The sequence below is a fragment of the Dipodomys spectabilis genome, unplaced genomic scaffold (assembly GCF_019054845.1).
Source record: "Dipodomys spectabilis isolate Male_0828 unplaced genomic scaffold, ASM1905484v1 ptg000069l, whole genome shotgun sequence".
Classification (NCBI taxonomy): domain Eukaryota; kingdom Metazoa; phylum Chordata; class Mammalia; order Rodentia; family Heteromyidae; genus Dipodomys; species Dipodomys spectabilis.
Window position 1 is genome coordinate 1054679 of NW_024870746.1, and position 273773 is coordinate 1328451.

The 273773-nt window shown below is 45.6% G+C and overlaps 20 protein-coding genes and 1 pseudogene across 50 annotated transcripts in view; 12 read left to right on the forward strand and 9 right to left on the reverse strand.

Annotated features, from left to right (window-relative positions):
- Positions 1-3377: 3377 nt before the first annotated feature.
- Positions 3378-30387, reverse strand: Pcp4l1 (Purkinje cell protein 4 like 1). The gene is made up of 3 exons (XM_042682058.1): positions 30167-30387; positions 5685-5739; positions 3378-4421 (listed from the first exon to the last, which is right to left on the reverse strand). The coding sequence occupies exons 1-3, from the start codon at positions 30173-30175 to the stop codon at positions 4279-4281; spliced, it is 207 nt and encodes a 68-aa protein (XP_042537992.1). The 5' UTR covers positions 30176-30387; the 3' UTR covers positions 3378-4278.
- On the forward strand, positions 25267-25691 carry LOC122109179 (annotated as a pseudogene).
- Positions 30388-42583: 12196 nt separating the features above from the next.
- Positions 42584-48664, forward strand: Nr1i3 (nuclear receptor subfamily 1 group I member 3). The gene is made up of 9 exons (XM_042682050.1): positions 42584-42755; positions 42918-43057; positions 43518-43648; positions 45668-45855; positions 46071-46213; positions 46444-46589; positions 46685-46801; positions 46994-47099; positions 48226-48664. The coding sequence occupies exons 2-9, from the start codon at positions 42951-42953 to the stop codon at positions 48353-48355; spliced, it is 1068 nt and encodes a 355-aa protein (XP_042537984.1). The 5' UTR covers positions 42584-42755; positions 42918-42950; the 3' UTR covers positions 48356-48664.
- Positions 48665-48751: 87 nt separating this feature from the next.
- Positions 48752-52146, reverse strand: Tomm40l (translocase of outer mitochondrial membrane 40 like). Of its 4 annotated transcripts, none has more exons than XM_042682055.1 (10): positions 52070-52146; positions 51602-51751; positions 51254-51321; positions 50866-50958; positions 50450-50551; positions 50209-50314; positions 49894-50016; positions 49705-49781; positions 49357-49459; positions 48752-49222 (listed from the first exon to the last, which is right to left on the reverse strand). In XM_042682055.1, exons 2-10 carry the CDS (start codon positions 51714-51716, stop codon positions 49083-49085), a joined length of 927 nt encoding a protein of 308 aa, XP_042537989.1. In that variant the 5' UTR covers positions 51717-51751; positions 52070-52146; the 3' UTR covers positions 48752-49082. The 4 variants fall into 4 exon arrangements, with proteins under 4 accessions (XP_042537989.1, XP_042537987.1, XP_042537988.1 ...); XM_042682053.1 differs by lacking the exon at positions 52070-52146 and adding an exon at positions 51987-52033 and having other exon boundaries at positions 51602-51852; XM_042682054.1 differs by lacking the exon at positions 52070-52146 and adding an exon at positions 51937-51957 and having other exon boundaries at positions 51602-51852.
- A 3090-nt stretch (positions 52147-55236) lies between these two features.
- On the forward strand, positions 55237-56604 carry Apoa2 (apolipoprotein A2). Its single transcript, XM_042682056.1, has 4 exons — positions 55237-55427; positions 55571-55657; positions 55941-56073; positions 56399-56604. Exons 2-4 carry the CDS (start codon positions 55606-55608, stop codon positions 56517-56519), a joined length of 306 nt encoding a protein of 101 aa, XP_042537990.1. The 5' UTR covers positions 55237-55427; positions 55571-55605; the 3' UTR covers positions 56520-56604.
- Positions 56605-60972: 4368 nt separating this feature from the next.
- Positions 60973-64598, reverse strand: Fcer1g (Fc fragment of IgE receptor Ig). Its single transcript, XM_042682057.1, has 5 exons — positions 64430-64598; positions 62312-62403; positions 62156-62191; positions 61733-61753; positions 60973-61341 (listed from the first exon to the last, which is right to left on the reverse strand). The coding sequence occupies exons 1-5, from the start codon at positions 64476-64478 to the stop codon at positions 61279-61281; spliced, it is 261 nt and encodes an 86-aa protein (XP_042537991.1). The 5' UTR covers positions 64479-64598; the 3' UTR covers positions 60973-61278.
- A 360-nt stretch (positions 64599-64958) lies between these two features.
- Positions 64959-76550, reverse strand: Ndufs2 (NADH:ubiquinone oxidoreductase core subunit S2). Its single transcript, XM_042682049.1, has 14 exons — positions 76416-76550; positions 75644-75750; positions 73671-73861; positions 69917-70037; positions 69628-69740; positions 69303-69377; positions 69047-69124; positions 68687-68772; positions 68355-68474; positions 67581-67710; positions 67174-67269; positions 66923-67006; positions 65370-65427; positions 64959-65192 (listed from the first exon to the last, which is right to left on the reverse strand). Exons 1-14 carry the CDS (start codon positions 76508-76510, stop codon positions 65155-65157), a joined length of 1392 nt encoding a protein of 463 aa, XP_042537983.1. The 5' UTR covers positions 76511-76550; the 3' UTR covers positions 64959-65154.
- Positions 76551-80237: 3687 nt separating this feature from the next.
- Adamts4 (ADAM metallopeptidase with thrombospondin type 1 motif 4) lies at positions 80238-89897 on the forward strand. Its single transcript, XM_042682048.1, has 9 exons — positions 80238-81228; positions 82323-82646; positions 82871-83003; positions 83501-83671; positions 84731-85017; positions 85112-85298; positions 86131-86306; positions 87767-87942; positions 88670-89897. The coding sequence occupies exons 1-9, from the start codon at positions 80560-80562 to the stop codon at positions 89094-89096; spliced, it is 2550 nt and encodes an 849-aa protein (XP_042537982.1). The 5' UTR covers positions 80238-80559; the 3' UTR covers positions 89097-89897.
- Positions 89898-102198: 12301 nt separating this feature from the next.
- Positions 102199-109302, forward strand: B4galt3 (beta-1,4-galactosyltransferase 3). Of its 4 annotated transcripts, none has more exons than XM_042681424.1 (9): positions 102209-102270; positions 102522-102784; positions 103180-103322; positions 103681-103978; positions 104970-105205; positions 106648-106838; positions 106953-107075; positions 108268-108372; positions 108511-109302. In XM_042681424.1, exons 4-9 carry the CDS (start codon positions 103717-103719, stop codon positions 108782-108784), a joined length of 1191 nt encoding a protein of 396 aa, XP_042537358.1. In that variant the 5' UTR covers positions 102209-102270; positions 102522-102784; positions 103180-103322; positions 103681-103716; the 3' UTR covers positions 108785-109302. The 4 variants fall into 4 exon arrangements, with proteins under 4 accessions (XP_042537359.1, XP_042537358.1, XP_042537355.1 ...); XM_042681421.1 differs by having other exon boundaries at positions 102522-102607; XM_042681423.1 differs by having other exon boundaries at positions 102522-102607; positions 103704-103978.
- A 96-nt stretch (positions 109303-109398) lies between these two features.
- On the reverse strand, positions 109399-113288 carry Ppox (protoporphyrinogen oxidase). 5 transcript variants are annotated; one of them, XM_042681416.1, is made up of 13 exons: positions 113111-113288; positions 112789-112882; positions 112511-112645; positions 112261-112376; positions 111965-112097; positions 111524-111668; positions 110992-111182; positions 110529-110589; positions 110252-110370; positions 110070-110180; positions 109836-109985; positions 109665-109707; positions 109399-109581 (listed from the first exon to the last, which is right to left on the reverse strand). In XM_042681416.1, exons 2-13 carry the CDS (start codon positions 112873-112875, stop codon positions 109439-109441), a joined length of 1434 nt encoding a protein of 477 aa, XP_042537350.1. In that variant the 5' UTR covers positions 112876-112882; positions 113111-113288; the 3' UTR covers positions 109399-109438. The 5 variants fall into 5 exon arrangements, with proteins under 5 accessions (XP_042537350.1, XP_042537351.1, XP_042537352.1 ...); XM_042681417.1 differs by lacking the exon at positions 113111-113288 and adding an exon at positions 112982-113067 and having other exon boundaries at positions 112789-112883; XM_042681418.1 differs by lacking the exon at positions 113111-113288 and having other exon boundaries at positions 112261-112392; positions 112789-112879.
- An 824-nt stretch (positions 113289-114112) lies between these two features.
- Usp21 (ubiquitin specific peptidase 21) lies at positions 114113-120513 on the reverse strand. 5 transcript variants are annotated; one of them, XM_042681411.1, is made up of 13 exons: positions 120339-120511; positions 118940-119547; positions 118136-118195; positions 117864-117984; positions 117549-117660; positions 117202-117357; positions 116394-116458; positions 116050-116153; positions 115670-115756; positions 115440-115518; positions 114882-114989; positions 114661-114775; positions 114113-114476 (listed from the first exon to the last, which is right to left on the reverse strand). In XM_042681411.1, exons 2-13 carry the CDS (start codon positions 119537-119539, stop codon positions 114386-114388), a joined length of 1698 nt encoding a protein of 565 aa, XP_042537345.1. In that variant the 5' UTR covers positions 119540-119547; positions 120339-120511; the 3' UTR covers positions 114113-114385. The 5 variants fall into 5 exon arrangements, with proteins under 5 accessions (XP_042537345.1, XP_042537347.1, XP_042537344.1 ...); XM_042681413.1 differs by having other exon boundaries at positions 117864-117960; positions 118940-119560; XM_042681410.1 differs by having other exon boundaries at positions 118940-119560.
- Positions 120514-121138: 625 nt separating this feature from the next.
- Positions 121139-125589, reverse strand: Ufc1 (ubiquitin-fold modifier conjugating enzyme 1). Its single transcript, XM_042681441.1, has 6 exons — positions 125394-125589; positions 123375-123442; positions 122831-122894; positions 122457-122533; positions 121779-121869; positions 121139-121579 (listed from the first exon to the last, which is right to left on the reverse strand). The coding sequence occupies exons 1-6, from the start codon at positions 125562-125564 to the stop codon at positions 121499-121501; spliced, it is 552 nt and encodes a 183-aa protein (XP_042537375.1). The 5' UTR covers positions 125565-125589; the 3' UTR covers positions 121139-121498.
- A 9124-nt stretch (positions 125590-134713) lies between these two features.
- On the forward strand, positions 134714-148708 carry Dedd (death effector domain containing). Of its 4 annotated transcripts, XM_042681440.1 has the most exons (6): positions 135154-135181; positions 136755-136787; positions 145463-145851; positions 146040-146147; positions 146989-147135; positions 147820-148708. In XM_042681440.1, the coding sequence occupies exons 3-6, from the start codon at positions 145527-145529 to the stop codon at positions 148194-148196; spliced, it is 957 nt and encodes a 318-aa protein (XP_042537374.1). In that variant the 5' UTR covers positions 135154-135181; positions 136755-136787; positions 145463-145526; the 3' UTR covers positions 148197-148708. The 4 variants fall into 4 exon arrangements, with proteins under 4 accessions (XP_042537370.1, XP_042537371.1, XP_042537374.1 ...); XM_042681436.1 differs by lacking the exons at positions 135154-135181; positions 136755-136787 and adding an exon at positions 134714-135021; XM_042681437.1 differs by lacking the exon at positions 136755-136787 and having other exon boundaries at positions 135101-135181.
- A 544-nt stretch (positions 148709-149252) lies between these two features.
- Positions 149253-169824, reverse strand: Nit1 (nitrilase 1). Of its 8 annotated transcripts, none has more exons than XM_042681430.1 (7): positions 169814-169824; positions 151605-152002; positions 151106-151360; positions 150889-150992; positions 150576-150709; positions 150298-150423; positions 149253-149784 (listed from the first exon to the last, which is right to left on the reverse strand). In XM_042681430.1, exons 3-7 carry the CDS (start codon positions 151348-151350, stop codon positions 149518-149520), a joined length of 876 nt encoding a protein of 291 aa, XP_042537364.1. In that variant the 5' UTR covers positions 151351-151360; positions 151605-152002; positions 169814-169824; the 3' UTR covers positions 149253-149517. The 8 variants fall into 8 exon arrangements, with proteins under 8 accessions (XP_042537364.1, XP_042537363.1, XP_042537362.1 ...); XM_042681429.1 differs by lacking the exon at positions 169814-169824 and adding an exon at positions 152284-152368 and having other exon boundaries at positions 151605-151700; XM_042681428.1 differs by lacking the exon at positions 169814-169824 and adding an exon at positions 152284-152368 and having other exon boundaries at positions 151106-151393; positions 151605-151700.
- Pfdn2 (prefoldin subunit 2) lies at positions 152405-164024 on the forward strand. Its single transcript, XM_042681442.1, has 4 exons — positions 152405-152513; positions 159531-159619; positions 159731-159854; positions 163727-164024. The coding sequence occupies exons 1-4, from the start codon at positions 152439-152441 to the stop codon at positions 163901-163903; spliced, it is 465 nt and encodes a 154-aa protein (XP_042537376.1). The 5' UTR covers positions 152405-152438; the 3' UTR covers positions 163904-164024.
- On the reverse strand, positions 164107-166297 carry Klhdc9 (kelch domain containing 9). Its single transcript, XM_042681426.1, has 4 exons — positions 165635-166297; positions 165225-165381; positions 164939-165137; positions 164107-164499 (listed from the first exon to the last, which is right to left on the reverse strand). The coding sequence occupies exons 1-4, from the start codon at positions 166159-166161 to the stop codon at positions 164333-164335; spliced, it is 1050 nt and encodes a 349-aa protein (XP_042537360.1). The 5' UTR covers positions 166162-166297; the 3' UTR covers positions 164107-164332.
- A 6372-nt stretch (positions 169825-176196) lies between the features above and the next one.
- Positions 176197-194938, forward strand: Nectin4 (nectin cell adhesion molecule 4). Of its 2 annotated transcripts, XM_042682233.1 has the most exons (9): positions 176197-176723; positions 186900-187259; positions 189635-189925; positions 190869-190989; positions 192172-192320; positions 192590-192743; positions 193121-193196; positions 193610-193684; positions 194013-194938. In XM_042682233.1, the coding sequence occupies exons 1-9, from the start codon at positions 176648-176650 to the stop codon at positions 194235-194237; spliced, it is 1527 nt and encodes a 508-aa protein (XP_042538167.1). In that variant the 5' UTR covers positions 176197-176647; the 3' UTR covers positions 194238-194938. The 2 variants fall into 2 exon arrangements, with proteins under 2 accessions (XP_042538167.1, XP_042538168.1); XM_042682234.1 differs by lacking the exon at positions 193610-193684 and having other exon boundaries at positions 176421-176723.
- A 1780-nt stretch (positions 194939-196718) lies between these two features.
- Arhgap30 (Rho GTPase activating protein 30) lies at positions 196719-218142 on the forward strand. 2 transcript variants are annotated; one of them, XM_042682230.1, is made up of 12 exons: positions 196719-197090; positions 205522-205624; positions 209227-209371; positions 211192-211274; positions 211436-211543; positions 212387-212514; positions 213223-213397; positions 213477-213580; positions 213656-213733; positions 214464-214856; positions 216062-216327; positions 216419-218142. In XM_042682230.1, the coding sequence occupies exons 1-12, from the start codon at positions 196994-196996 to the stop codon at positions 218009-218011; spliced, it is 3273 nt and encodes a 1090-aa protein (XP_042538164.1). In that variant the 5' UTR covers positions 196719-196993; the 3' UTR covers positions 218012-218142. The 2 variants fall into 2 exon arrangements, with proteins under 2 accessions (XP_042538164.1, XP_042538166.1); XM_042682232.1 differs by having other exon boundaries at positions 197001-197090; positions 205522-205679.
- A 2221-nt stretch (positions 218143-220363) lies between these two features.
- Positions 220364-226389, forward strand: Usf1 (upstream transcription factor 1). 4 transcript variants are annotated; one of them, XM_042682236.1, is made up of 11 exons: positions 220364-220476; positions 222374-222525; positions 223018-223067; positions 223226-223335; positions 223674-223775; positions 224013-224208; positions 224431-224518; positions 224655-224713; positions 224867-224961; positions 225377-225505; positions 225663-226389. In XM_042682236.1, exons 2-11 carry the CDS (start codon positions 222518-222520, stop codon positions 225750-225752), a joined length of 927 nt encoding a protein of 308 aa, XP_042538170.1. In that variant the 5' UTR covers positions 220364-220476; positions 222374-222517; the 3' UTR covers positions 225753-226389. The 4 variants fall into 4 exon arrangements, with proteins under 4 accessions (XP_042538170.1, XP_042538171.1, XP_042538169.1 ...); XM_042682235.1 differs by having other exon boundaries at positions 220365-220476; positions 223220-223335; XM_042682237.1 differs by lacking the exon at positions 223674-223775 and having other exon boundaries at positions 223220-223335.
- Positions 226390-226486: 97 nt separating this feature from the next.
- On the forward strand, positions 226487-228036 carry Tstd1 (thiosulfate sulfurtransferase like domain containing 1). Of its 2 annotated transcripts, none has more exons than XM_042682239.1 (4): positions 226487-226751; positions 226946-227068; positions 227586-227748; positions 227845-228036. In XM_042682239.1, exons 1-4 carry the CDS (start codon positions 226676-226678, stop codon positions 227894-227896), a joined length of 414 nt encoding a protein of 137 aa, XP_042538173.1. In that variant the 5' UTR covers positions 226487-226675; the 3' UTR covers positions 227897-228036. The 2 variants fall into 2 exon arrangements, with proteins under 2 accessions (XP_042538173.1, XP_042538174.1); XM_042682240.1 differs by having other exon boundaries at positions 226946-227050.
- A 20245-nt stretch (positions 228037-248281) lies between these two features.
- Positions 248282-273773, forward strand: part of F11r (F11 receptor) — a 32954-nt gene continuing 7462 nt past the window's right edge. Inside the window, exon 1 of the mRNA XM_042682175.1 lies at positions 248282-248436. Coding sequence (XP_042538109.1) covers positions 248376-248436 — 61 coding nt within the window. The 5' untranslated portion in view covers positions 248282-248375. The remainder of the gene's footprint in view (positions 248437-273773) is intronic.

Genomic DNA, 273773 nt, shown 5'->3' on the forward strand with positions numbered 1-273773 from the left:
TTAGTGCTGAAAAAGCATTTTTCACCAGGCATTGGTGATTCACACCTGTAATACTAACTACTCAGGAGGCTAAGATCTGAGGATCGACAGGTTCTTTTTTGGAACTGGGGATCGAACCCAGGACATTGCACTTGCTATGTAAGTGCCTTGCCACTGAGCTACATCCCAGCCCTAGATCTGAGGATCATAGTTAGAAGCTAGCCTGGGCAGGAAAGTCCACAAGACTGTTATCTATAGTTAACCAGTAAAAAGTGGAAAGTAGAGCTGTGGCTCAAGTAGTAGAGTGCTAGTCTTGAGCATAAAGGCTCAGGGACAGCTCCCAGGCCACTGAGTTCAAGCCCCAGGACTGCCACCAAAAACAAAAAAATCATTTCACTAGTGTGTACTAGAGGGGCATAGAAGAGAAGTGGGTAATAGAGTCTTAAACAGAAAGCCTCAAAGAAATTACTGACATACTACAGAGAAAAGGCTCAATTCAAGTATACATGGTAGGAATAAGCAGCATAGCCAAGAGCAATCAGATTTTAGAAAGTTTTTTTGAGAACTAGCATTGGTTCAGCAAAAGATGCCTAATTCTTTTTTTTTTGCCAGTTGTGCTGCCTGAACTCTGGGCCTGGGCGCTGTCCCTCAGCTCTTCAGCTCAAGGGGAGTGCTCTACTACTTGAGCCACAGTGCCATTTCTGGCTTTTTCTGCTTATGTGGTGCTGAGGAATCGAAGCCAGGGCCTCATGCATGCAAGGCAAGCACTCTACCACTGAGCCACCTTCCCAGCCCGCCTAATTCTTTCTAATCAGAACTATCTTCCCCAAAGCAATGATTATGTGTTTGCTACAATGTCCTTTATTAAAAATATGTATGAGGATAAATTCAGCCCTTTTGGAGCAAAAGATGGTGAAGAGAGAATCATTTCCACAATAGAATTCAGATCAATGTGGCAAAAAACAAATCAGATGTCCAGCAAGCAGCAGTCCATAGGAGAGGGGCTGATGACATAGAAGTCCACTGCCTCTGTACCAGCCAGCTCTTAAAAGCACAGGGGAAGAGAACACTTGCCTGGCTCCAGCTACCATGGAGGCAGACCAAGGCATATCGCCAGTCATTTCTCATCTAGTCAATGGGATGAGGAAATAGGGACTACTCTTACCAATGCCTAACTCTTACTTTACCAGGAAACACTAGACATACACTAAGTGTGGCATTGATAAACTTTGGGATGTATGCTGCCTTCTAAAAATATTATCCTTTTGTTTCTTATTCATGGATGCTGCATGGTTTTGATTTCTATATTCTTTTTGTGTATGCAAACATATGGTACCAAAATTGAACCAGGGCCTAATGCCTAGCAACACGCTATCTCTTGAGCCATGCCCCCAGACCTTTTGTTGTGTTTTGATTTGTTTTAGAGGCAAGGTCTTGCTAACTTTGCCCAGGTTGGTATCAAATTCTGAATATGCCTACCAATACTCCTAAATAACTGGAATTACAATAGTGTGCCACCATTCCAGTTTGATGCGAGTGTGTGTAAGTGTGTGTGTGTATGTGTGTGTTACAACTGTGTGTGCTCTACAACTTGAGCCACAGCTCTGTTTCCCACTTTTTGGTGGTTAATTGGAGATATAAGTCTCAAAGACTTTTCTGCCCAAGCTGACTTTGAACCTTGATTCTCAGAACTCAGACTCCTGAGTAACTTGGATTATGGGCATGAACCACGAATGTGCCTGACTCCAGTTTGATTACTATATTCATTATTTTTTTCTTCTAGTACTGGGGTTTGAATTCAGAGCCTTGTACTTGCTCAGCTTGCTTGCTCATCTGTTGTTATTTTACTTGATCCATGCCCTTAGCTTGATTTCTATATTTGGTTTTTTTTGGGTCTGGTCGTGGGGCCTGAACTCTGGGCCTGGGCATTGTCCCTCAGCATTTCAGCTTGAGCCACAATGTCACTTCCGGCTTTTTTCTTTTTGCTTATGTGGTGCTGAGGAATTGAACCCAGGGCCTCATGCATGCAAGGCAAGCGCTCTACCACTGAACCACCTTCCCAGACCTTCATTTCTATATTTGTGTGTGTGTGTGTGTGTGTGTGTGTGTGCGCGCAGGTCCTAAGGCTTGAACTCAGGGCCTGGGCACTGTCCCTAAGCTTTTTTACACAAGGCTAGTGCTATACCCCTTGAACCACAGTTCCATTTCCAGTTTTTTGTTTGTTTGTTTGTTTGTGGTGGTGGAGGAGAAATTAGTTGGAGATGAGTCTCAGGGACTTTTTGCCCATCTAACTTTGAATCTCAATCCTCAGATCCCAGTTTTCTGACTAGCTAGCATTACAGGCATGAGATACCAGTGCTCAGCGATTTCTAGATTTCTTGTGTCAAGAAGGGAAGGCTAAATACTAAAATACTAAAAAGTAAGAAAAAATTATAAAGTGGAAGGTAAAACAGTGGTTTTCAGGGGCTGGGAAATGAGGGGATGGGAGCTATTATTTTAAAAGTATGAAGCTTCACTTTTACAATATGAAAGGTGTTATGGAAACAGACAATAGTGATGATTGCACATTATGACTATACTTAATACTATATAACACTGAACTGTATAAACTAAAGTGAGTAAGATGATAATTTTGTTATACATATTTTACCATAGTGAAAAATTGATGCCTATAATCCCAGCACTCAAGAGACTGAGGCAGGAGGATAGTGAGTTCCAAGCCAGCTTAAGCTACAAACGAAAACCTGCCTCAGAAACAAACAAAATTGAAAAAAAGGGAGGGGGAGGGTAAGGAGAGTATCAAAATTAGATCATTCTTTGGTCAGTCTTTAGTGATTTGCCTGTGATTTCCATGAATGGAGATCACTTCTCAACAATGCAAGTTCTCTGGAATCCCATAATTTTATTTCCTTTGAGATTTTAAAACTTAAGTGTAATTGTGGTGCTCTCTTTTTCAAATTTGGTAAACACCGAAGGGGAGGGAAGAAAAGGAAGGAGAGAGGGAAGGTAGGAGGGGAGGTGAAGATGTAGGAGGAAAACAAACAGGAGGGAAATCTAGGGTAGGTCATTTGGGAATAGGAAGCAAAGACTAGGTTTGTTTTCAGCAGGATACATACAAAATATGATCTTTGCTGACAGAAGAACAGGAAGATAATCACCCTTGCAGGTGCACACTGAAGGTGGTGACAACAGAGAGCCACATGTAGGCAGCAAATCAAGGTAGGGCAAGGTCAGAAGGGAGGTAAGATTGGCTCCAAAGGAAAATTACTTAGGTAGTATTAGCTTCCTGCACTACTATGTTATCCATGCAATTGCTCCCTAGGGGCAGCTCAGGCTTATATTCATGTTCCTCCCAAGAATACAACAATAGTAGAGTTTCATATGTCCCCATATGAGGAGTTTTTATTATTATTATTATCAAACATGCTAAAATTACAGAGTGGCTATTCCATTTCTGCTCTGACTGCACAATGAGACAGGTGGAAACTACAGGGGTTCACTTGGCTCATGTGGTCTCTGGGGATGGCTAGAGTTGGGGGAGTGGGGAGTTAGAGGTAGGCAGGTTAGCAAAGCTCCTTCATGTAGTACAAATCTACCAGGAGTAATTTACAGCTTGGGAGATATTCCCCTTCTTTACTTTTCTTTCCTCCCCTAAATCTCCCTTAGCCTTCACTCACCTGTGTATGGCCCCTTAGGCTGTCATCTAGTCCTAGACTACATGATAAAGGAAACTTCTGCCTGCCTCAGTCTTAATCTTCCTTCCTAGGAACTAACCTACTGAGCATGCACTAATGTGGTAAGCTACTTGATTTAGCTCTGGTGGGGGGGGGGGGGGCTCCAGTACCAAGGTGGCTTCACAGGAGAGAGGTTGGAAATGGTGATAGGGAAAGAATCAAACATTAAAGTATAGCAGTTATAAGGGGCTTAACAGTTCATTTCTCACCCCACCCCCACATCCAGCACCCTACTCTGAAGACTTCTCTCTTTCACACATGGTTGGGGAATGTCCTCTCAAACTGAAGCCTTTTGTTCTCTGAGCACACAGGGAAGGCATGGGTACTGATCCAGAGCCTTAGTTCAAGGAGAAACGGATCCACCCTTAGGCAGGTGGCTGTCAACTGAAGACTTCATCTTCTCCATGCTCCTGCTGTGATGGCCTGACAGGGTGAGAAAAAAGAATATATAAAGGTTGAAATTGCCTCAATGAGAGGTTAACCAGACCAAGGGACAAGATATATAAGAGTCAGGGCTGTGGAGAAAGGGAAAGAAGGTAGCAGGGTGAAGGACAAGGCTAGCCATTCATGAGCTGGGATCTTTTTTCCTTTTCTGGAATCGCCGGAACTTGCCCTGAATGGCCAGGGCAGCTTTCTCAGTTTCTGGTGCTGTTAGGTCAATATCGATCTCCTCCTCTTCCTCGGCTTTCTTGGTGCTACCAGCCTTCCCTGCAGACAAATTAAAAACGTATTACTGAGTCTCCTCCAGACCCTTCCTCCGGGCCGCAAATACAGTGAAATTTTTTTTGTTTTTTGTTTTGCCAATCCTGGGGGTTTGAACTCAGGGCCTGGACACTGTCCCTGAGCCTCTCTGTGCTCAAGGCTAACACTCTACCACTTGAGCCACAGTGCCACTTATAGCTTTTTCTGTTTATGTGGTACCAAGAACCAAACCCAGGGCTTCATGCATGCTAGGCAAGCACTCTACACTAAGCCACATTACCAGCCTAACAGTGAATGTTTTTTTAGAATCCATTTTCTGCTGGGCTCTGGAACTCTGGCTAGGACTATGAATAATCCTTCTAGAAATATGAGTTAGGATATCTATACTAGAATCCACTGTAGTTTTTTTTTTTTTAAGTTTTATGTGAGCCGATTGCTCACACCTGTAATCCTAGCTACTCAGGAAGCTGAGATCTGAGGAAGGAGGTCTGTGAGATTCTTATCTCCAATAAACCACCAGAAAACCGAAAGTGGCACTGTGGCTCAAGTGGTAGAGTACTAGCCTTGAGCTGAAGTGCTGAGGGACAGTGCCCAGGTCCAGAGATCAAGCCGTACAACCGACCAAAAAAAAATTTTTTTTTGTTAGTCTTACACCAAATGACAAATGTCTTAAATCATCACTTATTCCAAAGTGTGCTCACTTTTTCTAGTTTACCCTGAATTTCTGATGGAGACAGTGTCTGGGATTATCTGATAATTTTTTTTTTTTATCATTGTATCTGCATTTCTTTCTTTCTTTCTTTCTTTCTTTTTTTAGGGGAAGGTCTGGTCGTGGGGCCTGAACTCTAGGCCTGGGTGCTGTCCCTCAGCTCTTCAGCTCAAGGCTAGTACTCTACCACTTGAGCCACAGCGCCACTTCCGGCTTTTTTCTTTTTGCTTATGTGGTGCTGAGGAATCGAACCCAGGGCCTCTGGCTTGCAAGGCAAGCGCTCTACCACTGAGCCACCTTCCCAGCCCTGTATTTGCATTTCTTAATCACTCCTGACCTAGTTTGTAAAATCAAAGAGGTAATACTGTTAGTATTATTCCTTAGGGAAAAGTGGGAAAAGCCTAAAGATATAATAGTTCTTAACCTAGTCCTTTGTTTCATTTTTACATACTCTTATTCCTCTGACATCTGTCTTAGGAACTTGTATACGTACAATCTTACTTGTGTTCCTGACCCTACTTTCACCAGCTCTACAAACTCTACAACCCAACAACACTCACCTTTTTCTTCTGGGCCAGATGCCTGGTTAGTTGCCGGGGATGTTTCAGTGTTGAGCTGAGGGAAAGGAATCAGAATGTTAGATATTTATAGAAGGTTTAAGGGGCCATCCCTTTAGGCCTCTTAGGTATGTTCTAGCTCTCTTAGATATATTCCTTCCTTCCTCTCTTCTTTTTTTCCTTCCTCTCTCTCTTTTTCTTTTCTTTTTTTAAAAAGAAGTAGATCTTGAGATCAGGAGCAGAAGAAAAATAATCAAAATTCATTAAACAAGCTAAGCACTGGTGGCTCAGGCCTATAATCCTAATTACTCAGGAGACTGAGATCTGAGGATCATGGTTCGAAACCAGCTTGGGGAAGGAAAGTCCTCATGAGACTCTTGTCTCCAATTAACTACTCAAAAACTGAAAGTGGATATAGCTCTGAAAGACCCCAGACTCCTGGGATACTTTCGTCAACGGGAGGGCGCCCCAGAAAACTCAGACTCCAGGCCGGGAGATGCAATAAGCAAGAGGAGTTTATTTGACGTTTGCGCAAATGGACTCTCTGTCACGAGCAGACAGGGAGCCCCGAGCAGAGATTACAGGCTAATTTAAAGGCAAAAACCACAAGATTAACGCATAACACAAAGCATCCCATGATTGGTCCATTTAAAGGTCACCATATACACCAACAATCACTTTGCCACGCGGGAAATTTTACTGGCCCATGGTTGGTTTAAGGGGAGGGTTTACATGGTTACAGGCCTATGGTTGGTTGACATTTGGCTCAGCTTGTGGTCTTGCCAGGTGGTCGTTATCTCAAGGTCCTGTCTGGGGAATTTCTAAATGGGAACTGAGGAACACGTACGGTGTGTTTTTTATCTACGACCATTGACCTTGTCCTGGGGCTGGCATCTGGTCCCTGAAACTTCTTAACTCATTTCTGGGAAGGGAAGGGTCAATGCTAGCGTAAGCAAGTTTACAGAAGCAGAATCAGCAGTTAGCAAGTTAGTAATGGTAATGGTCAATTTTTAATCTTTCAGCTCAAAGTAGTAGAGTGCTAGCCTTGAGCAAAAGAGCTCAGGGACAGAGCCCAGGCTCTGAGTTCAAGCCCTATGGCTGACAAAAAAAAGTTATAAGTCAAAATAGAAAAGAGCCTGTTTTAGTACATATTCAGACAAATGGATGAATAAAATAACTATGGTGCCAGGTGGAAAAGTGTTGTAGGAAGCTGGGTGCCAGTGGCTCATGCCTGTAATCTTAGTTGAGTAGGAGGCTGAGATCTAAGGATCAAGGTTCAAAGCCAGCTTGGGCAGGAAAGTCTGTGAGACTATCTCAATAAAGCACCAGAAAACCAGAAATGGCACTGTGGCTCAAGTGGTAGAGCGCTAGCTTTGAACTGAAGAGCTGAGGGATAGTGCCCAGGCCCAGAGTTCAAGCACCATGACCGACAAAAAAAAAAAAAAAAAAAAGTGAGCGGGGCGCCGGTGGCTCACATCTGATATCCTAGCTACTCAGGAGGCTGAGATCTGAGGATCAAGGTTCAAAGCCAGCCCAGGCAGGAAAGTCTCTTGAGACTCTTATCTCCAATAAACCACTAGAAAACCAGAAGTGGCGCTGTGGCTCAAGCGATAGAGCGCTCACCTTGAGCTGAAGAGCGCAAGGACAGCACCCAAGCCCAGAGTTCAAGCCCCACGACTGACCCCCCCCCCAAAAAAAAAAAAAGTGTTGTAGGAAAGGGAAGAGAGGAGGTGAATGCTGGGTGAGATGGGCAAGAGTCACTTTTACGTGGAGTGGTTAAGAGCAGCCTCTCTGTAACATGGTATTTGAGCAAAGAGCTGAAGGAAATGAAGGAGTAAAGGTTGTAAGTACTGGTTGCAAGAGCTTTCACAGGCCCTGGGTGGTGGCTTCATTAGCCTGTTTGAGGAACATCAAGAAAGTAGAGAAAGGGAGGAAAGATGGGTCGAGATGAAATCTGAGCTAACTGGGGTTAGGAGCAGATTATGTAGGACTTTGGTAGTCTTCTTAAAGAGTTTGGCTTTTAATACAAGTGAGATGAAAAATCAATGAAGTCTTGTAATTTACATAAAAGGAACATGAAGGAGAAAGCCTTTTAAGAAGTATGCAGAAAACCAAGCAAGAGATGATGGTAGCTTGCATCAGCAAGATGGCAGTGAAATAGAAGGTGCTTAAATTCTATATGCACTTTTGAACTATGACCAATATGATTTGTTTAACTGGATAAGTGGTATCATGACAAAGAGAGGAGTCAAGGATGCCTCCTGAGGAAGAAGATTGGCCTAAGGAACTGAAAACAAAAAGTGGATCTGCCATTTCCTGAGAAGACAGCACAAGGAACAGGGATCAGGAGCTAATTTTGTCATTTTTAAATTTTGAAATGCCTATTAATTATCCAAGAGATATTTTTATAAGAAGGGCCTAGGCTAGAAATAAAAACTAGGGAGTTATATGGGTAGCATTTATAGCCATGAGACTGGGAGTATGTTCAAATAGAGAAGAAGATCAAATCCTGGGGCATTCCTGCAGTTAAAGTTGCAGAAATAAAGAAATAAAAACAAATAAGAGAGAAGCTAAGAGATCATAGTAATAAGAAACTATGTGAAGAAAATATTTCAAGGATAAGAGAATGTTGCTGTCATAGTCTACAGGAAACCAATACAGGTAGAGATAGAGATTGGCTATTGAGTTTTACTATGTGGAGATCACTAGTGACAATGACAAGAAATGTTACAGTAGAGAAAGACAGCAGGATTCTGATTAGACTGAGTTCAAGAGAGAAAAGAAGGGAAGGAATTGAAACAGCAAATATAGAAGGAATTCCAAAGAAGGTGATATGGAGGTCACAAAAAGATTTTATTTAAGATGACAAGTTATAGAATGTTTCTGTTCTTGCAAATGATCCAATAGTGAAAGGAGAACTGTAGGAAAAAAAGGAAGATCACATGTAAGGAAGGAGAGAGGAGGTGAGACCTTGTACATAAACAGAAGGGAGGCCTTCAGTAGGAGCTCAACTACATCATCTACAGTAAGTGCAAGAAAGCCAAAGCATGCAGACCCAGTTACCAGCAGATGGAAATATTTGGAAGGTTTTGTATAATAACTTCTGGTGTTTGTTGTTTTTGTTGTTGTTCTATGGTACTGAGGTTTAAACTCAAAGCCTCAAACTTGCCCACTTGCTTGACTGGCAGCACTCTATCACTTAAGTCATGCTTCCAGCCCTGGTTTTTGTTGGTTATTTTGTGAGATGGAATATTGCAGATTTTTTTGCCTGGGTTGGTTTTGGTTAATGATCCTCAAGATTTCAGCCTCCTAAATAGCTAGGATTACAAGCATGAGCCACTGCCACAGGCATATTTCTGTCTTTTGTCTTCACTGCTAATTTTTTTTATTGTTATTATAAAGGTATTGTACAGAGGAGTGGCAGTTCATAGCTTCTGTTTTTTAAAGTAAAAGAGGTAACAAGATCATCAAGAAGATGCCTGAAGAGATATTAAAGGAAAGAGGAAGGTATAAAGTACTCATCTAGGCTGAAGGTCTAGCTTTAATGGTAGAGCAAGCAAGCTGAATAGGCACAGACCCTGAGTTCAAATTCAATCCCTGATACTGGAGAAAACAAAACAAAACAAACAAACAGTCTGAGCACCAGTGACTGGTTCACACCTATAATCTTAGCTATTCAGGTAGCTGAAATTTGAAGATCACAGTTTGAAGCCAGCTGTGTGGAGGAAAGACCATGAAACTCAATTCCAATTAACCACCAAAAAGCTAAAATGGAACTGAGCCTCAAGTGGTAGAGAACTAGCTTTAAACAAAAAAGCTTTAGGAGGGGCTGAGAAGGTGGCTCAGCGGTAGAGTGCTTGTCTTGCATGCATGAGGCCCTGGGTTCGATTCCTTAGCACCACATAAGCAAAAAGAGAAAAGCCAGAAGTGGCGCTGTGGCTCAAGTGGTAGAGCGCTAGCCTTGAGCTGAAGAGCTAAGGGACAGTGCCCAGGCCCAGAGTTCAGGCCCCACAACCGGACCCCCCCCCCCCAAAAAAAAAAAAAAAAAAAGCTCCAGGACTGACCACAAAAAAATCAAACAAACAAAAAGAAAACTTATCTAGGGAATGCAGGTAGATGGACTAGAGAACAGTAATAGGACTTCTAGAGACATTAAGGCCCCTCATAATGCTGGTGTATATGCTTTCTTCCAGCTTTCCTGCTCAGATGGAAAACTGAGAATTAGATTAAGCATAATAGTAACTTCCCTCCCTCAGAACTATATTAACAGAGCTTTATCAGTCTATGTAGTAGCCTTAAGGTACAATTCAGCTTAAGTAACCCACAGGTTACTTGGTACCTTTAGAGCCTTGTTTGTTTAACTTCCCTCCCTCAGAACTACATTAACAGAGCTTTATCAGTCTATGTAGTAGCCTTAAGGTACAATTCAGCTTAAGTAACCCACAGGTTACTTGGTACCTTTAGAGCCTTGTTTGTTTCATATTGTGTATGTGTGTGGGGGGGGGGAGTGTACCAGGATTTGAACTCAGGGGCCTTACACTCTCAGCTTTCTTGCTAGTGGCTAGTCCTCTACTATTTGAGCCATTTCTCCAGTTTGGCATTTTGTTGGTTAATCGGAGATGGAGTTTCTCAGACTTTTCTGCCTTGGTGGACTTCAAAGCTTGATCATCTAGATCTAGGTCTCAGTCTCCTGAGTAGCCAGGTGTACAGATGTGAGCCTTAGGCATCTGGCTTGTTCAACATTTTTTAGTACTTTATATTTGTCAAAATGTAGGGGGCTGGGAAGATAGCTCAGTGGTAGAGCGCTTGCCTTGCATGCCTGAGGCCCTGGGTTTGATTCCTCAGCACCACATAAGCAAAAAGAAAAAAGCCGGAAGTGGCGTTGTGGCTTAAGTGGTAGAGTGCTAACCTTGAGCTGAAGAGCTGAGGGACAGCGCCCAGGCCCAGAGTTCAGGCCCCACGACCGGACCCAAAAAAAAAAAAAAAAAAAAAAATGTAGGCACTTGTTGCTTGCCCAATGTTTTTTCATGCAACTCTTAGAACAGCCTAAAGGAGTATATTGTACAATTCCTCTGCTTTATAAATACCAGATGTAAAGAGCCTTCTTTAAGAAGCTGATGGAATCCAGTTTATGGTCTGCAGATTATGTTGTCTCTACTCTGATGATAAGTATATATTAAACACTTTTTTTTTTGCCAGTCCTGGGGCTTGAACTCAAGGCCTGGGAGCTGTCTCTGAGGCCACACTTCAGCCACACCACTTCTGGCTTTTTAATAATTTATTGGAGGTAAGATTCTCATTGGGACTTTTCTGCCCGGGCTGGCTTCCAACAGCTATCCTCAGATCTCAGCCTCCTGAGTAGCTAGGATTACAGGTGTGAGTCACCAGCGCCCACCCAGCTCAAGCACTTCCTAGTGTTTAGTACTTTCTATGCACCAAAAGGTTATTAGAAGAAACAATATATCCATTCAACAAATATATCAGCACCTAATCACATGAAATATTGTTCAAGACATTAAAAATATATCACTAAGCCCACAGGACAAACAAGTCAGTTAGTAGCAAGTGCCATGAAACAAAACAGTGTTGGCTAGGAAGACCTCTCTGAAGACAGACATTTGAGGAGAAGCTTTAATGATGGCTTGAATGGCCAAGAGCCAGTGGCTCATGCCTATAATCCTAGCTACTCAGAAGGCTGAGATCTGAGGATCATAGTTCAAACTAGTGGAGGCAAGAAAGTCTGTGAGATTCTTATCTTCAATTAACTACTGGAAAAAAGCCAGAAGTAAAGCTGTTGCTCAAGTGATAGAATGCAGCCTTGAGCATAGAAAACTCAGAGACAGTGCCCAGGATCTGAGTTCAAATCCCAGATATAGCACAAAATAGGAGGTGAAGGATGAAGAGAAGGAGGATGCTTGAATGATATATAGGAACAAACCATGGAGGGAGGGGGTTGGGAAAAGAAAAAGTGGGAGAAAACGAGGGAGGGGGGTAACACTGTTCAAAAAGAAATGTACTCATTGGGGCTGGGAAGGTGGCTCAGTGGTAGAGCGCTTGCCTTGCATGCCTGAGACCCTGGGTTTGATTCCTCAGCACCACATAAGCAAAAAAAGAAAAAAAGCCGGAAGTGGTGCTGTGGCTCAAGTGGTAGAGCGCTAGCCTTGAGCTGAAGAGCCAAGGGACAGCGCCCAGGCCCAGAGTTCAGGCCCCACGACCGGACACCCTCCCCCCCCCCCAAAAAAAAAAAGAAATGTACTCATTACCTGACTTATGTAACTGTAACCTCTCTGTGCATCACCTTTACAATAAAATTTAAACGGAAAAAAAACAAATCATGTAAATGTCTGAGTAAAAAGTCTTCTGGGAAGATATGTACCTGCTAGTACTTGAACTCAGAGCTTCATGTTCTCATTGTTTTGTTTTCTTTTTTTTTCTACTTACAGATGCATTCTACCACTTGAGACATGCCTCAAGTTCCAGGGTTTTTTTTGTTGTTGTTTTTTGTTTTTGTTGTTGTTTTTTGGTAGGTCATGGGGCTTGAATTCTGGACCTAGGTGCTGTCCCTGACATCTTCAGCTCAAGGCTAATGCTCCACCACTTGAGCCACCGCGCCACTTCCAGTTTTCTGGTGGTTAATTGGAAATAAGAGTCTCATGGACTTTCCTGCCTGGGCTGGCTTTGAACTGCAATCCTCAGATCTCAGTCTCCTGTTGCTAGGATTATTGGCGTGAGTCATCAACACCTGGCAATTTCCAGCTTTTTGATGGTTAATTAGAGGTTAGAGTCTTTTGGGTTTGTCTGCCTGGACTGACTTCAAACCTTGATTCTCAGATCTCATCCTCCTGAGTAGCTAAGATTATAGGCATGAGCTACCAGCATCAGACATAAAAGAGAGAATATTAAAAAATAAGATTGGGTAGATATCTAGGATGTATCAATCTGAACTAGAGCAAAGATATTTTTGCCTATGTTGGTAGAAAGCTTTATAAGTTTGAAGCAGAGGAAACAAGTTTGTTTTTCAGGATTTCTCTGACTGATGAGTGGAGACTAAACTATAGCAAAGCAGGAGAGAAACCAATTGAAAACAGGAGCATCTTGCATTGGTACAAACAAGATGATGGGGGCTTGGAGTAGGATAGTAGTAATGGAAGTGATTGCAGGGAAGTTTCATGGTAAAATAAGTTAGATCTGTTGATAGCTATTTGGGTACAAAGCCTGCTATCAAAGAGTTTTCTTTTAAGGAATGCAGGAAAATGAGGCAGTAGTTGGGAACCATGTGAGGTCATGGGAAAGTGTTAAGATGGAAGATTTAGTGTATTTTAATGCTGATGAGAATGATTTAGTAGATGATGTAAAAGAGAAAGAGGATAAATATCAGACTGATGTCTTGAATAGACAAGAGGAGACAGACCTAGAGCATAAATTCAGGGGTAGGCCTCAGATAGGGACATGGAGAATTCATTTACAGCCTAGGAATGAAGACACAGAATGCATGAAAGCAAGGTGGCAGATGTAATGAGAATGTACAAAAGTTCTCTTCTGATTGTTTGTTTCTTAGTGAAAAAAGAAGGCAGTTGTCAGCTGAGAGTTAGCAATCATCTAAGAAAGTAAGAAAGTGAATAACTGGTAACTTTATATCAGGATTACCAGAAAACTGGTCCCTCCTGAGATAAATGGTCTTGAGCTTTTAGTAAAACTTGTCAAGATACTGTTGCTATCTTCTAGGGTAAGTGAGAAGATAAATCAAATACCCAACTGAAGTCTCAGCCACTCACTGAGGGACTGAGCCTGAGTCATTCAGTGTTCAGTCTTTAGAGAATTCTAAAATCTAAATAGATCTCTCTATATGAGGTGAAAAAAAAACAAGTACCCAAATGATATTTATTGAACATTTATTATGTACCAAAACTTACTCCAGTTAATCTTCTGAAATCTCTACAATGGCACCCTATTTTATAGTTGAGGAAGCATGCTTAGAATGATGGATGGTCAAATCTTAACCAAGGATTTGTTTTTTTCTGTTTTTGTTTTTTTGTCGGTCATAGGCCTTGAACTCTAGGCCTGGGTGCTGTCCCTCAGCTTTTCAGCTCAAGGCGAGCACTCTATCGCTTGAGCCACAGCGCCACTTCCTTAACCAAGGATTTGTATATTAAACTAATCTTTCAACTCTGGTTGATTTTTCTAGCAAACAGCTGAGTGGGCAGGGAAGGGCATATTTGGTAGGATGCATCTGTAATCTCAACTATTCAGGAGACAGATCAGGAGGACTCAGGTTCAAAGCCATTCTGGACAAAAAGTGAGACTCCCCTCCCCCCCCATCACCACCAATATGCCAAACATGGTGACATGCATCTGTCATCCCAGCTATATGAAAGCACAAATAGGATCACAATTTAGGCCAGACTAGGCATAAACACAAGATACTATTCTAAAAATAACTAAAGTGAAAACTGTTAAAGAGATGGCTCAAATAGTAGCATACCTGCCTAGCAAGTGCAAGGCCCTGAATTCAACCCCAGTACCACCAAAGGGGCATGGGCATGAGCCCGTTATCCTAGAACTCAGGAGGCTGAGGCAGGAGGATCTTGAGTTTAACACAAGCATTGGCTGTATAGTAAAGTTGTATCTAAAAAAATTTTTTTTAAACATACATTAAAAAGTTCCCTATAGAGGCTCTGGGAAGGTGGCCCAGTGGTAGAGCGCTTGCCTTGCATGCATGAGGCCCTGGGTTCGATTCCTCAGCACCACATAAGCAGAAAAAGCCAGAAGTGGGGCTGAGGCTCAAGTGGTAGAGCACTGGTCGACAGCTGAAGAGCTGAGGGACAGCGCCTAGGCCCAGAGCTCAGGCCCCACAACCAACCAAAAAAAAAAAAAAGTTTCCTATAGAATTCTTGTTAGCCTCTCTGATAGAAAGAATGCTCCTGTGGGAGGAAGGGTTGTTCTTGAGACTCAGGAGACTGACCCAGTCATTTTCCTTTATCTCCATGATTTCCTTGTGGTCAGTTATTTTTCATTTTACTTTTTGCCATGTTCAGTATAATGGCCAGATGGTTACTGAGTCAATACTTTCAATATAGCATACCATACTGTTATCCAAGAGGTCTGTATGCACTGTGAAAGCATGACATCGATGGAGTGTGCAGGAAGAGGATTATAGCCAATTATCCAGTCAAGAGAGTCATGGATCAAGAGACAAATTCCAGGGCTGGGAAGTTGGCTCAGTGGTAGAAGCGCTTGCCTTGCATGCCTGAGGCCCTGGGTTCGATTCCTCAGCACCACATAAGCAAAAGGAAAAAAGCCGGAAGTGGTGCTGTGGCTCAAGTGGTGGAGCGCTAGCCTTGAGCTGAAGAGCTGAGGGACAGCGCCCAGGCCCAGAGTTCAGGCCCCACGACCGGACCCAAAAAAAAAAGAGACAAATTCCATGATATCTGACTTCAAACTCTACTTTCTCTAAATATAGAAAATCCCTGACTCTTCTCCATATTTTAAGCGTTATCCCTCTGCCTGATTCTAAGCCTATTCCCTAAATCTATCAGTTCTTCTCCTTCACCATAATCCCTTCCAAGGATCTCCATTCTAAACATCTCCCCCTAGATGGCTGTTTCTTCCATTTTCCTCTTCATATCAGCTGACCTTGAGAATCATCTAAGCAGGAATATGTGCCAGTTATAAACCACACAGGTTGCTATTTTTCCTCTGCTCTATCAGTGTGTGTTTCCCTTTCCTAAGCCTCTCCTGGTCCTGGAAGGGAGCAGTGGCTCAGCTGGAATCTGGATCCTAAGAGGTTTCCATCTAATTTGGATCAAAATCTAAGATCCAAGGTGTCTACTGGAAACACCTAAAAGGGGTCTGAATAGAGAAGACCCTTACCACCACCAATGCCCCTTCGAAATACTCCTCACACTCTCTGTTGAAAGTAGTGTGCTAGAGCTTCTACCTCCTGACCCTCTTCCTTCCACACTGCTGGTTCTCAAAATAGCCACTGTGGACATTGGATTTTTGAATTTAGTTGTTGGTGACTTGCTGAGAACGGAGACAGAGACAGAAAACAAATCGTTGGCTCCCACTCTCTGTGGGATACTCAGTTCTTCACTGGTTCCTGACTTCTGCCTCAATACTCTGATTATTTTTCAGAAACTCAATTATTTTAAATAAACTGAGTACCTCTGGTATGTCTATCTGTAAACCCTAAGACCAATCATACTTTGGGAAAACCAAAAGGCATGGAGGACAACTTTGGGTGAATCAGAATCCACATGCTCTGTAAGAGTAGTTCTTGTAAAAAACAAAACAAAAAAAAAACCTCTGCAGGAGCTGTGTTAACTTAAAAGACTTCTATCATGTCAGCCTCTCTTAACCCCTTATTCTAGGCAGGTATGGATTATGAACCTCTCAGGTACTCTTCTGTTTTTTGCAATACTGTGCTTTTCTGAAAAGAAATAACAACATTGAAGGGGGTTTAGAAACTCCTTCATTCTCTTTATAGGACCCAGTTAAGGGAACTGAAAGAAATTAGGGACTCAAAATATTACCTACCTTATTTTATTAATAATCACTTATTTTATTAATAATCACTTATTATGTACGTCATTTAAAAAGTATTGGCATATTAAATCATAACAATCCTATAAAATAGATGTTATTTTTCTCCTCATTTTGTAGATCAGGAAACTGAGGTCAAGAATTTTTTTGGCTTGTTTGTTTCTGTTCATTTGTTTGCTTAAGGTCAAAGAACAAGATGTCACAAAATTAGGATTTGAAGCCAGGCAGTCTATTCTAGAAGTCAAGCTTTAAACATTATTCTGTGCTATCTCTCAGTCTCCATCCAAAGATATTGAACAATGTGAATGGCACTATACAAATCCTCCCAAACAGAAACCAGTCTCCAGGTAGTAAAGAAAATTTTAGGAATAATGATTTCATTCCATTCCCATAGTCAGGCAGCTGAAGCCAAGGCCCAGTTTCTCAATCCTCAATGCTTTCTTCACGCACAATCCACAATAGACATAGGCAAGAGGCTTGTCCTCTAATTATGGAGAATCTTACATGTTGTGTGAGGACCTGGTTCCAAACCATGCATACCAATACAGATATCTGCTTTGCTAATTGAGCTAACCACTTGATTTCAGCTTTCCTCCTGATGCTTGCTGTGGGCCTCCTGACACCTATCCAGATGACCCTTAGAGGCTTGTCATAGCCTATGTGTATGATTGCCACTCACAGGCAAGACCCTAGCCCTTCAGAGTTGGAGAATTCCATATGCTAGTTCAGTCAACCGGCTTCCATTTCAAATAACTCCCTTGATTACATTCAATCCTATTATTCCAAGTTTCTATCTAGTAGGCTTGTAGCTTGGTTCAGTTCAGCCTCACTGCCCAAGTAAGACTAAATGTTTCTCACTTCTCAATACACAACAAACACTAATTAGCAACTGTGAGGCCCATCTACTCTTGCCTATCCCTAGAGGGCCCTAGTTTCTTTCCTGGCCTACCTTCCTATATTACTTTCCTCTTTACCTTTGGGCCCAATGTACACCAATGTTCCATTCCATCATCTTGGCAGCAGTTGCTAATTCCCCATGGATACATTTATTTCCTCTGTAGCTCAAAGTTGTGGATTCTCTCTTCCCATTGGGAAAGACAAAAAGGAATGGCCTGCTGGTTTTAGGAGACTTTTTTCTTTAGGCTTTGAGATAGCAAATGGGGACATGACACAGCAATATCCTATCTTTCCCCCAAGAGTATCTACCCTAAATAGTTGGCCCTGGAATCCAAGCTACTCATGAGACTGAGATCTGAGGATTGTGGTTCAAAGGCAGCCTGAGCATGAAAGTCCATGAGACTTGTTTTTGTTTTGTTTTTTTTTTGTTGGTTGTGGGGGCTGACCTCTGGGCCTGGGCTCTTCAGCTCAATGCTAGTACTCTACCACTTGAGCCACAGTGCCACTTCCAGCTTTTTCTGCTTATGTGGTACTGAGGAATGGAACCTAAGGCCTCATGCATGCAAGGCAAGCCCTCTACCACTGAACCGCCTTCCCAGTCATCCATGAGACTCTTATCTCCAATGAACCACCAGAAAACTGGAAGAGGTGCTGTGGTTCAAAGTAAAGAGCTCAGAGACAACGCCCAAGCTCCACAACTGACAAAAAAAATTAAAAAAAAAAAAAAGGTTCAAGAGATCTTTTTAACAAATAATGTGGAATTAATGTGTTTTGTATATGCAAAACAAAACAGAAAAAGCCCCATTTCAAGCCATGCCTTGTACCTTATACAAAAATTAACTCAGTCGGGTGCCAGTGGCTCACGCCTGTAATCCTAGCTACTCAGGAGGCTGAGATCTGAGGATCTCGGTTCAAAGCCAGCCAGGGCAGGAAAGTCTGTGAGACTCTTATCTCCAATAAACCACTAGAAAACCGGAAGTGGCACTGTGGCTCAAGCGACAGAGCGCTCACCTTGAGCTGAAGAGTGCAGGGAGAGTGCCCAGGCCCAGAGTTCAAGCCCATGACCAACCAAAAAAAAAAATTAACTCAAGTAGTGGAGTCTTTGCCTAGCAAGTGCTTGGCCCTGAGTTCAAATCCAGTACTGCTAAAAAATAAACTTAAATCATAAAAAATTGGAGCATGGAAAGTAGTTTTTAAAAGATGAGAGGGGAGTATAAGGAAGGATAATAGAGGGGGTGAGGTTGATGGGGTACATTGTGTACCTATGTGGAAATATCATAATGTATGCTAATAAAATATTTGTGTGTGTGTGTGTGTGTGTGTTATCTGAGGCTGCTTTGGCACTATTGCAGTAGAATGAGACCAAAGACTCTCTGACCCATTTCAGAGAAAGTCTGCAGAACTTTATAACTTTCTAAAATGAGGGAAATGTCTCATATCTGTGTCGTTGAACATGGTATCCACCATGCCTATGTGGCTGTTGTGTACTTTGAAATGTGGTTAATGCAGCTGAGGAACACAACTTATAATTTTCACTTTAATTAATTTTTAACTTAATAGATATATGTGGCTGATGACTATCACATTGAAGAGCATAGATACTATTTCTATCCTAGATCCCCATCTCCATTTAGATGTTTTACCAAGACCTCAAACTCATTTAGATGTTTTACCAAGACCTCAAACTCAATGTTCCTCAAACTAAATTCATAATCTCACTCACCCAATCTAGTCTTCTGTAAGTATTCTGTTTCATCCAGTTATACAAGCTAGAAATAGGAAGCATTTTGGTTTAACAGTACTGGGGTTTGAACTCAGGGTCTTGACCTTTAAGCACTCTACTATTTGTGACATGCCCAAAGCCCTTTTTCTTTTTTTGATTTTTTTAAAATTTATTTATTTATTTATTTATTTTGCCAGTCATGGGGCTTGAACTCTGGGCCTGGGTGCTGTCCCTCAGCTCTTCAGCTCAAGACTAGCACTCTACCACTTGAGCCACAGCACCACTTCTGGCTTTTTTCTGCTTATGAGGCCCAGGGCCTCATGCATGCAAGGCAAGCACTCTACCACTAAGCCACCTTCCCAGCCCTGCCTTTTTTCTTTAGTTTGTTGTTCAGATAGGGTTTTACACTTTTGCTGAGCCAGCCTCAAACCATGATCCTTCTATCTGTACCTCCTAAGTAGCTGGGAACTGGTGTGTACTACCACTCCCAACCCTAAAAATGTTCTTGACTTTTATCTTTCCTTCATATTGAATATCAAATTCAATATTAAATCTTGTTAATTTATCTCCTAAATGTATCTTAATACATTCATTTATCTCCACTGCTACTGCCTTGAATTAGTCCATTTAGGCTGTTCTACCAAAATGTCATAATCAACCAGGTACCAATGGTTCGCAGCCATAATCTTAGCTACTCAGGAGGCTGAGATCTGAGGATTGAAGTTCAAAGCCAGCCCAGGCAGGGTCTCTTTGAAACCCTTATCTACAATAAACTACTCAGAAAAAGCTGGAAGTAGCACTGTGGTTCAAGTGGTAGAGCACTAGCCCTGAGCAAAAGAAGTTCAGGGACAGAGCCTAGGCCCAGAGTTCAAGCTCCAGAACTGCCCCCCCCCCCTGCCAAAAAAAAAAAAAAAACCATAATCAAGGTGACTTCTAAAGATTGGAAAGCTATTTCTTAGAATTCTAAGAGAGTCCAAGATCATGAGAAGGCCCAAGATCAAGATGCTGGTAGACTTGGTGTGTGGTGATGACTCACTTTTTGTTCATATATGACTGCCTAATCCTTATATAATAGAAGGACAGAGAGAGTTTTTCAGGGAGAGAGAGTTTTCTGAGGTCTCCTTTATAAGGGCAGTGATCCCATTCATGAGGGCTGTGTACTCATGATCTCCTAAAATGATCACCTTGGGGAGTAGGATTTCAATATATGAAGTTAGGGGAACCAACATGCAGATCATCACACATCCTAATTCAGTTGTTTCTTGCGTGGGCCACTGGAGTAGCCCAAGCAATTACCTTTGTTGTGTGCTGGTAGTCTGGCTTGAACTCAGAGCCTCACACTCTTACTTGGATTTTTGATGAACGGCTGGCATGCTATCACTTGAGCCACAACTCCACTTCTGCCTTTTGCTGGTTAATTGATTCGAGATAAGAGTCTCACAGAGTTTTCTGCCTGGATTGGCTTTGAACTGGTATCCTCAGATCTGTTTCCTGAGTAATTAGGATTATGGGCATGAGCCACCAGCACCCAGCTCAAGTGATAACCTTTAAAGAACAAAATGGGGGCTGGGAAGGTGGCTCAGTGGTAGAGTGCTTGCCTTGCATGCATGAGGCCCTGGGTTCGATTCCTCAGCACCACATAAGGAAAAAGAAAAAAGCCGGAAGTGGCACTGTGGCTCAAGTGGTAGAGCGCTAGCCTTGAGCTGAAGAGCTGAGGGACAGCGCCCAGGCTCAGAGTTCAGGCCCCATGACCGGACCCAAAAAAAAAAAAAAGAACAAAATGCTATCATGGTCTAAAAGTTCCCACATAATGTAGTCTCTGATTACCTTGGCAATCACATCTCTGGAAAATACCATGTACTTCCCATGTCAAGACCTTGATTAATTGATTTGCACTAAGTATTACTTGAATGAATAAATACCTCTATTCTGCTTTGCCATCTCATCTAAGTTTCTGAGATCAAATTTGTTTCCAGATGATTAGAAGCCTCTATTCTGTAACCAGTTCAAAGGTTGTAGCAAAGAACATCAGAAACCAGGTTTAGCTCTTCTTTACTTTAGCATATGTACCTTAAAAAGAGCTGAGGATGGCGCTGGGAAGGTGGCTCAGTGGTAGGGTGCTTGCCTTGCATGCATGAGGCCCTGGGTTTGATTCCTCAGCACCACATAAGCAGAAAGTCGGAAGTGGGGCTGAGGCTCAACTGGTAGAGCGCTGGTCTACAGCTGAAGAGCTGGGGGACAGCTCCCAGGCCCAGAGCGCAGGCCCCACAACCGATTTAAAAAAAAAAAAAAAAGAGCTAAGGAGGAAAAAAAAACAGCTGAGGATGAAAAGAAGGCCTTCACATGAAGTGTATTTCATATTACCTGTACTGTCACTATTGAGTTAGTCTTATTATTCCTTCTCTACCCTCTGTACCTACTATATTTCATTTCCTCAAAAGCACAGTCCAGACATTTATTTGTGTTTTACCAGTAAAAATTGCAGACTTTATTTTGTACATGGTAGGTGCTTTACAGGTATTTGTTTACATGAAGTTATACTTCCTCAGGCTTCACATTTCTGGAAACAACAACAAGGTATTCTGAATAAAGTCAGATATAAAAATGGGGATTTATATTCTGGATCTACACAGACTATATACACAAATCTCACCTCTGCTCAGGGGTGGTGCTGTGCATGTGCAATACTAACACTTGAGAGGCTGAGACAGTATGATTATGAGTTTAAGGCCATCCTTGTCTCAAACAAACAAAAAAGCAATAAACTCCCCTCACCCCATTCTAGTTCTACCACTCTTGACTGTTTAATATTGAGTATATCACTTGGCCTTGGTATGCTTAAATTATTCATCAGCAGAACATAGATCATAAAGGATGAAAGATATATATATATAGAGAGAGAGAGTACAAATATTAACATAAATAATTGCTATTCTGCAGGGGGAAGCTGGGAAGGGATGGGAAGGGTAAACAAAGGAGGAGGCTACAATGCTTGATAAGAAATGTATTCACGCCGGGCGCTAGTGGCTCACGCCTGTAATCCTAGCTACTCAGGAGGCTGAGATCTGAGGATCGCGGTTCAAAGCCAGCCCGGGCAGGAGAGACCGTGAGACTCCTATCTCCAATAAACCACCAGAAAACCAGAAGTGGCGCTGTAGCTCAAGTGGTAGAGCGTTCGCCTTGAGCTGAAGAGCTGAGGGACAGCGCCCAGGCCCAGAGTTCAAGCCCCACTACCGACAAAAAAAAAAATATATTCACTATCTTGCCCATGTAATTGTAACCCCTCTGTACAGTATTTTCACAATAAAAAAAAAAAAAAAAACAAAAAAAAAAAATTGCTATTCTTTTTTTTTTTTGGGTCCGGTCGTGGGGCCTGAACTCTAAGCCTGGGCGCTGTCCCTCAGCTCTTCAGCTCAAAGCTAGCGCTCTACCACTTGAGCCGCAGTGCCACTTCCGGCTTTTTTCTTTTTGCTTATGTGGTGCTGAGGAATCGAACCCAGGGCCTCATGCATGCAAGGCAAGCACTCTACCACTGAGCCACCTTCCCAGCACCAATAATTGCTATTCTTAAGTCATATAACCCTGGGTTGAACATAAGAATAGGTCTAAGTCAAACTACTAGGGTGTACATGGTTGAAAGTACTGAAGTTAAGTAGTGGAGCAGCCACAGATTAGACCTTCATGAAGTAGAACTGAAGGAGGAAAAGGATATCTGGGATTACCTGAAGGGCTAAATGACCTTAGGCTACCATAGAGTCTTTATAAATGATTGATCTACTCAAAACCAAATTATAAAATGACCATCTCCTCATTTTCTCAATGTCTGTCCTCAAAATACTAAGGACGGCTCTAAACTTTTAAGAGCTTTCTTTTTTCTTCCTCCTCCCTTTTTTAATTATAGAAGATAGAAAGAGATTAATACTCTGGAGCAAATAAATTATATCATCATATCTCCTTGATCAAGTTCTTTTGTCTTTTGTTTTTTGTTTTTTTTTTTTGGGGGGGGGGTCCAGTCATGGGGCCTGAACTCTGGGCCTGGGTGCTGTCCCTCAGCTCTTCAGCTCAAGGCTAGCGCTCTACCACTTGAGCCACAGTGCCACTTCGGGCTTTTTTCTTTTTGCTTATGTGGTGCTGAGGAATTGAACCCAGGGCCTCATGCATGCAAGGCAAGTGCTCTACCACTGAGCCACCTTCCCAGCCCCTGAGTGCTTTTGTCTTTTATATCGCAATGATGGTTGTATAATTCTACTCCTCACTTCACAGGGTACTATCGTGGCAAAGCACTTAAAAATCATACTTGCAGTAGCAACTTACCTGCTTTTTTCCCCCGCGTATCTGCCTTACTCCCTCCCCTGCTGCCACTACTGAAGAAGAGGCGCCCTGTAACCTTAGGCATGACTTCCCTTGTCTCCTTCTCCGTCTACATTTTATTCTTTGTCATCTTCCTCCTTAATGGTGTTACCACAGAAACCATTGTCACCAGAAAAAGGAAGATAGTGTCACACACACACACCCTCCAGAACAGTGAGTTAGAACAAAATTTGGGACGGATAAACCTTTTCTAGATTCCTCAGACCCTGGGATCTTTTAAAAGGGATCAGAGGTTGTTAATGGCCTTGTAGCTAGGCCAACCATGCCCTGAATTTACGTGACCTTCCTGGGATGCTGTGCAAATGAAACAGGAATATATTCTAGTACTGCCAGAATCACTTAGCTGAGATGAATAAGCACATGTACTCCGAATCCTGTGCTATAAAAAGGGGTCCTTTGAGAGGACCCCTTTTTTGCCTTTGAATCAACATAGATCCTAGCCTTAATATACTCCCTGCTTTCTCTAAAGATGCAGAAAGAACAGAGGATAAGGAGGTAGTGAATATGCTTCCAAGGGGGTGACAAATAGGCTTTGCCTCCACCTCCCCCTACCTTTCTAGGGTTCCTTCTAGTCCTGCTGATATATTCTACTCCAATGTTAAATGAAGGTCACTGTCAAAGAACCTTACTGAGGCCACTGGGATCCCGTGCCCCTGGAGGACCCTGAACTGCTGTTTTTGGAGCACTGTTGGAATTGTTTCAACTTTCAGTACAGCAACCAGCTGCAGTCCTCAAACAGCTTCAGAAAGACATGCTCAAGGTCACCCTCAAGGTAATACCAGAAAAAAGAACTAAGAATCTTTACTCCAGGTTCTACATACACACATTCATCTCCTAACATATTGCATATAACCTAGATGCTATATATCTCAGTCTCCTAAGACAAGAAGAGAACATAAACAGTCATAGTTCCCAAGCCCCCTGGTTTGTCCCTCTCCCCTTAGCCACCCTATCCCTGTTTCCTGGAATAGCAGTACACCCTCCCTCCCTCCCCCATTCACTGGAATCAGAGGCAGAATTCCTTGCTCATGCCAGCTCATGGTATGCAGTGAGTCAACAGCCCCAGCCCATTCCCCTCGGCATGGGATGCCACAGTTTAATGAGTGGTTATTTGTAAATGCTCTGCACATACTAGGAGCTGAGCCTTTACCCCATACTGGGGTATAGGAGCGGGGGAAAGAGAGAGTAGTGTCAGAACCACATTTATTACTATAATCTGCAATGTGCATCCCACCCATGGTGTTAATATCTTAAAATAAATGCATTAATCCCCCCCTCAGTCCACAAAGCAAACACTCAGCTTGAGGCTTTGTGTGGGAGGAAGGCAGCACCAAGGACATAAGTACATGGCACCTCTCTTCCCTGGGTAGGGGTTGGGAAACCTAGGGGGGCATTCCTTCAGGAGTCAGCCCATAGGGAAGCAGAAATCTGGTTTCAATGAGCCTGATCAATAAGGTTACTGACAAAGTCTAGGGTCTCTAGACATTTGATTTTAGGCACTGTGAGGGGATACAGATCTCTTGCAATAAATGGTTTTGAATCTCCTTCTCATTTACCGTTCTTTATTATTATTTTCCTTTTCTATGTTGAGTATTGAACCCAAGACCCTGTAAGTGCTAGGCAAGTGTTCTTGGGACTCTAACTTCAACACTTTAGCTTATTCTTGCAACTAAAATAATTCTGAGGCAAGTCAAAGCCAATTAAAGGCATGGAGTATGGATTTAAAAAATCATGTAGTTAGTATTCTGGAACACCAATAGGCTGCTATCACTTCCCTTGTCAATCTAATATATTCTTCTTTCATCTCCCAAAGCCTTTGTACTCCTGACATGGAAATCAATTGGTCAAATGAAGAAAAACTATCCAGAGACTGTATAGTCATCAAATGTATTAATTTTACATAGATACAAATTTTTCTACACTCACTCCTCCAAATCAAGTAGAGTTGGGGATATAGCTCAGTGGTAGAGTACTGCCTAGAATGCACTAGGCCCTAAATTCAATCTCTAGTCAAAGAAAAAATAGAACTAAGAGAATTGTTCTTAAAGAAGTATGCTAGAGCCCTCTCTCCACCATCTTGGAGCCTGTGGAGGCCTGCTGGGGACAGGACTTCTAAAAGGCAAAGTGTCTGGAAGGCTATGGTGCAAGGCCATTTTTGCTGGCTATAAGCAGGGTCTCCGGAACCAAAGGGAGCACACGGCTCTCCTTAAAATTGAAGGAGTTTATGCCCAAAGTGATACTGATTTCTACTTGGGCAAGAGATGTGCTTATGTATACAAAGCAAAAAACAACATAGTGACTCCTGGCGGCAAACCTAACAAGAGTAATTTGGGGAAAGGTAACGCGTGCCCATGGAAACAGTGGCATGGTTCATGCCAAATTCCGAAGCAACCTTCCTGCTGATGCCATTGGACACAGAATCTGTGTGATGCTGTACCCCTCCAGAATTTAAACTAATGAAAATTAAATAAAGTAAATCTGTGCTCTTGTAAAAAAAAATGTATGCTAGATTTCAAAAACTGCTCATTTTTCTTGATGCTCTATAAATATGGGAATCAATGATGGACATCAGAAACTAAGAACCTAGAAAAAGAGAGCCTCCAGGCTTCTCTTTACTTGCATGCCTATTATCTCCAGTATATTCATCACGCCCATTTTCAAGTTGACTAGGATGGATATTACCTATTCTGCCTAGTATTCTTAAAAAATGTACCCTATTGATAAACATTAGCCATGTAGATCTCATATATCTCTCTCCCCTCTTGTTCAGTGTTTTATTAAATCACACTTCTTATATTTCTTATAAGAAGCAAATATAATTAATTCATTAAGTTTCATGTAGCCAGGTGTGGTGATACATTCTTGTAATCTCTACTACTATAAAGAGGTGACAGCAAGAGGATTGAAAGTTGAGGCCAGACTGGGCAACTTAGTGAGAATCTGTCTCAAAATGACACTAAATAGGGTTGAAACCAGGTACTGGTGGCTCATGCCTGTAATCCTAGCTACTGAGGAGGCTGAGTTCTGAAGACTGCAGTTTAAAGCAAACTCAGGCAGGAAATTCCATTCAATTCTCATCTCTACTTAATCACCAAAAAGCTGGAAATGGGGCTGTGGTTCAAGTGGTACAGTGCTAGCCTTAAACAAAAACAGCTTAAGGGGGCTAGGAAGGTGGCTCAATGGTAGAGTGCTTGCCTCGCAGGCATGAGGCCCTGGGTTCGATTCCTCAGTACCACATAAACAGAAAAAAACAGAAATGGCATGGTGGCTCAAGTGGTAGAGCACTAGTCTTGAGCTGAAGAGCCAAGAGACAATGCCCAGGCCCAGAGTTCAGGCCATGATGGACAAAAACAAACAAACAAACAACAACAACAAAAAAAAAAAACAGCTTAGGAGCAGCATCCAGGTCCCAGCACCAGCACCAAAAAAAAAAAAAAAAAAGACTGAGTATGTAGTTTGGCAGTGCAGTGTTAGCAGATGCAAGACCACACACACACACACACACACACACACACACACACACACACACACACAGAGTTGTTGCATGTAAATCAAATCATTTATAGTCACTGCAATAGCAAGTTGAAGGGTTCCTGAGGAAAGTTCCTTTGGGATTAGAAGTCAGATTAGAATCTCACAGACTAGACTGGTTTCAGACCACAGTCTTCAAATCTCAGACTCTTGGGATCATCAACCACCTGCTTTTTTTTTTTTTTTTTAACCATGCATTAGTCCCCAATCAAACAGCTCAAGTCAACACCCTAACTAGGTGACCAAGAACAGAATGATGAACAAGCCTGAGAGCCAACTTCTAGTTTCCTCCCTTTAGAAGACAGATGTTTGTAGATATAGAAGGCATTCCAATAACAAGTAGCTTTCCCTTTTATGCCTAACCTAACCATAATATAAGAAAATATCAATGAAAGGGAGAGAAACTTGGATTTCCTCCAAGTCCCGTTCCCTAACAACCAGCTTACAGAAGACATAAAAGATATATCACTCTGACTGAACTTCTACTGTGGGGAAGGTTGCAGAAAAAGACAGATGTGTGCAGGAATCAAAATGTTATCCCTATTCCCATTAGGTAGGAAGATGGTAGGTATAATAATAAAAGCAGGAGTAGCAGTTCTAATATCTTCCCTAATAATTGATCTGTCCCTTGTTCCAGCCTTTGCCAGTCAAAATTCAGGCTTGACACAAGGATTGTCAGTAGTTATTCAGGACTCCCATTTCAGCAGAATAACTGCTGGACCAAAAGATTTATCTAGCTAAGTTCCTCCCAAAAGAAAATCAGAGTGTGAAATCCTGCTTTAAGCAGCCAGCTTTCCTGCATAAAAGGGGATTACAGAAAAAAGCCTCAGGGAGTGAGTGTATCTCCTATTCTTATCTTTCACTGGAACTAGGGGAAAGTTTCTAAACTATAGGAAATAGACTGTGATTCACAGCAATCAAATCCTGCCCGCAGCTGTGAATGCAGACAAGCTGGGATGAGTCCCTGCAGCTCCTCTGCGCACCGGCGCACATGCACTCACTGGAAAATGCTCTGCTGCAGTACTGAGTAACAGCAAAAAGCCACCAAGGTAAACCAGAGCTTGAGAGCCTCCTCAGCTGTCTCATCAGAACTCCTGTATATTGGTTGCTCGAGTTCTAGAGCCCCCCTCCCTGCCTTTGTTCTTTGTTGAAATGGATTCTGTTAAAGACATCTCAAATCCTCTCATTTTGTGCAGTTTATCTGAAGGAAGAAAATAAGCAGGTGGGGAATATGAAACTTATATAAGATTCAGGATACACTGGGCTTTCCTGGGCTGGGCACATCTGCCTGAGAGAGGAGACTCATGGGACTGAGCTAGAGAAATGAAGTAATTTAGAGTCTCTAGAGCTTTAGAACTCCAGAGCTTTGGGCAACACTTCCGCTTTTATCATGGTTTTTTACAAGAGGAAGAAAACAGGCTGGGTCTTGGCCTCTAGGGAAGCAGAGACCCCCCTAGAGGATCTGGTTCAGAAACAGCTGGTCTCTGTGTACAGCCAGGTGGCTGTCTGAGATATTATAAATACTCATCCCTGAAGCCAAGCTCAACTCCGTATTAGGAGGCCGCTTTGATGGCTAAATTGCTAGTTAAAACCAGTTTGCTTTGACAGCCTAGGAGGCTGGGCAGTCTTGCATACACTGGGTTAGTCCCTCTCCTAGGACCCTATTCTCATCAAAATGCTGAGCCCTTGGTTGACTCTAACTGCTGTCAGGAGGGACCCCAAAACTTCCCCAGTAAGCATGGAACTGTTTTCCTTACTATGAAACGGCTTTGTCACTCCATCCAATACCAGTAATATGTTCTACAGAAGGGCCAGGCATTCCTCCCCCAAAGCACAGGCTAACCACAACTCTTTATGTTGGCACAGCCTCAGGATAAATTCCCAGGAGTAGCCTGGATTTAAACTTTCAGATTTAGAAACACTGGGGTGGAGAGGAGTGGTTTGAACCCTGGCCCTCAGTGGAAAGAGAGCAAAGAAAAATCTCTTCTCATCTTAGAGCTGAAAAAAGCAAGAAGAGAGAAGTTGGATCCTTTTTTTTCCCCCTGAAAGATTGCCATGGTCACAGCCACAATCAGCAGAGGGACTGGAAACCACTTTGTTTCCTCTGCCCACCAAACTAGCAGAATTTTCCAGGATAAACTTAGTGGACATGGCAACCAAGACAACATGGCAGTTGGCACTAATTGACTCCCTAGGTGGCAACTTTTGAAAACAGCCAGAATTCCTGCTGAAAATCTTCATTTTTAGTATCTATACTAGGATCCAGGCTCCACGGGATTCCTGCCCCTGCAATACTGAGGATTGATGAGGATTGAACCTAAGGCCTTGTACATGCCAAGCAAGTACCTTACCACTGAGCTACATTCCCAGCTGTCCTTGGGAATTCTTGCACTAGATTTTCTATAATACCCTAACTGGAAACTCACACACATTCAGATATAATAGCTAACATAGATTGAGTGCCTGCTCTATGCTGAGTACTCTTCCAAATATTCTGCATATGTCATTTAATAATAAGAACAATAGTTATCATCCCTATTTTACAGATTAAAAAGCTGAAGCATAGAAAAGTTTTATAATTTTCATAAGGCCACATAGTAAATAATAGAGTTGGGGTCTAGCCTATCGTTGAGACATTGAGGTATTGAATACCAAGATGTGCGTCCTAGGAAAGGAGTTGGGGAGAGGGGAGTGAACAAGCTTGTGATGCCACTGTCCAGACTGACTTCACTTGGTGTAAAGCACAATCTTTGTTTCAGGGTATGAGGTCTTTCCAAAGTCTCTGCTTAAGCCCCCACCATGGACAGTGTTCTTGGAAAAGAGTAAATCAGTTAAGGGACTGGGTCTGGCTGCAATGAATACGGAGCCTGCAGGAGGTCACAAGCATTGCAGAAGGAGGTCTGCTCTTAGAGGGGACATTTCCTCAGGAGCTGGACATGCATGCCTGTATCAGCACTGGTCTGGACGACAACGTTCCCGATTGAATGAGTGAAGGGTGCCAGCTTGCTAAAAAGGAAACGTGACCAGCCAACCCTGCGGGCCAGGGGCTGGAGTTCTTGTGGGTTACTTCCTCAGGTGCAGGACACAAAGTGAGAGCAGTAAGGGAAGCCGAATGACATGGGGCAGTAAAACAGAGGCTGAGAGCAGCACTCCAAGGAGAGGGCTTATCGGCTGAGAAGGAAATCTCCCCTCTGCAGCTGGTGCCTGTCACCCCTGAAATGCCACCGACAGCTGGGAGTCTGCACACAGCCCCTCACAGCTTCCCTCAGGTGGGAGCCTTCCCAGAGGCGCGCCCCCTATCCCACTCCCGAGAATCGAGGTGCCGCGCTCTCCCTCGCCTCCCTGGGACGCTGAGCCGCACCTCCTCCCCTCCGTAGCCCCACGCCCACAGCGCCGGCGAGCCCCAAACCGCGCTGCTCACCTCGCTCATCGCGACGGCCGGACAGGACGCTCGGGCGCGGCAAGCGCAGGTGAGGCGAGGGGCCCTCGGGGATGGGTGGACAGCCGCCGAGAGTTGTGGGGCTCTCGGCCAACTAGGGGTTGACCAGAAGGGGAGAATTCGTGCTGGAAGCCGCGGCTTCAGTTCCTGCACCCCCAGGCTTTCACCTTTCAGATCACCGCCAGGGGTCTCGGGTCCACCTCGTCCTGTCAAGAGCTGCTCCGCGCGCCTCGGCCAGCCACAGTTTTTATAGTCAGCTTCGGTACCCGCCTCCAATCCAACCAATAGAAACTCTTCTTACTATTGAGTGACAGCCCCTTAAGTCCAATGGTGGCAGACTCAGAGATCTGCTGCATTTCCAAACTAGGGTAAGACAGACAGAGCGGGAAGGAGGGGGAGACAATTGGGGGATGAGGAGAGCACTGCAAATGAAGTGGAGAAAGCAATGAAGGGAGAAAATGAAGTGGGGAAAGCCGTGAGCGAGGAGAGAAAAGAGAACACAAAACAGGGACGGAGGGACAGAGAAGGAAGGAGTGTGAGATTGAGAAAGAGAAGAGCCTGGAAAAAAAACCAAGGGAGTTCACGGGAACAAGAACCAGTGAATGCAAAGGTCAAAGCCAAGACGTAACAGATCTTAGTAGCTGGAGATGTAGCTCAGTGGTAGAATTCTTGCCCAGCAGGCAAGGAGGCTTTAGATTTAATAGTAGGCTCGCGTTCTGAATAGAGAAGCATATTGAGAGAGAAATAAGAAAGAAGAGAGTGACAGAGGAGAAAGAGGATGGGAGAAAGGGCGAGACAGAACAGAGACTGGAACAAATGGCCATTGCTCTGTGGCAAAAAAAAAAAAAAAAAAGAAAAAGAAAGAAAAAGAAAACTACCTCTTGGGATAGATCATAGATCTTCAGAATTGGAAGACATTTAGGATTCATCAAGTCCTTCCTCCCACAGAGGGTAAAACAAAACAAAATGTCTCCAAAATGACGAGGTTCAGTAGGTAATGAGATTCCCTCAAAAGTTAATTTACAATTGCATTTTCATTCAGTCAAATGTCCTTCACCATGCTAGTGCTATGGCTAGAAAAAAGTGAGGGAAGGGGTGACCAAAAAGAAATGTCCTTTTTACCTCACCTTAATAATAACGATTCATTTTTTAAAAGCCTAATGTGGTGACACCCAACTGTAATTCCAGCTACTGGAGAGACAAAGATAGGAGGATCAAAGTTCAAAACGAACTTGTACAAAACTTATGGAGAGATTATCTCAAAAACAAGCTGGGTGGGCAGTACATATCTGTAATTTCACTTACTTAGGAGGAGGAGAACCATGGGTCTGAGGCTTGCCCTATCTGAAAAACAAATTTAAAAGCAGAAAGGACTGGGGATTGAGAATGTGACTTCAGCAGTAAAGTGAGTATAAAGCCCAGTACTGGAGAAAAGAAAAAAAGACACTTGATAACTTATTGTTGCTAATAAAACATGCGAATCATCTCTCCTAGAGGCTTGCTTGCTTCTTCCTGCAATTCGAGTAGCACTGGTGGTCCATGTTTTGGTACCAAAACTTTTGAGTAGAGTCTACTAGGGTGTAGAGAGCAGATGTGAGAAAATGAGGCTCATAAACTAATTTACCAATCTATATATTGATTCTATCCCAATCAAATGGAGCTTTACAAAATAGTTAGTGTGCTATTTAATTTTAAAGGAAAAAATGGATAGGAAATAAGACAAAATATACAAGTCAAACTCTCTGATAACTTTAGTTACTATTTTTGCTGGTCATGAGGCTTGAATTCTGGGACTAGGTGCTGTTCCTGAGCTCTTTTGCTCAAGGCTAGCACTCTACCTCTTTTTTTTTTTTTTTTGGGTCCGGTCGTGGGGCCTGAACGCTGGGCCTGGGCGCTGTCCCTCAGCTCTTCAGCTCAAGGCTAGCGCTCTACCACTTGAGCCATAGCACCACTTCCGGCTTTTTTCATTTTGCTTATGTGGTGCTGAGGAACCGAACCCAGGGCCTCAGGCATGCAAGGCAAGCGCTCTACCACTGAGCCACCTTCCCAGCCCCAGCCCTCTACCTCTTTGAGCCACAACACCACTTCTAGCTTTCTGGTAGTTAGTTGGAGATGAGTTTCATGGGCTTTTTTTGCTTGAGCTGGCTTTGAACCCTGGTCCTCAGATCTCAGCCTCCTGAATAGCTAGAATTACAGGTGTGAGCCACTGACACCCAGCTGTTTTCTTTTTCTTTTTCTTTTTTTTTTGGGGGGGGGTCCGGTCGTGGGGCCTGATCTCTGGGCCTGAGTGCTGTCCCTCAGCTCTTCAGCTCAAGGCTAGCACTCTACCACTTGAGCCACAGTGCCACTTCCGGCTTTTTTCTTTTTGCTTATGTGGTGCTGAGGAATCGAACCCAGGGCCTCATGCATGCAAAGCAAGTGGTCTACCACTGAGCCACCTTCCCAGCCCCTGTTTTCTTTTTCTTTCTTTTCTTTTATTTAATTAATTTATTTATTTTGTCAGTAGATGGGCTTGAACTCTGGGCCTGGCACTGTCCCTGTACTCTTCAGCTCAAGGCTAGTGCTCTACCACTTGAGTCACAGTACCACTTCCAGTTTTCTGGTGGTTTATTGGAGATAAGAGTCTCAAGCCCCATGACTGATAAAAAAAAATTATTATTTATTGTTATTATAAAAGTGATGTACAGAGGGTTTCATTTATTTTTAAGGAATTCCTTTAAATTCTCTTGTCTTTAGTATATCTGGGCATTATAAAACTGTTTCTACAGCTTCAGTCACCCAAAGGTGAATACTTTCAGCTTTAGCAGTTACAGCAGTTACAGTTGGCTTATTATAAATAGTCATTAATAGCTGAACTTGTCTTTGTCATATAATAGCTCTCAGAGATCAGAATTACCCATCTCTTCTCAACAACCAGAAACATGAAATACTGAAATAGCTAACTTTTCCCTAGCTAAATGCTCTGTGCATTCACATTTCCTCTGTGGGTCAGAAACAGAGAAGATGGAAAAAAGAACACTTCTTGTCCCTCATCTGCCTGAGATCCTTTGACTCCCTTTCCATGGCAATCTAGCTGCCTGAGTTTCTCAATTTCCAACCAAGCGAGCTCCTACTTCTCTACCCCTAGACCTACTCTGGCTTCTTCCACCTTTCTAATGAACAGCTAATTTGCACTTAAAAGATTGACTTTAGGAAAATCAAGCTCCCCAAAGTTCTTAAGTAGTTACAAAAAGATAGCAAAGATAATTGAAGATATCAGACCATAATAATCAAATTAGAAACTTTGTGAACTATGTGCACTCAATATTTCTGGATATAGCTGGGAAGGTGGCTCAGTGGTAGGGCGCTTGCCTTGCATGCATGAGGCCCTGGGTTCGATTCCTCAGCACCACATAAGCAAAAAGAAAAAAGCCAGAAGTGGCCGCTGTGGCGCAAGTGGTAGAGTGCTAGCCTTGAGCTGAAGAGCTGAGGAACAGCGCCCAGGCCCAGAGTTCAGGCCCCACGACCGGTTTCTGGGTATAACTTGCAAACAACCATAAAGCCAGGTGCTGGTGGATCACACCTATAATCCTATCTACTGAGGAAGCTGGATAACAGTTGAAACCAGTCCAGGCAGGAAAGTCCGTGAGGCTCTTTTTTTTTTTTTTTTTTGGGGGGGGGGGGTCCGGTCGTGGGGCCTGAACTCTGGGCCTGGGTGCTGTCCCTCAGCTCTTCAGCTCAAGGCGCGCTCTACCACTTGAGCCACAGTGCCACTTCCGGCTTTTTTCTTTTTACTTGGTGCTGAAGAATCGAACCCAGGGCCTTGAGCATGCAAGGCAAGCGCTCTACCACTGAGCCACCTTCCCAGCCCCCATGAGGCTCTTATCTCCAATTAACCATCAGAAAACCAGAAGTGGAGATTTTGTTTGCTCAAGGCTAGTGCCCAGGCCCTGAATTCAGGCCCCATAACCAACAAGAAAGAAAGAAGGAAAGAAAGAAAGAATGAAAGAAAGAAAGAAAGAAAGAAAGAAAGAAGGAAGGAAGGAAGGAAGGAAGGAAGGAAGGAAGGAAGGAAGGAAGGAAGGAAGGAAGGAAGGAAGGAAGGGAAAGAAGGAAGAAAGGAAGAAAGAAAGAAAGAGAGAGAGGGGGAGAGAGGGAAGGAGGGAGGGAGGGAAGGAAGGAAGGAAAGAAGGAAGGAAGGTAGGAAGGAAGGAAAAATCAGCAATAAACAATATGTAAACAAAGAAGTATAGTTATGCTTTAATAAAGCTTTATTTGTGGATGCTGAAGTTTGAATTTCATATAATTTTCATGTGTTACAAAATTTTCTTATTTTAAGTTTTAATGTAAAATCATTCTTATTCACAGGAAGTAAGTCAGATTTGGCTCAGAGACCATAAGTTGCCAATTCCTACCATTGATAATGAAATGTTCAAATACAGGGCAGTGAAGGTGGCTCAGTGATAGAATGCTTGCCTTGCATGCATGAGGCCCTGGGTTCCATTCCTCAGCATCACATAAGCAGAAAAAGCCGGAAGTGGCGCTGTGGCTCAAGTGGTAGAGCACTAGCCTTGAGCTGAGGAGCTGAGGGACAGTGCCCAGGCCCAGAGTTCAGGCCCACACTGACAAAAAAAAGTTCAAATATATTACAATAAAAATTATATAATAATAAATAGTAATAAGCCAAAAAAGAAAGACATCATCTAGGACCAAAACAGGCAAAAGCTTTCTGAGAAAGCTAAGATTTAGGTTGAGCCTTAAAGGAGAGGTAGAATGTAGACAAATGAAGGAAGAGAGAGGAAAGAAGAGAAGATGGATCTCTCAGATGTATGCTGATAAAAGAAACATGTAAAAAGAAGATTCAGGAGAAGTTCCAGGAGATATGGAAGGCTCCTGGATATCAGAACAAAGAATTTAAGCCTTCATACATACAGCATTTCTAGATTATTCGTGCATGGGACACAGGACTGATTTGACAAAAGAAAGACTAAGAGCAGAGAGGCCAAGATGGGGATACTGCAGCTCATCAAAGTATAAGAGCCTGGTTAAGTGTAGTGACAGTAGCAGAAGAAAAAGGGACAATATCAAGAAATATGACAAGGACTAGAGATGTATAACTCAGTGGTAAGAGCACTTACCTAGTATGCCCAAATCTCTGGATTCCTTCCCAGCAGTGGAAAGGAGAAGGCGGGAGGTAAGAGAAAGAAAGGAAGAAAACAAGCAAATAAATAAATAAGTTCTAGGATGAACATGGTAGTGTTTACTAATAATCCCAGCACTTGGGAGGCAGAGTTCTCAGTAGGGGAGAGATAGCAGGTGAACATGAAGGTACAGTTTTGCTATAGGTATTGTGATAGAAGTCTTGGAAAGTGTGAGAAGAGTCCAGAAAAAAGAGTTGAATGTAATTTAATGTAAGGAGGCATCAGGATTGGGAGGAAGGGTGGTTCAAATGGTAGATCACCTGCCACGCACACACAGGGCCCTCAATTCAAACCCCAGCATAGCCAAAGAGGCATCAAAAGTGATGCCAAGCACCAGTGGCTCATATCTGTAATCCTTGCTATTGAGTCAGATCTGAGATCAGAGTTCAAAGCCAACTAGGACAGATAATCCTTGAGACTCTGCCTCCAATTAACTAGCAAAAAAGTTGGACTGGAGGCATGGCTCATATGGAGAATGCCAGATATGATCCAAAAAATCCAGCAAGAGTATGAGGACATTAAAAAACCAAACAACAACAACAACAAGAGCATGAGAAGCCAGGCACCGGTGGCTCACGCTTGTAATCCTAGCTACTCAGGAGGCTGAGATCTGAGGATCGCGGTTCAAAGCCAAACCAGGCAGGAAAGTCTTTGAGACTCTTTATCTCCAATAAACCACTGGAAAACCAGAAGTGGAACTGTGGCTCAAGGCTCACCTTGAGCCGAAGAGTGCAGGGACAGCACCCAGGCCCAGAGTTCAAGCCCCATGATTGACAAAAAAAAAAAAATATATATATATATATATATATGTATGTATATATATAATGTACATTTACATAAACTATAAATGTACTCTAAAAACTACAATGTTTTTTACTTTCTACTAGAGCCTTGTAAATAGAGAACAATTAGAGAAGAACAGAGGGGAAGGAGAGTAACAAGGTTAAGAATGAGCCTTGGGTCAGGGGAGAAACATAGCTGTTCCTATTCACAGGCTTAAGAAAAAAGGAGAATTCATTGGAGGAGAAAGAAAAGAAAGTTATTACAATATAGATGGAAAGGGAAAGGGTTGGGGGTGTAGCTAAGTAGCTAGTTGCTTACCTGATCTATGCAAAGGTCTTCACCCTGGGTTCGGTCCCCCAACACCAGAGGGAAAACAGAGATGGATGGATGGAGGGAGGGAGAGAGAGAAAAAAACAGTGTGTGTGTGTGTGTGTGTGTGTGTGTGTGTGTAAGAGAGAGAGAGAGAGGCAAAGAACACAGAATGAGTATTTGTGTGTAAAGCATTTTGCTAACATAGAGGTTAGAGAGAAAATATGTCAAAAGAGAGAATGTGGTTGTCAGGGATTCAAAAGCAATAGGGAGATTAATTGGGAGAAGCATAATAGAAAGCCAATTGACTTCAACAGACCATGGGAACTCACTGGTGAATTTAAAGAAAGATTAAAAGCATATAACAAGGTTCAAATGAAAGGACCTCTTCCTGTTCAATGAAGCACTCGTGCCAACACTGGGAGGCTAAACAGGCTAGAGCAGGCCCAGGCTGGAAATCTGGCTCAATGAACAAGTGAGTTAGGTTGGTCAATATCAAATGCAAACATGGATGGAAAGAACAGCATGTAGCAACAGTTTAGAAATCAGAATGGAGTCATAAAGCAGACTGAAGACTATTCAGAATCCTGCCAGAGTCGAGACAGCAAAGGACAGTCATGAGACAGCAGCTAAAAGGAAAATAAGAATGTATCAGATGACTTCATATGAAATATCTATTAAATATTTCTTGAACAAATGAATGGCTGTATTCAATACCTATGTCACAAATAATAACCTTGATTACACAGAGAGGGAAAGTGAGTTTGGAATAAGATCTTAATTTATATTCTGGCCCATTTATTCAGTCATAAATATTTATCATATGTGCCAGAAGTATTTAAAACTTTAAAGATTCAGGGCTGGGCATGGTAGCACATACTTATAATCCCAACTACTCAAGAGCAGTTATCAGGAAGATTGCAGTTCAGGATCTCAGGAACCCCTCCAAAAAAAAAAGTTAGCAAGACCCCGATCTCAACAAGCAAGTTAAGCATAGTGGTTTCATATTTGTTATCTCAGTTACACAGGATGTATAGGTAGGAAGGTAGAGATTGATGCCCCATCCCAAGAAAAATGCAAGACCCTATCTGAAAAAATAACTAAAGCTGGGGCTGAGAATGTGGCTCAGTGGGGCTCACTGGTAGAGCACTTGCCTTGCATGTATGAGGCCCTAGGTTCGATTCCTCAGTACCACATAAACAAAGTAATAAAAATAATAATAGCAATAAATTTTTTACAATAACTAAAACAAGAAGGGCTGAACGCATGGCTCAAGTGGCAGAGAACTTGCCTAACAGTGCTCATGAGGCCCTAAGTTCAAGCCCCAGTACCACCCAAAAACAATGAAACTAAGGATCCAAAAAATAAAAGACACAGCCATTAACCAAGTGTGGTGTTTCATACCTGTAATTCTAGCATTTGCAATGCTGAGGCAGGTCTATGAATTAGAGGCTAGGCCCTGCCTCAACAAGAAAGAATAATAAATGCAGTCCTTGACTTTAGCACCCCATCTTTGAGAAACAGAGTCAGAGAGAAGTAGACAATTGTTTGCCATATGATAAATGCCTTTCTGCAGTATGGCAAGCACTGTGATACATTTGTGTGCATAGGTATATTTTAGCCTTTGGACTCCCAAAGGTGACACCTACTGCATTGGGACCTCAAGGGCCAAAGGATCAAGGACACCAGGGGAGGAGGGTTCCTCTGGAAGGGAGATGGGGACTTTTGTACCAGACAGAACAAGGGCAAATGTTCTGAAGTGAGTGAGCACAGCCTGTGCAGGGAACACTAAATGTTTAAGCACATCTAGAGCCAAATGCAATGTACTGGGTCAGAGGAGAGAAGTAGGGATATAACAGAAGGGGGCAGACTGATAAATAGCGGCCAACTCACAAAGGACTTTGTGTAACATGCTAAAGAGGTTGGATTTTTTTTTTCCCTGAAGGTGATGGCAAGCAAATGAAGAATTTTAAGCAGGGGAGAGACATGATCAAATTTGCATTTTAGAAATAGCAACCGCATGGAGGATGGGTTGGGAGATGAGCTGAGAGTAGGGAGAATAATTTAATAGCTTAACTGCAGTGATAAGTGAAAAATGAACTCAGCTAATAAGTAGTGGGTGTTTAGAGGTCTAGAGACAGCAATGACAAGTCATGACTTCTGGTCATTTTTAAGGAGTGAGGAAGAACAAAGAGGCTATGTGACCATATTGTGTCTTGGTGTCTGGGAGAAGAAGGTAGTGGAGAAGGAGGAAAAGAAAAAGCTAGGAGAATGATCCTTTCCAGGATCAAAACATGGTTAAAGAATTACTTTATGTAATATGTGTAACATAAACCTAGGTAAGAAGGGTTGTTAACCATTTATTTCTAGTAAATAGAATTAAAATTCAGAGAGCTTAAATCCCAGACCACAACCAACATGGGTGTTTTTCAGACCCAGCTTCAAATAGATGTGTTGGAAGAGGTACAACTATTAGTCAAAGCTGGGTGCCAATCCGGGTGCCGGTTGCTCATACTTGTAATCCTAGCTACTCAGGAGGCTGAGATCTGAGGATAGTGGTTCAAAGCCAGCCTGGGCAGGAACCTCTGTGAAATTCTTATCTCCAATTAGCCACTAGAAAACAGTAAGTGGCATTGTGGCTCAAGTGGTAGAGTGCTAGCCTTGAGCTGAAGAGCACAAGGACAGCACCCAGGCCCAGAGTTCAAGCCCCATGACTGACAAAAAAAAAAAAAGCTGGGTACCAATGCCTCATTCCTGTAATCCTAGCTGCTCAGGAGGCTGAGATCTGAGGACTGCAATTCAAAGCCAGCCTGGGCAGTTAAGTCTATGAGACTCTTACCTTTATTTAACCACCAAAAAATCCAGAAGTGGAGCTGTGGAGCTGTGGTTCAAGTGGTATAATACTAGCCTTGAACAGAAAAGCTCAGGGACAGTGCCCAGGACCAGAAAAAAAAAATCAGTTAACCCTGAAAGCCTATTCGTCATGGATGCCAGGGGTATCTGGAAGCAGATTCCATTCCCAGTCACCTCAATAGAAGAGGTCCTAAATTAAATTAAACAGAGGAGCATTACTGTACACAGAAGAGCAAGGGGTCTATCCCTAACACACACACCTACTTCAAAGAATTGCAAGGACTTCAAGGACACAGCTCAGTGTAATCCTTATACTTCAGTGATAGGGAAGCCCTAGGCCAGAACAACTTTCTCCATCCAGTCTCTCCTTTAAGCATTCAGTGCTGACCTAGGAAGAGGAAATACCCCTTCATTAGCCAGGGGTTAGTCCATTATGAAAATATCTGACTTCCAGGGTCCCCTGTAGTTGGGTCCTGGTCATGTCAAACTCTTAGGAAAGGAGCAAAAGAGTAAGAGCCAGCAAGAGCCAGACTCAGAATTTAAACCCAAGTCTATATAACTCCAGTGCCCACGCCATTTCCACTTTCTCAGACTGAGATAGTTATCAAGTTTGGTCATACAGAACTTAATCTGTGGCAATGTATATGTGTTCCATTGTAGACACATTGAATTTGAAATATCTGTGTGACATTTATAAAGTAACCTAATAAATGAGTTGTGTTGGGCCCTTGTACATGTTACTTTACATCTCCAAGTCTCCATTTTCTCATCCATAAAATGCTATTACCTTCTTAAAAAGGTTAACACACAGCCAGGTGCTGATGGCTCATGCCTTTAATCCTAGCTACTCAGGAGGCTGAGATCTGAGGATCACAGTTCAAAGCCAGTCTGGGCAGGAAAGTCTATAAGACTCATCTCCAATAAACCACCAGAAAACCAGAAGTGGTGCTGTGGTTCAAGTGGTAGAGTGCTAGCCTTGAGCTAAAGAGCTGAGGGATGATGCCCAGGCCCAGAGTTCAAGCCCCACAACTGACAAAAAAAAAAAAAAAAGGTTAACACAGGTAGATACTCTTAGCTAGTACTATGCATATATATACACACACAAATATATGTATACATATATCCTTTATGACACATTTTAGAGTTTATTTCCTCTTTTTTTTGGGGGGGTATCAATCGTGGGGCTTGAACTTAGAGCCTGGACACTGTCTCTGAGCTTTTTTGCTCAGGGCGGGCTAGCATTCTACACTTTGAACCACAGCTCCACTTATGATTTTCTGGTGGTTAATTGAAGAGTCTTGTGGACTTTTCTTTCCATGCTGGCTTCAAACTATGATCTTCAGACCTCAGCCTTCTGAGTAGCTAGTATTTACAGGCATGAGCCACCAGCACCCAGCTGAGTTTATTTCCTTTTAAGGAAAGGGTAAAAGGAGATAGATACGGTAAGAATAGATTGTTGGCAAGTATGAAAGTACAACAATGAAACCTCTTGAAATTATATTAGGAAGAGGGGAGAGAATGATGTAGGGGGGTTGATTATATTGTGACTATGCATGGAAATGTCACAATGAAAACTCCTCTTATACAGCTAATGTAATTATTATTATTATTTAATTTAAGCTGATGCCAGTGGCTCACATCTGTAATCCTAGCTACTCAAGAAGCTGAGATCTGGGGCTGGGAAGGTGGCTCAGTGGTAGAGTGCTTGCCTCACATGCATGAGGCCCTGGGTTCAATTCCTCAGCACCACATAAACAACAACAAAAAAGCCGGAAGTGACACTGTGGCTCAAGTGGTACAGTGCTAGCCTTGAGCTGAAGAGCTGAGGGACAGAACCAAGGCCCAGAGTTCAAGCCCCATGACAGGGGGAGGGGTTGGTTGGGGGGATGCACAGGGGAGAAGCTGATCTGAGGATCAAGGTTAGAAGGCAGCCTGAGCAAGAAAGTTTGTGAGACTCATCTCCAATTAATTATAAAAATCAAACAAAAAACAGAAACGGCAGTGGGGTACAGGTGGTTCATGTCTGTAATCCTAGCTAGTCAGGAGGCTGAAATCTGAGGATTGAGATTCAAAGCCAGCCTGGGGAAGGAAAGTCCCTGAGACTCTTATCTCCAATAAACCACTAGAAAACTGGAAGTGGCTCTGTGGCTCAAGTGGTAGAGTGCTAGCCTTGAGCTGAAGAGCTAAGGGACAATGCCCAGGCCCAGAGTTCAAGCCCCATGATGGACAAAAAAAAAAGAAAGAAAGAAAGAAAGAAAGGAAGGAAGGAAGAAAGAAAGAAAGAAAGAAAGAAAGAAAGAAAGAAAGAAAGAAAGAAAGAAAGAAAGAAAGAAAGAAAGAAAGAAAGAAAGAAAGAAAGAAAGGAAGGAAGGAAAAAAGAAAGAAATGGAGCTATGGCTCAAATGGCAGAATATTAGCTTATGGTCAACATAGGTCAGTGACAGTGCCCAGGCCCAGAGTTCAAGCCCCAGGACTGGCACAAAACAACAACAACAACAATAATAACAACAACAAATTAAGAGTTCAGGCAGTGCCAGTGGCTCACACATGTAATCTTAGGAGACCAGGGTCTAGAAGATCACAGATGGAAGCCACCCTCGTCAGAAAAGTTTTTTGAGACATCATCTCCAATTAGTCATTAAATTGGGAACCCATCTCAAAAATAACCAGAACAAGCCAGGCACCAGTGACTCATACCTAAAATCCTAATTACTCAGGAGGCTGAGATATGAGGATCATAGTTTGAAGCCAGACCAGGCAGGAAAATCTTCGAGATTCATCTCTAATTAACCACCCAAAACTCTGAAGTAAACTGTAGCGTAAGTAGTAGTGAGCAAAAAATCTCAGGGACACTGCACAGGCCCTGAGTACTGGCATCACACACACACACACACACACACACACACACACACACACACACACACTTCCTTTTTGGGTAGCCTGGCACAATCATTACACCTTCCTCTTATTTTGGACATGCTGCATGTGAAAAAAAGTGTGCTGTCTCTCCACATCTCTCTTTTCCCAGTTTACCTGGGATCAGTGTACAGAAGAGGAAGAGGCTGCAGATCTAAGCCTGAAGCTCAGCAGGAGGGAGAACATCCATGAATCTGATTAGGAGCAGCTTCTACTGAGTCATGAGGTCCCCACCCACCAGAGTACCTCCCCTTGTGCCACTAACCAGTACCTTGGGCATTCTGGGAAAACCTCCCACCCAGTTCTTTGCCCTAGGTCCAGAGTCTGTGCCCTGCCTACATAGGGCATTAAAAGCACCTGGAGGCTACATGTAACACACGTCCTTTGTATTTCAGGTACTCAGAGCCATAATCCATAACTCCTAGCAGCCTTGAGATCAAAATAAAAGCAGAGTCAACGTTGGAGCTTGGGGAAAATCATTCCACACCAGATTCTGTGGCCTGTCTTGGCATGTTGTCTAAGAGGAGCAGGTAAGAAATTGGTTTAGGACCAGAGATGAAAAGCACCTTTCTTGCCTCTAGTATAGACAAGGCTGGGGCATAGGTGCAGGGCAGATTTGAGAAGAGACTCTGTAGAAGGGAGAGAAGAGGGTAAAACGTGGCCTAGATCTGACTTTTTTCTCTCACACCCAGGCGTCTGTGACAATCATCCTAACACCTGATGCCATGGTAAATAGCAAAGATGAACCAAGGAACTGTGTGGTGTGTGGGGACCGAGCCACCGGATATCATTTCCATGCTTTGACTTGTGAAGGCTGCAAGGGTTTTTTCAGGTGAGTCTTCTCTCCAAGAGAAACAGTCCTCTCCTCTCTATCCACCCCCCCTCCATCCCCATCCCATACAAATCCTTTAAACCCTGGCACACACCTAGGCTTGTCCAGCTACATTACTCCTGAAACTGATTCTAACTACCTTGTGGCTAACACCCTACTACTTGCTAACCACAACACTATATATAAACCAATAGCATAATAGGAAGCTATGGACACAATCCACTACCTGCAAAGAAGCAAACTAGTATTCTATTAACTATGGTTTTTGAGTGTCCTGTGTTCTCAAGAAAATTCTTAAGATGGATCATGCCCAATCCTGAGGATCTTTGGACACAGCTCAGATTAACCCATGTCACCAGATTGCCAAGTCTTTTAACTCATATCCTCTCAGTCCTGCATTCGCACATATCTGCTCACTGCCATCCCAGGTCCTAATCATGTCTCTCTCTCTTTTTCACAGACGAACAGTCAGCAAAAGCACTGGTCCCACCTGCCCCTTTGCTGGAAACTGTGAGGTTAACAAGGCCCAGAGGCGCCACTGCCCAGCCTGCAGGTTGCAGAAGTGTCTAAATGCTGGGATGAGGAAAGACAGTGAGTTGATCCCTTACCATCCCAAGAATTTATTAACTGTTTCTCTGCTCCCCATAGCACACTTTCACGAAGCAGGCAGAATAAACTTTTTTGGAACTCTTTAGCTTATGTCACTGTTCTCTTTTTATTTATGTTTATGCCAGCACTGGGGCTTGAACTCAAGGCCTAGGTACTATCCCTTAGGTTTTTGTTGTTGTTTTGCTCAAAATTGGTACTCTACCACTTGTGCCACAGCTCCAATTCTAGATTGCGATGGTTAAGTGAAAAGAAGAATCTCACAGATTTTCCTGCCCGGGCTGGAATTGAACTGTGATCCTCAGATCTCAGCTTCTTTAGTAGCTAGGATTACAGGTGTGAACCACTGGCACTCAGTTAGATTATGCAACTCTTCTACTCAAATCTGCTACAGCTCCTATCTCTCTTAAAGCAAATGATCTCATAGACTAACTTCTGCACACCTTTTAGACTTTATTTCTCTTCAACCTTGCTCAATCCATTCCAGACATACTAACTTCACTGCCATCTTTGAACACAAGCACACTTCCTTAAGACTTTCACAGTTGCCAGTACCTGTACCTAAAATACCTTTCTCCTATACTTCTCTTCCCCACCCCACCCCCCCACTCTCCAGTTCTAGGGCTAGGCACTTTTCCCTGAGCTTCTTTTGCTCAATGCTAGCCTTCTACCACTTGAGCCACAGCACCACTTCCCACTTTTGCCAAGAGACTTCCTGGAGATAGGAGTCAAAAAACTTGTTTGTATGTATTAAAATATGACAATGATCAGTCCATATCACTTATTTTACAGCCTAGGAACTGCCCCTGGAATCTAAGCTTATTTCTATCTCTGAAAGATACAAATCCCATTGGCAATCAGTGACTCATGCCTGTAATCCTAGGAAGCTGAGATCTGAGGATCATGGTTTGAAGGCAGCCAAGGCAGAAAAGTCTGTGAGACTTACATCCAATTAACCACCAAAAAGCCAGAAGTGGAGCTGTGCCTGGTAGCGTGCCAGCCTTGAGTGAAAAAAAAAAAGGAAAGAGAAAAATCTTTACCCTATCTACTATAAGGTAGTTTTATCTAGTGAAATCTAATCTCAGCCCCTTTGAAATTATGTTATACAAACAAGATGGCATTTTAAGTATGAAGATTTTCTTCAGTATAATGTCCCCCAGAAGCCAAATGCATCTCCAAACACATTCCCCTATCCCTCCTTCCTTGTTTCCCTTTCTCTCACCCTCTTTTTTTTTTTTTCCACTCCTGGGCTTGAACTCAGTGCCTGAGCACTGTCCCCGAGCTTCTTTTGCTCAAGACTGGCACTCTACCACTTGAGCCACAGTGCTACTTCTGGCTTTTTCTGTATGAGGCAGGATCTGACCAGCCCAGGCTGGTCTTGACTCATTCTGGGTAGACCAGACTGCCTTCAAACGCATGATCTTACTATATTAGCCTTCCATATGTTAGTACAAGGGTGTGCCACTGTACCCAGCTTCTTCTTACACTTTTCCCACTTTATTCTCCATACTTTCCTTCTTTCCCACAGTGCATTCTTTCTTTTTTCTCTTTTTTTCTTTCTCTCTCTCTCTCTTTCCTTTTTTCCTTTTTGGCCAGTCCTGAGGCTTGAACTCAAGGCCTTCGCACTGTCCCTGAGCTTCTTTTGCTCAAGGCTAGCACTTGAACCACAGTGCCATTTCTGGCTTTTTCTATATATGTGGTACTAAGGAATTGAACCCAGGGCTTCATGCATGCTAGGCAAGCACTCTACCACTAAGCCACATTCCCAGCACAGTGCATTGTTTTCTAAGGTAGTGAATTATAGATAACGGAAGTTACTGGAAGTGTGCAGCAGTCCCCTGCCACCTGAAGCCTCTAAGTCATCCAAGTTCAAGGAAGCCTTAAAAACTCTCCTCTCCCCAATCCTTCCTCATGCATTGCAGCAAGGAGCTCCATATCAAGGACTATCAGAAAGATGCTCTGTGTTGACTTCAATTGTTTTGTTATATATCTTGCTTGACACAGTGATACTGTCAGCAGAAGCCCTGGCATTGCGTCGAGCAAGGCAGGCGCAGCGGCGGGCACAGCAAACACCTATACAACTGAGTACACCTATACAGCTGAGTAAGGAACAGAAAGAGCTAGTCCAGATCCTCCTGGGAGCCCACACTCGCCACATGAGCACCATGTTTGACCAGTTTGTGCGGTTCAGGGTGAGCACTTACAGGATTTGGGCTGGAAAGTAACCAAAGGAGCAAATGGTTCCTAAGGAGGTGACCTGAGGGAGAGGGCTTCATGATATGCACCAAGAGAGAAAACCCCAGCCTGGTCAGGGTCTTCAACAAAGAACCCTTTGAAGATAAGGCTGGCAAGGCTTATAGGGAAAGTCTAGGGCCAGGGCCTCTCACTCATGCTCTGATCTCTGCAGCCTCCAGCTTACCTGTTCATCGATCACCGCCAGACCCTGACCTCCTTGGCCCCTGTGCTCCCTCTGCTTGCACACTTTGCAGATATCAACACTTTCATGGTGCAGCAAATCATCAAGTTTACCAAGGATCTACCTCTTTTCCGGTGAGTGGCCTCACCTCATCTTTCAGGGAGTAAATGCTTCATAAATTACACACCAACCCCTAAACCACTCCCCAAAACTCATTGATCAAATTAACACACCTCTCAGCTTTTCTAAGCACCAAGTCTTGAATTCCAAGGTTTGTTTAAGTGCATCACCCAGGACCAGAAGCTCCCTACCCTCTCTGAAGTTTAGGTTTGAGTAAAATGTCTTTGTTTCCTGTTCTCAATAGATCCCTGCCCATGGAAGACCAAATCTCCCTTCTCAAGGGAGCCGCTTTAGAAATATGTCAAATCTCACTCAATACTACTTTCTGTCTCCAAACACAAAACTTCCTCTGTGGGCCTCTTCGCTACAGAATGGAAGATGGAGTCCATGGTGAGACAAGGCTATAACAGGAAGAGGGCAAGTATCCTTACGATATGGGACATGCTAGGGTGGCCTGGAGGTCCTAAGTCAAATACCTCTCACAGTGGGATTCCAGGAAGAATATTTGGAGTTACTCTTTCATTTCCATGGGACACTGAAACGACTGCAACTCCAGGAGCCAGAGTATGTACTCATGGCTGCCATGGCCCTCTTCTCTCCTGGTGAGCATTTCCCAGAGCCCAGAAACTCTGTCCCACCACCTCTTCCCCAACCTCTCAGCACCGCCCCCCCCCCCCCAGCTGTCTAGCCTTCAAACCTACAGAAAAATCTATACACCATCCCTGGACACTGTATACAGGTCTCCCCCTTCCCACCACAACCTTGTCCTTCCCAGCTCCTATCTTATCTTCTAGATCGGCCTGGAGTTACTAAAAGAGAAGAGATCGATCAGCTGCAAGAGGAGATGGCACTGACTCTGGAGAGCTACATCAAGAAACAACAGCTAAGGCCTGGAAATAGGTAAGGAAAATGCTGGGGGCTTGAAGGTTTTACTGGAAAAGAAGAGATAAGGGAAACGCTGACCTTAGGATGATTTTTTTTAAACTCTATTTTCCTTTAGGAAACCAGGTTTCTTGTCCCTTCCCTCTGGCCATGCCCATCACACACAATTCCATTATCCAAATTGTTATTGCTACCGTTTCATCTCACATTTTCCAGATCTTTTTATTCAGTAGAGATGCAAAGTAGTAGAACAAGCTGTCTAATAGCATTCCTGAGATTGATGATATCCATCACCTCCCCACTCCAACTTCTCCAGAATAACACAGATTTTTTTTTTTTTGGGGGGTCCGGTCGTGGGGCCTGAACTCTGGGCTGGGCGCTGTCCCTCAGCTCTTCAGCTCAAGGCTAGCACTCTACCACTTGAGCCACAGCGCCACTTCCGGCTTTTTTCTTTTTGCTTATGTGGTGCTGAGGAATCGAACCCAGGGCCTCAGGCATGCAAGGCAAGCGCTCTACCACTGAGCCACCTTCCCAGCCCCATAACACAGATTTTTAAGAGTCTCGTTCACTCTTCTTCTTTGGCCCTTCCTCTCCTTTTCACTGAACCAGTTCCTTGTATGTTGTCATTTTCCTTGAAATTATCATCATTTACAGTTTTATGACCAAAGTCAGGTCCTGTTTCAGTAGACTAAGATCTCCATGCTGTGAGCTATGTGTCACTTGTGTTGCTCATTCCTCAATGAGTGAGTTTGCTAAAATGGGGGCACTTTATACCACAGAACACACACACACACACACACACACACACACACACACACACACACACACCTTCTAAAACAAGTTCTAGAAGGTTAGATAGACCCTCAAATTCTATACAGTTGAAGATCTGGCAAATCTAGGGCTTTCTTCATACTTGGCCTTCTGAACTTGAGGTGCAGGAAAAACAGAGAAAGCAGTATCAGAGGCCCCCTTGGGGTTCTTTAGAATTTTCAGTAAATTTCTCTTGTCAGGCTATGATTTTTTTTCTAATGTTCAGACTTAGCTTCATTGAGGGACAATACAGGGAATTAGAACCTTGGGACTAGATTCCCAGCTGCCTTCTTTTTCTTCCTTTTCCATGAGGATCTCACTGTTTCCTCCATAGGTTTCTGTATGCAAAGCTGATGGGCCTGTTAGCAGAGCTACGGAGCCTTAACAATGCTTACTGGTACCAAATCCAGCGCATCCAGGGACTGTCTGCTATGATGCCACTTCTCCAGGAGATCTGTAGCTGACACCCATGCTTGCTTCCTTCCCCAACCCACCTGGGACACACTGGACTGGAAAGCTGAAACGGATGGGACCATATATTGGAACCAGTACAAAAAGAGCTCAGTGCTTGCAATGCAAAGACTACAGTAATAACTGCCTCTTCATGCAGTCATGGGGAGAAATTGAGGGGAGGCAAGAGGGAGGAGGATCATAGGAACAAAAATGAGGAAGCACAGAAGACAGTGAAGAAGGAAGCCTCAGGGTTTAAGAGGTAAAACTTCTTCTGGGAACGGGTGGGCCCCGTTTGATAGTGCCAAATATTTAGCCCTTCAACCCTACTTCTTCAGTTTTAGCAGACTGTTGAGATGGGAGAGCAGGATGGGGAGCTAATCCCATGTAGACTTTTCTGCTCTGTAGCGGAAAGGTTAGGAGCTTTAATCCAATGGAAAATATGGAAGGGGGCAAATTTATCCAGACATACACCTTACTCCTCCTTTAGTCCAGAACCATAAGAGCATATGGAAGATGATAGTGCAGCTGGTGGCGGAAGTGGGAGCTTCAAACCACAGCCTCATCAGCTGACCTTCTGGCAGCTCCAGTTCTGAGGAGGACATGATCCTGTCCCCCACTCTGCTTCTGGGACCTAGAAGTCACCCAGCAAGGTGGGCTTTGGAGAGGGGCCTAGTCTCTGGCCCTCAGGCACCTGACTCAGAGGTTCCAGCTGCTGTGGGGGCTGGTTCTGGGACAACTTCAGCCCACAGTGATGCTGAAGCCACAATGGAATCTGTTGCGCCAGTGATTGAGGAAAGCTCCAAGTGCTAGGGTGACAGGAAGGGGGGGCATCTTCTTCTCCAGCACAGCACCTACACACCAATTACTATCCACCAAGCCTGTCAAGGGAGAGAATATTAACTAGATTACTTAACAAGGCTTAGAGTAGGGAGTTAGTGGAAATAAGGTAGAGCTTTCCTCCCTCAATCCCAAATCCCTCACCACTTCCAAATGTGATCAAAATAACCCTCACCTCTAAACACCATGTTGGCCTGGGGCAAAGTCAGGTGGTAACCAAAGGAGAAGGTTGTGTCCTGTAGTCTTGTGTTTGCTTCAAACTCCACTCCAACTTGAACCTAAGAAACATAGACAAGGGTAATAGGAAAACCCATCTCAGTGAAAAATAAAGGGATCTTGACATGTGATCATCAGAATGAAAGCATGAATGGAAATGTATACTTTGAGGAGGAAGAATATCAGAGCAGCAGAGACTGAAGAAGCTTGACAAGATAAAAGATTATCAGAGTTCAAGCCCCAGAACTGGGGGAAAAAAAAGTTATGACTGATTTACTAAGGAAGGGGATGACATCAACAATCTTACCTGTTCATTTGCCCTGTGGTAATAACTTGCATGGGCCCCACCAGATCCCACATTCAATGTAGCTACCCAATGTACAGCTAGGGGGGGAAATATAGGAGAAAGGAGCATTACCATAATAGGACACTGGTCAGGAGTTCCAGAAAATTCCAGAATTGGTTGTCCTCATCACTATTCCACTTTGCCCCATACCTGAATACTTTCCAGCCAGAGTCAAGATGGCTCCCTCTTCGCCTGGCCTGCGGTGATAAACTAGCTCTCCTCCCAGCACCAGCCGATGAGTGAGACTCTGTAGGAAGTGAGCGACCATGATCACTGCGAGGGAGTGAGGAGACATGGAATTAGCCATAGAAACAAGAATCAAACCTGCTCCTTCACCTCCTACAATCCCCAGCCCAGCCTGCCCAAGCAGCCCCTTTTCTAGTCTCCAAACTATACAGATTAGGCTGTATGGCCAAAGTTAGGAAATGGACACCTAAGATCAAAAGAACTATCTCAGCTCCTCACCTGATTCTCCAATCAGGTCAGGATTTCCTAGGGTCAGAGTAGCTGTGTAGTCATCTCCTCGATACTCGCCATCAAATTGCCATGTCAGGAATTTGGCCTGCTGTGTCTGGGTGGGGAGAGCAAGAAATAAAAGCTCCTTCCTTCTTTTTATGATCACTATTGTCTTTACTCCTTCTCCTGGGTACCCAGTTCAGGATAGCCTGACCTGCCTCAGTGGATAGAGACAGAAACTATGGATCACCTGGAAGACAGCTTTAGCTCGAAGCCGTTCTGCCAACAGAAGCAGGACCTGGGCATTGAGACTGCCACTGCTGTCCATATCTCCTACCACAGTGGGAAACACCTGTTGAAGAGCATAGACAGGTTGAGCTGGGAAGCATCCATCCATCAGCCTAAACCCAATTATTATTGGATTTCATTAACATTGTTCAGCGTCCCCTAGTGGAAGCACGAAGACAAACTCTGACATCTTTACACAAAAATGTTTCTCTACCCCATTCCCTCTCAGAAGTTATACAGAGAATCCCATTACTGCCCATTCTTTCTCATAAAACACACACACACACACACACACACACACACACACACACACATATTTCCTCCTCAAGACCCAGGTGGGATTTTAAGGAGTTGATCGAGGTATGGTGGAGCTCTCACCTCTGTGGGGCTAAGCTGCCAGTCTCCTGCATACGCTGCATGGAGATGATAGCCTGGCAAGGACAGGGCACTCATGTGCACAGTGTGAGCCACCTGAGGAAAGAGGACTTATTGGAGGAGATGGCATTGCTGTTTCGTTTCAGTTCCTCATCCCACCCTTCATTTTCTCCTCATATAGGGGATCTCTTAGGATTTCCAAATATTCCAACATATGCAGAGGGACGCCAGATTTAAAGGAACAAGTCCCACAGGCAAGGAAGATAAGGAAATACCCCCATCCTCCCTCGTTTTTTCCAAATAACCTGGCAAAGGCTGGAATACAAAGGAAAGAAAAGGATTTGGGAAAGGCAGCGAAGAGTAGTAAGAAAGGGCCAGAGAAGTGGAGCACCTGGAAATGGCTGCTCAGAACCTTGTTGACAACGAGCTTCACTCCCTCCATTTGTGCTGGGAACACATCTGAAGGGGGTAGGAGGAGGGAAGGAATAAGCACAGACAAGCAATCCATGCCCAAAAGGGTAGTCTCTCCTTTCAAATCCCTATGAAGCACTGGAGGAATTGACCTCCTTTCAAGTCCTGCATCAAAATATTCCACTTTATTTGCACACCTGACCCTCCCTGACACCGGATGCCCCAGCTGTCAGATCCCCTTTCCTGCTCCCACCACTGAACGTCGGCATTCAAGATCCTCCCCTCCTCTGCCCCTTCAACTTGAGCCACCCAAATACCAAGTTCTCACCTTTGCATAGTCGATGTAGCTCATCGAAGCTTCCAGGGTTAGGCAGCGGTTCCTCTCGGCGGGGGCTCCGGCGGGGGAAAGTCCCCATGGGCGCCAGGCCCAGTGTGTTCCCCATTTCAGTCCAGAGGACAGGGAGGGGCCGGCGTTAGCCTGGGAAAATATTCTATTGCTCCCTCTACCCTCCACGAGCCCCACCGCCCAGCATCAGGCTCCCCGGGTTCAGAAACTTCCACATGGTCCTCATGCTAGACCTGGAAGAGAAAGAGTTGGAGGAGAGAACACCGATGGGGATACTGAAACCCAGTCACACTCCTGCCCCATCTTTGATCCCTCACCTCCACCTGTCACCCCGTCCTTTCTCTATCTAATCCTAACCTACACTGACCTACACTCTACCTAGCTTCCTAGTCTTCAGCAATTCGTTCCCACGGCCCAAGGCCAAGCATGCAATGAAACAGTAACACTTAACATCTCAGATCATCCTGTTGCCCCTTTCCTTTCGGCACACCCCGGTCATCTTGATGGGGGCAGCCATCTTAAGTGATGGCAGGATGCGGCTTCACTCAGTATTCCCAGCGTGGCCACGAGCGCCATTTTGAGACCGGGCAAAGTAAGCTATCAAAGCCCCAACCCCTCCTTGATTTGGCCCCGCCCAATCGATGAATAAAAAAGACAACTCGATCTCCTACTGCCCAATGAGAGGGGAGCATGCAAAAGATTGGCAGGATTTATGGCCGTTGTGTTTCAATAACGCCCTGCTTAAACTGAGATTTGATTGGTGATTTTTTTAAACGAGTCTCAGGTTTAGCTTAGATGGCCCGCCCAGCCTCCTCTCCAAGGCTGGGATAAACTTGCAAGTATACAGGACACTAGAGGGAGCATCTTGTCTCTTTAATCACTGAAGCTCCTTCCACTGAGCAAAAAAGTGAAACTGAGAGGCAACTTAAAAGATGCTTTTTCTGAGTCCCATAAACTAAATTCCCCCAACTTTGATTCTGTGCTCTTTGATCTGAGATATTCTCTGCTGCAGTCAACTTTGCAATCATGGCCTCCAAGAAAGATTAGATTCATTAATAACCATCTTGTGTGAAAAGTAAACTCCTACCCCTCCAACAAGCAACATCTTCTTTTCTTCTTATCGTCTTAAAGGGAACAGCCAAAAATTCAGGAGACCACCTTGTTCCAATTCTGTTCCAGTAATAAAGAGCTTCTCTGGAACTTATCCAAGGACAAAGACTAATCTCATAATCAAACAGGCCATATCTGAGGCCTGGGATTGTTTTAACTATGTATACCTTTCTCACTCATCCACAATTCTCCCTATTTAACCGGAAGCCAATATCTCTACCTCTGAAGATGTACTGAAGTATTGTCTTCCCATAGCAGCCAGATAATAAATCTCTTTTCTCTGCCTTCATCATGTCTCATTATTTGGCATATAGAGGCAAAGTATCCAGACCTACTTTGGAGCTCCTGGACTTTGGGCCTGGGATCTAAATGCCTAGTTTCAAAACTACACTCTGGAGACTTGGATTTTGTGAAGGGTGAATATAGGAATGACTGTGAAGACCTTGTTCATATTATTCCTTCCCTTTTTTTTTTTTTTTTTTTTTATTTTATTTTTTTTGGGTCCAGTCATGGGGCCTGAACTCTGGGCCTGGGCGCTGTCCCTCAGCTCTTCAGCTCAAGGCTAGTGCTCTACCACTTGAGCCACAGCGCCACTTCCGGCTTTTTTCTTTTTGCTTATGTGGTGTTGAGGAATCGAACCCAGGGCCTCAGGCATGCAAGGCAAGCGCTCTACCACTGAGCCAACTTCCCAGCCCTACTCCTTTCCTTATACAAAGAACTGCTAGGGGACTCTCACAGCCTTCCATTGTACAGCTCTCCTCTAGGTCACAGACTGCATATGTTCCTCTGGGTTTCTGCAACTGAGTTTGCTCTGTGTGTGTGTGTGTGTATGTGTGTGTGTGTGTGTGCTTGTGTGTGCCTGCGCGCTCATGTGCACACTTGTATGCACTAACAGGTCCTGAGGCTTGAACTCAGGGCCTGGGCACTGACGTTGAGCTTCTTTCTTCAAAGCTAACACTCTACCACTTGAGCAATGGCTCCACTTCCAGCTTTTTGGTAATTTGGTAGTTAATTGGAGATAAAAGTCTCATGGACTTTCCTAACCAGGCTGGCTTCGAACTGTGATCCTCAGATCTCAGCCTCCTGAGTAGCTAGGATTACAGGCATGAACCCCCATCTTCTATGTTTACCTTCTTGAAGACTAGGAACCCTTGTAAGTAGAAAAGCTGGTTATAGGCAGATAGTTGCTGAAACAGCTGCCCTCTGGTGTAAATGCTTCCTTCTCTGAGGCTCCAGGCAGAGCCGACAAAATCTTAGAAATACAATTCCAACCCACAAATGCTTTCTACCTGCAGAGACAGGGGCCATGCAATGGAGTGACCCTTAAACTCTGTGTGCACTGCTGGGAAAATAGCTGGAAATGGAGTAGTTTTTGTCTTTAGTTGCTGTCTCCCTTATCAGCTTCACACATCTCTTCCTCCATCTCTCAGGAATGTCCAAGAAGTAAGCTTTGGGGGCAAAAAGGGTGAAAGGTACAAATACATCTGATATCTCTTTAGTTGATCTCACCTCAATACTTCGAGTCTGAGGAATGTATCTCTTCTCTTCCCTCCCTCACAATTAGGGCTGAGACAAGAACTAAGACCTTCGACACTGGGGAACTATTGCCCCTGTTGATTCAATATTGCCTGAGCATTACCAAGATCTGATAAGGTGGTCAAGTGACCAGGCAACTTCAACCTTTATCCTAGCAGAAGTCTTTTACTCACCTCTTTTCCTGCCAGAATTCTCTGGTTGCTGAGGAGGGCAGAGGCTGTTTTCTGAGTTTGTTTTATTGGGGTTAGGGTATACTCATTGATCAGCACCCAGGAGGTTTATTCTGGGCCCTCATGTTTTCTCTTCATCTCATTACATATTAACTCAAAAGGGACAGAGTCTATACCTGTCCTCTGACCCTGACCCTCACACTTCTACCCCCAATTCTTTTCATTGCTGCCCCTAATTTTAACTTTTTTCCTTTCTTCCATTCCCAACTACCCTCTCTTCCAAGTTGTAGTAAGGGGAGGTAGGGTGGAGAGATAAAATCTACCCATAATAAAATAAAAATACCCAGAGTTGATGATTTCATGTTAGAAATTTGCAGAAAAATAACTAGAAGCCCAAGTTTGGTGGCTCATACCTGTAATCCTAGCTTCTCAGGAGGCTGAGATCTGAGGATCATGGTTCAAAGCCAGCTTGTGCTGAAAAGTCCATGAGACCCTTATCTCCAATTAACTACCAGAAAGCCAGAACTGGAGTTGTGGCTCAAGTGGTATAGGAATAGCCTTGAGTGGAAAAGCCTATGAACAGCACTTAGGCCCTGAGTTCAAGTCCCAGAACCAGCACACAAAGAAAAGGAAAAAGAGGAAGGAGAGGGAGGGAGAGGGAGAGAAAACAGTGAACCATGCTAATTTACTACATACAAATCCAAGGATTCTAACAAAATCTCAGAAGAAAAAATCTTAAACAGACCCAGAATGGACTCTCAGTCTTCATCAAGTCCTGTAGGACCTATCTCTGACAATATTGCATTAGTCCCCCATTGATTATCCTCTCCTCCCCCATTTTTTTCAGCTTGTTTATTCCAACATGATCCCTGCCCCACTGGACCTCCCCACAGTCTCTGTCACCTGATGGGAGTGGAGAAGGAGACAAGTATATAGCCTTTGCCTCTCCAAATAGACCAGGAATAGACACCGAGGACAGAGACACTGACTAGGTATGGTGGGGGTACGCATATAAAGAGGATGGGGCTTTAATTGTGGAAAGGGAGGGAACCAGGTTGGAGTGGGTGTTCACATAGGGCTATCTTTGGAGAGGAGCAGAAGCCCATTTGGCTTCACTGTCCTTTCCCACCATCAGCACTGTTCCTAGATCACCTTTCCTCCATTACCACCATGAAGTTGCTTGCAATCACCGTGCTGTTCCTCACTGTCTGTAGCCTTGAAGGTATGTAATATGGAGAGGAGGAAACTCCCTTCCCTGTCCCCCAAAAAAGGAGAAGGTGCTGGGAGTCCCATCATTTTGTACTCCAGTGCTCCAATCTGGCAATTAAAGAGTTCAAAAGGAAAATTATTGCCTCTCTAAAGTCCAGGAAACAGATCTGGCTGGATCTGGGGAGAGGGCTGAGAGTTGAAATGGGTACTAAAAATAATGTGGCAGGAGGCCAGGATTCATTGCTGGGGACCCAGCTGAAAAGAATGTGCATGTGTGTATGTGTGTGTATGTGCAGGGGCTATGGTTCGGAGACAGGCAGAGGAAACGAGTCTGCAGAGCATGGTCACTCATTACCTCCAGGCCATGACTGACTATGGCAAGGACCTGGTGGAGAAAGCCAAAGGCACAGAGCTTCAGGCCCAAGCCCAGTAAGTATCAGAAAAACGGGGTTCAAGGGTTATGGGACCATAAATCAGGGGAGGAAAGGTGGTCAGATTCATAAACTGAGCTCAGAGATAAAGCTCCTATGCACCTTTATGAACAGATAGGAGAAGTGGAAATTGGGCCTTGAATTCCAGTCTCTAGAATCTGTTTCTCTGCCCTGTGGAAGGCTTGCTTCCTCCTAGGGGCTTTGTTTTGCCAAGATGGAGCAGGAGTCTACAGTTCAGGAGCAAAATCACTCCTCACCACCACCAAAGCCCCTTCTAATGACCAGAGTCTCTCACACTAACCTCTGATCCCTCCCCTATCCAGGGCTTACTTTGAAAAGACACAGCAACAGTTGACACCCCTGGTGAAGAAGGCTGGAACTAGTCTGTTTAACTTCTTGAGCAATCTTATGGATCCCCAAAAAACAGAGCCTGCCACCCAGTGAGACGTCCAGATTATTGTCTTTCAATTCTAGAACACCTATTGGCCAGGCCTAGACCTTCCTTCCTCCCCACACCCCATTTTCTACAATAAATGCAGAAGAAATCAAACTAAGCCTCATGTGTTTGGGTGACTGAGAGAAGTAGCCGAGTTGGGGAGGGGAAGGCGGAAGAAAAAAGAAAACTCTGCTTCTAAAAAGAGAAGGGTTTGGAGGGGGGTAGGGGAAGGGCAAGCAATAAATGATAGTAATGAGGGCTGGGAAGGTGGCTCAGTGATAGAGTGCTTGCCTTGCATGCCTGAGGCCCTGGGTTCGATTCCTCAGCACCACGTAAGCAAAAAGAAAAAAAGCCAGAAGTGGCGCTGTGGCTCAAGTGGTAGAGCACTAGCCTTGAGCTGAAGAGCTGAGGGACAGTGCCCAGGCACAGAGTTCAGACCCCACGACCGGACCTCCCCCCAAAAAACCCAAAAAACAAAAATGATAGTGACGATAGAATAGAGGTGCCCGTGATTCTTCCCCAAGACCAGGGAACTATACTGCAGCTTCTCTACAATATATAAAATATAGAAGATATCATGGATTCATAAACTGAATTCATAAACTTTCTAAGTCACTAGAAATGAAGACATTGTTCAAAATTTCTTTTTAGTCATTTTATGAAGAGAAATAAGGAGCCACAGCCCATCCCCAAAATTGCTGTAACTCCTCCATTCAAAACCTCTCTGGGGCTGGGAAGGTGGCTCAGTGGTAGAGCGCTTGCCTTGCATGCCTGAGGCCCTGGATTCGATTCCTCAGCACCACATAAGCAAAAAAGAAAAAAGCCAGAAGTGGCACTGTGGCTCAAGTGGTAGAGCGTTAGCCTTGAGCTGAAGAGCTGAGGGACAGCGCCCAGGCCCAGAGTTCAGGCCCCAGACCGGACCCAAAAAAAAAACCAAACAAAAAAAACCTCTCTGGGGCTGGGAAGGTGGCTCAGTAGTAGAGTGCTTACCTTGCATGTGTGAGGCCCTGGGTTCAATTCCTCAGCACCACATAAGCAGAAAAAGTCGGAAGTGGTGCTGTGGTTCCAGTGGTAGAGCACTGGCCTTGAGCTGAAGAGCTGGGGGACAGTGCCTCGGCCCAGAGTTCAGGCCCACGACTGACAAAAAACAAAAACACAAAACAAAAAAAACTCTCCGATTTGCTCAGTGCCAGTGGCTCTCGCCCGTAATCCTAGCTGCTCAGCAGGCTGAGATCTGAGGCTCAAGGTTCAAAGCCAGTTCTGGCAGGAAAGTCTGTGAGACTCTTATTTCCAAATAAATTACTCAGAAAAGGTCAGAAGTGGTACTGTGGCTCAAGTGGTAGAGGGCTAGCCTTGAGCAGAGAGGCTCAGGTACAGAGCCCAGGCCCTGAGTTCAAGCCCAATGACTGGCAACCCTTCTTATCCCCTCCCCCAAAATCCTCTGATCTGCTAGCCCTAGTAGCTCATGCTACTAGTAATGCTAGCTACTCAGGAAGCTGAGATTTGAGGGATGTAGATCAAAACCAGCCTGGGTAGGAAAGTCTCCAATTAACTTATCTCCAATTAACTACCAAAAAGTTGAAAGAGGAGCTATGGCTCAAGTGATAGAGTGCCAGCACTGAGTGGAATAAGCTAAGGGACAGTATCCAGGCCCTGAGTTCAAACCCCAATATCAGCACACACATAAAAAAAACTCTGATTTGGACTGAGCACCAGCGGTTCACACCTGTAACTCAGGAAGCCAAGATCTGAGGTTCAAAGCCAGTCTGGACAGAAAAATCTTTGAGACTGTTCACTTCAATTAGCTAGCAAAAAAGCCATAAGTGGAGGTGTGGTTCAAGTGGTAGAGTGCCAGCCTTGAGTGGAAAAAGCTGATCAAGAGCAAGAGTACAGGTCTTGAGTTTAAGCCTCAGTACTTGAACCTGAAGATACACACACACACACACACACACACACACACACACACACACACTGATTTGGCTGAGAGTCATAGTGCATGCCTAAAATCCTAGTACTCAGTCTGGTTGAGACAGAAAGATTTCTTAAACTCAGGAATTTGAAGACTAGCATGGGCAGCATAGTGAGACTCTCTTTAAAAAGAAAAAAAAAAGGAAAGAAGGGGTGGCCCTAATCAAGATGCATTATGCTCACAAATTGACATGTTAAATTTTAGCCATTTTATACAACTACTTAAAGATAATTTTAGAAATGTTTTTAAAATCCAAACATTCTCTGATTTGGACCCTGTGTTGAGAAGCCTCTCCCACACCATTATCCATAGAACTTGCATGGTAGCCATTTTAGAGCTTGGAACTTGTAGACATGGTAGCCATTTAAAAGCCTGACAGATCTCTAACTTAGAAGAAGGGTGGGGCTAGATAAATGTTGAGATCTGTGCTAATTGGACTAAATCAAAATGGATGGAGATCTGGTTGGATTGATGAGGGGGGGTGCATAATCCCAAAATGCAAGATATGAGAAAAATGAAACATTTCCAAAAAATAATTGTTCTTGCTTCTTTATTTACAATACTGGGACTGGAATTCAGAATCTCATGTATACTAGGCAAATACTCTATTCTCCACTTTAAAACAGTTACTTCCCTACTCTGGCTCATTTCTTGTAACTCATCTAAAATGATCTTCTCCTCCTCCCCAGAGACTGGAGATAACTCCAATTTCTCCCATATTTTAATCAACCTCCTTAGTCAGGCACCATTGAGCATTTCATTTGAGTTCATTGGGCTGAGACCAAAACCTCAGTCCTGAGGCACAGGGGTGGGGGAGAGAGTGGGTTGCAAAGAAACCAAATGGACAGATGGAGTGTCTCTGCTAAGATTCATGTTCACAAGAATTCATCTCCCCTTTTCTCTCAGTATACTTTTTCCCCTCATGTAGCAAAATTTGCTACATGACTAAGAAATCTCTATCTCACTTGCTAGATGACCTTGGACAGGTATATTAATTTCAAATAGTACATACAAATAGCTGAAAAATCGTTTGAATAGTGTAAGTCACTAGGCAGCACAAATGACTGTTCAGCACAGGAGTTGCCAGGGGTAGTTGAGCTGCTCTGGAAGGACTGCTAGGTCAGAGATAGAACTGGAGGCATCTGAGAAAGTCTAAATGCTTCCAGGCAGAGCTTCCTGGCAGAGCTTCCTGGCAGCTGTGGAAACAGGGCAGGCACTGGATGAGGATTCCTTGTTCTCTCCTAGCCCCCACCCCCACCCCCACCCAGCTTTGTGTTTGAATGATGTGAGCTTTGATCTGAACCCAACTTATTTCCCTTTTTATTACCCACCTCTAATCCCTATCTGGCTCTCTAAGGTCCCTGTTGCCCCAGAATCCCCTGAAAATTCAATGCTCTCATAAAACTTTCCATTAAGCTGGGCACTACTGGCTCATGCTTGTAATCCTAGCTACTCGAGAGGCTAAGATCTGAGGATCCAAGTTCAAAGTCATCTCAGGCAGAAAAGTCCATGACATGCTTCTTTCCATCCAGCAAAAAAGCCAGAAGTGGAGCTATGGTTCAAGTGATAGACTGAAATGGTCTCTTGTCAACTCATCACATGGTCTCTTGTCAACTCATCCTTTCTGCACGTTTGGCTTTGCAGCTTATATGTATATATTGGGTAACAATTTGGGATTACACATAGGCTTCCCCACAACCCAGCCCCAGAAGACTCCATTGAGTATGGAATTTTGTACATTTTAGTGTACCTGAAAATGCCTATATTCCTAACCAGAGTAGGAGTTCAGAAAGTGTACAGTCTGGTATTCTCCCTGCTCCAGCTGCATCTCTGAGCACCTATGAGCCAAAGGTCTCACCCCTCCCCTAGACACAATTAGCAATCAATTGGTCAAAACAGGCCTGGAATCCGTGGAGTGTGAGTTGTATGATATCAGGAGCCCTACTCAAAACTACATATTCAAAGTCAGTGCCAGTGGCTCAGACCTGTAATCATAGCTCTCAGAAGTGGAGACATGAGGATTGTGGTTCAAAGCTACCATGAGACTTTTTTTTTTTTGCTGGTCCTGGGGCTTGAACTCAGGGCCTGAGTGCTCAAGGCTAGCACTCTACCATTTGAGCTGCAGCACCACTTCCAGCTTTTTATGAGTAGTTTATTGTAGATAAGAGTCTCATGGACTTTCCTGCCCGCCTGGCTTTGAACAATCCTCAGATCGCAGCCTCCTAAGTAGTTAGGATTACAGGTGTAAGGCCACTGGCACCCAGCTCACGAGACTGTTATCTCCAATTAGCCGACCAAAAAAAAGCTGGAAGAGGACCTGAGACTCAAATAGAGAGCTAACCTTAAACACAAAAGCTGAGGGATTATACTCAGGCCCTGAGTTCAAGCCCCAGGACTAGCACACACAAAAGACAGCTACATATTTAGTATCCGGCCTCATGCTTAGTTGAGGCTAAATAAGTAGACAACAAATAAACAAATGACTAAAATACAGTCTGGAACAGCTTTATTGAGGTACTCCCTTTCCATTGTTTAGTGGGAGTTGACAATGGGGATGGGGAAAAAGTTGGAGCAAGAGAGTAAGCTTAGAAAATAAACATTAGTAGCTAGCATCTGAGCTTAAGTCTTTAACAGGAAAAAAGGAACCACGGGTGTATGTTAATTTGGGGCTTATTATCATTACTGGGGTACATTCAGCTGGTTTAAACAGTGAATAGGATTATGTAACACTAACCATGAAGGCTGGAAGGAAAATTAGAAGATGAAGAAATATGTGACCAAGGACAATTGTTCCAAGGCTACTGGGGTGGTTTCTCATGCTTCAGAGTCTCATATGTCTCCTGGGTTCGGGTGTCCAGCCCCTGAAAGTGAGAGTCAAAGGATGATCAGGAGCTTGAGCCCGACACCAGTACCCCATCACCATCACATAGATCCTACCCTCTCTGAAAGTCACTCAAAACCCCACTATTGCCAGGCACCAATGGCTCATGCCTGTAATCCTAGCTACTCAAGAGATTGAGATCTAAGAAATATGGTTTGAAGCCAACCCAGGCAAGGAAGTCCAAGAATCTATCTTCAGCTAACCACCAAATAACCAGAAGTAGAGCTTGGCTCAAGTAGTAGAGAACCAGCCTTGTGTGAAAAAGTGAAGGGACAGAGACCAAGCCCTGAGTTCAAACCCACACACATACATAAATACATAAATAAATGGTCTTCAGTTGAACCCTGGTTGGAGACAGCAAGTTGACTCACCGTATACACAGCCTCTGACTTCTGTAGAGATGAAAGGAAAAGGTATTAGAGACCCACACTTCCCCTCAACACCCCTTTCCCATCCAAGGAGTACCTGGGTTAGGGTTAGTGTTAGCTCCCTTAGACTACAGTGTCCTCACACGATTGCTCTGACACCAAATATTAATTTCTCCACACAGCTACAAACATATATCAACACACAATTCTCTCATGCATTCTTTGTCATTATGCTTATTTCCCCCTGTCACTTGCTGAATACTGTACTGGTAGCTTGGCTAAGTGGCAGGATGGGTAGGCCAGAGGAGAAGGGAGCCTCTGAGCTATATGCAGATCAGAATCCAAGACACATGCCCTGCTAGGGGTCTCTCACCCAAACCTGGAGCCCCAGAAGGGCTAAGAGCCTAAAACCTTGAAGAGACATACCTCATAGCTGGTTATAGCTGCCTTTCGCACTTGGACCTGAATGGGAGAAAATAAAGGTACATGAGAGGCTCATCCACCTTCCCTCCAAATGCCGTGGGAAAACCCCTAATATTCCCCTTCCTCCAATCCACCTCTCATTTCTCCTCCCAGCCTTACCTTGAGTCGACAGTAGAGCAAGGTGAGGACAATACCATACAAAAACAGGATGGCATCCAGGATATAGCAGAGCTGAGGTTCTCCCAGGGCCGCTGAGGAGACAGAGGGTAACCAAGGAGTCAAGTACATGGAGAAGGGAGAGATGGTACTCAGGGAGAGAGGATGGGACCTGGAGGGGAGCCTCCTAAGGAAAGAAACTGTCTCCCTCGGTGGGCTCTTATTTCTCTTACCTTTCCCTTTTATTTCACATCTTAGGATAGCTGTAGGACAGGAGGTGTGAAAGGTTCTGTTATTGTGGGACTTAAATGCACTAGAGTTGAAGACATCCTCATCCCCAACCTCGCTTTTCAGCACCACTGAGCACTCATCCACCTCAAAGACCCATCTGACTTCACTGGGCTGAGGCTAAAACCTCAGCTGAGCCCAAAGAGGGTGGGGGGAGAGAAGCAGTGGCAAATTTCAGTGAAGAAACCACAAAGTGTCTCTGCTAAGTCCTGTGACCTGTGGCTGAGAGCTGGACAGGAAGGATGTGAGCTGGGGAAGGGAGGAAGACAATTGCTCTATTACTGGTCATCTTCTCAACTTCACTTCTTTCTTTTGTCCCTTAAATATGCAAAAAAAAAAAAAAAAATCCACTTTCGTAAGCCATGTATGATACATTTGTACTTAACACTGGGGCGATGACCACAGCTCAAGAGAATAATCACAAACAAAATTCAAAATGTAAATTATTCTTCCTGCTACTTTGTCCTGTTACTCACCCCAGGCCTCCAAGAGGGGAAGTTGGGTGCTTCTGGGCCTTTATCAAGTCTGATGGCGTGCATGTGACTAACATGGGTCAAGTATAACCCTGGAAAAAGTACTTTTTATTTTACAATATTTTTACACACAATATTGTATAAATCTTGTAACTATCCTGTGAGGGGAAACATCGTCATCACCATTTTATGAATGATGAAACCCAAGCATTCGGGAAAAAAATAAGTAACTCATTCAGAGCTGAAATTCAAATCCAGGTCTTCAATCTTGAATGTTTATGCTTTGCTTTATTCCCCCAATGACCTGGCCACCCCCCTTCCCTCTTGACAACAGACAAGTTCACCCAATCTTTTCTCCACCTTCTCAGCTGGTCCGGTAGAACTCTTCCCCATGCATTCTTTTTCAACTTCCCATTTCCCTGAAGTTTACCAATCCCCTCCTTCCCAACACCCATCTGTAACCAATCCCCTTAAAAATAGAAACTTTCAGCATAGACAACTCAAAGCAAGCAAAACATAAGATTTTTCTTTTTTTCTTGTGTCAGTACTGGGGCTTGAATTCAGGGCCTGGGCACTGTCTCTGATATGCTCAAGGCTAGCACTCTACCACTTGAGCCACAGCTCTACTTCTGGCTTCTTCTGGCAATTAATGGGTGATAAAAGTCTCAAGGACATTCCTGCCTGGATTGGCTTTGAACTTTGAACCTTGATCCTCAGAGCTCAGCCTCCTAAGTAGCTAGGATTACAGGCATGAGCCACCAGCACCCAGCTGAGATATTTCTTTTTTCTCCTTCTTCCCTTTCTTTGGTGCTGGGGTTTTATCACAGAGCTTATGTGACTCCAGCTTCTAGAACAGCCTACAATTTTGGAGCTGCTAGGACTGTTTCTGCCTCTTATTTTCCACTGATGCTCAGGTCCCTAAATTGGGAGCTTTATATCACCCACTCTCCTATCAGTTGTTGACAGATGACCCCTAGAAACAGCAATCTAATCTGTTAATCGTTTGACACCCCTTCACCTCTCTTAAAAACCCAAAGATAGGCCTCTGCCCTTCCAAATCAATTTTATTAGCTGGAGATCAGCTCCCAGCAGAGACCAAAGGCATTCCATAAGTAATATTAATCAGAAATGCTTTCCCAGCTTTTGCCAAATGACCCTTTCCCTGCCAAACTGACACTTCCTATTAATTGGAGTTGGAAAGGGACAATAAGGGTGGGGACTATTTGTGCCCTGGGTTACAGCAGGATAGAACCAGCCTGAGTCATGCCCACCTGCTTCTGTTCCTGACTCAGCCCACTGAAATAAACCCTTGATTTGTACCCTGGAACCCAGCTCGCCAATCCTCTCCAAACTGTCTTACCTGCTTGTTCAACCAAAAGAAGTAAGAGTAAGACCACTGGAATCATCATGGGCAGGGGGCAGGAGGGGCTGTGAGCTGAGGATCGGACGTTCTTGACAGCACTACACAGCTGAACTCTGTGAGCAGTTCCCTGACCACAGAGTTCCCCCCTTCCTGCCACGCCTTCCACCACACTCTGGCCCCTTCCCCTTCCTGCACTAGAGATGGGGCGGCTCCCGGAAGGGCCAACTAGGAGGGCTGGGAGATCTGGGCTCCAAGCCTCAGCCCTGTAATGACCAGCCTCATACTTCACAGAACGAGACAGGCTGTCCATTGGCCATCTTTCACTCTACCCATGTACAGAGACATCTGTGATAAATTGTCCTTAAAGAGCTCCTTGGACCCCACTATAGACCCTTAAATCCTGCCTGGAATTTGGTACTCAGTCTTCATTTGAGGAGTTTACTGATTTGTGTAAATGAAAAAAGAAAAATTGCTAAGTCTAAGTCTAACAGAAATAATAAGGCACCAAGAAAGAAATACCAGAAGGTTGTACGTAAGGGCCACAAGACTGCTAATTTATTATAATTTCTCTTGTCCTAGTACATGCACAGATGCCTGTATACAGTTAAGTGGATGGATACACACACACACACACACACACACACACACACACACACACACACACACACACACTTTCCAATGACGAACAGTCCACAGATGCTGTTCCAATGCTGTTCTCCTGCTCATCGATCTATTTCTCCGAACACAATATCCTGAGTACCTAGATCAGGGTACAGAAAAAAAAAAAGTGGTGTCAACAAAGATTCACAACTCATTATTGTGTTGAAGAGACTGAGGCCTTGAGTATATGGTAAGTCTATGCTAAATTGCATGTGTTCAGCTTTTCTCCCCAACCAGAATCCTAAACCCCTTGTTTACTACACAGTAGGTTTCATACCTATGATGGCAACGACATCTGCCAACATGTGCCCCTTTGACATCTTGTCCAAACCAGCCTAAAGACAGGGATAGCAACAGTGTTAGCAAAGATCTGCAGGGTAGATAAAGGAAGAACTCAAAAAAATGTCAAGAGCTGGGCACCGGTGGCTCACGCCTGTAACAACCCTGGAAACTCAGGAGATATGAGGATAGAGGTTCAAAGCCAGCCTGGGCAGGAAAGTCTGTGAGATGTTTAATCTCCAATTAATTACCAAAAAAGCTGGAAATAGAGCTGTAGCTCAAGTGGTAGAGTGCTAGTCCTTTTTTGTCCGTCATAGGGCCCGAACTCTGGGCCTGGGCGCTGTCCCTGTGCTCTTCAGCTCAAGGCAAGTACTCTACCACTTGAGTCACAGTGCCACTTACTGTTTTCTCTTGGCTAATTGGAGATGAGAGTTTCACAGAGGTTCCTGCCCAGGCTGTCTTTGAACCACGATCCTCAGATCTCAGCCTCCTGAGTAGCTAGAATTACAAGTATGAGCAACCGGCGCCCAGCAAGAGTGTTAGTCTTGAGCAAAAAAAGCTGAGGTTCAGTGCCCAGGCCCTGAGTTCAAGCTCAAGGACCAACACACACACACACACACACACACACACACACACACACTCAATCAAGAGCCCAGCATGGTGGTTAAAAAGCTGAGGTTCAGTGCCCAGGCCCTGATTTCAAGCCCAAGGACCAACACACACACACACACACACACACACACACACACACACACACACACACACACACACACACACACACACACACACACACACACACACACACACACACACACACACACACACACACACACACACACACACACACACACACACACACTCTCAAGAGCCCAGCATGGTGGTTTATGCCTATATTCCCAGAACTTGGGAGGATGAGGCAGAAGAATCTTTTTTTTTTTTTATTGTGAAAATACCATTAGAGGGGTTACAATTACATGGGCAAGATAATGAGTACATTTCTTATCAAGCATTGTTGCCTTCTCCTTTTTTTCCCCTTCCCATCTCCCATTCCCCTCACCCCCCTAAAAAGTCTTCAGTATTATTGTTTGTGTATGTGGTACTGAGGAATCGAACCCAAGGCCTCATGCATGCTAAGCAAGCACTCTACCACTAAGCCACATTCCCAGCCCTCAGAAGAAGCTTGAGCTGGAGGCCAGCCAGGACTACCCAGTGATATTCTGTCTCATAAAAATGAAACTACATGCTGGGCACCAGTGGCTCACGCCTGTAATCGTAGCTACTCAGGAGGCTGAGATCTGAGGATCACAGTTCAAAGCCAGCCTGGGCAGGAACATCCATAAGACTCTTATCTCCAATAAACCACTAGAAAACCGGAAGTGGTAGAGCGCTTGCCTTGGGCTGAAGAGCGCAGGGACAGCGCCCAGGCCCCCAGAGTTCAAGCCCCACAAACGACAAAAAAAAAAAAAAAAGAAACCACAAACAAAACTAAACGAAAACCTCCTCAACATAGGTAATAAATTATAGGATTAACCAATGGGATTGATTCCTTACCAAGTGGGCAAAACCAGGAGCCTTAATCTTACACCGATAAGGGCGGCTGCTGCCATCAGACACCAGGTACACTCCAAACTCTCCCTGTCAGAAGAAGGATGGAGAACTCATTAACAGAAAGAATGCTCTTCTCTGACAACAAAGATTTTTTTGTTCTTATGTCCTGTTACCAATGAGGGCGCATTTTGTTGAATGTCTATCTCCAGCCACTCACTCCACATCCAGTCTTTTCCTTCCCTTCCTCTCCTCACCTTAGGAGCCTCAATGGCAGTGTATGTGGCTCCTGGAGGAACTTGGTAACCCTCAGTGTACAGCTTAAAGTGGTGAATTAATGACTCCATGGAAGTCTGAGGGGAAGAAAAAGGAGCATCAGGAAACTAGATCCAAGTTCTGTCCTTTGGCCTTCCCCAGCCCTGAAAGTAATCTCAACACTAACAGTTATTAAAAACCCACATGTAATTCAGTAAGCTGAGAGACACAAGTTTAAAGAGAAAAGAGAAGAGAAAAGGAGAGAGAGAGCTATGAGAAGTACAGAACCTTATCTAGTGAATTCTTTGAAAAAAGGAAAACTAAAAAGTAGGATTTAATCAAGGACACATCTTCCTGCCATTGGTCCCTTTCCAATATTCCACCTCCCTTCCCTTTTGCTGCAGCCAACCTTCATCTCTGCTCGCTTAGGTGGAGACACCTTGGCATCATCAACCTTAATCTCTCCAGGAGGCATCTTGTTCAGACACTGTGAGATGATTCGAAGGGACTGGCGCATCTCTTCTACCCGACACAGATACCTGAAGTAGATGACAGCAGACTCTGAGTAAAAGAGCAGGATGAGGAGCAGTCCGGGGATAGAAAGACACCCTCTGGCTAACTTCAAAGCTTGGCTATGCTTGGCTTGCCCTGTAGTAGTTTGATTCTGCTATGGGGGCCTTCCCCAAATCTTATTTTCTCAGACCATGGCGTGTAATATTTTCCTCTTAAACTGTTTTGGACTACAGATTGTGGAAGTCAAATGGAAAAACAAACAAAAAGGATAACTGTGGCAAATCTTACTGAGTCAGTAAACAAGAGTGGAATTTGAAGCTTGGAATCTACTGGAAGGAGCACTGGATCAGGCAGAATCTAGTGTTAACCACTGTAACAGATTAATTTCTAACTTTTACACTAGTTTTTTTTTTTTCCAGCTATAAAGTGCAACCCAAACTATTTCTATCCAAGACAAAGATGACATAAGGGTAAAATAAGATGTCACATATGTGCAACCCATGTCCTTATAAATGCTAAACACATACTCTCCCCTGAGCTTTACTTCTAGCCCAAGCAACCCAATCTAATACATTATATGAGCTCCCAGAGATACTGGAAAGTACAGCAAAGAAGAAAGGACAAAGAGAAAACAAACTAGACAGTAGCTGAGAAAGGATTTGGCCCTTACCTATCATAGCAGTCTCCTCTAGAGCCAATAGGAACATCAAACTCAATCTGGTCGTAAACATCATAGGGCTGGGTCTTCCGTAGGTCCCAGTGAATGCCTGATCCTCGAAGCATTACTCCACTGTGGGGTATGACAGATATATTGACCACACTCCACAAATCAAGAAACGAGACACTAATTCTTTATCTCCACTGTTCCTCCCCCATACTATGGGAATAAGACACAAACTGAAGGCATGGCAATGTTTTTCAAACAGTCCTGAAGACAAGATACTGGGCTATAACTCCCTACTCCCATTCCTACCCATAAAGAAAGAAGCTGTATTCTCCCACCTAAATCCGTAGTTAAGTGCATCTTCTGCTGATATAACCCCAATGTCAACTGTCCGATTTCGCCAGATCCTATTGTTGGTAAGCATCTATTGATCACAAAAACTGGTATGTTAATACTCTTCAAAGCAATCTTCAATACCTTTCTAGTTCTTTACAATTGGGAATTAAAAACTTGTTAGGCCTTTTATCAGATTGAAAAGAGGTTTTTCATCTTTCTTTCCCTCCTTCCCTCCCTCTCTCCTTCCTTCTCTCTCTTTTTTCCTCTGGTAACGGGATTGAAACCAGGGCCTCTCATAAGCATTCTACCACTCGAAGCATATCCCTAGCCCAATAACTTTTTCAAATTGACTTCTATCTTACCTCCTCCACCTCATCAATCCGAAGAGAGAAGTTCTTAGAAAATTCATAAATGTCATCCATAAGCCCAAGGGGTAAATCCTAGAAGCCAAGTGAAGGTGATTCAGTGTACAGTATATAACCTACACTAAGGCCAGCCAGCTCAGCACCCCTCCCTCCAGGAGGACAGCTTAAGTTTCCAGCAATCAGCACTGCCCTCCAGTGGTCATATAGCAAAGAAGCCTGGACTGGAAATTTGGAGGGAGAGGAGTTCACTCACCTGGTGCACTCCTCCTGGTCGGATATAAGCAGCATGCATTCGGGCTCCAGATACTCGCTCATAGAACTCAAACATCTTGTTAGGACAAATTTGGAATTAGTGACTAAGTCCTAAATCCAACAACATGGTGGACCAATGCCCCACCTTTGCTTTCTTATACCCAACCAAACCCTCCTGATAGGAATTCCTAAGAATATAGCCCAAATTAAACATACCTCCTCCTAAATGGTCTCAGTGTTTTCTTTCTCCTTTTTAAACAGCTTGTCCGCATACCCTCTCTTTCTATACATCCTTCTCTATTCCTATCTTTGCTTCCCCCTCATACCTTCTCCCGTTCTTCAAACATCCAGAAGAAAGGGGTCATGGCACCAATGTCCAGGGCATGTGTGGTCACGGCCATGATATGGTTCAAGATCCGTGTAATTTCTCCAAACAGCACTGTGAAGGGGTGAAAATAAGAAGAGAATGTTATAGGAGCCAAGAACTCATCCTGAAGAGTAGTTTGGGCAGAGCCTAGGTTCTGAATACTAAGCTTTGGGTTCAGTGCTCCTAAGATACAGAAGTCACTGTGCTATGCTCACAATGAGAGGTAGGAATAAAGGGGCAGAACATACCTCGGATCCACTGTGCCCGGGGAGGAGGCTGGATGTTTAGTAACTTCTCCACAGCTAGTGAATAAGCCTGTTCATTACACATCATAGACACATAATCTAGCCGGTCAAAGTATGGAAGGGCCTGAAAAAAAAATAGGAATGTAGGGGGGGTTTTTTGGGTTTTTTTGGGGGGTCAGTCGTGGGGCTTGAACTCTGGGCTTGGGCGCTGTCCTTGCACTCTTCAGCTCAAGGCAAGCACTCTACCGCTTGAGCCACAGTGCCACTTTCGGTTTTCTAGTGGTTTATTGGAGATAAGAGTCTCAGGGACTTCCCTGCCTGGGCTGGCTTTGAACCACGATCCTCAGATCTCAGCCTCCTGAGTAGCTAGGATTGCAGGTGTGAACCAACAGCGCCCGCCAGGAATGTAGGTTATATCTAACAGGAATAGCTCAGCGCCTCTCAGTGGGCATTAGAAGTAGATACTACCCAAGTATTTTTAGACTCAGGATCTCCTGCAAGATAGAATGAAATATCCCAGTAACCAGGAGTATGCTGGTAAATGTTTAAAAACAAAACAAAACAAAACAAAAACCTAGCTCTCCAAAATGAGGGGCAAATCCTCATTCATCATGTTGGCCAGTTTCCCTGGTGAAAATACTCCCAGTATGGCTAATGTTAAGCTAATGGCATATAAGTGAACACAGCACTGGGAGCATAACATATCATTATACACTACACAGATACAGATAAAGAAAAAAAAAAAATAAATGCCAGCTGGATGTCAGTGGCTTATGCCGGTAATCTTAGCTACTCTGGAGGCTGAGGATCTGAGGATAGTAGCTCAAAGCCAGCAGGAAAGTCTGTGAGATTCTTATCTCCAATTAACTGCCCAAAGCCAGAAATGGTGCTATGTTCAAAGCTGTAGAGCCCTACTAGCCCTGAGCACAAAAGCTTAGGAATAGTGCCCAGGCCTTGAGCTCCCACACCAAAAAACATAAAAAGACACACACACAAAAAAAGCCTCTGTGCTGGGAATCTGGCTTAGTGGTAGAGTGCTAACAGGGTTTGATTCTTCAGTACCACATAAACAGAAAAAGCAGAAGTGGTGCTGTAGTTGAAGTATAGAGTGCTAGCCTTGGGTAAAAGCAGCTCAGGGGCCAAGCCCAGGCCCTGAATTCAAGCCCCAGACTTAGCAAAAAAAAAAAAAAGCCTCAAAGGCATAGCATAAGAAAAACAGAGCTGGGTGCTGGTGGCTCACGCCTGCAATCCTAGCTATTCAAGAGGCTCAGATCTAAGGATCATGCTGCAAAGCTGGCTGGGACAAAAAAGTCCGTGAGACTCTTATCTCCAATTAATCACCAGAAAACTGAAAGCAGAACTGTGGCTCAAAGTGGTAGAGTGCTAGCCTTGAGAGCTTAGGGACGGTGCCCAGATCCTGAGTTCAAGACCAACAAAAAAAAAAGAAAATATAGTAACAAGAAAGTGATGAATTTTAAGTAGTTAAATTCAAAAAAAAAATTGGGGGAGGCAGAACTAGAGTTCCAACTAAAGTGCTCACTACTTGAACCCCATCCCCAGCCAAAACCAAAATCAAAAATTATACATATCAATGGGTACTATGTAATTTTTTTGCACTAGTACTGGGGTTAACTCAGGGCCTATGCACTATCCCTTAGCTTTTTTGCTCAAGGTTGGTGCTCTACCACTTGAGCCACACTTTCCTATGTAGTGTTCCAATATAAGTAATGAAGTATTTACCTTATTTTAAGTTATAAACTTAAAAAACAAATATAACATTACATATAACTTAATTTTTAATAATACTTTTCAACAACTGGCTCAAAAAATTTCTGAGCCAGATGCTGGTGTCTCACACCTATAATTCTAGCTACCCCCGAGGCTGAGATCTGAGGATCACTGTTCAGGAAAGTCAGTGAGACTCTCATCTCCAATAAACAACCAGAAAACCAGAACTTGTGCTGTGGCTCAAAATGGTAGAGTACTAGCCTTGAAAATAAGAATTCAGTGTCAGCACCAAGGCCCTGAATTCAAACCCCATGACCACCACCACCAACAAAAATCTGAAAATTTAACATTAGAAGCTACATCCATCCCATTATCATTCTGATTGGAATGACAGCTATATCAAAGGGCTCTCACTTTTCAAACTCTTAAAACTTAAGATATCAAGCTGGGGACTGGTGGCTCATGCCTGTAATCCTAACTACTAAGGAGGCTGAGATCTGAGGATCATGGTTCAAAGCCATCCTGGGCAGAAAAGTCTGTGAAACTCTTTTTTTTTTTTTTTGTCGGTTGTGGGGCTTGAACTCTGGGCCTGGGCGCTGTCCCTCAGCTCTTCAGCTCAAGGCGAGCGCTCTACCACTTGAGCTACAGCGCCACTTCCGGTTTTCTGGTGGTTTATTGGAGATAGGAGTCTCACGGTCTCTCCTGCCCGGGCTGGCTTTGAACCGCGATCCTCAGATCTCAGCCTCCTGAGTAGCTAGGATTACAGGCGTGAGCCACCAGCGCCCGGCAAGTCAGTGAAACTCTTATCTCCAATTAACCTCCAGAAAACTGGAAGTGGCATTGTGGCTCAAGTTGTACAACGCTTGCTCAAGGACAGCGCCTAGGCCTAGAGTTCTAGAGTTCAAGCTCTATGACCAATAAATCAAAACAAAACAACAAAAAAGCCTAGATATCAAAGGAGAAAGGTAATCAGTTGAGTATCTAGGAATGAGGGACTTAAGGGAAGACAGCCACCAAGTAGAATGTTCTTCTATCCGGAAGATACCAGAGCTTCTATCTTAGCTTCTTGGCTACATTCTAGCTTTCAGGAAGTAGGTGGAGTTAAGATGCCTCTCACTGGAACAGTCTGTTCTTGTCTGATGTCATTGTGACGTTGATACTGCTACAGGATTTAACTTGTGGGTTCGGGAACTTCCATCATTGCTTAGATTCCCTGAGGAACTATATTCTAGTCATGGTTCACTTCAACACTTGGCTGGGTCTGAATTCTAACTCTGTGATCTTGTTTTCAGGACTTTTCTTTATGACAGAGAATAACTTTAGATTCCTACCCCAGATCCAATTCCTTCAAATCTGACCTTCACTATTTGGGTCACACAGTTCTGAAAAATGGCAAACTCTGCTACAAATCTCCTCCCGGTCACTCTGACTCACTGAGTATTTTGAAACCAAATTTAAGACATCTGGAAGATACAAGAATCAGCTGGTAATCCTAGAGAGTTGACATGTCTTTTTCTTTCTCTGCCTTTAGAGATGCACAAGAGCAAGAAAACTGAGGCCCTGCAGAAATAGTAAAAGAGCTGGTCAAAAATCAGCCCGAGAATAGCTGGGAGTGCTGTTCCAGCTCCAAAGCATTGCTGCTAGATAAACCAAATCAAAAGGACTCAAGCACCTCTTTTTTTTTTTTGGGGGGGGGGGGGTTCCAGTCATGGGGCCTGAACTCTGGGCCTGGGCGCTGTCCCTTAGTTCTTCAGCTCAAGGCTAGCGCTGTACCACTTGAGCCACAGCGCCACTTCCGGCTTTTTTCTTTTTTGCTTATGTAGTGCTGAGGAATCGAACCAGGGCCTCATGCATGCGAGGCAAGCGCTCTACCACTGAGCCACCTTCCCAGCCCTCAAGCACCTCTTTATATCTCAACTATCCTCTCAACCAAGTCTGTACCAGTAACTTGCATGGATTACACCACCACACCCTCCTCCTCCCAGGCTAATGCTCAGATCCCATCAATAGGCCCTGCTTCACCTCATACCTGCAGATAGGTCTTGTATTCAATGAGCTTCTCAGTGCCTCGATGAAGAAGCCCAACATGAGGGTCACATTTCCGTACACTCTCTCCACTCAGTTCCATCACTAGTCGCAGGACTCCATGGGCTGCTGGGTGTTGAGGCCCGAAGTTCAGGGTCAGGTTCTTCACTACTATGTCCTTTGGAGGGTCTACATCTGAGAAGGGGGAAGTAGCCAAATGGTAATTCCCTTGGGAACCCACCAGAGACAACAAGGAGCTAAGACTCTCCCTATAGACTTTCCATTTCATTATTCATACCTTGTTAATTTCCTCATCTCCAAACAACTAGGAAGATGACCATTAAAGGGGGAAAATGGTAGAGCTGAACTTTCTGAAGAGAGGACAGTGAATCTCACTCATTATCTCCTAGAGCACTTTTTCAATATCCTTGAGAAAGCAGCCAGGCCTCAAATTCAAGGTGAAGTACTGACACACACATACAGAATGTAATCATTACCATTACAGCTAACACTTTGATAGCCCTCCTTATGTGCCAGTTACTACTATAAGCACTTATTTTAATTGATTTAACTCTCAAAACAGCTATTTCAGTAGTAGATACTGATATTATTCCCATTTTATTACAGATACTGAGGCCAGAGAGCTCAAGTGACTTCTCTAGGATAACAGAACAAATTAAGTGACAACCAGGATTTGAATTCAGCCTGCTTAGTTCCAAGTTCTACATACTCTTAACTACTATTATAATAGTATCTGGTGAAAATATCTGATGGCCAACCAGCCAGGAAACACATATTTAATGCTAATAACTATTACTAAATGACAGCTTTTATCCTCAAGAGGCTTACACTTTGGTTTGTAAAATAGCTCATATGAAAAACTAGTAATGGGTCAAATTTACTGTTACTAAGTGGCTTTACCACTAAATACTTACAGGAGTATTTAGACCACTAAAAAGTCTTCATGTAATAGCATTGGAAATAGTTTTTAAATGTAGGTAATGATTCAGATAGGTAAAGGAAAGAAAGGCATTTCCAGGCTTTGTAATCAATTTTGGTCAAATCTTAGAAGCAAGGTGGCAAATATCTGTGGAAATTTTATTAGGACTTCCCAAGGTAGAAAAATGTTATAAGCTCTGGGACAGTGCCTCGGCTCTGAATCAAACCCCAGGACTGGCACACAATGCATGCATGTGCACACACACACACACACACACACACATACACACATACACACACACACATACACACACACACACACAGGAAGATAAGGTCTAATACAAAATAAATCAGAAGAGTAACAGCAATGAAAATTGAAAGGAGCTGATCAAATATGAAACATGAAAGAATCTACATGCATCAGTAACATATGGAGGGCAAGAGGAAAAAAAAGACTGAAATGACTGAAAATTTCAATCCTTAGAAGAAAAGGACAGCATTGATCAAAAGCAAAACGTGGAGAAGATGACCTAGTTTTGATGGGGAAAAAATGTTTGTACTCAAGAGAGATTTCATCTGAGTGTCAGTGAGAAAACCACCTTGTCCAAAGAGAGAAATAGAAATGTATTGAACCTGGAAAATTGAGTCCAAATGTTTAAATTTGTTTTTTTGTTTTTTTTGTTATTGTTGGTTGTGGGGCTTGAACTCTGGGCCTGGACGCTATCCTTGAGTTCTTCCGCTCAAGGCTAGTGCTCCACCTCTTGAGCCACAGCACCACTTCCAAATGTTTAAATTTGATAAGGACCTTTTGGTACTGTCTGGGATCTACTTTTTTTTTTTTCCTTTGGGAATGCCCTTCTTGTCCTTCTCTGCCTAACTAATATCTGCTATTGTAACTTTTATGATGTTTGTTGAATTGAGTGGAAAAAGAAGAAAACAGGAAAAACTTGGTTGAGATGGGAGAAGGCTTAAGGGCACTTAAAAATCAGCTAGGAGCAGGGACTGGTTTGGTTTGAAATAGCAGCTCTAGGCACTTACCATTCCAAGGAGGAGGCTTCCAGTGGGCTGTTTCTTTGGTGGGGTACATGACAGGTCCTGCAAACTGCTGTGCCCATTCCACATCTGGCTGCCATTGCCGAGCCCCTCTGAGGAGTTAAAGATAGATCCTAGATAAAGCGCCTATTTGGCTGCTCTGTTCCCATTCATGCTCCAGTGGGCTCAAGGAATGATATATTGAATCCTTTCATGCCAAGTCACTGATATATTTGGACATGCAAAGTTGGGGGTCCAAGCTCTTTCATATTTTCATCTATTCATACTGCCATCCAGGTGAATATGTGAGAAAGGTGTTTACTTAAGGTCAGCCTAAGATGATTGTCAGGTGGGGGGTAAAGAGGCAAGGGAGAGGGACGGAGTTGGGACGGAGACTAAGCCACAGTGAGAAAGACGAGGGAAGTCAGGAAGTGAGGGACGAAGAAAAGGGTAGAAGGGAGATGCCATTCTGGTCTTGTAGTTGAGCTCGGCTCAGGTATGACAGAAGAGGTGCACTCAAATCACTAAGGCTGAGGGGCAGGATCCCCACGCCAGGGACTACACTGCTGGCAGAATAAGTTCAAGAACCTCTTCCTTCCTCGGCCACATAGGGCACCAGAGCATCGGGCAGCCTGAGAAAACAGGCCTGGGCGAGGGGGCGGAGACCGCAGGCCCAGGTCATTCTTTCCTAGTGGTTCGCATGGCCTGTAAGAGTGTCCTCAGACTACGAGAGAGGACAACTTGGGGAGAACATGTCGAGGGGGACCCTCGGTCTCACCTGCTGGGCTGAATCGGCAGTTGGATCCTAGCCCGGGTCCGCAGGACCTGAGCCCCGAGGTTCCGGAGACCTTGGACAGCCCTCAATGCCGCCATCTTACCCTGGCTGCAGACCGCGAGAAGGAGAACCGGGCGGAAGTGACTCCCGCGCGCTTCCTTGAGTGCTTCTCTGGGCTTAGCACAATGGGTACGCCATCTTGGAAGCTGGCAGGACCGCCTACCGCAAAACCCGTTCACATCCGGTTTCTGCCCCTCGGCTTCATGTGTGCTTAAAGTAACTGGTGACGGCCTTCATCTTTATTGAGGGCGGTTCTTCCCAAGGCTCTCCGTAGAATTTCTAGGCGCCCGTAAAAGAAAACTCGCAGCTCCAGCCGGTGGCGGTGTCGCACTTCGCGCTCTGCTCTTTTGGCCTGTCCCGGGCGCACACCTCCCTCCGGCCTTGGTCAGCTTCCTGCTGGAGGCCTGTTTTCGGACTGTTCCCGTCTGGGATAGCCCGTCTTTGTGAGTCAGTTACCTCCCAGTCGGGGAACTCAAAGGAGCTCGTTTCCAGATGTTCTCAATCCGGATTGGGGAGCAGCCCAAATTGGGCGTGTCTGAGGCCTCCTGCCAAAACAAAACAAAAAGGGGTAGATACCACGGCCACCCTGGTTGAGGAGGGTGCCACTCCAGACATCGGTGTGGAAGACTTCGGTGGGTGACCCCCATATCCGATAGCCTTCAACCCTATACAGAATCACAAACCCAGGAAGCGCCCTCAGATATGTCTCATACCCCACTTCCGTCCGGTTATGCTCTTTTTCCCTCATGTTTTTCTGTCACAGTCCTCAGTAGTGACCAACAGCGAAGAAACAATAGCACCAGAACTCTGATCCCAATTCTGTGTGGACAAAAAGTTTTCTTGCCTTGGAGGCAGGTTCTGCCTGTCTCTTTCCAAGCCCAACCCCAGCTTGGCCACCCACCCGTTTGTATAATGTTCCCATCCTGAGACTGGAAAAAAGGCCTTCCTTCAAATCTCCCCTGGACAGGGTCCCTGGGACACAGCCCACCAGCAGTGTAGCAGGGTGGTGCAGACAGTCCAGGGGAGTGGCAAAGACAGAATTCTTAGCTGCAAAGAGGAGAAAGCCAGACTTCTAGCCTAAAAAATTGACCTAATGGGAACCATACCAAAGGGTGGGGCCAAATCTCTGTCTGTGGGAACTGACCAGGACCTAGAACAGACAGGGCAGAGGCTTGGTGCCCTTACCCTCCACATTCCCCATTTTTCTAGGCCCTCTCACCCTCTATTGTCTAAATAAATGTGTTCATGGGAGGTGGTGACTGCATTTATTTGCCCTAATACAGCCTAGGAGAAATCAGGATAGACTTTGAGCTGCTTGTCCCTGGGGGGCAGCTTGAGCTGGGACTGGAAGAACGCTCCTGGGGGGGGGGGGGGGGCTGCTCAGGACACTACATCTTTTGTGCCTTCTCCCTGCTGCCAACACCCACACACACTGTTGCTGTCACTCTAAGGCCCTTTGTCTTTCACTGCTTAGTAACCCCCTTTGTCCTCATCTCAGATGGGGGATGGAAAGGGGCATCTGGTGATAGCTCCTCTTGTCCCTGGTTTCACATCTTTTGTCTGACTTTTCTAACCTCAGCCCCCTCCATTTAAGACTAGGGTGGTTCAGTGCCTGTGTTGGGTCAAGAGGGATGTCTGGTAGTCACAAAAGAGCAGGTGATACAGGAAATGATGGGCACCAGGGTATTAGTGACCTGAGCAGGAAGGGAGGAAGAAAGGAAGTATTCTGGAGGATATGATATAGGAACAGGAGGTGACAAGGCAGAAGGTGAGTTAGGGAATGGAGGCAGGGAAAGGTGGTCCCCCTCTGGGAAAGGGAAGGATCTGCTGACTACACACTCTTTCCTGGGGATTTCCTGGGGAAACCAATGGGGTGGGGTGAGCAGGAATTACCCCTCTTTTGAATTCTTCCCTGCCTTTAGAATCCACCCTAATACCTATTTTCTGAGACCAATCAAAAACCAAACACTTCCCATTCTCATCAGCCACTCACCTCACCTTAGGGTCTCGACTCATGTTTTCCCCAGTCCCCTAAAATGCTGCTTCCACTCTCTCCCCACCCAATGAAGAAAGAAAGAAAAGTCAGAGATTGCTAGATATTCCTGGAACTCCTGGGTCCTCAGGGGAAGGTGTGACCAGAAATTGGTCCAGGCTAATTCTGGGTTCCTGAGACAAATCCTTCCTGTGGTAGGGCCTGACTGAGCAAGACTGGCAGATGTGTTTATGGGAAAGAAGGGAGAAGATAGTTGAGAGTGGTTAGAAGACCAGGACCCTAGGGGAGGCTACTAAGAGCTGAGCCAGAGAATTGGAGAATCAGGAAGTGAGAAGGGGAAACCTTAAGAGTTGACTCTTCCAAGCTTTAGAGGGAACAAAGATAGTGGTAACTCAAGAAAGGGAAGCTTGAGGGAGAAAAGAGACATTTGGGGAGATACCACCTTGGATCCTCCTTCTGTTAAAAAAAAAAAGTTTGCTGGAGCCAGGTGGCTTACACCTATAATTCCTAGCAACTCAAGAGGCTGAGATCTGAATATTGCAGTTCAAAGCCAGCCTGGTTAAGAAAGTCCCTGAGACTCTTACCTCTAACCACTAAGAAGCTGGAAGTAGCGCTGTGGCTCAAGTGGTAGAGTACTAGCCTTGAGCATCAAGCTCAGGGAGTGCTAGCCTTGAGCATCAAGCTCAGGGACAGTGCCAAGGCCCTAAGTTCAAGTCCCAGGCCTGGCACAAACAACAGTAAAAAGAAAGGTTGTCAACCCTCCTACCTGGCTACCTACCTCCCCATAAGTCCATTCCAGCAGAATCAACCACCTTTGGAAAGTAAACTCACTAACCCCACTCTCTACTTCCTGACTCTCAGCCTCTTTTCTTTCAGCTGCTTGGTCCTATAATGAGCCATGTCCAACTGTCTTTTCCTACCTCCCTCTCTTCTTTCCTCCCTTCCTCCCTCCCTCCCTCCCTCCCTCTTTTTGTTCAACACTGATGATTAAACCCAATTGGGGTTTAATGCTAGGCATGTTTTAACCACTTCCCTAGCCCTTTTGTTTCTATTTTATTTTTAAGATATGGAGTTCTACTACCTTAGTCTGGACTGGTCTTGAACTGGAAATCTTCCTTTCTCCACATCCCAAATAGGTGCAAATTACAGACTTGTGCTCATGCCCAGGTTTTAGCTACCTATTTAATTTGTTCTTTCCTCTTCATGCTTTACCTATTCCCTGCCCTCTTTTGACCAGGAAGCCTACTCAGTCCCCTCAACCCTAGAAATCAACTCTGAGGGCAGACGGCAACATGAGGAAGGGCAGAAAGAAAGGGAGGGTGGGTTAGATGGGAACAGAAACTCTCCCAGGACAGGATCCTATCTGTGTGTTGGCCATTCCCTTTCCCTGAGTCTCTATCTCCCCTGGAGCTCTGTCCTACCAAAAAGAGACAGCTGAGGCCTGATTGTGGGATTTGGAAAAAAGCTATGTCATCAGCTGGCTCTGTGCCTATAATCCATCTGGCTGCTAGATTTCCCTCCCCTGGGCAAATCCGCCTCTCCCCTTTTTAAAGAAAACAAAAACTAAGATTTTGGGAAGCAATGATACATCTGAGTCGCACTGACAGAGCTCTCAGCTGAGTAGCACACAGATCAGCCAATCATAGAAACTCTGGGATGCTTAAAAGAGCTGGTGAGGAGAGAGGCTAGGGAGAACACAGAGGCACAGACACAGGAGAGACAGAGGACAAAAGAGAGACAGACAGACAGAAAGAGACAGAGAAACAGAGAGAGAGAGAGAGAGAGAGAGGCAGGCCCAGCAAAAGGGGACAGAGAGGACAGACCCAGAGGTGAAGCCAGACAGTCGTACAGAGGGAGAGAATGAAGCAGCTGTGGAAGACACAGGCAGAGACAAAGATTTGGTAGAGGAGGACACAGGAGGAGAGTTTGGAGGAGACAGACCCTGGGCACCTTTCTTAAGGGTTAAGTTTTCTCTATCTTCTCTGTCTCCAACCCCTCTTGAAAACTCTGTCTCCAACCTTGGCACGAGTCCAAGTCCCCAGGCTTTTGAGAGGAGCTTTCCACAGCTAGGGTGTGGAGGACTTTGTGCCCCAAATGGCCTCAGTCCCTCCCAGCTGGCGCACTCGTGCCTTGTCCTGGATGGGCTTGCATCCCAGGAGGGGCTTGGCCCGGTGCTGGCTGCCGAGAGCCGAGTTCCGTCTGCTGCTTCACTCAGTGCCTCTCTCCCTGCCACTGTGGCTGCTTCTGCCGCTGCTGGCCTCCCTCCTGCCCTCAGCCTGGCCAGCCAGCCCCCTCCCCCGGGAGGAGGAGATCGTGTTTCCAGAGAGGCTCAATGGCAGTGTCCTGCCTGGCTCAGGCTCCCCTGCCAGACTGTTATACCGCTTGCCAGCCTTTGGAGAGATGCTACTACTTGAGCTGGAGCAGGACCCAGGAGTGCAGGTCGAGGGGCTGACCGTACAGTACCTGGGCCAAGCACCTGAGCTGCTGGGTGGAGCAGAGCCAGGTACCTACCTGACAGGCACCATCAATGGAGATCCGGAGTCAGTGGCATCTCTGCACTGGGATGGCAGAGCCCTTCTAGGGGTATTGCAGTACCGAGGAGCTGAACTCCACCTTCAGCCCCTGGAGGGAAGCACTCTTAACTCTGCTGGGGGGCCTGGAGCTCACATCTTACGCCGGAAAAGTCCTGCCAGTGACCAGGGGCCCATGTGCAGTGTCAAGGCTCCTCTTGGGAGTCCCAGCCCCAGTCCCCGAAGAGCCAAGGTAAGCAGCCCTGGAGTCTGTGTCCTGCAATGTCCTCCCGCCATGTCTGTCCTACTGACCCTTATTCAGCCTCTCTTTACCCACTTCCGCTTCTGGCTATTCTGCCGCCTTCCCTCTGCCTGCCTTTCTTGCAGTCTCTGGCCTCTCTTTGCTTTAGCTTAGAAGAGCTAAAGCAGACCACCAAGCTGCTCTAAGGTTTCTCTGAGTGGGTCAGATGCCTGAGACTGGAATGGCCTTTCCTTCCCTCCTTCCGCCCCCTTTTCCTGCTTGGCCATTGACATCCCCTACTGGCATAGTATCCAGCAATAAAGTTTTCCTAACCATTAGCCTTGGCTCTTTTCTCTGCCCCAATGGTTTTCACCTCCACCCCCACCCACCAGCTACAAGAGTGAGGTTAGAGGCTCAAGGGATTGGCCTGTGGCTTCTGATGGTGTCTTTAAAACTGTTTTGGCAAACTGCAAACCAGAACAGGACTGAGAAAGAAGGAAAGGCATCCCATACCACCTCCTGGTCAATCCCTTTCCCACACTGCAGACTGACTGCAAGGCTGCCTGAGACTCCATCCTTTCCTCCCTCCCACTCCTGGGTCTCCCCACTCTTTCCTTCTTCCTCTCCCTCCTCCCTTTCTAGCTTTAATCCAGACCAGACGCTGCTCCTTCCACACCCGCCACGCTGAGATCTGGCCCTGGCCCTGGATGCTGACTGAATTGTTCCTCCAACCACACAGGGCCGACACGTTGCAACCTAACCCTCCAGCCTTAGTCCCACAGGCCCCAGCCAAACTTAAGCCTGGGAGACCCCAAAGGCTCCTCCTGGAAGCCATCCCAGCTGCTTTTTAAACTTAGGGGCTCACACAGCCCTGGGATGTAGCATCCCTTTTTCCTCTTCTTCTCAGATCAACAGCTGATTTCTCAGCTTTTCTTACCACAAAAGGCCTTGGGCTAAGGGTGGGGGAGGGAGGACCCAGCCTCTTCAGGAATCTTGTGGGGTAAGCCCAGCTGGCTCTACGGAGTTCAGACCCAGGAAGGGAGGGAGGGAAGAAGCCATGCATGGGTCTGGGAAACTATTTCAGGATCTCCTCTTTTTCTCTCCAGCGTTTTGCTTCACTAAGTAGATTTGTGGAGACTCTGGTGGTGGCAGATGACAAGATGGCAGCATTTCATGGTGCAGGACTAAAACGTTACCTGCTGACAGTTATGGCAGCAGCAGCCAAGGCCTTCAAGCATCCAAGCATTCGCAACCCTGTCAGCTTGGTGGTGACTCGGCTAGTGATTCTGGGGTCCGGTGAGGAAGGACCCCAAGTGGGACCCAGTGCAGCCCAGACCCTACGCAGCTTCTGTGCTTGGCAGCGGGGCCTCAACACCCCTGAGGACTCAGACCCTGACCACTTTGACACAGCCATTTTGTTTACTCGTCAGGTGAGGCACTAATTGGCATCACGGGCCAAGCACTGCACAGTAACAACATGCACCATTACATAGATTGTGACAGAAATGGTGTCTGACCCAGCCACACTGCTATGCGGCTGTCTGGGTCCTGACAGTGCTGGGTACTTATAGCCTTGACTCCACTAATCTGGATCACAGCCTAGTGGACCCAGGTATCTTGGCTTTCTATGCTTCTTCTATGATTCTCTCTGCAGGATCTGTGTGGGGTCTCCACTTGTGATACACTGGGTATGGCTGATGTGGGCACTGTGTGTGACCCAGCTCGGAGCTGTGCTATTGTGGAGGATGATGGGCTCCAGTCAGCCTTCACTGCTGCTCATGAACTGGGTAAGGTGGTGATGGGGGAAAGGGGGAAGGAGCTATGGGACACCTGGAGTGGAATAGAGAACTATCAGGGATAGGTTGGGAAGAGGAGCTATTGAGCTTACCAGGGTGTGAATAGAAGTCCCCAGGTGTTTCTTCCTATTATTCAGGCCTGGGTCTAGGGCTATAATCCTCTGCTATAGGTATATACAAATGTGGGTTTTCCTGTTAAATAGGATAGTATGTGGAAATTTACTCTAAATTGTGTGTACCTGTATGAATGTGTTTAGAGGGGGATTCAGTCAGGCAATAGGAGTTCAGGATTGGGAATTTTGGCTGAACTGAAAAATTGAGAGGGTTCTTCTCTTTAGAGAACAGAGTAACTAAGGACTACATTTTGAGGGACCCTCAGAGCACCAGAAAGGACCTGAATGTACATAGTTGCAACCAGACTTATGAGGTAATGCCCAAGGGCATAGAAATGACACTCTTGGATGCTAGCAGGACTTCTGTTCTTCCAGGCCATGTCTTCAACATGCTCCATGACAACTCCAAGCAATGTGTCAGTTGGAATGGGCATGGGAGCACCTCTCGCCATGTCATGGCTCCTGTCATGGCTCATGTGGATCCCGAGGAGCCGTGGTCTCCATGCAGTGCCCGCTTTATCACCAACTTCCTGGACGATGGCTATGGTAAGATGACACTTGAAAGGATCCATCACATCCATGCCAGGGGACCACACAGAGGCAGGCAGGCACAGGAGAAAGATTACAGGGAGGGGCTCAGGTCTGGGAAGAGCTGAGGACCAAAGGTGGGCATAATGCTTACAACACTGACCTTTCCTTGTTCAGGAGTCAATTCCTGTCCCTCCATTCAACCCTCGCTTCTACCACATTTCCCCAAAGCCTTATTGACTCCTTCAAGTGTGCTTTCTTCTCTACTGTGTGGGATGGGGTGAGAAATGTTGCTGTCTTTATATGGTTCCCCACTTTCTACCAGAATGGATTACAACCAGAAGAGGCAAATTTTAGCTCAGTAGAAGCAGAATAGAGCTCTGAAAGACTAGAACTGTCCAACCCTGGAATTGGCTGGTTATGACCTTGTCACTCAATGAAGTGTACAAGAACAGAAGGATAATGGTTTTGGCGCAGAGTCCTCCGTGAGAAGCATACTCAAGTTCTGTAGTGTTCCAGGTGCCAGGGGCTCATGCTTGTCATCCTAGCTACTCCCGAGATTGAGATCTGAGGATCATGGTTTGAATACAGCCTGGGCTAGAAAGTCTATGAGAATCTCATCTCTGATTAACCAGCTAAAAGCTGGAGTGGAGCTGTGGCTCAAGTAACAGAGCAACAGCCTTTAGTGAAAAAGCTGAGAGACAGCACCTATGCACAAAAAAAGATGTGGTAGGAAAGAATGGGTGGGAAGATTTTTGCTCTTTAGGCATATGCAGGTGTGTGACCATAAGTTACTTCATCTTTTTGTAGCTGATAGAAAAATTAGGTATAAAAATGTCAACTACCTCATAGGCATTTTGCCATAATTAAATAAGATAGTGTGGGCCAATCATTAAGCTAATGCTCATCACATAGTAAGCATCCAACTAAGTGTAGTTGCTATTTAAAGTCTCATACAGCTCTAAGACTTTTTCCCTGCTGGGATCCTCAAACCCCAGAGGGCCTAATATTTCAACTAGCAATCCTAAACGTTCTCTTTAGGCCCTTGCTGACTTTGTGACTCAACTCCCTTCTCAGGGCACTGTCTCTTAGACAAGCCAGAGGCCCCCTTGCATCTGCCTGTGACTTTTCCTGGCAAGGACTATGATGCTGACCGCCAGTGCCAACTGACCTTCGGGCCTGACTCCCACCATTGTCCACAGCTGCCACCACCCTGTGCTGCTCTGTGGTGCTCTGGCCACCTCAATGGCCATGCTATGTGCCAGACCAAGCACTCGCCCTGGGCTGATGGTACCCCCTGTGGACCTGCACAGGCCTGCATGGGTGGCCGCTGTCTCCACGTGGACCAGCTCAAGGACTTCAATGTGAGATCCAGGGCAGGGGTGGGAGTTAAGGGATCTAGCCCTAGGCCTAGGATAGAGTATATTTATCCCATTCTTCTATTCTGTGCCTCTGCAGGTTCCACAGGCCGGTGGCTGGGGGGCCTGGGGACCTTGGGGTGACTGCTCTCGGAGTTGTGGGGGTGGTGTCCAATTCTCATCTCGAGACTGTACAAAGCCTGTGCCCCGGAATGGTGGCAAGTACTGTGAGGGCCGTCGTACCCGTTTCCGCTCCTGCAACACAAAGAACTGTCCAACAGGCACAGGTAAGGGTGGGAAGCACATGGCAACCCTTGGACGCAAAGACAGAACAGGAAGGTCTTACCCTTGAGTATTGGACTAAGATGTTGCTCACCTCTGCTGCTGGAGGAAGTGGCTTTAGTCTTTTCATTATTATTTTTTTTATTATCTTTAAGTAGTTGAACAAAGAATGTGCCATTAAACAAAGCAGTTTAGCCAGGAGCTGGTGGCTCACGCCTGTAATCTTAGCTACTCAGGAGGCTAAGATCTAATCATCATGGTTTGAAGCCAGCCGGGGCAGGAAAGTCTGTAAGACTCTTACCTCCAGTTAACCACCAGAAAACCAGAAGTGGTGTTATGGCTCAAACTGACAAGAGTGCTAGCGTTGAGCAAAAAACAGCTCAGGGACAGCACCCAGGCCTTAAGTTCGAGCCCCGTGACCAACAAAAAAGAAAAAAAGCAATACTCTTACCCCTCCTCAACTTTTTTTTTTTTTTTTTTGGGGGGGGGGTCCGTTCATGGGGCCTGAACACTAGGCCTGGGCTGTCCCTCAGCTCTTCAGCTCAAGGCTAGCTCTCTACCACTTGAGCCACAGCGCCACTTCCGGCTTTTTTCCCCCCTGCTTATGTGGTGCTGAGGAATCGAACCCAGGGCCTCATGCATGCAAGGCAAGCACTCTACCACTGAGCTACCTTCCCAGCTCCTCAACTTTAATCTTTTAATACTGTCCGTAGAACTCTGTGGAGGAGAGAGATTCCTTTGATGAAGTCTAAGGTTCTGTGAGACTAAGTAGGAGTGGTTTGTGGGACAATGTGAGAAGTGAGGGATGGATTCTGATTGTTCATTTTACTTCTACAGCACTGACCTTCCGTGAGGAGCAATGTGCTGCCTATAATCACCGCACTGACCTCTTCAAGAGCTTCCCAGGGCCCATGGACTGGGTCCCTCGCTACGCAGGTGTAGCCCCCCAAGACCAATGCAAACTCACCTGCCAGGCCCGGGCACTGGGCTACTACTATGTGCTGGAACCAAGGGTGAGGGCCAAAAGCCCCAGGCTCTGTTTATGCTCACATAAATAGATTCCTCTGCTTTCTGATGGCAAAAGAACTCCAAAATGACACCATTGCTAGCATTTCTATAGCCACACCACACTAGCTCTAAGGTTCACTCAGACCCTGATGGGACCTGAATGGTGAAAATATCATTATGTGGTCTTTTGAATAAGTCCTTGACTCTACATTTTTTTTTTTTGTTGTTGGTTGTGAGGCTTGAACTCTGGGCCTCGGTGCTGTCCCTGAGCTTTTCAGCTCAAGGCTACCACTCTACCACTTCCATTTTCTGGTTGTTTATTGGAGATTAGTCTCTCACAGACTGCTTGAATTGGCTTTGAACCCTGATCCTCAGATCTCAGCCTCCTGTGTAGCTAGGATTGCAGGCGTGAGCCAAGCGCCTGGCCCTTGACTCTACTTTTTAAATTACAATTATGGCCTTTTTTAAGTAATGTACAGTCAGTGTCTCAATGAACAGGCTTCCAGTAGATTGATATCTGGGCACTGCCTCTGTTGAAGGCCAGAAAGAAAAACAAGCCCCAGCAGTAGCATTTGCTTCTTCTTTCTCCTCTAACCTGTGAGAGTTCTGCCCTCTAGTGATCATCTGGTAGCATTACCATTTAGTTAAGGGTTTAATGTTGGGACTGAGACCTGAAATTACCACCTTGGCTTCTGTTTACTATGTGTAATCGTTGAACAAGTTTCTGTATCTTTCTAAACTTCTGAGTTCTATCTCTAGAAACCTTTAAAAGCAGTTGTTTCATGGTCATAAAATATTTAATACACTGCATGATTCACATTCAGTACTCTGAAAATGGAAACGTAATTATTATTACTACTACAATGACACCTCCTTACAGCCTGGAGCTCATTTTATATAGCATTCATGGCTGGGAAGGTGGCTCAGAGGCACAGTGCTTGTCTTGCATGCATGAGGTCCTAGGTTCGATTCCTTGGCACCACATAAACAGAAAAGGCTGGAAGTAGCACTGTGGCTCAAGTGGTAAGAGCGCTAGCTTTGAGCTGAAGAGCTGAGGGACAGCAACCAGGCCGAGTTCAGGCCCCACGACCAGCAAAAAAAAAAAAAAAAGCATTCACATATCTTAATTATATTTTATTTTTTTTTGTCCAGTCATGGGGCCTGAACTCTGGGCCTGAGTGCTGTCCCTCAGCTCTTCAGCTCAAGGCTAGCGCTCTACCACTTGAGCCACAGCGCCACTTCTGGCTTTTTTCTTTTTGCTTATGTGGTGCTGAGGAATCGAACCCAGGGCCTCAGGCATGCAAGGCAAGCGCTCTGCCACTGAGCCACCTTCCCAGCCCAGCATTCACATATCTTATTCATCTTTTCTTACTTCCTTTCCTTGAAGGGACCTGCGTTGTCTGGTTTACCAAGCCCTTCTGATTTAGGAAGAATCCTTTTATATTTTCCCCTCTCTTCTCCTCAGGTAGTAGATGGAACCCCCTGCTCTCCAGACAGCACCTCAGTCTGTGTCCAGGGCCGCTGCATCCATGCTGGCTGTGATCGTATCATTGGCTCCAAAAAGAAGTTTGACAAGTGTATGGTGTGTGGTGGAGATGGTTCTGGCTGCAGCAAGCAGTCAGGCTCCTTCAGAAAATTCAGGTTACTTCACCATTTATTTTTTTCCTTTTATTTTTTTCTGTGTGCTTATACAGAGGTAATTCAACATTATTTCTAGTCTGGAAGGGAGATGGGCCAGGTGCTGGTTGCTCACATCTGTAATCCTAGCTACTTAGGAGGCTGAGATCTGAGGATCACAGTTCAAAGCCAGCCTGGGCAGGAAAGTCCATGAGACTCTTATCTCTAATAAAACCACCAGAAAACTGGAAGTGGCACTGTGGCTCAAGTGGTAGAGTGCCTTGAGCTGAAGAGCTCTGGGACAGTTCCCAGGTCCAGAGTTCAAGGCCCATGACTGATCCCTCCCCCCACCAAAAAAAAAAGCAGGGAGATGGATGATTAGGCAGTAAATTGTCCCATATGTTCAACAAAGGGTGGTATGGGATGGGGTGAGAGCCCCAATGGGCATAAGGGAAAACCTCTTAGGAGATGACCTCTGAACTAGAAGAGTAGAAATTATGCAGGCACTTAGGAAGGGAGGCTAGAAAGGCGCTTCAATAAGAGGTAGAAGGTGTAAATAAATACCAGAAATACGAAGGTGAAGGGCATATTGCATATAGCTGTGATCTGGCTGTATAGTTCACTTAGGTTTGAGTAGACAACCCTATATACACCGCACACACATATTTAATCAAACAAACACAGTACAAATCTGGAGGGGGAAGGAGAGATTCAGGAGATGCTAAGTGCCTCGTCTACTTTTTCTGCACAGGTATGGATACAACAGTGTGGTCACTATTCCTGCTGGGGCCACCCATATCCTTGTCCGGCAGCAGGGAGGCCCTAGTGTCCGGAGCATCTACCTGGCCTTGAAGCTCCCAGATGGCTCCTATGCTCTAAATGGAGAATACACACTGATGCCCTCAGCCACAGATGTGGTACTGCCTGGGGCAGTCAGCCTGCGCTACAGTGGGGCCACTGCAACCTCTGAGACACTGTCAGGCCATGGGCCACTTGCTCAGCCTTTGACACTGCAAGTCCTGGTAGCTGGCAACCCACAGAATGCACGCCTCCGATATAGCTTCTTCATTCCTCGGCCAGCCCTTTCAACACCACGTCCCCCTCCCCAGGACTGGCTGCACCAAAGAGCACAGATCCTGGAGATACTTCGGCGACGCCCCTGGGCAGGCAGGAAATAACCTCTCCATCCCGGCTGCCCTTTCTGGGCACCGGGGCCTCATACTCAGCAGGGAGAATGAGGGGGCTTCTGCAGCTGCCTCAGGCTCAGAAACAGTGGGGAGGAGCAATGGGAATGAGCCCTACCCCTCCTCTCTGTCCTAAAGAGCAGGCTGGTCCTGCCCAGGTTTCCTGCCCAGGGAAGCAGTGATGGGTTGGTGGATGGAAGGGGCTAGCAGACAGTCCCCTATGTAAACTTCCCCCTCAGCCTTGCTGGTCACAGGAGGGAGGGGGAGAGGAAGATGGGTCCTGAGCCCCATTTGTATTTATTATTTATTCATTTTTATTTAGCACCTGGGAAGGGGATAAGGACTAGAGTCCTAGGAAAATGGATTCCTACCCCTTATAGCCCCATCCTGGCTAGGAAACCTAGGGAGAGAATGATAAGTATAAATGGTTTGTGTGTGTGTGTGTGTGTGCATGAGAAAGAGAGAGAGAGAGAGAGAGAGAGAGAGAGAGAGAGAGAGGAGAGAGAAACTGTGTGCTTAAGACTGAGGTACAACTTGCCCTGCTCTCTTCTTTGTGAATAATATTTACTGGGCAAGGGAGAGTTATGGGTAGGCAGGGCCTTCAGGGAGTGAGGAATTATCACATTTTTAAACTATAAATTGAATTATGTTATTTATGTACTCCTTTTGGAGTCAGACAGATGTGGGCTGCACCGCATATCTCTGAGTATGTTTTCTAATTTGCCAATAATGATATCTCCCTTAGAAATTTGTGGCTATGTGGGGCACTGGTGGCTCATGCCTGTAATCCTAGCTACTCAGGCTGAGATCTGAGGATTGAGGTTCAAAGCCAGGCAGGACAGGAAAGTCTGTGAGACTCTTATCTCCAGTAAACCACCAGAAAACTGGAAGTGGTGCTGTGGCTCAAGTGATAGAGCATTAGCCTTGAGCTGAAGAGCTCAGGGTTAGCTCCCAACCCCAGAATTCAAACCCCACAGCAGACAAAAAAAGAAGGAGAGAGAGAGGGAGAGAAGAAATTTGTGGCTATAAGGACTGAATAATGTAAATAAAGAACTAGCACTCCATAAGTGCACAACAAATGGGTGCTGCTGTTGGTTATTATCATCTTCATCCACACTTCATCATTAGGTCTGCACTGCACTTAAAGGTGTCAAAGGTCTATCTATGTTATGTAAGGAGTTCCCACCCTTCCCTTTAGGCTGAGTTCCTTTGACAGAACTCTTATCCCGGATTCTGAAGGACTACCAGAGAAAGAACATTATCTCCCTCTCCTCTGTAGGCTGCCAATCACATGCTTGTCATAAATGCTTGTCAAGCATAGTTGACAAGGACATGAAGGTCTAAAAATAACAAGAGCAACTAGTTCAATACAAACTTTGATTGTCAAAGGGTTCTATAAAAGACTTTAGTAATAGAAAGAGCTCTGAAGCAAAAGCTGAGGGGTCTGAATTTAAGCTGATAGCATCCTATTTACTGGCTGGTGCTGGGTAATTCATTGTTGTAGCCTCTTAAATGAAACTAATTATATCTGTTCCCACAGAGTTGTTCTGAGAGCAAAAGTTTCAATATTTTCAAATGGTAAGCAGTTACATTTACTACTAGTAAATGAGTGACTGGGGCAAGGGTCTCTAAAATCAACCAATGTAAACCCAGAAGAGTTACTTGAAGAGGTGAAATTTGAATGGAGTTCAAGAAGAACAGGAGATGGGTTGGGGGAAGCATGTAGAGGAAGCAAGGAAGAAAGGTCTGAGGAGAGAGGAGTCCCGTGTTCAGTGGTGGCAGAATATGGGAAGGAGAGTAGGGTGCTAGAATAGCTCTACTTTTTTGTGAGAAGGCTTTTCTTAAAAATATACCTGGGCAGCCAGCGCCAGTGGCTTATGACTATAAACCTAGTTACTCAGGAGGCTGAGATCTGAGGAGCAGGGTTCTAAACTGGCTCAGCAGGAAAGTCCATGAAACTCTTCTCTCAAGTTAACCAGAAAAATCCAGAAGTGGAGCTGTTACTCAAGTGTTAGCCTTGAGCATAAAAGCTCGGGGTCAGCCTCCAGGGTCAGCCCTGATTTCAAAGAACCTGAGGAGTTCTGCATGTGTGTCATAGGGGGCACAGGGGGGAGCCTGTAAAAACAGAGTTTTGAGTAGCAGAAGCAGGATAACCACTAGTAACTGAGAAGCAGGCCAAATGTGGAGGTAAGGGAGTAGCTATATATAAAGAAGACCTTGAGGTGATGATGAAAGAAGGGCGGATGTGAGAACCAAAGATGACTCACCCTTCCAATGTAGCCCCTCCTGGGATGTCAAATATGGATGGGTTGGGTGTTCAGATAGGTTTATGGAGCTGAGAGGCAGATGTGGCGGTTGTAGCATTTGTGTGTGCTATATGCATTGGAACCGGACTTTGATAATCAAGTTCTAAACCAGGCAAATCCTTACACAGGGGCCGTACTTTACACTACCCAGCACATTGTCTGCTCCCTGTTCATCAGTAAGCAAATTGTCCCTACTCCTCTTTCCAGTAAACATGTCTCCACTAATACGCTTGATCCCTGGCATGTCCTTTGGCCCTCCCAACAACCAGGCATGAGGAGAGAGGATCAGAGAGTGGAATGAGACCAGTGATACTGAACTGTTTAATCTAGATAGCAAAACTGGGCCACAACTAGTATATTTATGGACCTTAGCATTATGAGCTCATGGTACAGTAAGCACAGCCCTATGGAAAGCTCAATGACAAAATATATCATTACGGAGGAAAATAAACAGATTACATTCAGGAGGAGGTGTGTGCCTTTTTTTTCCCCATTGAGAAACAATGAAATAATCAAAGGAACCATAAGAAAAGGGCAAAATAAACTGCTGAGATTAAGGCCTGGAATTAATGGACTATGAGAGTTAAGGGGTGTAAAATTTGATTGAATTCTGAGGAACGGGTAATTAGGACAGCCCTTTTCATGTTTCTTTAATGCTCTTGGCAATTTACATTTCATAAATCACTTCTATATATATTTATTTTAAGAAGAACTTTTTTGCTCACTGAATAGAATTCTTACTGACAAAGATTTATTTTTCCAGAAAGGGCTTAAGCTTAGAAGCTACCTGTGATCAGATGTATATGTAAGTAGGTAGGAGCATACAGTGAAAGGGAGTGCAGAAAGAAGCTAGCTCTTCAAAGAAAACTTAATTATGAGTGTCCCAGCCCTCAGGTAACTCCTTTCTAGAATGATCTTCCCCTCCCAGACCCAGGATATGGCTGTACCTAATACCCCAAAAGATTCCAACCAGTTCTTTCTGAGGATGCAAGAACCTTCCTAACCTTCCTGTAAGAACCAAGATGAGCTCTGTATCCTCAAGTTACTTGCCTTCATGAGCAGAAAACAAGAGCAGGAAGAAGAAACAGGAAGAAAGGAGGCACTAAATCTATTATTTGAGAATCTGATCTTAAAAGTGTAGAGACAACAGTAAAGACGGGGAGAAGGGAAGGCAGCATTAGTAAGCCTGGCACTGGCGGCTCATATCTATAATGCTGCTAGTTACTGAGGTAGCTGCAGCTACCTACCTCTGAGGTTCACTGTTCAAAGAGACCTAGGTAGAAAGATCCCTGAGAAGGGGACCAAATTCCAGCCTTTTACCCCTAATGTCAACGCCCCTTGTCAGCAGGAAGTAGCCAGAGAGAATCTACGCCCTATTTCATGATTATTAAAAGGCTGGAAGGTAAGGTCCGCCCCTGGATGGCAAGAAGACTCTACCTTCCTCGCAGCAAAGTCTCCACCCAGTACCTGCATTACCTAGGCAACTGGCACACCTGGAAGAGGTCACATCTGCATCTGCTGAGATCACATCTGAATTTGATGTGGCCACACCTTTCTCCGCCCATACCCTAGACAAGGCCTAGCCCAGGCTCAGACGCTCTCTCTCAGCTCTTTCCTTCTCAGCTCTTTTCCAGCTCTTAGCTCTTTTTCCCAACTCTCTCTCTTTCCCTGCTCTCTTTCCCACCTCTTTTTACCAGCTCTCTCTCTTTCTCAGGCCTTTCCCAGTTGGAGTGCCAACCTGGCCTGGTCCCAGCAGGTCTACTGAATAAACCTACCCCTTACCTGAAAAAAAAAAAAGAAAGTAAGAAAGATCCCTGAGATTTTTTTTTTAACCGTTCCTGGGGCTTGAACTCAGATCCTGGGCATTGTCCCTGAATTTCTTTTGCTCAAGGCTAGCACTCTACCACGTGAGGCCCAGCTCCACTTCCGGCTTTTTCTGTGTATGTGGTACTAAGGAATCAAACCCAGGACATTTCAGGTTAGGCAAGCACTCTACCACTAAGTTACATTCCCAGACCCCCTTGAGATTCTTATCTCCAATTAACCAGCAAAAATTGAAGTGGAGGTAAGGCTCAGGGACAAAATGCCAGCCTTGAGCAGAAAAGACCAAGTGAAAGTGTGATGTCCTGCGTTTAAACGCCAGTGACGGCACCAAAAGGAAGGAAAAAAGCAAAAACAAACAAACAAAAAAGCATCAGTGATTGACAAAGGAGTAAGCTTCTCGTTAGAGAAGTTAAAGCAGAGTTTGTACAACCATTTGATGAGATGGCAAGTTTGAGCTGAGGAAGATTTAAACAATAAATTGAATTGGGCTCTTTTCTTTTTTTAAATTTTCCTTCCTTTTCTTCTGTCTTTTTTCCTTCCTTCCTTCCTTCCTTCCTTCCTTCCTTTTCTTTTGCCAGTCCTGGGGCTTGAACTCACAGGGCCTGAGCACTGTTCCTGAGATTTTTTTTTTTTTTTTTTTGTAGGTCGTGGGGCTTGAACTCTGGGCCTGGGCGTTGTCCCTCAGCTCTTCAGCTCAAGGCGAGCACTCTATCACTTGAGCTACAGCGCCACTTCCGGTTTTCTGGTGGTTTATTGGAGATAGGAGTCTCACCGTCTTTCCTGCCCAGGCTGGCTTTGAACCACAATCCTCAGATCTCAGCCTCCTGAGTAGCTAGGATTACAGGCGTGAGCCAGCCACCAGCGCCTGGCTCCTGAGATTATTTTTGATGAAGGCTAGCACTCTACCACTTGAACCATAGCACCACTTCTGGCTTTTTCTCTGTTTATGTGGTACTGAATCGAACCCAGGGCTTCATGCATGCTAGGCAAGCTCTCTACCACTAAGCCACATTCCTAGCCCCCTTTGGCCCATACCTTTATATTTCTCTGGCCTCTGAAATTCTCTGCTTCCGTGGTTAGAGCAGAGGAAATCTGGGATTTTTTTTTTTTTTTTTTTTTTTAGGTCCAGTCATGGGGCCTGAACTCTGGACCTGTGCGCTGTCCCTCAGCTCTTCAGCTCAAGGCTAGCACTCTACCACTTGAGCCACAGCGCCACTTCCGGCTTTTTTCTTTTTGCTTATGTGGTGCTGAGGAGTCGAACCCAGAGCCTCAGGCATGAAGGCAAGTGCTCTACCACTGAGCCACCTTCCCAGCCCCGAAATCTGGGCATTTGTCCCACCACTACTTTTATGGATGGAGGTGGGGGAGCCAGGCATTCTGGAGGGTACTGTGGAATGGGTTTTGATGTTTCTACTCTACCACTAGTCCCGTTTCTTTATTATGGTATTTTGTTTTCTAAAATACCAGACTGTCAGTAAGTGAAAAAACAATAACAAAACAGCATCTCATTGGTCAGGGCTTGTGAGGGAGGAAGAGGCAAGTAAATGGATTTTAATGTATTTATATCCTATTGGTTAAGAGGATGCTTCTGAGCCAATTGAATACCTTCCCCATTGAATGTTGTTGGGAAGAAGCCAGAATCATTGGCAACAAGAGTAACCAGCTGACAGCTGGAGGAAACCACCAGTTCTAAAAACATTCAGAAAGGGGGGGGGGGGAGGGTTGGAGGAGGGGGACAATTAGAGGAGAAGGGGGAACAACAATACTGAACAACTTCCCCAGATAGAACCTTATATGGGGACAGACCCAGAGTACTCAAGTAGCTTTGGGAAGGAAAGGGAGGGGGGGAAGTTGGTTTAAACATCCCTACAGTCTTTGGTCAACTAGCAACGGCCCCACAAACCCACATAAACAGTGACACACATTTTGTATTCACATCCAACTTCATTGAGGCATACCAGGAAATTCTCTTTACAACACAGATGAAAACAAGCACTAGAGACAGCTGAAAATGTAGAAAAAAAATTGGGGGTTGGGAATGTGACTTAGTGGTAGAGTACTTGCCTTAGCATGCACGAAGCCCTGGGTTTGATTCCTCAGTACCTCAATGCCAGGGAGTGGTGCTATGGCTCAAGTGGTAGAGTACTGGCTTTGAGCAAAAGAAGCTCAGGGAGAGTACCCAGGACCTAAGTATAAACCCCAGGACTGGAAAAAAAAAAGGCACTAAAATAAGTCTAGAGTAAAGGATAAAAATTGTTTTTATCTGGTCAATAAACAAACCATTGAGAAGGTTGAGATCTAAGGACTAAGGTTCAAAACCAAGCCAGCAAACAAAGCCTAAAGACTCTTATCTCCAACTAACCAGCAAAAATCTGGAAGCAGAGGTATGGCTTAAGTGGCAGTACACCAGTCTTGAGTAAAAAAGCATGTGTGTATGTTCACACATGCACACACACAAACACACAACACCAGGTTGTAAAGTGATGTAATCATATTCTCACAGCATTTGGGAAGGATACTACTTACATGTAATGATTCACTTAAGTCACTTGATCTCTGTGAATCTTGCTTTTCTTATCTGAAAAATGAGTTGGTTACTATCTGACTTGAGTAAGGTTGTCAAAGCTTAATATAATAATGTAAAGGCTTGGCATGGTCTCTGCCTTTTAAAGTGGTCAGTGTATGGCAATTGTCTTTTTGCTGACTCTCTGTTTTTGTTTTTCCCTCATTCCAAACTGCATTAGCATAAAAAATAACTATACCAAGGAACTAAGTCTTGTCTAAAATGGGATTTTTTTTTGTCAAATTTAGCTCAAATGGCCTTGGTTACATTCAGGGGATAATAGGGAAGATATGGATCCTGTCCTCACTAGGTGTGGTGATGCATGCCTGTAATCCTACCACGTGGGACATGTAGGCAGGAGGCAGGAGGATGATGAGTTCAAGACTAGGTTGGGTTATATAGGGAAACCCTGTCTAAAAGCCAAAAGAACAAAGAAAATGGTCAAAAATGTTTTGGTTGTACTAGGGATTTGAATGCAAGGCTTTGTGATGCCTTGGCTGGAGTGATACCATTGAGTGATGCCTCTAGCTCTCTTTTTCCACTGGTTATTTTTAGGACCTAGTCTTGCTTCCCACCCTAAGTTATGATCTGCATATTTTAAGGTTTCCTGTTGTTGCCCTCTGGGAGAACCATATTTCATTACACAATCTGTGCACAATCTTATTTTACTTCCATAGCAAGTTCCTTTATAAATCAGAGCATTTACTCGGCTCATATTTTGTGCTCACAGTTCAGATGCATTGAAGATCTGCTGCCTGCTAGTATTTTTCTATGGTTCTTGCTAATTATCTAAAACCTCTTAATGTTTTATAGTTGAAACCCAGGGAGTATATTGCTCAGTCACAAAACAAATGTGTTTTAAAGGTGGTATTGCATTCAAACCCAGTATTATCTCACTTTGAGTTACTTCAAACTCATTAAGTCTACATATTGTTGTCTACCTCTCATCACAAATGTCACTTTTCCTAAGTTTTGCTTATTAAATAGCACCAGTAGGGGATAGGAATGTGGCTTAGTGGTAGAGTGCTTGTCTAGCATGCATGAAGCCCTGGGCTCGATTCCTCAGTACCACATAAACAGAAAAAGCTGGAAGTGGCATTGTAGCTCAAGTGGTAGAGTGCTAGCCTTGAACAGAAAGAGCTCAGGGACAGTGCCCAGGACCTGAGTTCAAGCCCTAGGACTAGCAATAAATAAATAAATAAATAGCACCAGTGGGAGATGTAGCACAGGTCAGAGTGCTTGCCTAGCACAGCCAAGGCCCTTGGTTTGAATCATAGCAGCAACAACAAAAGCAGTACTATCTATCCACTGATCCAAGAAAGAAATCCGACAATCATTTTAGAGTCCTCTACCTCAGCAACTTAGCACATCTACTCAGTCATCAAGTCCTGTTTGCCTCCTAGCAGTTTTAAAATATCTCTTTCTGTCTCTGATGTCAAAAATGTCACTGATTATAGCACTCTATTCAGAAAACTTTAACGTCTTCTTGTCCTTGGGATAAAACCCAAACTCATTTATTTATTTATTTGTTGTTGTGGTTGAACAGGGTGTTTATACGTATCATACAGGATCATTCTGTTGTCTAGTCAAATTTTCTAAGTTCTTTCTCATTTTCAGACCCCCTTCCCCGCCTTTGCTTTATGGATACTAGGAATTGAACCCAGGGTCTTATCATTTAAACCATACCTCTCATTTCCAGACTTTTGCATTTACTGTATCCTCTGCCTAGAACAATGCTCAACTATTAAGAGGTAATATTTACTGGGTGCTAATGGTTCATGCCTAACTACTCAGAAGGCTGAGAGATCTGAGGACTAAGTTTCAAAGTCAGCTTGAGGAGAAGAAAAGTCCAAGAGACTATGACCTTCAATTAACCAGCAAAATACCAAAAAACTCAAGTTGTAGAGTGCTAGCATAAGGCCCTAAATTGAATGCCTACCCCAACCAAAAAAAAAAGATAATTTTCAGAAAAAGGTAAAAATTATGACTTATCCGCCTTTTGCAACAAAGCCTTTTATTCTCTCCTCTAACTCTTAACTTTTTTCTTTTTGGTCCAACACCAGGGTTCAAACTGGGTACCTGATAGTTTCACTCATTTGTTAGCACTCTACCAACTGAACCACAATCCCACTACAATCCCAACTTTTTGTAACATCTCTTCCAACTTAGAACTAAAGTCCAAAAAGTTGATTCACATCTTATCATATTCTTTTGTTGTTATTCTTTTCTTGGTGTATGTGGAAGCGGGGGTAGTTGAAACAGGGTCTCACTATGTATCCCAGGCTGGCCTGGAACTCCAGATCCCCCTAAATGCACTTGTTATTACAAGTGCATACAACCATGCCCAGCTTATTTTTTTTCCCCCGAAAGGACTTATTCAGACAGCTGTTAAAACAGTAAGAAAGACTAAAAGAGCTGGGCATTGGTCCCTTACACCTATAATCCTGGCTACTTGGGAGGCTGAGATCTGAGTATCATGATTCAAAGCTAGCCCAGGTAGGAAAGTCCCTGAAATTTTCTTTTTCTTTTTTTCTTTTTCTCTTTTTTCTTTTTTTTGTCAGTCATAGGGCCTGGGCACAGTCCCTCACTCTTCAGCTCAAGGCTAGCGCTCTACCACTTGGGCCACAGCTCCACTTCATAATTTCCTGTAGTTAATTGGAGATAAGAGTCTCACAGACTTTCCTGCCTGGACTGGCTTTGAACTGTGACCCTCAGACCTCAGCCTCCTCAGTAGCTAGGATTACAGGCTTGAGCCACAGGCGCCTGGTTCTGAAATTCTTATCTCCAATTCACTACCAAAAAGCTGGTAATGGAGCTGTGGTTCAAATGGTAGGACACTAACCTTGAGCACAAAAAGCTCAGAGACCACACCCGGAGTTCAAGCGCCAGGACCATCACACACAGAGGGTAAAAAAAGACTGTTGTGGGGGGGGAGAGGGAAGAAGAGGAGGGGAGGGCAGGAGACCAATGAAACTTAAATTCTGATAGGTAAGGACAGTGGGGACTAAATAATAAAGGATTCTGGGTATGGAAGAAAACTTACATCTAAGGTAGGATTCTTGATAAATGGACTTAACAGGATTCTTGCTGAAAGCTGGAAAAAAGTGATCAGATATCAAGGGGTGGGGCAGGGGAGGGAAAAGGGGCTCCGGCTTATCTGGCTGGACAGGATTCTTGCTTAAAGTGCCTAAGCACGCCAAAGATAGGACTCCAGGATAAGACCTAGTTAAAAAGAGGGCGAAGAGGAGCCCTTCTGAAGTTTGGTTAGGGAGAAAAAACTGAATGTGCATTTCTTTTTCTTTTCTTTCTTTTTTTTGGCTTTAAAAGCAATGTTTTCTTGTATTCTAATCACACATCCTGTCTGATGGACATGGATATCATATTTACTCTCACTTTGAATGTGTATTTCTCTTACTTAACTCATGAAGGAACTGTCAGCTACAACAGACATAAAACAAAATAGAGAACACACACATTTACAGATTAGGAATACAATCATGAATAAATATGTGGGGTTCTTTTTCTCCTCAAAATTGGGAAGTAGGAGGTAGTTGAACCTATACCAGACAGGAAATAATATGTATGCTGATTACTTATCTATATGAATTACAACTCTCATTAAAAATAGAATCATAGCTGGGAATGTGGCTTAGTGGTAGAGTGTTTTCCCAGTATGCATGAAGCCCTGGGTTCAATTCCTCTACTACATACACAAAAAAAGCCAGGATTGGTGCTGTGGCTCAAGTGATAGAGTGCTAGCCTTGAACAAAGAAGCTCAGGGACAGTGCCCAGGCCCTGAGTTCAAGCCCCAGGACTGGCAAAAACAAACAAAATAAAAGTAGAATCGCCAGGCGCTGGTGGTCATGCCTGCAATCCTAGCTACTCAGGAGGCTGAGATATGAGGATCATGGTTAGAAGCCAGCTTAGGCAAGAAGTCTGAGACTCTTATCTCCAATTAACCACCAGAAAACCAGAAGTGGCCCAGTAACTCAAGTGGTAGAATGCTTGCCTTGAGCTGAAGAGCTCAGGGATAGTGCCAAGGCCCAGAATTCAAGCTCCAAGACCATCACCACCACCAATAACAACAAAATAAAATCATATAAAGCATGACTTATTATAGACAAATCCTTCAGACTTCCCATTAGCCCATCGCTATTTCTAGAAAGCCTTCCTGGAATCTCCACATATGAATGAGGTGTCATTTCTGGGTTATCATATTTATCACAGTGCACCATTTCCATCCCTTCCTTCCCTCATACATACACAAGAGACCATGAACTTTCTGAGGTAGACACTGAGTTTCTTATTGTTTGCTTGGCATGAACAATTACTTTTATTTATTTTTTTTAGTGCAGTTACTAGGCTTGAACTCAAGGCTTAGGTACTGTCACTTAGCTTTTTTGCTTAAGGCTGTCACTCTGCCATTTGAGCCACAGCTCCACTTCCAGCTTTTTGGTGATTAATTGGAGATTGACCATGGATTTTCCCTATTTGGCTCTGAATCTTGATCTTATCTCAGCCTCTCACTAGCTAGGATTACAGACATGAGCCTCCCCCACCCGGCTTCAAACATTTATTTATTTTACTTAAATTCTTTTTGTGCCGTCCTGGGGCTTGCACACAGAACCTGGGTATTGTTTCTGAGCTTTTTGGTACAAAGCTAGCGATCGACCACTTGAGCTACAGATCAAAAAGTCACAGCTCAATAGCTATTTCAGGCTTTTTGGTGGTTAATGGGAGATAAAAGTCTTACAGACTTTCCTGACTGTGCTGGCTTTGAACCACCATCCTCATATCACAGCTTCCAGACCTAGGATTATAGGTGTGAGCCACTGATGCCTGGCCAAAATAAATGATTTTTTTTTTCGGTTGTGGGGCTTGAACTCTGAGCCTGAGCACTATCCCTCACTCTTCAGCTTAAGACTAGCACTCTACCATCTGAGTCACAGTGCCATTTCCAGTTTTCTGGTGGTTTACTGGAGATAAAGAGTCTCAGAGACTTTCCTGCCCAGGCTGGCTTTGAACCATGATCCTCAGATCTCAGCCTCCTGAGTAGCTAGGATTACAGGGGTAAACCACTGGCACCTGGCCAACAAATGATTTTTTAATTGTTATTTTAAAGGTGATGTTCAGAGGAGTTAAAGTTACATAAGTCAGATAAAGAGTATACTTCTTTTTGGCCAATGTTACCTCCTCCCTTGCTCTCCCAGTTTCAAACATTTTTATTTTTTGCTAGCCCTGGGGCTTGAACTCAGGGCCTGGGCACTGTCCCTGAGCTTCTTTTTGCTCAAGGCTAACACTCTATCACTTGAACCATAATGCCACTTTCCAGCTTTTTCTGTTTATGTGGTAGAGGAATGGAACCCAGGGCTTCATACATGCTCATAAGTATTCTACGACTAAGCCACATTCCCAGCCTCATTTATTTTTTAAAAATACAATATGGGGGGCTGGGAATGTGGCTTAGTGGTAGAATGCTTGCCTATGCATATGCCTACATGAAGCCCTGGGTTCCATTCCTTAGTAACACATAAGCAGAAAAGGCTAGAAGTGGTGGTGTGGCTCAAGTGGTAAAGTGCTAGCTTTGAACAAAAGAAGCTCAAGAAGCTCAGGGACAGTGCCCTAGTCCCTGAGTTCAAGCCCCAAGACTGGCAAAAACAAAAACAAAAAACCCACAACAACAACAACAACAAAAATATGTGCCAGACTTTCCTGCCTGAGACTTTTATGTCCAATTAACCATCAAAAAAAAAAAGCTGGAAAAAAAAAAAAAGCTGGAAATGAAGCTGTGGCTCAAGTGGTATAGCACTAGCCTTGAACAAAACATCTTAGAGATGGCACCCAGGCCCTGAGTTCAAGCCCCAGGGCCGGCACAAAAGTAAAAAAATAAGAATTAATTTAAATATACATATATATACATATATATATGTATATATATACCCCACAATACAACCCATAAAATGTAGCCTCCGTTTTATTCCAACACCTAGGGAAACACTGTCTTACATTAAAGCAGGTATGTTTCCCTGCACACTCACCGTTTCTTAGTTTTATTAACTGTCTCCACTTAAAGCACGGGGATACAACAGCAACTCTGCAGCCTGAGCGAGAAATAAACTTGATTTAAAATGGCTCTGGGTTGCAGGGGACGCCGATGACAGTCGGGGAAAAGGGCTCTGACCCCCCTGCGCGAGTGAGGTCGTCCGAAGCAGAAACTCCACCAGCCTCTCGGGGGTCAGTTTCAGTCCCAGCGCAAAAGAAAGAGCTGAACTACCGTCTTCACCACCCCGGGAGGTGAGATAATGGAATCCCGCCGCCGTCCCGCCGGGACCCGGAGGCCGCACGAGCGTTCCTCCGCCCCCAAAGTTCCGCCTCTGTGACGCAAAGGCCACGCCCCGCGGCGCCCGCTTCCAAGATGGCGGCCGCAGCCCCTGCCCGGCTGTCGGGGTGGCGGTGACGACTGGAAGCCCACTAGGTATGTAAACTGAGGACCGTGACGGGAGAAGCCTCGGAGAACGGCTCAGGTGGTCAGGAGAGTGAGAAGTTTTGGGCAAAGGCCAGAGAAAAGCTTGAGTAGGGACGGAGGTCCCGCGCAGAAGTGTGGACGGGTGCCGGGTGGGCACATTTTGCACGGCAAGGCAAACGAGGGGGAGATAGATGAAATGGGTGTGCTCCGAAAGAACGGGGTGTTAATCCCCGGGTACATCCCTTGCCACGCCCCTCCAGGTGAGCCTGCCCAGGTACCCCTGACCACCTATGCATCGGCAGTCACCCTCCTCCCCACCCGCATTAGAACCTGGAAAGGTAGAAAGGTAAAGGACGCCACCCCCACCCTGCTCCCGTCAGCGCTACGCTCGCTTCGTGGCTGCTGGCTTGCAGCTCCCAGGTGGTCATGCTCCCTGCACCTGCCAAGCAAGCTCCCTGGCTCGTGAAGAACGGAAGGAGCCTGTTTCCTACTTCGCCCTGGCTTCTCCTGAAGCCACTCCAAGGTCCTGTCATGACTGTCTTGCCTCTTCAACGGGTTTTCAGGATGGGGGGCGGGGAGCGACACCCCCATTTGTTGCCCAGTTCTTACTTCCCAAAATAATCTGCTCAGTTGCGATTGAGGGTTAAGTACAGACCTGACACTGTCATACTCACTCCAGAGTAGCCAGGGAGAAAGGCCAATAACCTAGTGTCTGTCCTCTGCACACCTCCTTTTCTTTCCAAACAATTTCCTTCACTTCCCCTGATGGAAAACTAGTTTCGATGATGATGATGATGATGATGATGATGTGTGGTGGTGGTGGGTTTGAACACAGGTATTATCTCATTTGAGCCACACCCCACAAACCTTGATTTCTGCATGCAAGTGTTTGATTATCATTGATCACTTCTGTTCCAGCTGGTACCAGATTTGCTGTGAGGAGCTGGATGGAGCCTTCCTCTCTTTTGTGACATTTCTAGTTCTAGATAATGCCTCACATCGGTGTACCCCCAGAACCCCCTGGAGCCCCCACTGTCCGGAAGAAGACAGCTTGAACCTAGGTAAGTCTGTCTTCCCTTCTTTAAGACTGGAGGGACATCAGAGACTTGTGAAATGAACATGGAACTTGAATGATAAAAGCATTCTCAGGGGTAGGGACTGAGAATAGATGGTAGGAGTGATTTGGGGGTGGGAGGGGACGTGTATGGAAGTAAAACATGGGTTGAAAGTGACAGGTGTTAGAACTACTGGTGGTTACATTCTAGGTATTTCCTTTCCTTGTGTGACTGACTATACACCTGTGTGTTTATTTCTATGACTTTGTTCTCTGCCTGTTTTTCCTTCCTGCCCCTGGCACCCTTCTTCATTTCTGATCTGCTAATCTTCCTGCTGGCTTGCTGTCTTCTTGCCTCCTCCCAGAAGTCTCCTCTCTCCCTCCTCAGACCTCAAGTCAGGATGTTGCGGAGGCTGTTGGAGAGGCCCTGTACCCTGGCCCTGCTTGTGGGCTCCCAGCTGGCTGTCATGATGTACCTGTCACTAGGGGGCTTCCGAAGTCTTAGTGCCCTATTTGGCAGAGATCAGGGGCCAACATTTGACTATTCTCACCCCCGGGATGTCTACAGTAACCTCAGTCACCTGCCTGGGGCCCCTGTAGCCCCAGGAGGTCCTCTAGCTCCTCAAGCTCTGCCCTACTGTCCTGAACGGTCTCCTCTCTTAGGTGAGTACAAAAGAAAACTGAAAGAAATGACAAGGTATATTGGGCAGTCACAAGATGGGATATAGATTAATGTATACTGAAGTTGGGCTGAGGTAGAGGAAGAGTGGACTCTGAATTAGAATTTAGGCTCTTTGATTGAGTCACAGCCTTCCACTGCCTGTTCATTTATGGGCTCTTCCTGCCTCAAGCTAGGAATTATTCCCTTTGTAGATGTACCCTGGCTTAATTAGCTAGTTGGAAGTTCTATTCTCTCCCTCTCCCAACTTTAGCTTCAAACACTGTGGAATGGGACAAAGTTATAAAACCCTAAATTAAGAAGGTAGGCCATGTGAGAGTCTGCCCCTTCCAGGCTTTGAGCAGCTGTCTGAATAAAGGGAAACCCAACCAGGCGCTGGTAGCTCATGCCTGTAATCCTAACTACTCAGGAGGCTGAGCTCTAAGGATTGTGGTTCAAAGCCAGCCCAGGTAGGAAAGTCCGTGAAACTCTTTTTTTTTTTTTGGTCTGGTTGTGTGGCCTGAACTCTGGGCGTGAGCACTGTCCCTCAGCTCTTCAGCTCAAGGCTAGCGCTCTACCACTTGAGCCACAATGCCACTTCTGGCTTTTTTCTTTTTGCTTATGTGGTGTTGAGGAATCGAACCCAGGGCCTCATGCATGCAAGGCAAGCGCTCTACCACTGAGCCACCTTCCCAGCCCCCTGTGAAACTCTTAACTCCAATTAACCACCATAAAACAACTGGAAGTGGCACTGTGGATCAAGTGGTAGAGCACTAGCCTTGAGCTAAAGAGCTGAGGGACAGTGCCCAGGCTCAGAGTTCAAGCCCCATGACCAAAATAAAAAAATAAACAAAGGGAAATCCAAGGCTTGTAAAGTTTCTGAATGAGCCCTGGGGAAAACTGAACTCAGGGCCAGATGTATTCCCAGGCCCTACTGCTCATTCTTTTCTCCTTTCCCTTCCAATCTGCCTGAACTTACCATTCCTTTCCCAACAGTGGGCCCTGTGTCGGTGTCCTTTAGCCCAGTGCCATCACTAGCAGAGATTGTAGAGCGGAATCCTCGGGTGGAACCGGGGGGCCGGTACCGCCCCGCTGGGTGTGAACCCCGCTCCCGAACAGCCATTATTGTGCCCCATCGTGCCCGGGAGCACCACCTGCGTTTGCTGCTCTACCATCTACACCCCTTCCTGCAGCGCCAGCAGCTTGCTTATGGCATCTATGTCATCCATCAGGTACTTTCCATTTGCACCTTACTCTTTTTCATGTGAGGAAGCTGTAAGTAAATGCCACTTCACTCTAACTTATTGGGTACCCAGAATCATTGCAAGAGGGCAGATTGGAAGTGAAGCACCTGGCCTTGTTCTTAAATTTGTTATTCTCATACATCTCCTTATTCTGTTTAGGGTATGTTCCTCTCATATCTTCCATGGTTTTTTTCTTCTTTTTTTTTTTTGTTGGTCGTGGGGCTTGAACTCTGGGCTTGGGCGCTGTCCTTGCGCTCTTCAGCTCAAGGCGAGTGCTCTACCACTTGAACCACAGCACCACTTCCGGTTTTCTAGTGGTAAACTGGAGATAAGAGTCTCACGGACTTTTCTGCCCAGGCTGGCTTTGAACCGTCATCCTCAGATCTCAGCCTCCTCTGTAGGTAGGATTACAGGCGTGAGCCACTGGCACCCAGCTCCATGGTTTTTCTTTTGTTTAGTGGTTTCTACAAATTTGTACTTGGGCAGAGGGCTAAAATTCTAGCTCTACTATTTGTGTCATGTGTGACCTTGGACTAGGTATTTTTAAATATAATTTCATTGTTACTAAGGTGTTGTACAGAAGGATGAGCAAGTTATCTAACCCTTTAAGCTAGGCTTAGTGGCTCCTGCCTGTAATCCCAGCTTTTGAGAGGTAGAGATCAGGAGGATCAAGGTTCAAGGCCAGCATGAGCAAAAAGTTATCAAAACCAGCATCGTATCAGCTGGGATTAGTGATGCAGGTTTGTAATCCCAGCTACGTTTGAGCTATAAATAGGAGGACTGTGGTCCAGGGTGGCCTGGGCAAGTGATAAGAGACTCTATCTAAAAAAATAACTAAAGTGAAAAAGGATAGAGAATAGAGCACCTGCCTAGGGTGAAGCCCCAAGTTCAAATCCCAGTACTACCAAAAAAGGGGAAGAGCCGGGCGCTGGTGGCTCACGCCTGTAATCCTAGCTACTCAGGAGGTTGAGATCTGAGGATCGCGGTTCAAAGCCAGCCCGGGCAGGAGAGACCCTGAGACTCCTATCTCCAATAAACCACCAGAAAACCGGGAGTGGCGCTGTAGCTCAAGTGGTAGAGCGCTCGCCCTGAGCTGAAGAGCTAAAGGACAGCGCCCAGGCCCAGAGTTCAAGCCCCACGACCGACAAAAAAAAAAGGGGAAGATTATTTAACTGTCTAAAATAAAGGCAAGAAGCGACAGATAATACACCACTTTTTCTACATGGTTGTTATGATGAAATGCTAAAACAGCAGCACCTAACTCTCAAGCATATGCTAACATGCAAGAAAAAAAAATACTGACTGGCCAAATGAAAGAGATAGTTTGTCTTTCTCCTTGCCCTTCTTTCCACATAGATTCCCCTTTTCATGTTTATATTTCAGCACCTGCTTGTCCATGCTGTCTACAGTCCTTGTTCATTATCTTCTAGGCTGGAAATGGAACATTTAACAGGGCAAAGCTACTGAATGTTGGGGTGAGGGAGGCCCTTCGTGACGAAGAGTGGGACTGCCTGTTCTTGCATGATGTAGATCTCCTGCCAGAAAACGACCATAATCTGTATGTGTGTGACCCCCGGGGACCCCGCCATGTAGCTGTTGCCATGAACAAGTTTGGATACAGGTAGAGGGCATGGAAGGGTGCTGGGAAGTGTGGAGATGATGGTAGGAGAGCCCAGGGGTCATGGGTAGGGATGTCTTTCAGATTTGTGCCATGCAAGGATCTTTCTTTCCCTAGCCTTCCATACCCTCAGTACTTTGGAGGGGTCTCAGCGCTCACTCCTGATCAATACCTGAAGATGAATGGCTTCCCCAATGAATACTGGGGCTGGGGTGGTGAGGATGACGACATTGCTACCAGGTCAGACTTCATGCTACCACTTTCACCCCTACCCCTGACCACAGCCTTTCAACACTAAACTTTAGCTTCTTTGTCCTGCACTGAGCCTATTCCTTTCCCTTAGTCTTTTAGTCTACCCAGGTAAGGCTTTGTATACTGCAGTTCATTCTGTCATCTGTTTTTTTTTCAAGACCTAGTTATAGAAAATATTGTCATGAGATTCCAGGGCTGGAGAGTGTCCTAGAGACTGTTTAGTTCTGCCTTCTGGTAGGCTTGCGTCCTGACACTCATAAGGGGATAGAGGATCTGCCCTGTGTAATCAGAATTACTTTTTAAAAAAAATGGCCTGTGCCATTGGCATGATGCCAACTCATTTTTTAACATGTGAAACATTCTGACCTTCAGCTTCAGCTGACCCAGTTTTATATGTGGTGTGAATACTTGGGCTTGGTATGCTGGATCTATTGCCTCCCTTTCTTGTGTCCATTGGGATGACATCCTCATGTGGATTCTCATCTTTGTGGGAGGTGTGAAGTACTCAGCAAATTTCCAAATGTACACATTCTTTCAGTTTATTCCCAGGCTATCTTTACTCCTTGCTTTCATCTGCCAGTATTAGGATTTAAGGTCCTGATTGCTTGTGTCCACTTAAAAACAAAAACAAAAAGCATGTGCTAGTAGGGAGAGAGGAATTAGGTAGCTCAGCCATTAATTCTAAGTAACAATTAAGGGGCTATTCAGTTTGGTGGTAGAGTGTATACTTAGCTTGTGCAAGATACTAGGCTTGGTCCTCAGCACCAAAAATGGGTGAAAAATGCTGAGTTTGGGACTGTAACTTCAAATCATGTCTTGTCTTCTTGACAAAATGACCCCTTTCCCTGTCCTCCTCAGACTGCAAGAGCAAATACTGAGAGAAGCAAACATAGGAGGTACAAACTGACCTCTTTACCAATTGTTTAAAGGCCCCAGGGTGCCTGGCTCTGGGACCTGCCAATTTGGATACGTGGAACTTTTACTATTTCCCTCTTTCTGTGTGATTTTCTCCTGCCTTCTCTACAGTAAAATTTAAAAAATTTTACTTAACCCATAATAATTGTTCTTTGTGTAAAGAAACATGCTGCCCCTTCTTTGCTAGCTTTTGCTCTTTTTATACACCTGTCAGAAGCTTTCCTCCATGCTGGATCCTCCAAGAGCCCTTCACTTTTTCCTATAGGGTGCGTCTGGCTGGGATGAAGATCTCTCGGCCCCCCACATCTGTGGGACACTATAAGATGGTGAAGCACCGAGGAGATAAGGGCAATGAGGAAAATCCCCACAGGTAGGGAGAATTGCCTGGGAATTGTTACTGGATTCTCAGGTTTCTGTATTCTTAGCCAGGAAGCCCCTTAACCCCTAAAGGTCTCTAGATTCCTGTCTATTCCTTTCTGTGTCTTAGTTTCCAACTTCTAACCCTCAGATTTGACCTCCTGGTCCGTACCCAGAATTCCTGGACACAAGATGGAATGAACTCACTGACATACAGATTGCTGGCTCGAGAGCTGGGTCCTCTGTATACAAATGTGACAGCAGACATTGGGACTGATCCTCGGGGTCCTCGTGCCCCCTCTGGTCCCCGTTACCCTCCTGGTTCCTCCCAAGCCTTCCGTCAAGAGATGCTGCAGCGCCGGCCTCCAGCTAGGCCTGGTCCTCTGCCTACTGCCAACCACACAATCCCCCGTGGTTCACGCTGATTCTTCCTTGCCCACCTTAATCCTGAACCTACATCAAAGGGGCTGTATTGTCTCTACCCTCAGCTCCTCACTCCTCTTAGAGAAGTGTGGGGGAACTGAACTCTAGTGCTATGCTAGGGGCCAGGGGCCTCTCCTCACTGCTGGACTGGAGCTGGGCTCCTCTAGACTTGGCAGTCCCTTTTTCTAGGGTCACCTGCCAGAGCTTATGACTGTGAATTCTTGATGTCATGATTTTATGTGATGACTCCTGGGAATCCCTTGCCCCTTGGGGTAGGAGCAGGGCTGGGCCCCAAGCCCCTTCCTCTTCCACAGAGATCACTCTCTTCCAAAAAGAGTGATTTGGCTTCCCCTGGGACCTCTGTGAATATTTATTCTATTTATGGTTCCAAGGAAGCTGTCTGGTGAAGGAAGCCCTAATCTGGGCACTTTCTGCCACGTGCTGGAGTAGCTCCCTCTTCTGGTCCTGGTCAGGGGGCTAGGATTTTGATATATTTTCTAATAAAGGACTTTGTCTCGCTTCTGCTTTTGCTTTCTGCATCACAGGCACACTTTACCTTCCTTATTTCCATCTCTACCCTCATGCCTATAGGTGAAAGGATAGTGAGAGCAAGCTAAGCTCCAGCAACTTTTATTTTCATGAGTGGAATTTGGTGGTCAGCTGTTGGGCTCTGTGCCCAGGACCGTGACTGCTGCCTGGCGCCCACTCTCTATACAGTCATTGACAGCAACTCCGTTATAGGAGGCTCCAGCCAGAGTTAGGGGCAACTTCCGAGCAGTCAGGAATTGAATGGCTGACTCTGGAAGGAAAGGATCAAAGGAATGTTATAGCTAGGGTCCGATTTACTTAGCCTTCCTCTGCCCAATTGCATTCCCGACTTACCCAGTTTTTGCCAGTGGCCTAATGTGTACTGGGGTATGCAGTGCTGATGAGAGAGAAGATGCAGAGAAATTCATTACTGATTTCGCAAGCCTTTGTTGACACCATAAATATCACCAGTCCCTCCTTTTAAGTTCTACAGTGGGGAACTGATGGAAATTCATCTCAACTCACTTTGTGTAGATGGACCAAACAATGACTTGGTGGATCCTTCAGGCCTAATTGTCTGGCAGCTGCTTCCTGTGCCTGCTGTTGGAACAGCTCCTGAGATAAGACATAGCCACTAGCCTCCAGCTTCTGTAACCAGGAACCTCCCAACATGACCTAGGAAGAGAATATAGCACTGACCAGCCTGGTCTTGTCTACACTGGGGCACAGAGGAAATCGCACTAAGCAAAGTGTCCTCACAGTTACTCTGAGGCCAGAGGGTTTCCCGTCTTGCTCTGGGAATGCAACTGAGTCATACACAATTCCTAGGACACTTGAGTCTTCTGAGGATGGCACCAGATGTCCAAATCCCTGGAAAGAAAAAAATCAGAAGGGAAGGGTTCCAGCTGAGCCCCTGTCTCCCATTCCCTTCAGTATCATACCTGGACAGGTAGATGTGCTCCTTGGTACTGCAGATTGACTACGGCTACAGACACAGCAGTGATAGTACTCAGGACATGAGCCAGTGGTGCAGCCTCGGCAGGAAGCAGCTTGCTGAGCACTGGAGTTCAGACGGGACTGATTGAAGATACATTCCTATAGTTTTTTCAGCTATCTTGGGGATTACACTCATACAGGGATGACTACTTCAGGGGTCTTGTTGGCCACAAGAAGCTATTGCTTCTTAATGATTGGAGAGGTGATGGCATTACACATTACCTGAAGCTGGAAGGGCACTAATAATGTAGTCAGCCTCCAGACTGCTGTCCCCTAGATACACCTGAGAGGATGAGGATATTTGAGAAAGGCAGTAATAATGAGAACTTTATAAGTGGGACTTGCTTCCTCACTGTTAGTTTCCTAAATATCCAATTGATAGGAAAGGGTGTTGATAAGGTTGAAGAGAATGAATATTATGTACACAAAAATCATTAGTAGTTTGGAATGTTCAGTCAGGTTCTTTCCCTATCCTTGAGCCAAACCAGTACCACTACTACCTTCAGACTTGTACCTCGCGGTCTTTGAGGAAGGTGCACAAATAAGGTCTAAGAACCTTGAGCACCCCTTAGTAACTTCTAAAGGCCTAAAAACTGAGGAACTAGTGCTATCAGCCCTGGCCTGATTAAACCACTTGACCAGAAACAGAGTGACAGGTTCATTACCCTCCAGAGGGTTCTCCTACCTTCCAGCGCCCTTCTGCCTGGAGGCTGAGCCCACTGACTGGCTGACCTCTGAGAACACTGACCCCTCTACCAGTCAGATGGGTATCAAGAGCCTGAGGCAACATCTCCATCCCTCCACGAAGTGACCACTGGCTCCAGCGTTCAGCCCGGGCCTGGCGAATAAGTGCTGAGTCTGGCTGTTGGCTCCGGCCTGCAGAGAAGGGAGTAAAGAACATCAAGATGGGCTGGGAAGGTGGCTCAGTGGTAGAGCGCTTGCCTTGCATGCCTGAGGCCCTTGGTTCGATTCCTCAGCACCACATAAGCAAAAAAGAAAAAAGCCAGAAGTGGCGCTTTGGCTCAAGTGGTAGAGTGCTAGCCTTGAGCTGAAGAGTTGAGGGACAGCGCCCAGGCCGAGTTCAGGCCCCATGACCGGAACCCTCCCCCCCCCAAAAAAAGAACATCAAGATGATGTCACTCATCCTAACCCACCCCCACCAGTCCAGACCCTCAATTTGGCAGACCTTAATATCTTTAAACCAATCTTCTCCTTACCGGCCCCCAGCAGCAGCCCCAGTATTATGGAACGATGGGTTTGCTCAGCTTGGAAAAGACTGGGAAAGCAGGACCTGATGCTAAGCTCACGGCTGTTGCCTGCAAACACTCCACGGCAGAGACTGTCCATGGCTAGAGATGCCACCTTAAGGGTGAGACTGAGAGGTCAAGGAATAAACTACACAGATTACCATTGCCCCTGGTTGGTAGGGAATGCTGATGGGGAGAGGGCTTAAGGTGGGGGTATTTCTAATCTTAATAAAATAATAAGAAAGAGGTGAAAGTATTTGCATTAAGTCTCAACACTAACTTCTGGAGATTTCAGCGATCTGAAGAGTTGAAGAGGGCACATGAAATAATACAAAAGAACCCTGGGGGTAAGTTCGAGGAAGGGGTTTTGCAACTAGTTTAAGGGGAGAGGTTTGACGCCTCTAGTGTCACCTCAGGTCCAAGGCGGCGCTGGGCAAAACTGTGCACAGTCTCATCAGGCTCTTTGCCCCTGGGCTTCATCAAATCCCTCAGCCCAGCCCAAAACAGAGGTTTGGTGAAGGGGGGTGAAGGGCGGAGTAGCCCCCTGCATTGGAGGAAGGCATAATGAAGAGAAAATTACTTTCCCAACTCCCGGGTGTCATTTTCATTCATTTGGCCCCCTTTTGCTGGGAAGGCTGACTGACATGGAGATGAAGAAATGGAAAGGATTTAAGAATGGGTGTAATGTAAATGGAAGGTCCTGTTACCTGAGGCCAGTGGGTAGGGGGTGCAGGGCGCCATCAACATACAGAAATCTGTTCTGGGCCGCTGGATGGTCTCCCCGGACAGGCAACACTTCTGAGTCCAAGCCAAGCTCAGAAACCTGCTCTCCACACGTCCTCGGGAAGAGGAGAAACTAAGGAAAGATCTGAACCACATACTTCCTCCCTGCAACTCTACCCCACTTAGTAGAAGTCCTTTGGGCAAACTTCCCTACAAACTTCACAAGTCACTCACCAGGAGCAAGGTCTGGGCGCCCAGGGCTCCTGCAGGCCTAATTCCCCGAGGTCCAAGTTCAAATATTGCGCCATCAGGCCCTCGAATGGAGCGGATCCAGCCTCCTAAACGCTTGCTGCCCTCCACTAGAACCACCTGGCGATAAAGGGGAGACACTGCACCATCATCTGTAGTGGAGGGAATAGGTGCGTTCCTCGGACTAGAATCCATCCGGCTTTTGCTGGAAATGGAAGAGTATTAAAGGATGCTACTACCTATAGTACGGGTAGGGTACTCACCTTAGGGGGACAGGGGGCTCGACTCAGATGGTAGCTGGCAGCCAGGCCACTGATGCCTCCACCAAGCACCACCACGGTCCGGCCCATTGCAAAGCTTGGAGAAAGAGCAGGAGACAAACCATCAGATCACACAGTATCCTGAGCTTCAGAAGGGAGCTCCGCGTTCCACACGCCCGCCTCCCTCGCCACCCACTTATTTAGGGGAAGCTAAGGCAGAGTGAGTAATTGCTGGTGGATAAATACGTTCTTCACCCAGGGGCCAGCACACACCCACAAGCTAGGGAAAAGAGAAAATGAGGGGAAAGGAAGTAGAAGCCAAGACCTGGTTCCAGAGCTCGCAGATAAGGGCCACGCCCACGCTATCTGGCTCTGCCAGGATGAGGAGGTCGGCAGCAACCTAAAATTCTGAGAAGTTGCGTTTCCCGGGCCACCAGAGGGTAACAAGCCCTTCCGGCCCACTACTCCTGCCCCCAGCCCTTTCGGCCACTGTGACTCGCCGTCCGCTCTATTCCAGCGGCACGTGCCAGAGTCTTTCCTTCCTGCTTCTGGATTGGTGGGTCCTGAAAGGTCCCGGATCACATTCACCAATGAAAGTGCTGAACTGGCAGTGACCCTACGAGGCGGAGCCAATGTAAGGCTAGGGGTAAAAATCTTGAAAGCAGATTAACTACTTTGCTGCTGAGTTGGAGTTAATCGGTGCAGCCTTCACTGTCTTGCCAGTTGCCTGAATGCAAGACTGAATCTGGCAGTCTGCATTCCCCAGCTCGTTTCCCAGGCCCAGCCAGGGTTAGAGCCCGGGTGTGTGTGTTTGGGGGGGGGGGGGGTGGAGGAAGGGCCCGGGTGAGCTTTGGTTGTGGGGAGAGCAGATCGGGACACTGGAGGCCAGTCCGCGGGGAGGCTGCTCCATAAACAGCTCCTTGATGTTAGCAACAGACTGGCCTACGGGAGCCAGGGACGCCCGGCAACGTACTCAGTGTTTGTCAACATGGATTCTCGGGTGTTGCGCCCTCAAGGGGCAGCCCCCATCTCCGGCAAAACCCAGCACACCTGTCTTGCACTCTAGTTTCTGCGTTCCGCAGCTTCACGACTCTCAAAGTTAGCCTTCCTTCTCCCCCACAATACTAAATCGTCACTGTTTGGGCATCCTATGTGTCGGCGTCGACACCACTCCCCACTCCCCCCCACTCCCTCCGCCCCCCCCCCCCCCCGCGAATGTGAGAGCGCCCCTACTTGCTCAGAGATGGAACCAGGTCCTAGAAAGACTCCACTAGACCCAGTTCTGTTCTGCAATTCCTGAGCACAAATACAAATAACATCATTTTTTCTTAACAAATTTATTCACAAAAAAGTGAGATTGCAGACGGCCTGGGGGCTGTACACGGCAGGGCCTGGTGATCTCTGTACATGGGGTTGGGAGACAAGGGAGCCTCCAGGTAGGTTACTTTTTAATAAAAAAAATAATGAGAGCTACAACCACCTCCTCCCCCTCCCCGATTAAAAAGACACAAAAATAGACGTCTCTGAGGTAAATGGGGAGCCTTGGGGTTTAAGGGTGTTGAGAGGGTTTCACAGGTGCCAGGGCTTAAAGGGGATGATGTCACAGGCACCGGGGTGGCTCCTGCATCAGTTGGTAGAACAGCACGTAGCCCTCACTGGATGCCACCTGATTTTCACTGACAGGGGAGACACTAGAAAGAGATAGGAAAGAGGCTGTGGTCATCAATGTATATTCCTTTCTTTCCTCAGGATGCAACTTCAGACGAAGTGATCAGGAGAGACCACCACCTCTCCTTTACTCTGCACTCCTGGTGCTAACCATCAAAGGGGGAGGAGTCAGGGCTGCAGGGAAGTTGATTGGGAGGCTGTTCTCACCGTGAGTCATTGTAGACATGCCAACCAGTCTGGCACCGGCACAGGGCTGTGTAGTGACCATAATGGACACTGCCCGAGTGGTTGCAAAGAGCATATAGTTGGTATACAGGGCTTCCTGTGGGGTTAGAGGTGATCAATTGCCACAATCAGAATTATCGGTCCTCCCTCCCCCCTCTCCCCCCCTTTCCTGAGGCTCTTTAGGACTTAACCACCAGACTCACCGGCTTTGTCACTGGCAAAGTCCCCTAGGCTCAGTCGCTGCAGTGGGAAGTCTACACCTACTGAACTTTTCTTGATGGAGCCTCGGGAAGTGGAAAACCGATTCAGATCTAATTCCTGGTTAAGGAACACTTAGGAGGTAAAGTGTCTCTATAAATATTATCTCTTCCTTTCCCCCAACACATACTAGGAGATGGTAGGGAAAAATAAGGTGGCTGCCTTTTCTAAGGAAAACTCAATGAAGGTGAGAAAGAATATATGGGAGTTCTCTTCAGAAAAATAAGAATTTGAAGCCAGGCACCAGTGTTTCACACCTGTAATCCTAGCTACTCAGGAGGCTGAGATCTGAGGATTGAGGTCCAAAGCCAGGCGGGGTAGGAAAGTCTGTGAAACTCTTATCTCAAATTAACCTCCAGAAAACTGGAAGTGGCACTATGGCTCAAGTGGTAGAGCACTAGTCTTGAGCTGAAGAGCTGAGGGACAACACCCAGGCCCAGATTTCAAGCCCCATGACCAACTAAAGGGGCGGGGGGGGGGGGGTGATTTGAAGATTAGGATATGGAGCACAAGGATTCTGGGGAATCTTTGTACTGTCAACTTTTTGGTGCTTCGTGTTTTCTGTCGACATCGGTCACATACCTAAATAAATACCGAGTAGAGTTAAGTCTCCAGCAGAAATCCAGACACAAAACTGTTCCCTATTCTGAGAAAACATGCATAACCTTTTATTTATATAGGGTTCCCCCCAGGTCTCCCACCCTTACTGTATCCTTTGTGAACCTCCACATACTGGGGCATTCTCCGATTCTAGCTCTTCTTCCTTGGTGAAAAGGCTGAAACAATCCCGTAGAGACACTTTGCCCCCAGCAAATCCTTTCTGGGGGGGTGGGGGGGAAGGGTAAGTAAGAGTCAGCATATTCTGAATTTCCAACTCTTCTTAATCAACCCAGGCTTCATTTCTTTTTTTTTTTTATTTGGGGGGGGGGGGTCCAGTCGTGGGGTCTGAACTCTAGGCCTGGGCGCTGTCCCTCAGCTCTTCAGCTCAAGGCTAGCGCTCTACCCCAGGCTTCATTTCTAATCTAGAGACCCACCCATCCACACTCTGGGGGTTGGTAAGGTTTGGTCATATAACCTATGTTCCTTTTACCCCAGAATCCTCTAGAATCCCACCTTGGGGATGGGCAGTGACAGGTCACAAAAAACCTCGAAGGTCGTGGAGCGATACCCACAGGCCTGGCACTTGAGACAGCTTTTCAACTGGCCCACAAACAAGTCTAGACAGAAGCAAAAGAATAGAGGAAAAGTCATTACTGGATGCCAAAGATGCTTTTTGGGAATCCTGTTCTCTTTCCATCCCTTTGGTTGACATTCCTTTCTCAACAAAACTTCTACCAAACACTTGATACCATTTCACAATCATCATCCATTCTTTTTCCTATTCTTGATAGCATTATTTTTTATCTCCCAAACCTACACACACACACACACACACACACACTTTCCCCATTGCATACCCACAATCTTGCTGTCTTCTCGCTCCAGGTAACGCTTCCACATTAAGTTGGCTCGGTCATCGTCACTACCACCGATCAAGTGAAAGAAGGAGCACTCATGAAACACAGAACTGGGCACCTCCCAATACCACTGAAAAGATCAGTACCTCTATCCCACTCGCCCAAACCCCCCTGCCCTTTTTTTTTTTTTTTGCAGAGCTAAGGACTGAACTTAGGACTTCCACTGAGGTAAACTACCAAATCCCCTTCTCTAAATTTATTTATTTCTCTCTCTCTCTCTCTCTTTCTTGTCCTGGGACTTGAACTCAGAGCTCGGGCACTATCCCTGAGCCTCTCTGTGCTCAAGGCTAGCACTCTACCACTTGAGCCACAGTGCCACTTCCAGCTTTTTCTGCTTATGTGGTACTGAGGAATTGAACCCAGGGCTTCATGCAGGCAAGGCAAGCACTCTATCACTAAGCTACATTCCCAATCCCCCTTCAAAGGAGTAATGTTTCAGGGAATCTTCTAGGAAAATTCAAAGTGAGAGAAAAAGGGATATACACAGGGAAGAACATACTGTTTCTCCACTTGGCTTCAAGCCTTTTTTATGTACTTTACTGCACATTAATTATCCCTCTCCCTTGATTTGATAAAATTCTTAACACTATCTTCTGCCTCCATCTGTACACTCCAGCTTCCCTCCTCCCTCCTTGCTTTCTTCAACTTCTATGCTGCTTCTCAAACCAGTTTCTATGCTCAAGTGTTTCCATAGACCCTACATCTCCAAAGGATGACTGGGAAAAAAGGGATAGGGACCAACTCTTACCTTAACTCGGGTTCTTCTAGCAGAGCCCCTCCTCGGCGAGGTGGAGAAGGAGCTGGACAATTGGTCAGAATTGGTGGAGCCCGGCGGCCTCGTCGGTTGATTTCAAGATGTAGCCGCTCCATGAGGAGCTTCAGGAACTCTTGGGCATCCTGCTGGCTATAGCCAGACAGATAATATAGACAACTGTCCCCTTCCTAGTCCATAAACACTGTCCTCTGCTCAGATATGGGTCCCTGCCTCCTAGCTGGAAAACACCTCCAGCTCAGAACAATGCTACCGGGGCTCCTTCTTGGCCCTACCCCAAGACATTAACAAGAGAGAAATCTTATATGCTCCAGCTCTCCCACCTGTATCCAGAGAAGGAGGGAACATATTTCTGGAAGACCGCTCGGAATCGAGTAGGATTCACAGCTTCACAGGAGTCAGGGTGCCAGAGAGCACCAATCACATCTGCAAAAGCTGTTGGGGTGGGAATGGGGAAGGGAAACAAGGTTAACGTCTGTAAGTCAAGCAAGAGGAAGCTCAGTGGTAAACAACATCTAGAAAAGGAGACACTAGGAAAATGTCTATCAGATAGAACAGTTTGGGGCCAAAAGCACAGGCAGATGCACCTGCAAGGGGTTGTGGGATAGGCAACAGGGGAGCAGGAATTTCCAACCCACCTTCAGTAAGCTCTTGGGCTCGGCCTCCTCCAGGCACTTCTTGCCGGTAGTCTCTTCTCAGACAAAAATCTCGAAGAGGCCGAGTGCTGCTCAAACACTGTAGCACAGCATTCAGGAAGCACTGATAAGCAGTGGAGACACTGCAGTTATCTCTCCAGACAAGTGCCCAGGGATCCTCTCCCTCCACATGCCTTCCCCAAATACAGAGTTTCTCCCTATCCCAGCACCATTTCATATTCCTTTTAGAAAGGAAGGCCAGGGAAATGGCTTACTGTGTTTCCTAGGTTTCGGAGACCAACATGACCAGAGCCTAGAAGCAGTGTGTGATGAGCCTGAAAGGTCAGAGCACAGTCAGCAGGTTCCCATATATCCTACCATATCCCATATATCCTAACATGCTGACCACTACCTCCCCAACCCCATATCTGCCCAAACTCTACCCATTTTCCCTCACTGGTCTTCCTACCTCGCTGGTCATGAGCAGTAAGCCCATCACAGCTGAGTGTACCACCGATTCAGCCATGGCTGTCACACCTATCCCCCACTTACTCCTCTGCCCAGCTAGCCTGCGTTGAAGCTCCTGGGGCAACTCCCCAAGCACTGGCATGGTTGCCCAGCTACTACCCACCCCCACCTTGCTGCCCCCAAAGCCCCGTCCAGCCCCCGTGGCCCTTTCTTGCACCCTCTCCTGCTGGCTGCAACTGCGATCAGCCTAGCTCACTTAGCTCAGGAAATGGGCAACCACATTAGCTCAGATGTTCTAAGCCCTCCCCTCTTCAGCTCCAGAGATTAATTAGATCTAGGCAGAGTCCTAGGAGAGAAGGTACAGTAAGCAAAAGGAAGGGCCTGGGAGACCCAAAGAATTCTAAATAGTTAGACTAATCCGCTAGGGACTGAAATGGCCCACCCAGATGGGGCCTCACAGACAACCCAAAAAAAGTAAGGGAGAGAGAAGACAGATACTGGTGTAATGAGGAGCTGAGAAAGGAGGACAGAAAAGCCATTATGATGTCAAGAAAACTGGAGGCATGGAGGTACACGAACATGGAAAAGCATGTGTGCTGACAAGTCCTCACCATCTTGTCATCAGAGTAGAAAGGCTCAGAAGGCCGGGCAGTTATCATGTGGAAGGAGCCATGAGAAGGAGGGGGCTCTGTCCGTATGCTGAGCAGGGTAGGGGGTCCAGGAAAGCCCCCAAGACGACGAAGAGAAGTACTACGTCTCAAAGTGGGTGGCTCAGGTCGGAGTGCTAATCGACTCAGTGCAGCCCCGAGCTCTCCAGTGCCACGGTGCCCTCCCAAGGCAATCCCCATTGGTCGCAGGTCCCCACTGCTCACAGACTTGGAACGGGCTAAGTTGGTCCGGGATGGGAGAGGCAGAGCCACTGTTGGGGGTGGCGAGCCAGGCAGGGGAACCCCATGATCTGCCCGAAGGGGCCCTCTGGGACGCGGGCATGAGGTCCGTCCCCGTCCAAGCTCCAGTTTCTTGAGCCGTTCATCAGGGGGACCTGGCCGGGGAGGCAGAGGTCGTAACATGGGGTTTGGCCCAGGAGCTGGGCTGCGGCGCTCCTTGCTGTGGGCCCTGGGAGCAAATGGTAGCTTGGATCCCACTCGAGGCTGGACATTGATAGGTGGCTCTCGGGTCCGGCCCAGGCGGTGCTCGGAGGCCTGGGGCATTGTGGACACTGCAGGTTGGAACCGAGAAAAGAGAGGGTCAGCATTTGAGTTCTGGAAGGAAATAAGACCCTGGACCAACCACACTAGCTCTATGTGTTCTGAAGAGAAGAGAATGTCAAGTCAGTCACTGTTTCTCTAGTATCTATTTCCACAAAGAAAATAGTTTTTCTTGAATAAATGAACGATAGTAGCTAATGACTTTGACCCTTTCTAACCACCCCCCATTTCCTTCCTGTAGAATTACTGAAAAGCCAGTGGTAATTCCCATCTAACCCATTTTTTTAAATGTATAAACTCGTAACCAGGCCGGCTAGTCAAGTAGGATGTGCCCTGGACTTGTGGTCAAACAGAAGTGTAGATGCAAGGATAACAACCCAAAAGGCAGTATTTAAATCTCAAAGCACTGGCCCTATGGGCTGCAAATGAAGGGGACCAAATGGATAATTTGCAATCCATTCCCTCCCCCACCTCCGAGCTCCTGCGTGGTGTTGGGGCTCAGGGGGGCAACAGCCAGGGATAGAGACGCATAATTCCTTGACCCCTTATCTCTGCACCTCTCCCACCACAGCAAGGTTTTACCCGGATCCGCCCCCCTCGAGGGCAGTAAGGCCAAAGCCACTGATTGGCTACGGGGTCCCGCGGCTTATTCCCGGCGGTGTGGGAACGCCGTCCCTCCAGCCCAGCTCCCAGGCCCTACCGGCCCCGCGAGCCTTTGCTTTTACGAAGAAGCCCTCTGGGATCTGGAGCAGTCCTCCTTCGGCTCACCCACCCCACCCTGCCCCAGTACCCCGGCCCATACCTGTCCCCCGGCGAGGTGGCAGGGGAGGCCAGGCTCCCGCTCAGGGCCACCCCCTCCTGCCCCCGTGCAGCCCCCCCGCGGGCCGGGCTGCAGCTTTAGCCGCAGCTTTTGCCCTGATCGCTCCCGCCGCAAGGGCCGCCGCCATCTTTGTTGGTCCCGCCCGGCCACTGGCCACCGGCTTCACGGTCTGTCAAAGCGCCTGCGCACCCACGCTCAGAGTCCTCCCACCCGCCTCCAGGGCGCTTGCGTGAGCCCGCCCCCACGGCTCCACGGCCGACACCATGGAAACGCAGCCAACTTTAGAACCGCTAGTTCCCAGCCCTGCCCAGGGTGGTCTTTAAACCAAGGCTCCAAAGCAAATCTTTGAGGACTGGGCTCCTGACGACGGTCCTGTGGCACATAGAGCTGGAGATCTGACAACTGAAGAATGGCTGAGAGGTTCGCAGCATAGATCCTTCACAGCCGGTTGGGATGCCAGTGCGACAAGCTGCAGGCCTAAGTCCTGCCTGCAGCCCCGTGGAGAGCAGAACAGGGAGGACCCCTCAAGGGTAGGAAATGCTTGACCTACCAAACTATTGTTCAAGCTCCGAACAGACTCAAACTGTAGGGTTTAGCTCACTACTGAAGTGCAAAAGCAGATGGCAGCACCAGCACAGACAGCAATCAGATTTTCTTTCTTTGCCCAGTTCCTCACCAGAGCATCCAGTTTTTTCCTTCCTCCCAACCAATACAGTCCATGTGGCTCCAGCTTTATTTAGCCTGCTCACCAAGTTAACAGCCACCAATGAGAACCACAGTCATGACAGGAAGCAGCTTTTATTGATGGGTTGACTCCAGAAACCAAAAAGGGCTATGCACTCATTGTCAGTTATACCTATGCCTCCAAGACTGAGGACCTTGGGGGAAGGGATATAAACTGCCTCTTGGTGTTTCAAGACTCAAGTCTTTCTCCACTCTGTGCATCCTAACTTAGAAACTTAGTGGCAACATTTGTTGGGTTTTAACCACAGCAATGTCTGCTGCAGATTCTACTAGAAGCTACCAGAAATGGAGGGGTGTAAGGGGAGGCAGTCTAAAGAGTAAGAAAAGTGATGCACAAGAAAACAGAACATAGCCTGAGGGACAAAGGTTCTTTTGTCCTGCCTCAGTAACTTGATCCTTCATTGGTTGCATTTCTCTTTGTGCTGGATCACGCCCTTCTGAATCAGATCAGGGATTTCCACTGCCAGCCATGGACCCAGCTGCAACACAAGGGAGAGCCTATTACCACCCCATCAATGCCTCTTGTTGTTCCATCAGAAATTCCTTCCTGGAGAGATTCTGAGAGAACATGTCCGAGGAACAACATTTTATTCCTGTTTAATCTTACCTACTTTTCTTTTACTGCTCAGGACCTGAACCCTCTCTCTACATCTCATGCATCAAATACACAAAACTTACCCCAAGGGCCATGAGATGAGCTAGTCCAAATTTGGGTACATTTCTGGCCCACAAAGGTTTGAAGTGATCAGTCAGGCATATTTTGCCACCCCTATGAGAAGGACAAGAGGAAGATGTTGACATGAAAATTTTACCATAATGCCCAATAGTCTTTGAAAGCACAGGAAGATTAGTAGAGATCAAAAGAAGAGGTCCAGTGCTGGTAACTCATGCCTGTAAGGGAAGTAAAAAAAGAACCCAGAAAATACTTATCAAAATTTTGTGTCTGCTAAATTAGGTGGAGCCCAGGCATTCTATTCACTGCAGACAAGCCCCTACTTACCTTTCTTCTGAAAGTTGGGATAAACACGCTAAGAAAGGTGAGATCTGAGGATTGTGGTTCAAAGCCAACCCAGGCAGGAAAGTCTGTGAGATTGTTATTTCCTGTTAACCATCAGAAAATTGGAAGTGGCACTGTGGCTCAAAGTAGTAAAGGGCTAGCCATGAGTGAAAATGCTCAGGGACAGTGCCCAGGCCCTGAGTTCAAGCCCATGACTGGAAAACAAACAAACAAACCACAACAAAAAAAGCTAAGTAGAAAGTCAGTGTCAGGTTTGGTAGAGGGAGGCCAGCATACTTTGGGAAAATTTTCTGCCTCGAGCTATTCCCTGAGGTTCTTTCTCATCTATTCAGTCCTACCTGTACATCTTTGCTGTTTTCCCATCCAGCTCAGGTACTGCAATTTCTGGAGCAGTAGTGGGATATGTGATAGGAATCTGGAGGAATTACAAAGCCTTCATAAAACAGAGAATCAGAACAGAAAGGAACTAATCTAATCAAACACACATTTCTTTGGTGAACTAAAATGTTTAGCAAACTCCCCAAACAATACGTACATGCCAGCATTCTGGACATAGAAATTAGTAATTTAACTTTTGCTGGCTTCAAATCTCAGCTTGCCCCTTCCATTTTTAAAGTTTTCTTTGGACTCATCAAGAAAGGGTAGCTGGTTAACAATCACCTAATTTATCCCATTCTACTAACCTTCACATTTCCCACTCCATCACACTCACGTCAAACTCGATGTTAAACTCATATTTGAGGAGGTCATGGATGTACCAGCACTTTCCAAACCACCTGTAACAAAGACCAAACCTTACTCCAATTATCCCATTCTCATCATTCTTTTTTTTTTTTTTTTGTCGGTCGTGAGGCTTGAACTCTGGGCCTGGGCGCTGTCCCTCAGCTCTTCAGCTCAAGGCGAGCGCTCTACCACTTGAGCTACAGCGCCACTTCCGGTTTTCTGGTGGTTTATTGGAGATAGGAGTCTCACGGTCTCTCCTGCCCGGGCTGGCTTTGAACTGCGATCCTCAGATCTCAGCCTCCTGAGTAGCTAGGATTACAGGCGTGAGCCACCAGCGCCCGGCCATTCTCATCATTCTTAAATGACATCTTAGTTTAGGCCTCCAAACTGAAAGAGTTATGGGGTAGCTCTGGAGCTATGAAAGTAGATGTAATAACACAATGCATGGCAGCTCTGGCCATGGGCTTTGGGATGCCAAATTGCTAAAGCCAGGTAAGAGTCCCATCTCACAACTTCCAAGAGGGTCTGCCTACCGGGTTCCTTCCTTGTTGGACTCCAGTCGAAACCAATCATTGTCTGCATTCTTGTTGTTCTCCACATACTGAAAGCAAAAAAAAATGAGATCTTTGAGGATGGAATCAGGACCAAGGGAAGCCACTCCCTTTGAAAGAAAAGTGTTATTACTTTCTTTCTTTTTTGTCGGTCATGGGGCCTGAACTTTGGGCCTGGGCACTGTCCCTCAGCTCTTCAGCTCAAGGCTAGTCCTCTACCATTTGAGCTGCAGCGCCACTTCCGGCTTTTTTTCTGCTTATGTGGTGCTGAGGAATCGAACCCAGGGCCTCAACCACTGAGCCACCTTCCCAGCCCAAGTGTTATTACTTTCTTTCTTAGTGTGTTTACCTAACTTTCTGATGTAAGCAAAGCAGAAGAAAAGGTTACACTGGTAAGTTGGGGCTTGTCTGCAGTGAATAGAATGCCTGGGTTCCACCCAACTTAGTAGACACAAAATTTTGGTAAGTGTTTTCTAGGTTCTTTTCTTACTTCCCTTAGTGTTTGCACTGATCCCATAATTCACTTTATATTTATTCCCTTCCTGGAGAACCCCTGATGGTGCTGGCTTCTATTAGCACCCATGAACTAATAATTCCCAAGTATTTATCTTTAGTTCAGATCTTCTATCAGAACTTAATGTTTGAGTATTTAACTGTGTGTTCAAACTTTTGCCTTAGTTTAACAGATAACTAAAACACAGCACTTCCACCTGGAATTTATACTATTCTTCACACCCCCTTGTCTTTTTGCATTTTCAATCTCGGGTGGTTGTGTCACCCAACCCAAAAGCTTGGCAATAATCTTTCATACTCCTTCTCTTTTACCCTACAAATTCTTCATGATATTCTGTTGATTCTTCTGTAACTCTTCTCTGTCCTCATTACAACTGCCTCGTTTACACAATCATCTTGCACTTGGATTAATGACAGGCTCTTAGCTTGTCTCCAACCTTCAAGCTTTTCTACCTGTTGATTATATTTTTCTCTCTAATGCCACTGTGAATGATTTAAACACAAATCTTAACCATTCCTCAGCTTAAAATCCTTGAAAGACATCTCAAGCTTCAAAGTAATACTCAAGTGCTCAAATCTCCATCCCCTCCCCCAGTATAATTTACTACTCCCTGCCTCACACTTAATGCTTTAGCAACTTTGTACTTGTTTCTTTATACACACCACACTGGTGCTAGTTTACATGCCTTTGCTGGTGTCTTGGTGCCTTGAGTATCCTCCTCCTACTCTCTCTCTCTCTCTTGCCAGTCCTGGAGCTTGAACTCAGGGGCCTGAGCACTGTCCCTGAACTTCTTTTAGCGCAAGGCTAGCTCTCTACCACTTGAGCCACAGTGCCACTTCCGGCTTTTTTCTTTTTCCTTATGTGGGGCTGAGGAATCGAACCTAGGGCCTCATGCATGCAAGGCAAGCACTCTACCGCTGAGCCACCTTCCCAGCCCCTCTATTTTTATATCAGGCTAATTTATGTTTATCCTTAATTCTCAAGTGTAACTACTTCCAGTAAGCCTTCCTGACCAAACACAAGCTGGTCTAAGTATCTCTTTATGCTCTCCAAACACCCTATTTCACTCCTTCCAATATAAAATTAAAAATTACAACCCTAACATGCGGCTCTCTCATGAAGGGCGAAGTAGGGGGCAGAGATGCGCTAGTACTTAGGACCTTAAGGAGTACTTTAAACCAACTCCCATACATCCACTACAGCAAACACCTGGGGCCCAAAAGACACGTCACCTTCCAGGGAGATGTAACCCTAAAACACTGCTGGTTTTGCCTACAAGGTAGAGCCGCTGGTATACTTCTACCTGAATTCTGCCTCCTCCCCATCACTACTATTCCACAATCCCCCCCAGCCCCACTAGCGTTTCAAGTCTTTACATTTGTTACATTTAAAAACCGGAAGCGGCTTCCGCCCGGAGACTATTCCTGAGGACACCCGATTCCCCGCAGCTCCTTTTGCAACGCAGTTGACTATGGAGCACAACTGACCCGGATAAGGGACTGGTATTCCTCCTTGAGTCGCTGCACCCACAATTCCCGATCTCGAGGTCCGGCGTTAGTCTTCAGCACTGGGATTTCAGACACGACCCGTCGGGTGGCCTCATCCGCCATCTTTTTCCAGGGCAAAAAGAAATGCGGAAGTGGCGTTGCTAGCGACATACACTCAGGGCGCAGCCATTTTTACTGTGGGAAGGTGCAGCGTTCCGTCGTTTGAAAGCTTCAGAGGATGTTCTCTATTTTCTGGAAGCAGAGGCAGATTTGCCACCTGCTTGTGTGTGCATGGGGAAGAACAGAAGGGAAACAGATTGTTCGGTTCTGAATATGGCATCTATCATTAAATCTCCAGAGAGGTGATTCATAGAGTAACTTCCGTTCATGCTCAGAGAAGCAATCGCAGAAAATCCCATCACCAAAACAACTCAAGTGGCTCACGCTCCAATCTCCAATTAACTACCAAGAAGCCGGACGTGGCTTTGTGCCTCAAGTGGAAAAGCACTAGCCTTGAGCACAGATTCTGACTTCAAGCTTCAGGACCGGCCACAAAAAGAGAAAAGAGGGAAAGAGAAAGAGAGAGGGGAGGAGGGAGGGAGGGGCGGGAGAAGAGAGAGAAATTGGCGGGCGGGGGGGGGGGGGGAGGGGGGGAGGGAGAGGGTTCCAAACTAGATCCTTGTATTATATTAAGTTGTACAAAAGGGTTTGCAATTCCATAATTCAGGTAATGCAGTACAATGCTTCTTGGACAATGTAATGTCACTCCTTCCTTCTCTTTCCCCCATTTTCCTCCTCCTGTCCCTGCTCACAAGTTGCATAGTTCATTTTTTACATAATGTATGTGTCTATGAATACAATGACTACATTTCTTCCCTCTATTCAAGTGACCCACTTTTTGAGGAGGAATTATTTTATCCAGGAAGGAATCATGTCATTCCATTAAGGAAGTTCCCATCCATTCCTTGTATGTTGAAAATTCTTAAAGCCAGCCAGGGCAGGAAGGTTGTAAGACCCTTATCTCCAGTTAACCATCATAAAACCGGAAGTGGTCTTGTGGCTCAAAGTGGTAGAGCACTAGCCTTGAGCTCAGGGACAGGGTCCAGGCCCTGAGCTCAAGCCCCATGACTGATGCCCCTCTCACCCTTCCCCCCCCCAAAAAAAGTCCCAAACAGGTGTGTTTAATGCTTTTTCCTTTTTAATGCTCTTTTTTTTTTTTTTGTCGGCCGTGGGGCTTGAACTCTGGGCCTGGGCGCTGTCCCTCAGCTCTTCAGCTCAAGGCGAGCGTTCTACCACTTGAGCTACAGTGCCACTTCCAGTTTCCTGGTGGTTTATTGGAGATAGGAGTCTCACGGTCTCTCCTGCCCGGGCTGGCTTTGAACCGCAATCCTCAGATCTCAGCCTCCTGAGTAGCTAGGATTACAGGCGTGAGCCACCAGCGCCCGGCCTTTTTAATGCTTTTTTGAGATGATCGTATAGGTTTTGTCATTCATCAGGATGTTACATACATCTCTTTCATTAAAAACAGTGGCTATTGAGCCTATGAGTGTTGCTCAAATGTACCTGCCTACCAAGTACAAGATATCAAGTTTAAGCCCACTAAATAAATAAAACTAAGCAAATAAAAAGATATTAGGTACACCTAAGTCAAAGCTTTCTATTACTTCTTCTGAAAATTATCTCCCAGGAAAAAGATTTCATTTTAGGTGTGGCCATGAGGTATGGTACAGAGAAGAGATTTGGAATGTGGCTTTACAATTTATTTGTCACAACACTTTGTGTAGTTACTCTGTGCATTTTCTCACCTATAAAAAGAAAATAATTCTTTTTTTGGGGGGGGAGGGGTCGGTCGTGGGGCCTGGGCGCTGTCCCTCAGCTCTTCAGCTCAAGGCTAGCGCTCTACCACTTGAGCCACAGCGCCACTTCCGGCTTTTTTCTTTTTGCTTATGTGGTGCTGAGGAATCAAACCCAGGGCCTCATGCATGCAAGGCAAGCGCTCTACCACTGAGCCACCTTCCCAGCCCAAGAAGAAAGTAATTCTTATGGGATTACTGTAACTGTATATGCAATGCCATAACATATATAATAGGATTTGGGGATGACATTCAAATAAATAAATGGCAGTAGGTTAGTGTTTTTTTTTTTTTTTTTTGCCAGTCCTGGAGCTTGAACTCAGAGCCTGGGTGATATCTCTGAGTTTCTTTTGCTCAAGGGTAGCAGGCTGCCACTGAAACCACAGCTCTACTTCTGGCTTTTTTTTTTTTTTTTTTAATTTATTGGAGGTAAGAGTCCCATCAACTTTCCTGTGTAAGCTGGCTTCAAACCATGATCCTCAGATCTCAGCCTACTGAAGGTAGGCTAGGTTCACAGATGTAAGCCAGGAATGCAAATTTTTCCTAGAAAAACATGTGTTTTTTTTTTTTGTTTGTTTTGGTCATTTTTTTTTTTGGTCGGTCATGGGGCTTGAACTCTGGGCTTTGGCGCTGTCCCTGCACTCTTCAGCTCAAGGCAAGCACTCTACCGTTTGAGCTACAGTGCCACTTCCTGTTTTGGTTATTTTGTAGGTAGCCCAAATTGGTCTTGAATTCACTGTGTAGTCCATTCTGGCTTCAAACTCATGATGCTCTGTCCTGTGCTTCCTGAGTGCTGTGGTTATGGAGTGTGTTCCATATGCCTAGCTAAGAGTGTTTAAATAGTGGGTTTAGCTTGCTGTTTTTTAAGTAATTCTCAAAGGAGATCAGAAGGGAAAATTAAAAATACTAAAGAGCTAAGGTTCACTTTTTTTTCCAGAGGAAGAGTTCAATTATATGTTTATGATATTCTCATTGTTTGGTGAAGTAGAACATGTAAAACCCTCTGAAAATAGTTGAGTCTCATTATCAATCATCATGGGAAAGGCAGCAGCTGGGACTGAAGAAGAAATAAATACTGTATTAAAGAAATTAGCCACTGAGCCCCTCTATCAGTTGATGAGAACCCAATTTTGGAATTATTTTTGTTGTTGTTAATGTCTTTCATTATCCTGGAGACTTCAACAAAGAATTATTGTAAATTATAGGTTAGTCTTTGTTATGCTATGGGAATTGGATTCCCAATGCTATGAGAATTAGAATCACTTGGTAAAGAAAACAATAGTAACTAAAATTTATAGAGTGTTTTACTAAGGATTAGGCACTGTTTTACATTTTAAATAGAGTAGCTGATTGAATACTTGTAACAGCTCCAGTGTGGATACTTTCACTATTATTATTGTTTGTCAGTTGTGGGGCTTGAACTCAGGGCCTGAGCACTGTCCCTGAGCTCTTTTGCTCAAGGCTAGCACTTAGAGACACAGCATCACTTCCAGTTTTCTGGTGGTTAATTGGAGAATAAGAGTCTCACAGGAACTTTCTGCCTGGGCTGGCTTTGAACTGTTATCGTCAGATCTCAGCCTTCTGAATAGCTAAGATTACAAGTATGAGCCACCAGTACCTGGCTTACTTTTATTATCTCAATTGCATTTCAAACAACTGAAGCACCTTGAGGTTCAAATAGAAGAACACCTATCACTCAGTAACTAAATGACAGCCTGGTATTCAATTCCAAGTATACTTTGGCTTTAAAAGTTACATCCTTAATCAATTAATATGCCTTTCTACCATCTCCAAGCCATTATGAAATAAACAGTAGGGATGTGAGTGGTTAGGGGGGTTGAGTGCAGAGTAATCGATACTGAATCTGTTTCTAAAAACACAAGGAGAGACTAGTAGCAAGCACAGTGAAGCACATGTATGAAAAGTTCAACTCCCTGTCTTTAAGGCTGACCTGTGCATGGGACTCTCTGAGGGATTAATATCATCTACAGATACTTTGAAACTATGGACACTGTGTTTAATTTTTTTTTTTTTTTTTTGGGGTCCGGTCGTGGGCCTGAACTCTGGGCCTGGGCGCTGTCCCTCAGCTCTTCAGCTCAAGGCTAGCGCTCTACCACTTGAGCCACAGCACCACTTCCGGCTTTTTTGTTTTTGCTTATGTGGTGCTGAGGAATCGAACCCAGGGCCTCAGGCATGCAAGGCAAGCGCTCTACCACTGAGCCACCTTCCCAACCCTGTGTTTAATTTTTATTTTCCTGTTTCTTTGCTTTTTTTTTTTTTTTTTTGTACTGGTGCTGGTACTTGAACTCAGGACCTGGGCAATGTCTGTGAGTTTTTTTGCTCAAGGCTAGTGCTCTACCACTTGAACTCAAGGTTTGAGCAAAAAAGCCTCAGGGACAGTGTCCAAGCCGAGTCCAAGTCCCAGGACTGGCAGACACTCAAAAAAATTATACTTTAGGGCTAGGTATGGTGGCTCACACCTCTAGCTACATGGGAAGCATGCCTGTGATTCCAGTAACATGGAAGGCCAAAGTAGGATTGTGGTCTGAGGCTACTAAGGGCAAATTATGGCACACTACTGAAAAATAACTAAAACAAGCAAAACAGTGTAGGTGTGGCTCAAAAGGTTGAATGCCTGCTCTGTAAGCTCCAGACCCCAAGTTTAAACCCCAGTATAAAAACAAAAACTGCCAGGACTCTTAGTGTTTTAAATGAATTTAGAGTCATGGGCATGGACATATAGAATTCCAGAAATCAAACTTTTTTTTTTGGTCAGTCGTGGGGCTTGAACTCTGGGCTTGGGCGCTATCCCTGCGCTCTTCAGCTCAAGGGGAGCGCTCTACCGCTTGAGCCACAGTGCCACTTCGGTTTTCTAGTGGTTTATTGGAAATAAGAGTCTCAGGGACTTTCCTGCCTGGGCTGGCTTTGAACCATGATCCTCACATCTCAGCCTCCTCAGTAGTTAGAATTACAGGCGTTAGCCACCGGCGCCCGACAAATCAGAACTATTAAGTTGCATCCTCTTCACATAATCTGAGAAAACCAAAATAATGCAAATATTTGTATTTTCAAAGAGGAAAGTACTTCATCTTGAATTCTGGAAACCAAAAACTAAGGTTACTGATTCTTAGTAAAATACTAAATGGTTATTAAAAAACAATTAGTAAAAAAAAGATCTAGAAGCTAATCCAACTGTTCATTATAATTTAGTCCTCTAAGTTGTAATCTTTTTGCTTCTTTAGGACTTTCTCAAGTTATCTTTTACTCAGCAGAGAATATTCCTTCTACTCCCCTCCTAGCTCTGGATTAAAAACAAAAACAAGCTGCGCGCTGGTGGCTCATGCCTGGAATCCTAGCTACTCAGGAGGTTGAGATCTGAGGATTGCGGTTCAAAGCCAGCCCGGGCAGGAGAGACCGTGAGACTCCTATCTCCAATAAACCACCAGGAAACCGAAGTGGCACTGTAGCTCAAGTGGTAGAGAGCTTGCCTTTTGAGCTGAAGAGCTGAGGGACAGCGCCCAGGGCCAGAGTTCAAGCCCCATGACCCACAAAAAAAAAAAAAAAAAAAAAAAACCAGTGACTCGAATATTATCCACATGAGGGCAGTAGAGAGCTTGCTACTTTGTTGAAACTTGGTGAATGTTATGTATTTATTTATTTTTATTTTTTGGGTCCGGTCATATTTATAAAATGAATATTAAGTAATGTTTACCAAGCACTAACATCTGTGGTAACATTTTTTTGTTGGTTGTGGGCCTTAAGCTCAGGGCCTGGGCACTGTCCCTGAGCTTTTTTTTCTGAAGGCTAATGCTCTTTTTTTTGGGGGGGGGCGGTTGTGGGGTCTGAACTCTGGACCTGAGTGCTATCCCCTCAACCACTTGAGCCACAGCGTCCCTTCTGGCTTTTTCTGCTTATGTGGTGCTGAGGAATCAAACCCAGGGCCTCATGCACACAAGGCAAGCACTCTACCGAGTCATCTTCCCAGCCCATCTACTTCTTAGAGCCACAGCTTCACTTCTGGTTTTTGAGTGGTTAATTGGAGGTAAGAGTTTCATGGGGACTCTTCTGTCTCGGCTGGCTTAGAACCTTGATCTTCAGATCTCAGCTTCCTGAACAGCTAGGGTTACAGGCATGAGCCACCAGGACCCAGCTGTAACATTTCACATACATTACTTAATATAATCATTAGAACAATGATCTAACTGGGTGTCGGTGGCTCAGGCCTGTAATACTAACTACTCAGAAGGCTGAAATCTGAGGACTGAAATTAAAAGCCACTCCAGGCTGAAAACTCCATAAAGCTCTTATCTCCTAAGTAGAAAAAAAAATTAAAGTGGGAGTGTAGTTCAAGTCAACCTAGAGTGAAAAGCCAACCAAGAGTGTGAGGCCTTGAGCACCAGTATAAGCGTGTACGTGTGCACACAAAAGAAACAGTGATCAAGAGGTGTTACATTTCCCTTTTTACAGGTGAGAAAAACTTAGGTTAAGAAAATTGCCATGTCATATTAGTGAGGGGCAGAGCTGGAGTTGAGGACGTTTGGATGGCAGATTATTAGGATTCAGCAAATGAATGTGTCTTCTGTTTCTATTCAGGCACCAGGATACACCAACAGGGATTATAGCTAGGTTTGAACCCAGAGATTATAAGTAGGTATGAATTCAGAGGCTTCATACTGGATGTGGAGGTGATAGTATGACACCTGGTTTCAAAATTAGTAATTGGAGGAGTTAAGGTTAGTGGGAACCAAGAAGTAGATCAAAATGGCAGGTGCTGGTGATGTAGTTCAGTAGTATACTGTGAGACCCTCAGTGGATTGACAATAGGATATACATATATATATGTATATGTATATATATATTTGTGGTACAGGATTTAAACTGAAGATCTCATGTTTACTAGGCAGGGACTTTAGTAAGCATGAGCCATTCCGCCAACCTAGATTTAAATATATATAAGCTTTTTTGGGGGGAGGTACTGGGATCAAACTCAGTTTGGAGCATACCGGCCAAGTATTCTACCAATTGAGACACACCTCTAGCCCCAACATGGAACACTTTTTCATTTATTTAAATTTTATTATTTAGTTATAGTACAAAGAGGTTACAATTCTACAAGTCAGGCTATGAGTACAATGTATCTTGATCAGTGTCACCCCTTCCATTATTCTCCATTTCTCCTTTCCATCCCTACTCTCAAGTTTATAGCATATAACATTTCTTTTTTTGGGGGGTGGGGGGAGGTCCGGTTGTGGGGCCTGATCTCTGGGCCTGGGTGCTGTCCCTCAGCTCTTCAGCTCAAGGCTAGTACTCTACCACTTGAGCCACAGCGCTACTTCTGGCTTTTTTCTTTTTGCTTATGTGGTGCTGAGGAATCAAATCCAGGGCCTCATGCATGCAAGGCAAGTGCTCTACCACTGAGCCACCTTCCCAGCCCTATAACACTTCTTTAAGAGAATGTTTGAGGTGAGAAGATATCAATTCTGGCAAAAGAAGATATCAATTCTGGTAAAGCTGACAAGGAGCAAAGGCTTTGAAAAGCGTAATGAATCCTTTGGTTTGATCCTCAGCATCAAAAAATAAAAATGGGGGGGGGGTAGGGAAGATGAGAAGGGATGAGAAGGGGAAACAAAGAAGGAGGCAACAATGCTTGGTAAGAAATGTACTCATTATCTTGCCCAGGTAATTGTAACCCCTCTGTATGGTATTTTCGCAATTAAAAAAAAAAATAGAACACTAAAAAAATAAAAATAAAACAGGGACATGGTAGCTATGTGCAGAGTTGACATACATGCAGATGTGATGTGCTGATCAGAGAATTAAAAACAGGGATAGTAAGTGGAATTACAGGGAATTAAGAACTAGAGTGCAGAAGTAGAGGCAGCAATTAGACTGGCTGCAGCACAGGGGGACAGGAAACCTTAGGTAGACTGTTACTTGAAGGCTTCTGCTTGCCACATATCTTTATATCACTTCCTATCCTTCTGAGCTGAAAAAGCTCTAGAACTGTTTTATTTTCTTGGTCGATCGTGGGGCTTGAACTCAGGGCATGCTTACTGTCCTTGAGCTTTTTTCGCTTAATGCTAATGCTCTACCATTTGAGCCACAGCACCATTCCCGGTTTTCTGATGGTTAACTGGAGATGAGTCTTGTGGGCTTTCTCTGCCAAGCCTGGCCTTGAATCGCGATCCTCAGATCTCAGCCTCCTGGGTAGCTAGGATTACAGGCGTGAGCCACGAGCGCCTAGCTCCGCCTGGTTTTCTTTTTGTCTGTTTGCTCATTTTCAGTCCTCTTTTCAGCTTCCTTCCCTTTCGCCATGCTATGTATCCGGCTCTCTGGGCCATTTTACCCACTTCTTCGGCTTCAACAGCTATCTAGATGCACAAAGACACACCTCAAACCTTTCGCTTTACACATTATTTAGCATTCATTTGTCCATTCCACAGACACCCCCCAAACCATATTTTCCCCCCACACTGGAAGAAACGTCACCAGTACGGTCCAGTTGTCCACACCAGAATGTTCATATTCCCGAATACAATCTATCTCTCTATCAGCACTCCCCCTTTTAGAGGGCAGACCATTATAATTGTGCTCACCTCTAAACTTTGTCCTTTCCAAGCCATCCTCCACCTTGCAATGTCGCTCACGGGGACTGCACCAAAGGCCTTTACAGATGCTACACACGAACCTCTGAGCCACACCCCATCCACTTCCCCCACTCTTCAGAGCCGGAGTAACTGGACCAACCGGCACGCACCAACACGCCCGCGCCCCACAGCCGCGCCGGGCCAGCAGGGATCTTTCTAGACTACAAATATAGTTGTTCGCGCCTCGGCTTAGACCCTTCAAAAGCCTCTTCATTGCCCTCGGGACAAAATCAATTTACAAGGTTTTGCGTAATCTGGCGCCTCCCTAATCTCACGGGCCAGAAGCATCACCTCCACAATACCTGGCGGTTGACAGCTCCCCCGGGTGCCGGCGAACCCCACCACCCGCCGCGCCCCGCCACCCCCACCCTCACCCCGGCCCAATTCAATTCCCCACGCGAGTCAGCTCGGGCGGCGCTTCCTGCAGGACGTCGGTGGTCAGAAGGCAAACGCCGGAGGAATGGCTTCCAAGAGAGACGATCTGGGAAGCGCTTTCGACGCCGGGTCCGGGTAGACGGAACGTCCGGGTGACCAGGAAGCTCAGAGCAAAGGTCAAAGCCAGATCTTGAACTTTCACCCAGGTTCACGAGCCAATCCGAGGCCGTGCTGTTCCGCCCTTACACATCATGGCTGCCGTCCCAGTCTGTCAGTGGGTCTGGAAGTCGCCATCAGGCAGCTCTGACGCCACTGCCGCTTCCACAGTGAAGAATGCGCATCTCCACCCCGCCCCTCCTCGCCCCGCAACTCCATATTACCTCCCCCCGCCAAGCCGTCGTTAAGAAAAAAACCTGCGTTGCCAGCTTACCCCAAAGCAAGATGGCTGCCAATCCCTATTCTCTCTTCCCCAAGTGAAGCTATCCACTGGCCGCTTAATGTCGCTGCCAGGCTGCCCTCACCTAGCATGGCTACTCCGGCTCATGCCTCACTATGGTCTCGAAGCCGCCACTAACCGGCCGGGTTCCGGGAGGTGCTGCTCAGGACGCGGCCGCCCCCGCCCGCCTCTCCCCTCCCCCACGCCCGCGGCGGCCGCGGCGGCGGCTGGAGCCCGGATGCGGCGCCGGGAGACTGACAGGCCCGGGAGAGCGGCGCGGATGGATCCAACATGGCGGCGCCGAGCCTGAGCCGAGAGTGAGGCAGCGGGGCGGCCGGGATGGGGAGGGGGAGTCGAGCGGGACGGGGCGGGGCCGGGCGGGGCCGCAAAGGGCTTGGGGAAGGAAAGTGGAGGGGGAGGCGGTGGCGACGTCCAGCCTGAGAACCTCCAGAGAGGGAGGTGACGGGACGCGGCGAGGTGGGGGCTGGGAGCCGCCGAGGGGGGCGTGCTGGGTAGATGGCAACTGCGGGAGCGGGCGGGGGTCGGGACGCGGGAGCCGGGGCACGGGGAGGGGCGTAAACAAGGGCCCCGGCTGGACCAGGCCAGAGGTATTAGGAGAGGGCCGAGGCGTGGGGAGTGGGGCTGCGATCCGGCGAATTGAGGGAACGGGGCCGGGGCCGGAGCCGGAGGGAGAAGCTGGGGGTGTGGAGGGGAAGGGGGCTCGTAGGGGGCTCGTGGGTGTGTGGCTGGAGGGAGAACGGGACTCTGGCGAGGCTGGTGTGACGAGGTGGGTTAAGGTGAGGCTGGGACTGAAAGACGTGTCGTGGAGGGAGGTTTTAAAAGTATTAAAATCGGTAGTGGGAGGGGGAAGGGCCTCGGGGAGAATTTGGATAGAAGGAGGGAAGGCAGGAAGGTTTCGGAATGGAGAGAGTGTGTCGGTGTGAGGAAGGAAGGGAGAAAGTGGAAGCCTGAGAAGAAAGTTTGGGAGGAAGGGGAATGGGATGGGAGGTAGGACAAGTGGAGCTGCACCCGGTCATGAGGGTTCGGGGGTTTCCCTTTCCCCGGTGGAAAGGAAAAAGAGAGTGGAGTTAAGCAGCATCAGTTGCAGCCAATTCTATTTGCCAGGGCCTTAGTTTTTAATAGGGTGGGAAGGGTAGAAGGGAATGATCATGTGGGTTTGGAGAATTGGGGTTGAATGAAGGTTCAACTAGATTTGCTTTCCAAAAAGCTCTCTAGCTTACTGCTCCCCCTCCCCCTCTTTTTTTTTTCTTCCTCCTAGTTACAAAAGGGAGAACAGGGAAACTGGTGTCGAGGAGTAAAGGACTTTTCTGGTTTGTAGCAGTTGGCAATACAAGACTGGGAAAAGAATCATGGCTATTTGGGAACCTTATATACCAAGATAGAGGTTCTGGAAGTCTTAGGAGGAAAACAGGCTGGCATCTAAGACAGGCTAATTAAATGCTTTAGTTGCATACTCTTTTTGCCGTTTTAAGGGCTAGGAGGTCAATGTAAAATAACTTTGCAGAAATGTATCAGTGGATGCTACCCCAGTGTCTATTTTGTTCTCATGGTCTAAGTAGTAAGTTCTGGTCTAATAAGACAAATGATGGGGGAAAAGTGCTTTCTTTAGCTGCAATCACTTTCCTCCCACCCAGTTCCCTCTAAAGATGAAAGTCAGTCTTAGCATTGTAACAAAATAAATGGAATAAGGACCTGAGGAAAGTAAGACAGTATTAGGTAACAAAGGGCTTTCCAGAAATTGTTGACTCTGGGACCTTTCTTGACTTGAGATGTTGAGACTGAAAATTCTTGGAGGTGATATTTGTGAAATGGCTAGTAGAGAGGTAGGGAAACTTGGGGATTTTGTTGTGGGTGAATTCTCACGTTAAGTTTGGAGTGGATCAGTTTGAAGCTTCAGGCTTCTCTCTGAATTTTTGCCATTGAGATTGACTAGCTGTGAGTCCTTAAGGTTTCAAAATAAAACTTGAAGTTTGACTTCCCCCTTTATTTTATTTTATTTTTCTTCTGCTGGCTTTGAAACTTGTGCTAGGAAGAGACTTGGGAAATTAAGTTTCTTGCAGAGGTAAGTCTGGAAGTTTTTTGTTTTGTTTTTTTTAATAATGTTAAACAAAAGAATGGAATGGAAATAGCATGAGAAATGTATTGGGGTTGAATTCAGTAATGGGGTAGATGCCAGAGAAAATGAGTATTCACTTTTTTTTTTTTTTTTCCCTTGGTCCTACAGCTTGAACTCAGGGCCTGGGCACTGTCCCTGAGCTTCTTTTGCCCAAGGCTAGCACTCTACCACTTGAGCCACAGTGCCACTTTGAGCTTTTTCTGTTTATCTGATACTGAGGAATCAAACTCAGGACTTCATGCATGCTAGACAAGGATTCTACCACTAAGCCACACTCCTAGCCCCTTCACTCACCATTTTGGAGTACATAGATAGGAGAGAAGAGAGAGAGAAAACTAGGTGTCTTAGAATAAGCTTATAGCTTTATTTTTTTTTTAATTGTTCAGTGTTCTTAGAGCCAACATTTTTAATCTGTGGAAAGTTGTAGTCTTCTACATTGTGTAGTAAATGTTGCAGATGGAGGTTAGCAGAGGCATCTTCCTTCCATTGGAAGCTTTACTTTCTCAATGGTTTAGAGTTCCCGGAATCTTCTTTTGAATACATACCTTGTAACTCTGACTTCTAGATATTTGTTTACATTTTCCTAGAACTAGCATGAAAGCTCTCTATACTCTTAGCCATCTTTAAGAGTTTCCATGTAGTTTTCACTTGCAGTTTTAAGACATTACTCTTTTTTAGTTCTTACACATGACTTTACTCAAGATTTCTGAGAGTCAAATATGTCCAGTTTCTCATGGAGATATAGGTACATTGTTAGGAAGAAACGACCACCATTTTAATCTCAAGACATTTTTTATTTCTTCCACAAGTTGTCCTCAGAACTTCTGAGAAAGAGTATCTCAAAAAGTTACAGTTATCATCTCTGGATGAGTTGATACTGTACTGGTTGGACTTGGAAACTCAGAATGTCCAGGGAGAAAGCTGTGGGTACAAATAGACTTTCACTAGCACTTGGCTAACTTAAACTTTTTTTTTTTTTTGCCAGTCCTGGGATTTGAACTCAGGGCCTGGGCACTGTCACTGAGCTTCTTTTGCTAAAGGCTAGCACTCTGCCACTTGAGCCACAGCACCACTTCTGGGTTTTTTGTTTTATTTTTGGTTGTTGTTTATGTGGTATTGAGGAATCAAACTCAGGGCTTCATGCATGCTAGGCAAGCACTCTACCACTAAGCCACATTCCCAGACCCTAACTTAGACTTTTCTAAAGGAAAATAGCAACAACGAAATCCCACTAGAACTCCACAAAATACGTGTATTTATTCAAATCAATAATTACTTTTATGAAATTATAGAGAGGAAACTCATATGTTAATATCTCAAGCATAGCCAAACCATCCAGTAAGATCTAGATACTGTTTATTGTAGTGTTTGTCTTTTAGTATCTGGCAGTGTTGGAGATACCAAGACTTTAGTTATTTCTATTCTTCTGTTTAGAGGCTTCCTTGCTTTACTTGCTTTACTACCACAGAAAGCTGAGTGTATTTTGTTTTAAGAGGATTTTGGTCAGTTAATCTGGAAGATTCCTAGAACCCCCATCTAGGATGGCTGAATGAGTTTACTCCCAATCCTAGATGATAATTAAGTGGAGAGGGATGCTTATTAGCTTGTATAGCAGCCTCCTGATACTACTCCGAAGAACTGACCTTGGGAAACTTTTACTTCTGCTTGTTTTTGTGCATGCATGTGTGCCAGGGGGGCCTGGGCACTGTCCCAGAGCTTGCTTCTTTCTTTTTCTTTCTTTCCTTCCTTCTTTCCTTCCTTCCTTCTTTCCTTCCTTCCTTCTTTCTTTCTTTCTTTCTTTCTTTCTTTCTTTCTACCTTTTCTTTTTTTTTCCCCCCTCAAAATTAGCATTTTACCACTTGAGCCACAGCTCCATTTCCTGCTTTTTAGTGGTTAATTGGAGATAAAAGTCTCATGGACTTTGTGCCTGGGCCGGCTTGGAACCATAATTCTCAGTCTCAGCCTCCTGAGTAGCTGGCATTACAAGCATTACAGGCCTGAGCTACTAACACCTGGCTGCTTCTACTTGTTTGGTTTCATTGAATAAGCAAGTCTTGACTCACAAGGAAGGGTCTGCTATTGGTTTAGTTTCAGGACTGTAAAAAATAGCCCTGATAATTCTGAGTTTAATCTCTCAAAAGGGGGATGAGAGAGAAAAGAAAAGCAGAAAAAAAGGGGAGGGGGGCTTAGAGGCTTAGGAGCATCTTATTTCCATTGAACTCTAGAATGAACTAGGTCAAAGTAGACCTGCTGGGATGGGCCAGAAAGGAGTGTATCCTTCCCACTGCTGTTAAGCTGAATCTCAGCTGCAGGTGATACTGGAGTGAGGTGGAACTCCTTTATGTTAGTTAAATGAACCTATGTCTGTCTGGCCTTTCTTCTGGAAGACTGATGAGTTTGGGTTAGAGACATCTAATGTCTTCCTTCTCCCAATGCATGTGGAAAGTGACATACATTCTTTTGACCCTTCATCGTGTTCCACCTAGAAGAGGGTTTATCATCCTTGGCATTATTGATCTTTTGGGCCAGGTAATTCTTTGGGGGAACTATACGTTATGGGATATTTAGGAGCACCCCTGCTCTCATTACATGCTGTCACCCACCTCTCTATAGGGATTACAATCAAGTGTTTACAGCTGGCACTGGTAGCTCACTCCAATAATCATAGCTATGCAGGAGGCCTAAAAGGATTGAGGTTTGGAGCCAGCCAGGCAAATCTTTTAAACTTTTGTTGTTGTGTTGGTCCTGGGGCTTGAACTCTGGGCCTGGGTACTGTCCCTCAGCTCTGCAGTACTAGCTCAAGGCTAGTACTCTACCCCTTGAGGCACAGCACTACTTTCAGTTTTGTGGTGGTTAACAGGAGATAAGAGTCTCATGGACTTTCCTGCCTGGGCTGGCTTTGAACTGTGATCCTCAGATCTCAGCCTCCTGAGTAGCTAGGATTGCAGGTGTGAGCCACTGGCGCCCGGCTCTTTGAACTCTTTATCTCCAATTAACCAGCAAAAAGCTGGAACTAGATGTGTGGCTCAAAGAGCCACTATCTATGAGCAAAATACTATCTATGAGATAGAATACTATCTATGAGCAAAAAAGCTGGGCAAGAATTTGAGGCCCTGATTTAAGACCCAGGAGTAGGGGGGAAAAATGTTTCCAGATATTGCTCTAAGAAAGCTCAGTTTTCTCTTGTTGCCTGTTATAAGTTGTTTTCCTTTAGCACCTCCATTGGTACTTAGTGACAGCAGCAGATAGAACTGAGAGATACAGTATGGAGGGAAATCCTGTCTGCAGCTGGAAAGGTATTTTCCAAACTATTTCCTATGCTTTGGATGGAGTATCTAGGCTCTCAAAACTTTATTTGGTTTATTTCCTTTTTAGCCAACCGCTGGTGGCTCATTCCTATAATCCCAGTACTTAGGAGGCTGAGATCTGAGGATATCCATTCACAACTAGCCCTGGCATACAAATCCAAGACTTTTTTTTTTTTTGGGGGGGGGGGTCCAGTCGTGGGGCCTGAACTCTGGGCCTGCGCGCTGTCCCTCAGCTCTTCAGCTCAAGGCTAGCGCTCTACCACTTGAGCCACAGCGCCACTTCTGGCTTTTTTCTTTTTGCTTATGTGGTGCTGAGGAATCAAACCTAGGGCCTCAGGCATGCAAGGCAAGCGCTCTACCACTGAGCTACCTTCCCAGCCCACAAATCCAAAAGACTTATCTCCAGTTAACCAAAAGCTAGAAGTATGACTCAAGTGGCAGAGTGTTGGCCTTGAGTGAAAAAGCCAAGGGAGAGCCCAAATCCTGAGCTTAAGCCCCAGTACCAGCACCAAAACAAAACTATTTATGGGTTATAGGTTATATTTCCTTTTCACACATCAGAATCCATGGTCTGGGTTGAGTCATTTCAAGGTAGACCTCCCCCTTTGAAAGGAGGTATGTCTGTGTGCTTCTATCTCAGGTTGCTTAGCATATGGTATATGTAGTTCTCTGTGGTTGAGGCACCTCTGGATAGCATATGCACAGCAACATATGCTGGATTGTTTTTGGGGGGGGGGGGGGCGTCATGGGGTTTGAACTCAGGGCCAGGGCACTGTCCCTGAGTTCTTTCACTCAAGGCTAACACTCCAGCACTTTGATCCACAGCTCCACTTCTGTTTTTTTGGGTGGTGAATTGGAGATTCTCATGGATTTTCCTGCCTGAGTTGGCTTTGAACAGTGATCCTCAGATTTCATCCTCAGTAGTAAGGATTATAGGCATGTCTGTTTTTTTTTTTTTTTTTTTTTTTTTTTGTCGGTCGTGGGGCTTGAACTCTGGGCCTGGGCGCTGTCCCTCAGCTCTTCAGCTCAAGGTGAGCGCTCTACCACTTGAGCTACAGCGCCACTTCCGGTTTTCTGGTGGTTTATTGGAGATAGGAGTCTCACGGTCTCTCCTGCCCGGGATTGGCTTTGAACTGAGATCCTCAGATCTCAGCCTCCTGAGTAGCTAGGATTACAGGAGTGAGCCACCAGCGCCCAGCAGGCATGTCTGTTTTTAAGGGAGTCTTGTCAGTATTAGATTTTTGTGAATTTGTTTCTTAATTGTTGTGGTTATCTCTTGGAGATGAAACTCGGTTCAATAGTTCTTCAAATGTAAGATGTATCTACTACAGGAATATTAAGATAAATTCGACTTAGTCCATTGCCATACATTGTACAGGATTTAGTGGTATGATAAATACACAAGTACTTTCACTATACTGATATAAAGGCAATACACACATTGTTCTATAAGAGCACAACTTAACCCAGCCTGGGGGTGTAGAGAATTGCCTTTTGAAGACAGCATCTGAACTGACTTACAGAATGAGTAGGAGTTAGCTATCTGAAAAAGGGTGGATATGGGGGTGTAGAATATAGAAAAGGGGCATTCAGACAAAGGGAATAGCTTGAAGAAAGGTATAGAAAAGTGAATTCTGTGATGTGTGAACTATCAACAAACTATTAGAAACTATAAACAAAATATTAGAAAATAAAACCAATAATGATAAAGAGTAAAAAGTGGGATGTGGTAGGAGGAGACATCGAAAAATGGCCTTGGAATCCCTGATGTGCAGTATTCAGCATTTAGTATTCTTACAGAGAGAGAGCTGGAGATTGGTCTTAAGCAGTCAAGTAATGTGGGTATTTGAGTTTTACTGTTTGTGGTACCTGGGAGTGAATCTACAATTTGGTATATGCTAGGAAAGCATCCTACTGCTGAGACTGCTAAGCTGTATCTACAGCTCCATTTGTGCATTTTACAAGTGGCTACAGGACAGGGATGTAGTTGGGGTTAAGCTTGGTGGTGGCTTTTGTCTGTAATCCCAGAAAACCGAGAGGCTGAGGCTGGAGGAACTGGAAAAAACTTGTTTTACATAATCAAACCCTATCTCAGAAACAAAACAACGAAAACCCTGGAGGCGTCGCTCAACAGTGTTTCTAGAAGCCCTGAGTTCAAACCACAGTACTACCATAAAAAAAAAAAAAAGAAAAAAGGGTGTTAGGGTGAATCTTTTTATTTTTTATTTTTTGGTGGTGGGGCTTGAACTCTGGGCCTGGGCACTATCCCTCTGCTCTTCAGCTCAAGGGGAGCACTCTACCACTTGAGCCAGAGAGCCACTTCTGGTTTTCTGAGTGATTTACTGGAGATAGAGTCTCTTAGTTTCCTGCCCGGGTTGGCTTTGAGCTGGCTTTGAACCGTGATCCTCAGATCTCAGCCTCCTAAGTAGCTATCCACCCACACCCTGCTAGGGAGAATCTTAAAAGAGGTACATAGTACTGGGAACAGTTACTAGAATCTGAACAATGGCAATGAAAACAGGATATGTTTAAGAAATATTTAATAGCATCAGTAATAATTTAGAATTGATTGGGTGATTAGGGGTTATGGTCAGAGGAGAGAACAGTATTGGGTGGTACCATCTGATAGGGCAGTAAGTATAAATAGAGTAGGGGGAGAAAATGGTTAGACTGAACACTTGGTTGGTTGCTGGGTCATTAACACTACACAAGATGAACTTTGTGACTCATATGCCAAGTTAGAAAATGAATGTAAACTGTGATTGGTCCTTGACCAGGGTTTGGTAAATTATATCCATGAGGAAGTCTTACAAGTTGGTATATCCAAATGGAATGGTGATATCAAGACTACAGCATAGAATAAGAATACTCAGTGTAGGAATTTAGTAAGTGTAGATTTAAACCTGCAACTTTTTGTTGAGTATTATTAACCTTTGAGCAGTTACATTTCTGGAATTGTTTGGATTGTAAGAAAAAGGAGGAGAGATTTTTTTTTTTTTTTTGGTCTCCTGGGCCCTGTCCCTCAGCTCTTCAGCTCAAGGCTACTACTCTACCACATGAGTCATAGTGCCACTTCTGGGCTTTTCTGTTTATGTGGTGCTGAGGAATCGAACCCAGGGCCTCATGCATGCAAGACAAGCACTCTACCACTGAGCCACCTTCCCAGCCCCACAAGGATAGATTTTTAAAGGGATGAGTCTGGGAAACAGAGGTTAAGAATGTTTATATAAGACCTTTGAAATCACTTTCAAAACTCACATTTATAACCTTTGTGTGAGTGTGTGTGTACACATGCATGTGCTAGTACTGGGACTTGAATTCAGGGCCTGGCACCCTTGCTTGGCTTTTTCACATAAAGCTGGTGATCTACCATTTGAACTAAACTGCCACTTGGAGCTAATAATGCTGGTTAGTTGGCAGTAAGAGTCCTGGAGGACTTTTCTGCCTGGATTGGCTTTGAGGTTTTTTTTTTTTTTTGGTCTGGTCATGGAGCCTGAACTCTGGGCCTAGGCGCTGTCCCTCAGCTCTTCAGCTCAAGGCTAGCACTCTACCACTTGAGCCACAGCACCACTTCCGGCTTTTTTCTTTTTCTTTTTGCTTATGTGGTGCTGAGGAATCGAACCCAGGGCTTCATGCATGCAAGGCAAGTGCTCTACCACTGAGCCACTTTCCTAGCCCCTCGCTTTGAGTTTTGATCCTTACCTTCTGAGTCACTAGGATTACACTTGTGACTTGGTTCACTCATTGGATTCTTAGAATATGAAAGTGGATATTTTCATCTCTACTTTTCAGATAAGGCACTGAGACTTTGAAGTTAAGTGACTTGCTTAAATTCTCAGGTGAACAGCTTGTTAATAATGTGGTCAGAATCTGAAATATTTGTTATTAAACATTTTCAGTTATCCTAGTTTGTCCCTAAATTCATCTGATTCAGCTTCTATATTAAAAGAGTGAAGTCTCTACTTCTAGTTTTGCCTGTTGTTAAGAAATGAATTGGCTGGAGGGGTGACTATAAGTTTTCAAAGGACCAAATAAAGTGTTTTGGGGCAAGAGGAGCAATTAAGGTTATATGTAATGGCAACTTTCTCCAAATGTGTAGCCTGAAATTGCATATAACATTTTCATTTAGGGGAAATGTCTGTATTCTTTCAATAGATCTCAAATTAGAGGATTAATTATTGGGTATGGAGAGTTTTAGAGTTTGTGTGTGATTGTGTGTGTTTTGGTGTTTTTGGATTTTTTTTTTTTGTGATGGGGCTTGAAGTCAACCAGGATGCTGTCCCTGGGCTCTTTTTGCTCAGGCTAGTGAGTGCTCTGCCACTTGGAGCTACAGCTTTTCTTCTAGTTTCTGAGTGGGTAATTGGCAATTAGAGTCTCCAGGGGACTTTCTTGCCTGGGCTGCCTCTGAACCACAATTCTCAGATCTCAGCCTCCCGAGTAGCTAGGACCCACTGGCAACTGGCTAGGGTTTGTTTTGTTAAATAAATACTTTAAAGCCAGGCTCCAGCTGGGGTGGCTCACACCTGTAATCCTAGCTACTCAGGAGGCTGAGATCTGAGGATCATGGTTCAAAGTCAGCCTGGGCAGGAAAGTCCATGAGACTCTTATCTCCAATAAACTACTAGAAAACCGGAAGTGGCTCAAATGGTAGAGCACACTCCTTGAGCTGAAGAACTGAGGAATAGTGCCCAAACCCCGAGTTCAAGCCTCATGACTGACCAAAAAAAAAAAAAAAAAAAAGCCAGGGTTCAGTGGCTCAAATCTATAATCCTAGCTACTCAGGAGGCTGACATTTGAAAAGATTATAAAGTTCAAAGCCAATCCTGGGCAGAAAAGCCTGTAAAACTCTTATCTCCAATTAACCAGCAAAAAGCCAGAAGTCGAGATGTGGCTCAGGTACTAAAGCACCAGCCTTCAGTAAAAAAAGTTAAGGGACAGTACTATGAAATACATTAATTAAATTAAATTAATACTTTAAAAGTATTGCCAGGTGCCAGTGGCCCATGCCTGTAAGCCTAGTTACTTAGGATGTTGAGATCTGAGTATTACTGTTTGAAGCCAGCCTGGGCAGGAAAGTCTGAGACTTATCTCCAGTGAGCGTCCATAAAGTTGAAAGTGGCTCAAGTGGTAAAGTGCTAGCCTTGAGCAAAAACCTCAGGGACAGTGTCTAGGTCAAGCCTCAGTAATGGCAAAAAAATAAAAGTACTTAACAAGCATGCATTTAGCAGTACTGTGACAGGCATAATGTAAGGCTCACTGAAATTAAACTAGTTGGCTGTCATTGTCTCTGAACTTCTCATTCTGTCTTTACAGTATCCTGGGGATTGCAGCTGCTGAGCAGGGATTCTGGCAAGGATTTTGTCTCTGAGCCCCCAGCATGGCGGGCCTAAAGCGACAGGCAAGCCAGGTGTGGCCAGAAGAGCATGGTGAACAGGAGCATGGGCTCTATACCCTGCACCGTATGTTTGACATTGTGGGCACACACCTGACACACAGAGATGTACGAGTGCTTTCCTTTCTCTTTGTTGATGTTATTGACGACCATGAACGTGGACTCATCCGAAATGGACGTGACTTCTTATTGGCACTGGAGCGCCAGGGCCGCTGTGACGAGAGTAACTTTCGCCAGGTGCTGCAGCTGCTGCGCATCATCACTCGCCATGACCTGTTACCCTATGTCACCCTCAAGAAGAGACGGGCTGGTGAGGGCTTACCTGGGCCTGGGGACTTGAATCAGGAAAGAATTGGGAGAGGCCAGGAATGAACAGGATAGGAATCTTAAAAGGGAGGCAGCCTTAACACTAAGGAATACTTAGAGGAGTATAAGTTATGAGGCCCATTGGGATAAGGGGTGTATTTTTTTCTTGAATGACTCTTTCTTCCTCTACAGTGTGCCCTGATCTTGTAGACAAGTATCTGGAGGAGACATCGATTCGCTATGTGACCCCTAGAACCCTCAGTGATCCAGAACCAAGGTCTCCCCAACCCTCTAAAACAGGTAAGAAGATACTACTATTACTAGTTTTTGTAATCAAGCATTTCTGGCTTATTCAGCTTAAATGAGTGGATGTTGTTACCCTATATCTACCACATAAAAAATCAGGTGAAGTGTTAGTGCTTTACCTAAGTCTGGTCTTGGTCTTGGATAGTTGTGCTGTATAGCCCAGGCTGGCTAAGAACTTGCAGTCTAGCCCATCTTGCACAGCTTTTTTTTTTTTTTTTGTGCCCTGGTGCCATCCTTGAGTTTGTTTTGTTTTGTTTTTTTAAATGGCTTATTGGAGATAAGAGTCTTACAGATTTTACTGTCCCAGCTGGCTTTGAATTGTGATTCTCAGATCTCAGTCTCCTGAGTAGCTAGGGTTGCAGGTGTGAGCTCTTGGACCTGGCTAGCACAAATTTTTTTTTTTTTTTTGGTCAGTCGTGGGGCTTGAACTCTGGGCCTATGAACTGTCCCTGAGCTCTTCAGTTCAAGTTGAGCACTGTACCACCTGAGCCACAGTGCCACTTCTGGTTTTCTGGTGGTTAATTGGAGACAAGAGTCTCAAGGACTTTCCTGCCCATGCTGGCTTCATACTGTGATCCTCAGCTCTCAGCCTCCTGAGTAGGTAGGAGTACAGGTGTGAGCCACCAGTGCCTGGCTTTTTTTTTTTTTTAAGGTGCTGGGGATCAAACCCAGGCCCTTAGGAATGCTAGGCAAGCACTGTTCCCCGCCAAACCAATCCCAAGCCTGAAGTCACATTATTGATACCACTTTTAGAGCTAAGTCTGAATTCCCACATAAATATTTGAACTTCTGCTTTTATTCTACTGTGTTTTCTTCCATTTTGCCTCCTGATTAGTGCCTCCCCACTATCCCGTGGTGTGCTGTCCCACTTCGGGTCCTCAGATGTGTAGTAAGCGGCCAGTCAGAGGGAGAGCTACACTTGGGAGCCAGCGAAAACGCCGGAAGTCAGTGACACCAGATCCCAAGGAAAAGCAGACGTGTGGTGAGGAAGTTCAAGGGTTTCAGAGGTGTAGGGCTGAAAGAAAATAAAAAGAACATCTGGAATACTGGATAGTCTATGCTATTTAGTGCAAGGTTCTTCATTATTACAAAGTAAAGTTGAATAGTTTATAGTTGCTGGGAAGAGTCCTTTGTGGGATGCTGATATAGGATGATCGAGTATTAAAATGAACTTGTCTGTTAATTAGGAAAATACCTCCTATTATGAAAGTGTTGATTGTGAGTAATGGGAATAGTGCTGACCTGGATATATCCCATTTAAGGGAAACAAGAATTTCAAAGATGCATTAAAAAAATAATAAAAAAACAAAACTAAGCTGGTTGCCGGTGGCTCAGGCCTATAATCCTAGCTACTCAGAAAACAGATCTAGGATCGTGGTTCAAAACCAGCCTGGGCAAAAAAATTTGTGACTCTTATCTCCGATTAATCACAGAAAAAGCCAGAAGTGGTATAGTAGCTCAAGGGTAGAATACTATCCTTGAGCAAAAGGAGATTAGGGATAATGCCCAGAGTTCAAGGCCCAGGATGTGCGGGGGTTAGGGGAAGCTAGTCCTGGGAGACAGAGAAGCTGACAGTAAAGACTGCTACTTTGCTGTTCTTTTCAAATGAGTTGTAAACACATTCCCCACTGTAACCTCTTCTGTTCCTATCTTTCCTTTCCAACAGACATCAGACTGCGGGTTCGGGCTGAATACTGCCAGCATGAAACTGCTCTGCAGGGAAATGTCTTCTCTAACAAGCAGGACCCACTTGAGCGCCAGTTTGAGCGTTTTAACCAGGCCAACACCATCCTCAAGTCCCGGGACCTGGGCTCCATCATCTGTGACATCAAGTTCTCTGAGCTCACCTACCTCGACGCATTCTGGCGCGACTACATCAATGGCTCATTACTAGAGGCACTTAAAGGTGTCTTCATCACAGACTCCCTCAAGCAAGCTGTGGGCCATGAAGCCATCAAGCTGCTGGTGAATGTGGACGAGGAGGACTATGAGCTGGGCCGACAGAAACTCCTGAGGAACTTGATGCTTCAAGCACTGCCCTGACCTTTCCCTTCCTCACTTCTCTGGAGACTGTTCCCAACACCCACCTCTGGAGCTTATATACTGTTCTGGGGTTTGTTCTCTCCCCTTCCAATCAATCACACCCACCCCTGCCTTTTTTTTTTCTTCTTCTTCTTTTTAAAGGAAAAGACAAAGGAAAGTGGAAGTGGTGTTCCCCATCCCTCCCTGCACCCATGTGCCTGGGCTTTCCCTTTGTTTCCAGTTTCCACTTATCCCTTAATGTGCGTCTCTACAGCCACCTTACCACTGAGCCGTAAGACAAATGTATAGGGAGAATCAAAGTCTATAGATCATAGTCTTTGTAAGGGATTGAAGTCAACACTGCTTTTGGGTGCATTGAGGGGGTAATCAATACTTCTGGCTTTATGAGGGCTCTTAAAATTTTGTCTGAAAAACCAAAGGGCTGTGAGTAAGGAAGCTGTGTGGAAGGTGGGAAGGTGTATTTTGGAAATTAATTACCACCTTCTTCCAAATTACAGAATTTTTTTTTTTTTTTTTTTTTTAAACAAGCTATGGCCCTTTCCACTCTCTCCTGGCCTCTGGTGCTGCTCCTCTCTGCCTTTCCTCCATTCCATGGCTTGCAACTGCTGCCTGGTATGGTTCCTTCCTTTTTCCTCTTTGTCAAACCCTCTTCAAGGAAGTAACAGGAGGATTAAGGTCATAATATCCCTCCGGTCTGTTATGGGTTCCATACAGTGGATGGAGTAGAAGCTGCTGACTATAATATACTCCCTCTGAAAAGGGGAAGGGGGAGTGTGACATTATGTTCAAGCCCTCTTGCTTCTGGTTGGGCAAAGGGCACTATAGGAGAAAGTAAAATAATTTGGTATCAATTCCTCCTTATTCCCTTCTCCCTCCTCTACCCCTATTCCCACTCTCATACCTGGGAGAATGGGACTAGGAAATGCACTGAGTGTTGCACTTTTTTTTTTTTTTAGGTAGGGAGGCATGTTGAGTAAGCCAGGAGACCTAGAACTGGACCTAGTACAGCAGGTACAATACCACCCTTCCAGCTCCCAAAAGAGATCTCCAGACACAGACATTATGATTATTATTATTTTTACAATTCCAGTGCTGCTTGGCCCTCAGCATCACTTCAGTTTTCATGAAATAAACAGTGACTATATAAAATTACACTTTTCTGAAACTGAAATCTGAACTCAGCTCAAAGTTTTTCTTCCCAAGAAGTTGAATTTGTGTTCTACTAAGCCAGCTTAAGGTTCTCTAAATGAGGGGAGCTGTTTGGGTCCTGCTATAAGTCATAGCAGCACAACCTCACAATGGAGGTCTTAAGTCAAAAACCTTAAGACAGTGGGTGACCCAGATTGCCATAGAGGTCAGGCCTGCGATGCTGGAACACAGGCAGGTGTTGGCGTATCTGTCGCAGATAGCTGAGGTTGATTCGGGCAAGACAGAGGCCAGGCCCCTCAGAACAACGGGCCACCACTGTTCCCCAGGGGTCCACCACCATGCTGTGGCCATAACTTGCTCTCGACTCATGATGGCGTCCACACTGTGCTGCTGCCACCACATAACACTGGGTTTCAATGGCACGGGCTCGCAGTAACACCTGAGGATGAGATGCTTGATCACTCAACTACACAGACAACGGCTGGGGAAGCAACAGGAAGTTGGTACCACAGATTTGTCCAATGTGACCATTTTGGTAATGCTTAAGGAACAAAGTACTTCTTTAATGACTATGAACAGCAACTATCTGGGAAATTAATTTTCCCACTATGTGGGAAGAAAATCAATTGGATGGGACAAGAGACAATGTGGTTAAAATAAAGCCCTTAGATTTTTTTTTTTTTGGTGGGTCATGGGGCTTGAACTCAGTGCTTGGCCACTGTCCCTTCAAGGCTAGTAGTCTATGATGTTGAGCCCCAACTCAAGACTAGTGCTTTACCACTTTGAGTGACAGCTCTACCTCTGGTTTTCTGGTGGTTAACTGGGGATAGGACTTTACTGCTTGGTCTGGCTTTAAACTGTTATCCTCAGCTCTCAGCTTCCTAAGTAGGATTACAGGTATGAGCCACCAGTGCCTGGCTGCCCTTAGGTTTTGAAGAGGTATCCCTCTTACCTCCCAGTGGGCTGGGCCCGTAACAGATCCAAAAGCTGAAGGATAAGTAAGTATTTCTGCTCCAGCTTGAGCCAATGCCAGAGAGAGTTCAGGGAACCGCATGTCATAACAGATAGCTAGACCAATCTGAAATGAAAAACAGCCTACTTAAGTCTCCCTGTCTTGTTACAGTTCTATTACCTCCAGTAAACCCAGTCAGGGCTTTCTATCCACACATTTTAGTATATTCCTACTCCCCTCTTTTTCCTCTCCCACTTTCATCCTCTTCCAATTCCCACCTTGCCTGCTGGCGTGCTGACAGGTGCCTCAAGACTAGGCCCAGGCATGGTAGAGTTGCTTTCATGCATAGGCCCCTGTCCTGGAATCTCTACATCACACAAATGTGTCTTCCTGTACGTGGCCACTACTGATCCTAGAAGATGGAGAAGAAATGAGTGCAAGTATTCTAGAAGCCCTGTTTAGCTCTTCTCCCAAGTGAAAAAACTTAAAACCTTATGCTAAAGAAATAAGAGTAGAGAAAACAATTCTGGAGAATATTGAATTTAGATGGAAGAACCTGGAAGAGGCAACCCTAAGAAATTTAAGACATACCCTTGCTGTTCAGAAGTACATGACAATTGTAGATTTTCTTTGTCTGCTCCCAGTCTTGGCCACGCTCATGGAAACCACCCAAGGACAGCCAGAGTCCACATTCCCTGGTGAAAGGGAGGGGACACTAACATCTTGTCTCAAGACTCTACTCCCATATCTGGTAACCCAGCAACAGTTTTCAACAAAGATTTTACCTCTCCCCCAAACTTCCTGATACCTGGCAAGCTGGGTATATTGGCTCAAATGGTTCCCATCCAGTGGTTCAGAAAGATGTAGTGTCTCTGCAGGGTCCCGAGCAATGAAGTCAAATGCCTCAGGCAGGAAAGCCAGGCAAGCACCCAATCTGGCAGCTTCTCGAACCAGCTCAGCACATGTTTTAAAGTTCTGTTGCTTGTCTGGTGTCGATGTTACCTGGCATACAGCCACCAGGGGCAGCTCCCAGGAGGAAGAAGAGATAGCCATGGCTCTGGGCCTATGAATGGCACAGGCAAGAATCTCAGATTTCCTAGCACAGAGAGACTCAAGTTTAATGATAGGGCCTCAGACGGAGAGGCGGGAAGCTGGACTTCTATTTTGCTTTTACCTGGCATACTAACAGAGCTAGTGGGGCTCTTTAACTGCTCTGTGATGGCTAACACCTTTGTTTCCTACCATTCAGCTAACAAATAGTGAACATCTACAATGTGCTAGGCAGTGAAGACAAAGCAAAATGTTACCTGGACTGAGCACAAAGTACTGAGAGTCGAGGTTTCTGGAATCCAGGACACAGAAGGGACAGGAGTTGGTGAGAAGGCCTGGTGGTAAAGCCCAGCCTGAGGAAGGTGAGAAATCAGGACACCAAACCCTTCTTCAAGCAATGATTTTCTAAGATTCTGTGACCTCTCCATTTTGAGGTAGAATTAGGGCTCTGATCTCCCACCCCTAAAGCTTCAAAAATACTTTTTTACTATTAAGCAGGTAAGGGCTAGGGAGAGGAAATCATAATGTGGACGAAGGGGGAAAGGGACAAAGCTTAGCGTCTGAATACCTCAACTTACAGCAATCTCACAATAAACTGAAGCCCTTCCCTCTGCCAAACATTTCCGCAGTTCAAAAGTCATCTTTGGAAACTTTGCTCGGCAGCGCACTCGCACGGTCCTATTGACTCGAAGCGTATCTTCCCGCTTACACCAAATTCTCTGAGGTTCACCCTGGTTCGTAGTCCCCCTCACCCCACAACATGGACAGGGGCACACGACCCGATCCCAAACTGCGACACCCCCCTCCTCCCAACCCATTCGGCCCCCAACCATTCTTTTCCCGCCTCTCCCTGCGGTGGGGGAAGTCTCTGTTGCACAAATCAAAGCACAGCAGATGGAATTCACCGCAACCGGAGGGACACAGAGCAGGTCCTACATGAAGATACAACCCAGAGGATTCGCAGGATCCGATCCGCGGCGCAGAACAGCCAGGAGCCAGAATCACCCGGGCGAGTGGGCGGTCACTACAAGACCGGATGTGACGTAAGGCGGGCTGCTCTGCGCAGGCCGGAAACCCAGTAAGCGGCGAAGATGGCGGACGGCAGCGGTCGAGTCGCCAAGAGCGGGGGGAGTGGTGCGGGGAAGGGGGCCGTGTCGGCGGAACAGGTGAGGAGTGGGGAGTGTAAAGGCTTTGAGGCGAGAAAGGGGGTTGGTGACTTGTGCTGGTCTTTACTCAGTGTCGCACTGGGGTGACCGCTCCGAGGGGCAGGGTCCGTGACGAAGCCCGGAGGGAAGGTAATGGGCGAGGGGGAGGTGTGAGTCACGCCCCTCGGGGTGTGGGGGCACCCACGTGTGGGCACGGCTCTGGGAGGCCGGAAACCCGCTGCCCAGGTCTGAAGGGAGGTGGGTCGTCGTTTCCCCAACCCCTCATCAGCACCTTAAACCGGGCAGAGTTGGATATGGCAGCTAGTAACGACTCTCAGGGAGCTGGCCCTGTGGTCTGTTAACGTGGACCCGTGGACCCTGAAACCACGTTGACGATCGCCGACATTCTGCAGAGCCACGTGACTCACATACTCGAACAGTTGTCCGGTGTTCTGCACAGTATTTGATTCAGGAGTCGATACTACATTAACTCTTCTTGAGAGACCCCCCCCTCATCCCCGACCCTTCTAATCCGAGTTTGCTTTTCCCCCAGTTCCCCAATGTTGGAATCAATGAATCAGAATGCCTTTGGTGATCTGGAAACCGTGGGTTGTTAAGCGGGGGGGGGGGGGGGGGGGGGGTGGTAGTGTGAAGAAATTTACACAATAGAACTAAAAACCGCTGAAGTATAGGCCCTTGGTAGATTGATTGCTAGCATGCCTGAAACCTGGAGGAAAAAAAGTTGGATAGCAGTTATTTTAATCATAGGTATACTTATCAATTGTTTGTTGAATAATGAATACATGCAAAGGTATATGCATAAGGAGTTCTAAAATTCTGCCATCAAAGAGCATAGTGTGGGATGGAATGAGCGTGGGTGATTATCACCTGTAATCCTAACTACTCAAAAGGCTCAGATCTGAGCTTTGTAGTTGGAAGCCAGCTTGAGCAGGAAAGTCATGAGACTTGAATTAACTAGCAAAAAGCCAGAAGTGGAGATTTGGTTCTAGCTATACCAGCTTTGAGTAAAAACTCTCAAGCTTTGGAACTCCCTGAGTTCAAGTCCCAGTATTGGCATACACAAGAAAAGGAAGAGGAAGAGATGAGGGAAACATAAAGTTTAGTGACTGATTGATTTAGCTAAAACATAAGGTGTAAATTAGAAAGATGTAGTGTATTCCTTTTCCAGGACCTTTTTATATTGTTACTACTACTACTACTACTACTATTGTGACAGAACAGTTAAAGCTACATGAATCAAGTAATGACATTTCTTTTTGGACAGTGTCACCCCTTCCCTATCTCCCAGTTTTTCCCTCCCATTCCTACCCACAGTGTATAGTTCATCTTCAACCAAGTGTCTAGTGAATACCACTGCTGTATTTGTTCATCCTTTGTCCCTCCATTTCTGTGCCCCCCTTACTTTCCCAAAGACAGATAAATGAATGAACAAGACAAAAAGAAAATAAAGCAAAAACAGTTATAAAAAAACCTTTCCATGGGGTTGGGAAGGTGGCTCAGTGGTAGAGCGCTTGCCTTGCATGCCTGAGGCCCTGGGCTCGATTCCCCAGCACCACATAAGCAAAAAGAAAAAAAAAACCTTTCCATTTCCCAGGGTTCATTTCAATAAATATTATTTTATATCATCAGTTGCACATAGGCATTGCTCCTTTGTGTTCCTCTCCTAAGACTATCCTCCTTTGCTCTCACTATGTGAATGTCTGGAGTCCTGTATAATTGATCATGTTCCAGTGTATATTAGATCTAACTTTCTCATATGAGAGAAAACATGCGCTGTTTGTTTCTGAGCTTGGCTTACCACACTTAAAAGATGTGGTTCTTAAAACAAGTTAAATATGGTCATAGACATCTTTGAGTGGGTGGCAAAAAACTTGGGACTTTTTTTTATTTTTAAAAATTATGATATTTAATGATTTTTTTTGTTTATGTGGTACTGAGGAATAGAACCCAGGGCCTGATGCATACTAGGCAAGCACTTTACCACTAAGCTACAATCCCAGTCCCTTGGAGCTTTTTAAATATAAGCAATAAGAGAATCACAACAGGATATATGTTGTAGTATTAATGTTTTCCTGTTACAAGAAACAATACTTTTTTCTTCCATTGGTTGTGGGGCTTGAATTCTAGGCCTGGGCACTGTCCAGAATCTCTTCAGCACGGCTAGTGCTCTATCACTTGAGCCACAGCGCCACTTCCCGTTTTCTGGTGGTTAATTGGAGATAAGAGTCTCATGGACTTTCCTGCCCAGGCAAACCGTTTTCAGCCCTCCTAAAATTCATCTCCTTATAATACAAAATGCAGTAGTCCCCAAAAATCTTAACTTGTTCCGACATGAATTGAAAATCTAGTCTCATTTTTGAGCTTGTAAACTGAAAACAACCTATCCAGTTCCAATAAAATTCAAAGACAGTTGTAGGATGGATATTCTTGTTCCAAAATGGCCAGAAGGAAGGGGTAATGGGCCTTGAGAAAGTACGAAATCCCAGAGGACATTAAGTTTAGGATTCTATAATTTTTACTCCCATATATAACTTCGGGAAACATTAAAGTGGAAATTGGGCAGTCCCACCTCTTTGGTTTCAATGGAGTCTGTCCATGCTTTGTGTTCCTGGGTTAGACTGCATACTCGTGCCTGAAACTTTCACCGGAGCAGATACTGCACATTACACTGCTCTACTATTCAGGGATCATGATGGCTGCATCAGTAGACACTGTCCCAGTGACAGCTCTACTCCAACACCAAGTTTCTGCCTGGACAGAAACATTGCATCCTTTGAATTTAAGCAGAGGCAGATATGCCTTTTCAGTTCCTGCATTCTTCGTAACTGCAGAATTAGTCCCGCATGGATGTGGACAGTGCTTGTGCCCTCGAGCTTCAGTACAAGCAATATGTAAAGCTGTTTCAGCCATAGGTAGGGCTTGTGGGATGCAGGGATCTGGAAGGTGGTGGCCCTGGTCAGTGAGCTCTTTTTTTGGGGGGGGCTGGGGGGTCCGATCGTGGGGCCTGAACTCTGGGCCTGGGCGCTGTCCTCAGCTCTTCAGCTCAAAGCTAGCGCTCTACCACTTGAGCCACAGTGTCACTTCCGGCTTTTTTCTTTTGCTTATGTGGTGCTGAGGAATCGAACCCAGGGCCTCATGCATGCAAGTCAAGCACTCTACCACTGAGCCACCTTCTCAGCCCCTTAGTGATCTCTTTCTGTTATCAGCACTTAGTATTTTGAACCTGTAATCACAGGTTCAGTCTCTAAGATATTTGAAATGTCTGCAGAGCCATTTGCCATTTTTCTTTCTCCTTTTTTTTTTTTTTTTTTTTTTTTGGTCAGTTGTAGGGCTTGAACTCTGGGCTTGGGCACAGTCCCTCAGCTCTTCAGCTCAAGGCGAGCTTTCTACTGCTTGAGCCACAGCGCCACTTCCAGTTTTGTAGTGGTTTTTGGAGATAAGAGTCTCACAGACTTTCCTGCTTGGGCTGGCTTTGAACCGTGATCCTCAGATCTCAGCCTACTAAGTAGCTAGGATTACAGGTGTGAGCCACCGGCACCCGGCTCCATTTTTCTCTTGTATGATGAATAGCACCTAGCTATTACCTGTGCTAACAAGCTCTTTAGCAAATGGTTGCTTGGCTTCATTTTTTGACATGTTTTCACTAAATACCTAACCAGTATTTTTTGGTTCTAGTGGGGTTTGAACTCAGGGACTTGAACTACCTAGGCAGGTGCTTAGGCCATGTTTCCTTAATCCATGTTTCCTTTATCCTCATTTTCTCCCCCAGTCCTGTGGCTTGAACTCTGGGCCTTGGAGTTGTCACAAAGCTTTTATGCTCAAGGCTAGCACTCTGCCACTTAAATCACAGCTCTGCTTCTGGCTTTTTTTTGGGGGGGGGAGTTGGAGTTGGTCGTGGGGCTTGAACTCTGAGCCTGGGTGCTATCCCTCAGTTCTTCATGTCAAGGCTAGCACTCTACCACTTGAGCCAAAGTGCCATTTCCGGTTTTCTGGTGGCTAATTGGAGATAAGAGTCTCACAGACTTTCCTGCCCAGTCTGGCTTTGAACTGTGATCCTCAGATCTCAAACCTCCTGAGTAGCTAGGATTACAGGCATGAGCTACTGGTGCCTGGCTTATTTCTGGCTTTTTGTGGTTAATTTGAGGTAAGAATCTCACAGACTATTCTGCTCAGGCTGGCTTTGAACCAAGATCCTCAGATATCAGCTTCCTAAATAGCTAGGATTATAGTCACTGGTGCCTGGTTCCAGCCTTTTTTAAAAATAGGGACTCTACCTTTATCACCCTCTTATTTATGCTTCTCAAGTAGCTGGAATGACAGGTGCACGCCACTATGCCCATCATATTTATTGGTTAAGATGGGGTATTGAGAACTTTTGCCTGAGCTGATCTTGTTCATGATCTTCTTGATTTCCAGCCTCATGAGTAGTCATAACTACAGGCATGAGCTGCTTGGTGTAGTTGATAATCTTTATTTCTGAAACCTCACCAGAATGACCTTTCTTGGGCTGAGAATGTGGCTTAGTGGTAGAGGGCTTGCCTTGCATGCATGAAACCCGGGGTTCAATTCCTCAATACTACATAAACAGAAAACAACAACAACAAAAAAAAACAAATGGTGCTGTGGCACAAGTGGTAGAATGTTAGACTTGAGCACAGAGAGGCTCAGGGACAGAGCTCCGGCCCTGAGTTCAAACCCCAGGACCAGGGGGAAAATAAAAAGACTGTCTATTTCTATCATTATTCTGGTTTTTTTTTGGGGTGGGGGGGGATTGGGAAAGGGAGAAAGTAGGGGCAGGTATGGAGCTACTGCTGGGAATTGAACCCAAGTCAAGTCCTGTACCACTGAGCTAAACCTCTTTTTGGTATTCTAGGTATAATCACTTAAGTCATCTCTAAGAAATCCCAGAGTTCCAGGCTTCCCTAATCATCTTGTCATTTTCTGAGCCCTCAGTAGAATGGCCTATAATGCTGTTAATGGCAATATGGCAGTTCAGTCTTTATTTATTTCCTTGCAGAGTTTTGCTTTGTAATCCAGGCTGGCCTGGAACTTATGATCCTCCTTTGTATCTGGAGTGTTGGAATTATAAGTGTGTCCTATCAAGCCCCTATTGGAGTAATTTTTTTTCAGCATTGCTTCAAAACTTCTAGCTTTGGGGCTGGGAAGGTGGCTCAGCGGTGGAGTGCTTGCCTTAAATGCATGAGGCCTTGGGTTTTGACTCCTCAGTACCACATAAGCAGAAAAAGCTGGAAGTGGCACTATGGCTCAAGTGGTAGAGTGATAGTCTTGAGCTGATGAGGGACAGTGCCCAGGTCCAGAGTTCAGGCCCCACGACCAACAAAAAAGAAAGAAAGAAAGAAAAAAAAACCCCAAAACAAAAAACTTCTAGCTTTTATTCAGTTCCTAGTTCCAATGCCACTTACATTTTCAGATATTGTTAGTACATCAACAATAAGACTAGTGCTGAGAAACTCTGTCCTGTGGCATATTAACTCTTCTTATAAATGAGGAAAACAGAGAAGTAGCTGAGACACAAGACAAGTAAACAGCAATACTGTGACTAGAATTTAGGTAACACAGGTTTGAGCTCTTTACCTTACACAATATTACCACTTAAAGGAGTTTCAAGAAGATTGAAACTAAAAACAGGCAGGTAGATTATGCAGATAGGTAGAAGACCATTGCAAATTTTTGAGGATAAGTGGATGACTAATAGTTATAGTTACTAGGGACAAGACAATATGAAGTGGGTTGGAACCGGGCAGGGTAGTACATTCCTATAATCCTATACTCTAGAGGCAGAGGCAGCTAAGTACCGGTCGCTTATACCTGTGTAATCCTAGTTGCTGGGGAGGCTGATATCTGGCACGTCAGTTCAAAGCCAGTCTGGACAGGAAAGTCCTTGAAACTCTTATTTCACCAGAAGTGAAGCTATGGCTCAAGTGGTAGAACACTAGCCTTGAGCAAAAAAGCTGAGCAGTAGTATCCAGGCCCTGAGATCAAGCCCCAGGACTGGCACCATCAAAAAAAAAGAAGAATGTAGAAAACAGAGTTGTTATTAAGCTGTTATTGATATTATCAACTTAATGTTAAGTTGTTAGCAAGACTTTGGGCTGTGACTCCTTAGTGGAAGAGTACATGCTTAACCTATGGGCCTCTTTTCCCCCCATAAGTAAGAAGTTGCAGTGCCCTAATGATGGAATACTAAATGTAACCCAGTTAGGATTACTCTTTTTTTTTTTTTTTTGGTCGGTCGTGGGGCTTGAACTCTGGGCCTGGAAACTGTCCCGGAGCTCTTCAGTGGTAGGCTAGACCACTTGAGCCACAGTGCCACTTCTTATTTTCTGAGTGTTTTTTTTGGCAATAATGGTCTCACAGCCTTTCCTGCCAGGGCTGGCTTTGAACTATGATCCTCAGATCTCAGCCTCCTGAGTAGCTAGGATTGCAGGTGTGAGCCACCAACGCCTGGCAGGATTATTCTTATATTGATTGAACTTATTACTTCTAGAATAATAAATCTGCTTTCTACTACTGAGCTGTACCCCAACACTGACCTACTCATTATAAAGCCCTTTCTTATCCCTTTTGCCTGAAAATCTACAAGCTTAGGCTTCCCTGTAGGTACTTCAATGGCTCTCTAACCCAGTCTTGGTTGGTTGGTTGGTTAGTTTGTTTGTTTGTAGTGCTAGGGATTTAACGTAGAGAGTTGTGCATGCTAGAAAAGTGCTATACACTAAACCACATTCCCAGCCCTTCTTTATCAAAAATATAATCTATACAAAGCCAGAATCTATTCTGTTGTATACCTCTAGTGCCTGGCAAATATTCACATATAATAGGCATTCAGCATATGCTTACTATAGAATGGGATTCCATACAGACCAAAATAAGAAATTACAAAGTTGTGCTCTCCCTTTCCAAGGTAAGTATTCATTCCCTAATGCATCTTTGTAAAACCTGCCTCCCATGTGTTGTAATTACTCTGTTATTTCCACTTTCTCATTGCTCATATCTTAGGTAATTGCTGGCTTCAATCGCCTTCGGCAAGAGCAACGGGGCCTGGCTTCCAAAGCAGCTGAACTAGAGATGGAGCTGAATGAGCACAGGTGAGAAAATCAGAGAAAAACAATAGAAGAGTTGCATGGGCCATTTTGTGAGGGAGGGTTACAGTAGAGTAAAACTGAATTCTGAGGTCCTGCTTTGTCCTCCTGTACCAGCCTGGTGATTGATACACTGAAAGAAGTCGATGAAACTCGAAAGTGCTTCCGTATGGTTGGAGGTGTGCTGGTAGAGCGGACTGTCAAAGAGGTGCTGCCTGCCTTGGAGAATAACAAGGAACAGGTGAGCAAGATTCCCTGATAAGGAAGAAGTGGTGGGCAGGAATTTAAGAAATATGACAGAAGAAGATCTGTGTAGAAACTTGTGTCAAAAAATAATATAAAGGGGCTGGGAATTTGGGTTAGTGGTAGAGTGCTTGCCTCGCATGCATGAGGCCCTGGGTTTAATTCCTCAGCACCACATAAGCAGAAAAAGCTGAAAGTGGCACTGTGTTTCAAGAGGTAGAGTGCTAGCCTTGAGCTGAAGAGCTGAGGGATAGCACCTAGGCCCAGAGTTCAAGCCCCATGACTGACCCCCCCCCCCCCCCAAAAAAAAAGAAAAAGATAACATAAATAGCCAGTTAATCTAAACCCTTTACACTGTGCCAAATCCAGTTCCTTGGACAAGGAATTGTTGGGTATATGTCCTTCCATGGACTCTTTGATGTGGTTGATTTGGTGGGGGTTAGAGCAGTCTTTTCTCACAGTATAGCCCATTGATACCTACATCAAAATCACTTGAAATAGTCCGACATTGATGGCTCATGCCTGTAATGTTAGCTGCTCTGCAGAAAAGTCTATATGACTCCCATCTCCAAAATGATCAGCAAGAAATCCTGCTGGAGGCATGGCTTAAGTGGTAATGTGAAAGTAAGCACACACACACATCACCTGAGTAAAGCTGGGTGCTGGTGGTTCACACCTATAATCCTAGCTACTTTGGGGGCTGAGATCTGAGGATCATGGTTCAAAGCTAGCCTGGGCAGGAAGTCCATGATACTTTTTTTTTTTTTTTGGTCGGTCCTGGGGCTTGAATTCTGAGCCCAGGTGCTATCCCTGAGCTCTTCAGCTCAAGGCTAGTGCTCTACCACTTGAGCCGCAGCACCACTTCTGGCTTTTTCTGCTTATGGGGTGCTGAGGAATGGAACCCAGGGCCTCATGCATTCAAGGCAAGCACCCTACCACTGAGCCACCTTCCCAGCCCCTCTGTGAGATTCTTATCTCTGACTAACCACCAGAAAACTGGAAGTGGCACTGTGGCTGAAGTGATAAGAGTGCTTGCCTTGAGCTGAAGAGCTCAGGGATAGCACCTGGGCCCAGAATTCAAGCCCCAGGACCAACCAAAAAAAAAAATCACCTGAACAGCCAGATGGTTATCTAGGATGAGGCTTGGGAGGTGAAGAACAGGGGATTGTGGTTTGAGGCCAGGCTGGACAAATTAAAAAATATAAAATAGCTTTTAAGACTTCATTTCAACCAATGGCTGGGGCTTAGTGATAGATATCCGTCATCCTAAGTTATAAATAAGCATAATGTTTGGGTGCAATTACATATACCTGGCATCTTAGTGATAAAGGAGACATAAATAGGATCTCAGGGCAGAGAAAGTGGCTCAGTGGTAGAGCGCTTGCCTTGCATGCTTGAGGCCCTGGGTTCGATTCCTTAGCACCGTATAAGCAGAAAAAAAAGAAAAAAGCCGGAAGTGGCACTGTGGCTCAAGTGGTAGAACACTAGCCTTGAGCTGAAGAACTGAGGGACAGCGCCCAGGCCCAGAGTTCAGGCCTGACAACCGGACCAAAAAAAAATAATAATAATAGGATCTCAGTCATAAAGCAGGACCCTACCTTGAAAATAACCAATGCAGAAAAATGCTAGTAGAGTGGCTCAAGTTGTAGGGCACCTATTTGGCAGAGTTCAAATCCTAGTACCACCACCAAATAATATGTCACCTGGAGATCAAACTCATGATCTTATACATGCTAAGTACTGTCCCACTAAGCTATACACTCATCTCAAGAACTAATTTTATTTTTGGGCTGGGAAGGTGGCTCAGTGGTAGAGCACTTGCCTTGCATGCATGAGGTCCTGGGTTCGATTCCTCAGCACCACATAAGCAAAAAGAAAAAAGCTGGAAGTGGCGCTGTGGCTCAAGTGGTAGAGCGCTAGCCTTGAGCTGAAGAGCTGAGGGACAGCCCCCAGGCCCAGAGTTCAGGCCCCACGACTGGACCCAAAAAAAAAAAAGAACAAATTTTATTTTATATTACGATTTTTTATTTTAAGCAGACAGCAAATTTATGTGAAAGTATAGACTATAGAGAAGAACTAGTTTTGTTTGTTTTCCTCCAGTCCTGGGGCTTGAGCTCTGGGCCTGGACTCTGTTCCTTAGATTTTGTGGTCAAGGTTAGCACTCTCCCACTTGACCCACAGCTCCACCTCTGGCCAGGCTGGACAAATTAAAAAATATAAAATAGCTTTTAAGACTTCATTTCAACCAATGGCTGGGGCTTAGTGATAGATATCCGTCATCCTAAGTTATAAATAAGCATAATGTTTGGGTGCAATTACATATACCTGGCATCTTAGTGATAAAGGAGACATAAATAGGATCTCAGGGCAGAGAAAGTGGCTCAGTGGTAGAGCGCTTGCCTTGCATGCTTGAGGCCCTGGGTTCGATTCCTTAGCACCGTATAAGCAGAAAAAAAAGAAAAAAGCCGGAAGTGGCACTGTGGCTCAAGTGGTAGAACACTAGCCTTGAGCTGAAGAACTGAGGGACAGCGCCCAGGCCCAGAGTTCAGGCCTGACAACCGGACCAAAAAAAAATAATAATAATAGGATCTCAGTCATAAAGCAGGACCCTACCTTGAAAATAACCAATGCAGAAAAATGCTAGTAGAGTGGCTCAAGTTGTAGGGCACCTATTTGGCAGAGTTCAAATCCTAGTACCACCACCAAATAATATGTCACCTGGAGATCAAACTCATGATCTTATACATGCTAAGTACTGTCCCACTAAGCTATACACTCATCTCAAGAACTAATTTTATTTTTGGGCTGGGAAGGTGGCTCAGTGGTAGAGCACTTGCCTTGCATGCATGAGGTCCTGGGTTCGATTCCTCAGCACCACATAAGCAAAAAGAAAAAAGCTGGAAGTGGCGCTGTGGCTCAAGTGGTAGAGCGCTAGCCTTGAGCTGAAGAGCTGAGGGACAGCCCCCAGGCCCAGAGTTCAGGCCCCACGACTGGACCCAAAAAAAAAAAAGAACAAATTTTATTTTATATTACGATTTTTTATTTTAAGCAGACAGCAAATTTATGTGAAAGTATAGACTATAGAGAAGAACTAGTTTTGTTTGTTTTCCTCCAGTCCTGGGGCTTGAGCTCTGGGCCTGGACTCTGTTCCTTAGATTTTGTGGTCAAGGTTAGCACTCTCCCACTTGACCCACAGCTCCACCTCTGGCCTTTTGTGGTTAATAGGAGGTAAGAAGCCAGGCACTGGTGCCTCATGCCTGCAAACCTAGCGACTCAGGAGGCTGAGAGCTGAGGATCACAGTTAAAGCCAGCCCAGGCAGGAAGGTCTGTGAGACTCTTCAATAAACCACCAGAAAACCAGGAGTGGCGCTTGGCTCAAGTGATAGAGTGCTCACCTTGAGCTGAAGAGCTGAGGGACAGTGCCCAGGCCCAGAGTTCAAGCCCCACAACTGACAAAAACAAAACAAAAAATAGTAGGTAAGAGTCGCACGGACTTTATTGCACAGGCTGGCTTTGAGCTGTAATCCTTAATACTCAGGCTCCTGAGTAGATAGGATTATAGGCATGAGCCACCAGTGCCTGACTGAGAAGAACTAGTTTTAAATGCAACTTTCTGGATCTCCTGAATCCACTGAATCAGAGCCTTGGAGGTAAAGTTTTAATATAAGCAGCACACATGATTCTTACATGTCTTGAAGTTGATAATCCATTGTTCTCAGAAAGGAATCCTATTGGTGTCTGGGCTCCATTATTAATATTTCTCTTAATGTAAGGTTAGAAATGTCATCTCTTTTCACATCCGGTAGCCCTAGTTATTTGGGGAGAGAGGGGGGACTATATCATCATTTAATTTCTGTTGTTGCCCTCTAGATACAGAAGATCATTGAGACATTGTCACAGCAACTTCAGGCAAAGGGAAAAGAACTAAATGAATTCCGGGAAAAGCACAACATTCGTCTTATGGGAGAAGATGAGAAGCCAGCAGCCAAGGAAAACTCAGAAGGGTCTGGGGCTAAGGCCAGTTCTGCTGGAGTATTGGTCTCCTAGGAGCCTAGGCCTCTGCATTTATTTTTACCCTGACTCCCATTTCTCTTTATTGTTATTATTATTATTTTCTCTACTATTGTAATATTTTTTTGTTAATTAAATGTTTTGGTCAGAATGCTTAGCTGTAGCCTGGAACTTTCTCCTACTTTTAGGGGTGGAAATTGTTTAAGGGAAAGAACATAATTTGTGAGTTTTGTTTCCACTAGGTTATAGATCACAATATCAGAGGGAAAAAAATCCATACTTTGTCCTTTCCCTTGCAAATAAAGATGTCTACTTATTTGCTATCCTCCCCCAAAAAAGATTCAGATAAATGTTAACACTCAGATTGAAATTTAATAAGCATTTGAAGTGAGGTTGATAGCTCTGATAATGTTTTATGGGATTACAACAAAACAGAAGTTTGGCAGTATGACTGGACACTATTCTTTAGATAAAGAGGTCCAGGATGCAAACCTGTGGGCTAGCTGTCTTGCCATCCTCACCAAAACCCCCAACCAGGTAAAGCTGATCATTCCAAAGGCAGGTGCGATGGCCCATCCGTTTCAATCCACGGTCTCCACAGGGAAAGTGGAACCACAGAGAAGGAGACTTGCCTGTTGGGTAGGGGTGGACGCTGGTTATTGAGGTGGACATACTTTCACCCATGGGACTCAGATGACCAAATGCCCATTTTTTCATTTGATTTGTGGGCTTCTTCAGATGCTCAATATTCTGTGTACTCCCTTAGTTTGGGTCCAATAATTCTTTCTCCTCCCTTGCCCATCACTATTCTATAGTCTTTTTTTGGTGGGGAGGGGGAATCTGGTCGTGGGGCCTGAACTCTGGGCCTGGGCGCTGTCCCTCAGCTCTTCAGCTCAAGGCTAGCGCTCTACCTCTTGAACCACAGTGCCACTTCCGGCCTTTTTCTTTTTGCTTCTGTGGGCCTCATGCATGCAAGGCAAGTGCTCTACCACTGAGCCACATTCCTAGCCCCTATTCTGTAGTCTTTAGGTTCTGTCTCCCCCAATCCCCAACCATTTTTCTAGCTCTCACGGGTATCATAGATGTAGAGGTCATTGCAGATGGTGTCTCTGGCTTTGGTTAGACTTTCTCCACCAAACAGCACGGCAAAAGGCCCCACTACAGAACATGAGTGATGCCGCAATCCCTGGGGTCCCTGCCGGGATCCCTGCCCACTGCTCACAAGTTTTGCAAGCTGTTCAGTCAGACGAGGGGCAGCTGGTGATTCCTCCTTAGAGAAAGAAAGGATTGCATGAAGGGATTTGAGTATCACAATTTTAACACCTTTTCACACTAGCGAGTTAGGAATAGTTAATACCTTAATCTTCCCATGATTCCATCGACCAGCTACTTCTGGTTCAGCTGAGTTACAACCCCCAAAGAGTAATAGCTGATGCCCTGGATGGGGCCCAGGAGTTTGAAGCAGGGCAGCACAGTGACCTGAGCGAGAAACTGTATGGCCTTCTTCCTTGTAGCTGTGGATATGCAGAAATTCAGGCCTGAGTGTTAAGGTCTGGGAAATGTCTTTCTCCCACCTCCCTTGCTGAGGATAAAAAGTAGGCAATGGGTAAGATCCCCAGGAGGGCAAAAGAGTTCACCTCTTAGACCATGGTGGATTCTGGGAAGAAGCATGCTAAAGGATGCAGATAACTCCCTGGAAACAGTTTTAGCCTTTTCCAAATGGTAGATGAAAGGAAGGTGAGCGGTTTTGGCAAGGGGGTACCATACCAATAGGTGCGGGCGCCAGGATTCAGCTTTAACGTGTAGATACTTCCATAGCGTCGTTGAGTTCGGACTCCACCCTCCCGGCCTGCCACCCGTAGTTCTCCATCAGAGAGAAGGGTGCAGGTGTGACTACTGAGGCCAGCAGGGGGGCAGTTGCCAGAGGTGGCTGTCCAGGCCTCCCACTCTCTACGCTCTGTGTCCAGTGCAGCCACTGTAGTCAAGCGGCGTGACCCGTCCCAGCCGCCCACTACGCAAAGCCAACGCCCTCCCACGGGTGCTGCATCGTGGTGACTGCGTGGGGGGCCGCCTGGGGCTTCCAGTCTCACGGCCTGGCCCCCAGTGGGGTCGAAGATCACAGTATCACTGCTGGGTTCCCTCGCTCCTCCTGCTAGGAGACCCCCTACCAGATAGAACCGTCCCCGCAGTTCGGTGCATGAATGGAAGGCCCGAGCCAGAAGCTCGTCCCGCGCCACTGGTCTCCAGGCCCAGCCAGAGCCCCCCGCCCGACCCGAAGGCACTGCCACTGCCATGGGCCCTGTGAGGGGTAGGGCAGCAGGGATGGCGTCCAGAGGCGTACCCCTAAACGCCAGGCCAGGTTCCTTGCCTTCTGAGGCCTTCCCTGGGAAGCTCCCCCTCCAGAGCGGCAGCCCTGTTTCACCGCACCTGCTCCGCCTCAAGCCGTTGCCCAGCAACCAAACCAGCGGCGGCAGCACGACCGCTGTAAACGGAAGGTCGCAAAACACCGGTTACCGTGGAGACAGGAGACGTGGATTACTACCCGGAATCACACATGGGTATGATTATTGTCTACACCCAAGCGACTGGGGATGTGCGCAGTCAATAACAGTCCGGAAACATTGTTAACCTCAGAAAATCCCAGCGAAGCGAGTTCCTCAGCTGAGAGCTGGTTTACCTTCTTGGCAATTGAGGTGAAGGTGTTGCTCTAAGCGGGAGGGAACGTGTCCTTTTGGCTCCAGGGTGTCTTAACTTGGATAGAATTCCCCTGGGAAGAGGTAGGTAGCAGAGACAAGTCAGGGTGAAGTAGTGGAAGTGACCTGGGAGCCTTGCCTGTATTCTCAACTGTCTTTCTCACCCCGGACTTCCTTAGCTTTTTCGTTTGCAAAAAGTGCTGTCGCTTAATCCCTAAAGACTTTTTGGTAGCACAGGCCTTTAGGGGAGCACTTTTAGCTCTAGCCACTAGAGGATAGTATAATCCAGTTTTTCAGGGTTGATCTTGGGCTACACATGCACACAAACTGTGTGTTTGCACGCACACACGTGCTTTCTCATGGTTGAGTTGAAGGATGCCAAGAAAGAGTAATTTAAAAAAAAAATTCATCCTATCTCATTAGGCTCACAGAACGTGAAGAAGTAGAGGCACTATGGTATCTGTAATTTAGGCTTAAGGATGTAGGGAGTTTCTTCTGATAAAATGCAGGGCAGAAACTGCTCAGCCTTAGTTGCTAGCTGAGGTGAGGTGGGGTAAGAGTGAGAAAATTAGATTGCTGTCCCTCCATTTTATCTAAGCCAGGACCCTGAACTTTTTAATCCCCCCCCCCCCAAGACCAAGTGAGAAATAAGAGGCCTGATTAGCTGCAGCTGTAGGAGGACATGCATGCAAATTTCTACTCCTAGCCCAGCTGCGATGGTGCTGAAACAGGATCTGTGTGCCCCAGGGCTGGCAGTAAGTAGGAAGGATGACTGCTCCTTTTGCCACTGGTTTTTACACTTGGACTTGCTCCTCATTGAACCTGAGAAATTGAGGTCATAGAGAGTGGCCAAGACTTCAGTAGAAATGGGTTGTGATTCAAAGAGCTAACAGCATAGCAGAGCTTTCCCCCTACTGATCCTAACTGGGTCTTCAGAGAAAACAGGATGGTGAGGATATGGGCAAGAAAGCACAATTAAGCTGGAAGCCAGTGGTGCACGCCTGTAATCCTAGCTACTCAGGAGGCTGAGGTCTGAGGGCTGTGGTTTGAAGCCAGCATGGCAGAAAAGTCCCCGTGAAACTCTTAGCTCCAATAAACTACCCAGAAAAAGCTGCAAATGCTGCTGTGGCTCAAGTGGTAGAGAGCTAGCCTTGAGCACAAAGAGGCTCAGGGACAGCACCCAGGCCCTGAGTTCAAGCCCACAACTGACAAAAAGAAAGAAAAAGAAGAAGGCACATTGTTACCACAATCTGGTAACTGAATGGTCACCAGAACCTGTTCCTCTCTTGAATGTTAGAGCTGAGATTTAGCAATAGATTTAAATGTCTTTTCACACTAGTTTTCCCTACCTCTTACAGGAAAGATTCTCAGTTTTCCAAGATCATGGTAAAAAAAAAAAAAATCCCTTAAGCAAGCAAACAAACAAAAACCAACTAACTTCTAATTTCCTTGACTGAAATCTGAAAGCCAGTATTTTACCTAAAGCTTCCCATTGGCTTACCTCCTGACAACATCTGACATACTCATAGGAGTAGGCAAGGAGCTGCCTGGGTGGTATGGTCATTTTGATTAAAATTTATTGCCTGAGTATACATTTTAGGCTCTTGCTTTTGCCTATCTTTGGCTGTTCAACCAGTGTCTTATTTTGTGCCTCTACTCAAGAGAAATAGGAACTCTCCACTCCAGTTTTGACTGTCTTTGAGTTCTTTACAGTAGAGAACTCACCTAGACATGGAACCTGAATCTTACACATTCCCTGCAGTTCTGTACCTCCTCCAGTTTCTTCTGGAAGCAACAGGTGCTGTGCTAACCCTAGACTGTGTGTGTGTATGTGTGAGGGGCGGGGGTACATAGAACTCCTGCCTCCTCTGTACAATATGACCCAAGATTATATTTTGGAAAAGGTGGTTACTCCTTGAATATACCACTAGCTATTTTAAAAATATATATATTTTTTGAAATAGAGTCTAAGTTACCCAGGCTAGCCTCAAATTTGCTTCATATATAGCTTTGGCCCACATGGAACTTGCCACATAGCCCAGGTTGCCTTCAAATAGATAATTCTTCCACCTCAGCCTGAAGAGGAGCTGGGATTACAGATGTGAGTCCCTATGGCTGGCTGGTTTTTGTTTGTTTGTTTCTATGTGTTTTTTCTGTCTCTAAATTTCCATCTGTTTCTTTTTCTTTTTGCGGGGGGGGGGGGGGGGGGGGTCCGGTTGTGGGGCCTGAACTCTGGGCCTGGGTGCTGTCCCTCAGCTCTTCAGCTCAAGGCTAGCACTCTACCACTTGAGCCACAGCACCACTTCCAGCTTTTTTCTTTTTGCTCATGTGGTGCTGAGGAATCAAACTCAGGGCTTCAGGCATGCAAGGCAAGCACTCTACCACTGAGCCAACTCCCCAGCCCTTCCATCTGTTTCTTTCTCTAACTTATTGGCTTTTTTCCCCCCTTTTGACTTGCCAGCAAGGAGCTTTGGCTCTTTCCAGGAATGGTCACATTTCTCTTTGGTTGCATTCTAGAATGATAGGAGCAGTGTGAGATCCCTGGGTAAAGTCATAAGCCTTGATTATTGATGAGGACTTGAGCAAGTTTCATAGAGGAGGAGTTTCCCTTTGGAGACCTCAGGGGATGGAGACCTGAACCTAGGGCGGGAAGCAGATTGGCAAGAAAGGGTGATGCCAGTCATTGTTCTTCCATCCTTTCCTTATAGCTTATGGACCAGTGCTTCTAACCTTGCTAATTATCATTGGAAATGAATTTTTGCACTGGTGTGTGTGCGTGTGTGTGTGTGCGTGTGCGTGTGTGTGTGTGTGTGTGCGCGCGCGCATATGCGCGCACCTGCATACATATGTGTGCTGGTCCTGGGACTTGAACTCAATGCCTGTGTGCTGTCCCTAAGCTTCTTTTGCTTAAGGCTAGTGCTCTACCATTTGAGCCACAACTCTACTTCCAGCTCTTTGATAGTTTATTGGAGATGAGTCTCATGGACTTTCATGCCTGGGGTGGCTTCAAACCCTAATCCTTAGATTTCAACCCTCCTGAGTAGCTAGTATTACAGGCATAAATCACCAGCACTCAGCTTATCTCTTAGTTTTTTTCCACAAGACTGGTACTGTACCACTTGAGCCATAACCTCTACTTCCAGAATTTTGCTGGTTAATTGGATATAGGAATCCTACAGGTATTTTTTTTCTGTCCTGTCCTCAGGTCACAAATGTTTGAGTAGCTAGAATTAAAGGTGTGAACCATTGGCACCTGGCTTCCCTTCTTCTTTTATATCACTTTTGGAACTAAAAGAAAAGCTTGGGAAATCTTCAAAGTGAAGCAGGAAGACAGGCCAGACTGACCTCTGGGGGCTGCCACTTCATTGCCTAACAGAATCCCTGGGAGGAGCCTGTGGTTCTCCTTCCAGAGTTTGGTGTGGGGACAGGGAGAATGGAGGTGAATACAGCCTGAGGTCCTTGCCACAATCCGTGATCTTGCCAAATTCCCAGGATCCCCCTTACCTTGCTCCTGCCCTCTTCTCAGTGCTGCATCTTCTGCTGCAAGTGTTGTCACTTGAAGGGTTCAGATTTCCACGAGGGCTTTTACTCTAATCTGGTACCAGCCAGGACCTATTATACCAAGTCTTCTTTTTTTCTTTTTTCTTTTCCTTCCTTCCTTCCTTCCTTCCTTCCTTTCTTTCTCTCTTTCTCTTTCTTTCTTTCTTTCTTTCTTTCTTTCTTTCTTTCTTTCTTTCTTTCTTTCTTTCTTTCTTTCTTTCTTTCTTTCTTTCTTTCTTTCTTTCTTTCTTCTTGTCAAATCGTGTGGTTTGAATTCTGTGCCTGAAGGCTGTCCCTCAGCTCTTTAGCTCAAGGTTAGCCCTCTACCACTTCAGCCACAGCACCCCAGCCGGTTTTCTGGTGGTTAATTGGAGATAAGAGTCTCATGGACTTTCCTGCCCGGGCTGGCTCTGAACTGTGATCCTCAGATCTCAGCCTCCTGAGTATCTAGGATTATAGGTGTGAGCCACCAGCACCCGGCTACCAAGAGCCTTCTAAAAGTGCCAGCCTCTCAGAGACACAGGGAAATACAACAAAGGCTTTTGTTTCTTTCTTTTTTTTTTTTTTGGTCGGTCGTAGGGCCTGAACTCTGGGTCTGTGCACCATCCCTGAGCTCTTCAGCTCAAGGTTAGCACTCTATCACTTGAGACACAGTGCCACTTCCAGCTTTTTCTGCTTATGTGGTGCTGAGGAATCGAACCCAGGGCCTCATGCATGCAAGGCAAGCATTCTTACACTGAGCCACCTTCCCAGCCCCAGGCTTTTGTTTCTTAACTCTTGTTTTGGTCCCTGATTTTGTGATGGTGTGTTTACAGAAACTTGGTGAGAACAAGGAAGAGGGACACAACTGGGCCTATTGAGAAACAACCCAAACATGCTTTGTGTGCAGCCCCTTCTTCTGGATGGCTCACTCCAGCTTTAGAACCCTCAAGGAATGAGCAAACCCAGCCCCTTGAGCTGGAAGGGATGTTTTAGGCAACCAGGAAATGTGGTTGTCATTAAAGGATGGGGCTGGGTATTGGGGAACCAATGGGCTTGCAGGATTGGCAGAACAGAACAACACTGCACATGGAATATCCTGAACAAGATGCCACCATTCCAATACTTGACACAGTGAAACTCCAGTGGAGGGGAGCAAAAGAAATGTTATTCAGAGGGGGAAAATCTGCTGGAGTCTCTGTTTTCTGTATGAGGCCTTGCCTGACATTTCCATGGGTGGGAACATCCTAGGGAGAAGTAATAAGAGTGAATCTGAATCTATCTGCTATGGCATCAGTCCTGAGGATGGAATCAAGTTCCCATATCAGTAATCTCTCACCTTGTCAGTTATCTCCCCAACACCTTTCTATAGGAACCAAAGCAATGAGCAGGTCAGGAACAGCTTATCACACCGAGAGACTGGAAGAACAGAAATGTATTACAAACATTTCATTCACACCCATACTCCTATCTAGTTGCATTCTGATTTATTATTCATCCTTCTCTCTCAAAGTTCAAGGGTCTCTTGGCCAGTAGGTGACTATTCTCTAACCTGGGACCTTACTGCAAACAAGACATTATTCACTAAGGAGTGCTCTCATTTACTTTTGCCCCTAACCCATCCTTCTTTTGACGCCCCACCCCCAAGCCCTTCCCACCTTGATCCTCTCCCTCCCTCCCTTGCTCACTCAATCTGACCCTCACTCTCACTCTTCTCCCCCACACCACTCCACCCATTCTTGCCCTCCCTGACTCACCTCAAGTCCCATTGACACAAACAAAAATTCCTGCACAACCTACTCCAACCGGTTTGACTTAGGTGTGCATCTACCACAGGGACAGAGATGGGTTTAAGCGGATGCTTGGACACATTCAAATAATGAGCATTTGCAGTTACATTCACATAGGCATCCCCATTGTGGATTTCTATCCACAATGTGTACATGGAGAGACACATAGGAAATACAGGAGGGTGGGATATAGTTTGTTACAATTCTTTATGGGTCTGACTTTTGGAGCTACTTGAGGGCAGGGACATGTGTCCTATATCTCTTCACTTCCCTTGAGTCTGACACAATGTGGTACTCACTAAATATCTACTGAATGTAGATACACATGTAGGCATGCATACAGTGATGCCAGACAGAAACATATATATGCTAAAGATGTCACCGAGGCTTGAATTATTGCCATTCTCAGGGCCTAGAATGTGGGTGGGAGGAGGGTAGGTAGTGAGGCATGAAGAGAATTGGAATTCAGTATAGAAGAAAGAACTGAGCCCATGATACCAGACACTACTCTGGAAAAGTTCTTCAACCATTTTTCTTCCAGACCCCGGATCTGGAATTTACCTTCCCTAAGCTTCATCCCAGAACAGGGTAGAAAAGGCCTGGTCCCCAGGAGTATCCTGTAAGTCATACAGGATTGAGGAAATGAGGAGACAGAGGGATTAAAGGATAGAAATTTGTTAAATGTTATGTTCTAGTGGCTCAGACCTGTAATCCTAGCTACTCAGGAGGCTGAGATCTGAGGATAACAGTTCAAAGCCAGCCCAGGCAGAAAAGTCTGTGAGACTCTGATCTTCAATTAACCACTCAGAAGGCAGAAGTGGAGCTGTGGTTCAAGTGGTAGAATGTTACCCTTAAGCACAAAAGGTCAGGAACAGTATCAGGGCTCTGAGTTCAAGCCCCAGAACTGGCAACAGAAAAAAAAAATTGTTTGCCAGGTGCTCCTGGCTCACCCCTGTAATTCTAGCTCCTAGCTACTCAGGAGACTGATATTTGAGTATCGTGGTTCGAAGCCAGCCCAAGCAGAAAAGTCCCTGTGAGACTCTTTTCTTTTATAAACCACTCAAAAACTGGAAGTGGCACTGTGGCTTAAGTGGTAGAGTACTAGCCTTGAACACGAAAATGCTCAGGGACAGTACCCAGGCCCTGAGTTCAAGCCCCACAACTGACAGGAGAAAAAAATAAAAAAGAATTTGTTTGATGAAGAGAAATCTCTAGTTCAATCAAAGGCCCAAGTAGCTGCCTGACTCTTGTGTGACTATCAATGGTGGCCTTAGTCCCCATTTCAGGCTGCCTGTGATGTTTACCAGGACTTGAATATACTTATGGGTATGACTATTACCTTCACACCACCTCTGGTGAGTTCTACCTGCCTTTAGTGTTTCATATTCCTAGATTTGATAGCATTTTGAAGGAGTTTATTGTGAATGGAAAGGCCAAAGCAGCTGGAAACTCAGCTTGTGATCCCGTAGCTTTCTCACCCCCATGCCTGAGTTTCTCCTGTGGTTTCCTGTACCTGGAGGGGTGAATCCGTGGGAAGGAAAGCAGCTCCTCTGAAAGCATGTGATAGGATCCAAGGTGTGATAATTATAATTATAACACAGGATGCTCTCCTTTCTCTCCCCCCCCACCCTACCCCACCCCTGCCCCACTGGATCTCAAAGCAGCATCGGGGTGGGGCTGTTCCTCTGGCACAGGTTGGGGATCTGAATCAAAGAGGGGAAGGGGTTTGCCAAGGTGGGGGTGGAGAGAAACTTGGAGGTTTTGGCATCTAGCTTGGTCCTTGAATATGTCCCTGGCTTGTAGGAAATAGCCCTTCAAGAAGTCATTACCATGGTCACTGCTGAGAGTTGGAATTCATTGCCAGAAATGGGTCATAGTCTAGAGGCAGAGCTAAAGTCTACGTCATAACCTAGGTTCAGGACAGAAACACAATCAGTTGGGATTTCCATCTTCTGACCCTACCTTACCACTTTCTCCATAATGACACTCATTTATTCAGAAATTCATGCTTTCAACAAAAATGCATTCAGTTCCCATTAGGTGCTTTGAACTGTCCTAGCATGAAGGATTGAGACAAGATTGTAAAACAAACCTCGCTTTCAAGGTATTCTTCTCCTGTCCCTCAATTTAACACATTTACTGATTCCCTGGAACATAGCAGGCCTCAATCAATGTTTCATGAATTAAAGCTTACAACTTAATTAAGCAGATAAGATGTGCACAAATTATGAGTACATAAGCTATAATAAAGGGACTAGTAAGGGTTGAGGAAGAGTAGAAAAGAGAAAGATTAATTTTGAGTGGGAGGAGCTGAGAAGACTTCATGGGAGATGTGGCATTTGAGGTTACTTTTGAAAGATGAAAAAGATTTGACAGGTAAGGGGCTGGGGATATGGCTCAGTGTCAGAGAGCTTGCATGCACAAGGCCTTGGTTTTGTTTCCTCACTGATTTTTTTCTTTCCCCATATCTGTCTTTAGACTTACCTGTTTATTTCTCTCCCTCTCTCCCCCTTCCTTTCTCTCTCTCTCCCCCAACTTCCATTCTATCTCCCTCCACTTCCCTTTTTTTTTTATTTGAGAGGTACTGGGAATTGAACTCAAAGTCTCACATTCTTGCTTGGTCAAGGCTGCCTCCCCTTCCATGTTGGTTATTTTCAAGATAGGGTCTAACTTTATGCCCAGGCTATGATCCTCCTACTTGTGTTTCTCCATGTCACTAGGGATGACAGATGTGCATAACTGTGCCCAACCATTGTGCTTCCCTTTTAGCAGGGACAATACCTAGTCATTGTTTGAGAAACTTTGTTCCTTGAGCTGGCCTTGATCTGCAATCCCCTGATCTCTACCTTCTAAGTAGCAAGGATTACAGGCTTGAGCTACCACACCCAGCATTTACCTGTTTTTTGTCTTTGTGTGTGTGTGTGTGTTTGTGTGTTGTTTAAGTCTCACTGTACCAAAGATCTTGCTCTTCCCCTTCACGAAGTTTTTGGGAAGTTTAGAACATACCCTTTTCCTCTGGCTATCCTAGGTAGGCCAATAAGATTTTTTTTTTTTTTGGGTCCGGTTGTGGAGCCTGAACTCTTGGCCTGGGCGCTGTCCCTCAGCTCTTCAGCTCAAGGCTAGCGCTCTACCATTTGAGCCACAGCGCCACTTCCGGCTTTTTTCGTTTTGCTTATGTGGTGCTGAGGAATCGAACCCAGGGCCTCTGGCATGCAAGGCAAGCACTCTACCCACTGAGCCACCTTCCCAGCCCCAGGCCAATAAGATTTTGTGTTATCCAAAATGGAAACATAAGCCGGGCGCTGGTGGCTCATGCCTGTAATCCTAGCTACTTAGGAGGCTGAGATCTGAGGATCGTGGTTCAAAGCCAGCCTGGGCAGGAAAGCTTGTGAGACTCTTATCTCCAATAAACCAGTAGAAAACCGGAAGTGGTGCTATGGTTCAAGCAGTAGAGCGCTCGCCTTGAGCTGAAGAGCACAAGGACAGCGCCCAAGTCCAGAGTTCAAGCCCACGACTGACAAAAAAAAAAAAAAAGGAAACACACGGTCTGACAAATAGAAATATACTTATATACTTACAGGAATTCAGGGACACAGTGTTTGAAATCAAGATTGTCCTTACAAAGTCTGCTCCAGCACCCTAGAATAAAATGAGGGGAGAGGAAAAAAAAAACAAAAAAACAAAACCCTTCTACTCTGGTTGTGCCAATACTCTTTTGGGACTCCTAGCCAGATAATAAGGTGTGGAAGAGACAGAGCTATGAGAGGGAAGCCAGGAATCTATAGCCTTATTCTTTGGAGAGTTCTTTGTCTAACCTATACATGGATAAGGCCAAAAGGAATTGCTTTAAGGTCTTTCTCAGGGGTCTGTGAACTAGAACCCTGCCTCAGGGATAGAAGTAGCTGAGCAAACCATGATACTGTGTTATATGTTTTCTAAGTTCCTTCTGCTCTTTGGGCTTGTTTTTTCATCTGAAGAAAGAAGTATATGGGCTATCAGGGCAAAATCATCTTCAGTCCTGGCCTTTTCTGATTCTGGGATTCAAAAACTGGGCCCCTTTAGGAAGTCAGAGAATTTGTCAAATCTCTCAGGAGGCATCAAGCCTGATTGGGGTATCAGATGCATGGGTTCCTTTCCACCTATAAGAGTCTTGCCCCTGTTGATCCTGGCCAGGTCTGGTGCCTCCCTCTTTAAGGTACTCTGGTCCTCCTCCCACCACCCCTCCCTTGCCTCTCCCTTCACAGTCCCTTACACACACACACACACACACACACACACACACACACACATACACACACACACACACACACACACACAGGCAAAGCATAGGTAAAGCTCAGAGCTGAGGATGGAATCTCATGCCCCCACCCAGGTCCTTCCCTTCTTCCCTCCCTCCCTGGCGCCCATTAGCTAGCCCGGGCCGTGGGGGCGGTGGCTGTGGAGACTCCTCTCTGTGCCAGGCCCAGCCCCCGGAGACGCACCTGTTCTGACCTGCTGAGCAGGTTCCCAGGTTTCTGCCTTCGTTGTTGGCCACGGCGTGGGAAGCAGCTCTGGGGGAGCTCAGCGCTCCCGATCACGGCTTCTTGGGGGTAGCCACTGCTGGGTGGGTACAGCAGGGCCAGGTCCCCTAGTGGAGGCCCAAGCAAGATAGCAGGTGTCAGTGCCCAGGGCTCCAAGGCTTTTTGCCTTCTGGGTCAGTGCCTGATCCAGCTCTAGAGGCGGCTCCCAGGGAGAACTGGTGGAACTTCAGAACCACTGGCAGGTCTGCCTTTCAACCAATGCCCCTGTCCCTGGGAGCCGAGATGTGGGGGCCTGAAGCTTGGCTGCTGCTGCTGTTCCTGACATCCTTTACAGGTAGGATTTGCCTGAACTATCAGGACCCTTGCTTCTGAGCCCAACCCAGCGCAGACGCCAGACAACCATGCATGCACACACGCACACATACACAAAAACATTCTACTTTCTTGAGCTCTGGTTAGAGAAGACAGTGTCTTTCTCCGGCTCTATCTACCAGAAGATTCAGTGTAGCTCTTCCCTGTCAGCTTCTATCTCAGCCTCCAGGCTGGTTATGCATGTTGGGGTCCCTGTCTTTGCCAGAGCCTTGCCTGGGCCCAGGTTAACTACAGGGGAATAGATATGGTAACTCAGTGAGCAGAGAGATGGAACTGAAGGATCTTGCTCTCCCCCAGGGCTACTGGAGGCTCCTTGGCTTCCCTCTCTGGGCTTCAGAACTGCTCCTGAGAGCTGGGGCTGACTCAGGGTTGAGCTGCCTCAGCAGCCATCAGGTGCAGAAAGTCTGAGTCCTGGGAGTGGTTGGGCATATCTTTCTCTTTCTCTTTTTTTCAAGATATTCTAGGGCATCAGGACTGGAATTCCAGTTGGGAGATTACAGGAAAGCCAAGAATTCCTGTTTCTCTGGTCTCTGTCTTTCCCTGGGCACAGACACAAGTAGATGTCCGAGTAGCAATAGGGTTATTTAAATGGCTGGGGGTTTAGGGAAGGGTTTCTTCTAAATAGGGCATGATCTTTCTTTGTTTCTCTTCTAACCCCCTTTTTTTTCCCCTAGAGTACACTTTTCTTCCTGTCCATCTAATGTATATAGAGTAGATATAAATTATAGGGATTTGTAATCTTCAGAGTGAGGAAGATAATGCATATATGTATATGATGAGACCATGATGGGATGTTGTAGGCTGTTTTCAGGCAATGAACAGAAAGGTATCTTTCTCCTTGGGAAGATGGAGGGCCTATCTGGGCAGAAAAGTCAGCTTCTCAGTCCCAGGTCAGTAGCAAGCCAGTTGTCTGGCAGCACCTGGCTGTGTTCTCAAGAGAAGCAAAAAGCCTAGACTGGCAGGACTGGGGGCTCCTCTCATTTTGGTCTTATAATGGAATGATCATCAGCCTAGTTTCCAGTCTCAAATATGGAACACCCACCTTTGCCATTTTACCACCCTAACTCCCATCTTCCAGACAGCCCTTCTTACTTGCCTAGGCTAAGAGGGTGGGGCCTGTCTCTTAGGCCAGAGAACCCAGCAGGCAATTTCCTATAGGATCTACCCACACCTGTAGAATGGAGTCATGCTGTCTCAGGACTTGGAAGGGATCAAAGAGATCACCACTCCAACTCCTTTATTTTACAGATGGGAAAACTGAGAGAAATAGATAGGCAGCTGAGATCTGTAAGATTGCTCCGTGTTAGAAGCATAACCAGTGTTAGTTGTCCTAAGTCTCGTGACTCCTCATTTATTGAATAATAGAATAATTGAATGTACAACTGGATACAGTAATGTACTAGATGCTGGCTGTGAAGTAGGGAGTGAGACCTGATCTTCTCTCTTCCATAATGGGAGACTTCTTTCCAGGAGAAGTACAACAAAGGGGAAATGAGTCCCTCTTCTACTTAGGAAATTTATCACTGACCTCACTCAGTGTCTGACAGAGAAGAGCTTTGGGAGAACCCAGGGGGTACAGGGGCTGGGAAGGTGGCTCAGTGGTAGAGCACTTGCCTTGCATGCATGAAGCTCCGGGTTCGATTCCTTAGCGCCACAAAAGCAAAAAGAGAAAAGCCAGAAGTGATGCTGTGGTTCAAGTGGTAGAAGCTATCCTTGAGCTGAGGGACAGAGCCCAGGACCAGAGTTCAGGCCCCACAACCGGACCCCCCCCCAAAAAAAAAAAAGCCTGGGTCCAGGATTACTCAGGAAGCTATTACTTTGCTGCTGCTGCTGTTGCTACAGCCTGCATAGAGCTAAGGCTGCTCTCAGAGATCCATTGGGACTAAAACCCCAGGTCCCCAGCCCAAGCATCAGATGGTCCCATCCCCATTCTGTCTCCTCTGCGTATAAGGCATCTCCTTAGTGGCCCTTGGAGCCTGGAATATTTCATGTAGCTGAACATAGACTTGGTTCTGAACCCATTCCTGTTAATTATTATTATTTTTTTTTGGTTGGTCATGGGGCTTGAACTCTGCGCCTGAACGCAGTCCCTCAGCTCTTCAGCTCAAGGCTAGTGCTCTACCACTTAGCCACTGGGGTACTCCTGGTTTTCTGAGTGGTTTATTGGAGATAAGAGTCTCACAGACTTTCCTGCCCTGACTGGCTTTGAACTGTGATCCTCAGATCTTAGCCTCCTGAGTAGCTAGGATTACAGGTGTGAGCCACCTGTGCCCAGACCTGTTATTCTTTGAGCAACTAAAAATGCCAACTTCAGTAGACCAAGAACTACTACTAGGTAGTCTCTTTAGATTTTCTGGTTCTGAAATACTATAACTTTTTGATTGGCCAACCTATGGGACTGAGTTTCAGGACAGCTGAAAAGACTCTTCTCCAGGATACTGCCTTCCAGGCCCTTCTGCAAATTCACACCCATCCCCTCCCCCCATCCCCATCCCGAAGAGGGGAGAAGCCCAGGCTTGGGAGGTGCCTCTAACACCGCAGCTCTTTGTCTCTCCTTATTGGACTGAGTTTCCGGGTGAGGTCCATCCTTTCTCCCTCCCCCATCTTCTGCCTTGGGGCTCAGGCACCCAAATCTGCAAAATACTCTCCAATAGGATCCTAGTCTCTTGCTCTTTGTGTGGCCAAAGGACCCTGTAGAACCTCAGGTGATCTGTTCATTGAATTGTGATCTCTGTCTTCTGAGAGTTACCAACAGTTTTCTTTCTGAGGTTGGTTTCCTAAAAAGGGAGGGGCCCCATCCTTGCCTTTCTACTTCTGATTACAGAGGCCCTTTCCTGTGAGACCAACCCAAATCCAGAGAAGCGAGAAAGAGAAGTTTGTTACCCTGCCCAAGTGGTGAGAACTAGAACCCCAGGGAAGCCCTTGGCCCCAGTGACCCTGGTTTCATACTAGTGTTTCAGGGAGCTGAAAGAATCCTCAGAGATAGTAGTTGAAGAACCTGGCAAGCAGAGTCCTATCTTCTGGGCCACAACCTCAGAATCTTTTGGTCTCTAAAATATGTCATTGAATTGACCACAAAGTCTAGGCAGAGAGAAGGGATAGAAATGAAGTGGAAATTGAGTCAAGAGGGCAGCAGAGACACTGAATGCCTGTGACTTTCCCCTGTCATCCTAGTTACTCAGGAGGCTGAGATTCAAGGATTGTGATTCAAAGCCAGTCTAAACAGGAACGTCTATGAGACTCTTACCTCCAATTACCCACCAAAAAAGTGAAATGAATGTGTGGCTCAAGTGGTAGAGCACTAGCCTTGAGCAAAAAAAGCCAAGGGACAGCACCTAGATCCTGAGTTCAAGCTTCAGTCTAAGCGCAAGAAAAAGGAGCAAGGGGAGAGGGGAGTTGAAATGCCAGAAAGGACTCAGCTCCCTGCCTCTTAGAGAAAAGCTAGGCAGGGGTGGGGAGAGCAATGGGATCACTTTTCCCTGAAACAGAGCCAACAAGGGGCCTGTAACCCCAAGAGCTTTTCCCATAGTTTTTTGGCTGCCCCCAACTTCCACTTAAAACTCAGGTCCTGAGAACCAGAGTTGAGGCTGTGATTTGAGGTGGGGAAGAGATGGTCAGAGTGGGGACTGGGGAGACAAAATAAGAGGTGAGAGGATATCAGGAGTTTGAGAGAAGCTGAATTCTGGGTCTCTCACCCACAGTATAGCTGTTATGGTGAGTCACCGGGGCTCAGACTGGCTCCAGGGGGGGTTTAGGGGGCTTATCTGTGCTGGGAGCTGTGTCTGGGCCAGAGCTGGATGCCTCAAGGCCTGTCCTCCCCCATTGTTCTCCTCTCTCTCTCTCAATCTCTCTCTCTCTCTCTGATTGGTGTGGCCCCCCTCCTCAGACACTAATCTGCGGGTGGGCGCTTTGCCTGGCTTGGGAAGCTCTCACTAAGCTAGGGGGCTTAGGATAGTGCGGGGGGTAAGTGAGGGAGACGGATGAAGGCAGATGGAAAGTTTTCTAGTTTTCAAAGCCAAAGGTCAAGGTTGTGGGGACAAGGGGGACCAAAAGGGCTTGGCTGGGTTGTTAATGACACTTGTCCTAGTGAAACAACCTTCTCTCACAGGTCTTTTCCTATACCAAACTACCTGCCTATTCTAGCCCTCTCTAGTAGAGATGGTGCTGTGGGCAAGGGGAGGTAAGAGTTAACAAAGGAAAATGAGACCCTACATATTTAGACCCCTCCCCTTGGGCCCAGGCAGACTGCTTCTCCCTCTACTCCCCCACCCCCCACCCCATACCAGACATCCCTTACCCCAGGCCTGGAGCTGGAGCTGGTTTTTCTGGTGGTGGCTAGCAACAGAGTCCTTACAGATTCCCAGGGAGAGGCCTTCTTGGAGGACAGAGGTGCTGGGGGGCCCAGGGGTGTGGTTGGTGGGGTGGGTGGAAAGGGATTCCCTTTGTAGGAACCTGAGGAGCGGTAGAGAGGGAGTTTTTGTTTTGTTCTGTGGAGGAGGCTTGGTGGCAATTTCCCATCACTGGAAGGGCAGTGACCTCATCTCTGGGTACCTCCATGTTGAGCCTGAGATGATCTGCCCTGAAGTCTTGGGGTAAGGAAAGGAAGGGAGCACAAACAATGCTCGAGAGACAAGCAAAGGCTCTGAGCCATACACCACTGACCAAGAGCAGTCGAGAGACACACATGCGGAAGCCAAGATAAACAACATCAAAATAGTTACTACGTGTGCAGAGTTCTGAAGGACAGAAATGCATGCCTTGCACACAAAGGGTGTGAGATATACATGTAATGGTGCATGCACACACATACAGGTTTTCCCTCTGGGCATAGAAAAGTAAATACATATATTCCCCTGAAGATAAAACATGAAACATCTCCAAGTTCGTGCAAGGAGACAATCTTACACACATGTGTACTAGAAAGACTGGCCAGCTCCTCATCCAAACACACCCACACATGGAGACACAGACTCATGTTTGTTCCTTTCTCCTCACAGACTTACCTCTGGGACCCCTACATGAACCCCTATAGGTGCCAGCAGAGGATGCTGATGGATAAAATGAACTTCATAAAGAACAGATCTCTTCCCCTTCCCCAAATACTGACTGGTTGGGTGTCTGTAGGTGCCAGCCTCAGTTTCTACTGAGACCAGAGGCCAGACTCTACACAGAAAGTAAAATGGGGACGCAGGTACAGGGTGGGGTACAACCAGCCAGCCCAAGCCAGGAATGGAGGGCCTGTCTGGGGAGCGGGCGGAGTACACAAAGGGAAGGGCCCCAAAGAGGCCTGAAGGGGCCTGGCAAGGGGTGGGGGAGGCTGAGGGCAGGGATCCCGTCTGGCCAGTCAGGCCTGTTCTTTCCCTTGCGCAAGGTGGTGGCGGTTGTGGCTAGGCCTGCTGCTGTGTGGCGGCTTCTGAGTCACCAAGGTTCCTGACCAGCGTCCTGGTGCTCCTGGGAGGAGGGGAAGGCGAGTCAGGGGGAGGAGTACCCAGCTAGTTAGAGTCCACCAGCCTCAGCAAACAATTTGCAGCAGAAGGGTCCATGGGCTTGGCCTGGCCTGGCTACTACATGCCCGCAGGGTGACCTCACCAGGCAGGCGGTGTGTCTCCTTCAGTCTGGTGACATCATCATGCTGACGCCAGGCAGGCACTGGGTGGGGGAGAGGAGGAGGCAGTCCTGGCCTGCCCTGGCCTGGGAGCCAGGCCTCTTGAGTCCATGTAGTCCAGGACAAGGGCATTAGATCCCAAGTTTCTCTTTTCTTATTGTTGCAGCTTAGGGGATGGCTGCAGTCGATTGGAGGAGGGTGTGGCCTCAGCCAAGGACACTCTTTCTGAACAGTGGGTTTAGGACAATAGGGGGCTGTGGGAGAATTGCAAGAGAGCTTTTCCTGTTTTATTGGGTTCTCATTATACAAAGCTTGGACTTGTTCTTTGGAAATGGGGATCCTGGACTTATAGGTAGAGACATGGAGGATTGGGGCTCACATATGCTGAATACCCAATTCTTGCTGTGTCTTTCCTTTTTCTTTTTGAGAGGAGAATACAGTTCACTTGTTGGCAAGTATAGGGACGGACGCAGATGGGAAGTTTTCTCACCTGATCTTTTCCAAGAAATAGTCTTTAGAAGGATTTGATGCTACTTATTTTATTTTTGTTGGTCGTGGAGCCTGAACTCTGGGCCTGCGTGCTGTCCCTCAGCTCTCAGCTCAAGGCTAGCACTCTACCACTTGATCCACAGTGCCACTTCTGGCTTTTTTTTTCTGCTTAAGTGGTGCTGAGGAATCAAACGCAGGGCCTCATGCATGCAAGGCAAGCGCTCTACCACTGAGCCACCTTCACAGCCTCTGTTATTTATTTTTGATGCTGGTCCTGGGGCTTGAACTCAGGGCTTGGGAGCTGTCCCTGAATTCTTTTTTCTTTTTCTTTTTTTGGCCAGTGCTAGGACTTGAACTGTCCCTGAACTCTTTTGTCCAAGGCTAATGCTCTACCACTTGAGCCACAGCACCACTTCTAGCTTTTTTGGTGGTTAATTGGAGATAAGAGTCTCACAGAGCCGGACATCAGTGGCTCATGCCTGTTACCTAGCTACTCAGGAGGCTGAGATCCGAGAATCGCAGTTCAAAGCCAGCCCGGGCAGGAAAAGTCCGTGAGACTCTTATCTCCACTAAACCACTAGAAAATTGGAAGTGGCACTGTGGCTCATGCGGTAGAGCGCTTGCCTTGAGCTGAAGAGCGCAAGGATAGTGCCCAAGCCCAGAGTTCAAGCCCACAACTGACAAAAAAAAAAAAAAGTCTCACAGATGGCTTTGAGTAGCTAGGATTACAAATGTGAACCACCAGTGCCCAGTGGATACAGGAATTTGAAGCAGATGGTTTACTGGAGAGCCTCTACCTCAAGCCCTTCTTTGGCAGCCCTGCTCCCTTTAGTATCAGAAGGAGGTGCCTGGGAAGGGTGCAGGTGGTTAGCTGGACTCCCAGACTGGGTTGGGTGGGACCAACATCAGCTTAGGCAGGTCAGGGCCATGGTATCTAGCTCTGCAGGTCTGTCCCGTCCAGTCTGGGCCCTCCCAGATCATAGCAGCATCCTCCCTTTTTCTGCTTTTTGCAGCAGGACCATAGGACCCCTTCTTTTGCCTCAGTGGAACCCTCTGCTCCACTCCAAGCTATGTGCCTACCTCTTCCCATCCCTCCTTTCTTCCTCTGTCTAGTTAAGAGATGCTCCTTTTGTCAGTGAACCCCAAAAGCTAGCCTATCTTTCCTAAACTCCAAGTTTGCCACCTCAATTCCCTCCTCCAGCTCTACTAAGGACTGCTCATTCCTTCTCATTCTATCTTTTCCTTCTTCTGCCATCTCCCTGATTTATTCATCGTTCAATAAATAAACATTCGTTGAATATCAGGAATGGAGCCCACACACCACTGAGCAAGAAATCAGAAATCACATTTCTATAGGTAATATGTGACCAGTTTTTACTCTCATGGGGCTCAATCTAGAGGGGGAGGCAGACAAGAAAATAGTAAATACAATCTATGGGTTAAAGTTCTATGATGGGGGGGTGGTAAAAGCAGAGTATTAGAGGAGAACAGAGGGGCACACAAGACTGCCTAAGGTGGGGCAGGGAGGGAGGACTCTAGGAGGAAGTGATGTCTGTGTAGAGTATTAAGACATGAGTAGGAGTTTTCCAGACAATGATGAGTAGGAGCTACTAGACATAGGGAGGAAGGCATTCCAGGCAGGGGTACAGTGTGAGCAAAGGTGAGGAATAACAGGGTGTGTAAGGTGCTAGGCAGAGGCAGGGACTAACTACAACCCTTTAGGAGTTGCTGGAGTACACATTCCAAAGCAAAGTGCTCTTGTGACCCCAAAGCACCCTTTCACTCTGACCTAGTCCCTGGCCCTGTATTCATGATTTGACATTGAGTTCATTTCAACCATGAGTTTCCTCAGACTCTGCCTCCCCTCACAAGTGACCCATCCTGGAAATCTAATTGTCCTTGAGTCTTCCTGCTTCCTCTCTTTCTCTATAGTCAGTGACCAAAATCCCAACAAAATGACACCCAGGAACCATTCCCTCCTCTCTGTCCAGTACCAGCATGCCAGGGCTGCAGCTGTAGTTTCTTGGTGACTCTCTGGGCCTCGATCTGCCTCCTTTCTGGTCAAACTGCATGTTTCCACTTGCTTCACTCCATTCATTGGCTAAAGAACCTTCTGACTCCCCATTTCCTCTTGACCAGATCTGAATTCCTTTGCCTGGTATGGAAGGCCCTGGGCCATTTGGTGCCCCACCCTACCCCAGCCATATTTTCCATTTCTGCTTAACTCACATACACCCTGCCTTAGGTTGGGTCCTCTACTCTCTGCTTTCTGAACTAGCCAACCTCCACTTCCTGTTTGCTTACCTTGATCCTTTACCTGGCATGTCTTTGTGTGTGTGTGTGTGTGTGTGTTCGTGTGCACATACATGCATACATTCTCAGGGTCTTGGTCTTACCCATGGGTTTTTCCAACTCAAGGCTGGTACTCTACCATTTAAACCACACTTCTCCTTCAGGCTTTTTGCTGGTTAATTGAGTCCCTGATTTGTCTGTCTGGGCTGGCTTTGAAATGAGATTCTCATATCTCAACCTAGGATTACAAGGTAGCTAGGATTACAAGGTGTGTGCCACTGGTGCCTGGCTGGAACGTTTTTCTAGGTCTCTCTAAATTCCTAATCCTACCCAACAAAAGCATAAGGCCCACCCACATGGCTTGGGACCCCACTGGCTGCCCCATTCCAAAACTGGGCAGCAGTACATCTGGACATTAAATCAGAAACAATCATTGCATGTCTGATGTGGTAGCATACATCTGTAATCCCAGTTCTTGGGATGCTGAGGCAAAAGGATTGCAAGTTTGAGGCCAGCCAGGATCCTTTGTCAAAAAAAGAAAACAACAAAATAGAAGAAAACTCTTTGTTGCCATTTGCACATCTGTCTCTATATCTTCCTCTTGAACAGACCTCAGGGTCTATGAGGGAAGGGAGTGGATCCAGATGAGGTTGTATGATGTTCTGATTCCAAAATCCTTGAATGCTTCATATTGCTCATCAACATGAGATGCACTAGTCCTTCACCTCTGGCTTAACATTCTGACCCTTCATTATGTGTCTACACTGACCTCATCTCTTTGGACCTCTGACCTGGGTCCTTTCTGTCTTCAGTGACTTGCTCATTCCTGTCTCTGAGCCTTGGTTCATGCCATTCCTCCCACATGGAATACCTCCATCTCTCTGGGAATCTAGGTCTCTCATCTCCAAGTCATGAAAAGAATGTTCTAAAGAGCCTCCTGGGATGGACCCTTCCCACTCTATGTGCCCTATCCCAGGACACCATCTATTCTGGAACCTTGTGGTAGCTTCCAGCCACACTTCTTGGAAGCATTCAATTTTATCCTTTTGCATAGGTTGAGACTCCTGTAAAAAGACGTGTCCATGGTTTTCCTGGTTTCTGTGTGTCTAAATTCCATTTCCCTAGCCGGGCGCCGGTGGCTCAGGCCTGTAATCCTAGCTACTCAGGAGGCTGAGATCTGAGAATCGCGGTTCAAAGCCAGCCCGGGCAGGAAAGTCCGTGAAACTCTTATCTCCAATAAACCACTAGAAAACCGGAAGTGGCGCTGTAGCTCAAGTGGTAGAGCGCTTGCCTTGAGCTGAAGATCTGAGGGACAGCGCTCAGGCCCAGAGTTCAAGCCCCACAACCAAAAAAAAAAAAAAAAAAAAAGAAAATTCCATTTCCCTTAAGACTATGAACTCCCTGAAGGCAGGGGCTGGGTCTCTGGCTTTGTTATAGCCTCCCACCTGCAATAGCTCAGGATACACTTCTAGGCTGGAAGAGGGTGTGATCTTCTATAAATCCTCCGTGTGGCCTTAGGCAAGCCACTTCCTTTCTCTGGGTCTCAGTTTCCTCATCTGTTAAGTGGTGATAATAACGCCTACCTCTCGGGAATCTTTTGTGGATCTAATGAGGTAATGAACAAAATGTGCTTTGCAAGCATAAAATGCTCCCTGAGTTCCGGCTGCCTTGGCTGTCATTACCATTATGAAAGTGACCCCCCTGGTCTGGCCCCAGCCCCTCATCCTGGCTGCTCTTGTCTGCCCCCTGCAGGCCAGTCTCTCGCAGGTGAATTGGAGACCTCCGACTTGGTGACGGTCGTGCTAGGCCAGGATGCAAAGTTGCCTTGCTTCTACCGTGGAGACCCGGAGGAGCGAGTCGGGCAGGTGGCATGGGCTCGGGTGGACGCGAACGAGGGCACTCGAGAGCTGGCACTACTGAACTCTGAATATGGACTTCACGTAAGCTCAGCCTACAAGGGCCGCGTGGAGCAGCCCCCGCCCCCACGGGACCCTCTGGACGGTTCCGTGCTCCTGCGCAACGCTGTGCAGGCGGACGAGGGCGAGTACCAGTGTCGAGTCAGCACCTTCCCTTCTGGCAGCTTCCAAGCGCAGCTGCGGCTCCGAGTGCTGGGTAAGTAGGATAGGGGTAGTGGGGGGCGTTGGGTGTGTCAAACCCACCCTGAGCCCAGTGGGCTCAGGGGTTTCGAGGGAGCAGCTGGAGGTGAGAAGAGCTGGAAACTCACACTTGTAATCCTACATTCAGGGAGCTGAAATCTGAGAATTGTGGCCAGCTGGGGCAGGCGTGTCTGAGAGCCTACAATTAACCAGCAAAAACCCAAAACAAAGCAAACCAGAACTGGAGCTGTGGCTTAAGTGGTAGAGCACCATCCTGAAGCAAAAAAGCTAAGGGACAGTCCCCAGATCCCAAGTTTCCAGAGTTCAAGACCCATGTGCAGCACACATGCATACAAATTCTGTACAGATGACCTAAAATCTCCTTCTCTGTTTTCATTTTGTCCTTTCAAGCAATAAAGCATTAGCTTAGTCTCTCTTTTGCTTCACAGCTCTTTAAAGTCCTGAAAATCTACGTCATTCTTCACCTAGATCTACTACTGGCGCTGCCACAATTCCACCAAAAACTAACTCAAAGCCTCCTTCACCATCCTGGGATGCATGGTTTAAAATGCAGGGCTCAGATGGGAACACCAAGCTTTGTTGTATGGTATGGCCATGCATGACTAATTAGGCTAATACCTTCTTTGTTGTTGGACCTTCAGTGAATGTGATTTGAGGTCATGCTTGCCTTTTTAGCCACTACTTTGCACTAAGGGCATGTGTGGTCTGGTTAAGTTGTCTTTTCCCATGTGTGACTGTGTGTGTGTGTGTATGAGAGAGAGAGAGAGAGAGAGGGAGAGAGAGAGAGAGAGAGAACTGGGGCTTGAATTCAGGACCTTTGAATAGCTAATTGGAGGCAAAAATCTTACAGACATTTCTGTCCAGGCTAGCTTCAACTTTGACCCTCAGATTTCAGCCTCCTGAGTAGCTAGAGTTAAGGCATGCACCATCAACACCCAGCTATCCTTACCATTTTAAAGCTAGAATAAAAGACCTTTATAGTCTCCATTTGTCCACATGTAAGTTATAGAAGCATCAGCACTGGAGTAGAAAAAAAAAAAAACTTGAGTGTTAAATAGCTGGATGTGGTGATGTTCACCTGTAGTCTCAGGAAACGGGTAGGAGGATGAAGAGTTTGAGGTCACCCTGGCTACATAGCAAAACCTTGTCTCAAAAATCAACACACATGCATACAACAAAACAAAAAAACCTGATTGTGAATCTGGGCTTTGTCACCCTAAAACTGATGACCTGGAACAAATCATTATCCTCCCTGAGCTTTAGTTTCCTCCTCTGAAAAACAGATAATAATACCCACCTCACTGGTTTGTTGACAAAATTAAATGAGATAACATTTGTAAACTATTTAACATAATAGTTGACATATAGTAAGTGCTTACTAAATGATGGCTGTTATTATTATGTAGATAAAATCTAATTTGTTTTTAAATTACTTCATTATTTTTATTTTTAAAAAAATGACCCATGCCACTGTAAAACATTCAAACAATGGACAAAAGTCACATTGAAGGATTGACCCCTAACCCTATTATTCCAGGTGTATACCAATGCCCCGCAAAACCTAAGGTACGCACAGATGTGCTTGATGCAGGCAGGGCAATCCCACCTAAGCCTGGCTGTAAACATTCCATTGTGGGCCTAATCTGTAGGGAACTCTGAGGTGGAGCTGTGAGACCAGGAAGGGGTTAAGAGATTGAACAAAGAGCTGAGAACTGGACCCTGAGAAGGTCCAGACATGTAGATCTGTTTGAACATTAAAAAGCTTGAGACCTTGGATAAGGGAGTCAGTTATCACTATACTTACCATACTCTGGGCCGGCACCTGGAGTAACTTCCCCTATACTGAATTCAAGTAACCTCTGTCTCCTTGCTCAGACCCCACAAAAGCCTAACTCCAATCTCAACTCCTTGCACAACCTCTGGTCCCACGGGATCCCATGCTTCCTCTTGCTGTTCTTCAATAAACAGTCCCACCTGTTTCCTTCCTTTCTCTTCCATTTCCTAATACACATGAAATTCTGATTCTTCTGTGTGTGTGTGTGTGTGTGTGTGTGTGTGTGTGTGTACTCTTGCACACAAGGCTGGCACTCTGCCACTTAAGCCATACCTTCACATCTGGCTTTTTGCTGGTTAATTGGAGATAGAGAGTTAGGGACTTTTCTGCTCAGGCTAGTTTCAAATTGCCATCCTCAGATCTCAGCCTCCTAAATAGCTAGCATTACAGGTGTGAACGACAGGTGCCTGGCTGCTGAAATTCTAACTCTTGCCTGGTGCCTTTACTGAGAAAATAACAGAAGAAAAAGTGCTGGAGTGGGGCCCTCTGACTGGGGTTGTGCAGATCTGTGACCTCCCCACTCTCCCCATCCACAGTGCCTCCCTTGCCCTCACTGAATCCTGGTCCACCACTGGAAGAGGGCCAGGGTCTGACATTGGCAGCCTCCTGTACTGCTGAGGGTAGCCCTGCCCCCAATGTGACCTGGGACACGGAGGTCAAAGGCACAACATCCAGCCGCTCCTTCAAGCACTCCCGCTCAGCTGCCGTCACATCAGAGTTCCACCTGGTGCCTAGTCGCAGTATGAATGGACAGCCACTTACCTGTGTGGTGTCCCACCCTGGCCTGCTCCAGAACCGAAGGATCACTCATACCCTTCAAGTGGCCTGTAAGTACTTGGAGGCCTATGTCTCCCTGGGTTCCAAAAGAATTGGGAGACACTCTGTGACCCTGAGCCATGGTAGGCTGACCATCTGGGTCCTGGGAGCTATAGTGTTCAGGAGAACAGTAACCCAAAGGTAGAAGACCTGGAGGTCAATGTCAGATGACTTTGGCAAATCACTGTGCTTCAGGGTCTCTGTCTTTACAGAGGAGAAGATCTTGCTTTACAGCATTGTTGGAAGAATCAACTATCAACATGGAATTGAAAGCATTTTGAAAATTGCATGGCTTAGGGTTTAGCAATAGACTTGGGACAAGCCTGCATTCGGCTGTTTACCAGCTGTTATTTAATCTTGTTAGGTTTCATTTTCTTCATCAGCAAAATGAGTATAATTATATCAACTTTACAGGATTTTGGTGGGAATTAGCAGCTGTGAATGCAAAACATCTCACACAGATCTTAAATCATAGGCTTCAGGAAACCATAGAGCTTTTGTATTCCCAGCATTAGACTTCAAGCTGAAACTATGCTAACATTTGGCACAAAGTAGGTCCTCACAAATGTTTACTAAAGAAACAAATGAACAAGTGAGATTATTAGGCCTTCAAAGAATCCAGCAGCATTTATTGAGCACCTGTTCTATGACTAGTACTACGCCAGACACCACAGAAGATCCAGAAAAGGTGTGACACATCACTACCCTGAGGTTACTGTGGGCTCATGGCACAAATAAACCAATATAGACTCAGCTTAGAGAAAAGAGGGAGCCATGTGGCCAGGAGCTAGCCATGAGGGGGGCCAGGCTAGGTTTAGTAGCAGATGAGTAGGATGATAAAGGGCAAAGGGAGGCTGTTTTGGCAGGGTACAGCAGGGATTGTGGGGAATCCCTTGAGGAACCATATGATTGAAGTCATCATTCACTTTTTCCCCCTCCTGCCTCCCATTCCAGTCCTAACTGAGGCCTCTGTGAGGGGCCTTGAGGACCAAAAACTGTGGCATGTTGGCAGAGAAGGAGCTATGCTCAAGTGCTTGAGTGAAGGGCAGCCACCTCCTTCATACAACTGGACACGGTAAGGGTCTGTGGGAGGGGCTATCCTAGGATTAGGACTCTTCCCTCTCAAGGCCAGGATGTACTTTTTATGGTCTGGGACTTTATGCTCTGGACTCTTGATAAGTTGGGGCCCTGTTCAGACCAATAGAAAAAAAATATGACTACCAATTATTGGCTTGTCCAAGGGAATCTAGGGATGGATGTTTTAAATTCATTATTTTTGTGCAGATACTGGGACTTGAACTCAGGGCCTCATGCTCTCTCTTAGCTTTTTTGCTCAAGACTAGTTTTCTACCACTTGAGTCATACCTGCACTTCCAGCTTTTTGCTGGCTAATTGGAGATAAGAGTCTCAAAGACTTTCCTGCCAAGGCTGGTTTTGAACCTTGGTCCTCAGATCTCAACCTCCTGAGTAGCTAGGATTGCACACATGAGCCACCTGCACCCAGCTACACGGTCTCTGATAGAGAATAAACCAACACATTCTTGGTTTTTCCCCTAATTTTTAAATGATTAATATTTCATGAATTAGTGTGAATCCCCAAAGTGCATGAGACAAAAAGACAGCTGACTGTATGTGTTGCTACACCAACACTCCCGTAACCACAATGTTGCCAGCACCTCAAAAACACCCACTCACTTCTGTCAGTTCCCTCAAGAGTCCTTGGCTTTTTTCCAGGATCTGAGATGTCCAGAGACTCAGCGAGAGTTAGAATACACATGTATGTGATAGACATGTTCTTACATGGGGACTCATGAGCAATGTGTGTGGCTCATACCTGAGGCTAGGTTCCTGATGCTGTCATGTAGCATCTTAGATGTTGAAGCAAGGAGTCACATTTTCTAAGTGCCTCTGAGCCCAGTTTGGAGTGGAGCAGTCTATTGTGTGGACTTTATAGCATGTATATCTGGTGCACAGTTCTGGATGACGTGATGCCTCTTGGGAGCATGTGGGATGGCACGCGTGTGGATCTTCCCCGAATGTGTGTGGGGGTGCCCGGGTCAGGCTGGGCAGCAGGGAGAAGGGGCCTCTGCCTAGACCTGCCTAGGGGAGGGTGGGGCACCGTGGGAACAGCCAGCGGCTCCAGGTGACGTCATGTGGGAGCAGGGGGGGGGAGGTGGTGGAGATCTGCTCAGGCATGTTAGGTGATGGCAGCCTCAGCCCGCCCCAGCTGGCACCCTTCAGCTTTCCTATCCTCTAGGCTGGATGGGCCTCTGCCCAGTGGGGTACGAGTAGAAGGGGATACTCTGGGCTTTCCCCCATTGACTACTGAGCACAGTGGCATCTACGTTTGCCATGTCAACAATGAGTTCTCCTCGAGGGATTCTCGGGTCACTGTAGATGTTCTAGGTAAGTCAAAGACACCCTTGTCTTGGCCCTGGGCCCAGGGCCAAGGGTGGGTGGCCAGGGATAGGGGTGGGGGGAAGGCAACAGAAAGCAAGACAGAAGGATTTGCGGAGGTATTTATTTGGGGGTGTTGATTGGTGTGGTTTGCAGAGAGTCATTAAGTGAGTGGTTGTGGGTGAGTTCTGGGAGGACAGTATGTGGGGAACAGGATGGAATTGGGGGTGCAGCGGGGATCTGGACATGGACCTCAGACAGTGGCCTGTCTCCAGCAGACCCTCAGGACCCTGGGAAGCAGGTGGACCTAGTGTCGGCCTCGGTGGTGGTGGTGGGTGTGATCGCCGCACTCTTGTTCTGCCTTCTGGTCGTGGTAGTGGTGCTCATGTCCCGATACCATCGGCGCAAGGCCCAGCAGATGACCCAGAAATAGTGAGTACTGGCTGCTCCGGGGTAGGTAGAACTGAGCTAGGAACAAGGAGGAAGCAAATAGGAGTGAAAAGAGAGGGGCTAGCTCCTATTGACCAGAAACGGGCAAAATTGGGAAGTGAGAGGGGCTTGTGAGGCCATAGCGGGGTCAGGGGAGCCATACCGCCTGAGTGAGTCACATGTCTAGGTATCACCTACTGCACACACTCATGTGCATGCTTCTTGGCCACACTGCCATCTACAGTCACACACTTACACTTGCAGGGCTAGTATAGACACCTATATCCTCCAGCTGCCTCACATAGGCTTGGCCAGGCTAGGGTTACCTTGGAAGGCTACCACTACCCTCAGCTCCTGACAAGGGGGGGTGTCTTTCCCAGTGAGGAAGAGCTGACCTTGACCCGGGAGAACTCCATCCGGAGGCTGCATTCCCATCACTCAGATCCTAGGAGCCAGGTGTGTGCCAAGGTTGGATGCATGTGTGGGGTTTTCTTGTGCCTGGCCTCTCTGCAGACCAGGGGCACAGTTGTCCATGGCATCTTGCCTATCATGACTCATAGCTGGGGCTGGGCTGGGGCCAGGGTTTGGTTGGGGGGGGCGTGGCATGTAGCTACTTTGGGTCTGCTACAATTCCTCTGAAGGCCTCCTTCATCTCTGGCTTAGTGGCTGCTCTGGTAATCTACCATCAGCTCTGGTGTCAGGGTGGTTTGGGGTGGGGGAACGAGGACGTTTGTATTAGGGAGAGAATGGGCATTTGGGATTGTGGGTAAGGAGATTAGGGAGGAGGCTGGTGGAGGATAAGAGATGAAGAGGCTGAGGGAAGAGGCTGAGCTCTGTTCTAACTCCTCCCCCATGTCCTGGGCCTGCAGCCGGAGGAGAGTGTAGGGCTGAGAGCCGAGGGCCACCCTGATAGTCTCAAGGACAACAGTAGCTGCTCTGTGATGGTGAGGCCCCCCGGCCCCACCGGCATCCCCACCAATTTCCTTAGGCTCCACTCCTGGCCCCAGATGTGGTGTGTCAGCAGCCCCCTTACCTACAGTCACTTGAGCCTCAGCCCTGGCTTATGTGGCCCATCCCTGCATCTCTGCTTGCCTTCCCCAAACCTAACACTAATTCCTGGCCCCTTATCTCCAAATCCCTATACCTCTGCAACAACCACAACCCCTGCTTTGCCTGACTTCTGACCCCATCATTACCCAGTCATACCCCACTTTGTCTGTGTCTGACTGCCCTGTCTTGGTTTCTGACTTGTCCTTTGCCCTTGGTCTCCAGAGTGAAGAGCCTGAAGGTCGCAGTTATTCCACACTGACCACTGTGAGGGAGATTGAAACACAGACTGAACTGCTGTCTCCAAGTTCTGGGCGGGGAGAGGAGGAGGAAGATCGGGATGAAGGCATCAAACAGGCCATGAACCATTTTGTTCAGGAGAATGGGACTCTTCGAGCCAAGCCCACAGGCAATGGCATCTACATCAATGGGCGGGGGCACCTAGTCTGACCCAGGCCTGCCTCCCTCCCTCGGCCTGGCTCCTGCTGCTGACATGGGATTTCAGCTCATCTTGGGGGACCTCCTTAAATGCCCTTCTTTCTTGAGGAAGATGCTTCCCACTCCACTGACTGCTCGACCTTTTCCTCCAACCCTTCTGTTCATCAGGAGTGCCCCACTCCCATCATGTGTGCAGGTCACTGTGTGCGTGTATTTGTGTTGTAATGTCCACTGTGTGTGTATGAGTGGGTGGGGGGCAGCTGTCCATGGTGTGTAACATACTGTCATGTTACAGTCTGAGTGAGTGGTGATGTAGGATTTGGATGGCTTCGTATGGAACGCTGTCAAGCTTTGGTTTGTATGTTGTGTGGCTGTGAGTGACCTCTGCCTGCAAGTGCAGGTATTTTTCTCAGATCCCAGAGCAGTATTAGTGATGCAGAAATTGGAGATGAGAGGTGGATACTGTGGGCCAGATCCAGGTGTGCGGGCATAGCTGGAGCTGGAATCTGGCCTCCAAGGTGGAGGAGCAAGATTCTCACCACTTGGGAGTTGTGGGGCATGTGAAGCTGCCACCTAGGGACTGCTTGGACTGTTACATAAGAAGCCCTCTGCCCTCTGGTGGCCTGTGGGCCTGCTGCATGTATATAGTTTCTGTAAATAAACCTTCCCTGGGAGCTTTCAGAGTACTATTCTGACTCCCTTAATGACAGACACATCTTTAACAAAACAGAACAACTTTTGGTTTAACTGCTTGCTCGTCACTGGGTTTGCTTAAGCAAGGCCAGCCTACATAGGCATTCAGCAAAGCAAGACTTCAACCCATGGGTTAATTCCTATGGTTGTGAAAGATGTTCCTTCTTCGAAGACATCTTCATCCAGGGAGTCCATTGGGAGGGAGCCTGATAGCTAGTAGAGTCTGGAACCAGTGGTGTGAACCCCTTGACCATTTCCTAAGGGAGAATAGGGGAAGGTACTTGGCCCTGGTGGCCCCTTCCCCTAGCTTCATCTACTTTTTAGTTGTATCCATATTTGTTTGTGGTCCCTTGGAGGAGTTGGTAAGAAGGACTTCTGGTTCAATTGTGGCATAGGGGAGAAAGGGTACTGATTACAGATCAAGGGACAGCAGGAGTTCAGGCGAAGGGAAGGAGTTGTACAGGTGAGGATGTCTCCTTTTCCCAGAAATTTCTGAGTCATTAGTTTGCAGTTCTTCTGGCCATTTCTTTGGGTAGAGGCTGGGGTTAGATGTTTATTTTCCTTTGGCCTACCCAAATCTACTCAGCCCAGAATACTGATATTTAGTGCCTAAATCCTGCATGACCCGAAATCTGCTGGATTTATGAACTGAAAGACAGTCTTCCAGCTTCTGTTCCCCAGCCAACCCAGGACTTTGTAGAACCCAAAGACTAAAGATCCTAGTATGTACATTTTGTGTAAATATGTGCATATTTGTACATAAAACATTATTCTGTTTTTAAATAAACAGATAAAACCTGTTCTGTCTGGTTCCTGTCTTGCCCTTGAATATATTAGCCTGGAGTACTATATGTTCTGTCTCACTACCCAACCTGCCTGTGCTCCCAAGCATGGCAGGGAAGGATAAAGAATTGGTCTCCACAAGGCCTCCATCTATTTCAGAAAGCACTCGGATAGAAGCACATTGCTAAGAACCTTTCTGGGAAAGCCAATGCCTTAGTTTAGAAAGTATAATATGGAAGTCCTTTATTTTAGTGGAGAAACACAAAAAGAGTGATATATTGAGCTGGGTGCCAGTATCTTACGCCTGTAATCCAAACCACTCAGGAAGCTGAGAGCTAAGGATCACAGTTCAAAGCCAACTCAGGCAGAAAAATCCATGAGACACATATCTCCAATTAACTAGCAAAAGCAGGAAGTGGAGCTATGGCTCAAGTGGTAGAGTGTTAACTTTGAGTGAAAAAAAACTAAGGAAACCAAGCCATGAGTTTAAGCCCCAGTACTGCCCCTCCATCAGGAGCTACGTGAGAACTAGACAGCAATATGCTTTTACTTTTAGTAAAGAAACTGAAACTCAAGTTAGGTGAGTTCTACAGTCTGTTAGAGCTAGAAGACTAAATCATGTAGTCTGCGCCCTTCATTTTCAAGTGTGTGGAAACTGAGGCACAGTGTGGTTTGGTTGAAGTGAGTGGCTCATTCTAGGCAGAAGCAAGGTATTTTTCCTCCTGGGTCTGCTTTGCTTAGCCCTGAGCCACCCTCCTCCCAGGCACCTCAGATCTCCCTGTTGGACCCAAGAATTTTAGTTTTTAGTTACCTGATCATGCCCCAGGCACCATTATCCCTCCCCAAAGCCCTGACATCATCTCCCTTTGACCAATGGGTGAAGTCTCAGAATGGATGAGGATGTGAATGTCAGTACCTCCCCCACCCCAGGCCCTGTGGTTTTTAAGATGCTCTAACAGGAAGTGGGTTTGAGGAGCTGCACAGCTTCCTGCCTCCTGGGAGTTGAACGAGGCGAGAAGAAGGGCGAGTGCCTGGCCAGGCCACGAGACACAGCTTCATGCCAGGGTCCTCACAGCTTCCTCTTTACAGCAACTTCCGTGTGGCTGGGGCCCCAGAGGCTGGACTTGCTGTTGGTTGCCCAGGCCACCCTCAACCTCCAGTGTGGAGCCCTTCCCTCCCACTGGGGCCAGGCCAAGCCCCCACAGTCATCTGGCTGGGATCCCATGGGGGCCTAATAGGGCAAAGGTCTTGGGAGACAGAGGCAGCTGGGCCAGAATTCTGGGGTTCCAGCCATGAAGTCTCGGCAGAAAGGCAAGAAGAAGGGCAGTAACAAGGAACGGGTATTTGGGTGTGACCTGCAGGAGCACCTGCAGCACTCGGGCCAGGATGGTAAGGAGGTCAACTCGGAGCTGTGGTGGGTAGGTGGGCACCATGCTTCTCCAGTCTGATCTGGTCTGGTGGGCAAAAGCAACTTCTGGGTGTTTCTGGGGAAGGGGCAGTGGCCCAAGCTGGTACCCATGAGCAACAAGACAGGAAATGTATCCCAGAGAAAGACAGAGTGGCTACCTTTTATAACTTTTGGGGGGATAGGTGGCTGAGGGAATAAGAATGTGATCCATGAGGGGAGTGGGTGGAGAGTTTGGAAACTTAGGAGAGGTACTTAGAAGAAGGGCTAGTGACTGGGGATGGGAGAGGGCAGAAGTACTAAGGTCAAAGGAGGAGTGGCTGAAGGGACAGTAGATGGTCCTGGATATGAATGAAGGAGACAGAGGGTCCTTAGAAGGTCTAAAGATGGAGTTTAGGGGATGAAGGAGGCATCCTAGCTGGAGAAGAGCACTCAGGACCAAAGACCTGGCCCCTTCTGCAGTCTGGCCCAGAGACTGTGGGGTGGGGATGGCATTCAGTCTCTCTGCTAAGGAGATAGAGATTCAAGGTGAAGGGCAAGGAGAGAAGCTTGCTAAAATGGGGGAAGATCTGGTGATAGAGAGAGCTGGCTTTAGGTTGGGTTTGAAGTGGAGGGGAGTAGAAGTTGCAAAGGAGAATGGATATGAGGACTGTGTAGTTCCCTCAGCTCCCTTGGAGTGGGCTTGGAAGCCTGCAGAACCAGGTACAACACTGGGCTTTACCAGTGTCTGCCATCAACTGTCACTCAAAACCATTTCTTGATTTGAAGTTGAACTTGGATATCTTGGCTATCCAGCCCAGTTTGGTTTTGGCATATTAAGCTCCCTACAGAGAAAGGCATAATTATACCCCCACCAAACCCTCCCCACCCAATCTGTCATTTCCTCTTTGTCCCCTTTCTGTTCTGGTTGTGGTGCTTGCAGTAGAGGGAGGGTAATGGTGGTTCCCAGCTCACTTCCTGCTCTTAGCCCCGCCCTAGCATCCTCAGATACCTCCTTCCCCTTTTCTCCCCCCTCCCACCCCCCAGGAGGCTCCCATCTTCACTGGCCTCTGTGAAGGAAAGGCCTAGGCCCCAAAGAATAGTGTTAAGCAGCTGAGATGGTTTCTCTGCACCTTCTGCTTCTCATTGGGCCAAGTGGATTTGGCACAACTGTCTCAAAGGGCTTCTTTACAACGATTCCTCTCTCCATGGTGCTTCTTGGCCAAGGACTTCATGATTTAACCATGGATGATGTTCTCTTAGCTCTCCACAAATTCTCAGTTCAGCCTACTCATCCTGGCACTGTCCTTTCCTGTAGTTCCCATCCCCAATGCTATCTTGGAAACACAGGGACCCACAGACAGTCCAGACCCTACTCCTATGACCCATCTGGCCTCCATCTCCATTCGTAGCAGGTAAAGGGCATGTTCTTCAGAAGGGATAAGCATGTAATTGCTGGATCATGATCCCAGGTGAACTCCAGAGCAGATGAGAAGCACCTTCTACCCCACACTAGAACTTCATCTGAATTCAAGGATGGAGAGATAGATTTGGGGTACCAGAGTTGCAGTGGTAGGTATTCCCCCTTCTCCAGCCCTTTCCTGATATGGGGAGGTGGGAAGTGGAAGGATAGATGGAGGTTGGTAATGACTTATCTCTTTAGCCCAAGATCCAGCAAGAAAATGGAAGCCTAGATCAGAGAGATCTCTTTCTGATGCATTGATATTCCCCGATCATCTTGACTTCCCCCCTCCTCATAACCTTGCTCCATCTTAGCCTTCTCTACAAGCTCTTTGCCCCAAAATGAATTTTTTTCTTTCCTAAGCACTATAGGCATTGAGTTTTTCATTTTCTTAATCTATATCTGATACCTTGTTTCGGTTTCAGATTCATAAGGTCCCTAATCTTTAGATTCTCCACCTTGCTACCACTCCCAAATCCTTGGTGTCTTCCTTTTGTTGACTCCTTCACTCCAACTCCATCTCTAACATATCTCTGACCTCATCTCTCTGATCTCTATCTTCCTAACTCTTCAATTTTGCTGACTATTTTCATCTCCCCTCCCCCCCCCCCCCCCAATCTCCTGATTCACTTCCTTTTATGGTTGACTCCTTAAGGTCTGCATGTTCACTGTAAATCAATTCTCAGCTGGGTGTTTGTGACTCACACCTGTAATGCTAGCTATCCTCTCAGGAGGCTGAGACCTGGAGGATTCTGGTTCAAAGTCCGTGAGACTCTATCTCCAAAATAACCATTAAAAAGCTGAGCTGAGCTCACACCCATAATCCAAGCTATTCAGAAGGCTGTGATCTGAGGATCATGGTTCAAAGCCAGCTTAGGCAGGAAAGTCTGTAAGACTCTTTATTTTTGTCGGTCCTGGGGCTTGAACTCTGGCCCTGGATGCTGTCCCTCAGCTCTTCAGCTCAAGGCAAGTGCTCTACCACTTAGTCATAGCACCACTTCCGGTTTTCTAGTGTTTATTGGAGGTAAGAGTCTCACGAACATCCTTGCCTGGCCTGGCTTTAAACTGCCTGCTGCGATCCTCATATCTCTCAGCCTCCTGAGTAGCTAGGGTTACAGGTGTGAGCCACTGGTGCCCAGCTTTTTTTTTTTTTTTTTTTTGCCAGTCCTAGGGCTTGAACTCAGGGCCTGAGCACTGTCCCTGAGCTGCTTTTGCTCAAGGCTAGCATTCTCCCACTTGAACCAAGCACCACTTCTGACTTTTTGTGTTTATGTGGTACTGAGAAATTGAACCCATGCATACTAGGCAAGCACTCTACCACTAAGCCACATTCCCAGCCTAGTCTGTGAGAGTCTTATCTCCAATTAACTACAGAAAACCAGAAGTGGCACTGAAGTTCAAAGTGATAGCCTTGAATGGAAAGAGCTCCAGGAAAGTGGGAGAAAAATGAGGGAGGGAGTAACAAATTCCCCCCAAAAATGGGGGCTGGGAAGGTGGCTCAGTGGTAGAGCGCTTGCCTTGCATGCATGAGGCCCTGAGTTCGATTCCTCAGCACCACATAAGCAAAAAGAAAAAAGCTGGAAGTGGCACTGTGGCTCAAGTGGTAGAGCGCTAGCCTTGAGCTGAAGAGCTGAGGGACAGCGCCCAGGCCCAGAGTTCAGCCCCCATGACTGGAACCAAAAAAAAAAAAATGTACTCACTACTTATGTAACTGTAACTCCTCCGTACATCATCTTGACAATAAAATTAAAATAAAAAAAATAGCTCAAGGACAGCACCTAGGCCTGGCGTGTAAGCCCCAGGACTGAGAAAAAAAACTGAGCTGGAGGCATGGCTCAAGTAATAGAGTTAAGCAAGCAAGCCAGCAAGCATGAGGCCTTGAGTTCAAACCCAAAAAGAAAAAAAAATTATTCTGGAGGTTCAAAATCAATTGACAAGGGAATATCTGGTTTGGTTGTTACTCGTGACAAAGAATCTCAGGTGGTTCTTCTTTGTAGTCCCGAGAGATGGGCTCTGAACTTTGTAGAGATTTGAAAGGTAAATATAGTAATGCAAGATTAATAAGCCCTATAAGAAAAAAAAATGTGATATGGAATAAACAGCTTTTTTTTAAAATTTTTTGGGTCCAGTCGTGGGGCCTGAACTCTGGGGCCTGAATGCTGACCCTCAGCTCTTCAGCTCAAGGTTAGCACTCTACCACTTGAGCCACAGCACCACTTCTGGCTTTTTTCTTTTTGCTTATGTGGTGCTGAGGAATCGAACCCAGGGCCTCATGCATGCAAGGCAGTGCTCTACCACTGAGCCATTTTCCCAGCCCCTAAACAGCTTTTTTTTGATACTGACACATGAGAGGGATTTCTCTGGTGAGTCCCAGTTAATAGGAACTAAAATACTTTGTACTAGGCAATATTCTTTACCAAATTTCCAAGGATGTCAGTGGTTCATAAGAACTGATCAATGAATTCATTGTCTTTTTTTTTTTTCTGGTCCTGGGGCTTGAACTCTGAGCCTGGGTGCTGTCCCTAAGCATTTTTTGCTCAAGGCTAGTGCTCTGCCACTTGATCCTCAGCCCTACTTCCAGCTTTTTCTGTGATTAATTGGAGATAAGAATCTCACAGAATTTCCTGCTAGAACCATAATCCTCAGATTTTAGCGTCCTGAGTAGCTAGGATTACAGCACCAGGATTTTTAAATTTATTTTTCTCCTCTTATACAGCTTCTTTGCTTGCTCACTCAGCTGGCACTCTACAATTTGATCCACACCTCCTAACCTGGCTTTTTTTTTTTTTTCTGGTTATTTTGGAGATAGAATCTTATAGACTTTTCTGCCTGGACTGGCTTCAAACCTCTACCCTCCAGGTCTTAGCAAACTAAGTAGCTAGGATTACAGGCGTGAGCCACAAGCAACTGGCTTAATTCACTAAATCTTTTAACAAACATTTATTGAGTACCTGGTCTATTTCATCTCTGTGCTAATTGCTGAGAGGGTGCTACCAATTGTCAAGAGGTGTAGGTACTAAAGAAACTAATTAGAACAAAGTATATATTAAGTGCTATAAAACAGACTAAAGGACTGTGGGAACTGTACTACAGATATAAGCAAAGGACTCAGAATTAAAGATGATGTTTTGTTTTCTTTGAGATATTTTGTGTTGTTTGATGTTTTGTCTCATTATGTTGTCCTACCAAGTCCTAAATTCCTGGGCTCAAAGGAATCTATTACTCAGCCTACAAAGTTGCTAGGACGATAGGCATGTACTACTGTGCCCAATGAGGAGGTGATGTTTGAGATGTCTTTTGAGGAATGTATAGGAGTCTACCAGGTAGAGTCAGAGGGCAGGGCATTTTCACACAAGAGAATAACAAGTGTCTTAGTCCATTTTTATTTTATTTTATTTATTTATTTGGGTGCCAATCCTGGGTCTTGAAATCAGGGGCAGGGTGCTGCTGTCTCTAAGCTTTTGTTTGCTTGACTAGCCCTCTACCACTTGAACAATAGCTCTATTTGGTTTTTTGGTGATTAACTGGAAATAAGAGTCTCACAGACTTTACTGGCCAGCTGGCTTCAAACCCAGATTCTCAGACCTTAGTCTCCTGAGCAGATAGGATTATAAGCATGAGCTACAGATGTCTGCCTCTTAGTCCATCTATAGCAAAATACCTGGACTGAATAATTTACAATGTAAAGAAGTTTATTTGGCTCACAGTTCTGGTGGATGGAAGGTCCAAATAGCACAGTTCTAGCGTCTTTGCAAGGGCCTCCTGGCAAAATCACATTAGAAATCTGGAAAGGGAAATGACTGTGTACAGAAGAAGCCAGGTATAGCCTTGCTTCTCACAGCCATTCAGTACCACAAGATTTTATGTATTGTTAAAAATTTCTTTCGAAAAAATTTTTTTTTCCAGTTCTGGGGCTTGAATTCAGGGCTGTCCCTAAGCTTCTTTTGCTCAAGGCTAGGACTCTACCACTTGAGCCACAGAACCACTTCTGGGTTTTTTTGTGTATGTGGTACTGAAGAATCGAACCCAGGTTCATGCATGCTAGGCGAGCACTCTACCACTGAGCCTCATTTCCACCCTCTTCTGAAACTTCTTATTGTTATTATAAAGGTGGTATACAGAGGGGTTGCAGTTACATGAGCCAGGTGATGAGGACACTTCTTTTTGGACAGTGTCACCCCTTCTCTCACTCTCTCCCCCTCACACAGATTTAATCTACTCCTAAGAGCTAACGTTGCTGGGCTTGATAAAGCATAGCTGTAATCCCATCACTTGGGAGGTAAGGTAAGAGGTAAACCAGGTTGACCTATATATTTAGTTCTAGGACAACTTGTGCTATATAGCAAGACTCTCAAAAACAAAACAAAACAGAAATGAAATTATGTCCATCTGTCCATCTTCTCCCCTCTCCCCCATCACCACTGCCAGTACCAGAGTTTGAACTCAAGGCCCTGAGTTCTTGCTTGGCTTGCTTGCTCACTATTGATAAACTATCACTTGAACCACATCTCCAATCAAATACAGTTGTTTGAGGGACAAAACATATCTGACTGACAGTATTAGCTGATGGTACCAAGGCTTGCTCATGGACTAGCAGAAGGTTGGAGTGTAGGACTTATTAATGAATTTACTGAGAATTGCATGGCAGCTAGACCTAGTTCTTATATATCAGACTGATATATAAGGAGGGTTTGTTTATTTTTTGCTAGAACTTGGGCTTAAACTCAGAACCTGAGCACTATCCCTTAGCTTTTCTGCTCAAGGCTGGCACTCTACTACTTGAGCCACACCTCCACTTTACATTTTTGGGGAGTTGATTGGAGATGAGCATCTCATGGACTTTCTTGCCTGGGCTAGTTTTGAACTGGGATCTCAGCCTCTTAAGTAACTAGAATTACAGACGTGGGTCACCCGGGCTTGGCTTAAGAGTTTCTGTTTTATTCATTATCTGCAAAGGAAGCAATGCATATTTGGGTAGGGTGGGGCTAGGTGTGTATTGTGTAAGAAAATATTTAAAGCAGGAAGTGATTCAGAAAGATAACTACGTGGCCTTTAGGAGCTGTGATTCCACATATGGTTTTGGAATCTCTATCATATCTGACATTATGTCAGAAATGAGGAACACAAAGATGAAGCACATTTTGATCTTGTCTTAAGGAACTTACAGGAAGGGTCAGGAGAGAGAACAGATTTTTCTCTCTCTCTCTTTTCTTTTTCTTTTTTTGTTGGTTGTAGGGCTAGAACTCTAGACTTGGGTGCTGTCCCTCAGCTCTTCAACTCAAGGTGAGCCCTCTACCACTTGAGCCTCAGCGCCACTTCCGGTTTTCTAGTGGTTTATTGGAGATAAGAGTCTCACAGTTTCCTGGCCTGGCTGGCTTTGAATCTCGATCCTCAGATCGCAGCCTCATGAGTAGCTAGGATTACAGGCGTGAGCCATTGGAGCCTGGCGATTTTTTTCTCTCTCTTGGATTTGAATCCTGGCTCTAGCTGTGTATTGCTGAGCATAATTCCTCCCCCTCCCCCTTCCTTACCCCTCCTTTTCCTCTCTGTCTCTGTCTCTCTGTCTGTCTCTGTCTCTCCTGTCTCTCTGTCTCTTGTCTCTCTCCGTCTTTCTCTGTCCCTCTGTCTGTCTCTCTGTCTCTGTCTCTCTCTCTCTCTCTGCCAGTCGTGAGGCTTGAACTCAGGGCTTGGGTAGTGTCCCTGAACTTCTTTTGATTAAAGCTAGCACTCTACCACTTGAGCCACAGCACCACTTCTGGCTTTTTCTGTTTATGTGGTACTGAGGAATCAAACCCAGGGCTTCATGCATGCTAGGCAAGCAGCCTAACACTAAGCCACATTCCCAGCCCCTCCTCTTTTTTGGTGCTGGTCCTGGGGCTTTAACTCAAGATCTGAGCACTGTTCCTGAGGTTTTTGTGCTCAAGGCTAATGCTCTGCCACTTGAGCCACAACTCCACTTCCAGCTTTCTTTTTGTGGTTATTTGGAGACAAGCATCTCAAGGACTTTCTTGCCCTGACTGGCTTTGAACTGTGATCTCTAGATATCAGCCTCCCAAGTAGCTAAGATTATAGGCATGAATGTCTCAGCTCTTTCTTCCTTGAGTCTTAGTTTTTTCTGTAAAATGGAAACTAGAAGATTTAATTTACAAAACGAAATAATAGCACATGCTTAAAGCAGTTAGCTCAGGGCTGGACACACACGTGTTTCTCCTCTGAATTGATCCATTTGAAGGTTGGCCACTATGTCTTGTACTTTCCTATTTTAGAATAAATAGCCACAAGCTTTCTTATATAATGGGGGAGATGCCTCAAAATAATTCCCTTCAGCCTGGTCCATTTTATTTGGGAAAACTAATATTCTTTCATCTTTTTTTTTTTTTTTCCTTCGGTCGTGGGGCCTGAACTCTGGGCCTGGGCTCTGTCCCTCAGCTCTTCAGCTCAAGGTGAGCGCTCTACCACTTGAGCTACAGCGCCACTTCCGGTTTTCTGGTGGTTTATTGGAGATAGGAGTCTCACGGTCTCTACTGCCCAGGCTGGCTTTGAACCACGATCCTCAGATCTCAGCCTCTTGAGTAGCTAGGATTACAGGCGTGAGCCACCAGCGCCCGGCTTTCTTTCATCTTATGTAGAGTCTTAGTTCCATGAATGTACTTTGAGGACCAGTCCTTGACTTTGCCTCCTCAGATTGCTGTCCCCTTTAAAATTCTGGAGTAGCAGCTAGTAAGGAAGGAATGGGCAATGTAAAGAAGCACTGCAGGGGTTTATGCCCATGCTCTAGGACCAAGGGGTAAGAGATGCTCTGCAGAGATTGACAGGTTGGAGTTGATGACCTTGCTGACAAGCTTTATTCCATAAGCTTCACCCTCAATTTCCCTGAACTCCCTTCCATGGTCCTTCTATTCCTCAGACCCTATATAGTGTCTAGCCTCTCAAACTTGCTGATTTCCTTTTTTTCTGCCTGTGTCTGTTCTCAGTGCCTCAGGTTCTAAGGAGCTGTGCAGAGTTTGTGGAGGAATATGGAGTAGTGGATGGGATATACCGCCTCTCAGGGGTCTCCTCTAACATCCAGAAGCTCCGGTGAGTCAGAGTGGAAAGCTCTGTGGCATGGAGATCAGGGAGCCAGAGAGCCATGGTAAGAGATGCTGGGGAGAACAGATAAGAGGGAGGAGAAGGGGGAGAAGGAAGCAGAGATGCTAGGTATTGTTCTAGGGAGGGGTAAGGAGGGGTGCTAATGTCTCCTCAGGCAAGGGAGAGATCACTGGCCCTACTCCTCCAACACGGAGAACCACATAAACCACTCCCATATACACATAATCACCATTTATTTGATGATAGTAGGGTTTGAACTCAGGGCCTTGCACTTGCTAGGTAAGAATTCTACCACTTGATCTAGCCCTAAAGCTCATCATTTAAAAATATGTAAGTCAAAGCCAGGCACTGATGGCTCATGCTCATCATCCTAGGTACTCAGAAGGCTTAGATCTGAGGAGTGCTGTTCGAAACCAGCCAGAGCAGAAAACTCTGAGAAACTCTTATCTCCAATTAGCCACAAAAAGCCAGAAGTGAGGTTGTAGCTCAAGTTGTAGAGTGCTATGACTGGCAAAAAAAAAAAAAACTTAATTAAATTAAATTTAAAAATATAAAGTCAAGCTAGGAGCCTGTACGTCACATCCTGTAATCCTTGTTACTCAGGAGGCTGAGATCTGGAGGATCAAGGTTCAAAACTAGCCTGGACAGATATGTTTATGACTCCATTGACAAAATAATCAGTAAAAAGCAGGATTGGGGGCATGGTTCAAGTGGTAGAATGCCAGCTGAGCAAGCAAACTGTGTAAGTTCAAGGCCTGAGTCAAAATCAATACCTCCAACAAACAAAATAAACTAAACAAAACAGCTGGGTAACGTCAGCTTATACATATAGTCCTAGCTACTCAGGAAACCAATATCTGAGGATTATGGTTCAAAGTTAGCCCAGGCAGGAAAGTCCCTAAGATTTGTATCTTCAATTAACTACTCCCCATACCCCCCCCCCCCCCCCAAAGCTGGAAGTGGAGCTGTGGTTCTAGTTGTAGAGTACTAGCTTTGAGGGAATAAACAGAGATGGCATCTGGGTCCTGAGCTCCAGCCCCAGTACCAGCACATAACAACAAACAAACAAAAACTAAGAAAAAAATGACAAGTCAAGCCAGACATAGTAGCTTATTCCTGTAATCCTATTTATTTGAGATTGGGAAGATAATGGTTTGAAGCCAGCTTGAGCAAAAGTTTGTTTGTAAGACACCCATCTCAGTCAATAAAGACTGAGCATTGCCATGCATGCCTACAATTTCAGCAACATAATAAGCCTAAGGCTGGGCGCCGGTGGCTCACGTCTATAATCCTAGCTACTCAGGAGGCTGAGATCTGAGGATCGAGGTTCCAAGCCAGCCCATACAGGAAAGTCTGTGAGAATCTTATCTCCAATAAACCACTAGAAAACCGGAAGTGGTACTGTGGCTCAAGCAGTGGAGCACTCGCCTTGAGCTGAAGAACACAGGGACAGCGCCCAAGATCAGAGTTCAAGTCCCATGACCGACAACAACAGAAAAAAAAAAGAAAAGAAAAGAAAAAAGAAAAAAAGAAAGCTTAAGAAGGAGGATCAAGGAACAAAATGGAGACACTTTTCAAAAAATACCTAAGGCAGGGCTGGGAAGGTGGCTCAGTGGTAGAGCGCTTGCCTTGCATGCATGAGGCCCTAGGTTCAATTCCTCAGCACCACATAAGCAAAAAGCAAAAAGCCGGAAGTGGTGCTGTGGCTCAAGTGGTAGAGCGCTAGTCTTGAGCCGAAGAGCTGAGGGACAGCACCCAGGCCCAGAGTTCAGACCCCACGACTGGACCCCAAAAAATAAAAATAAATACCTAAGGCAAAAAAAAGATTGGGGCAACTGCCTGGCAAATGCAAGGTCTTGAGTTCAAACCTCAGTACTGGAGAAAGAAAAAGTACAAGTCAGTGGATTTTTAAATATATATTGTATAATCACCACTATCAAATTCCAAAATATTTCAGTATCTCCAAAAGAAACCCTGAACCCATTAACAGAAACTTTCCATTCATTTCCCTTCTAGTCCTGGGAAACAACTAATTCAACTTCTGGTTTCTATGGACTTGTCTATTTTCAAGATTTCATAGACATGATACAATATGTGTATTTGTATATCTAGCTCTTCACTTAGAAGGTTTTCTAAAGGTTCATGTTTGTTGAGTTTTTTGTTGTTGTTTTTGCAGTCTACAGATTGGACTGAACCTCAAGCTTGCTAGGCAGGTGCTCTAGCACTTGAGCAACACCCCAGTCCTAAGATGTAACAAGTATCAGCATTTCCTTCTCTCCCTCATACCTCCTTCCCCTCCCTCCTTCAATCCCTTTCTGTTTCCCTCCTCCCTGTTTCCTTCCTTCCCTCCCTTTCTTCCTTCCTTTCGAGATACTAGGGTTCGAACTGACTCACACTTTCTAGGCAGATGCGCTACTACTTGAGCCATGCTCCCAGCCCTCATTTCATTTTTCTCTGGCCGAATACTATCCCATTGTATAACTACATCACATTGTATTTACACATTCATTAGTTGATGGCTACTTGGGTTGTTTCCACTACTTAGCTATTATGAATAATTCCTCAATAAACATGCACAAGTTTTTGTGAACATTTATTTTCAGTTCTTTGGAGTATATACCACTGAGTAGAAAAGCTGGATCACGTGGTAACTTCTTGCTGAACTTTCTAAGTAACTGCCAAACTGTTTTCGATAACAGCTGTGTGTCATTTATGTCTGAGTCAGCTGACAGAAAATTTCCAGTTTCTCCACATCCCTGCCAATGGTTGTTACTGTATTTTTTTGATTTATAGCCATCCTTGTGGGTGTGAACTGAGACCTCATTGTGATTTGTACTTGTATTCTCTAGTAGCTAATGAGCCTGTATTTCATTGTGATTTATACTTTTGTCTTCCTAGGAACTAATGATGTGGAATATCTTTTCCTGGGCTAATAAGCCTATTTGTATTTCTCCTTTTGACAAATGCCCATTTAATCCTTTACCCACTGGATAAAAAATTGTTTTTGAATTTTTGGGACAGAGTCTCATTATATAGCCCAGGCTGGTCTCAAACCCACAAGTCTTCAATCTTGGCTTCCAAACTGCTGGGTTTATAGGTTTATACCCAGCCTGGTGTTTCTTTTTGGTTTTGTTTTTTGTATTTATTTTTAATGTTAAGTTACAAGAAAAATTCTATGTCCTGAATAATAGACCCTAATCAAACATATGATTGGTAAATATTTTCTCTCATTCTGTGCGTGTCTTCACTGTGGTGTGTGTGTGTAGATGTGAGGGCTCACACACTCATGTCAGTACTAGGACTTAAACCCAGAGTCTCACATTCTTGCTTGGCTTTTTTGTTCAAGGTTAGTTGGATGTTCAATTTATCTATTTTTTTCTTGCTTGTGTTCTTGCTATCATATCTAAGCACATATACATATATGTATATATGTATGCACATGTTTGTGTGTATGTATATGTATGCATGCATGTACTTCAGTTTCACACATGTTGATAAATAGCCCTGTCTGAAGTTCATCTTTACAGCTCCCACTGCTCCTCATAATTCCTCTGACCCCTACCACTTCTGACCACTCTGCACCTCCCCAGGCAGGAATTTGAGACAGAGCGGAAGCCAGACCTGCGGCGGGATGTATTCCTCCAGGACATTCATTGCGTCTCCTCCTTGTGCAAGGCCTATTTCAGAGAACTACCAGATCCCCTGCTCACTTACCGACTCTATGACAAATTTGCTGTGAGTTGAGAAAGAGGGCTGGAAGTCGGGGCTCAGGGACAGCCACTCCTGTTGGACACCCAGGCATGTCACGGGGCAGTTGTAATCCCAGGGATCCTAAAAAAGTGGGGCTATAGTAATGCATTACTGAGGGAAAGATCCCTTCTCCTCTGAAACTCTGTGACCCTACTCCCACCCTGCCCCTCCTTTCTTCATTCTGCCTTGTCTGGGTTCTACTCCTCAGGCCTACAGACAGCATACAGTGTGCTGGAAAGACTTGGGGAGGGAAAGGCCAGATTGTCAGAGCTGGACAGCTTTGGAAAGTACCTAGACCAGAGCTTCCTTACACTTAAGAAATTGCTTCCTTATGCTTTTTGAAAATTGCTAGTCTTTCTCTCTCTCTCTCTCTCTCTTTCTTTCTTTTTTGGGTCCGGTTGTGGGGCCTGAACTCTGGGCCTGGGCGCTGTCCCTCAGCTCTTCAGCTCAAGGCTAGCGCTCTACCACTTGAGCCACAGTACCACTTCCGGCTTTTTTCTTTTTGCTTATGTGGTGCTGAGGAATCGAACCCAGGGGCCTCAGGCGCAAGGCAAGCGCTCTACCACTGAGCCATCTTCCCAGCCCTTTCTTTCTTTCTTTCTTTTCTTTCTCTCTCTCTCCTTCCTTCCTTCCTTCCTTCCTTCCTTCCTTCCTTCCTTCCTTCCTTCCTTCCTTCCTTCCTTCCTTCCTTTCTTCTTTTGTCAGTTGTAGGGCTTGAACTCTGGGCTTGGGCGCTGTCCCTCAGCTCTTCAGCTCAAGGCTAGCACTCTACCACTTGAGCCACAGTGCCACTTCTGTTTTTTTTTTTTTTTTTCTGTTTATGTGGTGCTGAGGAATCGAACTCAGGGCCTCATGCATGCAAGGCAAGCACTCTACCACTGAGCCACCTTCCCAGCCCCAATTGCTAGTTTTTCTAGGGTGCCTCCCCATTAACTATAATTGTATGTCAGACATCTTTTGCATGATAAAACACAGGACAAAAATTGTATCCTGAAGTGAGTAATGCTTCTTTAAAATTGTACTTTTAGGGGCTGGGAAGGTGGCTGAGTGGTAGAGTGCTTGGCTTGCATGCATGAGGCCGTGGGTTCGATTCCTCAGCACCACATAAGCAGAAAAAGCCGGAGGTGGTGCTGTGGCTCAAGTGGTAGAGCACTAGCCTTGAGTTCAGGCCACACAACTAACCAAAAAAATGTACTCTTATTCTTTTAAATATAATTTTTTATTGTTATTATTAAAGTGTTGTACAGAAGGATTAGCATTTTATAAGTCAGGTAATGAGCACATTTCTTCTTTCTTTTTTCTTTTTTGGGCAATGTCACCCCTTCCTTTGCTTTTTCTATAAGTAACACCTTAAAAATAGGTTCCAGCTACTTGGGAGGCTGAAACAGATTGTTCAAATCCAGGAGTTTGTAACTGGTCTGGGCAACATAGCAAAACCTTGTCTTTCCTTTCTTTCTTGCTTGCTTGTTTTTTTCTTTCTTCTTTTTTATTTTGCCAGTCCTGGGGCTTGAACTGAGGGCCTGGGCACGGTGCCCGAGCCTTTCTGAGTTCAAGGCTAGCACTCTGCCACTTGAGCTACAGTGCCACATCTGCCTTTTTTTTTGTTTGTTTGTTTATGTGGTACTGAGGAATTGAACCCAGGGCTTCATGTATACTGGGCAAGCACTCTTTACTATGCCCTGAAGATCCAGGTGGAGGCAGTGTAGAGTACAACAAAGATTATTCCTAAGGGTTTAGTTTGGAGTTCTGAGGATAGGGAGGGTGGAGTGAATCCTGTTACTGAGTCTGTACCCGTCTACAATCAGGAGGCTGTGGCAGTGCAGTTAGAGCCTGAACGCTTAGTCAAGATCCTGGAGGTGCTTCGAGAACTCCCTGTTCCAAACTACAGGTAAGCAGGGCTCTTCCTATACTTCAGAAACCCTATCTCATCCCAGCCTACTGGCCAATCACTCTCTACTAGAGCCATGCTTGTCCCCCTGTGAGCCACCAGGTCTTAGCCTGACCTTAGCCCCAGGTGTTTCCTGTGCAATTGTGCCCTTCTTTCTGCAGAACTCTGGAATTCCTTATGCGACACTTGGTGTACATGGCTTCATTCAGTGCCCAGACCAACATGCATGCCCGCAACTTGGCCATTGTATGGGCCCCCAACCTGCTGAGGTGGGTGTGTGCATGAGCAGTGGGCAGGGAGAGATTAGCCTAATCTCACTGTAGCAAGATGTACCAAGATGGGTGTGGCTGTGTGGGGACACTGGAGAGGGGTGTAGAGGAGTCTTGTGAAACTCAGTGAGTAAAGAAGGTTCAGAATTCCCATTGAGTGGGATGGGGATCACACATTCGAGTCTTCTCTGAGATAAGTCCCTGAGGACAAAGCCTTTGTGTTTTCCTACATTGTAGCTGAGCTTAGGGATCAGACCTGATAGGTCCTTGCCAAATATTTGTTGAGCAAATAAATGTCTTACAATCTAGTGGAGAACCTGACTGTGTATCACACTTGAACAAAGCGCTATGATGTGAAACTACTCTCATAGTCTGCCCAGTATCACAGTGTAAGGATGTATGCAAATAAAGCAGAGATTATTCCTGAGGAATATGTCTAAGAAGGCTTCCTAGAGGAAGTAGTGTTTTTTCTTTTTTGTACTGCTGCTGGGGCTTGAACTCAGGGCCTATGCCCTGTCCCTTAGCTTTTTTGGCTGAAGGCTGGCACTCTTCTACTTGAGTCACACTTGTAGCTTTTTTCTGGCTAACTGGAGATAAAAGTCTCATGGGATTTTCTGCCTTGGTTGGTTTTGAGCCAGGATCCTCAGAGCTCAGTCCCTTAAGTAATTAAGATTACTGACAGTGCCCAGCAGGACATGGCCTTTGAAACTCGTCACACCTATGACTTAAGAGATAGAGATAGAGTTAAAGACCCGAGAGGGGGAGAATGGAAATATTGTAGGAATAGTTTAGACTGAAAAGTGTGATGGGACTTGGGGGGAGAATAACTCTATATCTTCACAGGTCTAAGGACATAGAAGCTTCAGGCTTCAATGGGACAGCAGCCTTCATGGAGGTGCGTGTGCAGTCCATTGTCGTCGAGTTCGTCCTCACCCATGTGGACCAGCTCTTTGGAGGTGCTGCCCTCTCTGGTCAGTATCCTTCCTACCCACAAATCACTCTGGGGAATCATGTCAGAGTTAAAGAGAGCCTCAATGATTAACTAGTTTGGTTTTTCAATGGGAAAACAGTCCCATAGAGAGATATTGGTAATGATCATGTAGAAAGGGTGGGCTCTGGAAAGCCAAGTGCTGGTGGCTCACGCCTGTCTGTAATCCTAGGCTAAGTAATCAGAGGCTAGGATCTGAGGATAAAGGTTGGAAGCCACCCTGGGCAGGAAAGTTCGTGAGGCTCTTATCTCCAGTTAACCACCAGAAAACCAGAAGTGCTGCTGTGGCCCAATGTGGCAGAGCACTATCCTTGAGTGAAAAAGCTCAGGGACAGCACACAGGCTCTGAATTCAAGCCCCATAACTGACAAAAAAGGGGGCTTTGGATAGATAATAATGCAGCCAGGACTTGAGTGCAGAACCCTTCTGCTGTCAGCCCAGGGCATAGCTTGACCTGTGAATCATAACCCAGCCCACCAGGCCAAAGTCTTGGGATCTGCTGATCCTCTTTGTTCATGAGAACACCTCTTGAGGAACTGGACAATGAGAGACTATCTCCATGTACTTCTGAATATATACTAGGTATAACAACTACTGTGCCTGGTAGTTGGGGAGAAAGGATGAAGTGTTTGGTACCTGATGTCCTCTCTTGGCTCTATTCTTGGCTATTCATTTCCTTTTCTGTTTCTAGGTGATGGAGAAGTAGAGAGTGGATGGCAGTCTCTTCCAGGGGCCCGAATGTCAGGTAGCCCTGAGGATCTCATGCCCAGGTCTCTACCCTACTCCCTGCCTAGTGTTCTGCAGGCTGGTGATGGGCCCCCACAGATCCGTCCATACCACACTATCATTGAGATTGCAGAACACAAGTAAGATCTCTTCAAGGGTCTTCTTTTTCTGTGCTGACCACCAGACTCTCATTATCAATTATTTCTCTATCATTTGCAGGAGGAAGGGATCTTTGAAGGTTAGAAAGTGGAGATCTATCTTCAATTTGGGTCGCTCTGGCCATGAGACAAAGCGTAAACTTCCACGAGGGGCTGAGGACAGGGGTAAGTCTTGAGACATGGGGGAATTCTGCCAAAGGGGTGCAAGACACTGGATCTACACACATCCCTATCTTACAGAGGACAAATCCAATAAAGGGACTCTGCGGCCAGCCAAAAGCATGGACTCATTGAGTGCGGTAACTGGAGCCAGTGATGGTGAGTGTGTACTCCTGTGGGTGTGTTCACATGTGTGCTGTGAAAGCGATAGCATAGGCTGTGTGTGTCAATAACTATTGCATGTGTGTGTGTTGTTATTTCAAAAATATTTAAAGAATACCTGTTATATGTCAGCCACATTAATAGTTTGCAACGATGGGTCTATTGTGTATTTTATGTGTGTGCTCGTGAGTGTTTATTTATTTATTTAGTCGGTTGTGGGGCTTGAACTCTGGGCTGGGGCACTGTCCCTCAGCTCTTCAGCTCAAGGTGAGCACTCTACCACTTGAGCTATAGCGCCACTTCCGGTTTTCTAGTGGTTTATTGGAGACAAGAGTCTCACAGGCTTTCCTGCCCATGTTGGCTTTGAACCGCAATCCTCAGATCTCAGCCTCCTGAGCAGCTAGTATTACAGGTGTGAGCCACCAGCGCCCGGCTTTATTTTTTTATATTTAATCTTCACAAGTGTATATGAGGAGGCTGTGTGGAGTGTATGTATATGGTAGTGATAACAACTGACTGTATCTGCAGGCAGGAATGGGGGTTCCCTAGGTATGCATACCTGTTGGCTGGGTGGAGGGTTTGAGTAGTGGCTAAGAGAAGTTAGGCATGGTATCTTCCGTCTCTGAGGCCAAGAAATCAGAAAGCATTCTCTGAAGGCTCCCGGAGGCATCTAGGTCCCTTGTACCTGAGGCTATTGACTACCTGGCCTTCTTTCTCTCTTCCACAGAGCCAGAGGGGCTGGTAGACTCCAGTTGTCCCCAATCTGACCCATTGCTATCCAAGAGCTTGGAAAATGATTCTATGGAAGCAGTTGAAGGTGAACCAGTGGAAGTGCTAGGTGGCAAGAACTCTGAGCCAGGCACACCCCAAGCTGGGCGATCAGCCACCCAGGCTGGAGGCGGCAGCCGTGCAGAGCGCTGTGCTGGTGTCCACATCTCAGAACCTTACAATATCAACCTCCCATCACACATAACCTCTATCCTCAGCGTGCCTCCAAACATCATCTCTAATGTTTCCTTGGCCAGGCTCACTCGTGGCCTTGAGTGTCCTGCCCTACAGCCCCGGCCAAACCCTGCTTCTGGTCCTGGCCCTGGTCCTGGCCTTGGTCCTGGCCCCCCAGGTAAGAACACAGGAATTGTCCAGAACTAGAAAAGGAGCTAGTTTTAGGCTGAAGTTTTGATGCTGAGGTAACACTTGGGAGAGTCATAGGCTTCAGCCCTTAGGATTTAGGGTAGATTAGGGTATACGGGATTCAGCTTCTTCCCTGGACTTAGGGTTGCTGAATCTAGTAATATTATCAGGTTGTGTGAAAGCCACAGACAGAAGGATCTTTAACGGCCTTCATCTCACTGATGTCCCCAATATAGGGGTCTGTGTCAGATGTATACAACAGGGATTCACTCAGGGCAGTATGGAACTATCTTATAGATGACGATAATAATTTTTGTAACATTAATACTCACAGCTACCATTTACTGAAGGCTTACTGTGTGCCAAGGGCACATATTTTCTCATAATCTTTTGTTTTGTTTTGTTTTTGGGGGGGGGGAGTCCAGTCGTGGGGCCTGAACTGTGGGCCTGGGCACTGTCCCTCAGCTCTTCAGCTCAAGGCTAGTGCTCTACCACTTGAGCCACAGCCCCACTTCTGGCTTTTTTCTTTTTGCTTATGTGGTGCTGAGGAATTGAACCCAGGGCCTCAGGCATGCAAGGCAAGCGCTCTACCACTGAGCCACTTTCCAGCCCCTTTTCTCATAATCTTATGGCATAGGTACTGTTGTAATACTTATATTACAGCAGTGGAGCCTAAGACAGGTTAAGTAATTTGCTATCAATTTAGGTAGAAAGAAATGGAACTAGGACCTGATATTTCCCTCTGATTCCTGTTCCCAAAGTGTTACTGACAAGAAGTCCCGAGGAAACATATGGTAGAGGGTAACAACATGGGCTATAGACTTAACTAGACTTAGGTTCAAATTTTGGCTGTGGCAGCTATTAACAGGCTATCTCTAGACAAGTTGCTTAATCTCTATAATCCTCAATTACACTGTATATAAAATGAGGACAATACTCAATACAATATATTTTGTAGATAAAATAAGAAAATCCATTGGAAAATGTAGAATACAGTGTTTGGCTCTTGGCCAATACTCAATATATGTAGCGATAAGCCAGTGGTTAAGGATATTGGTATGAGAAAATGAGCCCTGTGGAGTATCTATGTTGAGAACATTGGGCCATTATCATATCAATGCTAAGAAGATCTGCATAGGAAGACAATTGCTGGCTTTGACTTTTGTATTCCTGGGACTACTTTTTTCTCAACAGATGAGAAATCAGAGGCGAGACCAGCCCCAGGTCCTGTGGCTGACCCAGGCCCAGGGGACATGACTCCTGCCCTGGAGGACTCCTTGTCCCAGGAGGTGCAAGATACCTTCTCCTTCCTAGAGGACTTGAGCATCTCAGAGCCTGAGTGGGTGGGGGCAGAGGATGGGAAGGTGGCCGAGTCAGGAGCAGCAGGAGCATCTTTCTCCCCTGGGGAGGAAGACTCTGGGATGGGCTACCTAGAGGAGCTCCTGGGAGTTGCATCTCAGGTAAGAAGTTGCTATGCTGGGTTTGAGGGTGGTGTGGAATCCAGAACGTAGTGGGGCTACCTGGTCCTGAACCACAATGCTGCATCCACAGGTGGAGGAGTTCTCTGTGGAGCCACCCTTGGATGACCTGTCTCTGGATGATGCACCATATGTCCTAGCTCCCAGCTGCTGTTCCTTGGACTCTGTGGGCCCAAGGCCTGATGTAGAGGAGGAAAATGGAGAGGAAGTTTTCTTGAGTGCCTATGATGACCTAAGTCCCCTTCTGGAGCCCAAACCTCCTACCTGGAAGGGCAGAGGGAGTCTGGAGGAAGAGGCAGCAGGTTATGAAGGACAAGCTTCAGGACAAGCTGAAGAAGAATGGGCATTCTGGGAGGGTGGGGAGGATAAGGAGGCTGAGCCTGGAAGCAGACTGGACAACAGGGAAAAAACTGAGGGAATTCCAGAGACTGAGATGGAAGATGGAAGGGCTGATGAGGAAGGAGAGGAGGCTGGAGGAAGCCAAAAGACGATGATTGGTTTAAATGAAGGGAGTAGGGAAGAGATAGAAGTCACAGAAGAGAAGTCTAAAGATCAGGAGGTTGGAAGTATAGAGAAGGCTAAGGGTATAGAGGAGCCAAGAAGAGAACAGGATACAGATAAGGAGAAGGAGAGGGGGAGTGAGAGAGAAGAGGACAAGCAAGAAGGACAGGATGTACCAGTGGAAGCTGGAAGGGATCAAGAGTATGGTGTCCAGGAATATCTAGTTGCTGAAGAGAGTTGGGAAGTTATTGACAAGCAAGAGGCTGAGGGAGGCAGGAAGGATGAGATCCAAGGACAAAAGGGGAGTGGGAACCACAAGGTAAGCAATGACCAAGGACATGGTGAAGACAGCAGAAGCCCAGAAGCAGCAGCTGAAAGAGAAGGGGAGGTCAGTCAGAAAAGAGAAAGTGGGGATGGATCTGAAGCATATCTAAGGGCTGGAGGTGACAATTTACGAGAGAAAGCCCTCTCTGAAGGGCCTGGTACAGAGTACTTGGAGGTTGATAGTACCAAAGCACATTCTTCTGAGATGGAACAGGCAGTCCTACAGCCAGAGGAGATGGAGCCTGGACAACCCATTCCTCAGTGCTGTGACCTGTTTCCCTGTCCCTTTAGTTTAGCTGGTGGTGTGGGCATGCGCCTGGCTTCTACCTTGGTTCAGGTCCAACAGGTCCGCTCTGTGCCTGTAGTGCCCCCTAAACCACAGTTTGCCAAGATGCCCAGCCTAATGAGTAGTAAGATCCACGTGGCACCTGCAAACCCATGTCCAAGACCTGGTCGGCTTGATGGAACTCTTGGGGAAAGAGCTCGGAGTTCCAGGGCTTGGAGGAATGGAGGCAGTCTTTCTTTTGATGCTGCTGTGGCACTGGCCCGGGACCGCCAGAAGACTGAGGCTCAGGGAGTTCGGAGGACCCAGACCTGTGCTGGGGGTGGGAACTATAACCTTATCCCCAGAACTACCCCCTGTAGCCTGATCTCTGACCATTCTCCTCTGCCTCTTAGCTGTCTGGAACTCTCACCTGAAGGTACGGAAGAGTCTGGATCCCGGAGTAGACTTAGTTTACCCCCTAGAGAACCCCAGCCCCCAGCCTCCCTTTTGTCCCCCCAGCGCCGGTCATATGCATTTGAAACACAGGCTAATGTGGGGAAAGGTGAGGAACTGTGATTAAGATCAAAATATTGGGCAAAAGGTACCAGTAAGTTATGGTGGATCTCTGGGGTCCCCAACTAGTGGTCTTCTGCAACCTGAGCAATTGCAGTGAGCCCCTACTCCCTGTTACTTTTTTCTTTTTTTTTGCCAGTCCTGGGGCTTTGACTTTGGGCCTGGGCACTGTCTCTGAGCTTCTTTTGCTTCTTCTGAGCACTCTACCACTTGAGCCACAGTGGCACTTCTGGCTTTTTGTGTTTATGTGATACTGAGGAATTGAACCCAGGCTTCATGCATGCAAAGCAAGCACTCTACCACTAAGCCACATTCCCAGCCCACTTTATTTTTTTTTGTCGGTCCTGGGGCTTGAACTCTGGGCTTGGGTGCTGTCCCTGAGCTCTTTAGCTCAAGGCGAGCACTCTACCATCTGAGCCACAGCCCAACTTCTAGCTTTCTGGTAGTTAATTGGAGATAAGAGTCTCACTGACTTTCCTGCCTGGACTGGCTTGGAACCGCGATCCTCAGATCTCATCCTCCTGAATAGCTAAGATTACAAGTATGAGCCACCAGTGGCCGGCATTTTTTTTTTTTTTTTTACTATAGGAGTCACTGCCTGGGTGGGTCCATCTGAGCTTGTCTCAGGCAGAAGCACTTATCTCTTAAAGGACATTCCCAAGAAAGCCAGTAAGCTCTTGTGCCCATAAATTGTGGTCAAAGGGAACTTAGGGTAGGCAGAAAACTTAAGAGGCTTCTCATAATGAATAATGGAGGGGGAATTCCAGTCAAGCGCCTGCCCTCTTCTGAGGCCCTCTCTTTATAGAAGCCCATGATAGAAGTGGGAAACACAGGACCATAACAGAGCTTTCCATTACATACTTACAGAATTTGACACCCCTGTTCTGTTTTTAGACCCCTTGCACACCTCTGACTATCTTAGCTCTAGATTAGGAGAAACACAGCTCATTGCAGCCCTGGTGCTTGTTGAAGGGGCTAGTCCCACCCTTGCCTTCAAGCACCTTGTAGAAGAGGTCCTTTTTTAAATCTCTCTTGGCCTTTCCTTTTTCCTCTGAAATAACTTCCTTCCATTTTAGAAAGGGAAATGACCTCACTCAGGTTGAGGCACTGCTTATCCATACAGGCTGGGATCATATGTCTCACCCTAGTAAAGGTGGATGTGTCAGAATAAAAGTTGTATTTTTACATTTAAGTAGTGTGGGGTCTTTTTATTAACATCTTGAGTGATAGTGTTTTGTTTTACTTTCTTCTTGTTTGGGTGTTTTTCCTCAGTTGTTGTCATGGTGACCTGTGGCTAGAAATTAGAGCTGGGTTCATAGTGGTCAGGAAATGGGGAAGAAAAACTTACATTTGCATAATGCTCACTTGTGATAGGTTGCCATGTGCATAAAAATTGCCCTTGATTGTATTTAATCCCCATAAAAATTCAGTAAAGTTGGTAATATCGCCCTTTACAGATGAGAAAACAAAGGCTCAGTTAGGTAAAATGCTTGCCAAAAATCTGGAAATGTTCATAAACAAATTCCCCCCTTATAAGCTAATGTATGCTAATTAAAAAAAAAAAAAGAATAGAAGTGGGGCTGAGATCAGTGTTTGAATGACCATGGAGTCTGAATTCTTGCAATTCTATTTTACTCCAAACCCATTAAGAGTAGATCCTAGAGCTGGGAAGGTGGCTTGGTGGTAGAGTGTTTGCCTAGCATGCATGAAGCCATTGGGTTCGATTCCTCAGTACCACATTCACAGAAAAAGCCAGAAGTGGCACTGTGGCTCACATGGTAGAATGCTAGCCTTGAGCAAAAGAAGCTCAGGGACAGTGCTCAGGCCCTGAGTTCAAGTACCAGGACTGGCAAAAAAAAAAAAAAAATCCTAAATGAATGTTAATCAAGAGCCTTCGAGCAAAAAGTTCGCCCAGGGAAGCTCTAGGGTGAGTGACCGCCAATGCTAATAACAAAGAAACACGCCCAGATCTACTCGTGTTATAATGTATCCTCAGTTTGAAACCTTTCAAAACGATGCCCTGATCCAAGATGGCTTCCAAGGGCCCTTCTTAAAGATGGCGCCCCTGTCTCTCCCGCCCCGCCCCCCGTTCCTCCTTTGATCTGTTGGTTTCTCTTAGTCCCTTTTTCTATAACTAAAAGGTTCGTCCCAACACAATATGGAAGAAGACGTCGGTCTCCCCCCCCCCCCCCCGCCCCGCCCCCTTCCTGTTCTAGCTAAAACTTGAGTATTAACCTCCAGGACCTCGTTTGTTACCTAGTAGTCTTTCAGCCCGGATCAAGATGGAGCGAGCGGAAGTGGGGCAGCTCAGACAGCAGGAGTAGGCGGGTCCAGTCGAGGGCACTTCCGCCCCTCACCAACATGGCCCCCGTCTGCAAGTGCGCATGAGCAGCTGTCTATGGCGATTCTCCGGTCCGAAGAGGGAGAACGCAGTCGGGACAAATCGGTAGCTGAAGCCGCCTTGACGGGTGAGTGTCGGACCCGAGAGGAGTCTGGACACACAGTGAACCCTCCAGGCGCGGCAGTTTGGGTTCTGTCCCAGCTTTTCGGGCTAGGGAATTCCAGGGGGTGGCGGGGAGGAAGCCTTTGTTTTGGGGCTGGGGGAGTGCCTGGCCCGCTTTGTGGGCCGCCCTGGCCCGGGGAGCCGGGGCGCGCCCCCGCCGCCCTCCCGGCGGCCCTGCGGCGGGCCGCGGCCCGGGCCCCCGCGGCCTCCTTGGCTGGGCAGCTGGGGCGCGGGGCGGCGCGGCGGGCCGCCAGGGTCACGGGGCTGGCTCCCCGGCTCGTGCGGCCGGCCGGGTGCTCTTCGCCCCAGGACTTACTGGTCAGTGGGCCTGCCCAGGAGGCGCCTCGCTCTCAGGCAAGGTCTGGGCGCCCCGGATTCTTTCGCGCTTGATTTCGATCTCCTCTTTGTGTCCAGACGTAGCCAGGGCACTTGCTGGGCTCGCTGCCCTTGCTTGAGCGCGCACAGCACAACATCCTATCCTGCTTTCCACGTCACATTCTTAATGCTCAGGAAATGCTTCCGGAGAGCCAGCTAGGGTTTAAATAAGGAGTCTGACCCCGTGGTTGGGTGGCCTGGGAGGCTGCGTCCGGTTGACAGCTGTGGGCGGCAGAGCTGCCTTCGGTGCCTTGTCTTTCATTACTCCCCTCCCGCCACCCCCTCCCTGTCCTCCGCCCTCCCCCTGCTCCCTTGCGTGCTGTGGGGCCAGCCTCGCACGGAGGTGGGGATCTAAGGGGTTCCCAAATACTAATACTACTTCCTCTTAGGGGCTGGGATCGTCTTGCGGCGTTACTTCCTACAGACGGTTTCACTTTTAGTTCCTTATTTTTGTTGTTATCCTTTTCCTTGACCACGGGCTTGCCCTGACTTTATCCACTTAAGATTTCCTTTAGATAGGAAAGGTTTGGAGACCTTATGTATAAAGACCTCACAAACAGATTATTCCTTCCGGGTTGGGTTTGTCTTTCTGCATTGTAGTGCTTGTTTTGGAACGCATTGGTCTGCCTGGCCTGCCTGCCTGCCTGCCTGCCTTCCTTCCTTCTTTCCTTCCTTCTTTCCCCTTCCTTCCTTCTTTCCTTCCTTCCTTCCCCTCCCTTCCTTCCTTCCTTCCTTCTCTCTTCTCTTCTTTCTCTTCTCTGTATATGGTTGTGGTCGTCGGGGATCTGAGGCAGGTACCTTATAGATGGATTTCTCCCCCATTGTCTTTTTTCCTTCAGTTTCATGAGCCTGGAGTTTTTCCCTTCTTCCTGAGGCTCAGTCACAGTTGTCATGGCAACATTTTAGCAACTATGTTGCTCTACAGGAAAGCTAGATGAATTAAAATAGAGAAGGCTGGAATATGATTCGCTGGGGTTTTCGTGTCTCTTAACAGTGTCTATAATAAATCCTATATATCCCAAACAAGAGCCGTGTCAGTAATGTATGGCACAAAGGCCAAAGTCTAGATTTTGTGATTAGGGGTGATTTCTGAGTGGCAGTGCACTTGAAGTTCTCCCTTCCTAGATTGGAGACCAGAGATTGCTTGCTGTACTGTATCTGAGAAGATGGAAAAACATCATTGTCCATTATCCTGAATTTTTTTGATACTGGTGGTCAAGCATAGGCTCTTCCTAATCCCCACGAAACTGCTGATATGGCAGATCATATTAACTTTACTAATAATCCATAATAGCCTTATTAATGATCCAAAATATGTTGTTTCTCAGTATAATTATTCCCTGCCCACCAGGGTTTGGAGTGATAATAGAGGACAAAGAACTATTTGTAGAGTTGCTTTTTCAGTCACTGTAAGCCTGTCTTGCAGCAGGACAAGAGGAGACAATTGTCCCCTGTAATGGTTTTATTCTTTTCTTGGATATGTCTAGGTTCTAGAATCAGGGAAACCATTCAGTTCCCTAGACCTGCTGCAAACTCTGTGATTTCTACAAGAACTTAGCAACCAGGTCTGTGAGTGGAGATACGAAGACCTCCACAGGACTACTTCCTTGGATGTGCCCCCTCTCAGAGAGATGAAGGGGTGAGTGAAATGGGCAGAAAATAGGATGAGAAAAGGGTGGCCTGGGAGAATGCAAAGTAGCTAAGAGTACCAGCTCTGGAGTTAAGCAGACCTGGATCAAGTCCCAGCTCCATCCCTTAACTGCTGTGTGATTTGTCTTGCCTATGTTTAAAATATGGGAAATGTTAGTTATTAGTATTAAAGTACTGCATGTTAAGTGCTCATGGCTTAGTGCCTATGTACATGGCAAACACTCAGTGAATACTAGTTGTTGTATTCTAACCTAACCCAGCATCTGTTTGGGAGCCATATGTTACTGGACCAAGGACTTCTATTTTGCATCTTCTTTTTTCTTTTTTTAATTTAATATTTTAATGAGCTCCCACAATAGTTGAACAGAGGGGGAATTGAATCATTACATTTCCACACATGCTTACAATATGTACCATCTATTCCCCCTTTTCTCTTTTCCCCTCTTTATTTGTTTTATTTGTTTATTCTTGTCACCAACAGGCAGCAGAAAACAGCTGAAACGGAAGAGGGGACAGTGCAGATTCAGGAAGGTGAGTATTGACACCAGGACTAAAACCAAGAGCCCATCATGCCCTCACTTGTTGACCAGTCCGTCTCTATGCATTATGCTTCTTCTAAGACATGCAAGGAAAATAGAGGGGGAAAAGTGGGAAAGTCACAGGCTTTCTGTGGTTCTTTTAAGGTGCAGTGGCTACTGGGGAAGACCCAACCAGTGTAGCTATCGCTAGTATTCAGTCAGCTGCCACCTTCCCTGACCCCAACGTCAAGTACGTCTTCCGAACTGAGAATGGGGGCCAGGTAAGGGAGGGGGCCAGGTGGCTGCAGGTGTTAACCCGGGGTTGGGATTGAGGGAGGTATTTGAACATGTCTTGGGGAGACCTGGCTTGGAGGATGGGTTGAAAATATGAATTATTGGGGTGGGGGATATTAGGATGTTTGGAGGAGAGATTGGTGGGGTATAAGTGTATGCTAAAGCCTCAGTATGGGGAAGGGAAATGGTTGAATCTGTGTCTCTGAAGGAGTTCTGTTTGGGCACTCAGTTCAAGTGAAACAATGAGTGTCTCTAGAATTCCCAGCATTTATTCTTTCCTTCTGTCTTTCCCTGCCCACCCTGCCCCTTTCCTCTCTGCTTCTAGGTGATGTACAGGGTGATCCAGGTGTCTGAGGGGCAGCTGGATGGCCAGACTGAGGGCACTGGTGCCATCAGTGGCTACCCTGCCACTCAATCTATGACCCAGGTACCAGGGTATGGTGGGGAGGAGACTAGAGCTCTGAGCACTGAGAGGAAGAAGGGAAACAATAGGATGGGGGTAAAACTAGAAGTGGTGAGGCCTCTGTGGCTGCCTTGACCCAAGGCACTAGGCTTTCTCTTTCTGGCAGCTTTTGCTTTCCTCCTCTTTCTGGAAGTTGCACCTTCTTTCCTGCAGAGTGGAACTGAGGGAAGGGTATCTGACTGTTTTCTGTCCCCTTCCCAGGCGGTGATCCAGGGTGCATTTACCAGTGATGATGCTGTTGACACAGAGGGCTCAGCTGCTGAGACACACTATACTTACTTCCCCAGCACTGCAGTGGGAGATGGGGCAGGGGGTGCCACATCTGGGAGTACAGCTGCTGTTGTTACTACCCAGGGCTCAGAGGCCCTCCTGGGGCAGGCAACTCCTCCCAGCACTGGTGAGCTATTAGATGAGAATGCTACTTGGAGGTGTTGTGGGACATGGCTAGAGGCCATGAGCCACATGACCCTTACTGATTGCTAAGATCTGGGCATACAGTGAGTCTGGGGCTGCCCGATTAGCAGGAGGGAGGAGCATGTTCTTTTCAGTGAAGGGTCCCAGGGCCTTGGTGGGGTTCCTAGTCCTCAGTCCTGACAGAATCCACTCCACATATTCACAGGTCAGTTCTTTGTGATGATGTCACCACAAGAAGTATTGCAGGGAGGGAGCCAGCGCTCAATTGCCCCCAGGACCCACCCTTATTCCCCGTGAGTGACCCTTGTTTTTTCTCACTTGCCATGGGTGATCTTAATACCTGCTAAATCTTAGGTAATTCCTCAACCCAAACTCCAGTTTTATTTTTTGAACTTTCTTCACTCTGGCTTCCCTCGGCTCTGTTGTCAGGAAATCAGAAGCTCCCCGGACAACTCGGGATGAGAAACGCAGAGCTCAGCATAATGAAGGTAAGGTACTATGCAGGTGTAAAGCCCAAAGCTGCCTAGTAGGTTTGGGGAAAGCAGTGATGTGTGAGGGAAGAAGTATTGGTCACTGGTCATTTTACTCTGAGGCCTGTGTTTTCATTGAATCACTTTGTCTGTCCTTTACTTTGCCCACAGTGGAGCGCCGCCGCCGAGACAAAATCAACAACTGGATTGTGCAACTGTCCAAGATCATCCCAGACTGCTCTATGGAGAGCACCAAGTCTGGCCAGGTCATGGAAAGACCCTGGTAGTGGGCAGGAGGCCTGAATTTTGTCTCCTGGTATTGGTTCCAGAAATGGTAGAGAGTGGGGTCAAGCGTGGCAATCTTTTCCTCTCTCTCTCTGTCTCTCTCTCTCTCCCTCCCTCCCTACCTCGCTCTCTCCCATTCTCTCTCTCTTTTTCTCTTTGGGAGGGGTTGTGGTACTGGGGTTTGAGCTTAAGGATTTCTCTTTCTCAGCAGTTGCTCTACCACTTGAGACACTTCTCCAGCCCAGTCTTTTCATCTCTTTCTGAGGTTCCCATATTTTTGGGAGATGTTACCCTCACCATCCAGAAGGGAAATGAGATCTAAAGTATGAATGTACTTTTGGAGAGCAAGTTAGATATCTTACAGCCTAGTACTTATTATGTTGACTTTGCTTACAGAGTAAAGGTGGAATTCTGTCCAAAGCCTGTGATTATATTCAGGAGCTTCGGCAGAGTAACCATCGGTTGTCTGAAGAACTGCAAGGGCTAGATCAACTGCAGCTAGACAATGATGTCCTTCGACAGCAGGTCAGACTTTTAACCCAGTCTAGGCCCTTTGTCCACCCTGTGTCCACTGACCCAGTTTGTGGCTCTGTAGAGAGCATTTCACCATTTCCTCCTTACTAGTGAATGTAACTATGTTCAGCAGCTTGGCAGTACCATTCATGCCTCTTTCCTTTGTCAGGTGGAAGATCTTAAAAACAAGAATCTGCTGCTCCGAGCTCAGTTGCGGCACCATGGATTAGAGGTTGTCATCAAGAATGACAGCAACTAATGGGGACTTCGGGGCTTTGGGCCTTGAGAACTGCAGATAGCCCAGGAACAACAGCACCCCTTTCCTTCATTGTCTGCCTCTGGCATAGGACTGGGGAAGTCAGAAGGCATGTGTTTGAACAAAGGCAGCCTGCAGTGGTGTGACACAGTGTGGACATGCACCTCCAGCCTTGCCCATGCCACCATGCAGTCCCTGGGCTCTGTGTTCCTCCTGCACAACACAAAGGCTTGTCTGCACAGGCTTTTTTCCATGATGGATACCGGACACACTAAAGTGGGGGCCTGCCTTGTGCTTGTGTAGCGTGCCCAGCAGAGAGGTCTGTTGACAGGTGATATTCTGGCTTGCCCCAGGACTCTGGCGCTTCCATTGATTCTTCCTTTTGCTGGGGTTTGAGGTTCAGATTGCAACCGAGGGCTCTGGGGAGCAGACTTAATCAAGAAATGGGGGAAGGATGCTTAACAGTGGCTGCTGTCCTGTGAAGAGGAATTGGGCTAGCAAACAGCTGAGACCTATGCAGAAGTCTGACTCCAGGTTGAACAGGCAGGGGCCCAGTTGGGGCCTTCCCCAATGGGGTGGCTCTTTTTTCTTTCTTCCCTTTTTTTTTTTTTTTTTTTTTAAATAAAATTGTTCCAAGCCATTGTTGTCTTAGTTTTTCTTTCGTGTGTCCTGTTGAAAGAGAGAAGACACATTGCCCTTTGACCAATAAGGCCAGCTTTAGGGTGGGGTGCTGCTACTATATTCATTACCCTGAGTCCCCGCACCTGTGCCAAACCAGGGTGTTGTTTCCGGTCCTCACTGGGCAATCCAAAGGTCTTATTCTGTGGGTTGGTGTTAGAAACATAACCAACAGGTGCTGCGGGTCGGTGGGGGAGGTGGTGCCTTTGCTTCCGGTTCCGGTCTGAGGCTTAGGGAGGGAAGGGGAGATGCTGCAGGCGTTGAGGGGGCCGGTTGGCTCCACATTCCCAAGACTCAAAATCGCCGTGCGCACCATGACTGGAGGTACCTGATAGAGACCTGGGGCACGGTTCTGCCCGTAGCCTGGGAGGGGGGTGAAGCGGTGTATGTAGAGGGAGGAGCGTAGGGGGAGGTTGTTCTCTTTCCCTACTGGGGACTGGAGCGCTGCCAGGTAAGGTGCACGGTGGCAGCGGTGCTTCCTGGCCCCCCTCCTCTGAAGGCTTTTGTACCCTTTTCAGTGCCCACAGTCTCGCTCCCTGAACTCCGTTCACTCCTAGCCTCGGGCCGGGCCCGGCTCATCGACGTGCGATCTCGGGAGGAGGCAGCTGCTGGGACCATCCCAGGTGCGCTCAACATCCCTGGTATGAGATTGAGAGCACCCGCACCCTACCCCTCCCCTACCCCCGTCTTGCGTAGAGACAATCCACGATGGGCCTAGCTAATGGGACCTCCTTTAGGATGGTGTGGGGAAGGTTCTTGTTACCCAGGACCCACCTTCTCTGCAGCCAGCCCTCAGCTTTCCTAGAAAAGGGTTGATGACAGCGATCTTGGCAGCAGAACTGGCCTATCCAGTTTGAGGGGAAGCAGGTGGTGAGGAGAGGGCAGCCTTGCAGAAGCTTATGCTGAACCCCTGGGGCTAGATGCCCTGGTTTGTGCCTTCTCCTCCCTCTCTGGACTCAGGAAGTGGCTCACATTGTTTGGCTGACTTCCTGCATAAGCAGGCTTGGCCTAAAGGCTGGGATGGGTGTGGGAGGTGGTCACCTTATCCTCTTTTGGGGTCCCCTGGAGATTTGTTCCGCCCTGGGCAAGCAGCTCTTTTTGGCCCAACTTCTGAACCCAAGAGCCCTACAACTCACTTTCCATTGTATCCTCTCCCAGTGTCTGAGCTGGAAAGTGCCCTGCGGATGGATCCAGCTACTTTCCAGGCTTTGTTCTCAGAGGAGAAACCCAGGCTGGAAGATGAGAATCTTGTTTTCTTCTGCCAGATGGGCAAGCGGGGCTTCCAGGCCACGCAGCTGGCGCGAGCTCTCGGATACACAGGGTATGGGCAGCCTTACTAGTTGGGAAATGACTAGAGACTGCCTGCTGGACCTATCCATTCCTCACCTCCTCCCATCTCCCCTCTTTTTCTCCACAGGGCTCGGAACTACTCAGGGGCCTATAAAGAATGGTCTGAGAAAGACCATTAGGTAGAAGGTGACTAGCTGATTGTCCCTGTCCCCCATAGCAGCCTTAACTACAGATGATGAAAGGGCTGGTATGCCGGGTTGGGAAGTTCCTTATAGTGTCTTGCACATAAGAGTATCAAATAAAGAGCATTTAATTAAAATATTAGAAGCCCTTCATTTGTCAGGTGGCTGGAAAATGTTGCTAATGACAATCTAGACTTTAATTTGGATCATTTATCCTGCCAGCATTTATTTCTCTCCATTCCCCATTCTAGCAATTTCCTGAGCAGTTACAACTGCCTTCTAGAAAGAGTTTCTGTCCAGGATACAAAGCAGAAGCACCAATAGGTTAAAAAGAAAAACGCTTGAGCCAGGCGCCAGTGGCTCACACCTATAATCCTAGCTACTCAGGAGGCTGAGATCTGAGGATTGCAGTTCAAAGCCAGCCCAGACAGGAAGTCCATGAGACACTTAACTCCAATAAACTACCAGAAAACCAGAAGTGGCACTGTGGCTCAAGTGGTAGAGCACATGCCTTGAGCTGAAGAGCTCAGGGACAGCACCCAAGGCCAGAGTTCAAACCCCACTACCAAAAAAAAAGCTTGGACCTGGGGATGGTAAAGTAGACCCAGCTACTTGAGAGACTGAGACAAAGGAGTGGGGAAGTCTTGGAGATTAAGACTCAGAATTGGAGGTGAGGGTTGGGGAAAGCCTTGGCATCTATGATTTTATGGGCTTGTCCAGTGGCTTTAATATGCAGTCAGAAGCAAGAAAAAGAGGTCAGCAAACTGGTCCCATCTGTGTCATAATCTTTATATGTGGTTCATGGCTGCTTTTGTGCAGAAATGATAGAATATTTGGGACAAGTTGTATGCCCTTGAAAGCCTAAAACTTCTAGCGCTGTGTTATTGTTGTTGTTATTGTTGCCGGTCATGGAGTGTAAACTTGGGCGCTATCCCTGAACTCTTTTTCTCGAGGCTAGCATTCTACCACTTTGAGTCACAGCGCCACTTCGACTAACTGGTTCTTTACAGAAAAAGATGGCTGTTTATTTCTCTAGATTGAGGGTGGTAACATCTGGCCCAAAGGCTATATAAGGCTCAAGAAATCATTTGGTACTTGACCAAATAGACATAATTCTTGTAAGCTATTCATTGGCTGCTCTTGGCTGCCTGTCTATATTGATAAATTTAATATGGTCCTTGTAGGATGTTATAAATAACCAGCTTTACTTGGCAGAAAAGGAAAGGTTCTCTATCCCTGTTCTAGATGACCTACAACTCCTTAACCCTAATCTTGCCTTCCCCACACTCTGCCACTGAGTTGAAATGAAAAGGCAATTCCAGGCCTGTAGGTGAAGAGACTAATGATGCCGAAACCATGTGGATTGCAATTTGAGTGTATTTGTGGGGCTGCAGGTCTTTTAGACAGGAGTCCTCCTGCAGATGCTGGCCCTCCAATAAAGAGTCCCAACTCCACCTCTCAAAATGTGGCTTCAAAATAATAAATATATTTTAAAAAATACCTCCCTTCCTTCTGGCATGGTGCATACCCTTGACACCTTCTGAATGATTTGTTAGGAGTTTTCATCTCCCCCTCCCCCAAATACTAAGTTTGATCTCAGAGCTCTTGCTTGGTAGGCAAATGCTTGAGTCATGCCTCCAGACCAAGTTTTCACTTAAGTTTAATTTTTAACAAATTTATTTCTTTTGGTGTAGTGGTATAAGCCTGGGATCACAGAACTCCAGAGGCCAAGACAGGAGGATTTTGAGGTCAAGGCCACCCAAGACTATGTAGTGAAATAATAGTCAATAAGACTAAAAACAAACAAAAATTTTATTCTGATATCTGGGGAAGAGAGGGTTGGGTCAAATATGGATCCAATTTCGGACTTTTCAAGTGTCTCAACAGTTCTTTTAAACATTGCCTGCATTTTGTGCTTTTTCTCTCCTTTGCTCTCTGCCTTCTAGACAGCCATCCTCCTAGCAATCATCTTCCAGCTTTTAATATCTGTAAACTCTTCCACTTACCTAGGCTATCTAGCTTCAGCCTCATTGGCTGACAGTGGCTCATGTCTATAATCCTAGTTACGTAGGATGCTGAGATCTGAGGCTTTCATTTCAAAGCCAGCCCAGGCAGACAAATCTGTGAGACTCTTATCACCAATTAAGCAGCAGAAAACTGGAATTGGAGGTATGGTTCAAGTGCTAGCCATGAGTGGAAAAAACTGAGTAAGATCACATGGCTTTGAGTTCAAGTGCCAGTAATGGCTCAAAAACCAAAACATATATATATGCCATTCTAGTATTTTACACCCTCCATTGGTCTTCATTATAGACTATAGTAATTATTATTACTGAGGCATAATTTACCTGTAATACTATATATATATATACATATATATATCTGGTGTTTCATTCATTGAGTTTTGTTTATTAACACAAAGTCCTACTATGTAGGTCAAGTTCAATTCCAACATGATCCTCCTGCTTCAGTCTGTCAAGAGTGTTAGGATTACTGGTGTGTGCCACCCTCACCAGCTTTAACTCAATGAATCTTGAGAATGCATATTTGTTACCACTTCCTTAAACAAGACCTAGAATAGAAACCTCAGTGATTTTCCTTTCTTCACGCTAATCCTCTCACTTTTGGGGGACAGAGGGGGCTGGGTCTTACTATATAGCACAGGCTGCCTGCAGTTACCTTTTGCCTCAGCACCCTAATACTCTATAACACACAGCTTCAGTTTTTTTCTAGGTGCTCTTTGCAGTCAACCCCACCCCTATTCTCTTTCCTTCTTTTTAAAAAAGTTTTATATATATATATATAACTTTATATATATATATAACTCAGGGGTGGGGAACTGTGCTTGGACTAGTATACTACCACTTTAGTCACAGCACCACTTCCAGCCTTTTCTGTTTATGTAGTACTGAGGGCTTCATGCATGCTAGGCAAGCACTCTACCACTAAGCCACATTCCCAGCCCCTTTAAAATAATTTTATTGTTATTTAGGTGTTGTATAGAGGGGCTATATTTTATAAGTAATGAAGACATTTCTTTTTTGGGCAATGTTATCTCTTCCTTTTCTTACTCACAGTTTCCCCTTCCCATCCTTGCCCACAACCCTATTCTCTTTCTGAGCAAACACTGTTTGTTTGCTTGAGACAGACTACAACTGAAGGCCTCACACTCATGATCTGTCTGGAGGGTTGGCATCACAGGGGTGCACTACACGTGGCTCGTAGGCCTTTATTTTCTATCTTTTATAAACAAAAATTAGTTTTCTATCCCCCTTCCTGGCCTGTCAACATCTTATTTTGCTTCTTCCAACTTTATAGAAGAGGGGTAGAGAATCCTAGACCCTGACCCACAACATAACCATGCCCTCTAATCATTGTTGACAGAACATTCTTCTTTCTCCCTCATTAACTATTTGGTTCATAATCCCCATCAGTGGTTCCAATCCATTGCCTCACCCTTAAAAGTTCTTTTTCCTTTTCCTCATAGCTAACCACTACAGCAGGCATGGCTTACTTCACTTGCCATCATCTGCCTTTGTTTCCAACCTGAGTTGGACTCCCCACTCTTACTCTACTATATTTATCCCAGGTTAGTATGGTAAACATCATGCCTGTTAAAAGAGTCTCTCCCGTATACAAGGACACATGCACCTCCATGTTTATTGCAGCACTGTTCACAATAGCCAGGATATGGAAACAACCCGGATGTCCCACCACAGATGAATGGATCCAAAAATGGTGGTATCTATACTCAATGGAATATTATGCAGCCATTAGAAAAGACAAAATAATGGCATTTGCAGGGCAATAGATAGAGCTAGAAGAAATCATGTTGAGCAAGGTAAGCCAAGAGCAAAGAGACAAACGACGGTACATGGTCACCCTGATAAGTGGATGTTAAATCCAAAACGTAAGGTGATATGACAAAATTAACAAGACTTAAGAAACAAAGGACCTCCACTCATCTGGTCGAATCACTACTAAACCCCATGCTGCTGATCACATATATGGTATATATGTGCACACTGAAGGGAAACCAGGAGGATGACACAGAACTAGAGGGAATCAGGGAAAAACGTACAACAGTGGGACTCATCAGCTGCACTGGACATTGACCAAGATGAACTAAGCAACTCAATGGCAGCGATGGGAGGGAGGGAACAAGTGGGAAAGAGGAAACAGCTGACGCTATACAAAATAAAAGAAATGTACATATCACCCAATGTGGAAGAAATAACTGTATTGCAAAGCTCATAGAACTCACAAATGTTACAGACTGTGATAGACAATTTGCTCCATGAAAGTTAGAATGTGTTTGTGACTTTAAGCATCACTATCCCACAATACTGTGAAATTTGGGAAATTATGTAACCACTTAATCACAATAAAGAATTTGAAAAAAAAATAGTCTCTTCCAATGGACTATGACTGTCCTAAAGGCAGAAACTGGTTTCAATTTCTCACTGTCAGTCCCTTGAACAGGACTTCTTAGTAGGTATTCATTGGGCCTCACTAGCCTTCTGACCTTCAGAATCTTCCAGCCTTTCCAGCATAACTGCTGACAGCCCAATCTTAAAAATAACATTTTTATCTTATCAGTCAGAGTTGATAATTTACAATAGGTCCTTATTGCCCAAGACTGAAGCCCAAGTCTCAGCCTGGCCATTTGAACAATCTAGAGTTGGTATTAGCTGATTTCCTTCCTATTCTTCCCTTCCATGCCTGCTCTCCTCAGGCTGGTTTCTTTAGTGTCTTTACTCCTTTCTCTGGAAAGTAAACACTATTCCTTTTTGACCCAAGCCCTTCACTCATCATTTCCTCTGCTTGGGGAGCTTCCAGTCCTTTATACCCTCCAAATTTCACAAGAATTGCAAGAATGTATTTGGCAGGAGATTTGCTGTTCTCTTTGAGAGGGTTTTTAGATTCAAGGAGAAGGGAGAAAAATAGCAGATAAATTATATAACTGGATTCCATGAAGGACACAAGATACACAACCCTGGCTAAAGCACATACCTCTATTGCAGAACTTATTACACTGTAGTATAATTTGCATTCCACTTTAGAATGAGAGGGCCTAGCTGGGCATGGCAGCATATATTTGCAATCCCAGAATTTGGGAGGCTAATGCAGGAGTTTGAAGCCAGAAAAAAAAAAATAGAAGAAAATGAGAATGAGGATGTGTGTGTGTGTGTGTGTGTGTGTGTGTGTGTGTGTGTGTGTGTGTGTGTGTGTGTGTGTATTATTGGCACTTCTGTTGTATGAGTATGTTTGCATGTGTGTGCTAGTACTGGGGCTTGAACTCTGGACCCTTCTACTCTACATGGCTTTTTCTTTTATTGTTTTGTATTTGTCCTGGTGCTTAAACTCAGGGCCTGGTGTGCTGTCCCTGAGCTTTTGTACTGAAGTGATTGAGCTCACTTGAGCCACAGCTCTACTTCTGGCTTTTTGCTATTTACTGGAGATAATAGTCTCATGGACTTTTCTGCTCAGGACACCTTTGAACTATGTTCTTTAGATCTCAGCCTCTGCAGTACCTTAGGATTAAAGGCATGAGCCATTAGCTCTCAGAAGTACCAGGGTTTGAACTCAAGGCTTTGACTGTGTTAGGCTTGAGCTATATTCAAACCTTATTGTTATATGGCTAAGAATGAAACTAGACTCTGACATCTAGGAAAGAGAGATTCTGGGGCTTGAACTCAGGACTCAGTAGGTATATAAGGGAAAAAAATTGTAAATAATATTCCTGAGTGATAGCACGTTACTATGGAAAGAGAAAGGTAAGTCAGGGAATATGCAACTGAGGTCACATCTATGAGGTACTTTTAATTATTTCAACTCTCCCTTATTTTTCTTTTCGCTTTTAGTTTTTTTCAAAAAATTGTTATTATAGGTTGGGAAGGTGGCTCAGTAGTAGAGCTCTTGCCTTGCATGCATGAGGCCCTAGGTTTGATTCCTCAGCACCACATAAGCAAAAAGAAAAAAGCCGTAAGTGGCGCTGTGGCTCAACTGGTAGAGCACTAGCTTTGAGCTGAAGAGCTGAGGGGCAGCGCCCAGGCCCAGAGTTAAGGCCCCACGACTGGACCCAAAAAACAAAACAAAAAAAATTGTTATTATAGAGGTGATGTACAGAGGGGTTACAGTTATATCAAAAGGGAAATGAGTATGTTTCTTTTTAAGCAATGTCACCCTTCCCTCACTCTCCTGTAGTTTTTCCCTCCTGTCCCCACTCACAAGTTTTATAGCTCATTTTCAACATAGTGCCTAGTGAGTATCCCTGCTGCATTTGTTCACAATTTTTAGAAATTATTTGCTTACTTCTTTGTTTATTGCTTGTACTGATTCTTGAACTTATCTTTTTTGTCTATCAGCTCTTTAAATAGGTATATTTAGAGGGGCTGGGAAGATGGCTCAGTGGTAGAGTGCTTGCCTTGCATGCCTGAGGCCCTGGGTTCGATTCCTCAGCACTACATAAGCAAAAAGAAAAAAGCCAGAAGTGGCGCTGTGGCTCAAGTGGTAGAGTGCTAGCCTTGAGCTGAAGAGCTGAGGGACAGTGCCCAGGCCCAGAGGTCAGGCCCCACGACCAGACCCAAAAAAACAAAAACAAAAACAAAATAGGTATATTTAGAGTCAAGAGTACAGCTCAAGTGTTAGATCCTTGGCCTAGATGTATGAGGCCCTGAGTTCAAACCCTGGTAACACACATGCACACACACATGTGTGTGCACACAGAAAGTCATGTTTAAAACTCATTATGATTTATTTTTATTACTTTTTTAAAGTTTTGTCAATTTTACTTTATGTTTAACTTACATCGATAGTAATGACAGGTTGAACTTAGGACCTCACATAAGCTAAGCAGAAGCTCTAATACTTGAGCCATGCCCTCAGTCCTTTCTCTTTAATTATTTTTAGGGTTTTGCATCTTTTGCCTGAATAGCCTGGACAGTGATCTACCTACTCACACATCTGGTGTAACTGGGATGACAGACGTGTGTGTGTGTGTGTGTGTGTGTGTGTGTGTGTTTGGACAGTGATCTACCTACTCACACATCTGGTGTAACTGGGATGGCAGACATGTGTGTGTGTGTGTGTGTGTGTGTGTGTGTGTTTGGACAGTGATCTACCTACTCACACATCTGGTGTAACTGGGATGGCAGACTTGTGTGTGTGTGTGTGTGTGTTTGGCTTTATTTTACTTTTTTATACTCAAAGGCTACATTATTAGATGCACAACAATTTAGAACTGTTATGCTTCTTTTTGGGTACATCCTTTGTGTGTGTGTGTGTGTGTGTGTGTGTGTGTGAGAGAGAGAGAGAGAGAGAGAGAGAGAGAGATCCTGGGGCTTGGACTCATGACCTGGGCACTGTCCTTGAGCTGCTTTTAGTCAAGGATAGTGCTTTATCACTTGAGCCACAGTTCTACTTCAGGCTTCTTGGTAGTTTGTTGCAAGTAAGAGTCCTTGCCTAGGTTGGCTTCCAATGACAGTCCTCAGATTTCAGACTCCTGAGTAACTAGGATTACAAGCATGAGCAACCATTACTTGGCTTGGGTAGATCCTTTTCTCACTATTTCTCTTTCTAATGACACTTCTTACTTTAAAAATGGTGAAGATAGCCGGGCGCTGGTGGCTCATGCCTGTAATCCTAGCTACTCAGGAGGCTGAGATCTGAGGATCATAGTTCAAAGCCAGCCCAGGCAGGAAAGTCTGTGAGACTCTTATCTCCAATAAACCACTAGAAAACCGGAAGTGGCTCTGTGGCTCCAGCGGTAGAGCGCTCCCCTTGAGCTGAAGAGGGCAGGGACGCACCCAAGCCCTGAGTTGAAGGACCTGAGTTCAAAACCTACAACTGACCAAAAAAAAAAAAATGGTGAAGATACTTTTTTTTTTGGTCTGTCATGGAGCTGAACTCAGGTCCTGGGTGCTGTCCCTGAGTTTTTTCACTAGTATTCTATCACTTTGAGCCACAGCCCCACTTCTAGTTTTCTGGTAGTTAATTGGAGATAAGAGTCTCATGGACTTTGTTGCCTGGGCTGGCATTGAACCGTGATCCTCAGATCTCAGCCTCCTGAGTAGCTAGGATTACAGGTGTGAGACACCAGCACTAGGCTTTGGTGGAGATATTTCTAACTATGATTAAAAAATTAGAAGCCACTAAAAGAAAGGCTGATTAATTAACATATGAAACAAACCAAGCCTTCCCTATAGTGCATGCATGTTCCTCTATTTTACATGCCACAGTGTCAAAAGACAAACAGCACACTGAGGAGACATTTCCAATTTATGACACACATGTCAGACTAAGTTCTTTTTTTTTTTTTTGGATCCAGTTGTGGGGCCTGAACTCTGGGCCTGGGCGCTGTCCCTCAGCTCTTCAGCTCAAGGCTAGCGCTCTACCACTTGAGCCACAGCACCACTTCCGGCTTTTTTCTTTTTGCTTATGTGGTGCTGAGGAATCGAACCCAGGGCCTCAAGCATGCAAGGCAAGCGCTCTACCACTGAGCCACCTTCCCAGCCCCAGGCTAAGTTCTTGACTATATAAAGACTTGCAAATGGATAGAAAAAGTAAAAGATAGCACTCTTGCTATGGTTTGGTTATCCCCCACATCTCTGTATTGGAGATTTGGTCATCAGGGTGACAGTATTGGGAGGCTCTATGGACCTTTAAGAAGAGGTAGGGGTGGGGAAGGGGCTATAGAGGTATGGATCAGCTGTAAAGGACCTGCCTAGCAAGCTTGAGGCCCCAGGCCAAACCCCAGCACTGCAGAGAGGGAGAGAGAGAGGGAGAGAGGGAGAGAGACAGAGAAACAGAGACAGAGGCAGAGACAAAGAGACACAGAATGTGAGAGGGAATACAGGAGAGTAATAAAAGGGATGTGAATATGACATGGTACATTATATACATGCATGAAAATGCCATAATAAAATAATAAAACTAGGCTGACAAGTTGGCTCAGTGGTAGAGTGCTTGCTTTGCATTCATGAGGCCCTGGGTTCGATTCCTCAGTACCACATAAGCAGGGAAAAAGAGCTGGAAGTGGTGCTGTGGCTCAAGTGGTAGGGCGCTGAGGGACTGCGCCCAGGCCTAGAGTTCAGTCCCTATAACCAACAGAAAAAAAAAAAAAAAAAAACCTCATTCTGTATGATTAATATACAGGAACCAGGTAGAAGATCCTTAGGTCACTGGGGATCTGCCCTCAAAGGGGATTAAATATTTCTCCTGCTCCTTGTGGTGGTTCTCAGGAATAATTGTTATAAAAGGAGGAAGCTGGGCTGGGAAGGTGGCTCAGTGGTAGAGTGCTGGCCTTGCATGCATGAGGCCCTGGATTCGATTCCTCAGCACCACATAAGCAGAAGAAAATAAAAGCCGGAAGTGGTGCTGTGGCTCAAGTGGTAGAGCGCTAGCCTTGAGCTGAAGAGCTGAGGGACAGGGCCCAGGCCCAGAGTTCAGGCCCCACGACCAGACCAATAAATAAATAAATAAATTTTCTTTCTTTTTGTTTTTTGGGGTCTGGTCATGGGGCCTGAACTCTGGGCCTGAGCACTGTCCCTCAGCTCTTCAGCTCAAGCCTAGCACTCTACCACTTGAGCCACAGTGCCACTTCCAGCTTTTTTCTTTTTGCTTATGTGGTGCTTGTAAGGTCCATTCCTGGACGGCGAACAGACCTCGCCCAGTACCTGTGTTACCTAGGCAACTGGGACACCTGGAAGAGGACACATCCGCATCCACTGAGGTCACATCTTAACCTGATGTGGCCACACCTTTCTCCCACCTGACCCCACTTCCCTTTACCTGGACACACCCTTCCCCACCCCCTACCCTATATAAGGCCTAAACAGCGGCCAGACCGCCCTTTTCTTTTGCCAGCCGTGTGGAGTGCCAACCTTGCCTGGTCCCAGCAGGTCTACTGAATAAACCTACCCCTTACCTGAATACCACGTGCGTGGTGCAGTTCTTACTCGGCTACCTCTTTTTAAAAACCTAACTGTGCTGAGGAATCAAACCCAGGGCCTCAGGCATGCAAGGCAAGCGCTCCACCACTGAGCCAACTTCCCAGCCCCAATAAATAAATAAATAAAAATACAAGGAGGAAGCCACCAGACAAAGGGGGCTCACATCTGTAATCAAATTATTCAGGAGGTTGAGATGTGAGGATTGCAATTTGGAGCCCAGGGCAGGAAGGTCCATGAAACTGATTCTTATCTCCAATTAGCCACCAGAACACTAGAAGTGGTAGAGTGATAGCCTTGAGTGGAAAAGTTAAGAAACAGCACCTAGGCCCTAGTTTAAGTCCCATGACTGATAAAAAAAATAAAAATAGGGCTGGGAAGGTAGTTTAGTGGTAGAGCGCTTGCCTTGCATGCTTGAGGCCCTGGGTTCGATTCCTCAGCACCAGATAAGCAAAAAGAAAAAAAGCCGGAAGTGGCGCTGTGGCTCAAGTGGTAGAGCGCTAGCCTTGAGCTGAAGAGCTGAGGGACAGCGCCCAGGCCCAGAGTTCAGGCCCCACGAACGGACCCAAAAAATAAAAAAATAAAATAAAATGAAAGGAGGAAGTCTATCCCGACTTGGTCTCCCTCTGCACCCTGGTTGTATCTATTTCTACCTCTGCCAACCACTGTGATGTGAGAGAGCTTTCACTAGAATTGAGATGCAAGCACCATGTTTTTTGGTAGCTAAATAAACCTCTTCTTTATAAGTAATCTGTCAAGCATTTTATTATAGTAACAAAAAGCTGACTAATTTATATGTCAATAAAAATAAGCAAAGCATATGAAAAGGTAGTATTCTGTTTATAAATTGTTCAGCCACACAGGGTGATACATATCTAAATGCCCAGCACTTGGGAGGTTGAGGCAGGAGGAGCATGAGTTTGAGGGCAGCTTGGGATACAAAGTAAATTCAAAGCCAGCCTGTCCAATATAGAAAAATCTTGAGTCAAAAACATACAAATAAAATAGAATTCAAATGGCTCTTAAAACTGGGGTGACACAAAAACAGGGATGATGCTCAGATAACCCATAATAAGTGTTATACAAATTAAAATTAAACTAGGGTATAATTTTAGATTCATTGAATTGAGAAAAAAATTAAAACTTTTTTTTTTTTTTGTGGTTTGGTCGTGGGGCCTGAACTCTGGGCCTGGGCGCTGTCCCTCAGCTCTTCAGCTCAAGGCTAGCGCTCTACCACTTGAGCCACAACGCCATTTCCGGCTTTTTTCTTTTTGCTTATGTGGTGCTGAGGAATCGAACCCAGGGCCTCAGGCATGCGAGGCAAGCGCTCTACCACTGACCCATCTTCCCAGCCCAGGCTTGTGAGATTCTTATCTTCAATTAACCACCAGAAAATCAGAAGTGGCTTTGTGGCTTGAAGTGGTAGAGAGCTAGCTTTGAGCAAAAAAGCTCAGGGATAATGCCCGGGTTCTGAGTTCAAGCCTCACTGAAAAAAAAAAAAAAGAATAAGGAAGCTTTTATGTCATCTTGTAAGATCTTTAAGACATAGTATGAGTTTGTGAGGTTGAAGAAAAATGGTCTGAGAATGTGGCTTAGTGTTAGAGTGCTGCTGCCTAGCATACATGGAGCCCTGGGTTTGATTCCTCAATTCCACATAAACAGAAAAAGCCAGAAGTGGTGCTATGGCTCAAGTGGTAGAGTGCTAGCTTTCAGCAAAAGAAGCTCAGGAACATGGCCCAGAGTTCAAGCCCTGGGACTGGCAAGTAAAGAAAGAAAGAGAGAGAGAGAAAGGGGGGTGGGGGAGGAGGAAGGAAGGAAAGAAAAAAGAAAGAGGGGCTGGGAAGGTGGCTCAGTGGTAGAATGTTTGTCTCGCATGCATGAGGCCCTGGGTTTGATTCCTCAGCACCACATAAACAGAAAAAGCCAGAAGTGCGCACTGTGGACAAGGAAAAAAAAGGGGGCTGGGAAGGTGGCTCAGTGGTAGAGCGCTTGCCTTGCATGCATGAGGCCCTGGGTTCGATTCCTCAGTACCACATAAGCAAAAAGGAAAAAGCCGGAAGTGGCGCTATGGCTCAAGTGGTAGAGCGCTAGCCTTGAGCTGAAGAGCTGAGGGACAGCGCCCAGGCCCAGAGTTCAGGCCCCACGACCGGACCCCCCAAAAAAAAAAAAGAAGAAGAAGAAAGGAAGGTGTGTCTGTGTGCGCGCACACACACACACACTTGAACTACGTGCCTTGTGATCTCACTTGGCTTTTTCATTCAAGGCTGGTAATATACCACTTCCTGCTTTATTGCTAGTTAACTCGATTTAAGAGTCTCTCAGCTTTTTCTGCCCAGGCTGGCTTTGAACCTGATCCCAAGATCTCACCATCCTGAGATGCTAGGATTACAGACTAGGATTATACCCAGCCCCAGGTATATTCATTTTTTTTTTTTTTTAGTCAGTTGTAGGCCTTGAACTCTGGGCGTGGGCACTGTCCCTGAGCATCTTTGTGCTCAAGGCTAGTGCTCTACCACTTGAGCTACAGCACCACTTCCAGTTTTTGAGTTTATTGGAGATAAGAGTCTCATGGGGACTTTCTGCCCCAGCTGGCTTCAAACCAAGATCCTCAGATCTTAGCCTGTTGAGTAGCTAGGATTACAGGTGTGAAACACCAGCACCCAGCCTATTTTTATAATTGCTTATATTAACAAAAAGAAACTTCGGAAGGCATAGAGAAAATTAATAAAAAGTCATCCTTTTGTTTATTTCTTCAGCATTCTTTTTTTTTGGGGGGGGGGGTCCGGTTGTGGGGCCTGAACTCTGGGCCTGGACGCTGTCCCTCCGCTCTTCAGCTCAAGACTAGTCCTCTACCACTTGAGCCAGAGCACCACTTCTGACTTTTTTCTTTTTGCTTATGTGGTGCTGAGGAATCGAACCCAGGGCCTCAGGCATGCAAGGCAAGCGCTCTACCACTGAGCCACCTTCCCAGCCCTTCTTCAGCATTCTTTTTTTTTTTTTGCCAGTGTGGGGCCTGAACTCTGGGCCTGGGCACTGTCCCTCAGCTCTTCAGCTCAAGGCTAGTGCTCTACCACTTGAGCCACAGTGCCACTTCCAGCTTTTTCTGCTATGTGGTGCTGAGGAATCGAACCCAGGGCCTCATGCATGCAAGGCAAGCACTTTACCACCGAGCCACCTTCCCAGCCCTTCTTCAGCATTCTTGAAGTTCTCCATTGCTTGCTTAGGTAATCCCCCATGGGGGATTACCAACTAAATACTTATTAAATACTTACCAACTTAATACCAACTAAATACTCTACCCTTGTGGTCAAACAGCTGGCATAAAATTCACATTGAGGGCTGGGAAGGTGGCTCAGTGGTAGTGCGCTTGCCTTGCATGCATGAGGCCCTGGGTTCAATTCCTCAGCACCACATAAACAAAAAGAAAAAAGCCAGAAGTGGTGCTGTGGCTCAAGTGGTAGAGCGCTAGCCTTGAGCTGAAGAGCTGAGGGACAGCGCCCAGACCCAGAGTTCAGGCCCTACGACCAGACCCCCCCCCCCCAAAAAAAAAAATTCACATTGATTTGACTGGTATGTCTTCAAGTTTATACCCAAAATATCTATTATACTTTCTCGTGTTTTGCTTTTCAGCCTTTACTTCTCCCCTCTGCACCTCCAGCTTCTTGCTTTACTTCATTTTCCACTGAGAACAGAAGAAGTCAGAATGGGCTAAAGATATGGCTCGAAAGCAGAGCACTTGGGCTGGGAAGGTGGCTCAGTGGTAGAGCGCTTGCCTTGCATACATGAGGTCCTGAGTTCGATTCTTCAGCACCACATAAGCAAAAAAGAAAAAAACCTGAAGTGGCGCTGTGGCTCAAGTGGTAGAGTGCTAGCCTTGAGCTGAAGAGCTGAGGGACAGCGCCCAGGCCCAGAGTTGAGGTCCCAAGACAGAACCCAAAAAAAAAAAAACAAAAACGCAGAGCACTTGCCTAGAAAGCACCAAACCCTGAGTTCAACCCCAGTACTGCCAAAGGGGCGGGGCAGGGGAGGGATGGGGAAAAAGAAAAAAGTAAGAAATCACACAGAAATTCCATCATCTTCCCACTAACAAATTTACCCCTTGTTATGGTGACTGAATGTCTTTGATTTCTCTCTCTTTTCTTCTTCTTAATATATATAATGTATATATATATATATATCACATATATTTGTTGTTGTTGTTGGTCATGGGGCCTGAACTCTGGGCCTGGGTGCTGTCCCTGAGCTCTTCAGCTCAAGGCTAGTGCTCTACCACTGGAGCCACCTTTTATTGTTTTAAAAACTGGGATGTTGAATAATTCCTTCTAGAATTTGTTACACTGTAGAAAAACTACTTTCTTAGAAGACTATAGAAAACAGTGCCAGAACCAGGCACTAGTGGCTCATGTCTGTAATCCTAGCTACTCAGGAGGCTGAGATCTGAGGACTGCAGTTCAAAGCCAGCCTGGGCAAGGAAAGTCCATGAATTTTTTTTTGGGTCTGGTCGTGAGGCCTGAACTCTAGGCCTGGGCACTGTCCCTCAGCTCTTCAGCTCAAGGCTAGCACTCTACCACTTGAGCCACAGTGCCACTTCCGGCTTTTTTCTTTTTGCTTATGTGGTGCTGAGGAATCGAACCCAGGGCCTCAGGCATGCAAGGCAAGCGCTCTACCACTGAACCACCTTCCCAGCCCAGTCCATGAAATTTTTTTTTTTTTTTTGGGTCCGGTCGTGGGGCCTGAACTCTGCGCCTGGGCGCTGTCCCTCAGCTCTTCAGCTCAAGGCTAGCGCTCTACCACTGGAGCCACAGCGCCACTTCTGGCTTTTTTCTTTTTGCTTATGTGGTGCTAAGGAATTGAACCCAGGGCCTCAGGCATGCAAGGCAAGTGCTCTACCACTGAGCCACCTTCCCAGCCCCACTCCATGAAATTTTTATCTCCAATAAACCACCAGTAAAACTGGAAGTGGCGGTGCGGCTCAAGTGGTTGAGCACTAGCCTTGAGCTGAAAAGCTGAGGGACAGTGCCCAGGCCCAGAGTTCAAGTCCCTTGACCCACAAAAAAAAAAAAAAAAAGCTGGAAGCACCAGCCTTGAGCCCAAAGAGGCTCAGGGACAGCGCCTAAGTTTTGCTGTAAATTGAACATCACTACTCAATAATATAACTATTATGTTTGCAAATGCATTCCAAAATTGTAGGCCAACATGCCTGGCCCTTTGCTATGTATATTGCATGTAGTATACAGTTTAATCCTCCCTCTACCATAAGGTAAATGATATTGCTATAGTCAAACTGCCTCTGGATGTGCAACACTTCAGGGATACGAGCTGGCTAAGCACAGGAAGCTAGAGATTGGGCAGTTACAGCTCAACTGAGATCTGTCCATTCCATGGAATGATCCTTTCCTTCTTCCTTCCTTCCTTCCTTCCTTCCTTCCTTCCTTCCTTCCTTCCTTCCTTCCTTCCTTCCTTCCCTCCTTCCTTCCTTCTTTCTTGTCCTAGGGGCTTAAACTCAAGGGCTAGCACTCTATCACTTGAGCCACAGTGCCACTTACAGCCTTTTTTATTTATGTAGTACTGAGGAACCAAACCTAGGGCTTGATGCATGCTAGGCAACCACTGTACCATTAAGCCACATTCCCAGTCCCTGGAGTGATGGTTTCTCCAGGGCCTGGTTAAATTTACCCAGAGGAAGAAAATTAAGTTGGAAGAGGAAGATAATCTGGAGGAGATGAAGATGTTCATCTTGGAGAAGAAAACTCTCAGGAAGTTTATTTATAAACAAAATAGTTAACGGAAAGGCTCTGCTAGGGGTAAGGAATATTTATTTTGTATAACTTTAGAAAGCAGTGCCCACTAGAAGGCAGATGCTAATTTGTTGAAAGGATATTTTAACAATTAAGAGTTATACTCTTATGCAGCCAGGCTCCTGTGGCTCATATCTGTAATCCTAGCTACTGAGATCCAGATCCTAGCTGAGATCCAGATGACTGAAGTTCAAAACCAGCCACGGAAGAAAGTTCAAATTTCAATAAGGGGTAAAAGTATTATACACAAGGTTGTGGATATAGCTCAGTGGTAGAGTAGTAAAGTGATTGCCTTGCAGGTATGAGATTCTGGGTTCAATCCTTGCACTGGGGGGAAAAAAAGAATTATACACAGCTGAGAGTGGTAGTGTCTGTAATCCTAGCACTTGCACTTGGGAAGCTGAGACTTCAGGCCAGCCTGGACCATACAGTCAAACCATATCTCAAAACAAGCCCAATCAAACAAAAATAAAAATAGTAAGTAAAATAAAATAAACTAAAAAGAGTTGTACTTGAAGGAAAAAGATCTGCTGTGAGAAATTTTAGGAGTTTAAGCAGAATATGTATAACCTATCATAGAACTTTGAGAAGTTGAAATCAATGACCTCTAAGATGACTCCTCCTACTTACAATCTGTGACCAGTCTTAGTTTTTCTCTTTCTCTCTTTTTTTCTTGTATTTATCTTTCAGTCCTGGAGTTTTGAAATATTGGGCCTTGCATATGCTATGCTAGTGCTTTAACTGCTTAAGTGGTGCCCACAATTTTACTATTCTTAGGGTTTAAGACCCTCTCAAGTTATTATATCTTGAATTTGTTTTTTTTTTTTTTTTTTTTTACAATTATAGTTTACAATGATCCCTTTTCTAAGCTTGTTCTTCTCTCCTTTACTTTTTTTCTAAAATTTATTTATTTGTTACTTTTTTATTGTTATTATACAAAAGCTGTCAGGTCTAAAATTCATTTTAAAAATTATCTTTAAGTAGTTGTACAAAGGGGTTTCAGTTCAACATACCAATTTATGAGTGTACTATATCTTGATCACTATCACCCTTTCCATTACTCTCCCCATGTCTCCAAGCTCACCCATCCCCTCAAGTTACCTGGTTCCATTTTCAAATATGTACATTGAATATTATGCCTGCATTCATCCATCCTTCCTCTCTCCATTTGTCTGCCACTTCTCTCCCCTCCCCTTCCTTCTCTTCCCCTCCCCTCCCCTCTCCTCTCCTCTTCTCTCCCCTCCCCCTTCCCCTCCCCTTCCCTCCCCTCCTCTCCTCTCCTCTCTCCTCCTCTCCTATCCACCCCTCTCCTCCCCTCCCCTCTCCTCCCCTTGCCTCTCCTCTCCCCTCCCCTCTCCTCTCCCCTCCTCTCCTCTCCCCTCCCCTCTCCCCTCCTCTACTCTCCCCTCCCCTCTCCCCTCCTTTCCTCTCCCCTCCCCCCTCCCTCTCCTCCCCTCCCCTGCCCTCCTCCCCTCCCCTCCCCTCTCCTCTCCTCCCCTCCCCTCCTCCTCCTCTCCTCCCCTCTCCTCTCCTCTCTCTTCCCTCTCCTCTCCCCTCCTCTCCTCTCCCCTCCCCCCTCCCCTCTCCCCTCCTCTCCTCTCCTCTCTCCTCCCCTCCCCTCCTCCCCTCCCCTCCTCCCCTCCCCTCTCCTCCCCTCCTCTCCTCCCCTCCTCCTCTCCTCTCCTCTCCCCTCTTTACCTAACTTAGAGGATGTGTCTAGTTTCCTCTGAGAAGTAGGTTGTAAACTTTGACATCAGGTTTATATTTTATATTGTAGTTTATATTTATTTGTATTTCCCTATAGCACTCAATAAGTTATTGATACACATTGTTTTAAGTTAGGTGGAACCAGATGTGGGATTTTTGGCTCATGAGATGTAAACAAGGAATGAAAAGTGAAATATGACAAAGGTGAAAGAGGCTAAACATAAACAAAATCAGAAGGCGTGTCCTTTCAGCAGGGGATTGGTGGATCATGCCTGTAATTCTAGCGTCTCAGGAGGCAGAGAAGGATCCCAGTTTGAAGTTTGCCTAGACAAAAAAAAAAATCTGTCAGATTTTTTTTGTTTTGTTTTTTTTTTGGTAGGTCGTGGGGCCTGAACTCTGGGCCTGGGCGCTGTCCCTCACTCAGCTCTTCAGCGTGGGGCCTGAACTCTGGGCCTGGGCGCTGTCCCTCACTCAGCTCTTCAGCTGCTGAAGGCTAGCGCTCTACTACTTGAGAGTCAGCCCCACTCCCGGCTATTTCTGCTTATGTGGTGCTGAGGAATCGAACCGAGGGCCTCATGCATGCAAGGCAAGCACTCTACCACTGAGCCACCTTCCCAGCCCCTGTCAGATTTTTATCTGCAGTTAACCACCAAAATGCCTAACATGGAGGTATAGCTCAAGGGTAGAGCATATGCTCTTTTTGAGAGGTGGGTAAACGTTTTAAGTCCTAGTACCAGCACCTCCATGAAAAATCGTGAAATTTCTATTTACAATAAGTTTTTTCCACAGGCAACTTGGGTATACTTAGTATAATTACAATTAAATTAACTGTAAAACAGAAACTACAAATGGCAAAGATGCTGATCATAAATTTCAATTACAAATGATCTAATGACATAAATATTAGCAGTAAGCATGGATAGCAACATTATCTATAGAAAAAGAGGGCATAGTCTGCACCCAGCCATTAGTCACAGTGAGAAGAAAAGTAATTCTGACATTTACGGCTCTGCTAACAGATCAAATGTGTGCAGGACTTAGTCACACCTCTGCTAGGGATGTTTGTAGAGCATGTGTACAACAGTTTCTATTATCTGGGTGTGTTTTGTGTTGTTGAGGTAAGCCAATTCTGCCTTTTCTACTCTAGACTTGAGTGCTCCTTTCCCTGTGGTTTGATTGTTCCTCCTCTCTTACAGCTCTCTCAAAGTCCATAAAAGTTGCTAGTGGAGTGGACAGAGAACCCGATTTGGGGGTGGTGTCCAGGTATCTTTCCACCCTCTCATACTAATGTTTATTTTTCACTGGCTGGGCAATGGGACCAAGCAATTTCCATTCAAACGAACAACACAAAACACAACTTACCAAGTTGTTCATTTGAGAGAATGAAAAGCGTGAAAGAATAGCTAGGATATGGAAACAACCCAGATGTCCCTCCACAGATGAATGGATCCAAAAATTGTGGTATCTATACACAATGGAATATTATGCAGCCATTAGAAATAACAAAATAATGGCATTTGCAGGGAAATGGATGGAGCTAGATGGAATCATGTTGAGCGAGGTAAGCCAAGAGCAGAGACAAACGGTACATGGTCTCCCTGATAAGTAGATGCTAAATCCAAAATGTTAGGTGATACGACAAAACTAACAGGACTTAAGAAACAAAGAACTCCCACTCATTTGGTCGAACCACTACTAAATACCCCCATGCTGCTGATCACATGTATGGTGTATATGTTATAGACTGTGATAGACAATTTGCTCCAGGAAAGTCAGAATGAACTTGTGACTTTAAATGAGCACCATTATTCCACAATACTGTGAAATTTGGGAAATTATGTAATCACTTAATCACAATTAAAAAAAAAAACAAACCTTGGGGAAGGTAGGGAGGGAAGGGATGGTAGGGGGAAAACAATGGAGGGGGGGGCTGGGAAGGTGGCTCAGTGGTAGAGCGCTTGTCTTGCATGCTTGAGGCCCTGGGTTCGATTCCTCAGCACCACATAAGCAAAAAGAAAAAAAAAAAAAAAGAAACAATGGAGGGGGTAACAATGCTCAAGAAGTGTACTCATTACCTTACTCATGTAACTGTAACCCTCTGTATAGTATCTTTACAATAAAAAATTAAAAAAAAATGAATCACTTTCACCCTCAAAAAAAAAAAAAAAAGAAAGGCGTGAAAGAAAGCAGAGAACCAGGACAGGCTTTGATCATAGCTGCAAAGGTCAGAGCAGGGTCGGAGAAACAAGGAGCGGGTAATGTGGGGCGTTTTAGGTTTCTATACATTCTAGTGTGAGACTCTTCTTTGGAATTTCTTTGTCCTGTCCTGTAGGGGATTTATTGTCCGAACTGTCCAGTTTGGGACACAGTTTGCACTGTGAAGTGCAAACAGTCCTGTTTGGGGTTTCGCGGTAGGGTATTCCAGCCCTTCCAGCGCTTTCAGATAAGGGTTTCAGATAAGGCTCAGCTCTCGCTTTCAGATAAGGTCGGGGATGAGTTTTTCCTGAGAACAAGGAGGGCCCCGCGGGGGGAAGGTGGTCAGTGAGCCCTGGGAGCAACAAGATTCCCATCTCGAGGACCTTTCGTAACCTCCTCCTAAGAGATAATGAAGTTTGTAGGCTGCGGCTTGAGATTTGAACCCAGCTAGTTAGGACGTCCCTACTTTAGGACCGACACACGTCCAATCAGGAGCCCTTACCTGCCTAAGGTGAGGAATTCGTTTCCTTACGCGACAATCTTCTGGGCCAATCAGAGGCCTGAATCCAGGAAACGCGTTGATCCGACCCAGTGGGGAGTAATGGGAAGGGCTGTACCTGGCTGCGGTGATTCACTCAATTGAAGGGCGGTTCTCTTAACCAATCAGAATGTGCACAGTACAGAGAACTGACCAATCGGACGAAGAAGGAGGGTTTAGGAGGGGCTAGACCTGGAGGCTGGAGTTTTACCCGAGCGCTGCAGGTTGTTAAGCTGTGCTGTCTCCAGGGATCGGGCGGCTGTTTCTTCTGTCGGGATCTGATCGTGATGGGGACTCAGGCGAAAGCCGGGAGGAGTCAGTTGCTTTTCTTCACCTCAGTGATCCTGTGTAAGTTGCCGGAGTTTCAGTGGGTCAGGTAGGAGGTGGGTGGAAGGCGCTCCCCAGGCTCCAGGCCCGCGGGAGGGGAGGAGTCCAAAGTACTACCTGCCTCACCCTCGCAGTCCTTTCCCACCCCTGCCTAGGATTTTTCCTTTCCTTCCCCTCCCCCAGACTTGGAGAGCTGCTGGCTCCCCTTCCCCACGCCATGAATTGCGACCCCTCCCTTTACACCCGGAGCTAACTTTCCTGCGAAAGCGGGCCACCCACTTTTAGCATACACCCCCAAAATAAGTGGGGCGGGCTGGTTCCAGTCCTTCAACTACTGGTGCGAGCGCTGGGACCCGTCCCACGTCTGTCGGCTCAGCCCCCCCTCCACACCACCTGCCCCCCGACATCCACGGACCACCCAGAGGATCCAATCAGAGCCTCTCACCCCTTGGCTTTCCTGGCTCCTGAGGGATTATCGGAGAAAACTGGTGGTGTGTGGGAGATGGTGTGGGGAAATCTTCCCTGGCTTTTGCAGAGTGGGTTCTCTTGCGTCTTTGAATCTCTGAGTTGCCCTGGTTTGCTCTGGGAAAAGTGGCCAGGTGCAGAGTCTGAAGTGGAACGAAACTGGAATTTCAGAATTCCTTTTCTGGAATGACTACCGAGGAGTCCTTAAGAAATGTTGTTGACCCAATGATTCTTCCCTAGGGGAGGATGGGACTTTCCTCAGAGCCAGAGCCCTGCCCTCGCCCTGGCTGGGCATGGGAGTTCTTGTTTCCTCTGTAAACTCCCTTTCGGGTAGAACAATGAGGCTCACTTGCAGGGGCTTGCCTGTGGCTCTAGGTGTGTTTGTGTGGGGCTGAGTGTGGAAGATTGGTTTGGGCTTTCGTCAACCTGTGTCAGCACTTGTATATTTATCTGTCTAACTTTCTGGTGGTTTCATGCTACGTCTGAGTCTGAAGTGTTTGTACGCACACTTAGGTGGATAGTTGTAGCAGAATGTGTTCTATGCGAGTCTGCTTCCCTCCCAGTTTTTATTTTGGGATTCAATCAATATTGGCATCTTATAAAGGCACTTCTTTTTGTGGTGTTTTTGAAATGTAGAAGAAGATTCCTTACACTGTATACCATTCCTTTGACCTTTAACACAAAAACAAACGCGGAGTGGATTAGACCCTAGCAGTTAAAATGCCCTGTATTGTCTAGATAAGGAAGTGGGTCTAAAGAAGGGAAATGACTTTTCCCGGCTGGCAAGAGGGTGGAACCTGGAAACCCGTTTTCTTTGCTTCTGTTTTTTTGATTATCTTTGCTTTCCTCTCTTTTCTCTTTTCTGGGTTTCTACACTTGTATCCAGCTTCTCAGCACAAGAACTATTTGCTTAAGAATCTATTGTTTTGTCATTTAACTTTTTTTCTTTTCCACCAGGTTATGCCTCCTTCCCACTTTTCCTTTTCATTCTATCCATTTACTTTTTTCCTCAGTTTCCCCCCACCCCTTTTTTTTGGTCGGGTGTGGGTCTTGAACTCTGGGCCTGGGTGCTGTCCCTGAGCATTTCAGCTCAAGGCTAGCATTCTACCACTTGAGCCACCGCGCCACTTCCAGCCTTTTCTGTTTATGTGGTGCTGAGGAATCGAACCCAGGGTCTCATGCATGTGGGGCAAGCACTCTATCACCGAGTCACCTTCCCAGCCCTCCCCTTCTTTTCCTACTTTGCCTATTTTACTTCTATCCAGTTCTTAGAAATATTAGTGACATCCTTGGTCATGTTCTGGTTTTGTGTGGTACTCTATCCTCAATTGAGGGGGATCCTGAGGTGATTTTTGCATTAGAGAGGACAGTGGGTCCGAGGAAGTAGCACGTTGGTGCTATAGAGGGCCTTGCAGCTTTTAAATTGTAAATATGAGGGTGGGGAGTGATTTGGTTAGTGCAAATGAGGATGGAAATGGGAGCCAGCCTACCCTATCTGGATTCTCCCTTCTTTGTCTTGTTTATGACTTTGGGCTAGTAGCTCGGTCTATTCATCTATAAAATAGAAGTAATAATACATGTCCTATCCTGGTCATAAGGATCAATGGGGGATAAGAGCTACATTCCATGTTCAGGAAGAGGTTATTTCTGGGTAGGTTTGGATTTTGTGAGGATCAAAGAATGCTGTCCTCAAAAGAGCAGGTCAGAGGAAGCGGGGAGGTTCCAAACGGTGAAAGAGTGGGAGCGCTTTTCTTTTCCTTCCTTATTTCCTTCCTTCCTTCCTTTCTTTCTTTCTATCTATCTTTCTTTTTTTCTTCTCTCTTTCTCCAGTCTTGGGGCTTGAACTCAGGGCCTGGGCACTGTGCTTGCCTTTCTGTGCTCAAGGCTAGTGCTCTCTTACTTGAGCCACAGTGCCACTCCTGGCCTTTTCTATTTATGTGGTACTAAGGAATGGAACCCAGGGCTTCATGCATGCTGGACAAGCACTCTACCACTAAGCCACATTCCTAGCGCAAGGGAGCTCTTTCTTGAGCTTTGAATCTGAAGCATGTACAGGTTGCACCTGCATTCTTCCTTCCCTCCAGGACTGCCCCTCACTGCCATTATTGAGGAAGGGCCCACACCAGACAGGGGGACATAGTGGACAGGGAAGGGGAGCATACTGGGAGAGTTGGGCTTAGGAAAATGAAACTAGTCAGCCATAATAAATCTGTATCTAAGACCCTGTACTGCCAGGCACTGGTGGCTCACACCTGTAATCCTAGCTCTTTATGAGGCTAAGATCTCAAGATTGAGGTTTGAGCCATCCCCAGCAGAAAAGGACATGAGACTCTTTAATTTTAATTAACCAGAAAAGAAAGTATGGCTCAAATGGTAGAGCACCATCCTTGAGTGGAAAAAGCCAAGTGAGAGCACAGTATGGAGAGAGGGAGAGGAAGAGGGAGTGGGAGGGGGAAGAGAGACAGCGGCCGGGGAGGGGGTGTGTGTGTTAGCTTTCAGTGTAACCATAAGGAAGGTGAAAGAAGTTTGGGCCCTGGCTTTTTCACTGCTCCCTTAACTTACCTGTGGGGTTTCTTAGTCTTGAGCAATGGTGTTTCCTGCTGTTTCTGACTCAAGCTCTTTGAAACATTTCTAACGTGGGACTTGTCACCAAAAGGACAGATTGGTGAGTCACCCCTACTTTCCTTCCCAATACTTCCATGAAGAAATTGTTCCCTTGGAGCTAGAAACAAGTGAGTGGCCCCTCTTGAAGGTGGAAATGAGTGCTGATGGGATTCCAGCAGGTTCCTCTTAGCTTTCACCTCATTCTTTAGCTCCTTTGTGACTGGAGGTTTGTCTAGGATCTCCAGCCTAGTTCTTGTTTAGGATAAGGCTGGTGTGATATTTCGTTATTTCGAGAGAGTTAGTAGCAAGAGTTTGAGATTCCGAATCATGTCAAAGGGGCAGAGCATCTCCCTCGCACTGTTCTTGTTATTCCTACTCCGCAGTTTGTGTATCTTTCCAACGTTTTGCTATACAGTTACTGATATATACATATATTTTTTCCTCCCCTCTCTTTTTATACAAAAAGAAACGTGTATATTAGATTGCATCTTATTTTCCTTAACATATCCTGGAGGTTTTTTATGCTGGTCTTTTAGGATTCATGGCTTTGGATTCACTCTTAACAGCCCTTAGTCACTTGGAGTTCAAAGGGGCAACTCCTAGCAAAAGCTGACACCTACCCCTTACCTGAAGATAGACTAAATACTACACTTTCTGTGATAGATTCAGAAATAATAGGGCTTGTTTTTCAATATTAACATGGGGGTGGGTCTCTAAACTCAAAACGGACTTCCTTCTCCCGAGGTTTAGGAAAGACCTAGGTGACCAGGGCAAAGATAAGTTGAGGAAGAACTTTTCTAGCACTGTGAGAGGTTGTGGAAAGCAGTCTGAGTGGCCAAGGTTGTGGTTTTCTAGGCACTGAAAACCAGACTTCATCTGCCTGGGAATTCCCAATAAGCACGGTTTCTGTCTAAAGTCCAGGTGGTGTCATTTGTTTTTCGATGTGGGGGTAGGGCAGGAGGAAGCAGGAAGTTTGATTCTAGCAGGAAGTTTGATTCTTGGTCCCTGGAGTGAGGCCTGGGCAGGAAGTCATGATCTCTTACCTTGCAATGGGAAAATGGGAGAAGGGGGCTGAGGGTGTAGAACTGGAAAGTCTGTTGAGGGAGCAGGATGTAGAGACTACGTGAAAGCCCTCCTGTCCTATTGTATAGCCTTTAATTTACAGGGCTCAGCCAGTTCCATTGCCTGAACTTCGAGTGTAGCCAACACAATGGTGGCTGTTTAAATATGGCCCAGCCTGTTGTTTAGCTCACAGGCACATTCTGTATCTGATCCATTCCATTGCCCAGAAAGTGTCTGCCAACTGTGACTCTTCCCTGGGCCTAACTGCCCTCTGGTCTTTACTAAGACCAGTGAACTCACTATGGGGCGTGGTTTAGTCCACAGATTATGTGGTGGGGAGGAATGGGTGAGCCTGGGCAAACAGGAGCCCTAGGTCCAGGGACTGATAGTATTGTAATGTCACATTCATTTGTTAATGTCTCAAACATTGGCACATTAGTGTTTAGTGTGTTCTAAGCATTGTGCTGGAGGGTTGCAGTGAAAGTCAGCTGTGGTCCAGAAGCTGGGAAGGCCGGAGTATTGGTAATAATAGCATGTAGGTAAACTGGACCTAGGAAGCTAGTGGGTTTGGTTGCTGGAGTGTGTGTGTGTGGGGGGGTTATAAATAGAAGGGGTCTTTCAAGTTTGTACCAGGTGGAAAACCTGGATACCATTCTTAGTGAAAACCAGGAATTTGCCTAGCTGGCTTCCCTTTTCCTTCCTTCTTTTTTTTTTTTTTAAAGAAGTTCAAACTCATAGTGCAGAAGCAACTTAAGGAAAATTCAAATTATTAACAGATATACAGAGAAAACAAAGGGTGGAAGGAAGTAGCTTTTCTATTGTGGGTTGGAACCAAGGCATAGCTATTGGTGGGTTGTGTTCACTGCTAGAGGACTCCAAACCTTTGTGAACCACTACCCCTCCTCCAGTAGTGCCTCAGTATGGGAGGGGGCAGCTCTAGTGAAGCAAGTGCAAGCTAAGATCTGGGGAGATTCAATGCTGTGATTTCTCAGATCCACAAGGAACTCCGGATATGTTCCCTGAGTGGAATGCAGAGCAGAGTGCCAAGGGCAGTCAGGAAAGCACTAAATGAAGCAGGGTGTGGCAGGACACACCTGTAGTCTCAGCAGAGATTGCAGGATTATGACTGCATGGGCAAAAGTTAGTGAGAGAAATTAGCGTATCTTACGTAGTAAGGTGAAGCTTGTGGTCCCTGGTAAGTGGGAAGCATAGTAGATGGATCACAGTGCAGGTCAGCCCTGGCGAAATGCAGGATGCTGTCCAAAGAAATGACTAAGGCAAAAACGGCTGAGGGTGTGGGTGGCTCAAGTGGTAAAAATGCCTGCCTAGCAAGTGCCAGTATTTTCACAAAAAGAAAGGAAGGAAGGAAGGAAACAGAAAGAAGAAAAAGGCACAAAACATTTTGATAGCATACAGGGGAAGAAAGTAACTTTTAAGCTAGACATGGTGGTTCAGACCTGTATCCTAGACCCAGGAGGCTGAGGCAGATGTTCTGAGTTCCAGGCAGCCTGGGCTACATAGTGAGACTCTGTGCAAGAAAGAAAGAAAGAAAGGAAGGGAGGAAGGAAGGAAGAAAGAAAGAAAGAAAAAAAGAAAGAAAGAAAGGGAGGAAGGAAGGAAGGAAGGGAAAGAAGAGAAAGAAGGAAAGAAAGAGAAAGAGAAAGGAAAAGTATTTTAGACACTAATATGAATGTTCTATGTCTATGTTCCTTCTCTTTCGCAGTCACAGGAGCCTAGATTTCTTTTCTTTTCTTTTTTTCAAATTCTTTATTGTGATTAAGTAATTACATAATTTCTCAAATTTCACAATATTGTGGGCTAGTGATGCTTAGTTAAACTCACAAACACATTCTAACTTTCTTTCTTTTTGTTGTAAAAATACCATACAGAGGGGTTACAATTACATGGGCAAGGTAATGAGTACATTCCTTATCAAGCATTGTTGCCTCCTCCTTCGTTTCCCCTTCCCATCCCTTCACATCTCCCCCCCCCCATCCTCCCCCCTCCCTCCGCCCTCTCTCCCCCTCTCCACATTCTAACTTTCAAGGGGAAATCTATTGTGGTCTATAAAGTTTATGAGTTCTATGAGCTTTGACAATACAGTTATTTCTTCCACATCGAGTGATAGGTACATTTCTTTCCTTTTGCTTAGTGTCAACTGTTCCCTCTCTCCCACTCGTTCCCTCCCTCCCATCACTGCCATTGAGTTGCTTAGTTCGTTTTGGTCAATGTCCAGTGCAGCTGGGTCCTGCTATTGTATGTTTTTCCTGATTCCCTCTAGTTCTCTGTCCTCCTCCTAGTTTTCCTCTGGTATGGACATATATACCATATATGTGATTAGCAGCATGGGGTTATTTAGTAGTGATTTGACCAGATGAGTGGAGGTCCTTCGTTTCTCAAGTCTTGTTAACTTTGTCATATCACCTTACGTTTGGATTTAACATCCACTTATCAGGGAGACCATGTGCCGTTTGTCTCTTTGCTCTTGGCTTACCTCACTCAACATCATTTCTTCTAGCTCCATCCATTTCCCTGCAAATGCCATTATTTTGTCATTTCTTTTTTTTTTTTTTTTCGGGGGGGGGGGTCCAGTCGTGGGGCCTGAACTCTGGGCCTGGGCACTGTCCCTCAGCTCTTCAGCTCAAGGCTGGCACTTTACTGCTTGAGCCACAGTGTCACTTCCGGCTTTTTTATTTTTTTGCTTATGTGGTGCTGAGGAATTGAACCCAGGGCCTCATGCATGCAAGGCAAGCACTCTACCACTGAGCCACCTTCCCAGCCCCTATTTTGTCATTCCTAATGGCTGCATAATATTTATTGTGTATAGATACCACAATTTTTGGATTCATTCATCTTTGGTGGGGCATCTGGATTGTTTCCATATCCTGGCTATTGTGAACTGTGCTGCAAAAAACATGGAGGTGCATGTGTCCTTGTATACTGGTTCCTGTTGTTCAAGATAGATGCCTTGGAGTGGTATGGCTGGGTCATAGGGGAGGTCAATATTTAGCTTTCTGAGGACCCTCCAGACTGCTTTCCAAAGTGGTTGTATAAGTGTACATTCCCACCAGCAGTGTAATAGGGTTTCTCTTTCTCCACATCCCCTCCAGCATTTGTCATTGGCTGACTTTAGGATGTGGGTCATTCTGACTAGGGTAAGGTGGTATCTCAGGGTTGTCTGTATTTGCATTTCCTTTACAACCAGGGGTGGTGAATATTTCCTCATGTGTTTCTTTGCCATTTTTATCTCTTCTTCAGAGAAGTCTCTCTTTAGTTCCCTTGCCCATTTAGTAATTGGTTTGTTGGGTTTGGGAGGGATTAGTTTCTTGAGTTCCCTGTATATACTGGATATTAAGCCCTTGTCTGATATATTGCTGGTAAATATTTTTCCCCAGTCAGTTGGCTGTCTTTCTAGCTTGGTTGCTATGTCCTTAGCTGTGCAGAAACTTTTTATGAGCCTGCCTAGATTTCAAGAGGAGGGAACTTAGTCTCCCTCTCAGTTCTAAAGTATATGGGAGGAGAGACATACATAGCTTGACCTGCTCCTCCTTTTCCAGTAGCGATTGGATCCAGGTCCTCGTGGTTTCCAGGCAAGTGTTCTACCATTTGAGCTATTCTCCCAGTCTGATCATGATCATTTTGAAAAATACAATTTGCCACATGTGTTTCATTATTCAAATACATGTTTTACAGGAATTATATTTGTACTGGGGCTTGAACTCAGGGCCTTCATTTGTGCTTGCGAGGCTTCTACCATTTGTGCCTCCAGCCTGCCATTTTGGTTAATTAGAGATATAGTCTTGCTTTTTTTTTTCTTTCCCCAAGCTGGCCTTAATCCACCGTCCTTGGAGCTTAACCTCCAGAGTAGCTAAGATGATAAGTATGAGCTACTGAGGTCCAACTTTGGAAAGTTTTTTTTTCCCCTAGGGCTATCCTTGAACTATGATTCTCTTGGTATCTGCCTCCAAGTAGCTGGGCTTTAATAAAGTGTGTGCCACTATGAATTTTATGGAGCTCATTCTCAGCACAATGAGTCTGAAATAACTATAGTATATTGTTAAAATTGCTCTATTTTATTATGAGTTACTGTTGTGTTTTTTGGTGTTTTTGTTTTTGTTTGTTGAGACAAGGTTGGGTTGTGATCCTCCCTCCTATGCCTCCCAAGTGCTGGGATTAAAGGTGTGCACCACTATTCCTGCCTGTTGTGAACCTTTCATTGTTTTTAATTTATACGTTAAACTTTATCATAGATATACAGAGGAGGAAGCATAGTACCCATAGGGTGGGGTCAATACAGTCTGAGGGTTTGAGCATTCGTGGAACACCTTGGCATCTACCCCCTGAAAATGGGGGAGGGGGTGGACACTATCAACTCTTGAAAATCTGTCCTGTCTCGAGAAAAGATGTGATTTAGCTGTTAATTCCTTGTGGTTATTTATTTTTGCTGGTCATGGGCCTGAACTCTGGGCCTGGGCACTGTCCATCAGCTCTTCAGCTCAAGGCAAACACTCTACTACTTGAGCCAGAGCGCCACTTCCAGCTTTTCTGCTTATGTGGTGCTGAGGAATCGAACCCAGGAGGACCTCATATGCCAGGCAAGCACTCTACTATTGAGCCACTTTCCCAGCCCCCTTGTTATTTTTATTGATTTATTTTTACCATTTTTCCTTCTCTTTTCCCAACTCCTCTTCTACAAACTCCCACCCTCTGTATGGTTCTTTTACATACTTTATTGTTATTCTCAATTAGTATCACTAATCTGTCTTAGGCTCTGGTTTCCTTCTGCCAATTTTCTTCCATCTGTCTGTCTGTCTGTCTGTCTATCTATCTATCTATCTATCTATCTATCTATCTATCTATCTATCTATCTATCATCTATCTGGTTGTGGGGCTTAAACTCAGGGCCTGAGAGCTGTCCCTGAGCTTTTTTGCTCAAGGATAGCACTCTACCACCTTGAGCCACAGTGCCATCTGGTTTTCTGGTGGTTAATTGAAGATAAGAGTTTCATGGACTTTCCTGCCTGGGCTGGCTTTGAACCATGTTCCTCAGATCTTACCCCCCTGAGTAGCTAGGATTACAGGTGTGAGCTGTCAGTACCTGACTTTTTTTTTTGCTTCACATTTGCTACCACTTGAATCATATCTCTAGTCCTTTTTTGCTCTGGTTCATTGTTTTCCCTCATAGGGTCTCATGATTGTGCTTAGGGCCAGCCTTGGACTGTGTTCCTCCTACCTGTGCCTCCCATTAAATCTGGCTTATTTGTTGAAATGAGATCTTGATGAAGATTTCTTTAGGCTTCCTCAATCCTCTATGCTTGGGAGCTTACGGTAGGCCTGTCTAACATCTTGATGATATCATAGTCTCAGTTCTGTCACCTAACTTTACCTTTAAAAGTTTTTTTTTTTTGGTGCCAGTCCTGGGACTTGAATTTAGGGCTTGGGCACTATGTTTTTTTTGCTCAAGGCTAGTCCACCACTTGAGCCACAGCTCCAATTCCAGCTTTTTGGTTGTTATTTGAAGAAAAGAATCTCTTGGATTTGTCTTCTTGGGCTAGCTTTGAACCCTGATCCTTAGATCTCAGCTTCTTGAGTAGCTAGGATTACAGGTATGAGCCACCAGTACCAAGCAGGTAAAATCACATATCTATAGGGATTTAGCAATAGCCTATGAGCAAAGTTTGATGAACTGATCATGGTTCATATTTAACATTCATGTTACGATTCACCTACTCCTGATTACCTCTTGGGAACAAGTAACAGAAGACATTTTGGGAGGATGTTTTCTCCCCAAGGGCCTGAGAATGCTTCCACTTAAAGCTTAAGGCTAAAAAGAGAAAGGCAGTATATGTTATTATTATTGTTTTTGGTATAGTTGTGGTAGTTGATACACACTGGAAATAGGTTAGGTTAGTTACAGTCTTAAACCCTGTCATCTACTAGCTTTGTGAGCTTGAGCAAATCACTAAACATCTGCAACCCAATAACTCACGTAAGATGAGAGCACTATATTTTGCAAAGCTTTAAAGGAGTTACATGACTACAGAAATTGGAGTATCTGGTACCTAGTGAATATTAAAAAATAACGTTAGCTGCCATTGCTCAATGATTTTCTTGGGCATACTCAGTAATGTGTGGTTGGAATTAAGATATGATGAATTAAGGGTGTGGAGTAATAATCTTTGTACTCCTCAAGGCTTATGTTGATCCTTCCATTATACAGAAATGTCATCATGGTCTCTGTTTACTTTTTTTTTTTTTTTATTGTAAAGATACTATACAGAGGGTTACAGTTACACGAGTGAGGTAATGAGTACACTTCCTCTTGAACATTGTTACCCCCTCCACTGTTTTCCCCCTACCATCCCCTCCCCCCTCCCTTCCCGGAGGTTCTTTTTTTTTTTTTTTTTTTTTGATTGTGATTAAGTGATTACATAATTTCAAAGTTACAAGTTCATTCTAACTTTCCTGGAGCAAATTGTCTATCACAGTCTGTAATATATAACAGCGTTCACATGTTATACCATATTTGTGATCAGCAGCATGGGGATATTTAGTAGTGGTTCAACCAGATGAGCGGGAGTTCTTTGTTTCTTAAGTCCTGTTAGTTTTGTCGTATCACCTAACATTTTGGATTTAGCATCCACTTATCAGGGAGACCATGTATCTGTTTACTTTTTTGTGTATGCTGGTAGTGGAGCTTGAACTCAGGGCCTAGCTGCTTATTACTTAGCTTCTTTACTTAAGGCTGGTACTCTACTACTTGAGCCAAACCTCCACTTCCAGCTGTTTGCTGGTTAATTGGAGATAAGAGTCCAACACCAAGCCTTTTGTTGTTGTTGTTGTTATAATTGGATTTGAGCTGAGGGCCTTGCCCTTACTCATCTGATTTCCAGGGTTTGAACTGGCTTGCTTGTTCTGATCTGCCTCTTGAGCCACACTGTTATTCTAGCTTTTTGCTGGCTAATTGGAGAGATGGAGTCTAGTATACTTTTCTGCTCAAGATGGCTTACAGGTCGGAGTCACTGGTGCCTGGCTGTGCCTGGACTTTGATCTGCTTGTTTTAGGCTTCCTGTCATAGCGAGGGTGACAGGTGTTTCTTCGGCTGAGATGGAGTCTCATGGGCTTTTCTGTATAGCTTAGCCTCCTGTTCTTAGCTCCCAAGTAGCCGGGATTACAAGTATAAGCCATCAGTTTATATTTGTAGTCAGCTTTTTTTTTTTTTTTTTGTCAGTTTGTGGGGCTTGAACTCTGGGCCTGGGCACTGTCCCTCAGCTCTTCAGCTCAAGGCTAGTACTCTACCACTTGAACCACAGCTCCACTTTTGGCTTTTTCTACTTGTGTGATGCTGAAGAATAGAACCCAGGGTCTCATGCATGCAAGGCAAGCACTCTACTACTGAGCCACCTTCCTAGCCCTGCTCCTAAGTTTTGCTACCATTTTTGAACTTGCTTTAGAAGACCTGGTACTTCTTGCCCATTTGCCCTTTTCCTTCCTTCCTTCCTTCCTTCCTTCCTTCCTTCCTTCCTTCCTTCCTTCCTTCCTTCCTTCCTTCCTTCCTTCCTTCTTTCTTTCTTTCTTCCTTCCTTCCTTCCTTCCTTCTTTCCTTTCTTCCTTCCTTCCTTCCTTTTTTTTTTTGTCGGTTGTGGGCTTGAACTCTGGGCTTGGGCGCTGTCCTTGCACTCTTCAGCGCAAGGCCGGCGCTCTACCACTTGAGACACAGCCACTTCTGGTTTTCTAGTGGTTTATTGGAGATAAGAGTCTCACGAACTGTCCTGCCCAGGCTGGCTTTGAACCTTGATCCTCAGATTTCAGCTTCCCAAGTAACCGGCTGGGATTATTGGCATGAACTGTTGCCAACTGTTGCCTAGCCTTTTTTTTGACTTTTGACCCTGTTTCCTCTCCCAGAGATCTGTAAGTATTTGTGCACAATCATCCTGCATGCAGAAAACCAGCCTTAGCCTTGAACATGTAACACCTACAGGCAGGGTTTTGGAGCAGAGATCAGCCTCGAGCAAAATAACAAGTGGGAATTGCCATGCACAGAAAACTTTGCTTTATTTATTTTTTTGGTATATAGTTTTTATTGTAAAGATACTGTACAGAGGGGCTACAGTTACATGAGTAAGGTAATGAGTACATTTCCTATTGAGCAGAACTTTGTTTTAAAGCAAGCAAATTTAAAAGCAATTAGAAAATGTTATAAAACTAAGTTTGAAAGGGTTAATAGAATGGAGCCTTTTATTTATGAATTTATTTATTTTTGGTCAGTCATGGGGCTTAAATTTAGGGGGCCTGGGTGCTGTCTCTGAGCTCTTTTGCTCAAGGTTAGTGCTCTACCATTTGAGCCACAGTCCCTCTTCTGGTTTTCTGGTGGTTAATGGGATAAAAGAGTTTCACAGACTTTACTGCCCAGGCTGTATTCAAATTGTGATCCTCAGGTCTCAGCCTCCAGTAGCTAAGATGACAGATGTGAGTCACCAGTGCCTGGCTCTTAATATATATATATATATATATATATTTTCTGCAAATAAACTTTGAACACTTAAAAAAAAGATGCTGCAGGGGGAAAAAAGATACTGGAACTGGGTACTGGTGGTTCTTGCCTGCAACATAGCTACTAAAGAGGCTGAGATCTGAGGATTATAGTTTGAAGACAGTTGGAGCAGGAAAGCCCACACAACTCTTATTGCCAATTAACTACCCAAAAAGCCAGAAGTGTAGCTGTGGCTTAAATGGTGGAATGCTAGCTAGCCTTGAGCAAAAAAGCTCAAGGACAGGCCCAAGCCCTGAATCCAGGTTTTGTACCTACACACGGTCTCTCTTTCTCTGCTACTATTAGAACTTTTAAGGAAATTGGGCTTTAAATCAAGATTTTTTTTTTCTGCATTGGATCATGCCTCATCTGGCAGTTTAAAAATTGAGTGTATCTTTGTTGGATAAACCTTACCAAGTAGATAGTCTATGGGCTGGGAAGGTGGCTCAGTGGTAGAGCACTTGCCTTGCATTGCATGCCTGAGGCCCTGGGTTCAATTCCTCAGCACCACATAAGAAAAAAGCCGGAAGTGGCACTGTGGCTCAAGTGGTAGAGGGCGAGCCTTGAGCTGAAGAGCTGAGGGACAGCGCCCAGGCCCAGAGTTCAGGCCCCACGACCGGACCCAAAAAAAAAAAAAATAGATAGTCTACTGTGATCTGATTTATTAATATTCTACATGGATCAGCAAACTTTTTGCATGTCAGCTTGTACTAATTATGCTAAGGGTTGAGTACTTAGAATAATAAATAACACATGATTTCTGTTCCCTGGAGGTTTTCTGTCTGGTAGGGGAGACATAGGTATTTACAATGATGTCATTGTAATGTGGGAAGTGCTTTCACAGTGTTTTGCATGGGATAATGAAAGCCTGGGAAAGGACCTTAAGCTGTCTGGGTGAGGATTGGAGTGTGGTAGTTCATTTCCTGGAAAATAATTCAGATGAAAAGTCACCAGCCTAATAAACAGAGGAAGAGTATGCTCTACCACAGAAATAACACAACTAAGGCTGACATTGTGAAATTGCTGGGCAGTGCAAGTACTTTTGTATTTTGTAATGTAAATTGCGACAGTGGACTGGGTGAGAAGATTGTAAGTTTATCACAGGGCCAGCTAGCATCAGAACTTTCTTAGCTTATTGGAAATTTTTTTTTTTTTGTTGTTGTTGTTTTTTTTGGGTCCGGTCGTGTGGCCTGAACTCTGGGCCTGGGCGCTGTCCCTCAGCTCTTCAGCTCAAGGCTAGCAGTCTACCACTTGAGCCACAGCACCACTTCCGGCTTTTTTCTTTTTGCTTATGTGGTACTGAGGAATTGAACCCAGGGCCTCAGGCATGCAAGGCAAGCGCTCTACCACTGAGCCACCTTCCCAGCCCATGGAAATTTTTTTTTTTTAAATTTAGAGAAATGTGGAATCATCAACAGCTTGGAATAGGTCAGATTTTTTTCTTTTTGTAAGTCGTGAGCTTAAACTCTGGGCTTGGGCACTGTCCTTGTGCTCTTCAGCTCAAGATGAGTGCTCTACCGCTTAAGCCACAGCTCCACTTCCAGGTTTTTAGTGGTTTATTGGAGTTAAGAGTCTCACGGACTTTCCTGCCTAGGCGTCCTTTGAACCGCGATCCTCAGACCTCAGCATCCTGAGTAGCTAGGATTACAGGTGTGAGCCACTGGCACCTGGCAATAGGTCAGATTTTTTGTAAGGATTTTAGAGTGGCAAAAGATTCTGCAGTCAGACTGTATTGGTTTGAATCTTTACCAAGTCACTATTTGTCATTCAGCAGGTGTTTTAACTGCTGTCTGCTTCAGCAGTTAAGAAAATGGGGGTGGCTGGGCATGGTGGCTCATGTCTGTAATCCTGGCTACTCTGGAGCCTAAGATCTGAGGATTGTAGTTTGAAGTCAGCCAAGTTAGAAATGACCCTGAGACTTTTTTTTCCCCCTTTTGGTTGTTGGACTTGAACTCAGGGCCTGGGCTCTTTTGCTCAAGGCTCTACCAATTTGAGCCACAGACCCAATTCTGGTTTTTGTGTGGTTAATTGGAGATAAGTCTCACAGGGATTTTTCTGCCTGGCTGGCTCCGAACCAAAATCCTCAGATTTTAGCCTCCTGAGAAGCTAGGATTACATGTGTGAGCCACCAGTGCCTGGCAGTGAGACTCTTTTTTTTTTTTTGGGTCCGGTTGTGGGGCCTGAACTCTGGGCCTGGGCGCTGTCCCTCAGCTCTTCAGCTCAAGGCTAGCGCTCTACCATTTGAGCCACAGCGCCACTTCCGGCTTTTTTCTTTTTGCTTATGTGGTGCTGAGGAATCGAACCCAGGGCCTCGAGCATGCAAGGCAAGCGCTCTACCACTGAGCCACCTTCCCAGCCCAAATGAGACTCTTTTTATCTCCAAATAACCAGCAAAAAGCCAGAAGTGGAGTGCAAGACGTCCCCACCTGGTCCCCCCCCCCCCCCCAAAATAGAAATAATCCAATTAGCGTAGTCATTATCAAGAAAACAAAAATAACAGATACTGGCAAGGATGCAGCCAAAAAGGAACCCTAATACACTGTTGATGGGAATGTGAACTTGTTCAACCACTCTGGAGAGCAGTGTGGAGGTTCCTCAAAAAAAATTAAATGTAGCGGGCTGGGAATGTAGCTTAGTGGTAGAGTGCTTGCATAGTATGTATGAGACTCTGGGTTCGATTCAGTACCACGTAAAAATAAAAAGCCAGAAGTGGTGCTGTGGCTCAAGTGGTAGAGTGTTTGCCTTGAGCAAAAAAAGCTCAGGGACAGTGCCTAGACCCTGAGTTCAAGCTCCAGGACTGGCAAAAAGAAAAAGAAAAAAGAAAGAGAAAGAAAGACAGAAAGAAAGACAGAAAGGAAGGAAGGAAGGAAGGAAGGCTTTCTGAAAGAGGCTAAAATGGTTGTGTGTTCCATTTCATATTGTGTTCATGACCCTGTTGATTACCCAATATTCATACTCTCTTCCTTTCATTCAAAACTTCTCACTGCTGGGTGCTGCTGGCTCACAATTGTAATCCTAGCTACTCAGGAGGTTGAGATCTAAGTACCATGGTTCCAAGCCCACTCAGGTAACAAAGTCTGTGAGACTCATCTCCAGTTAACCAACAAAAAGCTGGAAGTAGTGGTAGAGGTCTACAGTGAAAAAGCTAAGGGACAGAGCCCAGGCCCTGATTTCAAGCCCTGGTATATGCATGCATTTGCATACATGTATGTGCATGAATACACACACATTTAATAAGTGAAGCCTATAAGTGAATGGAAAAGATGAAATTATCTTTTTTTTTTATTTTTGGTCCGGTCGTGGGGCCTGAACTCTGGGCCTGGGCACTGTCCCTCAGCTCTTCAGCTCAAGGCTAGCGCTCTACCACTTGAGCCACAGCGCCTACCTCCATCTTTTTTCTTTTTGCTTATGTGGTGCTGAGGAATCGAACCCAGGGCCTTAAGCATGCAAGGCAAGTGCTCTACCACTGAGCCACCTTCCCAGCCCTGAAATTATCTTTTATTTTGGTTTAACATGTATATGTGTATGTGTATGGCATTTGTATATGACAAATCTATATGACATTTGTATGTGTATGTATAATATGACAAATATAGGTCTGGGTTCACCACAAGGGGACATGATAAGACTAGGGAAAATACATAAAATCAGTGAGGAGAATGGGCAGGGAAACGGTCTCCTCAGATATAAATGGTTTTCCAGGAAGGAGAGTCACTCACTTTCCATAAACCATAGAATCATAAAGCTTCTAGAGAAACTCAGCCTTCCTAAGGCAGTTACAATGTCAGGGGAGGGGCAGTTTGGTGGGCTGGAGTGATTAAATGACTCAGATATTATTTATTATTTATGTAGACATCTTATTGAAGGGCTAGAAGTCTGTCTGGCCTAAGTGGTAGAGTCCATACCTAACAAGCTATAGTGCTTGTTAGTAGTAATGCCAACAACAAAAAAAAGTTGTTAAAGAAAACTTCAAAGTAAAAAAGAAATGTATACAGAAAGACCTAGAGGTAGTTGATGGCTTACACCTGTAATCCTAGCTACTCAGGAGGTCGAGATCTGAGGATCCTGTTTCAAGCCAGTTGTGTGAAAAAATTTGTGACTCTTATCTTCAATTAACCAGCAAAAAAGCTGGGAAGTGGAGCTGTGGCTCACGTGATAGAGCACCAACCTTGAGCAAGAAAGAGTGCAAGGCCCTGAGTTCAAGCCCCTGTACTGACACAGTAAAAGAAAATATAATACATATTTGGTGCTGTATAATGCATATTGGTCAGGCTGTTCTGAGCATTTTATTTGTATTAGTTTGTTTAACCCTCACTTTGATGTAGAAATGGATATCATCTTTAGGTGGACAAACTGGGTTTAAAGTGGCTAAATGGCCTGTCTGGGGGTGACACAGAGCTGGGATCTGGGTTTAGGCACTCTGGTTCTAGAAGTATGTTTAGGGATGAGAAGCGGAAGGTTGTCCAGGATGGCTGTGGTGGTGAATAGGAGGCAGGCTTGATAGTCCCAGGGTGCTTTTAGCATTGGTCCTGGTGGGCCACAGCAGACAGGAAGTCTTGCCTCAGGTGGAGGTGGGTGGACAATGAGGTGAAGGTCCTTGTATTTTTTATAGGATGCCAGAGTAGGTTAGGTAATGGCAGTTGGGGTTAGTAAGAAGAGGAATGTGTCTGTCAGCTAGTTCTAATTCCTGAATGTGTTTTACTTTTGATGATCTCAGAAGACTAAAAAAAGAACTTTAGACAAAGTCAGGAGAAATAGAGGACTAACCATAAAATTTATACATTGTGATTTATGAGTGCGTACTCTAGAAGCTAGTTCTTAGTTTAATTAGATGTTGCTCATTATTTGGGTGATGTCACAGGCTGGGTTCTTAGGAAGCTTACTCGGAGATATCAATTACTGTACAAGACATTTATTAGGCAGTACTCTCAGCTGCACCTTTGGAAGGGAGAAGAGGAAAACAAGAGTGGGCAGAGGGAGAGACGTAGATGCACTGTAGTCCCAAATGGGGCCTCAGTTTATTACCCCACAAGGTGTTCTGGAGAGGACCAACAGAATTGTCCCAGGCTGGCAGACACAGCTGGGTCTTTCCAGTTCACCTCTCCCACCATAGGTAGAACATTGAGTTCTGGCTGCACCAGTAGACAATAAAGTTCTGCCTCTCCTCACTGAGGCCCATAGCTGGGAACCTTCTTTTGGCAATGATCCTAGCCATTGGGGCAGGAAGTCTTTCATTCCTAAAGAGAGGTCTGCTTCAAGTATCATAGTGCACACAAGATACAAATTGCAAAAAGTGTGTGTGTGTGCGTGTACGTGTGTACAGACATACGTATGTTCGTGTTCTAGGGCTTGAACTCAGTGCCTAAGTGCTGTCCCTTAGCTTTTTCACTCAAGGCTGATGTTCTGCCACTTGAGCCACACCTCCATTTCTGGCTTTTTGCTGGTTAATTGGAGATAAGAGTCTTCCAGGTTATTTTGGATTTGTTTGTCCTGGCTGGCTTTGAACCAGGATCCTCAGATCTCAGCCTCTTGAAAGAAAAGAAAAAGGATTTAGGAGTCTGTATACCAGTTCAGCTTAGCCTGTTCCTTTCTATGAAATCTGAGGCCAGTCAATCACTTAACCTTTGAGAAGTTAATTTTCTTATCTATAAAGTAAATGAGAGGGCTGAGAATGTGGCTTAGTGGTAGAGTGCTTGCCTAGCATACACGAAGCCCTGGGTTTGATTCCTCAGTATCACATACGCAGAAAAACCCGGAAGTGGCACTGTGACTCAAGTAGTAGAGTGCTAGCCTTGAGCAAAAGAAGCTTGGGGATAGTGCCCAGACCCCAAGTTCAAGCCCCAAAGCTGACAAAAAGAATAAACATTAAAGTGAGAGAGATAATTCATACTGTTCTATCAGTTTGAAATAAAATGTACATAAAAATCCTGTACTTGCGGGCTGGGAAGGTGGCTCAGTGGTAGAGTGCTTGCCTTACATGCATAAGGCCCTGGGTTCGATTCCTCAGCACCACATAAGCAAAAAGAAAAAAGCCGGAAGTGGCGCTGTGGCTCAAGTGGTAGAGTGCTAGCCTTGAGCTGAAGAGCTGAGGGACAGCGCCCAGGCCCAGAGTCCAGAGTTCAGGCCGTACGACCAGACCCTCCCCCCCCCCCCCCCCCCAAAAAAAAAAAATCCTGTACTTGCCAGGCACCACTGGCTCATGCCTGTAATCCTAGCTACTCAGGAGGTTGAGGTCTGAGGATTATGGTTCAAAGCCAGCCCTGGTAGAAAAGTTCACGTGGGACTCTTTATCTACAATTAACCACTCAAAAGCCAGAAAGTGGTGCTGTGGCTCAAAGTGGTAAACTTTGAGTAAAAGAGCTCAGGGATAGTGCCCAGGCCCTGAGTTCCAGCTCCATGACAAACCAAAAGAAAAAAATGATGTACTCATTTGGACTAATTCACAGTGTTATATAAAATAACACAAATAAATGTATATAAAGGTACTCTTTAAACAGTAGTGCCAAGAGGGGTGGGGAGGAAAACTAAAAGACTTTGGAGACCATTCACATCACATTTCAAATGAAGAAGAGCCACAGGGCCCCTAACAACTACATTCAGTTATATAAGCATCAAAATAAAGGAAAGTGTACTTGAATTTAGCAGATGTGCTTGCATTACACATCTTTATGCATCTATTTAAATCTACAATTAAAATCATACTTCATAAATGTGAGCTAAATTTGAGACACTTTTAAGTGTAGATTTAAATCGTGTGTGTGTGTGTGTGTGTGTGTGTGTGTGTGTGTGTGTGTACCAGAGTGTGTGTGTGTGTGTGTGTGTGTGTGTGTGTGTGTGTGTGTGTGTGTGTGTGTGTGTGTACCAGAGCCTGAACTCAGTGCCCTGAATTCTCACTCAATTTTCTTGTTGATAGCTGGCGCTCATTCTACTACTTGAGTCTAGCATTTTTCTGGTTAATTAAAGATGGAATCTTTCAGACTTTTCTGCTTGGTCTGGCTTCCAGCCTCAGTCCTCTGGGTCTTAGCCTCCTGACTAGCTAGGATTACAAGCATGAACCTCTTGTGCCTGACTAGTACTGGGATTTTGAACCTTCGGGCCTTCAGCTTGTTAGTGGCACTCTGCCACTTTAGCCACACCTATAGCCCTGTTTTTCTTTAGGTTATTACTGTATTATCTTTTAATCTTTGGTGATTTTTTCCCTGGGGCCTGGTCTGCACAATGATCCTCTTATTTTAGTCTCCTGTGCTCATTCATAGCTGGGACCACAGCACGGCTCCCAGCTAACTACCTGGACACTGGTCTTGAGCTGTGATCCTCTAGATCTCTGCTTCCTTTATCTGTGATTACAAGTGTGAGCCATGGTGCTGACTTCTATCACTAGTTTTAACTGGCAGATTTGGGCCTCTTTTACTTCGGTGATGTATCATTCTTTCTGTCTTGCGCCCTGCTCCCATTACTTGTTTGGCCTTCTGATTTTCACTGTTTGCCCCCATCCTATATCACCTTCTTTCTCCATTTGAAAGGTAGAAGATTCCAATGGGATGATCCAAGCCCCAGCTCAGAGCCAGCTATGGGATCTTAAGCATGGTTCTTTTTTTTTTTTTGGGGGGGGTCCGATAGTGGGGCCTGAACTCTGGGCCTGGGCGCTGTCCCTCAGCTTTTCAGCTCAAGGCTAGCACTCTACCACTTGAGCCACAGCGCCACTTCCGGCTTTTTTTCTTTTTGCTTATGTGGTGCTGAGGAATCGAACCCAGGGCCTCAGGCAAGCGCTCTACCACTGAGCCACCTTCCCAGCCCTTAAGCATGGTTCTTTACTTCCTGTATTTTCAGTTCCTTGTGTGACATTAGGATAATAATACTTGTCCTGCTGATATTCATGCTTGTTCCAAGGATCAAAAAAATGTAATGTATGTGAAAATACTTTAAAGAGTACCAAATGTTCCACAAATGTCAAGAATTATTATTATTCTCATTACAGGTCCTCCCCTCCCCTCCTCACCTTGCCATCAGCTTGTTGGCTTCCTTCCAGGACTGTCTTGACTAGAAGCTTTCTCAAAACCGTTCAGTGTCTTTCTGGAAGCTGCCCTTGAATAACAGGAATTTAATTCGATTACTGAAGCTATAGTGGAAACAATGCAAAATGAAAGAATGCAAATTTGAAAGCAATGTCTTGTTTCCATCGATAGTAGTATATTGGCCTGCCATACTATTATAAAATACTTTTTAATTTTAATTTTTATTGTGAAGGTGATGTACAGAGGGGTTAAGTTACATAGGTCAGGCAATGAGTACATTTCTTTTTGAATAGTGGCACCGCTTCCCTCCTTTTCTCCCAGTTTTTTCCTTCCTGATCTCATTCTCCCCCAAGTTGTATAGTTCATTTTCTTTTTTTTTTTTTTTTTTTTTTTTAGTAGTTTAATTAGTTTTATTAGGGGCCAAAGTCATACTATGGAAAATACCATTCTGAAAACACTTCAGAGGGATAAGGATTGCCCATTTTCATACTTTTCTTATGATCTTTTTTTTTTTTTGTTTTTTTGCCTTTCTATTTTTTTTTTTTTTTTTTTTATTTTATTTTTTTATTGTAAAGCTACTATACAGAGGGTCACAGTTACATGAGTGAGGTTATGAGTACACTTCCTCTTGAACATTGTTACCCCCTCCATTGTTTTCCCCCTACCATCCCCTCCCTCCCTCCCTTCCCCGAGGTTCTTTTTTTTTTTTTTTTTTTTTTGATTGTGATTAAATGATTACATAATTTCAAAGTCACAAGTTCATTCTAACTTCCCTGGAGCAAATTGTCTACCACAGTCTGTAATATATAACAGTGTTCACATGTTATATACCATATTTGTGATCAGCAGCATGAGGATATTTAGTAGTGGTTCAACCAGATGAGCGGGAGTTCTTTGTTTCTTAAGTCCTGTTAGTTTTGTCGTATCACTAACCTTTTGGATTTAGCATCCACTTATGAGGGAGACCATGTACCGTTTGTCTCTTCGTTCTTGGCTTACCTCGCTCAACATGATTCCTTCTAGCTCCATCCATTTCCCTGCAAATGCCATTATTTTGTCATTTCTAATGGCTGCATAATATTCCATTGTGTATAGATACCACAATTTTTGGATCCATTCATCTGTGGTGGGGCACCTAGGTTGTTTCCATATCCTAGCTATTGCGAACAGTGCTGCAATAAACATGGAGGTGCACGTGTCCTTGTATATTGGTTCCTGTTGTTCAGGGTAGATGCCTAGAAGTGGTATGACTGGGTCGTAAGGGAGGTCAATCTTTAGCTTTCTAAGGACCCTCCAGACTGCTTTCCAAAGTGGTTGTATAAGTGTACATTCCCACCAGCAGTGTAATAGGGTTCCTCTTTCTCCACATCCCCTCCAGCATTTGTCGTTGGCTGATTTGTGGATGTGGGACATTCTGACTGGGGTAAGGTGGTATCTCAGGGTTGTCTTTATTTGCATTTCCTTCACCACCAGGGATGATGAACATTTCCTCATGTGTTTCTTTGCCATTTTTATTTCTTCATTTGAGAAGTCCCTCTTTAGTTCCCTTGCCCATTTAGTAATTGGTTTGTTAGGTTTGGGAGGGATTAGTTTCTTGAGTTCCCTGTATATACAGGATGTTAACCCCTTGTCTGATATATTGCTGGTAAATATTTTTTCCCAATTAGTTGGTTGTCTTTCTAGCTTAGTTGCGATAGATTTAGCTGTGCAGAAGCTTTTTATTTTAAGGTAGTCCCATTTGTCGAGTCTCTCTCCAACTTGTTGTGACCCTGGGACTCTGTTCAGGAAGTTCCTTCCTGTGCCTATTAGTTCAAGTGTCTCTCCTACTCTGTCCTGCAGTAGTTTCAGAGATTCAGGTTTAATGTTAAGGTCTTTAATCCATTTTGAGTTGATGTTGGTGCATGGTGATAGGCTGGGGTCCACTTTTAGTTTTCTGCATGTGGCTGCCCAGTTTTCCCAGCACCAGCGGTTGAAGAGGCTGTGTTTCTTCCATTGTATGTCTTTGGCTCCTTTGTCGAATATCAGCTGGCTGTAGGCCTGTGGATTTATATCTGGATCTTCTATTCTGTTCCATTGGTCTTCGGGTCTGTTTTTGTGCCAGTACCATGCTGTCTTTGTGATTATAGCTCTGTAGTAGAGTTTGAAGTTCGGCATGGATAGCCCTCCCATATTGTCTTTATCCCCTAGAATTGTTTTGGCTATTCTAGGTCTTTTGTTGTTCCATATAAATTTTTGGACTGTTTTCTGTATTTCAGTGATGTACGTCATTGGGATTTTAATAGGAATTGCATTGAATTTGTATATTAATTTTGGAAGTATCACCATCTTTACTATATTAAGTCGGCCTATCCAGGAGCATGGGAGGTCTTTCCATTTCCTAGTGTCTTCTGCAATTTCTTTCTTTAACTTTTTATAGTTCTCATTAAATAGTTCTTTTACATCTTTGGTTAGGTTAATTCCTAAATATTTTATTTTTTGGGAGGTTATTGTGAATGGGGTTGCTCCCTTTATTTCCCTCTCTTCCTGTGCGTTATCAGTGTATAGGAAGGCAACTGATTTTTGTGGGTTTATTTTGTATCCTGCTATTTTGCCGAAGTGACTTATGATTTCTAAAAGTTTGGGGATGGAGTTTTTGGGATCGTGGAGGTATAGTATCATGTCGTCTGCAAAAAGGGATAGTTTCACTTCTTCTTTCCCTATGCGGATCCCTTTAATGTCTTTTTCTTGCCTTATTGCCCTGGCTAAGGGTTCTAGGACTATGTTGAAGAGGAGTGGAGACAGTGGACATCCTTGCCTTGTTCCTGTTTTTAGGAGGATTGGTTGTAGCTTTTCCCCATTAAGTATAATATTGGCTGTTGGTCTGTCATAAATGGCTTTTATTGTTTTTAGAAATGTTCCTTCTATTCCTATTTTCTCCAGAGCTTTTAGCATGAATGAATGTTGAATTTTATCAAAGGCCTTTTCTGCATCTGTGGCGATAATCATGTGATTCTTGACCTTGGCTCTGTTGATATGCTGGATTACATTTATTGACTTACGTATGTTAAACCATCCCTGTGTCTCTGGGATGAAGCCTACCTGATCATAGTGTATTATTTTTTTTATGTGTTTCTGGATTCTGTTAGCTAGAATCTTGTTAAGGATCTTTGCATCTGTGTTCATCAAGGAGATTGGCCTGTAATTCTCCTTTTTGGTTGGGTCTTTGCCTGGTTTGGGGATGAGTGTGATATTGGCTTCGTAGAATGAGTTTGGGATAGCTCCCTCCTTCTCTGTTTCTCTGAAGAGCTTGAGGAGTATGGGTATTAGTTCTTCTTTAAAGGTCTTATAGAATTCTGCTGTGAATCCATCTGGTCCTGGGCTTTTTTTTGTTGGAAGACTTTTGATAGCTTCCTGTATCTCATTATAGGATATTGGCTTATTTAATTGGTTAACTTCTTCTTTGCTCAGTTTGGGTAACTTGTATTTCTCTAAAAATGCATCCATTTCCGCCAGATTTTCTTCCTTTAGAGAGTATAGCTTTTGAAAGTAGTCTGTTAGAATTGTTTGGATATCTTGGGTACGTGTTGTGATGTTTCCCGTGGCATCCCTAATCCTATTAATATGGGTTTCCTCTCTTCTTTTTTTAATTAATCTTGCCAACGGGCCATCAATTTTGTTTATTTTTTCAAAGAACCAGCTTTTTGTTTGGTTTATTTTGGTTATGGTTTTCTGATTTTCTAATTGGTTAATCTCTGCTCTCAATTTGGTTATCTGGCTTCGTCTAGTAGCTTTAGGTCCCATTTTTTCTTGTTTTTCTAGCTGTTTTAGTTGCAACATGAGATTATTTACTTGGTCTGTCTCCATTCTCTTGATGTGGGCACTGAGGGCAATAAATTTGCCCCTCAGGACTGCTTTTGCTGTGTCCCACAAGTTTCTTTGTGAGGTGTTTTCATTTTCATTGAGTTCTAGGAAATGCTTTATTTCTTCTCTGATCTCTTCTGTTACCCAGGCCTTGTTAAGGAGTGTGCTGTTCAATTTCCATGTATTAGAGAAATTTCTGCGGTATGCTTTGTTATTGAGAGCTAGCTTGATTCCACTGTGGTCAGATAGGATACAGGGGATTATGTCGATCCCTTTGTATTTGCTTAAGTTCCTTGAATGAACTATGATATGGTCTATTTTGGAGAAAGTTCCATGAGCTGCTGAGAAGAATGTGTACTGTGTTGTTTTAGGGTGAAATACTCGGTAGATGTCAGTTAATTCCGCTTGAAGTATGGCCTCACTTAATTCGGTAGCTTCTTTGCCAATCCTCTGGTTGGTAGACCTGTCCTTTGGTGAGAGTGGCGTGTTAAAGTCTCCTAGTATTATCGTATTGGGATCTATTTTATTCTGTAAGTTTGAGAGCATTTGTTTAACATATCTGGGTGCACCGATATTTGGGGCATATAAGTTGATGATGGTTATATCCTCCTCTTGGATTGTTCCCTTTATTAATATGTAATGTCCGTCCTTGTCTTTCTGTACTGATTTTAATGAAAAGTTTATTTTGTCAGATATCAGGATAGCTACACCTGCTTTCTTATTGGGGGAATTTGATTGGTAGATCCTTTTCCACCCCTTCACTCTGAGTTTGTTTGTATGTTTGGCTGAGAGGTGGGTCTCCTGAAGGCAACAGATGGATGGGTCTTGTTTTCTGATCC

Bases quoted from the DNA above. Each gene is read 5' to 3' on its own strand.
- Pcp4l1 (XM_042682058.1), bottom strand. The intron at 4,422-5,684 runs GTGAGTGTTGTT...ATTTGTCTGCAG, and splicing joins ATCTGGCCCAGAAGAAAAAG to GGAAGGCTGGTAGCACCAAG.
- Nr1i3 (XM_042682050.1), top strand. From the start codon at position 42,951: ATGGTAAATAGCAAAGATGAACCAAGGAACTGTGTGGTGTGTGGGGAC. The intron at 43,058-43,517 runs GTGAGTCTTCTC...TCTTTTTCACAG, and splicing joins GGCTGCAAGGGTTTTTTCAG to ACGAACAGTCAGCAAAAGCA. The intron at 46,590-46,684 runs GTGAGACAAGGC...TACCTCTCACAG, and splicing joins AATGGAAGATGGAGTCCATG to TGGGATTCCAGGAAGAATAT.
- Tomm40l (XM_042682055.1), bottom strand. From the start codon at position 51,716: ATGGGGAACACACTGGGCCTGGCGCCCATGGGGACTTTCCCCCGCCGG. The intron at 49,782-49,893 runs GTATGGGGCAAA...TTCCCCCCCTAG, and splicing joins TCTGGCTGGAAAGTATTCAG to CTGTACATTGGGTAGCTACA. The intron at 49,223-49,356 runs GTGAGGGTTATT...CTCCCTTGACAG, and splicing joins GGCCAACATGGTGTTTAGAG to GCTTGGTGGATAGTAATTGG.
- Apoa2 (XM_042682056.1), top strand. From the start codon at position 55,606: ATGAAGTTGCTTGCAATCACCGTGCTGTTCCTCACTGTCTGTAGCCTT. The intron at 55,658-55,940 runs GTATGTAATATG...GTGTATGTGCAG, and splicing joins CACTGTCTGTAGCCTTGAAG to GGGCTATGGTTCGGAGACAG. The intron at 56,074-56,398 runs GTAAGTATCAGA...TCCCCTATCCAG, and splicing joins GAGCTTCAGGCCCAAGCCCA to GGCTTACTTTGAAAAGACAC.
- Fcer1g (XM_042682057.1), bottom strand. From the start codon at position 64,478: ATGATGATTCCAGTGGTCTTACTCTTACTTCTTTTGGTTGAACAAGCA. The intron at 62,404-64,429 runs GTAAGACAGTTT...CTGTCTCCTCAG, and splicing joins TCTTTTGGTTGAACAAGCAG to CGGCCCTGGGAGAACCTCAG. The intron at 61,754-62,155 runs GTATGTCTCTTC...TCATCTCTACAG, and splicing joins CAGCTATAACCAGCTATGAG to AAGTCAGAGGCTGTGTATAC.
- Ndufs2 (XM_042682049.1), bottom strand. From the start codon at position 76,510: ATGGCGGCATTGAGGGCTGTCCAAGGTCTCCGGAACCTCGGGGCTCAG. The intron at 67,711-68,354 runs GTAAGGGCCAAA...CATCTACTTCAG, and splicing joins AGAGGAGACTGCTATGATAG to GTATCTGTGTCGGGTAGAAG. The intron at 67,270-67,580 runs GTTGGCTGCAGC...TCTTCCCCTCAG, and splicing joins CTAAGCGAGCAGAGATGAAG to ACTTCCATGGAGTCATTAAT.
- Adamts4 (XM_042682048.1), top strand. From the start codon at position 80,560: ATGGCCTCAGTCCCTCCCAGCTGGCGCACTCGTGCCTTGTCCTGGATG. The intron at 81,229-82,322 runs GTAAGCAGCCCT...TTTTCTCTCCAG, and splicing joins CCAGTCCCCGAAGAGCCAAG to CGTTTTGCTTCACTAAGTAG. The intron at 85,018-85,111 runs GTGAGATCCAGG...GTGCCTCTGCAG, and splicing joins ACCAGCTCAAGGACTTCAAT to GTTCCACAGGCCGGTGGCTG.
- B4galt3 (XM_042681425.1), top strand. From the start codon at position 103,717: ATGTTGCGGAGGCTGTTGGAGAGGCCCTGTACCCTGGCCCTGCTTGTG. The intron at 105,206-106,647 runs GTACTTTCCATT...ATTATCTTCTAG, and splicing joins GCATCTATGTCATCCATCAG to GCTGGAAATGGAACATTTAA. The intron at 107,076-108,267 runs GTCAGACTTCAT...TTTTTCCTATAG, and splicing joins GATGACGACATTGCTACCAG to GGTGCGTCTGGCTGGGATGA.
- Ppox (XM_042681416.1), bottom strand. From the start codon at position 112,875: ATGGGCCGGACCGTGGTGGTGCTTGGTGGAGGCATCAGTGGCCTGGCT. The intron at 112,646-112,788 runs GTGAGTACCCTA...CTTTATCGCCAG, and splicing joins GAGCCCCCTGTCCCCCTAAG to GTGGTTCTAGTGGAGGGCAG. The intron at 110,181-110,251 runs GTATGATACTGA...TTTTCTTTCCAG, and splicing joins GAGCACATCTACCTGTCCAG to GGATTTGGACATCTGGTGCC.
- Usp21 (XM_042681411.1), bottom strand. From the start codon at position 119,539: ATGCCCCAGGCCTCCGAGCACCGCCTGGGCCGGACCCGAGAGCCACCT. The intron at 117,661-117,863 runs GTGGGTTGGAAA...CCACCCCAACAG, and splicing joins AGCCCAAGAGCTTACTGAAG to CTTTTGCAGATGTGATTGGT. The intron at 116,459-117,201 runs GTAAGAGTTGGT...GATCGGTGGTAG, and splicing joins CTAGAAGAACCCGAGTTAAG to TGACGATGACCGAGCCAACT.
- Ufc1 (XM_042681441.1), bottom strand. From the start codon at position 125,564: ATGTCGCTAGCAACGCCACTTCCGCATTTCTTTTTGCCCTGGAAAAAG. The intron at 123,443-125,393 runs GTCAGTTGTGCT...TTTTGCTTTCAG, and splicing joins AATACCAGTCCCTTATCCGG to TATGTGGAGAACAACAAGAA. The intron at 121,870-122,456 runs GTAGGACTGAAT...TCCTTCTCATAG, and splicing joins AAAACAGCAAAGATGTACAG to GGGTGGCAAAATATGCCTGA.
- Dedd (XM_042681436.1), top strand. From the start codon at position 145,527: ATGGCGGGCCTAAAGCGACAGGCAAGCCAGGTGTGGCCAGAAGAGCAT. The intron at 146,148-146,988 runs GTAAGAAGATAC...CCTCCTGATTAG, and splicing joins TCCCCAACCCTCTAAAACAG to TGCCTCCCCACTATCCCGTG. The intron at 147,136-147,819 runs GTGAGGAAGTTC...CCTTTCCAACAG, and splicing joins CAAGGAAAAGCAGACGTGTG to ACATCAGACTGCGGGTTCGG.
- Nit1 (XM_042681428.1), bottom strand. The intron at 150,710-150,888 runs GTATGTCTTAAA...TCCATCTTCTAG, and splicing joins TGTACTTCTGAACAGCAAGG to GATCAGTAGTGGCCACGTAC. The intron at 150,424-150,575 runs GTGGGAATTGGA...TTTTCATTTCAG, and splicing joins TCAGCACGCCAGCAGGCAAG to ATTGGTCTAGCTATCTGTTA.
- Pfdn2 (XM_042681442.1), top strand. From the start codon at position 152,439: ATGGCGGACGGCAGCGGTCGAGTCGCCAAGAGCGGGGGGAGTGGTGCG. The intron at 152,514-159,530 runs GTGAGGAGTGGG...CTCATATCTTAG, and splicing joins GGGCCGTGTCGGCGGAACAG to GTAATTGCTGGCTTCAATCG. The intron at 159,620-159,730 runs GTGAGAAAATCA...CTCCTGTACCAG, and splicing joins ATGGAGCTGAATGAGCACAG to CCTGGTGATTGATACACTGA.
- Klhdc9 (XM_042681426.1), bottom strand. From the start codon at position 166,161: ATGGCAGTGGCAGTGCCTTCGGGTCGGGCGGGGGGCTCTGGCTGGGCC. The intron at 165,138-165,224 runs GTATTAACTATT...TCTTTCTCTAAG, and splicing joins GGAATCATGGGAAGATTAAG to GAGGAATCACCAGCTGCCCC. The intron at 164,500-164,938 runs GTGAGAGCTAGA...CCTACCCAACAG, and splicing joins CCTCTACATCTATGATACCC to GCAAGTCTCCTTCTCTGTGG.
- Nectin4 (XM_042682233.1), top strand. From the start codon at position 176,648: ATGCCCCTGTCCCTGGGAGCCGAGATGTGGGGGCCTGAAGCTTGGCTG. The intron at 192,744-193,120 runs GTGAGTACTGGC...TGTCTTTCCCAG, and splicing joins CAGCAGATGACCCAGAAATA to TGAGGAAGAGCTGACCTTGA. The intron at 193,197-193,609 runs GTGTGTGCCAAG...CTGGGCCTGCAG, and splicing joins ACTCAGATCCTAGGAGCCAG to CCGGAGGAGAGTGTAGGGCT.
- Arhgap30 (XM_042682230.1), top strand. From the start codon at position 196,994: ATGAAGTCTCGGCAGAAAGGCAAGAAGAAGGGCAGTAACAAGGAACGG. The intron at 213,734-214,463 runs GTGAGTGTGTAC...TCTCTTCCACAG, and splicing joins GGTAACTGGAGCCAGTGATG to AGCCAGAGGGGCTGGTAGAC. The intron at 214,857-216,061 runs GTAAGAACACAG...TTTTCTCAACAG, and splicing joins CCTTGGTCCTGGCCCCCCAG to ATGAGAAATCAGAGGCGAGA.
- Usf1 (XM_042682235.1), top strand. The intron at 224,209-224,430 runs GTGAGCTATTAG...ACATATTCACAG, and splicing joins GGCAACTCCTCCCAGCACTG to GTCAGTTCTTTGTGATGATG. The intron at 225,506-225,662 runs GTCAGACTTTTA...TTCCTTTGTCAG, and splicing joins ATGATGTCCTTCGACAGCAG to GTGGAAGATCTTAAAAACAA.
- Tstd1 (XM_042682239.1), top strand. From the start codon at position 226,676: ATGCTGCAGGCGTTGAGGGGGCCGGTTGGCTCCACATTCCCAAGACTC. The intron at 226,752-226,945 runs GTACCTGATAGA...TACCCTTTTCAG, and splicing joins CGTGCGCACCATGACTGGAG to TGCCCACAGTCTCGCTCCCT. The intron at 227,749-227,844 runs GTATGGGCAGCC...TTTTCTCCACAG, and splicing joins CGAGCTCTCGGATACACAGG to GGCTCGGAACTACTCAGGGG.